The sequence below is a fragment of the Oncorhynchus mykiss genome, chromosome 14 (genome assembly GCF_013265735.2).
Source record: "Oncorhynchus mykiss isolate Arlee chromosome 14, USDA_OmykA_1.1, whole genome shotgun sequence".
Taxonomy (NCBI): Eukaryota; Metazoa; Chordata; class Actinopteri; order Salmoniformes; family Salmonidae; genus Oncorhynchus; species Oncorhynchus mykiss.
Window position 1 is genome coordinate 2335290 of NC_048578.1, and position 248603 is coordinate 2583892.

Consider the following 248603-nt stretch of genomic DNA (forward strand, 5'->3'; position numbering starts at 1 on the left):
GGATGACTTTCGCCAGACTCTCCTTGATGTTGTGGCTGCTCTGTGGTTAGTTGTGCTGATTGAGGATCTGTCTGGCTAGCCTAGGTACGTGAAATGTGCTACTGGATCTGTCTCCTTCCACCTCCTCCAGTCTGGACAGATATGATCCTGAGCCTCCACTTCGCCCTGTGAGCTAGGGTTGAGGAGAGTTGAGATTGTGTTATGAATGGGCTAACAGAAGAGGGAAGTTAGAGAGATAATTAACTCTGAAATTACAGTGGTATAATTAGGAGGTGATCCCCCTCAGACCGTATCAACTTAGCTCATAATGACTCTTTTTCATTTTAGGGAGATGAAAAGGGACACAGAGACAATTGCTGGGCCTCCTCTCACTCTGATGAGGTATTTTCCAATCACTTCTCACAGCTTCTGACAAGTGATTTAACCACAGGCAATTTCAACAAATGGCTGCTCTGTCTCTTGCAGTGAATTATGTCCATGGGTGGACAAAGGGATTGGGAAAAATGTTGATGAACATGAAAAAATAGAAAAAATATCAACACTCTAGTATGGAAGAAATGATGAAGACATCAATTTAAAAACATCATTATGACAATTGTGTACAAATACAGAACAACTCAAAAGTTTAGACACACCTACTCATTCATGTCTTTTTCTTTATTTCTACAATTTTTTACATTGTTATTAATACAATTTTCTACATTTCTACTATTTTCTTACATTTTCTACAACGTAGAATAATAGTGAAGACATCAAACTATGAAATAGCGCATATGGAATCATGTACTAACCAAAAAAAATGAATCAAAAAATATTTTAGATGTTATATTCTTCAAAGTTACCACCCTCTCAACTAGCTTCACCTGGAATGCTTTTCCAACAGTATTGAACGAGTTTCGACACATGCTTAGCACTTGTTGGCTGCTTTTCCTTCACTCTGCGGTCCAACTCATCCCAAACCATCGCAATGGGGTTGAGGTTGGGTGATTGTGGAGGCCAGGTCATCTGACGCAGCACACCATTACTCTCCTTCTCGGTCAAATAGCCCTTGCACAGCCTGGAGGTGTGTTTTGGGTCATTGTCCTGTTGAAAAAATAAAATGTTAGTCCCACTAAGCGCAAACCAGATGGGGTGGCGTATCACTGCAGAATGCTGAGGTAGCCATGCTGGTTAAGTGTGCCTTGAATTCAAAATAAATCACAGACAGCGTCACCAGCAAAGCAACCCCACACCATCACACCTCCTCCTCCATGCTTCACGGTAGAACCAAACATGCAGAGATCATCTGTTCACCTACTCTGTGTCTCACAAAGACACAGTGGTTGGAACCAAAAATCTCAAATTTGGACTCACCAGACCAAAGGACAAATGTCCTCTGGTCTAATGTCCATTGCTCATGTTTCTTGGCCCAAGCAAATTTCCTCATCTTATTGGTGTTCTTTAGTAGTGGTTTCTTTGCAGCAATTCGACCATGAAGACCTGATTCACGCAGTCTCCTCTGAACAATTGATATTGAGATGTGTCTGTTACTTGAACCCTGTGAAGCATTGATTTGGGCTGCAATCTGAGGCGCAGTTAATGAACTCCTCTGCAGCAGAGGTAACTCTGGGTCTTTTCTGTATTGACTGAACTTCATGTCTTAAAATAATGGACTGTAATTTCTCTTTGCTTTTTTGAGCTGTTCTTACAATAATATGGACTGTCACAACACAGTTGATTGGCTCAAAAGCATTAAGGAATGAAATTCCACAAATTGACTTTTAACAAGGTAGTTGTTAGTTGAAATGCATTCCAGGTGACTACCTCATGAAGCTGGTAGAGAATGCCAAAAGTGTGCAAAGCTGTCATCATGGCTACTTTGAAGAATCTCAAATGTAAAACATATTTTGATTTGTTTAAAACTTTTTTGGTTACTACATGTTTCGATGTGTGTTATTTCATAGTTTTGATGTCTTCACTATTATTCTACAATGTAGAAAATAGTAAAAATAAAGAAAAACCCTTGAATGAGTAGGTGTTCCCCAACTTTTGACTGGCACTGTATATTCTAGTGTAACGGCCGTTGTTGGTGGTGGAAGAAGATGAGGACCAATGTGCAGCGTGGTATGTATCAATAATATAATTTAATGAGACTGAATACAAAAGAACAAGAGAATCAAAATGAAAACCGAAACAGTCCCGAATGGTGCAAACACTGAAACGGAATATAATCACCCACAACTCAAGGGTGAAAACAGGCTACCTAAGTATGGTTCTCAATCAGGGACAACTATAGACAGCTGCCTCTGATTGCGAACCATACCAGGCCAAACACAGAAATCCCAAATCATAGAAAAGAGAACATAGACTGCCCACCCCAACTCACGCCCTGACCATACTAAAATAAAGACAAAACAAAGGAACTGAGGTCAGAACGTGACAGTACCCCCCCCCACCCTCCAGCACGAGGTCGACGGCGAGGGTCGCCGCTCTAAATAGGCCACGGAGGCGGGTTAAGAGGTGGACAAAGACTATGGTCGAGTGGGGTCCACGTCCCGCGCCAGAGTCGCCACCGCGGACAGACGCCCACCCAGACCCCCCCCCCCCCCCCCCCCCCCAAAGGTGCGGACCCCTGGCCGCAAAACCTGAACCTATGGGGGAGGGTCTGGGTGGGTGTCTGTCCGCGGTGGCGACTCTGGCGCGGGACGTGGACCCCACTCCACCATAGTCTTTGTCCACCTCTGGCAGCGCTGGACAGGCAGGAGGAGACGGAGAGACAGCCTGGTGCGGGGGTTGCCACCGGAGGCCTGGTGCGTGGAGGAGGCACCGGCTAGACCGGACCGTGGAGGCGCACTGGAGGTCTCGAGCACCGAGCCTGCACATCCCTACCTGGCTGGATACTTGCAAACCGGGGACACCATGCGTAGGGCTGGTGCCATGTACCCCGGACCCAGTAGACGCACTGGAGACCAGATGCGCTGAGCCGGCTTCATGGCACCTGGCTCGATGCCCACTCTAGCCCGGCCGATACGAGGTGCTGCTATGTAACGCTCCGGGCTATGCCTGCGCCCCGGGGACATCGTGCGCCTCACGGCATAACACGGTACCTGCCCGGTCCACCTCTCTCCATGGCCAAACACAGAAATCCCAAATCATAGAAAAGAGAACATAGACTGCCCACCCCAACTCACGCCCTGACCATACTAAAACAAAGACAAAACAAAGGAACTAAGGTCAGAACGTGACATCTAGCTACATTGTGTATGCACAATGTGTATGCACAGTACACACTGTGTATGCACAATATATTCTATTGCAGTGTATGCACTTTAAAATCTGCAAACTGCAATGTGTATGTTAATTAGTGGTGAGACAAGGCAGGTTGTGTAAGAAAGAAAAGCATTCCCACCATGAAGGTTCAGATAAGGATTTGGGAACGGTGTTCTCCCTTTCTCCCATCTGTCTGTGCAGCCCTGTGTTTCCCTGCAGCCGGTTTATGGGTCAACAACGCAAATGCAGTGTGGGGGCCTGGGAAGCACTGGGAGGCACCCAGAGCATGACGCAGAGCAGTGCTGGCATCTACCCCAGACTACCCCAAACAAAGACCCAACCAGAGAGACAGAAACTCTCACAGGCCCTTTCCCACCATGGCTTAGTCTATTGCCATCACAAAATACCAAAGACACAAAATGCAGGACAAACAAAGCACAGATACAGATTATTAGTGCATACCGTGTTTCCCTATGCTGTTTAGTATATTTTGTATTATTTAGCATTTCCTTCTGTAAGTTGGTCGATTTTTTGGGGGGGTAAAATCGAGTACTATAGTGAATTGGCTGCGTAGTTAAATAAGCATTAAGTGATGATAAAGGAGATGTCTGCTTCTCTGAAAGGCAACATTCCCCATGTGTAGCATGGTGTGCTGTGCACCTGAGCACCCTGGCATAAGAACCAACACTATTATGCCCCCCATCTCTCCTCCTCTCCTCTGCTTTCCCCCGCTTTACCACTGTCCATACAGAGCAGGCAATAAAACAGACACTACTTGTTTCAATTTGGGCCATATGGGTTACTTCCAGAGTGTGTTTGACCAAAACATAGGTCCCTTTACTGCTGCAACCTAGTCTCAGAGCATTTGATATGATTCTGTAATTAAATTTGGGATGCTCCATTTAGTATGATATGTTACAGTTCGTATGGTTTGTATTAATTTGTGGATGTCCATCACCCATTTGATATGATATGTTATGAATTACAATTCATATTATATGTTACAAATTTGTGAAATGTATAATATGTTACAAATTCTGGCTAGGTGGAAAACGTTAGCTATCTGGCTAATGTTAGCTAGGCTAGGGGTTAGGGGTTAGTTTAGGGTTAAGTTTAGGAGTTAGGCTAAAGGTTTAAGGTTGGGGTTAGGGGAAGGATTAAGGTTAGGGGAAGTGTTAGCTAAAAGGGTTAAGGTTAGGGTTAGGGTTAGCTAACATGCTAAGTAGTTGCAAAGTCGTTTAAAAGTAATAAGTAGTTGATAAGATAAAATGCTAATGTTGTCTGTGATGAGATTTGAACTCACAGCCTTAAGGTTCCTAAACATTTGCATTATACACCCATCCACCCCAAGTCTTATGTAACCATACTAAATGTAACATATCATACTAATTTGAGTGTCCCGGATTCACGTTCACTATGTTACATCTAGTCAATGAGACCAGGCTGCTGACTATTCTGGCAGTGAGATTAATATCAACTTGGAGGTATATGCCATAAATTAGAACAGACTCCCAGGCTCTATATGTGAGGAGGAGAGAGGTATTGTAATAACGGCATGGTAGCTAGGCAAATCACAAAACAGTAGGCTAGACGTAGGCTAGATGTAGGCTAGACGTGTCTGTTTTGATGTTGCACACACTCCTGCTCCATATTACAGGACCGAGTCGTCCAGTTCTATATGCTGTTAATGGAAGAGACACATAGTGCTGATGTTTTTAATGTTTCCATCATGGCTTCCTCACTACAGTATACATCAATTTACAGAGCTGTTTCCTCCACTGCCTTACTGCCATGCCCCCTGTCTGTTTCCCACATGGCCTATGCAGCTAGCACTGCCAAATAACTTATATCATACCTATTTTCATTGTTATGATTACACCTGAGATTGATGAAAGCAATTGGCTCAATAAAAATATGAAATGCTATCACACGTCTCGAACATATCACCATTTACTGTGAAACTCCATGATTTATAGCACCTCTGTGTGAGGCTGTAGGGCCCAATGGGTCACAGTGTTGTCAACAACACCCATTTACAAAGTCAATATGGGTCATAGACACTAAACACAACTCCTGAACTTGCCCTAGTCTATGATCAGTCAGTAGTAAAATGATCTTCAGTCAACAACTATTGTGAATAATGCTAATGCATGGTAATGCACAATTATCACACCCACTGCTTGATAATGCATAATATGATCATCATTTCTAAAGGGGTTATAACTTTATTATAACCTGTATAAAATAGTGTTTGTTTTCCTCATTGGCCTATTTACTATTTTATTTTATTTTTTATTTTTTACATCTGAAGTTATTTTTTGACAGCTGACTTTGACAACTAAAATGGGTGGGGCAAATATAATTTCAGCTAATTGGAAATGATAAACCGAATACCTCAATTTGGTGTACCCAGGCTCCGTGTAGCCGCTTCTGCCTGTCAAGCTCCGCCTTCTGTTCACTGTGGAGACGCGAGGCAGGCAGGGGAGGCAGTCGCGTTTTCCTGGCTGTGTGTGTACTGTATGTCAGTTCGCCAGCGAGACCACGGTACAGTACAGTACATCTAGTTACAGTTAGCAGATCCACATAGAATTTATGTATGTAGACTGACACATACGTTGAGCAGGCACCGGTTCCATCCTGAATCAGACAACTGGGACCAACCATGGACCTATTCGAGTTTGACTTCTTTAGGGACTGGGAACTGGAGCAACAGTGGTACGTACAAGTGTATATATTTTTTATTTTCGTTATGTTTAACGTCTTTGTTCGATGCTGGGAACTGAACATCGATGCGCCCGGTATTTGGCGTTGGGCTCCTGGAATGCTCGCATTCCTTCTCTGAACGCATTAAAGTGAGAGATGACTGTTATGAATTATTTTACAGTCTTCTTCGTGTCTGCGCGGTACCTCTATTGTCATATTGTACGTTGTAGGACAAGTAGTGGTAGAAAGTGTTCGGTGCGCACTCACATCTATGCACCTAATGCCTCCTCATGAATGGGGGAAGTTCGCCCTTTGCTGGTTTTGCGCTCCATATACTACTGTATGTCTGTATGTCAGCTTCAAATTTATCGGGATCATTTGATTCGCAATTGCATAGTTTTCACCCTGAACATGGGTTTCATATGGTTTTTTAGAGGTCGCCAATGTAGCTGCTGTGGATAAATTGCATGACAAGTGAATCAAATGCCCTTGTCTGTCTTATTATTGTTTGTAAATATCCCTGCTATTCTTTGTCAGATAATTTACTCTAAAACACATTTTAGGCATTTGTGTAGGCCTATTGTAAAGTTTGTAATATATTTTATGGATCAAATAGATTGTGGTTTAGGATGGTTTAGGATTAATCAATTAAGTAATTACCTGAACATATTCTTACACTTCAGTTTCCTCTGCCAGTATGTACATCGTCTAGTATGTGCATTATAATATTTTCTTTTGATCTATTGCTATAATAATATTTCTAACCATATGATGTTTTAATTTAAAAATGTGTGTGCTACTAATGTTTGTACACTGTCATTTGGATGCTATTGACTCCCAAAAGATTGGGGTGTTCTATTCATTGTCAGAAGTAGCACCAGCACATGGTGAGACAGTAGGAGGATTTTATTCTTACCCCCCCCCCCCCCCCCCCACACTAATTTTTGTTGTTTTACCTACTCCATTCATTCATTCATTCATTCATTCATTCATTCATTTATTCATTCATTCATCCCTCCTCTTAGTTCTCCTCTCCCCACTCACTCACACAATAGTTAAAACCACAGAATAATTCATACATACATACATACATCAATTGTTTTTTCTTCTCATCTTAGATTCATGTACTAGGCCTACTCTAGCTGATGAAGTGCTACTGTGCATTTAGACTGTTGAATCCCCACACCATCAGGGCTTGCTAATCACGTTTGTTTCCATTGCTGCTTTGCTCATTGGATGCTGCGATACTTATTACATTAGTTGATTTTTGAGACACCTCTTTGGTTGAGTTGTTTCCATTCAGATGCATTCGATTCAGATCATGTCTCTTCATTTCCCCTTTGTCTCTGAGAGTGATAGACTGGAATGGAACGTCTTAGCTGTACACAAAGAGCTAATTACAACTTTCCGTCAAAATACCCTTTCTTGCAATGTCATATCCCCTAGGCTGTTTCACAAAATGATTGAGTGATTGAGAATCTTTCATGCTGCTGTAGTTGGTTTATAATGGTTGGTGGGATCTGGAGGTATACGTTGGGCGTGCTCAATGTGACCACAGTAACATGATCTATTAAATAGCCAGATCACACCTTAGGCCTACCTGCAAGAGTTAAAATCATTTGATGGAGGCCACCTTGGTATTACGTAATTCAGCTTGAAGGACAGGCATGAATGTTTGTGTGTTTACATATATTTGTATTACAGCAAATAGGAAATAGAAAAAGGCTGCACATGTCTTCCTTGCACATATCATCAAGTATGATCTCTCACAGAGTGTAGATTATTTCCATTGATTGATGCCTGCCATTACTATACTGCTTTGGCTTCTGAAATAGGTTTTTCATTCCGCTTCACAACTAGAACGTGTGATAGTGATGTGAAATTATGTCCACCTCTTAAGCCAAGGGCAATATCCCAACACGGATATTGATTTTAATTTGATTACTCTCATGCTGGTTTAGGTAGAGCAAGTGTTGGGTATAATCAAGTCAAATTCAGTCAGTTCCACGGTGAGAAGGAGTCAGTGAGGTGGGAAATGAGCTCCAGAGAGAGAGAGAGAGAGAGAGAGAGAGGGCGAGAGAGAGAGCAGGGTGTACAGAGGGAGTGACGGGCTGAGAGTGCCACCACACAACACTACACCACACCAGCAGTAGTGAGAAAAGATGAGGCTGGGTGCTGGGGATATGTGGAGGGCTGAGGGCCGGTGGTGTAGTTGTACTTCGCTCCAATCAGCCAGTCATATATTATGGCCTCAGCACCAGTAATAGCAGTTAAACCTCATTTGATGAAGGTCATGGTCCTCCCCTTTTTTGCATAATGGTTTCTCGTCACTCAAGGGGGAATTAGCAGATAGACGGGGAATTGACGCCTGTGTGTGGGTATATATGCCTGGACTACTGTACTGTACACTGTGATGCTTCACTCTGTTGGCGTTGTGAGGACAAATTAGAAGTCATTAAAGTAACACCTCCAAATAATGTGTGCTAAAGCCTGTTTTATGGACATCCACACCTTGGAATGGGTTTAACTCAGCCCTTTCAATAAGGCCTAGCTATTTATTGTCACTTTCTCTTTTAATTTTCAAGCTACATTATGACTTGACTGATCCCCAGGGATTACCCTCTGACTCCAGTGTTTTTCTCGTGAAATAGTCATTTTCCCTTTTACTTGTACTTCTCAGCAGAGATTGCTGTCCAAATAATTCATTTTTATTTGGCTGGAAATGTGTAAAGCCTCGCAGCGTTGCCGGACGGTGAAAATAGAAAAAGAGAGTCTCTTTGAGGCTATGTGGGTATTGGATATGTAAAGTGATACTGGCATCCTGGTGAACCAGGATGGAAGGGAAAATAAAATCTTAAATCTACTTCTACTGATTTTCTCACCAAAGGGGCCCAAGAGCTCTGTAATTCTGAACCGACGTGTCTGGGGATTAAACTATGCTGCTATGGCGGCAATATCAATGGATAAAGAAAACGCTTCTGAATTAAATAGTATAAAGACTTATTAAGATGGTTCAACGGACCATCATAATTATTAGATAAAAATACAGCTCACTGTAGTGTAATTCAGACCTTTGAGCAAATACATACATTAGAAGTGGATGTGAGGTGTACAGTATGATGACTATTATGTGTGGACATAATGGGTGTCTTATTGCTGTAATATAAGATAGTGCCCATAGAGCAGTAGTTGTTGTATGAAACACTGGGCTTTCTGTGGATGTATATAACCCGGTCTCGGTTCTACATTTATATTTTTTCAGTTTGGTCAAAATCTGTTTTCAGAATTTCTCCACATTTTTGTAAGCTGTGCCTTGCAGTCCCTTTTCTGCAGTTTTAGTCACAGGGATTTTGTTTTCTCAAGGTCTCCAGCAGACCCACCACATTCCGCCCTGGTGCGCAGACCACAGCTGGGGGTGGCACATATAAAGTGCACCCGAGGAGCCTCTCTCAATGCCAATCTCATTTGTGCCCGGCGTGAAGAGACGGCCATGCCAGGCAGCCTGGTGGCATCTCTCTGCCCGTCCACCTCCTTTACGCTCCGTCACCGTGACACGGGTGCAGGCTCGCAGTGGTTGGCATCCTGGCTCTGCCTGACGAGTCCGCTGCCTCGAGGACTCGCTCTGCCATCTGCCAATGAGCAGCGAGTGCTGTGGAATGATAAAGCAGAGCCTCTCAGTGATCATGCGCTTTGGAGACTAAAGGTGAGGGTATCATGGCCCTTCTTCCCTCCGGTCCAGTGTGCAATTAACAAGTTCATCTGGAGCAGCTCTTCCTGTCAGACCTGGGAGACCTCACCTCACTAATATCCACCTGGCCTCGGCCAAGAGCTGGACTGAAGCTGGCAGAGGGGAGAGACTGGGGAGGGGGGGGGGGAGTATTTGATATGTGTCTCAATCAAAGGATTTCTCTTTTGTCGTTGGCTGGGTGTAAATAGCCTTTGGTGGTGTATATTTATGTGATGGAGAGAGAAAAGTATTGAAGATACTGTAAGTACAAAACAGTAGAGATGGAATTGTATACAAATAATTATCCTTGACTGTCTAGTAGCCTGTCTAGTGTGATGTCAGCGGTTGAGAGTACCCTTATGGCGCCTACTACAGAACTATAGGATCCCCCCCACACACACACCTCCCTTCTACGTGGACCCCTGCATCGTACAATCAGAAAGCATGTGCCTAACTTTGTCATCACACCTGTCTGTCACAGTCTATCAGGCCTTACTCTGTCCTCCACTAGTTCCTCAGTACAGTGTTGGAGGGGAGGAGAGGGCATTCCCTAAGGCTCAGGCAAATAAGACCCCGACTTCCAGTCCTTCACTACCAGCTATCCCGATCCATATAAGATCCTGAATTCCTGGCAGGCACTCCTCCTAGCACCCGCTACAGTTCATAACTCTGCACTAATTAGTGCACTAATTAATAAGGACTGTAGTGATGGCAAAATTGAGGTAAATGGGAATTAAACAGGCTTGGCCAAGCAGGCTTGACACTGTTCTCACACCACCATGTGAGCAGAGAGGAAAGGCTGGTGTGAATGTGGATGTGGAGGAGACCATGTGAAGGGGGAAGAAGAGTCAAGACTCTATCCACGCTTGAATGGACAGACTGGTTTTTAAATATTCGGTACACTTGTGGAGAATCTACCCTCCTTCTAATCTGTTACAATGTTGTAATACTTAGTTCATCGTCATGTTACATTCTATGAACTGTGTTCTTCTTGGATAAGGACTATGTAGCTTATTACATCAAGCCCTGCTTAGGGGAAAGCTCTATCAACTCTGGGAATGGAGTTTTATTGAATTCCAGCTGATAGGACTTGAGTGAACATTTGAGTGCCTTCTATGCACTAGCTGTTCTTTGGGGAGAAATGCTGCTTTATTATGTGCTGTATTTTCCCTGTTTGCATCGGCTTTTGATGTCCCCGTGGACTCTCACATATTTAGTTTACCCTTTATTCATTCTGTTGTTATTAAGCCTCTACCCCCAAAATGGAGAACATTTGAACAGTTCTCAGAACAGTAAGTGTTAGAGAAGTTAAAGAGGTTCATTAGAGCAAAGCAGTAATGAAACTAACAGCTCTGACATTTTCTCTCATCAGCCGCCAAGGTTGTATTAACTTGGTGGAATAAACCCACTTCTGAGATAACCATTCAAACGATAATTGAATTAAACAAGCAAAAAAATATTTGCCCGGTGAAAATAATTGAAATCTACAAGCAAATAAATTTGAGCACGGGTCCTCGTCAAGGCTGCCGTGTTGTATCGTCACCTGATTGGTCGGGCTATAGCTTGAGTACCTCCGAGTTAATAGCATGCCTTACTGCCACTGAGCAATTTACTTTCCAACTTCAAAGGTCAGTGCCTCCATTGAAAGCAGTGTATGACAAATAAGATGATTCAGTGGAGCCAGGCGAGGAACGGTCGAGATCTTTTTCTCTCTCATGGTAAATCAGTTTGTTTTAGGATGACCTTTTGTGATTGGTCCAGTGTAAGCCAAAGGAAATTGCAAATTCTTTCAAGAGAACATACTATTCATGGCCATTTGGAATAAGCAAAGGTATTTGTCTCTTCTGCCGGAGAACTGAGCTTGTTGTGACATTATTTCACTGTTTGCTTTGTGAAGCCGTTCTGAATAGGCTCGGAATTGACATGCTGGATAAGTGACTGACCAACATTGTACAATGTAATGGGCTGTATAGAACACAGGTTTACTAATAGTGTATGTCAACTCCCTCTAGGCTTTATCATCACACAGCTGCTTTGCTTTTATAAGGTGCAACACAATAAGGTACAATATAATATTATGAATCTACATTTAATCATGAATGAGCTAGTCCAGTTTATGATCGTAGAGTATTCACACATACTGAATGCAAGTAACTTCCTCCCCCCATCCTCCTCATCACTGTAGAAAAAGGGAGAGGTAGCTAGTGGAATATATTTGCAGGCCCTCCTCTCCACTCCGACAGAGAGCACAAAGGAAGCCTGGTGTCTGGCTGCCTGTGAATGAATCACACCTTGTTTGTTTGGGGAGACAGACAGAGGAGCAGTGAGAACTGCTAAAGCTCTGCACACCAAACACCTTGGCAGCAGGAGACACATCACCAGGCTTTCCACTTTTACCCAGGCCCCTCAAATCATCCTTTATTTACCTAGTGCTCAGACTGTCTTAATTATAATTATGTGTACCATTTTACCAAGGTGTATAATTTGTGTTCCCTTTTGTCAGTGCTACTATTCAGTACCAATGCTATTCATTCTCTGTTCAGGTACGGTTTATTCAGTGTTGTAATGCAATTGTGTGTTACACAGTATTTTCAATATTCCCCATGCACCCCAAAAATCTGATGGGGCACGTGAGGATGACTGGGGGGTGGTCCGGAGGCGGAGAATTTAGAATTTTTCAAACGCCTGAAACAGCTTTTTTCCTGCAATCTAGAGCCAAAATCATTATGTTTAATTCTATGTATTTGTATGCATATCGAAGCATACTGTGCCTCTTGAGCTGTCTGCATCCTCCTGACTGAATATGCTTTTTTTGCATCTCTGCTAAAATCTGGGTAAAAGATTGAAAGAAATGTGAGTCTTATTCAGTACATTTAGTTATTGCTTGCTTTTCTGAACTCTACCAACCTTGCCAGCAGGTATTCCAGGTAAGATAGTTAGAACAGCTAGCTACTCTAACTTGATTGATAGCCTGAAATGGCTTCTTGGCAGCTAGTTATTAGGATGGGAGATTGGGAACCTATCTGGGCTAGCTAAACATTATTTATGTTTTTTTACAGGACAAATCTTAGGGGGCACGTGCCCTTATGACGCCTCTGCCCCTGTGCATTGTTGTTGTATTATGCCAGAGTACATTGCACTCAGCACACACATAAAAGCAGTGAGAAGAAAAGCAGATGTACCTATTTGCTGTCACTAGGCTAGTGTGTGTGACAGGGGAGGCTGCTGTGTGACATTACTGTCATCTTCAGAGCAGCCCAGTGCAGTGCAGACCAGGGAAATGACAGTCCCAGTGGCTTTTACTGTCTGATAAAGATCACTCCACAATGCACATCTGCCTTACCAAAAAAAATAGACAAGGGAAGAATAACATCCAAAATGACTTGAATAGAGAGCTATCTGCTCTTTTAAAGTCCCTGTGTTGTTAAGTGTGGTGAGCAACAAAAGGAATAGCATGGGGAGGAACAGGCTGCTGTTATCTGTAGAGGAGATACAGTAACCTGGTGATTGGGACATTTTGATGGGAGCCACTCTGAGTAGGTTGAGGTTTGAGACTGAGACTCACTTAAAACAAATGCAATGGGGGAGTATACAAACCATAGGGCATATTACATAACACAATGCATTTCTGCTTTTGTCATTATGTAAAATATGAAATAACTTATTGCACTCAATTGGTATTTGAAATTGTAATAATAAGTAATTTGCCTGTTACGAGATTAACACAATGTATTCTGCTTCAAAACATTTGAAATGCCTACTCGTTGGATTATCTTGGGAATTAAATATAATGTTTTTTTTCCACACAATTTGGGACAATAGATTTTATGGATAATACTATGCCGTTAAACATAAGCTATCAAAGTAGACTTCTAATACTTTTGTCATTCATGTTAGTCCTCTGTTATTAGCTCATTGCCAGATGAAACACTTTTCTCTGGATAATGTCATTGTAGCTTTTATGCTCTTTTGGGAGTTATTTTCCTAATATCACAGTGGAGAGAATGGGGATCTGGGTAAAACCCCAATTAAGTCAGGCAGTTTGTTTAGTTTAGTAACACCCCTCGCCACACTAAAAAACCCAAAGAAAACACATCTCATGCTGGGAAGACTTAGGTGATTCTACAAGGTTAGTTGCTGGAGGAGAATACAACTATACTGTGGAGTTTTCACATAGCTTCCCCTTTGATAAAGTATTTCCAATTGCCCTTGAATTTAATCACTGTGATAAATTCAGCAAAATAGAGCTATTGCTTTTGCCATTATAGATCCCTGTGCTTCAGAGCTGTCAGACCTGGAATAGCGCGTGCAATACGTGAGATATTCATAGAATCGTCTGTTATTTCTCTCAAACTTCAAACGCTGTGTTCCTTTGTGTCGGCATAGTTAGCAGCCGTCGCTGCCACACATTCACTCCAAGGTGGAGAAATGTCACAGGCTGCCATGGTTTTGTAATACATATTCATGCATAAATAAACAGCAATGAATCACAGCCGAGCCTCTTTATAATGGAAGTGTTTGTGACACATCCATTGTTGTCATGAACCGAAATACGAAATAAACACGGAAGAATATAAGCCAAAGCCTTCATTGACATGCAACGCTCGAGGCAGGTGATGTTGGTCTTTTACGACACATTGCCTAATCTTCTGAGCTTCGCATTGCATTTTCTTCTTCTTCTTTTTGTCCCCTCAAGCGTTACAGACGCATGCAAGTTGACACAGCATGTGAAGTGTGCGCGAAGTGTGTGTGGACCTCCCAGACCACTAACGTTATCATCAAGGCTAATGTTTCAGCCATGCCTCAGTGAAGGAGACAGATGAACTTTTGATACTGTGTGGGGCCTATAGCGGTGGCTGGTCTAGTTTACGCTGCTGTCTAACTGTTAGTAACAGTAAGTCAGCGGTGCCTTTCTCTGTGCAGTATGTCTGAACGTAAGGGTGGTGTCAAGGTTGACAACTTAACACCTTGGCATAAATATATTAGCTTTTTTATTTCAGCCCCGCCGCTGTAATTCTGTTCCTCTGGCTCACAGCAATGTTTTCACAGTAAAGAGGCAGACTTTAGCATCACATTAGTACTTCTTTATTATTTGTCTTTTACTTGAAGCTCTTGTAGAATTCCCTGAAGCTCTTCGCATTATCTGAACCTAGTGGGATTCCTTGCCGCCTTCTCCCTGTGTGGAAAATCAAACCTTTTAGTGAAAAGTGCCGCAGGGATTTCTAGCTAAAAGGCCTGTGTGGCTGTGAAGACTGAGAGAGACCCAGGAAGCGGTAGCTGGGCTGGGAGGGAAGTCAACAAGCAAATGCCGGGAGGAAAACGTCATCAATTGAGGAGTGATGGCCACTTCACGGGGGCCTGGCGTTGGTGATTTATGGGATGTTTCTGTTTTCCCAGCATGCCTTTTCACAGATCTCATGGCATTGACGTATTACTCTAAGTGTGAACAACATACCTGTTAGAAATCAATTTGACAATTTTTTCTTGAGTGGCCTGCTAGCCGACAAGACCAGAGGAAGTGTGTAGTGCGTGTTTGTGGCCACACCCTCATTGATATTTTGCTATTCATCTCTGCTCTAATTTCTGTCTTCCTCCCGAGCCGGACACACAGCAAAGTTGTATTTAACCAGCTTTATTGTGATGTGACAAAGATGGATGTGACATTGTCCTCTATTGCCCGCCAGAGTGTGTGAGTGTTAGTGAAGCCATTAGCACAGTCCGAGCCACTGGAGAGAATAGTGAAATTACCATTATTCTGCAGCCATTAAGCCATAATATGCCACCGTCTCTCCATACTCAACTCCCCCCCCCCCCATTCTCTTTCTCTTTTTACCTTTATCTCTCTCTCTCTCCCTCCCTTTTCTTCCTTCTCTTCTCCTCATATGTGCTACCTCCCTCTCTCTTTTTCTTACACTGTCTCTCTGTCACTGTCACACTGATCCACTCCTGCTGTCATTTAAAGCTTCATTAATTCATTTGCTATCAAAAGCAGTTAGGTACAAAAAAGACTGGCGTGGTTCATAATATTGTATCTTAGAATTACCATCCTCACACACTGGCTCCAGAATGAACTCTGTCTCTCTTTCTCCTTCTCTCTGAGAGAGACCTTCAAAAAAAAGAAAATGGCCTACACAATTCATGAATCTTATTACCTCCAAATCCTGTTTGTCATCTGCCTAAAGAGACAGAAGTCTGTTTTCCTGACACAAAAGCAAGAAGATCCCACTGCTAACCCTGAATTGATTTGAAGTTTTCTAAACTCTCTTTTTTTCTTGCTGGGGATGGAGAGTGGGATGTGTTCTTCTGGCTGTTCCTGGTATTGTGTAGGCTTTGGCTCCCAGATTATACACACCCTGGAATGCCTGCAGCTCTCTGTCGCTCTTGTTTGCTGACGGACTGTGACTAATTACAAACGATTTTAATTAAAGAGGAAAAGCTTCTCTCCAGTGGACGTCTGGGGAGTTGACAGGGGAATGGTTTCTTGGGAGGCTTTGTGGGTGAAGCAGTTGTGATGTCTTACGTCTGCTGCTGCTTCCCACAGCTGTTTGGATGCTCACTATCAAAACGCTGCTAGGAGACAATGGTGGCCCCACATAACGCTAGGAAGTCCCCACTTCACAATAACAGCACCTACAGTTGACCGGGGCAGCTCTAGCAGGGCAGAAATTTGACGAACTGACTTGTTGGAAAGGTGGGATCCTATGACGGTGCTACATTGAAAGTCACTGAGCTCTTCAGTAAGGTCATTCTTCTGCCAATGTTTGTCTATGGAGATTGCATGGGTGTGTGCTGTCACCAATGCTGTCACCAATTTTATACACCTGTGACCAATGGGTGTCGCTGAAATATCCAAATCCACTCATTTGAAGGAGTGTCCACATACTTTTGTATATATAGTGTATAAATTCTCCTTTCGCTGTATGACCTGTCTAGAATAGATCAAGTCAACATGCTTCAAACGTACACTAACATTAGCGATAGCACACTTTGTTTGACACCACATTTGTCCTCAGTTGGCTTGATACAGAGAAACCACTTTCACGAATGCAGAGAAAAGAGAAACAGAGAAAAGCATTGACTGGGTCAATGAAAAGCAGAGGAGTCAGGCATTTCTGGTCTGGCAGCATGAGAAATCTTTACAGGAAGTGTCCATGGCACACAGGAAGCAGCGAGTGTGTTGGGACAATGACCCAGCCTCTCTGTGTTCATTGATTGGCCGAGAGCAGGTTTGTGCTCCCAATTAACATTGTTCAGTTTCATTACGGTCATATTAGACACAGCCGGCTTCTGCTGATCCTGACTAAGAATCCAGTAACCGGGAAATCAATTAGAACAAAAGAATGGCTACTGCCTCTCTGCTGCCTCTCCTAAAAAACAGACAGACAACCAGTTAACTGGGGCCGCAGCAGAGTGGTTTTGGCAATAACGGCATCGTTTATGGATTATGACTCTCTGGGTGCCCTGGTCAAGTGTGATTTCTTATATTGAATTAACTTCAGTAGGATGGCGGTTAGTGTAGTTGAACACATCAATTCCATATTGTTACTGATCCCAGGCTGTGATAGCAGAAACATTAGACTTGTCTCAAGTCATTAGGTATTCATTGGCTGGCTGAGCTGTAGCTAATCACCAGCATCTTAATTGGTTACAACAAGAGAGATTATTTTTTAAATCATACATTTAGCAAAACAGATTATTTAATGATATTGTGGGATAAACACTAATATCATATTCCCATCATTATAATTCTCCTTATTCCATGATGTCACTTACTATCTATGCCATTGGCAGTATGTGTATGCTGTTTGGTGGAAACTGTGTTTAAAGCTTAGTAAAGTGATATGATATGATTGGTTAGGTCTGTGTGTTTTGGGCCGGTGTGTGTCACAGCTCCCCCTCATCCAGGTTCCTGGGAGCGAGTCTCTTCCCAGTCCCCTCTGTGGCGTAGTTCCAGGTCGCGTCCTGGTGACTCTGGTGGCTCTGTGGCTGCAGATAACAGGGGCTGGCAGGTGTGTGCACGGCCATGGCAGCCTGCGGTCTCACACCGCTGCACCTCTGGCTGCCAGGGGGGCTAGCACTGGCTCCCTTGCTAGTATTAACTCACACGCACGCACACACCCCTCCCTCCATACAATACATCAACACACACTTATGTCTAACATAGCTCACCTCTATCTGTCACCCCTCCACTGGCCTCCCCTCCAGCCCCACATTGTTGCCGTAACATGTAAGCGAGACCAGTTTGGGAGGCAGTTTAACCTATGAACAATTTATGAATGGATTCATTATTTTATCAAAAGATTGAATTTTTCACTGTATAGCATTCCATATAGCATTCCATTTGAACAGAATGATGCGGAGACTGTGATTTTTCACCTTAAAACAAAAAATGTCAAACAAAAAACATTGATTGCAAAGTTAAACAAACCATACAACTTTATGCACAAGGACTACTTTCAACAATTTCTACTGAACATTTTAGAGTAGAGTTCAATACAGTAGAGTACAGTTCAATTCAGTTCAGTACAATACAGTGCATTATACTGTAGTGTGCTCCACTGTACAGAATAAGTACTGTACTGACCTATAGTATACTCTACTTTTTTTACTGTACTGTAATGTGCTGTCTGTACAAACTTGTGAAACATAACTAACGTATGACTAACTTTTATTATCCCCCTTCCTTATGAGGGAGAGAAATGAGAAAATATCTTAAAGATATGTAGGGGGAACAGAATGACAAGACACTAGGCAATAATTCTGCAAAATTAAATAAACATGTTGATGTTATTTGGCAATGATCTTCAACATTATTGTTTTGTTTTCATGTATTTCTAATAGCTTTTAAGACTTTTTCTGGTCAACGTTTTCTAAGATCACTTTTCCATCTGTTTGACCAGAAACTAAAGCCTTTGCTTTTTCCTAATTTTAGGATGCAATATGGTGGGAAATATATATATATATATATATAAATGCCTTAATAAAAAAAATAGACTCTCAGCTTTCATTTGACACCAAATGTCATGCGTTCCTATGAATTTCACATGCTACCTTGAGTTCTCAGTGACCTCCAAGTTCTGAGCCAAATTAAAATATTGCTTACTTTCTTCAACAAGAGAGCCAGTCACATACAGTAGTTCCTTTTCAAAAATGTCAATACTTTTTCTGTCTCTGCCCTATCCCTGAGGAAGGCCATTTAGCAGACCAAGCCACATACTGTAGCTCTAGTTGCAACATTTCAATACCTTTTCTGTTCCTCAATAAAGGACCGCAATCCAGGCTTTGAAGCTCATCTGGTTCAGAGGCAACAACAGTCTTTTGTAAAGTATCTGTATTACCTCAGTATATTCATGCTTACAGACTTACAGAGGAGAATAACAACGATGTACACACAGAGGCAAATCGACCAAAGGAGCCGCTTTGCTAAATTATGCACTGCTTCTCCAACCGCTTGGCATCAAGCTATCGGTCGCCGCTGTGCCGGCCTGAAATGGCCGAGGAGACTAAAAGGCAATTTTATTATTTTGATAATGTTGATTTTATTGGAAAATCAATGGACTCCAACTATGCATGTACGCTCTGGGTATTTGTACAGGATGAATGTAGACATATGCAGTGTGTAGAAATGTAATTAGTATTGAATGGGGAGCAGGGAGATGGATCCAGTGGTCTCTGACAGACAGCGATTGGAAGGTCAGACGCTTGAATGGAGCCACTGACCCCAGTTGAGAGGGGACTTGAGGGAGACAGCGGGCGCAATCCATCGAGCGGAAAAACCCACAACGCACCACCATGTCTGACCACCGCGGCTTCCGTGACCTTTCTGAGAGGTGGAGGAGCTTTCCACGCACCCAGATCACTGCCCTCTTATCTGATGGTGTCAGAGCATGTCATGCATGAGTGGTTGGTGTGTGTAATGTGTTTGCCTGGCGTGGATGTGGGTGGTGTCTAATTTGTTTGAGAGATGTTGTTGACTGTAGTGGGCAGTGATGTGTCTAATAGAGAGAAGCTAACATGGCTCAACCAGACTGGTGTTAAGAGGTGCAAGGTGTTGGTTCCTTTTTCCCCTCGTCTCTGCTCCATTTGTCGTGGCGACATATATAAGAGGGGCTTGTTGTTAGTGCTAAATGGCCTGCAAAAATGATACACCTTCTGCTGCGGGGGTGTTTGTGGAGTGCTTGATTACGTTCTCTCTCAGTGAGCGGAGAGAGCGGAGGGCTGTGGAGCACTGCAGGGTGAGACTGGGGCTCTTTGTGAGGCCAAACACAGAGACAGTGTGTGAGGAGAGAGAGTGGCCAGTCTCTGGAGCATGCTCATCCGACATGCATGGGAATGAGAGAAAGAGGAGAGGAGACCCTGTTTGCCTGACACTCTGCTCTGTCTCTTCTGCTTCGTCTCAGGGTGGATAAAACAGTATTGACACTGCACTGATAAAATAGTACATAAACATTATTTTCACCAGTTAAATGTCTTCCATAAATTGTTTGTGTGGTTTGATAGCTTATTGTTGGCAGTGGCACTAGCCTAAAACCTGGCACCAGAGTGTTTTACCATTTTGCCTTAAAATGTATTTTCCATGATTGATGCAGTATTGATGATACTGATTGGTGTGACTTTGAGGGGGGCTTGTCCCTGTCACAAGAGAAGGGAAGATGTCTTCATCGCACTCGTCATCCGTGTTGTTTCCCTCCTCCTCCTCTTCTCTTTGTCTCCCAGTGTGAGTCTGTGAGTGTGTGTGACTGGAGCTGTTAGAAGCAGTGGGGATCTCGTCACTCCCCGGTCCAGACATTTAACACACAGTGAGAGCTTTAATAAGTAAGCCATCGCATGTGAAGAGTTGAGATGAAGAGGAAAGAGAGTGCTGTCTGGCTGCCTGTGTGATGCTACATATAATCAGGCCCTCAGCTTTGTTTAGTGCTCACCATCATTAAGAGTCATGCTGTTGTCAGATCAGGATATTATAGAGGCTATAGAGGGCGTAGATGGGTTTCTTTACCCCTGTCAAAGGATATTATCATAACCTTAATTGTCCATTAATGTCTGTAAATAACGCAAAGTACATGCAACCAAGGAGGGAATATCAGGTCACGCCCTGACCGTAGATTGCTTTGTATGTTTCTATTTTTAGTTTGGTCAGGGTGTGATATGTGGGTGGGTATTATATGTTGTATGTCTAGGTGTAGGGGTTTCTATGTTTAGGCCTGGTATGGTTCCCAATCAGAGGCAGCTGGCAATCGTTGTCTCTGATTGAGAACCATACTTAGGTAGCCTGTTTTCCCACTATGGGTGTGGGTAGTTGTTTTCTGTCTTTGTGTGTCTACATCAGACAGAACTGTCCACGTTGTTGTTTTTTTTGTTCTAGTGTTCAGTTTCATTATTAAATTTACCATGAACACGTACCACGCTGCACCTTGGTCCTCTTCACCTTCTTCCACCTACGAATATCGTTACAATATCAAACGCTTTGGATAAGGTGGAAATAAAGATCACATTTACATCGCTTTCTCTCTGCTCAGTTTTTCCCACATAAGCCGGACAATTAAATATTATTGCTAGTAAGTCCGATGCTTTATTTGATGTTTATTGAAGACAATAAACAACTTCTCCGGTTTTGATCAGCCTTGGTGGCATCGATATTAGTCAGAAACATTTATTCTAGTGTCCAAATTGACAACAAAATATAAATAGGATAATTTTGGTCATAAAGTCAGTCTCATCCAAAACTGAGTTTTGTAAGTGAGTTTGTTATGACTTGAGGGTTTGGATTTGATTTCGACAATGCTCACTTGCCCACTTACACAGCTGCGCTGATTGCACTCTGTCCAGTCCTACCACAGAACGCACAGACAGAGATACAGACTGCCCAGCAGTCACACGCCACACATTTTTTTACTTGAGAAATACTGCACCAAACACCTTAGCTAGATGTAAAACCTCCTCTGAAAATAACATTTAAATTAATCACAGATTCCTTGAGTCTTAGATTCATTCTGACTATTTTGAGGAAGTGATACTGGCTTTGTTCTTATGGTGTCTCATCAAGGACAATCGTAAGTAACTGCCACATCGAACCACACCCCAGAGAATGAAATCTTGTTTTTCTTAATGTGCAACAGAGAAACACATGCGGAATCAGTGCTTTCAGTCCCTCTTTAAAGATTTTCCTCCAATATATATACGACATGTGCTCTCATTCTTCCCAGTCGTTATGTGATTTAGTGGCTTTTAGCACAGCAGGACGGAGCCTCATCTAAAACCCAGAACATGTAAAAGAGAATGAATATACTCGTTTCATCTTGAGAGAAGAAGAGGCGTGGTGGAAGAGCAACAGATGGACCTGTTTTTATCTATATGGAGGTGATCGCCTCTCCTCCTCTTCCAACGATAGCCTTGTATTTTGTTACTGTGTATGTTGACTGCTGAGTGCTGGCGGGCTTGTGGCTGAGGGCTGAGGCAGAAGAGCAGGTTTATAGTCGGGGAGGATATTGCTCCTGATGAACCACAGATTTTCTCCTCAGCATGTTGGCTTGAATTAGAAAGGGGACCCCTAAGCATCCTTAAACGTGATTATCAGAGCAGCAGTTCAGTTGGGTGGAGGATGATTGAATTTGACAGAGCTGTCCCTGTGGAGTTCCCCCCTGTTGTTTCGTTTTAATGTTTCATCTGTGACTCCTCTCACAGGGCAGATTCCTTTGTCTTTGCCTGTCCTGTGAGAGAGAGAGATGGGATAGTAAAAACAAGCTTAGGCTGTTTATTATCAGTGTTCATCATTGGTTTATGGCCATCACTGCTCTGAAATCACCAGATTACGCCAACCCCACACACAAAATAAATTCAGGCACTGAGATTAAGTCCATCTAGTATATAAACCCACAACCTCTTTCGCTTGGCTTCCGTCCAAGATCCTATCTACATGCTGATACAGTAATTATTGATGTTCAGTGTGTGAAACAAAGTGAAAACATCAACAACAGAGCAAAATTCTGAATCGTCTCATCTTTACCATGCCAATGACTCCTCCTCATCAAATGAATCAGCCTCCTCAGACATTTGACAAGTCCCTCTAGTTTCATGTCTTTGTTTCCTTGTGAATGCACTTAAGCTAATTTGCTTTTTAGCGTGCGGATGTAATGTACAGCAGGGAAAATAATAAAGAGGAACAACCAATGAATTTCTAAAAATGTATGCTTTTGTGGTAGGAAGAGAGGGGCAAGTGACGTTTCTAGTGTCATTCAAAGGACTGTCCTGCTCGGCAGGACTTTATGGAAACAGGCGCCTGCTTTCAAAAGGAGTCTTCAAAAGCAGAAGGCAGCATCATGGATACTGAGTAAGGAAGGAGAGGTGAAGGAGGCTGCATCACAGAGCTCAGTTTAACCAGGGACAACCTTTGTCACTCACAGTGTGGTGTATTAATCTGTGAAAGCTAATCTTCAAACAGATTACGATTAGGGCTATGTGTCGCCAAGGAGATTGTGTGATTTCAAAGAAAGAACACAAGAGTCTTCCATCCATGCAACCCAGGACATGCATGCCAAGACACCACACTAAAACAATATTCATATTATATTTTTGGGCTAAATGGGTGGATGAATGAGGCTTGGGATGATTATGTGCCATTCCCTGGCAGTGACTAGGATGACAAATGGGACAGAAACATATCCCTCTTTTAATCATCCAGCTCTATCTACCTCTGGCACTAAAATTTTATAAAATCCTTATTCCTCCTACGGTCGTTTTAAGTCCGGACTGTCTGAGTTTCACTTCAGTTTCCACTTCAAGGTGGTTTAGTTAATTAGCTTCCTCAAACAACGTGTAAGCATAGTAAGCATCATTAACTTAATCAGTACTTTAATTGTGCCATTTCCATTTGTAGCCAGGGAGGGGAGTGTTCAACTCTGTAGCAGCACTATCGCAGAGGACGATCAGCTCAGCTCAGAGAGATGTTGCCACGCTCATTTGTACATTTTTGCATTGCGCTGCTATTGTTATCTCCAGCCTGTCTCTGCCTATTCCTCCAGGGAAGAGCTTCTCTTCCCCCTCGTTGCCAGAGCCGAGCAAAGCAGAGGTAGGTCAGGACTATAGTGTCACCTCAGCGCCTGGCTCTGGATCTTCTGCGTCACACCACATGATCTGCACTGCCCATGACCCGGGTCTGTACGAGGGGCCTGCCATCCAGGTGGCTGGGCAGCTGTGGTGCTGCCTGGGCTGGCTCTGTTAGCCTCCCTGCTTCCCTGCCTGGCTGCCCGAGCTTTCCCACTGCCTGATCTAATTCGTCTCCTGGCAGATATGCAGCTGCTCAATACAATGTTAAGACTGTTGGCCTGCTAGCTATAAATAGTGTGCAGCACAACGCATCAACAAGCATCAGAGAGATAAACAGAGATAGGGGGGAGAAAACGCAACCCGGCCAGTACATGTTTGCACTTGTTCAGGTGTGTGTTGTGCGTGTGTTTGTGTGTGTGCACACATGTGTGCGTGTGTGTTCGCTGACACACACAAACACACAGCCGGAGGCTCCTGGCCGGGTGGGTCTGGTCATCTCCTCTTGTTCTTTGGCCCCTGTCCAAGTCTTTTAATGGGCCCAGAGACAAAGAGTCACCTTGATGACTCAGCCAGCTCTGTGTTAATGTCTCTCCTCTGATGGATCTGAAATGACACTCAGCTGCTGGGGTCCAGAGGCATCGCTTTAGAGTGCAGGAGTTAGCCATCATCACAGAATACGACACGTTTTAAAGCCACGGGCTGCCAGATTTACAGGTGACCCGGTACATAGTCGCTACAGACGCTCCCTTGTCCTCTAGCAGCACAACTCCAGTCGAACAAAGAGAAAGCACACAGGGAGATAGCGCTCCTTATCCACCACGGTGTTGATGAAATCTCTATTTTCATTCTCATTTCCTATCTGTGCCAGCAACCTCTTTGATGTTGTTGTTATTCTCTGGACACATTAGGAAAAAAAGCAGGTCAATCCACTACGTTGGGCAAATAATAGCTCTTTCTTTTGTGGTTTATTGATAGACTTTATTTGTGTATGTAATTATGATTAGATCAAAGATAATAATTGTGTCTGTTGGAGAGTGGGTTTCGTGGTTTGGTATGTAGTTTTAACTTTTCATGCTGTAATTATTTTCATATCATGTTTATGTTTTTTTCATATGAAAGATAACATTATATTCTGTTCTGGTGATCAAGTGAAAAAGCTTTTGTTCAAGAGACTCTCTCTCAGGCTCGGTGAATTAAGAAGGATTTCCTCTTCAAAACCCTGAGAGATTTTGCGACTCAAAGCCAATAGGGATTTTTTTTTGTTGTCTGCAATCATAGAAATATACATTTCTTTTTACAATTTGTCTGTTTCTTTTATGAGCCGTTCTTCATTAAAAGGTTCTGACGGGAAAGTCAACAATCAAGAGCTTGTTTTCTTTTCATCTCAAATTCTTTTCACATTTCCTATTGTTTATTCTACCGTTATTACCAGTAGAGTTTTCCCTAGTGCTAAAAGACTGGCTAGCGAGCCTGTGAGTGCAATAATGTCTTGTAATAAGGGCCAATATGAGGTTGGAGTGCAGAGGAGAGGAGTTAATTCACACCACACTCTGATATCTTCAAACATTTCCACTTTAGACTGGGATTAAAGGCTCTAGACCAGCCATGTAATGACATGCCGTCCCCTCTCTCCTCTCCGGCCTTCACTATTTTGACATCTCTGGGATTTTTTGGGGGAGTATTGTTGCTGATTGGTTGTGTATTTGGCCTCATCTCTAGGAAGCGTGATGAAAGCTCATCTGCATTCTGGTCCAGGCATGACGGCCTTAACCCTTGGTTTGCGGGGAGCAGGGTAATTGGCCCTGGCTTTGTGTGTGCAAGTGTGCGAGGCTTCGGCAGCAGCAGCTCCAGCGTGTGTGTGTGTCCTTGGGGGCCTCTCCTCCTCATCACACTCTCTGGTCCAGGAGTGGGTTTCCATGGAAACCATGGAAGAGTTAATGCAGCCCAGGCTCCAAAATTGTATTATCTTTTTTATTTTTCATGGTGAGGCAAATGGTTACAATTCCTGCTTATTCTCATATGCTAATTGAAATAACCATCTTCCAAAATGGCTGGATCTGTTTTCACGCTTGTTTGGACAGAAAAAGAAGTTGAAAAAGGGAGGTTGCCATACTATAAATGGTTGCATAGGGCAGCAGAGTATTTTATTTATTTCATTCATTCATATTTGATATTTGCTGACCACAGATCAAATTTGGGATGAAAACGAGTGATCCAATTATGAAAATGGTTATCCGATCCGCGGTTATTGCCACGTTGTCCTTGGTGCTGTGTTCTTCACAACATTTGTGAAAATGTCACGGACTGTTGAAGATCTGCTTGTTTTGATTTCTGGCCAAAATCTGTTTGCTTTAGTGACACTTCTTGTATTATTATTTAATGTTCGTAGACAGCATCAGACAGGGCTACATTCTGGACCCCCCTTAGGGCTCTAGATTTTCCATAAATCCTTGTATTAACCCCTGTGTAATCCTGGGTGCTCTGTGGTCAGAGTGTAGTGTGTACATAAACACTGCAGATGAAACAGCAGGAAGCTATCCATTTGACAACTGTAATCATTTATTTAAACAGTAGGCTACTTAAATAGTAATTGTTTTGATGTACATTGACATACATTAAAATGGGACTAATTACAGATGTAATATGTTTAAGACACCACCCAAATATAGCCCACATTTTAATCAGGGCATTTGTTGTGGATATTACAGATACATTACAGAGACAGAGTGAAACACATGGATTATGCCTTACAGATATTAGCAAATATAATATAATTTGATATGGCACTCCTCCTATCCCAGCTGTATAACGAGAATGAGGGAGTTTCAAATAACCAAATGGCTAGAGCCTGCAGGCCGTGGTGTTGAACCCTTCCTTCCCAGAGGTAATTGTTGATTAATTTGTGAGTGCTTTCTCTTGGTGGTGTCCTGTAGAGGGGAGTGACACAGGCAGGTCCAACCAGACTCCTGCCCTGGCCCCCAGGCCCCCGGCTGCTTTGTGTGGGATTTATCTGGCCCTGTGCAGAGGAAGGTGGAGGGGGATCACCCATAATTCTAATCTCCTTTTTTGTCTTCTTTCTTCCCCTTGATAAAGTGGCTGTCCGTTATTATTCTTTGTTATCAGGGATCAGCGGCCGTGTGTGTGGGTGTTGTTCGTGTGTGTGTGTGTGTGTGTTTGCGTGTGTGTGCGTGCATGAATGTGTGTGCGTGCGTGTGTGTGTGACTAAGTATGGGTCACCACCAATTCGAGCCACCCAATTGTGATGCAGACTCCAACGTCATGAGCACTTTTGTTTGAAGCCCTCTGCCTGTCTGTGTTTGGGTGTGAGATTGTGGTTTTAGCGGTTCAAGGAACCTAAATCACCCGATTCTGGGCGGCCTTGTTTATCGGGAGTTGATAGTCCCTCCCTTGACAGTCACTGATATAGGAGGAATATCTTCTTAGAAATCAGCCTTATGAAAAACATAAACCTATAGGTCTATAACCTACAGCTCCGACTGTATTAAATTTAAGAAATGTTTGTCAATCTTAAAAATGGTCCTCATACTACCATTCATATGCCAGATTGGGAGTTTAAAGATAATATTTAAATGAATGGTTATCCATAATAATAAATATGTCATTTTCATAAGTAGCCTAATCATTTTGATGATTATTAAAGACAAACGAACCAAATCTTCATTACTGGTGTAGTTTCATGGAAATACATTCAGATTACAAAGAATATAACATTTCTAAAATATGTTTCCTTTTTTTCACTATAAAGCGTTTCTGTGATGATAATTATCAGGAGAATTTCCCTGCTCTGTAGCCGCAAACTACTTAGATGATGCACAGCCACTCATATTCCATATTGAGCATTAGTAACCAAGTGGATGATGTACAAAAGTGTAATACAGTGTAAACATTTATTAAAGTGTAATAAACCCCCTCATCCCCTGTGAATGATCTGCTGTTTAAAAAACTCACACGCTTGGAGTGCGTTATGTGTCGTGCACCGCTCTGGGGCCCGCTTCCCTCTGCCAGGAGTGTAAAGAATCCAAGGTTCCTCCAGTGAGTGTTTGTTTGCTTGGCTTTGACGTCGGCCCCGACCGGGTCTCAGACACCCACCAGTGACACACACTTTCCTCCCCGGCAGCTCCCCTTACTTACCCCATGTGGTGGCTATTACCCTCCCCTTCCTTCCAACATCTTCTCCTGTTTCCGACATCTCTCTCCACACAGTGTGTGGTGCCAGGTCAGCCAGCTGAGTGCTATTAGTACCTCTCCATTGCCCGACCCAACTAACGGAAAGCCACGCAACTTAATAAGGTCAAGAAAAGAGAGAGGAAAACAAAGGGGGAAAAGAAGAGTTTTGGCTGCCAACGAGGCGTGCACTAATAATGCCAATAAAACAATACAGTCAACCCTTCTCTGAGAATAATTGCCGATCTGTGTTTTTATTTGAGAAGGCTCTAGGTTAATAAATTGGATAGCATTCAAAACTAGCAAAATGAGGCAATGAAAAATAACGTCTGTAACAGGGAATTATTGTGCCCTGTCTCTCGCTCTTCCTGCACTCACTTTTATTTCAGGATGAAGGGATAGTAGGCTGGACCTGTTTGGAACAATTATCATAAAATGGCAGTATAGGTTGTGTTTGCCTTCAACTCTCAGCAATGAAAGTATTAGCGAACTTTGTGATCAGGGCAAAGGGCTCAATAACGTCAAGAGCTTTACAATATGGCTGTCAAAAAGAACAGGGTGGCCCAAAGAGATTTCGGTCTGAGCTTTACAGTATTTCCATACCTCGTTACTTGTCTTTACTGGTTTGCATACCTCTGGGTTCCGATTTGCATAGTGTAGGATACATGAAGACAGCTGCTGCTGTTTCCTCCTTAGCTTGTTTAACAAGGGAATCTTCACCTCATAAAAGACAGTTTACTGCACCCTCATTCAGCATGCTACCATTTATTTAGTGACAAATGTGGCCGCTGCAGTTATTGTGAATGGATTGTCTAATTGAAACAAATGACCAATAACAGATTTACAGGATATTGTTTTACTATCATCCTATCCTGAGACGTAGCCCCACCAGGAAGAGATACGGCAGACAGATAATATGAGACGGAGTCCCACCAGGAAGAGATACGGTAGACAGATAATATGAGACGTAGTCCCACCAGGAAGAGATACGGCAGACAGATAATATGAGACGTAGCCCCACCAGGAAGAGATACGGCAGACAGATAATATGAGACGTAGTCCCACCAGGAAGAGATACGGCAGACAGATAATATGAGACGTAGCCCCACTAGGAAGAGATACGACAGACAGATAATATGAGACGTAGCCCCACCAGGAAGAGATACGGCAGACATATAATATATTTTATTGTAGGATAGTGCCTTGGAAAGAGGTTACTAAACGTTGTCTGTGGCCTAATGTTTTGTTTGAACGTGTTAGGGATGGACTCCCCTAACAAAAAGATCCTATAGTAACACCAGTCTTTCTTCCTTAGGATAGAATGAAGTGACTTAGAGAGTCATTATCTAAAGATTAGTGACAGTATCAGACGCTGGCAGTAGTAGCCCCTGAGGTCAGTGGGGCCTTGGCACTGTTTCCTCTGGGGCTGTGTCGAGGAGTGTACTGTGGGGAGGAATGGTGCTCCACTGGGCCGAGGAGGAGACGGCCCCTGAGGGACCGCATGGCTTTACACCAGATTAGCACCGAGAGGAGTGAAGGTTTATCACTGGCTCGCTCTCTCTGTCTCCATAGTCTGGATTCTATCTACCACACAGTCTATCTGATCCAATAATCCAGCCCCAATCACCTGCACTCCATCTGTCAGTCTATCCCTCTCCCCTCTCTCCTCTTCATGACGATTACTGTCTGTAACCACCCTTCTTCCTCCACCCCCTCCTCCGCCTCCTCCTATCTCTCTCTTTGCTCTACAGCACCCTACAATCTGCCTGTTCTGTTCCCCTCCATTCACAGTACAAATTGTGTTGTAATGAAGTCAGAGTGGAGGGAGCATTTTTCATGTTGTCTTTTCTAATCAGAAGGGAGGTATGCCTGTGTGCATCTCTCTCCAATGTCACTGCTTGGCTTTTCAGAGTCTGGAGTCTGACGTACATGGCGGGGTTAAGAATCAATCTGTGAGGAGAGCTGACACATGCAAGTCTTGTGTGTAGCTGCAGATGTCTGTAGCCCTGCAGGCATATTGAATATTCATCTTGTGGGTATTTAGGGTCATTTCACCTTTCTAGTGAAGTTTAAAGCTGGGTGATTATGTGCTCAGAGCAGCATGGGTGAACGGCTCCATCACCCTCTTACATATCACCCTCTTACTCATCTTATTGAGTCAGACCTTTCTCTCTCTCTTTATCTCTCTCTCTCTCTTTCTCTCTCTCTTTCGCCAGCCTCTGAGGAGAAAAAGTCACTTTGTCTTCCAATTTTATTTGATTAATAAAACCATGTGAAGTCATGCTTAAACTCTTTAATATACCCTTCTGTTTAGTATTACTATATATCTGTCCAGTGGATGTAATATACATTATTTAATTAATGTGGTCAGAAAGTCAGATCCCTTGATTAAGCGTTAATTTCTCCCGATCAGGAGAGAATCAAGTGATTAAGGAAACAAACCAGTGTTCATCTCACTCTTTCAGAAACCTTTAGGCAGCTCAGCCCTTGTGCCCATGGATTGTCTATGGATTTTCTCCACTCTAGCAATTTAACATAAACTACACACTACTCATTTATTTTGCCTTTTGAAGTGATTTGTATTCACATGACATCCCCTATGTGAACAGGTTGTTTCTTGCTTTGAATAAGTTAGCCACAGGTAGATCTGATAAGCCGAGCTAGCTTTATGAAAACTGTCTGTCTGTTATGCATTCCATGATATATTTATGCTGATGTATTCACTCTGTGTTTATGTGAAAGGTGGACGTTATCGTTCACCGAGGGGAGATAGACGCGGATGTATTACCAGCTGGATATGAGGGATAAGGCCTGTATGTTATGTTATACTGTATGCCGAGACTCTCACCATTTGCTGTGGTATAAGCCCAGGATCAAGCTAACTGTTGTTTCTGGAGTGTGAACCAAGCCTCAGTCAAACTTGATGAGCATGTCGTTGGAGGAATTTCTGAAATATAATGGTTCTTTGTATTGCCAGCCCACATGGTATCAATTGAAGCAGCTTTTTAAGACCTTCTGGTAAGCCAGTTCAGTTCAGCGCAGAAAAGGGGAATGCTTGGCGGAAGCAGGTGGAAAGAATTGCTGTAAGACAGAATCCTCGAACGGCCAAATCTGATCACATTTTGAAGCCCTAAGTAATGACAGTTCTTAGGAGCAAATCGTCCGTCAAAGGGACCACGATCTGGATAACCTCGAAGATGAAAAATAGTCTTTAGTAAAGCAACATCGACTGAGCTCCTTTCATTAACTGAGAAAACTCAGGGATTGACAAGTGCCGGGTCGTGAGGGGGATAACATTTAGCAAAGTTGGCAGCCTCTGTACATAAAAGTTGAGGCTAGAGTAAACTGAACCAGTGGGATCACCACACTGGCAGAATACTGTGTACTACAGGAGTGTTCAATGTCTTCCTCGGAAACTATTTATCCAAGCTGACAGCTTTTAGGTCATCCGGGTTATTACCATCTCTGCAGTTCAAACAAGTCTTAATTATTCCAAACGTGCATTAACTTCATGATTGCCTCTCATTCATTTTTACTGGTGATTATAAAACTGGAACAGTGTGTCTATCAAACGGAAAGCTCCATGATTCATCGGCTGCGTGGTGGAACAATGTAATTTCACACGAAAGGGAACATTCGTATGAAAATGTATCCCTTATATAAACATGTGTCAAGAGTTAGAGGTCCTCAGAGGTCCTGGTTAGAGTCTCTAACTCCCTGTCTCTAACTGAGCTGCCCATCAGTCTGTGAAAGCATGCAGAGTATTTGAACCGCTTGGCAGAGGGTCTGCCAGATGTTTCCCTCGCCAAAGGGAACTACCTCTTGGTACATTAATTACTGTGACATTGCTCTAACTCCCATTGCATTAATTTAGAAGCTAAACTTCTTAAGGGAGGCCAAGATTGGAAAGTCTGTTTAAGATATATTCTCTGTTAGATTTATGTTTGGTGAACTGTTGACTTACAACCTCTCACCCCAGGATCAGATGGACTCAGTACATGTGAGATAATAATCATGTAAATAACTTAAAATATCAGCCTGTTATTGGTTTGAATACATTTACTGTAGTCCCCACACAGTGTGATGTGAACCCCATGGCATGTGATATCTATACAGAATATGTCCCCTAGGACCAGCAGCACCACAGTGGGTCTAAGCAATGGTCAAAAGTAGTATACGAAATAGGGAATAGAGTGTCATTTGGGACACAACCTGTGAGAACAAAGAGCAGTGAGGAGCCAAGCTAGCAGAGCAGAGGAGTCACAGTGATCTTATCTCACACCCTGTTAGAGGAAACCTCCCTCACCAGAAAAACCAAACAAACCCAAAACTCAGCTGAAAACGGTCTCTTCATCATAATGAGCAGTAGCCACTCCAGCCATGCCACTATATTCTGCCTTACGGAGAGCACACCGGGTGAGGGATGTTGATCGATGCCCTACTCTCACCCCACCGAGCTGCCAGTGCCTAGAGACACGCTGGTCCAAGAGCCTGTGTGTTTGTGTGCGTGCGTACGTGCGTGCGCGTGTGTGTGTGTTAGCTCGGAGCCCCCTGTGTTGAGCCCACTCCTGATTCCCCCCTCTCATCACTGCAGTGAGATTAGCACATGGCACACTTTGACTCCTTCTTATTATGATTGAAATAAAGCCATGTGAGCGCCGGTCGGTCAGTGTTAGCCTTTCCCGTGGTGACCCCTCTCTGGCAGGCTCATTGTCTGAGTGACCAGCACGTCAGCGGAGGGTCCCTGTGGACCTTTATCAGAGAGTAGCCAGACCAGGCAGGGCTACATGGGGATTAAGGTCAGTGTTCCACTCTGCCACAGTGTGTTTGCTCTGCTGATTATGCTTAAATAAAATGTTTGCATATTGAAATATGGTCAAGTGTTTGTTCTCGGCATAATACAGAGGCACTCCACGGCGCAGCAGCTCTCCTCTCATGGAACCCAGAGAGGGTATCAGCGGTGTGCCTGGAGTACCGGCACCTTGTGTTAATGGGCCCAAATACACACAAATGCCTCTTTCTGCTTCTCAAATAGGGTGTTTATAATTATGACTGTTGAGGGCCGTCACTTGTGGTTTAATGAGGTACGGTAGTGTTGTTTACGTTTCTGTGTTGAAAGGCTCAGCAGCCTGATGTGAAGTCACTCGGAGGCAACTGTGGGGTGTAATCGGTGTCGACGCCACATGGTGGGGTCTTTATGAGGCTCGCTGACACTGAGGGTGAAAAATGGCACGAGTTCCTCAGCATATTTATTTCTGCAGATAGGAGTCTTTTAGACCAATAAGAGAAGGGCAGGAAGCCCTGATGGTGGCAAGGCAATCTCCTGCTCTGGTATTGGCCTCTCCCAGGGGAAGGCTTTTAAAAGGACAGAAAGAAATGTGTACAGCCGCCCGCCACCGCAGTGGCAAAAGGCTTCCATCCCTCCCTCGCTACCTCCCTCTCAGGCCTTAGTGCTATCTCCCTCTCAAAGCCGCTCATTATCTCAGCTCCTGCTTAATGCATGTACATTCAGCCATGAACGGCCAGGAGAAAATTATATATGAGAGAGAGAGAGAAAGAGAGAGAGAGAGAGAGAGAGAGAGAGCAGAGCAAGATGGAGAGAGGAGAGAGCAGTAGAGAGAGAGTGGAGAGAGCAGCAGAGAGAGAGTGGAGAGAGCAGCAGAGAGATGCAGAGAGATAGAGATGTTGAGAGTGTGTGGGGGAGAGGGGAGAGGAAGGGAGGTAGTGTGAGATGTACAGGGAGTTAGAGAAATTGTGTGTGTTATGCATATGTGCATTAGCATGTATAGACGCAGTATTAGTCGACACACACTGTGGCCCGGAGAAAAGTTCAACTGTTGTCGCTGTTCATGTCTCTTTCAGTCCTCTTTCTCTCTATTAGACCCCTGCGTGTCTGTGAGAGGGGGCTGAAATTAACAATAACAGAGTGTGAATGAAGGGAGAGACCCAGAGAGAGGGGTAGAGTAGCTGTACTTCCAGAGCCTTCACTCTTCCCCTGTGTCTCTCCATTATCTGTGGCATGGCAGTACCTGATTAATGAGGAAGCGACAGGATCACCTTGGTCCTGAGGTCAGAGCAGCAGATCTCATTTGTTGGAGAGCTACAGAGCACACCGTCAGTAATGGAGGCACACAACTTTAGACTCATTCTGGTTTGCCCATATCACTCAAATTGGAAAGACATTGCTTTCATTGTAGCTTTTGAACTGGCTTTGGTGTGACTGTCTTCGGTTTGATTATCTTCATAAACAGAGATTTTCCAAACACACCCTGCTATTTAGTCTCCCTCTAGACTTATTCCGCAGTCCCTCATCATGGGTTTTTGATGAAATGTGAACACTTTGTTTCACAAAGCAGCAGTGTTCAGCTTGTGCTTTTATTCACAGAGTAGTTAAATGTAAATGGCAATTCATAACAAATGCTCCATAACACATAGCATTTTGTGTGACACTAACAATGCCTTGCTTTAATGTTGGCTGGTTTTCTCATCGCAAACATGCCTATTTCCTCAGTCTTAAATGTCAGGCTATCAGGCGGAAGGGATGCGTGCGGGCGGATATGTTCACGCCTCTAAGACTGATTATGAGGGTCTTCACACTTACTCGACTTTTCTCAAAAATGCCCTTGGCTACGCATATACTGCAATGTATTCTTGCGAACTTGTCACGTCTCGGCCGTACCTCCGACAGGGCAGGGCAGTGTAAACAGGATTGTCTCATTGAGTCAGCACTCACGGTAAAAAATTGTAATAGCATAGCAATGTTTTTAAAACAGCTGAAATGTACAGACATTTTCCTTATTATTTTTTTTTACCTGAAATTGTAGTAACAGCCTGTTACATTCTGAAATTGTCTCTGTAGCTTTGAATCTCAACCGTGTTCCTTTTTTGCTTGACTGCACTGAGCCACCACCAAGGTCCAGGCAGGAAGCAACTCCCCAGGGAATTATCAATGTCGCAGTTTGCCTTTACCTTGTATAATGACCTCCTTGATATTGAAAAAATGAAGCCTGGTGTGTTCTAATTAATATGGTAGCTAGTGTGAGCCTAAGAGCTCCTATCTAGCTATGGTTCAGCTAAATGTCAGCATTTAGATACAGCCAGGATGCAATAATAGTTTTGTTTAGCTAGCTTGCTAGTTAACGTTACCTACCTGTGTGGTCTATATTTAAGCAATAAGGCCCGAGCAATATGGCCAATATACCACGGCTTAGGACTGTTCATAAGCACAATGCAACGTGGAGTACCTGGACACAGCCCTTAGTCATGGTCTATTGGCCATATATCACAAACGTCCGAGGCGCCTTATTGCTATTATAAACGGGTTACCAATGTAATTAGAACAGTAAAAATAAGTGGTTTGTCATTCCCGTGGTTTATGGTTTGATATACCACAGCTGTCAGCCAATCAGCATTCAGGACTCGAACCACCCAGTTTGTAATATAATATGAATGACACTGTAGCTAGCTAGCAGGAGTTAGATGTGTCTTGTCAGCTAATTGAATGTGTACGGACGAGAAAACAAACCCTTTAATTGTCAAGGCTCAGGAGAAGACTCAAATGCAGACAGTTTTGAAGTAACAAAAGTTTATTACAAAAACAGGGGGACAGGCAAACAACAGGTTAAGGGCAGGCAGAGGTTAGTAATCCAGAGCTGAGTCTGAAAGGTACAGAACGGCAGGCAGGCTCAGGGTCAGGACAGGCAGAGGTCAAAACTGGGAAAACTAGAAAACAGGAACTAGAGAAAGACAGGAGCAAGGGAACACCGCTAGTAGGCTTGACGAAACAAAAAAAACTGGCAACAGACAAACAGAGAACACAGGTATAAATACACTGGGGATTATGGGGAAGATGGAGGACACCTGGAGGGGTGGAGACAATCACAAAGACAGGTGAAACAGATCAGGAAGAAAATAAGAAATGTTGGAAGAAAAGGAAGAAAAGTTTCTTGGATTGTTATATAGTTTGTGCTTACTGGCTAGCGGCTACTGTGATATTTACGAACAATTTGAGTTGCAGTCCAAGAATGTTGCGTTTCCAGCAACAATGAAAGGTAAGGCCAGGATGTAATGTTTATTGAAAAGTAGAAATCTCTTTTGCCACTCCGGTCCTCAAACACTCGTAGTGGGAAAATGGCCTAAAGAGGGGTTGGTAGTGTTAAATATAATTTATTTATATTTACAATGGTTTATTGGTCTTATGTTTGATACTCAACATTGTACTGATAGCAGTATAGGATATATTTTCTTACTAACAATAAAACATTTTAGATTGTTATTATTTCAGGGCACATCAATAATTGAATCCATAAATCATAAAGAAAAAATATTTGACCTCTAGCAGCATTAACAGCATATAGGCTTGTAATAGGTTTGAAAATCTTGTTGCGCTCTGCATGTGTAAAAAAAAAGTTAATTATATTCTTGATTAATTTGAATTTGCACATGTTTTATGTTTTCACATGTAAGAGAAAATGTGACTGTAGGGTGTATTGGTCCCATTTCCTCTTGTCAGTGTGTGGATGTGAGATCAAAGGAAGGCAGTCGCCTGTCTCCTTCCAGCCCAACACTAATTTCCTCTCCTCTCCTCCTCTCGTCTCTCCACTCCTCTGAGGCAGATTAATCCAGTTCTCTGCCTTTTCGAAGTAAGAGATGTTTTTTACCCTTAAAAAAAAGGAAAAGTGACCATATCAATGTGTTGAGTGTATGTGGGGGCTTGCTGAGAGGAGGATGATGATGTCACTGAGGCTGTCTAGACACGACTGAATATTCTCAGTTGTCTGTTTATTTATGTTGGGGGATGGCACTGTGTGCGCTAGGCTGATGAGTGTTAACACTCCTACCCACCAAGAGACAGACACATGCCCTCCAAACTGCCATGGATTGAGAGCTGTGCAGTGCCAAGGAAAATGAGCTGCGAGAAGAAAACAAAATCACTAGTTTAGTCTACAGTTTCAATCTCCAATGCATTGACACATTATGCTTTGGGATCTGAAACAAATAGATTAGTGATGATCTCTGACGTCGGTAAAGATTAGCATCTAATGAGAATAGTCACTTGTCACATCATGGAGAGTGGCCCTGTACCCATTATACTTAATAACAGCACAGCTTTGTAATGGCATCCACATGATATATCCCCCTGACACCTCGCACATCCACATCTGCTGACGTGTGTAGCATGATAGCCTGTGTGCCATGTTGAAGCATCATTTACAAGGACAACCACTAATCGGACTAGCAGGGGTTCTGTTGAGAAGGGGAAGTGATTATCAAGGTTCCTCTACAGTCAATTCAATTTGTAGCCTATCAAGGCCAGTTTTATTGCAATGCAAATGTGAACTGTATGTAATTAGAAACAAGCTGCTGTCTGTGTCGTGTTGCACAGCGCTAAACTGGCATCTCTTTGAAAATTGTCACGCAATTAAAAAGTTGGTGTGGGAATGGGGATGAGCCTTACTATGTTCTGGACGTATAATTTGACCATTTATGCCAAATTATTCACTACTTTTGAAAGAGACAACAAAATGTAGACAGCTTCGTTGACTTGGATTTCTCCTATTATGAATGGCAAAATAAAATAGATAGCTAGCTGTATGTCCTTAAAATCTTCACATTTCTGATTTCTTTAAACTGAGCAAGATCCATTGTGATTGAATCAATCTGTCTGCCCTGCTATGCTCTTAGGCATTTAATTGGTTGAAATTATCTCGCTTTAAATCTAAGTTAATCATTAAAAAAAATGTGGATTGTCAAGGCCCAAGGGGAGATATTTAATTTTCAGCAGCCCACAATTAGATCACACACTGCTGTGAGGCTAAATGACTTGACCGGAGCTGACCAAATGCCCTATCCAGAAACTACCAAAAAGATAACACACTATGGGTTGAACTATAATTATTAGGTCAAATTTGATATAAAGATCACAGACGTTATACTTTGTATAAATTGGACAAGCAATCATTCAATAAGTACATACTGGAGGTAGAGTATAATGTGAATGTGATATCCACATTATATTTATATTCAAGGCTGATGAAGCCACAGCTGTCATATCCTGTGCTGATGACATACTGTATTAAGGGCTCTCCAGTGGCGTATTCCATGATTTAAAAATGGTCCTCACCATTTGATGACATTGTAGATGGTCACTTCTCCCTCTCATTGTCTGTCAGATTGATAGTGACGCGTCGAGATGAGTCATACAGTTCCGGTTTATCCATGTCTCATGTGAGGTAGACATCGAGTGTGTTGTTTGTGAACACTGAGATGATGTTATAGCACATCATGAGGTCTGTTTGCTAAATTGGGTCAAAATTGGAAATTAGCCCCTTGCTCTTCTTCAAATATTCATAACATGACATTTCAGATGTAGAGCAGCCCCAGACAGTGCTCCCTAATTGGCCAGTGCATTTATTCATGGTCTCATGTACCATATTGTTATTGGAGGGAGGGAGGGAGGGCAATACAGACAGAGAGAAAGAGAACGAGAGAAGAAAACCGACACATGATTGTGGAAACTGAGGGGTTGGCTGTGTATTGGCTGTGTCTTTGTGGCAAGCATGGCACCTCCATAGTAACGCAGGATCACTGGGAGTGCAAGCGCAAACAATGGCCTCCTTGTCAAAAACGGAACAAATCCCTGAGGAAGAGGTGTCAGTGAAAAGGTTGATGACCTGGCATCTGGCAATTACTGCCAGCCCAGGTCATTAATCAGAGAGGTCTCAGTCTCTTACTCCGACCGACCGACTCAGCAGCAGTAGCAGCAGCAGTCACACCATGGAGCACTCCTCCACTGGGGCCGGGATGGCCCTTAATGTGCTACGTTTGTCGTACCTATGTTTGTTGGTTATATGGGAGAATAATAATGAAGAGCCTGGGATGACTGATCTTTAAAGACCTGAGGAGTTTGACTTTGAGAGAATTTTGATTCAACTGTGTTCCTCTGTGGAGGTACACAGTGTGTGTACCTGTGTGTCTGTTCTGTCTCTGTCAGGCCACATGTGCTGCCTCATGTCACACATGGAAGTGGTGTGTTTGTGTTGTGGATGATGGCAGCCGCTGCAGTGTGAGTTCAGATGCCCACTTGAGGCGGAGGAGGACGAATAGGACACTGCAGCAACACTGGCACGGCTGCCACATGTCACAGCTGGGCTGTGTGTCGACACTGGCACCAACACGGCTAGCATGTCATAGCTGTTCACTGTGGTGACAGGGGAGCCCTGCTCTCCTCCACACACTGCTACCGACACAGCCATCAGGCTCAACCCTGGAACCTGGGGTAAAAACCTATCCTCACAGCTGTCATCAGGCTACAGCCCTAGAACCTATGGTAAAAAAAACTATCCACACTGGGTTCACTACAGAGAGGTAGTAGATACAGTAAGAGAGAGAGAGAATTTGTGTACTATAGTAGTGTTCTCTATAAGAGTCGCCGTGTTGTAGTATCCTGTCATTACAGCTACTATATTCAGCATGGCAATTACTGCTGTGCCCACTTAAGAAATAGAGCACAAAGTTCATGCTTGTGCCATGTGTAAGAGAGAAGAAGAACGGGAAAAAGCATGTAAGTTAGTGTCTCGTTATTTTGCCATTCTTATACAGAAGCATATAGCACAGTGGCTTTGACAACAGCGTATTCTTGAATATGTTCCATCCAAGACAGACGCTGGCTTTTCATCATTGGATGTTTTATTATATTTTGCTTCATACATTCAGAGTTTTAACTTCAGGAAGGCTTGCTATTTTCAGATGTCTAGTTGTCATTAAAAGATTTTCATATTAGAAAATTAGACATGAAGAATAGTGGATTCCCTTGTGCTCGCACATCAAACAAAGATTTCTGTGGCAGGCAGTCAGTTCTCCTCCCCCAAACCATCCCCATCCCCTCCCCTTCCTCATCCCTCTCCCTCTCATCTCAAACCCCAAAGCACATCTTTCTAGAGACCCTCACTCCAGACTCCACTAGACCTGGCAACCCCAGGAACTACCTCTGATAAACCCTCCCAATCCTCTGATCATCACCACAGTGTCTCTCTTTGAGGAATCAGAATGAAAAGGGTTGCCGATTTCACCTTCCCTGCTCCAGCGCTAATAGAGTAGATAAGCAGGTCCATATAATTAGAAACCAGTGAAATAATTGTAACAAGGGGCTAAATGCCTAGCTCTAGTTTTAATTAGCCGGTGCTTGAATTAATAATTGCCGCTTTTTAAATCAGAAATCAGTGACTGTTGTTTAGGCTGCTAGATTGGAATAATGGTGGTGGTATTGGTGGTGGCTGCTTTTTACATCTCAATATGTGCGCGTTTCACTGTGATGCACACTGGGCCTGGGAGGGTAGGGGAGGCGGAAAAAAAAACCTGGGTCTATTTGGTTATCTTCCAAGTGCAGCGTAGCTCAGCCAAGATTAAATTCATTGGGTTTACGGTGGATATCAGTATTCGTTTTTTTTATGTTATGTTGGAAAGAGCCAGGGGTGGGAGGCAGGCCAGTCAGTCTGCAGGGGGAGGAGAAGGAAAGAGAGGGGAAGAGAGAAAAAAAAAAGCTGCCAATGCTACAATTTACAGAGAATATCATCATCAACATCACCATCATCATCATTATAAAAACCCTCTCTGCTATTTAAACCAACGCCGGAATGAGAAAAAAAATATATGCTGTATATCTCCCATATCCCATAGAATACATGAAAGGGACGATGCAGCAGTGTCATCAGCTATCTGTTATCTGTTACCACTGTAACATCATGCCTCCGTCGCTTTGCCCTTAAGAGTATAGGTGGTTCTCTACAGACACTGTGTTAATGACAAGTCCTGACCTCACACCTCTTAACACTCGTGTGCATTAGACACAGGACTTAGTGCCAGGGGGACTGCTCGGGCACAGTGACAGCTGTAAATTTGATCAATCGGACTGTCAGGGTACACTGGCAGGTGTGGCAAACGGGTGCCGGCGTAAAGATAACTGACGTCTTGCTGTCATTACTGCTAGGGCCCTGCCGTCAATCTCGCCCTGATGCATTCGTTCCCTTCTTTCTCTTCCTCTGTTATTTTTCTTTCCATTAAAATAATTGCCTGTCGCCCTGAAACGGGGCCTCACTTTTCTTTCCCCAGGTCCCCCTTTCCAAAAGAATTTGGTGATGGATTAAATGCTTTGGAAACACCATAGGACCCGGAGGTGTGTTTGGGGAGAGCAAGGGCAGATTGAAGGCAAACTGATTCCAGCTCTCCGTTCCTGTCTCCTATCTATCACTGCCAATTGCTGTGCCTCTCAGGCCTGGGATTCTCATGCAGTGTTCATCACAGCGACAGAGTCGTAGATGGGAAATGGGTTTATTTGGTTTGAGAAAGCTGTGAAATCCTACTTCATAATTTTAGGGGTACTGTATATTCAGGTATTTAAGTTAGAGTTTTTTGTTGTTGTTGTTGTTATTATCGCCAGCTTGCATTTTATTTTATTTAAATTGAGCAATTTTGTAACTTTCAATCACATTAGCGTCAATCAGTTTAAAATTTAAATCCTCATTTAATTGAAGTCATAATAACAAAAGGCACTGTTAACAAAATGGCTGAAACATTTTGATGATCACACAGTGCTGGGTATTGTTTAATGTGCTGTCTATATAGAGTGGTTACAGGCAGTACCATCTGGTATTTCTAGATGGAGAGCAGAGCAGGTACTCAGGCTTGGCTTTCCATTACCCTTGTCAGTGCATCACTGCTGTGAGTCAGTAGATAATGTGTCCTGCGCTCCGCTCTGCTCTGCACCGGCTGCATGTCTGTCCCAGGTTTGTCCCTCTCACCTTCTACCACCCTTTACACCACTACAGAACACTACCGCATTGCTGTCACGTCCCCAGCCCTGGCTGGCCCCTTCCGCAGCCTGCCTTAATGCCCTGCTCCCCAACGGACCCCAGGGGGCTTGGTGGAGGCCCGGGGCCATGGAGCTAACGCTGCTACGTCGCTACGCTAGCTCAGCTCCCACCGCTCCAGGAAGAGCAGCAGCAGTGGTGGAGGAATGTGGGACATTATGCTAATGAGAGGGCTTAGAGCAGGGCTCTAATCAAGCGTTGGCGGTGGTTGGACAGCCGCAGGACAGCTCGGCGCAACTTTCACATCAGCGGACAAAGGAGAAAACGGCTGCATGTTACACTGTGGATTTATTACGCTGCCTGGCTGGCGATAAGGAGGTTGAGATGTCTGCACCGCTCACCAAACAGGTCTAACAAACCTTAATGGGAGACGGTGAAGCAGGGGGGTTTTCATGTAAGCCAGTCAACCTGTCTTTCTAGGACAACTTTTTTTTCCAGTTATTACATATACTGGGAATGTAATTACTAAACTGGCATATTGTGAAAAAGTCAAATTAAGAATTAGATTGGTTTTTGTGTGCTCTTCAATGTAAAGAAATACAAGGTGTGTAAAAAGGAATCAACATACACTAAAGAGCCTAGAATTCAAGTCCAATCAATTCAAGTCCTGGCACCCAAATGGTGGAACCCAGCCTCCTCCTGAAGCTAGGACAGCAGAGTCCCTGCCCATTGTCTGAAAAACCTGAAACCCTACCTCTTCAAGCAGTATCTTAAATAATCCTCCTCCTCACCTCGACACCCCCCCCCCCCCCCCCCCTTCTAGCTACATTATTGAGGAAAAAAAGACTTTCTATGCCTGTGAAGTGGTGGAAGAAGTACCCAATAGTCATACTTCAGTCAAATGAAAGATACCTTAATAGAAAATGACTGAAATGAAAGTGAAAGTCACCCAGTGAAATACTACTTAAGTAAAATTCAAAAAGTATTTGCTTTTAAATATACTTAAGTATCAAACGTAAAAGTATAAATCATTTCAAATTCCTTATATTAAGCAAACCAGACGGCACAATTTCCTTGTTTATTTTTGTTTATGGTTAGCCAGGGGCAGTCTCCAACACTCAGACATAATTTACAAACACATTTTTACAAACCCCCCTATTTAAAAAATAATAATAAATAATAAACAAATACAAACCAAAAAGCCATTGATGTTTAGTGAGTCTGCCAGTAGGGATTTTCTCTTGATAAGTAGATTAATTGGACCATTTTCCTGTTCTTTTGGGTGTCAGGGAAAATGTATGGAGTGAAAAGTACATTATTTTCTTCAGGAATGTAGTGAAGTAAAAGTAAAAGTTGTCAGAAATATAAATAGTAAAGTAAAGTACAGACCAAAAAAATGACTTAAGTGGTACTTTAAAGTATTTTTTACTTAAGTACTTCACACCACTGTGCCTGTGATATGTGGTTGTCCCACCAAGCTATCTTATTAAGATGTATGTGCTAACTGTAAGTTGCTCTGGATAAGAGCGTCTGCTAAATTACTAAAATGTAAATGTAAATTGTAAATTCAATAGGTCTACATCTTAAGACCCGCTCTGTGTTGATAAATAAACTGTGCTTTGAAAGTCATTTGACAATACATTGGCTCCTCTTGGATAAGCGATCCCTTTCTTTCCAACAGTGCCTTGCCTTGGCAGTGTTTTGTAAGTATTTGTGTGACAATCCACTTCCTTTATCTCCAGGGCCGCCTATCCTTCATCTGCTTAGTGTCAGCTCGTGCCTATTAGACAGATATAGGCTTCCCATACATCTTTTCAGGGAAAGGGATTTCAATGTTTCTCTGTGGCATGCCAGCTGTGATTTCTCTGATTCTACTCTGATGGTCTGGCCTCGTCTTCTTCTACTTGTCTCCCCATGCAGTCACTACGAGCAGGACCGCAGTGCGCTCAAGAAGAGGGAGTGGGAGCGGCGGACACAGGAGGTGCAACAGGACGAAGATCTCTTCTCCTCCGGGTTTAATCTATTCGGGGAGCCGTACAAGGTAAGGGCCTGGGAAGGAAGGAGGAAGGGGTGGGGAGGAGGGTTGTCAGCATTCAGCATCCATCCCTTTTTCTAGGACATTACCTGGCAACAGGCATGATGGAAGTCGCTAAATAAAATAAGAGTATTCGTCCAACTTAAACATGTATAGATGTATAAAGAACACATTAACCCCCAGTAACTGAGCAGTCTTGTCAGTCTTTCTCCAGTCTACTCTGGCTCCTCCAGTCTTTGGGTTCCATCAGTGTCTGCCAGTCTCCAAAAGCACATTATCCACTGCCTGCCAGATCTGTGTGTGTTCTCTCATGCTCTGTGTGTTACTGGATGAATGAGACACCACAGATGGTCAAAACAGTATTTCTATAGTTGGCCAAAAGCAGCTTCTTCTATGCCTTCCCTCATGTCCTGTTACTTTATGTTATATTAATTGAAGGGATTGGAGACAACCGACTGCATCCAAGCAGATTACTATCCATGCGGGGACTGTAGGAATAGACAGCTAATGTGGAAAGGATAAGATATTACAAATGTAGAATTGTTTAAAATGATCTGCTTCGCTATATTTCGTGAAATGCTTTGCTGTTCATGCTGTAATGATGTTATGTTTTGCTGTGGCGTGTATTTTCCATTGTGCACTGAACACATCCCTTAGGCCCCCCATATTGTCCATTTGAATGATGTGCAGTAGAGTAATGACACATGTGAACGATGATCACACCTCTCATGTGTACGTCATGGAGGTGACATGCAGTCTCAGTCCTTCATGTTTCCCCTTCTCTCCTGTATGATATGTATCCATTGGCTGACTGGCTGCAGACAGGTGACAAGACCGATACTTGAGGAGAGAGAGAGAGTGTGTGTGTGTGTGTGTGTGTGTGTGTGTGTGTGTGTGTGTGTGTGTGTGTGTGTGAGTAGCTAAGCAGTGTCAATAGAGAGGGATTCTCCTGTGTATGGGTTGTGAGCAGGATCAATGGAAGCCTAAGGTATGAGGGCAGTCAGGACATTGTTCCATAGCCAAGCTTGGGATCTCTTAGCTAACTAACTGGACAGATTGGGGACTCAGTCAAGAGGACTGTCATGTTTTTACTTGGGCCAAGGTGTCCCTTTTTAAAGAACCCTATCTTCTTTCTCAATCACTCATTGCTTTCTCTTCTCCCTCTCTGTGTATCAATCCACCTAGGTTCTTTCCCCTTTTACTGTATTTGTGTTTTCTGTCATGGCCATTCTGACAGACATGGAAAACGGTTATCGCTGTAATCAAAGAATACTGATTGTGAAAACTGCCATTGTAACTGTGATAAAATGATCGCTATTTGTTATCACAAATCGTGTTAAGTCCCATTTAATTGAGATATGTGCACTACAAATGACATGTGCCACAAATATTCTCACAAGGCCATCTAGTGTATTTCCCAACATGTTGTGTTGCTGCATTATTTCCTCCTCTGTACCAGCCTGATTGGGTAATTAAAAGTGATCAAGACTGATCTGAATAAGTCCTCGTTATCCGCACCTGGTATAATTCATCACTGCAAAGGAAACGTTCCTTCAAGATCATACACACTATTTATACTTTCATACAGTAAATAGCTTTCTAACACTACAGATTATCTGTAAACGGCACGTTTAGAGAGAGTGTGGCTTTCAAGGAAAGAGGGCGTGGGACCTGTCCATCACATCAACATGGAGGTGGACGTATTTGTGGAAATAAACAAGTAGTGACTGTGTCCCCTTTGAAGGCTAATTGCCCATGTCACATGACATGGTGCAGTCTCCCCTCAATGCGGCTTCGCTTCAATAGTGGATCAACGGCACCGCACATAAATACACACGCACATACACAGGGGAGCACGCACGTGCGCACACAGACGAAACCGTTCATCTTCATCTGATCGCCCACTGCTCCTCTTAGCCTGGGAAATTAGGTTCCAGAACACATGAGTGTTCTCTTAAACACACGCAACCTCTCTGCGAACTGGGTCACACTTAATGACAGAAAAACAGGCACACAGAGCTATCTACTCCCTTTTATTTTAATTTATACTAAAACAGGATGTCTCTACCCCTTATATAGGACTGTGTGAAATTTAATTCTGGATGCTAGTATGTGAGTATGTATGTGTCTTTGTGGAAATGGGGTGTGTTTTTGTGGGTAGGAGGATGTGTGTGTGTGTTTGTCTGCTCGTGCTCATGTTGGTGTGTTTGTGTGTGTGTGAAGGAATGCGCTGGCCCAGCATTCTTCCAGTGACTAAGCAGACAGACAGCAGGGGTAATGGGGAAAGGAACTCTCAGTCTAGGTGGGTGGACAAAGAGCAATTTTTTAGCCTTTCAGTAAATATGCCAATGGCTTGTTTGGAATTTGACCTTTGACAACATTTTACAGACGCCGTTGTGACTGTATCATGAGAGAACATCCTCATTCACTTTGGTTTAGATTATCAACAGCTAGAGTACAGTGAGGTCACATTTTAACTTATGTATTGTCAATCATGTAACTGCACTTTCCGAAATATAGATGGCTTTCACCAAGCTATACTGTCGTTAGAGGATTACAGCCTGAGACAGATCTGTTCTCCAGACCCCCACAGTGTCAGCTAATAGTCATTGATGTCATCACATCTGCAGGAAAATGGACTCTCCACTCCAGGCTTTAGTATTTGGGCATGTAAGCTGGGGGGACTTAAGGGCCGGTAAAGATGATGTGTGTTTAGAAACCAATGTGTCCTGTTAGTGCTTGACTGGTTCAGCGATACTTTCTCCTTAGCCCCCTCTCTCTTCCCCTCTCTCTTCCAGCCTAGTGCTCGGTAGAGAGTAATAGCAGTACTTTCCTCTCCTCTGTGAAACACTGTTTGTAGTTCTCCCACATCTCAGGCCGCTATTAGTTAATCCCCCCTTTAATCCTGTTTAATGGAACTATGCTGTTAGCAGCTATTTGGGACTGATTTACTGCTTTCCCAGCTCCACTGGCACCTAGAGAGACGCCCCACAGCCGAGGAGAGCTGGCTGTGCCCTCAGAGGTCCCCTGCTCCCCCTGGCAGCCCCTGGTCCCCCCCTGGCATTGGTGCCATCAGCAGGATGTGTACTTTGTGTACTCCCGGGACCCCTCTCTACCTCCTCCTGGACAGGTCTCTGTGAACGCACAGCCAAGCTGTTTTTAAAAGCCTGTAAAGCCCCGTGAAGGTCAGGCCTTTGGACTTCAGCCAACGCTGCTGCACCACTCTGTCACAAAGAGACCTACCTTTTCCCTCTCAAGGCAAATATTCCCAAATAAACCTCCCTAACCCCCTCCCTCCTTCTTCCTTCTTCTCCCTCCCTCCATCCTCCACCAACTGCTGAGTCAAGAGGAGCAGCAGAGTAAACGAGGATATAGCCGCCAAGTTATTCAGCCATTTTCTCCGTTTTCTGCAAACGTATTTTGTGTTCCTCCTCAGTCGTCAGCTCCGGTACTGGATGTTTTATTCATGGACACCAGCATTACTGTTGAGGAGCAGACTCTTAGAGATGGAGAAGGAGATCAATTCATTTATTCAATGCTAACTTTTGCTCTCCATGGGTGTAAGAGATGCAATATAAAATAGTTATATTTTTTAGAATGTAATTGTATATTCCCCCGACCGTCATCACTGTCAGATTTGATCAACGGGTTTTAAAAAGTAGGATGTTGCGACATGTTAAATTATTAGTCCATTACGTTTCCCAGTTTATATCTGAATTGTATTGTGGTTTGTTGCTGATTCTGTTAGGAGGCTACCTTACATCTGCTAGCTCCTGGATCCCCTGCTGTCGTTAGTGCTCTATTGATTTCAGATGATTTGTGCTAGGTGTTTACTCATGTGGACCCATATTGATGCTCTTTATTGGGAAGCACTAATGGATATTATGCAAACTGCTGAGGCTTTCTACTCCTGCACCAGTGAGGAAGGAAGGCTTTTACAGATGGGCTTACAAAGGAGAGAGACAATTCAACAGATAAGGATTTGCTGGATGAGTCTTTGCTCTGGGTCTTTAACTCATTTTTCTTTTTTAAGATTTTAGATTTAAGTTTTCAGATTTTTCTTAATTTCCCAAATTGAAGGCAAATAACTGTTAACAGATGGCCCATTGTAAACACTGCCAATCCCATGACAAGCAGTGTGAGAGAACAGTGCACATAACATCACTGTAGGATCAGCCTACAGCCCATCATAGTATTGTATTGTAGCACCAGTGCAGATTCCTTTATCCTAGTAGGAGCCTATAGGCTTTAGGCTGGAGACAATAATGTACTGGCACACAACTCCAGGTAAATAAACTTTGGACGCAAATACTAGTGCTGGGATGACATGAGATGGATGTATTTCTTTGTAAGGTCTCAAGGACCCTATATAATATCCCTGTAACGTATCCCTTGTAGCCTGTGCATTTCTCAACATCCGCACTTACAGACAATATTTGAAATGTGTCAATGTCTTCTCCACACAGAATCTCATTCACTCACATCCTTGAAAATCCACAGGAGTCCTCTTTACTATGCTGTGATATGACAACAACAAAAAGCAAACTTTGTATGGATAAAACCTACTTTCCCCTTCATACAGTACTGTATGAATCAGCTCATAGTCAAATTAGGTTTTAATTTTGCTCTCTGTTTCTCAGTTAAATCATAAAAGGCTAGCGTTAAGGCATGATCCCAGTGAGGTGCTTTACGATTGCTTGGCAGAGCTGTGATGGCAGAGCTGTGGTGGGGTGGCAGAACTGTGGTGGCAGGCAGGGTGTGAACTGTGGGATCTGATGCTGATTTAGAGAGCAAACGAAGCCTCCCATTGCGAGCCTGTTGGCCTGCACAGAGTGGTATTGCCCTAGTGCCCAGACCCGGCACATCACTACTGCTGCCTGCCACCATGCAAAGTCTGTCTCTTTAGTATTCTCCTATTCAAAGACTTTTTCAGATCCTCACTGCAAACACACACACACACACACACACACACACACACACACACACACACACACACACACACACACACACACACACACACACACACACACACACACACACACACACACACACACACACACACACACACACACACAAACACTTCAACAGAGCTGCTTCCTGGGGAGAAATGTCCATTGACAAGAGGCCAGCTGCTTTCCTCTTGATGAGTGCCTTTCTCTTTTTAAGACCTTTCCCATTTGAGTTGAGAAACACGGCAGGCAAAGGTTCATCAGTCTCCACCCGTTGAAGAAATGCCATATGCTCTGATTTAAGAGATGAAGTATGAGACATGTCACTGGAAGCCTTTAACGTAATGGGGATCAGCTCAGCAGAAGTCTTGTCAGCTGATGGCATGAGTTCATGTAGGCAGTGGAGTATTGTAGCCTTTGTTCCATGATGATGTTCCATTCACAAACTGGACTTTGACTTGGCCATTCTAACACCTGGATATGTTTATTTTTGAACCATTCCATTGTAGATTTTGCTTTATGTTTTGGATCATTGTCTTGTTGGAAGACAAATCTCCGTCCCAGTCTCAGGTCTTTTGCAGACTCCATCAGGTTTTCTTCCAGAATGGTCCTGTATTTGGCTCCATCCATCTTCCCATCAATTTTAACCATCTTCCCTGTCCCTGCTGAAGAAAAGCAAGCCCAAACCATGATGCTGCCACCACGTTTGACAGTGGGGATGGTGTGTTCAGCTGTGTTGCTTTTACGCCTAACATAACGTTTTGCATTGTTGCCAAAAAGTTCAATTTTGGTTTCATCTGACCAGAGCATGTTTGGTGTGTCTCCCAGGTGGCTTGTGGCAAACTTTAAACAACACTTTTTATGGATATCTTTAAGAAATGTCTTTCTTCTTGCCACTCTTCCATAAAGGCCAGATTTGTGCAATATACGACTGATTGTTGTCCTATGGACAGAGTCTCCCACCTCAGCTGTAGATCTCTGCAGTTCATCCAGAGTGATCATGGGCCTCTTGGCTGCATCTCTGATCAGTCTTCTCCTTGTATGAGCTGAACGTTTAGAGGGACGGCTAGGTCTTGGTAGATTTGCAGTGGTCTGATACTCCTTCCATTTCAATATTATCGCTTGCACAGTGCTCCTTGGGATGTTTAAAGCTTGGGAAATCTTTTTGCATCCAAATCTGGCTTTAAACTTCTTCACAACAGTATCTCTGACCTGCCTGGTGTGTTCCTTGTTCTTCATGATGCTCTCTGCGCTTTTAACGGACCTCTGAGACTATCACAGTGCAGGTGCATTTATACGGAGACTTGATTACACACAGGTGGATTGTATTTATCATCATTAGTCATTTAGGTCAACATTGGATCATTCAGAGATCCTCACTGAACTTCTGGAGAGAGTTTGCTGCACTGAAAGTAAAGGGGCTGAATAATTTTGCACGCCCAATTTTTCAGTTTTTGATTTGTTAAAAAAGTTTGAAATATCCAATAAATGTCGTTCCACTTCATGATTGTGTCCCACTTGTTGTTGATTCTTCACAAAAAAATACAGTTTTATATCTTTATGTTTGAAGCCTGAAATGTGGCAAAAGGTCGCAAAGTTCAAGGGGGCCGAATACTTTCGCAAGGCACTGTACTTCTCTGTTCTAGTGAAGCTACTCCAGTCCTCAGCTGTAGTTAGCCTGCAGTCCGACTGCAGTCAGTGCACTGAAGGACAGCCCTGCTCCAACTCAAGCTCCAGGTCTACTCCAGCAGCCCAGTGCTTCCTTCTCTACACAAGAGCCCTTTGTGCACTGTCGTCCACATTGCTTTCCCCTCACTGAGAATGACAGCATCTGGGAGGTCCACAAGTGCCCCTTCAACATCACACTCACTAAAAATATTGAGCCCTCACAGCATGTCTTAAATAACCTGTGTGTGCTTAGGCTCCTCTTCGGATGATACACAGACTGTGGAAAACAGACTGCTGCTTTGGGCTGGTTGCTGGATTTTCAAACACAGGTTGCTGTTACTGTTAGGGGCACATGTCAGGGCTGTTTGAGTCTTTTCCCTCTCTTGCTTCTGAAGTTATGACTGGCCTGATACAGGGGCCACTCCTTAGTGTGTATCACACACACGCACTCAAACCATACACTCCAACCCAAGCAGTCCAATCTGCCACCTCGGGTCTCTGGGCCCTCCCACCCCTTCGGGAGGGCAGCTCCCGCTCAGTCCAGTCCAAGCTCTTCTCTGTCCTAGCACCCCAATGGTGGAAAGAAGGACACATTTGTTTAGCTCTGACTATGTTATTGAGGAACATGTACTTCTTATGGCTGTGATATGTGGTTGTCCCACCTAGCGATCTTAAGATGAATGCACTAACTGCAAGTCGCTCTGGATAACAGCGTCGGCTAAATGACTCAAATGTAAATGTATCACTGCTCATTGGAGACATACTGTTCTTTTGGACACATCCGGGACTTTAAAAGATCCTTTGAAAGCTATCCTGTTTCCTAGTTGGATACTATCTCCCCCTCTTTCTCTATACCCCTGTCCTAATAAACTGCCCCTTTTTCTGTCCCTAATATCAACCTCCCCCATCACTGCTCAGCAACAACTACATGGAGAGTAACTCGGGCATAGTTATCCATTTGGGTGAGCTTAATTGTAATACATTTTGGAACAACAAGTGCATGGCCATTAGAGTTTTATGGGGGACATTATAGTGATGCTGTGCAAGGTCAGGGGTGGTCAGGGGTGAGTCTTGGCAGAGAGCAGTTTAGCCCTAGCTGGCATCTTCTCTTTTTATAGAGGTCAGAGGTTAAACACCTAGCAGATAATTCCCCTTCCCAGCAGCATAATGGCTCTTCATGCTCCACACCCTCCCTTCCCCTTAACCATCAACCATCATTTGATTATTGTGCAAATACACAGACTTATCCTTCGTGAGTCTGACAGAGTGTTGCGCTATCATCACCACCACAGTCCTCTGTGATACCAAAGGGATACACGCTGCTACACTGTACATATTTATCATTTTTTCCTTTGTTGCCTTTGAATAGCCTAATTATATCCCTATACAGGAAACAGCTTTGCATGGCTCTGCAATTGTATTGTGCGACTGAAATGAATCTTCATTTGCAGTTCTTTTCGAATAGATGTTATAATCTCTGTTTATGTAGTGTGTATCTTAGCATAATGCATCTGCAATTGTTGTACGTTCTTACTAGGCCTCTCACACGTAAAAGACCAGTAAACACAGGCTTGGGCTGAGTTTAACAGTAATGTGTTGCACATTAAGTAGAATGTTGCCTGTTATGAAAGTAATGAGTTTTGGGGGGTGGTTCTGCATGCCTTTTTGTCTGAAAAGCCCAGTATAAAAGAATTATATGCTGAACTAGCCAAAAGAAAACAATTATTAGAAACAAGGGCCTTTTGTTGCAAAATTATTTGTTTGGAGGTTTTCCTACAGATTAAAGTGTACCCCTGAGAGAAAGGATATTAGAAGACAGGAGTGTGTCAACATTGCCACATATCGCTATTGACTAAGAATACAGTTGAACAGATTATAAGATTATCAAGGTCATCCTATTGGTCTACTATATTCCCCCCAGTGTGACTAGATTATAAACTACTGTCTTTTTATACTGACAGACAGAAGCAACCAGTCTATCCACTTTGGGGGGGACCAACAACCTAAACAAGGTATCTATTATCTATAGATCCACACTAACAATGCTTGTTTTAATCACTTGTTTAATACACGCTAATACACCAACTGTGCCATCTTAAAGATGGATTTATTAAAGTGCTTTGGATAGAACTATAGTTTCATACAGTTTGTAAGGTGCATATTAGACTCTGTAATGATAGCTGTTTTTAGCTTAGAAAAGGGGCTACTTTTTCATTTTCAGAGTTGCTTGATGTACAGCCTAATGGTCTTGCTCACTGAGGCATGATTGCACCCTTCTCTATGCGCGCACACACACATCAACCTCTCTCTCTCACACACACTGCCTGCAGTGTTCCTGGCTGTCTGTAATTAGGTGTAACTCTGATGACCTGCTGCTCTCTGTCTGTTGTCAGAGTAGTGGGGGAATGATGATAACATGGTGGAGGGGGCTGGGGGGTATATAGTAGGAGCTGAATATCTATACATTATACATCTCACCGTCTCTCCTCTCTCTGTCTCTGCAGACCAACAAAGGTGATGCCCTGGCCAACCGGGTACAGAACACTCTGGGGAACTACGATGAGATGAAGGAGCTCCTGACCAGCCACTCCAACCAGAGCCACTTGGTGGGGATCCCCAAGAACTCTGTTCCCCAGACCCCTGGCCCCAGCTTCTTCACCGAGGGGGCCCAGAGGACAAGCAACAGGACGGGCACGGGGCACAATACCACCTCCATGCCCCCTCCACCCTCCTCTTCATCCCTGACCAGCTCCACCCGGCTGAGCGGCCATCAGAGCTCCAAGAAGTCGCGCTCCTCCGACTGGTTGCAGGGAGCCCACTGCTCCAGCAGCACCAGCACCCAAGAGGTGGGGGGGCAGGTAGTGGGGGTACCAACCAGCAGCAGGGGGAAACACTTGTCTACCCATGAGCAGCAGCAGCAGCAACCCCAGAGACACGAGGAGTTGTTCAGCTCACAGGGCGACGTCGTGGGCCACAAGGGAGACTCCAGCAGCAGCCCCAACTCCTCCACCTCCAGGAGGCATGGCGCTGGGCAGCAGCAGGCCCCTTCGGCGGCTGAGCATGGCGGATACAAGGACAGCAACAATCATGTTAAGTCTCCCTTGGAGCAGGAGCCGGGCTCCCACGGGTCCAGTTCCCCCGTGGCCTCCACCTCCCTGCTGCCCAGCGGCCTTTCCACGCCAACCTTCCCCCAGGGCCTGCACGTCAAGCCCAGCGCCGTGCAGCAGCAGAAGCCCACGGCCTACGTTCGGCCCATGGACGGCCAGGACCAGGTGCCCCTGGATTCCCCGGAGCTCAAACCTCCTCTGGAAGTGGGGGACATGGGCTACAGCAACCTAGCCTTTGGCAGCACCACCACCAGCTCCAAGAGCAAGCTGCCTAAGCTGACCCTGACACAGACTGGGGAGGTAGGTACCTGCATGATTCACTTGACTCTACAGTACACACACACACGGCTTGTTGATAGATAGTAAATGCTTGGGAACAGGTCACTTGTGCTGTGTTAGATCGTCTGGCAGTAGGAAGGGGAAAGCAGTTCAGCCAGATAAGTTTGGCCTGTGCCTTTCCCCCTGCCTGATCTGTTTTTCATTGAGTCCTGGCAAAGACTGAGCCTGACATAATGGAGAGCTCTTATTAATAATCAGCCGTTCAGTTCTCCTCCTCCTGGCGACTCCTGGTCCTCAACCCAGCCAGCTGAGGGGCCACAGGGTTAAGGGGCCTTCCTTACATCCACTCCACACACACACACACACACACACACACCCTACAATCCCACACTATGAAATTCATCTCGGGTGGAAACTCACTCATGATTAATAGCCATTTTAACTCACATGGGCCCGCTTTACTTATTCATGTAACTAGTTCTGACATATGATTTGTTTTGGCCTCACTGATGGATTGTATTACAGTTAGAGTTTTAGCATTTACCCTGTGGTCTTATGGGTCTATATATAATATATCCTAAATATGTAATACTGTATAAACCTTTGTTTTAGCCTCCAGATTTTTGGCTTGTTCCTCCCATAATATTGTATGTAATTGGCTTGTCATGTATACATGATGATGATGAATGCGTTATTATTTCTGAACAGTTTACAACACTGCAAATTAATACTCATCAGTTATTACTGATAGTTGAGAGGAAGTCTTGTTTAATGAGCATAAACAATGCATTTATCCCTCCTTGTAGCCTCTTAGCTTGACACAGTCAGACAATCTTAGTCTGGAGTCATTTGTGATCTGAAGGCCTGTCATGTCAGTTCATTTGTGTGTCAGCAACACAAGCAGGGCTGAGAGTCTATTGTTGTGACGACTTTAGCCCCGACTGTTTATCTTGTTCTAATGTTGGGAGGCAAGGGATGTTCATTTTAATGCCGGGAGCATTTGTCTCAGCTCTCAGCCAGTGGCGTGCTGGAGAATATTTTTGAACCAGACAAAATGGGCCTGCTGCTTTTTGAACACTTTGCAGGTTAACACAACATCCGTCCTAATGTATTCTCACCTGAGGTCACGCACTCATTATTTTAGAAAACGTTGTCCACCTGATTGGAATCCGCTCCGTTTAATCTTGAACATAATTAGCCAAGGCGTACTGTCTCTCTCTTCTCTCCTTATCTCCCCCTCCTCACCAGTTAGGACAGTGCATGAGGAGAAAATAGCTACATGGGAGGTATCCAGTTTTAAATATCCAAACACGATGATGCCCATACCATTATAAGACCAGACAGAGAAAAAATTAGAATTGGTGCAGATTTTTTTATTTTTATACATTGGGGCATCTAGGCTACGTTTACAAAGGCAGCCCAATATTTCCACGAACTGGTCTTTTTGCCAATCAGATCACATTTTATGACAATAATTGGGCAAAATATCAGAATTGGCCTGCCTTTGTAAATGCAGTCCTGGAGGTATATCATAGATCAGGATTCCTCAAAGGAGTTGACTGAGAATTTCATCATGGCTAAGACTAAGACGGAAAGAACTAAGAGAGGCCCCACTCATTCTACTTACCAGTGATAAGGATTCATTTCCCTCAACCATTGAATTAAGTCAAATTCACATTTTTCAAAGTATTTGAAGACTGATGTGAGGTGACCAAGTGATGACTGAAGCAACTACATATACGGTTCTTTGAGAATTGGGACTTTGCTCCTGTACCCACTCTTTACCAATCAATCCCCTGCAGCCTCTGTCTTCACTCCTTTCCCCACCGTTTCTCAGTGGCCAGCCTCGCTAATTGAGCCACTATAGAGATTCTGCCATGTGGGAGGTCAGGCCACAGTCTCCAACAAAGAAATGCATTTGTAGTATTCTTCCTGTTATTGGAGGAAGCTAGGAGCGCATGAAATACAGCATCTCCTGTGAGACTCACTCATCTACACACCATGTATAGTGAACACATAAATAAGTAGATAAGCAACAATAAACAAGACTGACGTATGATTGAACAGGTTGACACACAGGCACCCAACCATGGAGCGTCAACCAGCTGTTCCCTTTCTTTAATAGTGTAGTCGAAGGCTATTCCCCACTACAAATTGCGCTATCTCGAATCTTGGAAGCATATGGCGCAGTTACACCGTACAGTTAAGCATGTGGCAAGGCTGAAAACCTGGGGGATTTGGAGAGCTGCTTGTTGTGCCCGGGATGCGGTCAGCTTAGAGGAGAATGGAGATGGATGTTGTTATTGGAGCAGGAAGGGAAACGGGGTGGGGAGGGAAGGCGAGGGACCCCCTGCACAGCACAGCAGAGCATAGCGGAGCCCAGCTGGGGAGAGATGGGGGGGTGGAGGTGAGCACCATCTCTCCTCGTTCACTGACAGATGAGTCACTCGGTAAGAGGCGGGGAGGAAGAGAAAGATGCAGATAGAGAGGGAGAGAAGGGAGTAAGTGAACTGAAATTGAGAGACACGCAGAGTTAGTCAGTGCGAGACAGGCAGACAGAGAGAGAGAGAGAGAAGCGTCCTTTTAAACATGTCTGTCAGGAAAAGAGAAAACATCTTCAAGAACTTTGATTTGATTTTGTTTGACTTTAGTTTGTTAAAAAGAGTAGATTCTATTGAGCTTAGTCTCCTGAGAGCCCTCTGTTTAGTTGTTTATCCTCTTATATTTATCCAGGTTTCTCAACAAGCATAGGTGTAGAATAACTAAAGCCAGAAAAATCATCCCAGGTTGTATTCTTCCTCGTTTTCACAGCCCCACCTGGATAGCCGTTGTTTTAGAGTATGTGGTAATATTCATATGCTTGGTAATTACTCTTCCCCTCATGGCCGTGTGCAAGAGCCCATCCTTAACACTACACAACCCGTTGTTGTTGTTTTACAGCCTAATTAGATGATCTTATCCTCAAGCTCCTCCATCTAACATCCTCCTCTCCTCTTTATACAAGCTGAACCCTCTGAAAAGAGAAGAGAGATATCACTTTCATCCCCCTTTCAAATCAAACGGGTGTGGGAGAGGAGACTTCACAGGCGTGAAATGTTCCTCTCATTCTCCGCTCGGCCCCTGGAGAAAATATTTTGACAGGTTGAGTGTAAAATCCCAGAGTGATAAGGGTTTGCTAAATGGCTTTGGAAGCATCCTGTTAATACTGAGGCTATTGATTAGCGGCCTAGCTGCATTCACTGCTCACTCAGAAAAGCTCTGCCTGGCCAGCCTCTGATGTCAGAGAGGGAGTATGAAACATTGGAAAGCAGATAACACCTATTGATCCCCCCCCCCCACCCACCCCCCCCCCAAAAATACTGTTATTGCACCAGGCATTACACATGCTTTATAGAACTAATAGCCTTATCTCTAGCCTCACTAAGCACACGATTTGACGAGACAATGAGAGGTTTAGGAGGCGCTCTTCATGATGGATATGGAAGAGATATAGAGACCACGTTTTACATATTCAATGCATTGAGGATTTGTTGTTCTCTTTTTCCTCAAAGCCCTCGAGACATTTAATATTTCTGGAGTGGTATAAGCCTAAAGGCTTGAATATGCCTCTATTCATTTTTTTTCTCTATTTATTATACTTACCTGAGTGGACTTGAGCCGATTGAAAGGTTTGAAGTGTGTGCATTGATAGTACTGATAAAGAATAGGCTACAGTGCATATTGTATGGGCCAAGGGGCTGGTGGTCTAAGCTGGAGCACGATGATGTCATTCCTATAAGTTCATAAGGGCTGTGAATCTGTTTCTCCGACGTCTGTCTGACTGACTGCCAGCCACCCATCAGACTCCAGACTCCTGTCTGTCAGCTAACTGCCAGCAGATATACTGAGTGCGTGAGTAAGAGAGAGAGAGAGAGAGAGAGAGAGAGAGAGAGAGAGAGTGTGGGCTGCATAGCAATGGCCCTGGCCCTGAGTTTCTCATCCAGACTGCTAAATGTGGGGACAGTGATTCACTCTCATTAGACTGATCATAGGAACGTATTCACACAGGGCCCTGGGCCCGGAGCAGATCTGACCTCAGTTGAGCCGTGTTTCCCCATCCACCCAGCAGCCTGCTGACGTTAAAGGCCTTGTTTGCATTTAGAGAGCAGAAATGAATCATGTTGCTGTCTGATTTATATTTTCATATAGCCATCATACGAAAAAAAAATGGAGACCCCAGAAATGATCATGAAATATTATTACAAATAATCACATACTACTGTAGAATAATAATAGCATGTTTCAGAGCCAGTGTTTTGGAAAGGCTGGAACAGTAACTGGATGAGTCCATTTCTCAGACAGACAGTACATCCCACGCTGACCAGCAGGTTGGCTTATTAAAACAGCCCCTGGCGTCATGGGGCAGAAATCTTTATCCTCCGTTCTGTGTAAGCAGGCTCCGTCTCTCTCTCTCCCTTGCTTGCCGACTCGCTGGACAGACAGGAAGTCAGTTCCAGGAACATTTGATTATGCAGCGCTGCCAAGACTCACAGAGAGAGACAGGGGGGGGGGGGGGGGGGGGTGGGGGGGGGCAGAGAAAGTGAGCTTCCCTGGAACAAAGCCTTTACCCTCACCCTGAGTTTGAGTCACCCTGCCTGGAGTCTCTAGTCTTTCCTCAAAGGAAGCAGTCCTGTTACAGACTAAGTTCCCCACCTTAGTCTGTCAACACATTTGTCTTCTCACTCCTCATACTGGGTTTAGGTAGATAATAAATAAATACTAACAAGGCTCTGACATATATTCTGTGTTATTTTAGCTACATATTCAGTTGTTTTTATTTGTATGGATGATAATGAACCTAGTATAATATAATTTGGGATGTCATGAACATTTTCTTTGAGCACAGTTTTTTCCCCTCACCCAGATTCACTTGTAGAATTCCTTTATGCCCATATTGCTTTTTACTCAGACATTTTAATCATACATTACACACCAAGCTCACAAACGTTGTTTGCTTGGATTTGGCTTTGGAAGTCTAGCTTTTTGTGAAAGGGTACATTTTGCTGATTTGTCCGTGTCAAGGTAGAGGTGTTAACATTTTGATAATGTTGTGTTTAGTGAACCCAGAGACAAACATCGTCCTTACAAGACAGTGTAATTGGGGATGACAAGGAGGTATTGGTCATCACACAGTCGGCTGGTTTGGAGATGGAAAGAGACAGAGAGAGAGAGGCTGTGGGCTGAAGTGTTTGGATTTGCTGTGAGAGCACACCCTGAGAGACTGGGGTTAAGGGGCTGATGAGTGAAGAGAGAGTCGGGCCCAGGTTGGCCTTTCTTCTCCATGTTGGATGGATGCCAGCTCTCCTCTTCCTTGATTTACACTGTTTACAGATCCATTATATTTAGTTGAGAGCAGCAAGGTTTTACTGTTGCATATCTAAATAAGTCTGATCTTAGATCAGATATTAACGACTTTAAATACTACTTAACCACTTTTATGTTCCCTAAAACCTGATCTTGAACTGACCAGAGTCCACAACATCACAACCTTCTTTCAGACATGGCCGATCAGCCTCCGTTGTGTTTCACCGCCTGTAGGCCTCTCGACAATGACTCTCTAATATGACACAAATGAAAACATAAAGGCACTTAGATGAAAGGAGATGTTAAAAAACATATTTACATATAATAATTTATATAATTTAGGTGGGCCTGGTGAGAAGAGATAGAAATTGACAATGCGTGAGTCGTGGGTGAGAATTAGGTCACCCACTAGGGCTCACACACACTTCCTCATTCCTCACCCACTGCGTTTCACCCAGTCATGCTTGATGGGTTCTTCCATCCGCCTTTGTAAAATCACTTTAGAGTTCATTAATGCAAGTCTTTGGTACAAATTTACTGATCTAGTGAGTAATGTGGCTAATAAACATAAAAGGATGTGCTGTAACTCAGTCCTGGCAGACCCCCTCACCAACAGAGAGGAGGGTAAAAAAGGGAAATGAAAAGAGGGAGAAAAAAAGCTGAGATGAATATCACAGTGTAAGAATGGATCTGATCAAAGAAACCTGGAGGTTGAAATGAGTTATTGTGCTTTTTCCTCGATATATTCTGTCCTCTTCTTCTTCTTCTTCTTCTGTAGACTTTGTTCACAGCTTAGTGTCTGCACAGAATGTACCATACTTTAAAAATCGATATCTGCTTTTTGTGCTTATTTTTTATATGCTCAGAACTATCTGACTATGTTCAAAGCCCCTCAAGGCATCCCATATAAATTGTCCTGTATTGTATATCATTAATTGAATCACAGCTTTATATGATTCTGAAAAGTAAATACATAAGCAACACGACTAATAACACTTGGAACTTTAGTAGTAAGACTACTTTGAATGTTCCTCAAAGGGGCACGTCAAATAGAAGAGTCCCTCTTTAAACTGAGGTCAAGAATATGTGTTGACAATATCCTGATGGGAGTTCCGTACACAGTGGGGTGACCTGACCTATCCTCTACTCTGCTCTGCTCTGTGAATGAAGACTGGAGTGAACCTGCTGGTCAGAGACAGTCCACTCTTTGAAAGTGAACAGCACTTGTTCACAGTCCACTCTAAAAGACTGAACCAGCTCACCGGCTAGGCGACACTCCAGGACTAAACAGTGTCTTCAGAAGGCCTCTTCTCTGCCACATCCCCAGAGATAATGGGCTCCATTCCCACCGTGGAGCCACCCAAGCACCAGGCACGCCTCGCCTTGTCCTCCAGGATGGAAACCTGGGAGAAAGATGGCCACCCCCTCGCTCCCTGTAGAGTAAACCCTATCCCCCAGACAGGTCTTAATCAGGAGATACTTTGGGGTCCTCTCTTCCAGACGTGTCACCCGCACGGCCGACCGGATTAACAGGCCAGATAAGGCTATCCCAAATGGCACTGTATTCCATTTATAGTGCACTACTTTGACCAGGTCCCTGGTCAAAAATACTGCAATATATAGGGAATAGGGTGCCATTTGTGATGCACGAAATAAGCTTCCTCTCTTCCTCACCCTAGAAAAAGGGATAGTTATTAGGAGGCTTCCCCATTAGAAGTAACAGCTGGGATCATTTGCATAATACCCATCAGAAATATATTTTGTTCAGGGCTGCTTGTCAGGGGGGGAGAGAAAAAACAACAACAATAAAAGTATTTTCATTAGTGCTGCTAGAATCGCAACCTGTTTATACATTTCTGCTGCTTCTTATTGAAAAACCAACGTAGAACTCGTATAGTACCATTCTTACTCATCGGTCAATTGATTTAGGAAAGTTGAGGTTTGGTTGTCGGTAAGGTTGAGGTTTGGTTGTCGGTTGTCTAAATGATTTGAAATGAGAGAATGACTAGATATTAGGTTTGTGTGTGTGTGTGTGTGTGTGTGTGTGTGTGTTATTCATCTGAGCTTCTGTTTCTCTCTGCATGCTGTCTGACGCTCATTATTTCCTTGCTTGTCTGAACACCTTTTCTGCTCCGTGGGTAAGAAAAGGAGGAGTTTAAATAAGGACCCCTAAACTCAGCCGCGTTCAGTATCCAGTGGATTATCATAGCATTAGTTCACATTCTTAGGGAATTGGGAGGAATCAGCAGCTCACATTTAAATACTGAAATAGATGTTGCACTAAAAAAGCATGTATATCTTTAGATCAGAGAATGGATGGTAGGAAGGAAAGAAAGTTGGATGTTGATTCCCGTGAGTGAAGGAGTGGAAAGGTGGTTTCAGGTTGCGAGGTTGAGAAGAGGTTGCAGTTAAAAGGTAGTTTTTATTTCTCTGAGGTGGAGGGAGTGGAAAGGGAAGATTTGATTCCATCTGGTCCCTATAGGCCCTCAGCTATAGTCGTGGTTGGTTATCTTTTACGAAAGATACCCAGTGCTACTCTCTGCCGGCCTCTCAGAAAACCACAGCATGTTTGGATATTGAATTAGAACATTTCTGCTTGACTTCCCCATGCCTCATAGGTAATACTGCGTTGCAAAGCACCCATACATGAGCAATGATCTAAGGCCTCATCAAATGCATGCCCTCCCTCATCTCCTCCCCTCCTCTCCTCCTTTTCCTCACACCACATGTTTTCTGTTAGTTTTAGCCCCTATAAATACGGAGTGATGGCAACAGAACACAATTACACTGTGGATTTAGTGTGCTGTAATTGCAGGGGAGCATGATAAACATACTTTCATAGAGCCAGCCCATCCATCCCACCCATTTACCGTAATGGGGACTAGGAGAGGTCACTCCTGTGTTATCTATATAGTAAGCAACACACTCACCTCTGAACAGTATCTCACTCCCCTCGCTATTCATCAATCCTCATTCCTTATATGTGGCATACTTTGTTGTCTCTTGGAATTAGATATTTATTTATTTGCTTTTCGAATAGATGCAAATGTCTATGAGTTATCAGTAACACTGAAATGGATTGGATATCCCAAAGCCAGTCAAATATTGCAATATAACTGTTACACGCATACTATCAATGAACAAATGGCAAATACAGACCACATTTAAGGTTTAACATTACATTAAGCCGTTGGAAATCTGGGCTCAGTCAATTTAATGCAACAGAAAACCCTGAGTCCCTAAATTACTTTTCCCTCTCCGCCATCCAAGCATGGTTCATGCCTCTTGCCCTGAAAAAAAGAAACGCTTTATGGCTCTAGGCATTGCAAAACAATACACTATGTGGCCTACTGGTAGCTCTTTAGTCTTTTTAATTTATTTTTGATGCTCTCTGCTGTCGCTGAATATCTGTGGTGGCTTGTAATAAAATACCCGCTGTGCAATTTTGCAAGTATGTCAAGCAGAGCATGACCAGATATGCAAATTTAACACAGAAGAGCAAAAGTGGAATTTTTAGTATTTTGCATCTGCAGAAGCTGTTAAAGGCAGTTTAGAAAACAATGAATATATAATACAGAGGTGGCCCGACCGGAGGCTAAACCCTATTTATCAGCTGGGAGAAATAGTTTGTTATTTTGGTTTCAGATATTTTTTAGAGAGAGAATGAGAGTATAAAAGCGTGAGATGTAATTTGCGATTAGATCTGTATGAATGACAAAGGGATTTGGAGGGTCTCAGTGTGGCTCTCACTGTGGGTGGGTGAAGTCTTCTGACTGGGGCCCCATGAATCTATTGAGCGTAAATATCAAGGTCAGATCATCCCTCAGCTACCATATACTGACTGAGATCCTGGAGACAATCGTATACACTCTGCTTCTCCTACTTCCAAGTGAGTGTACAGGCTTTGACTTTCTCTGCAGTTAGGTGTGTATGTGTTAGTTTGGGTGTGAGCGTGTACATGTGTGCGTGTGTAGCTCATGCACGTGTGTGTGTGTGTGCGTGTGCGTGTGCGTGTGTGTGTGTGTGTGCGTGTGTGTGTGTGTGTGTGTGTACAGTAAGTACGTCTGTGGTTATTTCTTCTCAAGCATAGTGAAACGACCCTGATCAGTCACAGCAGTAAGCAGGTGTTGATGACTCAGGTAAACTGGCCTGTTTATTGACAGTGAGAGTCCTTAGTCACAGAGCCAAATCTAAGACGTGATGGATGATGCTTATTACTGGCTGTCTGCTCATGTTTAAATGTAGCCCTGGCGCTGCCGGTGGATACACAAGCCATTAGTCTGCTCTGAGGTCAGTTCACACCCCTCTGACCACCCTCAGGTACCTCTGTGCCCCTTCAATAGCTCTCTATGCCACCCCCAGCCTGCTTTCCACTCTCTATAACACTTTAATTGGAGATTATTTAGTTGAGTTTAGCTATTAAGAAGATTCTCAGCTGGATTTTCTCTGAGCTTACACGGTTTGCGTTTTTTTTGCATCACTGCTTTACACATCAAATCCGCTTGGTTTAAGGAAATGGGAATTGTGTTGGCTAAGGAAAGAACTGTTGTAGGAAGAATCAGTCTGGTGTAGTAATGCTCATATAGATCCTATACTTCATAGGATTCTATAATTGTGAGTTAATAGGATCTTTATGATAATGCCATCCAACAGATAGTTGTTATTTCCTCCACTCATCATATACACTACCGGTAAAAAGTTTTGGAACACCTACTCATTCAAGGGTTTTACTTTATTTTTACTATTTTCTACATTGTAGAGTAATAGTGATGACATCAACACTATGAAATAACACATATGGGATCATGTAGTAACCAAATAAAGTGTTAAACAAATCAAAATATATTATATATTTGAGATTCTTCAAATAGCCACACTTTGCCTGGATGACAGCTTTGCACACTCTTGGCATTTTCTCAACCAGCTTCATTGGTGCGGCAGGTAGCCCAGAGGTTAGATCATTGGGCCAGGACCGGGCTATCTTCTGTATACCTACATTGTCACAACACAACTGATTGGTTCAAACGTATTACGAGGAAAATACATTCCACAATTTCACTTTTAACAAGGCACACCTGTTAATTGAAATGCATTCCTGGTGACTACCTCATGAAGCTGGTTAAGAGAATGCCAAGAGTGTGCAAAGCTGTCATCAAGGCAAAGGGTGGCTACTTTGAAGAATCTCAAATATAAAAAAGATTTTGATTTGTTTAACACCTTTTTGGTTACTACATGATTCCATATGTGTTATTTCATAGTTGTGATGTCTTTACTATTATTCTACAATGTAGAAAATAGTAAAAATAAAGAAAAAACGTTGAATGAGTAGGTGTGTCCAAACTTTTTACTGGTACTGTATATATGTTGATTCAACATACAATTGTAAGGCAACCAGCTGCAATAGGATGTTGAGCAAATTCACAACAAAAAGTTTGCGTGAACATTTTGTTGAGCAATCCTATTGCAGCTGTTTGCCTTGTACATTGAATGTACAGTAAGTTTTTTTTTTTTTTTACAGTGTAGTTTTCTGTAGTGTAGCCTATCTCCCCCATCTCCACCTAACACGTACACACGGTGAGACTCCCCAGAGGATGAGAATTTGGCCTTCCTGTTCTGTGTGTACTCGGATCTCCTGGAGTGTGGGTGTGAGCACAGTGGTGTGAAATACTACAGTGCTTGTGTGCAAACACACATGGTACGAATGAATGTGGTGGTAGCTAGCTGCACCGGGACCATGCTTTGAAGGACTGATCTGACAGTGGTTCAACTTCTGTCTGACCTTGACTTCACTGATGGGTTCAGGTGAGAGATTAACCAGAGGTCACTTCCTGAGATGGCACTTCCCAGTTTGACCTCAGTTCTATTGCAGACTCATGCTGAGTCAAATGTTCGTGTTTTGAAATTTTAAGATAGCCAGTTGTAGTGAAATCCACAATCTGAGTCACTCTCGCACATTGCCTTTTGTGTGCACATCTGTTTTGTAAGTGTATAAAATGCAGACTGTAAATCGAAGATAAATCTAATTAAAATGTCATACAGGGGTACATGCATGCGTTACAATCTTAGAGCCCTCTGCCCATGCATCTTGCGGGAGAAAAGTACATTTCGAACTCAAAGTGCTTCTACAGCATGCGATTTAGTACTCTGAGATACTTTCTTTTGGCTTGTGAGTGTAATTTAATTAATGTGCGTATGTCAGCGTAAGATAGAGGATGAGAGAGAGAGCGCTAGAGGGTGTGTATGTCTGCCCTCTCTCGGGGATGCATGTTCTTTTGCCTCCTCTGTTTGCAGAGCAGTGAAGTAGTGTTCAGATGTACCGTGGTCTTTTAATGAAGGTTTGAATATAAAGTGACAGAGTCATCCATTAGCTGTGCATGTAACTGCTCTGGCCCCACTGTGTGCTGATTAGAGAGCCGAGGAGAGAAGAAGAGAGATAACGTACACATTAGGCCCCACATGTAAATTGCATTAGCTAATCAAAACACCAAGTGGATGCGTGCTCACAGAGATAAATTATTTCAAGGTTATACGATTTTTCTTGGCAAAAGGAATGAGTTGTACAATAGTTTAAAATGTTCAATGTACAGTAGAAAAGTATTGTTTACCAGTTGCTTATGCTAATTAATGATAAAGGATTTACGAAGTCCTCTGGCTGCCAAAGTCCCGGCTCCGCCCTCCTCCTATGTATTAGCCGTATCTTCACACACACAGATCCACTTGTTCTACCCTCAGTGATCTGAGGGAGAGGGGCTTAGAGAGGACAGGAGAGGAGAGGGGGGGGTGGGGAGCGAGAGAACGGGAGAGGGAGGGAGGGAGAGTGGGACAGAGAGAGGAGAGAGGGAGGTAGGGAGAGTGGGACAGAGAGAGGAGAGAGGGAGGGAGGGAGGGAGGGAGGGAGGGAGGGAGGGAGGGAGGGAGGGAGGGAGGGAGGGAGGGAGGGAGGGAGGGAGGGAGAGGAGGGAGGGAGAGTGGGACAGAGAGAGGAGGGAGGGAGAGTGGGACAGAGAGAGGAGAGAGGGGGGTGGGGAGCGAGAGAACGGGAGAGGGAGGGAGGGAGAGTGGGACAGAGAGAGGAGAGAGGGAGGGAGGGAGAGTGGGACAGAGAGAGGAGGGAGGGAGGGAGGGAGGGAGGGAGGGAGGGAGGGAGGGAGGGAGGGAGGGAGGGAGGGAGGGAGGGAGGGAGGGAGGGAGGGAGGGAGGGAGGGAGGGAGGGAGGGAGGGAGGGAGGGAGAAATAGAGGGAAAGAGGGAGAGAGAGATACAGAGAAGGAAAGTGGGGGGAGGGGTTCTGGGGAACCAGGGAGCTGACACCACTGTTGTGGTATCAGGGGGACCTCTATCTCTGCCCCTCCAAAAACCTCCAGCTCAGCCAGCCAGGCCAGTGGCGGCGGGGTGGCCAGTGGCGGTGGGGTGTCCAAACCTGTCCCCACTGAGGTCTGGAGCATGTTCCCACTTGCCACAGGACAATGACAGCTCCCACAGCCACTGCCAGCTGGCCCTGGGCCACTAACCACAGTCATACAACAACAATTGTGGCCATGAAAAGACAAAGGCATGCAGGCATGCACTCACGTCACAGTGCTACACTGTCAGTTGGTATTTTTTAAAGTGATTGTCAGTTCCAAAGCCCTGGGTGGTTAATTGTGAAAAGTCACCACTGATCATTCTCATGTAGAGGGGTTAGATATGCCCTGTTGTACAGTATCATGTAGTTCAACTCAATGAATTGAGGGACTATCTTAGAGAAAGGGCCAGTGTTGCACCTGTTCTTACTGCAGCCTGCAGTTACACACCCTCAGTCAGTCATGTACTGTAGCAGTCTGGAGTATCTCCTTACTGCAGGCTCTGATGGCTGCCGTTTTAGCTCCCAGATTACAGACATACAGGAAAGAAACCGGAGAGGTGCGGTGGTGTGATTCTTCTCAGTTTGAGTTACAGGGCTGTGCACCTGTCCTCTCCTCTCACCAAATGACTGGCTGCTCGGGTTTCAGATCTCAACTCTGGTCAGGACAAGGGTGGAATGACAATGTGCACAGCCTGCAGGTGATACCTCAAATGCCCAGGGCTTCAAACCCAGACCACAACTGCACGGCTATACCATGGTGGCCAGAGAGCAAAGTGTGCCTACACCAACCTGACCCTTGACCCAGTCCCACCTATTCTCAACTGTCCATTTAGAAGTCTGTTGGTTGATTGGGTCTCTGGTGCCAGCTGGATGGTCCTCATCCACATTTAATTCATGGAAATTGTCAGCTGTAACTGTGTCCTTAACTCGGCTTTACTGTAGACCAGTGGCATATTGTCTGTTTGTCAGGACTGGGTTTTTATAGCTCCAGGTCTTGTCTGCCATCAGTCACAAGCTCAGATCGTTCAAGCAGTCCTGTGTTACACAGGCTGCCTTGTTGCCTCTCCTGATGTCTATATCAGGTAAACATTGACATACTATGCACATGCCTAAAGTGGAAGAATATAAAAGTCATTTTTATAACTGCAAAGCAACATTACTGTTATTATCAATTAATTATAATGTATTTAGTTATAGATTACTTCAGTGCTGGATGTATTCAAGTGAAAACGAATGTGTATTTGTTACTATTTCAGTCTTTAAACTAGTCGGGGTCTTGATGCTTGAAGGAGTAAGATTATCCCACAGGTAGACATGCTTATTTCTTTCTCTCTTAGGTCCATAAAAGTGCCAATAGATGAGATACCCAACATACTGTAGATCTACCACCGGTGGCGTGTGAGCTCAGAACCACATCAGTTTGTTATTACAGAAAACACGATCACCTTTGATGCCGTTCTAGCATGAGAGCAGGGTGTAGTATGAGAATGTTTCCCTGACACCTGACTTTTCTCTGCGTAGGGATAAACACAGAAGGTGGACCGAACCACTGCCAGGTCAAAGGGTTTGACATGCAGGAGGAAAGTAGGCCGTTATAACGGCCTAATGGAAGGGAGATAATTACCTATAGTGACGAGCCACTGAGATAGGAAAGGGTCCAGCAGAGAAAGGTGACTCCTCGCGGTTGACATGGAGCCTGTTGACCCTGACGACCAGGCAGGGCGAGTCGCTCAATGAACTCTGGCAGGTTTACCCAAGCAGATCAATGGCAGTTAATCTTTCTGTGTTGGCTGCTTCTGCCATGGCCTTGGCTGCAGCCAGGCAGTTGGAGGAAGAGCAGAAGTGAGTGCCTGTCCATGAGTGCCTGTCCGTACAGCGGTGTGTAGTTCTCTCGCCCACTCTCCCTCTGCCGCCATTGGCACAGAGCGGGGCAGGGACAAGCATACATAAGCAGCACACAGAGAGAGAACCACACACGGAGGGACCACACACATAACTACACAGAGACAAATGAACCCCCTACCAGCGAGAACCCACACATTTAGCAGGAGCTATTTCTCCTCTCTGTTCGACCTGTCAATCACACTCCATTCTCTTCCACCGCTCATGCAGACGGCAGGCAGGGAGGAGGAGGAAGCGCTTCCGAGCCAATTAATTATTGTTGTGAATTTCCCAAATCCTGGAGATGGTATCAGCTGCAAATTTTCCTCCACCACAATTACAGTGACTGCTGCGAACTATTCACATTTACGAGGGTGCCGATTTTAAATTATCAGAGACATTAGTCGTTTGTGTCTCTAAGTGGGTTTTGATTTCCACTGAAGACAGGCACAGGGGTGACGTGAGGAGGAAACTGGAATTAAACAACAACAGTGCACACAGGCTGGCTGTTAAAAACCCCAGTGCCCTTGGTGGAGACAGATAAAGCAGTCAAGACGCTGAATAGCTCCTCTAGGCTTTATACTGTACACTTCAGCTGGAGAAGACACATTGCTGTAGTTCAACTGTTCAGGTTTGAATAACACACGCAGTATGTTTGGGATTGCCATTGGAGCATTGTGTGTGTGTGTGTGTGTGTGTGTGTGTGTGTGTGTGTGTGTGTGTGTGTGTGTGTGTGTGTGTGTGTGTGTGTGTGTGTGTGTGTGTGTGTGTGTGTGTGTGTGTGTGTGTGTGTGTGTGTGTGTGTGCGTGTGTGCGTGTGTGTGTGTGTGTGTGTGTGTGTGTGTGTGTGTGTGTAACTGCTTGTGAACCCATGTCTCATGCTTTTGTTATTTTGTCATGTTGCAGATGAAGAAAAGGGAGTTCCTAACCTGTGGTATCCTTTAAACCATAGCCCAGTCTGATTTATGATTTATAGAACCCACTGGTGTTCTGCAGTTAACCAAGTAACCACTGGGCTTTCAAGCTCCTAGCCAGGAAAAATAATCTTACATTCTTGTTATATATTTTATAATTCACTGATCCTCAAAAAGAGCCTGTCTCTCTCAGGGGGGGGGCTTATTTGATCCAGCCCATTGGTAAATTAGTGGGGGCCCAATGTTTCTATAAGGCTGCAGTGCAAGTCCCTATGGGTCTCCATGCACTAGTCCAGGTCACTGTTCACCCTCTTCCCATGATTATCATGTTGAACAACAGATAGTGTTTAGAAGACTCGCTATTGAACTTGGAAACAAATGTGCAAATTACCCGCAGAAATTGGATATTACAACCTCCACTGGCGTAATGGTCAGTGACTGCCGTATAAATCAAAACATAATTATGGCGGGGCCCCCGACTTCCTCATTTGCATAAGTGCTCATAAAGACGGGGGAATATTATGTCGTACCGAAATGAAATAAATAAACAAAAGAAAAAGTGATGAAGCAGCCGGCACACAAATACCTCCCTGGCGAATAACAGTGAATTCATCAAACAGATGTTATTGCCCCAGCCACTGTGTTGGTGGAATTCTTTGAGGCTTCAAAAAAAGAAGAAAGACCTACTGCTGATGGATTTCGCACAGAGAGCTTCGGGGAGGGTGGTGGATGATGTCACAGTTCACACACACGGTGGTGCTGCTGTGTGCCTGTTTTCTGTATCCTCCCGTCCCTCACCCCAATCACCCCCTCACTCCCTAGCCCCAAACCACCAGTGGATCCCACTGCCCCCACAGAAATGTCAGCCAAGACATATGCTGTTGGACAGTTCATGTACCCATACGAGGGAGTCATGGCGAAATAGGGAAAGCTTGAATGGATTCCTTGGGAAAGGTAACCCTGCAATTGTGTCTTACTTGTTCGCCCTTTTTTTCTTTGATTGACATAATCAGAATGGGACACTTTTTGTCCTTGTCAAAAGATAATTTTGTGACCAAAGACAATGATGCTGTGAATGATGATATGTGATATGGTGTCAACCTGTATAGAACAACCACAATTGGCTGGCTAGTGTTACTCACAGTATTTTATTTTATTGAACCTTTATTTAACTAGGCAAGTCAGTTAAGAACAAATTCTTATTTACAATGACGGCCTAGGAACAGCGTGTTAACTGCCTTGTTCAGGGGCAGAACGACAGATTTTTACCTTGTCCGCTCGGGGGATTCAATGTAGCAACGCTCAAACCACTAGGCTACCTGCTGCCCCTACACACGGAAGTGTTTAGATGACTGCCATGCTTTAACTAAATACAAGGATGTCACACATTAGAAATAAGGCTAATGTTTCAGCTAGCCATATTCTATTGCAATTATATGGTTCAATAGCGGTGATTATAGTTCTTTTTCAATCTCCCTCTCTGAAGTTTTGGTTTGCTGGCTCCCTCATCATATCCTGCCTGGGCATAATGGGCCAGTCTGGTGGAAAAAGGATGATAAATGGAGCTGGCAGGGGCTCATAGATTTATTAAATTTCTATCAAACCCTGTAACAAAAAATCTGCTTTGGTTAGGAACGGGCTTAGATTTTTTAATCAAAATTCATGAGTCCCCGATTCGTGGTTGAACAGGCCCGAGGAAGACTTGAATCGAAGACTGATTAAAGAAAATAAAAGGCTTATTTGAAGTAATTTTTCAATGACGCCTTTTAATTGGATGTTAAATCAAATTCTTATCTGCTTTCCCGCAGATAGCGTTCTATATGGTGTTAGCATGGGTGTCACTTCCACTGTAACCGATACTCGGAATAACAATGACTTCACACTTCCTCACTCGGCGAAGGATGGAAGGCAGCGTGAGTGGCTGCTGCGTGCGTTCCGAGGCTGCATGGGCCGACTGATTAAAAATGCAAACGAAGGGGGTTGGATTTGTTTATTTCTGCTTCTCAAGCTGTTTGAGAAATCCTTTAGGAGGGGAGATAGACAATGTTGTTGGGGGAAGGGTGCTGGACAGTTGTTGTGGAGGGGGCTCATTCTGTGATGTGAGGAGGGGAGTATGGCCTAGCAGTGGATATATGGCTGCCAGCAGATCCCAGCCACTAGTAATGAGACTGGTCCTTTTGATGACTTATTCCAGTTTACTGTAGATGCACATACATCCACAGCCTACACACTCATCTTAGAGATATTGTGCACAACTTAGCTAGCATTCAGTGCATAAATGCTAGCTACACAAGTGCAAGGGAAAGCGCCCTCGCTGGGTATAAAGTACGTCTTAGCTGCTTGCAGGTCATTTTAATTGATGCGGTTGGTGTTGAGGGGAAATTACATTTGCAACAGTAATAATATTGAACTACAATGCCCTCTGTGGTAGAGTAGTGTCTTCTAAATGATGATTCCGTGGAGAGCAGAACAGGGCATGTTCCAGACTCAGTTGTTCTCTAGTCAGGACTCGGAGGAAATAGAGGAGGCGTTTCATCAGCCAGAGATGTAATGCCATTGTGTTTTATAGCAGCGAAGTGACACTGCGTCACAATGACCTAAGAACATATTGTAGTCTCTGAGCGTTTCTGTCACCTTCTCCATAAAAATGCAGCACCTCATCACTTTAAACTACTGCCGCTCTTAATGGGAAAAAGTTATGTCTTTGTCTGTCCTGCTGTTCAACGGTTGATTCTTACATTCAGGATGTCCACTTGTTCTGTTCTGTCTGGACTCCTCAAACGTGTACCTCTTTGTGTGTGTGTGTGTGTGTGTGTGTGTGTGTGTGTGTGTGTGTGTGTGTGTGTGTGTGTGTGTGTGTGTGTGTGTGTGTGTGTGTGTGTGTGTGTGTGTGTGTGTGTGTGCATGCACACACGTGAGGGCATTTACATTTCAGTCATTTAGTAAACACACTTATCCGGATCCCAGGATTGTATGGTTGTAAGGGTGTATCTGTTTTTGTGTGTAGGCTGCCTATATGTCAGCAAGAGAATGTATCTCTCTAGATGAGCGTTTGTTTGTCAGTGATTGTGTGTGACAAGCAGACTTCAGATGCAGGTATTTACGCCACACAATGCCTCAGGGGGATCCTTGTATACGTTAGTTAGTGCTGTAGCAACAGGCCTCTGGGCTATCTGTCAATGCAGGAGAGATTTGGGTTAGATCCAGGCTCCTGTCACGTCCTACTGGTGTGCCCTGATTCAGTCGACAGGCACCCTGGCATGCTCTCACACAGGTCCTCTATAACGATTACCATAGAGCACAGAACAGGACCAATATACAACAATTCCTCTTTTCCAAATACAACTCACCCAAGAGTAAAACATATTGGAAGTGGATATATGGGTCTCCAGCCACATCCATTCAACATTTACACTAGGTTCAATAGCGCAGTACTGTCATGGTTGAATGAGTTTCTACCTGATCCTGGCTGACCTCAGGTGAGACTTAGGGGCCTGTGGGATTGTCTTAGTTTATCATGTTTTTGTATCTAAAAGAGTTCAAGTCCATGATAGTGGCCTGATTTGAATTTCATTGAGTTTATTGTTCCATTGAAACAGCATGTCCTCACCGGCTGAATCCCATACATATCATAACGTTGTTCAAGGCTACTCTATTCATTAGCTTGTCTGCTGTATCTCTTAAGTGGGTGTTGCATTTTTATTTTGGTTGTGGTGCCACCACGTACAGACAGATGCATGCAAACACACTCACGCGCGTGGATAAACACACACACACACACACACACACACACACACACACACACACACACACACACACACACATACACACACACACACACACACACACACACACACACACACACACACACACACACACACAGAGCACTCGCATACGCATACGCACACACACACAAAGCTCTAAAAGGGCACTACTATGGAGATCAATCCAGCATTGTAATTATTCACAGAAACAAAGCCAAAATGGGCAGTCAAAAAAAGAAGAAAAAAACGATGAGAAATCATTAGTGTGTGCAAGTTAAATTAATAACTGAAGGACAAAAACAAGTCAAAGGTCAAGCACGGAATGATTCCTGAAGGCACATATTTCTGCATGTGATTTACTGCTGGCTGGCTGACATTGTTTTGTGTTGGTGTGGAGTGAGTGTGTGCGTGTGTGTGTGTGTTTGCATTCCAGTGATACAGCAGCCACTGGCTCCCTGGCTCATTACATTTTCGTTGACTGTGAGAATACAGAGAATGCAGAGCTTATCTGTGCCCTCCATCCACGTGGCTGGCTACCACGCTGCTCATGCTGCTGTTGTTGGAGAGTTCCTGATGAAATTGTTGTTCCCCTCTAATCTAGCACATTATTGCCTTTCAAACTGGCCTGTCTGGGGCAGAGAGGGGTTGGCTGGGTTGACTGAGGTGTACTCAGGGTCTGGACTGGGGCAGAGAGGCTGCTGAGTACTAGAGGAGGTTCAAGAGGTCATGGGGTGGTGTGGTTAGAGGGTTGATGGGGGGGGGGGGGAGAGGGGAAGACAACATTTAAAAGATTGGTAAGAGATTATAAAGTAGTATAAAGAGGTTGGAGGTACAGTTGGTTAGATGCACAGTTGGAGAGCATTAATGAAAGGTAGAGGACTGGAATGTAGGTAAAGTAGAGTTCATGTAATTTACAGTTATTCACCTGTCATCATGTTGTCCTCTCCACTGTGGGACCAGTGGGAGTAGTCAGCCATTGGGTGAGCCCGGGAGCCTCATTTGAATACATTGTTAGTCAGTGATGTGGAGCAGTGTGGTGTTCGCGTCACAGTGGCCCTCCCTCTCTCACTATGCCTCTCCACTAGAGGAATATTAATTGAAGTCAGGAGCCATCAGTAATGTGGGCTTGACAGCCGACAAAATCAGCGGACACAAATGCCCTCTGAAACAAGTGCACACGATACCCCATGTGGTCTCACTGTTCAAAGTCCCTCAATGCTGCTTATAAACTGGGCTGCGAAGATAATGTGGGTGTGTGTGTGAGTGGGGGTGGGGGGGAAGGGCTTGTGTGTGTGTGTGTCTGCACGTATAGAAGAAATAACAGCAGTAGGCAGTAAATCACAGTTTGGTGAGGGCCATATTTCTATAATCTGGTCTCTAGTTAGTGGTATTTGGAACAATCATTGTGTTTGAAGCTCTCTTCTCCCCATTTGGCTCTACCTTTGCCAAAGTTCTGTTTTCTCCCCTAGTTTTTAAAGTGAAGCTGCAATCTAAAACCTGTAACTCTGACGGGACAACTCACCACCACAGCTCTGCACAGTTCATTTGTCTAGGTATCTGAGTAGCAAGGCAAGAACAATACAACTCCTCATATATACATCCAAAAAAATGACAGTGAATATCTCAGTGTGTGTGTTAGTGTTTTCTGCTCGTGTCTATCCTCATTCATATTTTTTTATTTATTTCTCACTGGCTTGCTTTCATCAGCCTGGTTTCCTCCTTTCCTCCTCTTTCCTCCACCTGCGCCCAGGTAGCTTACACACTGTAGTCAAAACTTTAGCAGCTTCACGCCTTTAAAAACAAACCTTGAAATGAAATGGAAAATATATGGAAACAAGGGCTGTGTGTTAAAGTCTAATGACAACTAAATGTGATTGTTATATAGTTCCATGGATATTAGCTACAGTAGTCTTTTGTAACTGCCCATGATTGCCGTATCGTCCTGATAGCAATGGAACTTAAGCTTGTTTTAACTATGCATCGTTCCTACAACAGCCGAGTCATTGAGCAGACATTCTTATGCCAAAAGTTGGACCTTTTCCAAAATGGGCATAGGGCTTTCCTATTCAGACCCGATACACATAAATAAATGTTTTAAAAATAGAGACCAGTCCCGAACGGACCCGAGGACAACTAAACCGAGGCAAACCGCTCAGAGATTTGGATCATTGTTTTTGAAACGCTGCTAAGCCACCCTTGCACTCTTTATTTTTTATTGAACCTTTATTTAACTAGGCAAGTCAGTTAAGAACAAATTCTTATTTACAATGACGACCTACACCGGCCAAACCCGAACGACACTGGACCAATTGGGCGCCACCCTATGGGACTCCCAGTCACGGCCGGTTGTGATACAGCCTGGATACACTCTACTGAAACATAGCTGTTATGTTAGAACGCTGAAGGGGCTTATAGTGAACATAGTTCATACTATACATACAATACTCAATTTAGTCATCCTCCTACCAATCCCTGCTTATTTTTTCCTCAAACATTGACCTCTATCCTGAGATCAGACCCACATCATTTGCATATGCAGTCTGCTCCAGAATGATCTCCTAAATCATTATATCTATGGAGAACCGGAGTGCCCCTTCTACATTATCCATCATCCTTCCCCTCTTTACCCATCTCTCTCTCTCTCTCTCTCTCTCTCTCTCTCTCTCTCCTCATAATGATGAAACGCAGATGGAGACTTGCATACTGTGCATAAATAGCATATTTAATTGGTCTGCAGCGCGGCCTAAATCAAATTACTCTTGGACTGACAGGAACACTTACGTTAACATCGTTCCCTAGCAGAGCCCAAGCCAAAATTTTAATTAGTAACAGATAATTAGGATAAGAGAGGGAACTTAGGCTGACGTCGGCGCTGCGTAATTGGAATGCATGTAAAACATACTGCTGCTGCTCATTAGTGGTAGCCTATAGCTCTGGCCACTTTATGACCTCACTCACACTCTCCACAGTAGCAGTGTGGAAACATACAGCATCACTCGTTTGAGATTGCTCAGAGTAAAGATCCCTAGGTAATTTACCACTTTGAATCCCTCTGGCCATAGCCAATCCCTCTGTGATTTAAGCTGTGCTTTAAGCACTGAAAGTTAGTAAAATTGAGTTTTACCTTTGGCATAGTGTTTTTGAGACTATTTCCATTCTATGTGAGAGATGAGAAGATCTAAGCGTCAGGCCCCTGAGGGCCCCGGTTCAGCAGCTGGTGTATTTACTCCATCAGCTAATTGCTGTGGAGGGAGATTTTACACCTACAGTGGTACAACGCCCCTCTCTCAGATGCTGGCCCCTCCTGACAACACGTCACTTAGCGTTCCACAATAAAGGTCAGCTTTTTGAGATGATGGACTGGAATTCTCCCAGGGTAACCATTATAATTCCCCTCATTTGCCCCCTCTCTTCCTCAACGATCCCCAGTCTTCCTACTGTATCATTTGTTAATGCTGGCAGAGCTCATTACTTTACCCTTTGAGGAGAGGAGTGGTGCTCGGTGCCTCAGCCTGGCTGTAGCTCCAGGCACTTGGGGTATCATGCTGAATGATTAGCAAGCCAAGATTAATAGTGAATTAAAGTACCTGGAGATTACACATCTCCCTTCCTGCAGCCTGGCTGCCTGGCAGGGAAGCCAGGCTGGGTCCTCTGCTTTATGCCTGGGTGGTCATATGGGGGAGGTTTCCCCTGCAGGACCAGCTAGCGTTCCCCCTGCCTGTAGTCACGCTTCCACTAGCATCTGAGGGATGTTGTGCTTTGCATGGTAATTAGGTCCCTTTGTTCCATCTGTTTGGTGGTGTAAGCGCTGGGGGGCGGCTGAGGCAGAGGCAGGCAAGGCTGCACGCTGAGCCCCAGGGATTGTGCATTCTGTGGGGGTGGCAGGAGCGCAGGCTGGGCCTCTACCTCCATGCCCAGCCCTAGGGCGCTCTACTTCTTACTATAGGATAGGTGCATCTTATTTGTTTTGGTGTTTGGATGCATCTGTGAAGTGACTCTGTCTGTCCATCTGTCCATCCGTATGTCTGTCTGATTGTTTTTGTGAGTCTGTATGTCTACCTGCCTTTTTGCCAGAGTGTTGTTTGGCCTCATGGCCGGCGTCACGCTAAGCGGAGGTGGCAGGGGCTGTGCAGCGCCTGACAGGGGAGTCTCCTCCCCTCCACTCATCCCAGCTGGGTGTCTCCCTGTGTTAGTGTCCATGCCCCAGCAGACCCACACCCCCAGCACGCCCACATGGGCGCTGTCCCATGGGGCAGAGGGCAGAGCAGCAGGCCTGGGAAGAAAAGAGAGGGAGAAAAAAGTCCTCTATGAGCTCTAAGAGGTGCCTCAATACCTTCCAGAACTATCTTTCTGAAGGCAGTCTGTAGCATAAAGCTAAAGGTAAAGCATTTGAAAGCTGCCTGTTGCTGTGTTCAGGTACAGTAAAACATCTGATGATGAGTACACAGACGTGTTAAATGCTTCAGAGGGACCCTGGCTGTTCTGAAATGCGTGAGAGGTGGGTGTGCGTGGGGGAGGGGTATCCGTGAGAGATGAGCCCGGCTGTGCCTTCACAAAAGCCATTGAAAATGAAGTGTGGAAATCAGATTAAACGTGAAAGCCAGCTCCTACAATAAAACAATATGGAAAACAGAGGCAAGCAGAGGATGTGGAATAGAAGGGAGAACCGAATCAGTCAGGAGCTCAATGAATTCAATGAAGTACCTGATTATAACGATCCTGCAGAAAATATTTTTTTGGCGTATGCCCTGAGGAATGGAAGTAGGCCTGTGGAATTGCTGGAACCAAGCATGTTAGTGAGTCACTATGCAACAGAACAATCTATCGGTTTCCCTTATAATTGTGGTATTGCTGGGAAATGCCAGGGAGCAATGAAAGGGGTGTATACAGGGTGGAAATTAGAACGTCCATTTAGAATGAACATGCTGCATTTGATTGAGGCTCATCTTGGGCAGGCATGTGTAAATCTAGTCTGATTTAATTTATTGTAAGAAACTGTACTTAAGGAGGCATACTCAGAACATTTATAAATACTGAGGTATCTGTAGTGTTGTTGATTTAATCATATTACTCTTTTGAAAAAAATATTTATTGTCCCGTTACTGTGTGTGACATGGCATAAATGGGAATTAGGAAGTGAATCTGTTTTTTTCTCTCTGTTGATCTGACAGTTCAAAGAGCTCCTTACTGACTGACAACTTCATTGGGACAACTTGTTCCATTTTCATGCGAACATCAGTTCCTCTGTTGTACTAGTTCCTCTGTGTGTCTATTAGTGTCTGATCCCATCTCAGTGAGATAGCTCTGTTGGGTAAAGGGTCACTCAGATACAGTAACTACTCTCTCATGTGAGCTAGCCCTCTATTGTTAGGTTCAGCCTTAGGCGGGGGGGGGGGGGGGGGGGTTCAATCTCAAATGCCCTAAGGACTCCTTAAGCTCCGTGTTGGATCACTGCCGTAACTGCCCAATGGCTATATACAGTGCCTTGCGAAAGTATTCGGCCCCCTTGAACTTTGCGACCTTTTGCCACATTTCAGGCTTCAAACATAAAGATATAAAACTGTATTTTTTTGTGAAGAATCAACAACAAGTGGGACACAATCATGAAGTGGAACGACATTTATTGGATATTTCAAACTTTTTTAACAAATCAAAAACTGAAAAATTGGGCGTGCAAAATTATTCAGCCCCTTTACTTTCAGTGCAGCAAACTCTCTCCAGAAGTTCAGTGAGGATCTCTGAATGATCCAATGTTGACCTAAATGACTAATGATGATAAATACAATCCACCTGTGTGTAATCAAGTCTCCGTATAAATGCACCTGCACTGTGATAGTCTCAGAGGTCCGTTAAAAGCGCAGAGAGCATCATGAAGAACAAGGAACACACCAGGCAGGTCCGAGATACTGTTGTGAAGAAGTTTAAAGCCGGATTTGGATACAAAAAGATTTCCCAAGCTTTAAACATCCCAAGGAGCACTGTGCAAGCGATAATATTGAAATGGAAGGAGTATCAGACCACTGCAAATCTACCAAGACATGGCCGTCCCTCTAAACGTTCAGCTCATACAAGGAGAAGACTGATCAGAGATGCAGCCAAGAGGCCCATGATCACTCTGGATGAACTGCAGAGATCTACAGCTGAGGTGGGAGACTCTGTCCATAGGACAACAATCAGTCGTATATTGCACAAATCTGGCCTTTATGGAAGAGTGGCAAGAAGAAAGCCATTTCTTAAAGATATCCATAAAAAGTGTTGTTTAAAGTTTGCCACAAGCCACCTGGGAGACACACCAAACATGTGGAAGAAGGTGCTCTGGTCAGATGAAACCAAAATTGAACTTTTTGGCAACAATGCAAAACGTTATGTTTGGCGTAAAAGCAACACAGCTGAACACACCATCCCCACTGTCAAACGTGGTGGCAGCATCATGGTTTGGGCTTGCTTTTCTTCAGCAGGGACAGGGAAGATGGTTAAAATTGATGGGAAGATGGATGGAGCCAAATACAGGACCATTCTGGAAGAAAACCTGATGGAGTCTGCAAAAGACCTGAGACTGGGACGGAGATTTGTCTTCCAACAAGACAATGATCCAAAACATAAAGCAAAATCTACAATGGAATGGTTCAAAAATAAACATATCCAGGTGTTAGAATGGCCAAGTCAAAGTCCAGACCTGAATCCAATCGAGAATCTTTGGAAAGAACTGAAAACTGCTGTTCACAAAGGCTCTCCATCCAACCTCACTGAGCTCAAGCTGTTTTGCAAGGAGGAATGGAAAAAAATGTCAGTCTCTCGATGTGCAAAACTGATAGAGACATACCCCAAGTGACTTACAGCTGTAATCGCAGTAAAAGGTGGCGCTACAAAGTATTAACTTAAGGGGGCTGAATAATTTTGCACGCTTAATTTTTCAGTTTTTGATTTGTTAAAAAAGTTTGAAATATCCAATAAATGTCGTTCCACTTCATGATTGTGTCCCACTTGTTGTTGATTCTTCACAAAAAATACAGTTTTATATCTTTATGTTTGAAGCCTGAAATGTGGCAAAAGGTCGCAAAGTTCAAGGGGGCCGAATACTTTCGCAAGGCACTGTATATATATACAGTTGAAGTCGGACGTTTACATACACCTTAGCCAAATACATTTAAACATTTTCACAATTCCTGACACTTAATCCTAGTAAAAATTCCCTGTCTTAGGTCAGTTAAGATCACCACTTTATTTTAAGAATGTGAAATGTCAGAATAATAGTAGAGAGAATGATTTATTTCAGTTTTTATTTCTTTCATCACATTCCCAGTGGGTCAGAAGTTTACATACACTCAATTAGTATTTGGTAGCATTGCCTATAAATTGTTGAACATGGGTCAAACATTTCGGGTAGCCTTCCATAAGCTTCCCACAATAAGTTGGGTGAATTTTGTCCCATTCCTCCTGACAGAGCTGGTGTAACTGAGTCAGGTTTGTAGGCCTCCTTGCTCGCACATGCTTTTTCAGTTCTGCCCACACATTTTCTATAAGATTGAGGTCAGGGCTTTGTGATGGCCACTCCAATGCCTTGACTTTGTTGTCCTTAAGCCATTTTGCCACAACTTTGAAAGTATGCTTGGGGTCATTGTTCATTTGGAAGACCCATTTGCGACCAAGCTTTAACTTCTTGACTTCCTGACTGTCTTGAGATGTTGCTTCAATATATCCACATAATTTTCCTACCTCATGTGCCATCTATTTTGTGTAGTGCACCAGTCCCTCCTGCAGCAAAGCACCCACACAACATGATGCTGCCACCCCGTGCTTCACAGTTGGGATGGTGTTATTCAGCTTGCAAGCCTCCCCCTTTTTCATTGTTAATAAAGATGTTGACTCAAATTGACTAATATCTCGCTTGGGTTTTGTGTGTATACCCTGAGGCATGGTGCGGCGCAAATACCTGCATCTGATGTCTGCTTGTCACACACAATCACTGACAAACATATGCTCATCTAGAGAGATACATTTATTTTCCAACTCATAACTCATTTATCTATTCATCTTTGTCTATATATCAGTCAGCCCATGAAATGGGCTGACTGCCCTATGTGCCTGTCTGTGACTGTCTATCTGTGTGTCCTTTTTTTCTGTCATCAATCATGTTTTTCCCGTTGTTTATTCATCCGTCCACTGTCAGAAGGATAGACAGCTAAAAAGCCCCCTGTGAGCTTCTGCTTATCGTCTCATGTTCAAATCTACCTATTTGTTCCTGGAGCTGCTCTTCCACTTTTTAAGCCCAATTTGAGTGGTTGCAGAGAGCATCGGAGCCTTGTGCAACTTTGATACATGCGTTTTTAAAAATGAGGCTAATACATCTTATCTGTTGTTGATGCACAGACGCTTTTCTCAACAGCTATTTCAAAGAAAACGTATTTCTGCCCCAGTAATTGCCTCTGCAACATTCCCTGGATCTGCACATCATTCAAAGCAATTGGTCTTATTTTTCCCTGAAAGCTGCAGAACGAGGTGACTGACAAAAAAATGTTCTATCCTTTTTTTCCATTTTTTTTCCCCATTTACCCGTGTCTTGCCAAAAAAAAATAACTCGGAGAGAGATTAATGACACTTCCAGTGATCTCCGTGTGAGAAAAACACCAAGCATGTTAAATTCATCACTGCGAAGATACAATTAACTGCTTTAGTGTGATTAAAACTTGTGAGTTGTAACCGGTTGTAACACTGAGCTGCTCAATATTCAGTATTGGATTTTCTGTGTTTTTTTGCATACACTTTACAGTCCATACACTGTCCACACAAATGATTTTTAACATGGAACTGTAGAGAATTACATCTGAAGAGCGTATCTCATTTTTATTTTACATTGCCCATGGAATCACGCTATTCTGGAACACGGGCATCTTGCAAAGCTTTTATTCACATGGGGAAATTGCCTATCGCAGAAGAATCATTTGTAAGTCCATTCAATCTGACTGGAACGGCAGGCACACAGAGAACCCTGCCTGAGTTAGGAAATAAGATCTCAGCTGGATAATTCTGTTCCAGCCATTTTGCAAAATAACTTTGGGGATATTGAGAAATTAACGTGCTTTAATGCGTCTGTAAACACACTCCTCAACCCATTGGAAATGCATTGTCTGTTCAATCACATTTGTCAAATGCTATCTGAAATGTCACAATTTATGTCAGCCAGCCGGCTGCACTGCCTCTGACGATCTTTGTTTTTACCTCAACTGCCTTCCATTAGCTCCAGTATCATAACCATGACAATAACTTCAATATCTGCAATACGAACCCAGATATCTGTCACATCTGACTTGATCCCGACAAGCCCAAACCTCTCAGAGTGGGTCTAAACTGTTTGTCACTGAACTGGGATTCCTCTTTATATCTTTGACATTTGGTGTTCATTCCCGAGGCAGAGGAACAAGGCAGACATAGAGCACCTCCGAGAGTCACGCCTCGAATCTAAATGGGGTTCACCACAAGAGACGGTGATATGGACCCAGTGTGCCTGGAATAAGTTGTGCCCCTGTACTTCTGTACCATGAAGTGATATTAGACAGAGCCAGGACAATGGTAGAGAACCCATCTGATTAGAGTCACTTGGTTGGTTTCTATGGGAACAGGATATTATGTGCTGTTGGTTGAGCTAACAGGAAGTTTATATCTGTCTGTGAGGCTTGTTTACAAAGCTCCTACTGACTCCAATCCCCCTTGTGGGATCTGGGATGAATTAGGATGACTTCAGACACCCTCCGCTGTGGACTGGCACTGTATAGCATGGCTCATTCATAAACACACAGTCACAAACAGTTAAACACTAATATCTCTGGAGAGGAATACCAGTAAAATATAGATATAGTTTTACTAATTCACTCTTTGATGTAATAGTTAAACAACGCGTTCTACCATTTTGTGTGTTATAATTGCTTTCTGTCATGGTTTCAGTTCTGTTGATACTCAGAATTCAATAGGAGCTGGTACTTTGCAAAGATGCATATTCATTAAATCACAATAATTTACAACTACAAACTCTTACTGAGTATATTGTATCTTTATTTATATCCTCATTGCCACTGTAGTTTAGCAGCTTTACAGCACAGATCACACCATTGTGTCAAACAGAGTCAGAGGATGGTAGTGTAGAAGGAGGCTGGAGGAACACGACAGGTCAGCCATGGCATAAGGAGCGTCTTGGGGATGCTACTGTGTGTAGCTACCCAGCTCCCTGTAGCCTGAGGTGGATAAAGCCCAGCTCTGCTCCCTCCATCACTCCTCACCCCACGCCTCCTCCCTACCCAATGCCCCTAACCCTCTCTTTGGACTCACTGACCTTTCCAGTGCCAAGATGCCCCCAGTCATGCACAGGGTGGGCTGATGCCACTACCAGAGCAGAGGTAAAGCAGAGCAGAGTAGAGGAGACTGTGTGAGGGCCAGCCAGTCATCCAGGGTCCCATGTGGCTCTGTGGGTGGCATGATCTCATCAGCCAGCCCAGAGATCACAGTACGTATTTTAGCCTACACACACACGCACACACACACACACACACACAGACACACACACACACACACACACACACACACACACACACACACACACAGACACACACACACACACACACACACATTACTGGAGATTCCCTGCTATGGTCAAATTTGCTATGAACTGGCGATATCCAGAAAAATCCTCACTCTCTCTATTAGTTTGTGATGAGGTATTAGGTTATACTTAGATTCCGTAATTATCTGTTGAGCTGCAATTAGCATGTTTGCCAACATGATCTATATACTGTATAGAGCCAGGTGGCATATTGAATTTCAATATTTTATCAGTTCAGCCTGTCTTTGGCAATGACTGCATGGTGACCTCATGGCATTACCATGGCTTGTCATTTGTTCCACTTGTAATACTGACATTATTGCAATTACTGCGAGTACATCAGGCATCTTCGTTCTGTATGCAATTAAAAGATGAGGTATTGTTTTCTCAATTACAAATGAAATACAATCCTGGCCCATTCCAGGCCTAGGATTCATCTGACCCAGTCTGGGGCAGTGCTGGTCTGCTCCAAGTCTGGGTTGAGGGGGTGAGCTGTTGGCTGGCTGGTACTGTGTGGTTCCCTAAGACCCTTTGTGAGTCATTAAGAGTGATGTCATCCCCTAGCAGTCATCTCTCTGACTGAGAATAGATGGGCCTATTTGTCCTCTCTGTCTGTGAATAATAAATACCACTCAATATGGATATGTGTTTTCTATGTCTACGAATGAAAATATCAAATATTCTGGGGGTTTTCTTTATTTGATCTGTTGTTCTTTGTTGAGATGGACTTCAGTTCACCCTTTACATCAGAAGCGCTCTCAGAACCTTTTGGCTACTTTGAAACAATCTTTTGTTGTCTTTTCTTCCTCTCCCTAACCAGTATTTTTATTCTGTGTGTGTGCAGGTCAGCCTGTCCAGTGACTCCAGCTGTGTGGAGGAGATTCTACGGGTAAGTGAGATTCACTTCCTTTCTCTGGCCTCCGTTAATTACACCTGGTTACGCCTCAGCTACTGTTTGCACACAAAGCCACTTTTCCATCCAGAGACTGGGGCTCCCAGGCAGAGAGAAAAGAGAAAAGCCTCTGTGATCTTACTATAATGGGCCCTTGTATTCCAATACAAATCTGATAAAATTAATCAAGGGTGAATGCAGCCAGGCAAATTTAGATCCTAGGTGTGTGAAAGGCGCTTTGACCTTCTTGCACGCAGAGACGCAGTCTTTTGTTTAGAAATCAATTCTGTGCTTAATAGCCTGTACAGAATTTGAATGTAACGTGCGCTGGGACCATATGAACTGAAAAAGGAATTGCCTTTTTAGATGCAAACATATAGGCTGCCTTTTCGGTGAACTTTGACCTTTGTAGCAGGTGCTGATTGGATCCAGAGTGACATACAGGTCACAGAGGGACAGACCAGAGTGAATAGAGATGCTGGGTGGGCTTTAGGGCAGGGTTGGTTATTAGTGGTGCGCGGGTCAGCTGTATGTCCACCCGCACCCACCCGCGATTGCAATTACCCATCCGCAACCACCCGACTATATGTGATAAAGTTAAAAACTGAGGCCCACACCCGAACTCTAAACCGCTAATATCGAAAATGTGTTGTAGGCTACAGTCAGAGCCGCCAGAACAAATTTTCAACAGGGGATGCAGGATTCTTTTTGCCTGATTTTACAAATGTTTCTTCTTGTAATTAGATGCATGGGGCTTCTCTTCTGTCATTATACATTGCTAAATAAACCCTTGCTCACCAGAATAATGTCATAAATTGATAGAATGAATGCGTCAGTCTTGTTGACATTGGTAGAGTTCTCTCTGTCATCTCTGCTTCTTTCACAGAGAAAATATATTCAGAGGAGAAAATGCAAGAACCTCCAAAAAAACTAGAAAGATTTTCTGTTCAAAATTCCCAAATAACATCAGTTTGACCGGTTGTAAGGAAATTGAAGGTTGTGAAAACGACCCAACTGATAAGATTTCAGTTCGGCTTGTATGCATATTTTATGTGGTTGAAATTCTAACAGATTTTATGATGCTGCGAAAGATAGCACCTCTACAGATGGAATACTGTATAACTGCACATTCGCATTCTCTCAAGATGCTGAAAGAAAGAAACCATATTTCTCCATTCTTGTTCCTGAGTCAAAATTTAACATCATTTTACTGCAAGTAATGCTTAATCCTGCAGGAGTTAATATTAAGGCTATTTGAGAGGTTATAGACCTACAGTCAGTGTCCAGATTTCAGTTTACATTTAACCCATCTGAACAGTAAGTTACAGCTCCCTTGACATGCCATAGGCCTGTTTGAAGTCCTTGTCTTGGGTCTGTCGAATTTGTATAGTTCCTCACAATCATCACACATAACAGCCAGCACTGCTATCATCTTTCCCAAACTTGACTTCATTTCGCAGCTTTTCTCTTATTGAGTTAAGCTCTGACATTGTCTTTTTTGCCAATGTAAACTTTTTCTACCCAGTTCTCAAAAGCATTTGGCGATTGGCTTGTAGAGTATTTGGCCCGCGTACAGTTAGGCCCTAAAGCTTAGGCTTACACACTAATGCCAGATAAAAATAATGAAAGAAAATCTCAATGGAGCCAATAGCTAGAGATCCCACAAGAATGATACATTTATAAAAAAATATTGAATTACCCCTTACCCACCCGTGGATATATCTGTGGGGACTGCAGGTTATGAGTCAACCCGCACTAGCGGTTATGACAGTGAGTCAGGGACGCTCATTGATACCCTTGTATGGCTAAGGGGGATGCAGTGTGTTTGGTACCAGCCCAGCCACTGCATCACCGTGACGACTGACCTCCAGTCATGAACCCCTGCAGCCTCTCCACTGCCTCAGGCAACGGCAGTACAGTAGACATCACGGTAACCAGTGGAGGACTATGCACTTCCACCAACCGAACGACCAAACGGCTGAGTTATGTGGACCTGTCAAACATGGGAACCCTCTGGGAGGGTGATGATGTCAAATAATAGTTGCCGGGCAACTGGCAGTATGGCCATCAGGTGGAGTGAGTCATGATGGTGGGGCCCAGCGAGGCAAAGCGGAGTTTATAAGAGAGAGAGAGCCACGCTGCCATGTGGCGTCAATGCCACACTGCTGGCTACAGTAGGGAGGGAGAAAGACATGGAGAGAGTAGTGATTCACAGCCGTGACTCAGGAGTCACTCAGACTCACAGGAGAGGAGCAGAGCAGCCTGGGAGATTCTAATACCGCCGCAGCCTTTTCAAATCCTCACGCTGTGAACTGCTGCCACTTTAGCAAGCCTCTCTAAGTTCACTCACTCATCACTCACTGGCTGGAACGTCAAAAGACAGGATTCAGCTGAGAATTTTTTTGAAAGATCAGAATGTCTAAGACGTGAAGTGCCTATGAATGACACTCTTCATACTTGGAAAATGAGCTAATGGAACAAATAGAGATACCAAGCTCCAATCCTCTGCTATTGACAAGCACCCAGATCATGTGGACCACTTAAAAAGTGCCTGATCTCTTAAGTGCATATCTTAAAGGGATAATGTTCTCTTTGCTCATACAGTCTCTAACCCAGATTTTCTACGTTTATTCTCATGCGAGGTGTCAGGTGAAGCACCGATAGATTAGAAATGGTTGATTCATCCCCCTCAGATACAGATGATTGCATTCCTCAACGAGAGGAACATTTATGTACATTTATGTACACAGGCACACATTTTGGTATCCATTTCAGTTATCCAATATTTTGACCTCGAATTGAATAGGATTAGAAAGGCAAATGTCAAGTTTACAAACATAATGTAATTATTACATTGTCATTTATTTTTTATTATAATAATACCACTTATGTAATGTACATATCATTCAATATACAGCATTTATTCACTACATTCATGAAGATAGCATTGCATGATTATTTCCAATAGAAGGGAAAGTACATGCTCTTCCATGCTCTTCCATGTACTACACTTGATGTATGAGTTTAAGAAAAATCTACAACAAAAGCCAGAGGAATGGGTGCATTCATTTAAAAGCACATGAGGTGGCCATTGTTGTATCCACACTGTGGATGGCTTATTTAGACAGCATGTCATGCTAGCATGATGGCAACACACACACACACACACACACACACACACACACACACACACACACACACACACACACACACACCAGGCCCAGCATGAATAATGACAGGTACTTCTCCCTGCGTGACACAGTCTGCCACTATGTATCGGCTGCTGCCTGCCTGCTCTCTCTGTCTCTTTCTCTTTTTCTAACTCTCTCCTCTCTCACTCTCTCTCTCTCTTCTCTCTTCTCAGACAGAACATAACAAGGGGGAGTGGAAGCCTGTTCTGGGTGGGCCTCTCAGCCCTATTGCCTTTCAAACCTCTGTTGTGACAGCCTGTGTGACTTTTTGTGACCAATGGCAATGGATCAGATTCAATGACCTGGAGTTTGTACACTAAGCTCTGATATGATACTGAGGATGTCAATATCCCATGATAATTTCCCCCCTTCAACTGTGGGCACTTGTGAGAGATTGCCAAAACAGTATAGTGATTTATCTCTGTGGGGAAGTATATTTTTTTGCAATAGTATTAATGATTTAACAGCCAATCATTTCCCTGAAAGAAATGTGACAAACATTTCAAATATTTAGCACATGAGAATATTATCAAAGACTCCAGGTAAACAGATGGTGTATGCTTAGAAAAATGATCCAAACTGATTAGAAAGTGAGCTTTTGGCTCCCTCGCCTATCTGCACTGTGCACGTGGTGTGTGCTTGTGCCTGCGTGCTTGTGTGCATCTGTGTGGTATATTATAAATAGCAGGCATGTGTTCTCCTTCATTGTTGCTGATGAACAGGAAAGCTGCAGATTCATCATAACCTGCGGTAACTTTCCACCCTGATAGCACAATGCACGGCCATCTGAAAGGTAATACTTCATATATAACATTATCGCCGAGGTGGCAGGATCATATTCCTAGCACCTCATCTGTCTACCTCCACCCTCCCACCCCCCTGCTCTCCACCCGCTCTCCTCTCGGCAGCCCGGGAGGTGACCCGGCTGATGTCACTCTCTCCATAGAGAGAGAGAGGAGGAGGAGGCCAAGCCAACGTTTAGAAGGAAATTAACTCTATAAACCAGAGGCCTTATAAACAACAGACCTCAATAAATTACCTGATCCACAAACTTGGCTCTCTACACACACAGACTTTCATTTCCCCATCTTATTGAGATGTAGTTAAAACATGTCATGAACTCAACAGGGTCACTGTGTTACTCTGGGGAATTTGGGATGAAGTGATAGAGGGATAGAGAGATGAGTGATATAAATGAAAAGGATTAGATAGAGAGATGTTGTGCATATGCATCTTTATCTCTGTGGCTGACAGTTCAACAGTAGATCATACGCCTGTGTGATGGGTCTGTCTGAGTGCATTAATAGGAGAAGTTGATCTGTTAAACCACATGACATGGGCGACAAGTGCATATTGTACTGTGGGCTACACCACAGACTGTATAACACCACAGGACAATGACAGTAACTCAGACTCAGATTGGGATTGGACATACAGTGACAAGAGAAAGTATGCAAACATTTTGGAAATACCTGGATTTCTGCATAAATTGGTCATGAAATTTGATCTGATCTTCATCTTGGTCACAACAATAGACAAACACCATCTGCTTAAACGGATAACACACAAACAATTATAAACATTCACAGTGCAGGGTGGAAAAAGTATGTGAACCCTTGGATTTAATAACTGGTTGACCCTCCTTTGGCAACAATAACCTTAACCAAACGTTTTCTGTAGTTTCGGCTCTGACCTGCACAATGGTCAGGAGGAATTTTGGACCATTCCTCTTTACAAAACTGTTTCAGTTCAACAATATTCTTGGGATGTCTGGTGTGAACTGCTCTCTTCAAGTCATGCCACAGCATCTCAATCGGGTTTAGGTCAGGACTCTGACTAGGCCACACCAGAAGGCGTATTTTCTTCTGTTGAAGCCGTTCTGTTGTTGCCATTCTGTTGTTGCTTTACTTCTGTGTTTTGGGTCATTGTCCTGTTGCATCATCCAACTTCTGTTGAGCTTCAATTGGTAGATAGCCTAACTTTCTCCTGCAAAATGTCTTGATAAACTTGGGAATTCATTTTTCTGTCAATGATAGCAAGCTGTCCAGGCCCTGAGACAGCAAAGCAGCCCCAAACCATGATGCTCCCTCCACCATACTTTATAGTTGGGATGAGGTTTTGATGTTGGTGTGCTGTGTCTTTTTTTCTCCACACATAGTGTTGTGGGTTCCTTCCAAACAACTCAACTGTAGTTTCATCTGTCCACAGAATATTTTGCCAGTAGCGCTGTGGAACATCCAGGTGCTCTTTTGCAAACTTCAGAAGTTGGGGAATGTTTTTTTTGGACAGCAGTGGCTTCTTCCGTGATGTCCTCCCATGAACACCATTCTTGTTTAGTGTTTTACGTATCGTAGACTCGTCAACAGACATGTTAACATGTTTCAGAGATTTCTGTAAGTCTTTAGCTGACACTATAGGATTATTCTTAACCTCATTGAGCATTCTGCACTGTGCTCTTGCAGTCATATTTGTAGGATGGCCAACAGTGCTGAACCTTCTCCATCTGTCTTGCTGTGAACTGATGAACATCAAGGCTTTTAGATATAGTTTTGTAACCCTTTCCAGGCAGCGCTTCTTGTGAATAGCAAACTCAAATTTTGTGAGTGTTTTTTATCGGGCAAGGAAGCTCTAACCAACATCTCTAATCTCATCTCGTTGATATGACCCCAGGGTAGCTGACTCCTGACTCCAATTAGCTTTTGGAGAAGTCTTTAGCCTAGGGGTTCACATACTTTTTCCAACCTACAATGTGAATGTTTAAATTATGTATTCAATATAAACAACAAAAATAAAATAATTAGTGTGTTATTAGTTGAAGCATACTATGTTTGTCTATTGTTGTGACTTAGATAAAGATCAGATTAAATTTGATTACCAATTTATGCAGAAATCCAGGTAATTCCAAAGGGTTCACATACATTTTCTTGCCACTGTACCTCCAAGATTTAGAGAAAGACAAAACAATTCATCCCTAGACTAAAGCGTTTTAGAAGATGGTCAGCTGAGAATATTATTCCAGTGTGTATTTATTTAAACACACACAGGTTTTAACCAATGGTCTGTCTTGTCGTCACAGGGGTGCAAGACTAAACAGTTGGTGACCCTTGCTCTGCTGTATTTCGATAGCCCTGTTTGGTTTGGGAGCCATGCTCGGCTGCTTTTAATACATTTAATTTGCAACTCAAAGCCTTGCGAGTGAACAGCCAGCTCCCCACTGCCCTAACTGCATCTCACACAAATGAATGGATCGTGTGTGTTTCCCAGAAGGCAGTAATATTGGTGTTGTTGGGGGGAAAATAAGGATAACTTAGTGAAATGTCTAAGTATGTGAGATTGTAATATTATTAGCCGAGAATGTTGTTGTTTACTTCCAGACTTGGATAGTGGGTTTGATAACTACTACTGTGACAAATGCGCTCAACCACACAGCGAAAACCAATTGCTTATGTTGTCTTGATCTTCGTAGGGATATCCAAGTACATGGTTTTAATTTGATACTCTAGATCATAATATTTAATTGACACATTGTGCAACTCTGAAATGTGAGTATCTATATTCGGGATAAAGTTTAGTCTGACAGATGAAGGCAGTTGTTTCATTTTCATTTGACCCTCCCAAGTTCAAAACAGACCTAAATCAGATTGTGCAATCATGGTAACTTAAGTGTTTTGTGAGACAGAGTGTATGGACTGTATTTAATAAATGAGGAGAAAGCGTGTGTGTATGTGTGTATGTGTGTATGTACAGTATGCATGCAGTTTGTGTGTCAAGCTGTGATCTTCGGCATACTCACTCATATGCTCACTGAAAGACGACAACCTCTGCCAGCTCATAACCTATCTCTCTCTGTTTCTGTCACACACACACAATAGTGTGGTGGAGAGTATACGCAGGTATACACCGTATACCCACTTATTTTTCAGTGGGCATTGCGAATATTCACCTCTTAATCCCCACAATGGGTATCAAAGTAGTGTAGTGGAGGTATACACCATACCAATTTATAAGTCTGATCAGAATGGACTGATCAGATCAGAATGTTAATCTTAAAATGTTGATAGACTATTATTTCTTCACATTTTAGGCACAGCAATGTGCACACGGTGGTGGTAGGCCTACGCACAACTGTTCCAAAATGCAATTTGCGGGGAAACTGTTCTAAATGGGTACATACAGTCGTGGCCAAAAGTTTTGAGAATGACACAAATATTGATTTTCACAAAGTTTGCTGCTTCAGTGTCTTTAGATATTTTTGTCAGATGTTACTATGGAATACTGAAATATAATTACAAGCATTTCATAAGTGTCAAAGGCTTTTATTGACAATTACTTGAAGTTGATGCATAGGGACAATATTTGCAGTGTTGATCCTTCTTTTTCAAGACCTCTGCAATCCGCCCTGGCATGCTGTGAATTAACTTCTGGGCCACATCCTGACTGATGGCAGCCCATTCTTGCATAATCAATGCTTGGAGTTTGTCAGAACTTGTGGGTTTTTGTTTGTCCACCCGCCTCTTGAGGATTGACCACAAGTTCTCAATGGGATTAAGGTCTGGGGAGTTTTCTGGCCATGGACCCAAAATGTTGTTCCCTGAGGCACTTAGTTATCACTTTTTCCTTATGGCAAGGTGCTCCATCATGCTGTAAAAGGCATTGTTCGTCACCAAACTGTTCCTGGGTGGTTGGGAGAAGATGCTCTCGGAGGATGTGTTGGTCCCATTCTTTATTCATGACTGTGTTCTTAGGCAAAATTGTGAGTGAGCCCACTCCCTTGGCTGAGAAACAACCCCACACATGAATGTTCTCAGGAAGCTTTACTGTTGGCATGACACAGGACTGATGGTAGCGCTCACCTTGTCTTCTCTGGACAAGCTTTTTTCCGGATGACCCAAACAATCGGAAAGGGGATTCATCAGAGAAAATGACTTTACCCCAGTCCTCATCATTCCAATCCCTGTACCTTTTGCAGTATATCAGTCTGTCCCTGATGTTTTACCTGGAGAAAAGTGGTTTCTTTGCTGCCCTTCTTGACACCAGGCCATCCTCCAAAAATCTTCACCTCAATGTGCGTGCAGATGCACTCACACCTGCCTGCTGCCATTCCTGAGCAAGCTCTGTACTGGTGCTGTCCCGGTCCCGCAGCTGAATCAACTTTAGGAGACAGTCCTGGCGCTTGCTGGACTTTCTTGGGCGCCCAGAAGCCTTCTTCACAACAATTGAACCACTCTCCTTGAAGTTCTTGATGATCCGATAAATTGTTGATTTAGGTGCAATCTTACTGGCAGCAATATCCTTGCCTGTGAAGCTCTTTTTGTGCAAAGCAATGATGACGGCACATGTTTCCTTGCAGGTAACCATGGCTGACAGAGGAAGAACAATGATTCTAAGCACCACCCTCCTTTTGAAGCTTCCAGTCTGTTATTCGAACTCAATCAGCATGACAGAGTGATCTCCAGCCTTGTCCTCGTCAACACTCACACCTGTTAACGAGAGAATCACTGACATGATGTCAGTCTGTCCTTTTGTGGAAGGGCTGAAATGCAGTGGAAATGTTTTTTGGGGATTCAGTTAATTTGCATGGCAAAGAGGGACTTTGCAATTAATTGCAATTCATCTTCATAACATTCCTTGAGTATATGCAAATTGCCATCATACAAACTGAGGCAGCAGACTTTGTGAAAATGTATATTTGTGTCATTCTCAAAACTTTTGGCCACGACTGTACAAGCAGTTTCATGTAGAGATGGAAATATCCATTAGAAATAGGGGAGATCTAAAGATGCAAAAATCATCATAGGTTGCTAATATGACTAAGGTAATGGCTTTGGCTGCTAGACAATTAAATACATTTTGAAGAAAACCAATAGAACAGGAAAACACATGAGGATGTCTTTATAAAATAATTGCTTCCACGTTTCTGCGGTGGGATTTTGTCTATAGGCTACTTTGAAGCAATGTAAGATATGCCTCATAATATGAAGTTAAATGTCCATGTTTCAAACAATTAAGAAACAGGGAAAATATAGTGATGCTAATGATAGGCCTGACCGTCTTCTGGTAGTAGAAAAGACTTTCCCAAAAACCTTCTCAACAAAATGTTAACGAGATACAAAGTAGCATACTTTTTTAACAACGCTAGCCAATCAACTCTTCACTTGAATTAATCTGTATATATATATATATATATATATATATATAGCATCTTACTTTCTCGTGTTCTTCTTATTTCCTACTTTTATTTATTGTGTGTGTTTCAAATCAAACTTTATTTGTCACATGCGCCAAATACAACAGGTACCGTGAAATGCCTACTTACAAGCCCGTACCCAGCAGTAGAGTTCAAGAAAGAGTTAAGAAAATATATACCAAATAAACTAAAGTAAAAAAATAATTTAAAAAAGTAACAAGGTCGAGGCTATATTTTTATTTGTTTTTATTTCACCTTTATTTAACCAGGTAGGCTAGTTGAGAACAAGTTCTCATTTATAACTGCGACCTGGCCAAGATAAAGCAAAGCAGTGCGACACGAACAACAACACAGATTTACACATGGAATAAACAAATGTACAGCCAATAACACAATAGAGAAAAAGTTTATATACAGTGTGTGCAAATGAGGTAAGGTAAGGGAGGTAGACAATAAATAGGCCATCTTGGCGAAATAATTACAATTTAGCAATTAAACACTAGAGTGATAGATGTGCAAAAGACAAATGTGCAAGTAGAGATACTGGGGTGCAAATAAGCAAAAAAATATATAAAAAAATATATATAACAGTATGGGGATGAGTTGGATGGGCTATTTACAGATGGGCTATGTACAGGTGCAGTGATCTGTGAGCTGCTCGGACTGCTGGGGCTTAAAGTTAGTGAGGGAGATATGTGTCTCCAGCTTCAGTGATTTTTGTAATTCAATCAAGTCTTTGGCAGCAGAGAACTGGAAGGAAAGGTGGCCAAAGGCTACGGGGGTGACCAGTGAAATATACCTGCTGGACAGCGTGCTACTGTGCTGCTATGGTGACCAGTGAGCTAAGATAAGGTGGAGCTTTACCTAGCAAAGACTTATAGATGACCTGGAGCCAGGCGACGAATATGAAGCGAGGGCCAGCCAAAGAGAGCATACATGTCGCAGTGGTGGGGCTTTGGTGACAAAACAGATGGCACTGGGATAGACTGCATACAATTTGCTGAGTAGAGTGTTGGAGGCTATCTTGTAAATTACATCGCTGAAGTCAAGGATCGGCAGGATAGTCAGTTTTACACGTGTACGTTTGTCAACATGAGTGAACAATGCTTTGTTGCAAAATAGGGAGCCGATTCTAGATTTAATTTTGGATTGGAGATGCTTAACTTCTTATGGGCAGGTGGAACGGTAGCATCCCACCTGGCCAACATCCGGTGAAATTACAGAGCACGAAATTCAAAAATACCATATTCAAATTTTTAACATTCTTGAAAATATATGTGTTATACATCAAAATAAAGCTTAACTTCTTGTTAATCCAGCCGCTGTGTCAGATTTCAAAAAGGCTTTACGGCGACAGCAAACCATCCGATTATCTGAGGATAGCGCCCCGCATACAAACACATGAAAATCATATTTCAACCAGGCAGATGCCCACAAAAGTCAGAAATAGCGATATAATTAATGCCTTACCTTTGAAGATCTTCTTCTGTTGGCACTCCAAAATGTCCCAGAAACATCACAAATGGTCCTTTTGTTCGATAATGTCCTTCTTTATGTCCCAAAAATGTCAATTTATTTGGCGTGTTTGATTCAGAAATACACCGGTTTCATCTCACCCAACGTGCCTACAAAGTATCTAATATGTTACCTGTAAACTTGGTCCAAACATTTCAAACAATGTTCCTAATCCAACCCCAAGTACCCTAAAACGTAAATAATCGATTACATTTAAGATGGAATAAACTGTTTCTAATACCGGATAAAAACAATGTGAAGCACGCTCCAGTTCCCGCGCACCAAAACAGTGGAGTCCACCTGGAGTGACACTTACAATGAATAGCACTACTTCTTAATTTCTCAAAATAAAAACATCGAACAATTTCTAAAGACTGTTGACATCGAGTGGAAGCCATAGGAACTGGAACCAGGTTTCTCATAAATAGGGTTTCCCATAGAAAACCATTGGAAAATCCTATGACCTCAATTTTTTGTCTTCCCTGGATGGTTTGTCAACGGGGCTTCACCTGCCATATCAGTTCTGTTATACTCACAGACATTATTTTTTGTTTTAGAAACTTTAGAGTGTTTTCTATCCAAGTCTACCAATTCTATGCATATCCTAGCTTCTGGACCTGAGTAACAGGCAGTTTACTTTGTGCACGCTTTTCATCCGGAGGTGAAAATAATGCCCCCTACCCAAGAGAGGTTAATGTGAGTCTGGAAGGAGAGTTTAGTCTAACCAGACACCTAGGTATTTGTAGTTGTCCACATATTCTAAGTTAGAACCGTCCAGAGTAGTGATGCTGGACAGGCGGGCAGGTGCGGGCAGCGATCGGTTGAAGAGCATGCATTTAGTTTTACTTGCATTTAAGAGCAGTTGGAGGCCACGGAAGGAGAGTTGTATGGCATTGAAGGGTCAGAAGCATACAGAATGGTGTCGTCTGCGTATGGGTGGATCAGAGAATCACCAGCAGCAAGAGCAACATCATTGATGTATACATAGAAAAAAGTCAGCCCGAGATTTGAACCCCGTGGCACCCCATAGAGACTGCCAGAGGTTCGGACAACAGGCCCTCCGATTTGACACACTGAACTCTATTTGAGAAGTAGTTGGGGAACCAGGCGAGGCAGTCATTTGAGAAACCAAGGTTGTTGAGTCTGCCGATAAGAATGTGGTGATTGACCGAGTCGAAAACCTTGCCCAGATTGATGATTACAGCTGCACAGTATTGTCACTTATCGATGGCGGTTATGATATCATTTAGGACCTTGAGCGTGGCTGAGGTGCACCCATGACTAGCTCGGGAACCAGATTGCATAGCGGAGAAGGTACGTTGGGATTTAAAATGGAAAGGCAGGGTAGGATAGAACTTATAAAGGCAGGGTAGGATAGATATAGGTCTGTAGCAATTTGGGTCTAGAGTGTTTCCCCCTTTGAAGAGGGGGATGACCACGGCAGCTTTCCAATCTTTGGGGATCTCAGACGTTACGAAAGAGAGGTTGAACAGGCTGATAATAGGGGTTGCAACAATTTAAAAAAGAGCGAGTCCAGATTGTCTAGCCCTGCTGATTTGTAGGGGTCCAGATTTTGCAGCTCTTTCAGAACATCAGCTATCTGGATTTGGGTGAAGGAGAAATGGGGGAGGCTTGGGCAAGTTGCTGTGGGGGATGTTGACCAGAGTAGGGGTGGCCAGGTGGAAAGCATGGCCAGCCGTAGAAAAATGCTTATTGAAATTCTCAATTATTCTGGATTTATCGGCAGTGTTTCCGAGCTTCAGTGCAGTGGGCAGCTGGGAGGAGGTGCTCTTATTCTCCATGGACTTTACAATGTCCCAAAACTTTTTGGAGTTTGTGCTTCAGGATGCAAATTTCTGTTTGAAAAAGCTAGCCTTTGCTTTCCTAACTGCCTGTATATATTGGTTCCTATCTTCCCTGAAAAGTTGCAATTCGCGGGGGCTATTTGATGCTAATGCCAAATGCCACAGGATGTTTTTGTGCTGGTCAAGGGCAGTCAGGTCTGGAGTGAACCACGGGCTATATCTGTTCCTGGTTCTACATTTTTTAAATGGGTCATGCTTATTTAAGATTGTGAGGAAAGCACTAAAAGAATAACCAGGCATCTTCTACTGACGGAATGAGGTCAATATCCTTCCAGGATACCTGGGCCAGGTCGATTAGGAAGGCCTGCTCGCTGAAGTGTTTTAGGAAGCGTTTGACAGTGGTGAGGGGTGGTCGTTTGACCGCAGACCCATTACGGATGCAAGTAATGAGGCAGTGATCGCTGAGATCCTGGTTGAAGACAGCAGAGGGCAGGTTGGTTAGGATGATATCTATGAGGGTGCCTGTGTTTACGGATTTGGGGTTGTACCTGGTAGGTTCATTGATAATGTGTCTGAGATTGAGGGTATCAAGCTTAGATTGTAGGATGGCTGGGGTGTTAAGCATGTCCCAGTTTAGGTCACCTAACAACACGAGCTCAAAAAAGCACGATAGATGGGGGGCAATCAATTCACATATGGTGTCCAGGGCACAGCTGGGGGCAGAAGGTGGTCTATAACAAATGGCAATGGTGAGAGACTTGTTTCTGGAAAGGTGGATTTTTAAAAGTAGAAGCTCAAATTGTTTGGGCACAGACCTGGATAGTAAGACAGAACTCTGCAGGCTATCTCTGCAGTAGATTGCAACTCCGCCCCCTTTGGCAGTTTTATCTTGTCGGAAAATGTTATAGTTAGGGATGGAAATGTCTGGGTTTTTGATGGCCTTCCTAACCCAGGATTCAGACACAGCTAGGACATCCGGGTTGGCAGAGTGTGCTAAAGCAGTGAATAAATCAAACTTAGGGAGGAGGCTTCTAATGTTATCATGCATGGAATCGAGGCTTTTACAGTTACAGAAGTCAACAAATGAGAGGGAATGGGAGTGGAGCTAGGCACTGCAGGGCCTGGATTAACCTCTACATCACCAGAGAAGCAGAGGAGGAGTAAGATAAGGGTACGGCTAAGGGCTATAAGAACTGGTCGTCTAGTACGTTCGGGACGGAGAGTAAAAGGAGCAGGTTTCTGGGCGTGGTAGAATAGATTCAATGCATAATGTACATACAAAGAATGTGAATACAGTTGAGGTAAACCTAGGCATTGAGTGACGATGAGAGAGATATTGTCTGTAGAGACATCAATTAAACCAGGTGAGGTCACCACATGTGTGGGGGTGGGACAAGAGGGTTAGCTGAGGCATATTGAGCAGGGCTGGAGGGTCTACAGTGGAATAAGACAATAATCACTAACCAAAACAGCAATGGACAAGGCATATTGACATTAGGGAGAGGTATGCGTAGCCGAGTGATCGTATACAGCTGGTACCTGTACCGAGTCAATGTGCGGGGGTACAGGTTAGCCGAGGCAATTTGTACATGTAGGTATGGGTGAAATGACTATGCATAGATAATAAACATCGAGTCGCAACAGTGTAAAAAAACAAATGGGGGGTGGCCTTTTGTTCCTAGACTTGGCGCTCCGGTACAGCTTGCCGTGCGGTAGCAGAGAGATCAGACTATGACTTGGGTGACTGGAGTCTTTGACAATTTTTTGGCCTTTCTTCTGACACCGCCTAGTATATCCTGTAGGTCCTGGATGGCAGGAGGCTTGGCCTCAATGATGTACTGGGCCATATGCACTACCCTCTGTAGTGCCTTACGGTCAGATGCAGAGCAGTTGCCATACCAGCCGGTGATGCAACTGGTCAGGATGCTCTCGATGGTTCAGCTGTATAACTTTTTGAGAATCTGGGAACCCATGCAAAATATTTTCAGTCTGCTGAGGGGGGAAAGGTGTTGTTGTGTCCTCTTCACAATTGTCTTGGTGTGTTTGGACCATGATAGTTCGTTGGTGATGTGGGCACCAATAAACTCTCGACCCGCTCCACTACAACCCCATCGATGTTAATGAGGGCCTATTCAGCCCGCCTTTTCCTGTAGTCGATGATCAGCTCCTTTGTCTTGCTCACATTGAGGGAGAGGTTGTTGTCCTGCCACCACAATGCCAGGTCTCTGACCTCCTCCCTAAAGGCTGTCTCATCATTGTCGGTGATAAGGCCTACCACTGTTGTGTCAATAGTAAACTTAATGATGGTGTTGGAGTTGTGTTTGGCCATGCAGTCGTGAGTGAACAGGGAGTACAGGGGGGGATAAAGCACACACCCCTGAAGTGCCCTTACCCTTACCACCTGGGGGCAGTCCGTCAGGAAGTCCATGATCCAGTTTCAGAGGGAGGTGTTTAGTCCCAGGGTCCTTAGCGATGAGCTTTGTGGGCACTATGGTGTTGAACTCTGAGCTGTAGTCAATGAACAGCATTCTCAAATAGGTGTTCCTTTTGTCCAGGTAGTTAAGTGCAGTGTGGAGTGCGATTTAGATTGCATCATTTGTGGATCTGTTGGGGCGGTATGCAACTTGGAGTGGGTCTAGGGTAACCGGGATGATGCTGTTGATGTTTTCGAGTTTTCGAGCCCTGCCCAATCCGACGAGCATCATTCTCATTTACAGCAACAACCTGGGGAATAGTTACAGGGGAGAGGAATGACCCAATTGGAAGCTGAGGATGATTATGTGGCCATGGTGGTGTGCCAGATTGGGAATTTAGCCAGGACACCGGGGTTAACACCCCTACTCTTACAATAAGTGCAATGGGATCTTTAGTGAACACAGACAGTCAGGACACCCGTTTAACATCCCATCTTAAATACGCCACCCTAAATAGGGCAAAGTCCCCAATCACTGCCCTGGGGCATTGGAATATTATTTTTAGACCAGAGGAAAGAGTGCCTCATACTGGCCATCCAACATCACTTCCAGCAGCATCTGGTCTCCCATCCACCGACCAGGACCAACTCTGTTTAGCTTCAGCGACATGCCCGAGGTGGGATGTGTGTGTGTGTGTGTGTGTGTGTGTGTGTGTGTGTGTGTGTCATATGTCTGATTTGAATCCTGTCTGCCCTGCAGGAGATGACCCACTCCTGGCCTCCCCCCCTGACTGCCATCCACACTCCAGGCAAAGCTGAGCAGACCAAGTTCCCTATTCCCTCCAAGGTGAGTTCTATAGTAAGGCCTACACTGTACTGTTAATTGACAAGCACAGTAATACTACTACTAATAGTACTTCAACTATGTTATAAGTGCTAGTAATACTGACACTAGTTAATACTATTATCATAATGATAGAGATGTATGCATTCTGAATGCCTACTGTCCTAGTCAAGAGGGTAATTTCCTACTGTCACTTATTTGTTTGGTAAGCAGTAATCACGTGATTCCTGTGTCAGTCGGAAGGGAAAACAAATCAAGTAAAAGTGGATGTATTAAATTCGACCCAGGGCTATCATCCTTGTGAAAGCCTGTCAGGTTCTGTCACAGTAAAGGACCAGTGAGACACCCATGGCACCAGAGAGAGAAGGAGAGAGAGAGGGAGTGAGAAAGAGAGAGCGTGGGACCCAGCCAGAGAGAGCGAGGAGAGCTTGCAAAGAGCCTCTGCTATTGGCCAAATAGCTATAGGACTTCATTTGTCTGGCTGCATGTGCCGGTCGGATGGACTTTTTAAGGACAAACTCCTGTCAGCACTTCAACCGCACTGTAATAGAGTGTGATTTAGCTATAGTATAATCCATTGTCCTTCAGCCCATTCATCCTCTCCTCCTCTAACTCCCAGCATCTGTATCTCTCCTAGATTTTACTTCCTTTCCTCTCTATTGTCGTTCCCTAGCCTCAAATTCCCCAACGCCTAATTTTGCAGCTAAAGCCCTCTTATTTGTGTCTTAATGGGACATGGTCTGAAACTCATAGCTTGACCCAGCTGACATTCCTAATAATAAGCCTGTGTCTATAAATCCTGATTTAATGGTGCCATCTTTTAACTAAGACATTGTCCTGTCTACTGTAGTCCACTCACCACACTCTGAAAAATGATTGTGTGTCCTATGTCTAATTGTATTAGTGTAAAATCAATTAAGTCCATCAGATGAGCTGTTTCCCTCCCATACTCCTGTATCACCTCAGTGTGTGCTAATGTATTTGATGCACGCCTGTCTTCTTTCTCTCTCGCTCTCTCTCTCTGCTCAGGAGTCACAACACTTACCCTCAGGATACGCTGGACAAAGTAAGTCTGCTTTACATTTTTCCTACACACACATTTCGATTTAATCAGTCTAAAATGATGTTAATAGATGGAAGGCCATTATGCCATGCAACAACTGGAGCCCTGTCCATTTAGGGAAAAATGTTATGCTGTGTGACATATTGCAACAAAAGCTAAATTGATAATAAGCTAGCTGTTGGTCAGGGTTTAATCAAAACCAGCACTCTGACATTTAAATGGAAATTCTTTCGCAGAGCGGTGCAATGTTCCCGGTAACAAGCCTGTAACCAAGTCTGTACCACAGAAGTCGTGAGTATTCATTTGATTAATTATTTTGAAAAAGCCTCGGGGGATAAATGCCACCATGGTTTCAGCTTTGTTCCCTTGCAAAACAAGTCCCTGCAGAATTCCCAGCTGAGAGGAGTGTTCATCACAAACAAACAGAGCAGTTGGCATTCTCTCTCACTGTTAACCCGTACCCTCCTTGGCCTCTCCTATGCCACCCTGCACTCCTCAACAGCACAGCACTGACAACACTGCCTGTCTCCCTAGACACGCAAGACCTGGCCTACACTCAGTTTAGTTAGTGTCAAACACAGACCTAGTGAGTTATTTTTGGTATTTTATTAGGATCCCCATTAGCTATTGCAAAAGCAGCAGCTACTCTTCCTGGAGTCCACACAAAACATGAAACATAATACAGAATGACATCAAGAACAGCTCAAACTACATACAAAACAATTGAAGGCAAACATAGCCTACATATCAATGCATACACATAAACTCTCTAGGTCAAATAGGGGAAAGGCGATGTGCCACGAGGTATTGCTTTATCTGTTTCTTTAAACTTGATTTTCTGTTTGTTTGAGCAATATGAGATGGAAGGAAGTTCCATGTAATTAGGGCTCTATATAATACTGTACGCTTTCTTGAATTTGTTCTGGATATGGGGACTGTGAAAAGACACCTAGTGGCATGTCTGGTGGGATAAGTGTGTGTGTGTCAGAGCTGTGTGTAAGTCGACTAGGCAAACCATTTGGGATTTTCAACACATTAATGTTCCTTATAAAAAGAAGAAGTGATATAGTCAGTCTCTCCTCAACTCTTAGCCAAGCGAGACTGGCATGCATAGCATTTACAGTTGAAGTTGGAGGTTTACATACACCTTAGCCAAATACATTTAAACTCAGTTTTTCACAATTCCTGACATTTAATCTGAGTAAAAATTACCTGTCTTAGGTCAGTTAGGATCACCACTTTATTTTAAGAATTTGATATGTCTGAGAAATAGTAGAGAGTTTTATTTATTCCAGCTTTTATTTTGTTCATCACATTCCCAGTGGGTCAGAAGTTTACATACACTCAATTAGTATATGGTAACATTGCCTAATTTTTTTTAACTTGAGTAACTTTCGAGTAGCCTTCCACAAGCCTCCCACAATAAGTTGGGTGAATTTTGGCCCATTCCTCCTGACAGAGCTGGTGTAACTGAATCAGGTTTGTAGGCCTCCTTGCTCGCACACGCTTTTTCAGTTCTGCCCACACATTTTCTATAGGATAGAGGTAGGGGCTTTGTGATGGCTACTCCAATATCTTGACTTTGTTGTCCTTTAAAGTGTTTTGCCACAACTTTGTCCATTTGGAAGAGCCATGTGCGACCAAGCTTTAACTTCCTGACTGATGTCTTGAGATGTTGCTTCAATATATCCACATAATTTTCCTACCTCATGATGCCATCTATATTGTGAAGTGCACCAGTCCCTCCTGCAGCAAAGCACCCCCAGAACATGATGCTTCCACCCCCTTGCTTCACGGTTGGGATGGTGTTCTTCGGCTTGCATGCCCGCCCCTTTTTCCTCCAAACATAACGATTGTCATTATGGCCAAAACAGTTCTATTTCTGTTTCATCAGACCAGAGGACATTTCTCCAATAAGTACGATCTTTGTCCCCATGTGCAGTTGCAAACCATAGTCTGGATTTTTTAAGTACATTTTGGAGCATTGGCTTTTTCCTTGCTGTACAGCCTTTCAGGTTATGTCAATATAGGACTCGTTTTACTGTGGATATAGATACTTTTGTACCTGTTTCCTTCAGCATCTTCAAGGTCATTTGCTATTGTTCTGGGATTGATTTCCACCAAAGTACGTTCAGTTATAGGAGACAGAACGCGTCGCCTTCCTGAGCAGTATGATGGCTGCGTGGTCCCATGGTGTTTATACTTGCATACTATTATTTGTACAGATGAACGTGGGACCTTCAGGCATTTGGAAATTGCTCCCAAGGATGAACCAGACTTGTGGAGGTCTACTATTTTTTTCTGAGGTCTTGGCTGATTTCTTTTGATTTTCCCATGATGTCAAGCAAATAGGCACTGAGTTTGAAGGTAGGCCTTGAAATACATCCACAGGTACACCTCCAATTGACTCAAATTATGTAAATTAGCCTAACAGAAGCTTCTAAAGCCATGACATAATTTTCTGGAATTCTCCAAGCTTTTTAAAGGAAATGTGATACAGTGAATTATAAGTGAAATAATATGCCTGTAAACAATTCTTGGAAAATGTACTTGTGTCATGCACAAAGTAGATGTTCTAACCGACTTGCCAAAACTATAGTTTGTTTACAAAAAGTTTGTGGAGTGGTTGAAAAACAAGTTTTAATGACTCCAACCTAAGTGTATGTAAACTTCTGACTTCAACTGTATATCAGCCCTCTGATTACAATTAAGAGCAAAATTTGCCATAAAATTTGCAGCTGCAGCTTAACTAGGTCTTTCCTTGCAGCACTGGACCACACGACTGGACAATTATATTTGACAAAACGAGAGCCTGCAGAATTTTCTTTTTGGAGTGTGGTGTCAAAAAATCAGAGCATCTCTTTATTATGGACAGACCTCTCCCCATCTTTACAACCATTGAATCTATACGGTTTGACCATGACCGTTTACAATCTAAAGTAACTCCAAGTAATTTAGTGTCCTCAACTTGTTCAACAGCCACACCATTCATTACCAGATTCAGCTGAGGTCTCGAACTTAAGGAATGATTTGTATCAAATACAATGCTCTGAGTTTTAGAGATGTTCAGGACCAATTTATTACTGGCCACCCATTCCAAAACATACTGCAACTCTTTGTTAAGGGTTTCAGTGACTTCATTAGCTGTGTTTGCTGATGCGTATATGGTTGAATCATCAGCATACGTGGACACACATGCTTTGTTTAATTCCGGTGGCAGGTCATTGGTAAAAATAGAAAAGAGTAGAGGGCCTAGAGAGCTGCCCTGTGGTACACCACACTTTACATGTTTTACATTAGAGAAGCTTCCATGAAAGAAAACCCTTTGAGTTCTATTAGATCGATAGCTTTGAATCCACGATGTGGCAGAGGTTGAAAAGCCATAAAACACGTTTTTCAACAACAGGTTATGGTAAATAATATCAATGGCTGCACTGAAATCTAACAGTACAGCTCCCACAATCTTCTTATTATCAATGTCTTTCAACCAATCATCAGTCATGTGTGTCAGTGCAGTACTTGTTGAGTGCCCTTTTCTATAAGCATGCTGAAAGTCTGTTGTTAATTTGTTTACAGAGAAATAGCATTGTATTAGGTCAAACACAATTTTTTCCAACAGCTTGCTAAGAGCTGGCAGCACGCTTATAAGTTTGCTGTTAGAACCAGTAAAGGCCTTTTACCACTCTTGGGTGGCAGAATTACTTTGGCTTCCCTCCAGGCCTGAGGACAAAGACCTTCCTCTAGGCTCAGATTAAAAATATGACACATAGGAGTGCCTATAGAGTCAACTACCATTCTCAGTAGCTTTCCATCTCAGTTGTCAATCCCAGAAGGTTTGTCGATAACTGATTTGTCGATTATTGATCGATAACAATCATTTTCCCAGCTCTCCCACACTAACTTTACAGAATTCAAACTTGCAATGCCTTTCTTTCATTATTTGTTTTTTTATGCGTGAATACAGTTGCTCACTGTTCGTTGTTGGCATTTCCTGCCTAAGTTTGCCCACTTTGCCAATAAAATATTCTTTAAAATAATTGGCAACATCAAATGTTTTTGTGATGAATATGCCATCTGATTCGATGAAAGATGGATCTGAATTTGTCTTTCTGCCTATAATTTAATTTAAAGTACTCCAAAGGTTTTTTTCCCATCATTCATTATATAATTGATCTTGGCTTCATAATACAGTTTCTTCTTCTTTTTGTTGAGTTTAGTCACATAATTTCTCAATTTGCAGTAAGTAAGCCAGTCAGATGTGCAGCCAGACTTATTAGCCACTCCCTTTGCCCCATCTCTTTCAACCATAACGTTTTTCAATTCCTCATCAATCCATGGAGCCTTAACAGTTCTAACAGTCCGTTTCTTAACAGGTGCAAGTTCTACAGTATTAGTAAAAATGTGATCAATACATGTGGATGATCTTGTTCCTGTAGTATTTGTAAACACCCTGGTAGGTTGATTAATAACCTAAACCAGATTACAGGCACTGGTTACAGTAAGAAGCTTCCTCTAGAGCGGTCTGCTTGATGAAAACCAGTCAATATTCAGGTCCCAAAGGAAGTAGACTTCTCTGTTTAAATCACATACATTATCAAGCATTTCACACATGTTATTTAGATACCGACTGTTAGCACTTGGTGGCCTATAGCAACACTCCAAAAGAAAAGACTTGACATAAAGATCTGCTCTAAGCATTACAGGATATGGCTCTGAATATATACAGCAACACCTCCCCCATAAGCATTTCTGTCTCTTCTATAGATGTTATATCCTTGTATTGCTACTGCTGTATCATTAAATAAATTATCGAAGTGAGTCTCAGAAATGGCTAATATATGAATGTTATCTGATGTTAGCAAGTTATTGATTTCATTAACCTTATTTCTAAGGCTACATATATTAATATGGGCTATTTTCAGCCCTTTCCTGGGTAGCTTATCAGAGATAGACATAATACTGAAAAGAGCAAACAAAAAAATATACATTCAGCAGCCCAATAATCAATTGGTGTGTGTTTCTGTGCTGCGGGTTTGAAGCTACGAACCCATAGGCTTGGCTCTCTCATCCCTTCAGGCTTCTGGGAGAAAGGGTGGACAATGAGCCTGTCATTGCAGATGTAAGCAATGTCCCCATGCGCTCTGGCAGCTTTCATGGCTTGGATCAGTTCTTTCCTCTTCGTACTGGCGGTAGGGTTTCAAAGCTACCGATAATTTACTAAAGTTACCGGAATCTTCAGTAATTTAGGTCATTAATAGAAAACCTATGGCAACCTATATTTGAATAATTTAAAAACATATTTTTATATATCGCAATTATTTTGTATATCTGTGTTCATATTGTCCATGAGTTTCTAATAGATAGACCATATGGTTCAAGAGAAAATGGCCTAATGAATGAAAAAAGCATCTAATCAACAATGCTATTATTTTCAATTACCTCTGCAACTCGTCCAACTATTTATTTTTTTCCACCAAAGCCACCAGTTTGACTCCAAAACATTGACAACAAATATATTGACATAGTAAAATAAATAAAAGTGTGTAAAACAAATATAAAGGATATTTCATGCTGAAACTCTCATATTAAACACCAATGGTATTCACTAAGTTTATGGTTTATATTTAGGATAATGATTTACAGCTTTTTTTTGTCATCTTATTTATCTTATTTAATAATTTAATTTATTTTACATAAAGATAAGGCCAGAGAGAGGGCAAAAGATAATTACAGACATCTGTGATAATCTGAAGTACCCAAAAGGGCCAGTAGATGTCTTGTGATAGATTACATGGATTCCTCTTGAAAGATACCACAATTATGATAGTTGATGATAGGATTTATACAATAAACAGAGTACACAAATGAAAGACTGAAAGGCATCGTTTTTTGAGTCCCAGAGAATGAGAAAAGTTGAGAATTATAAAAAGTGGTAGTGATGTTTCTTGCTGCAAGGCAAGCGTTCTATCTTTTTGAATGCTCTCCAATGTTGCACAGTAGGCCTTTTTCCCAATTGAACACAAGATTCTGCTTTTGTGTCGCTCAATGACACTGCTCTTATTGGAGAAGTCTTCAATGATTTAACGAGTCCAAGGAAAGAGCATTTGTGTCAATACCAGCTTTGTCTGGCAGAGCTGAATGCATCGACTTCAGATCAAGCAGTGTCTCTTTCTTTCCCTGCTACTAACACAGGAAATGCAGTATAAGCACAAGTGAGTGGCAGCATTAGCTTTTATATTAAAACACACCGCTGTAGCTGTTAAATCTGTGTTGTGTTATGGTACTCAGAGCCTTTATTGCTCTGTATAAACATGTATACATTATATCCTAGCTACACTTCCAATGCTTACCTCGGTCCCTGTGTGTGCTCATATAAGACAAAATAAGTAGGAATGCAGAGATGATTTAAGATGAGATAAGTGAGATCATGAATAATGGAATCACTTTGAATTTCAAAAGGACGGCATCTGGGAAAATAAAATTAAACATTTTAGGAGAAAGAGGGGCTCATTTGTAGAAGATCTGGTCTTCCAGGGAGGTAGCCTGTCTGTATGCGACAGCTGTCAGCTAACCAAGTGCAGTGATCCATGGACTTCTTACATCGTACATATGGATAATCATCCAAAATCATGAAGCTGTCTATTTTTGACCGACCACCTCGATTCGGTCTTATGTACGTAGCAAAATCTTTGTCTACACCTATTCAGCATCGTTCACACCCTCTTAAGCCATCTCTTTAAGGATTCACATGTGAAGCAATGTGCTAGACAGAGTGAGTAAGGTAGTGTAGCAAACAACCAAAGATTTCAAGACTATAAGTGGTGAAAGTAGTAGACTACAATAAGGAAAAACAATAAGGAATACCATTAAATCTAGTCCTTGGCCTATATCCTAATCTGACTTTGGTGCAGGTCATATTGTTCTGAACGTTACGGTCTCTGGTAAACACACACTGTATCAAGTAAAATCTATGTTTATTTGTCACATGCACAGGATACAGAAGGTGTAAACCTTACAGCAAAATGGTTACTTGCATATTTGCATAGTAGCAATATCAAAAATAGAAAGTGTCCAGATAAAAATATTTTATAATTATTAGATGATGCTGACCCAGAAAATAGGGGTGTGCCCTATTTGTAAAAAAAATAAAGAAAATGCAAGCATGTTTCTCATGCGTCAATAATAGAATTTCTAAATTATACTGTACTGTCTTTGAGTCAGTCATGTGCGTGGCCTAAATAACTCAACTGGATAGTCTGCCTGTAAAGAGAAGAGCTGGCTGTACTTCGATGCTGCTGCTCTGATTGGATTGACTGAAGCTGTAGATTGACTGAAGCTGTTCTCTGTCCACTCACTTCATAATTTAACCAGATCACTTTTCCTTGCATTTTTTCAGTCTGATCATTTAGATTACTGCTGCCTGCTACTATGATAAATCACATGGCGAGGATGTTTGCTATCAAGCTATCAATGCGCATAATATCTAACAAGTGGGGCAAGGGTATGGAAAAAATATGAAACGCAATGCGCATTCTGACTGAGTGACAGCAAACTTGACTGCCCACTGCAAGTTGAGGACACACACACACACAGACACACATACACACCCACCCCTCCTTGCGCTGCCCTAATCTGCAGCTTTTTTGTAGTGAGAACAAGCAGGGGGGTATAGTATTTTGCCAACAATTATTTAGGCATGTAAAAAAAACACTTCATTTTTTCCCGATCACGAATATCATCGAATCCGACTATCAACTGTCCATTACAAATACGAGTAGGGCCATATCGGCACACCTCTACCAGACACTTGTCTAAATGTGAAAGAAATGCTATAACCACCCCCCAGACACATCTAGCTAAGTGGATGGGTCACTATTGTCTAGACATGTAAACATGGTCATGAAATACAATAGATGGCCGTAATCACCCCCAGACACACCTGGCTAACTTGAGTAATTTAATCATCTGGCAAGTGAATTATTTTGTTTAAAACATTTAGCTAGCTAGCTAAACAATGAACCATAATCCCACTCATATTACTAGCAAGACAAACGGATTGTCATAGCTAGCCACAATGCATGAAATCCTGTAGTATGAATCTGCAAGTAGCTAAAGCTAATGAACTAGGTTTAATATTATCTAGCTAGCTGACATTAGGCTATAACTAGCAATCATACACATTTTTTATTTATTTATTTTACCTTTATTTAACCAGGTAGGCAAGTTGAGAACAAGTTCTCATTTACAATTGCGACCTGGCCAAGATAAAGCAAAGCAGTTCGACAGATACAACGACACAGAGTTACACATGGAGTAAAACAAACATACAGTCAATAATACAGTATAAACAAGTCTATATACAATGTGAGCAAATGAGGTGAGAAGGGAGGTAAAGGCAAAAAAGGCCATGGTGGCAAAGTAAATACAATATAGTAAGTAAATATAACATAACATAACGTAATCTAGCATGCCAGCAAGCTCACATTCACTAGCTAGCTAACAGTACGTTTTAACTGGCAATGAAAACAACTTTCTGACAAAATTAGGAAAGTATAGTATCTGAAAATGTAGCTCGAATCTTACCCATTGAGAGAATGCCATGTATGTGCGAAGCTGTCATCAAGGCAAAGGGAAGAATCTTAAACATAAAATATTTTGTGATTTGTTTAACACTTTTTTGCTTACTACATGATTCCGTGTGTGTTATTTCATAGTTTTGATGTCTTCCCTATTATTCTATAATGTAGAAAATATTTAAAAATGAAAGAAAAACCCTTGAACGAGTAGGTGTGTCCAAACATTTGACTGGTACTCTACATGTATGAATGCTTCACAGCAGACTGGAAACCCTTTAACTCTGTTTTGTTTGTACAGCTTGTTTGGCTGGTGTTGTGTCAAGTTACTCCGGTTCACCCTGACCGTGTGCAGAATGTACTCCATCACAACTTTTCCCCACTGTCTATAACACCTGCTAAATTCAAGGTAGCGATGTTGTTGAGAGCAATAGCAACACCTTTGCAGTTCTCCAGGCTAACAAAAAAGCTGAGGTAGCAGGGCTTATCTACACATACTGATCAGCTCACGTTATAGACAGAAGCATGCTACTTGACAGACCAATCCAAACTCATCTCTCGGTATGTCCAGCCCATCCATTTCTCAGCCAATCATGGCTAGCGGGAAGGTTCCTGTCTTTTTCCGTGGCTAAACCAACTAGTCTTGTAATTTAACAATTTAATTTGTATTTACAGATGGCATACACGTTTGTTATTAAAGCACATGAAAGTTTACATGTTCCAGAAGGCATTTCTGGGAAAAAATTTTTTTTGGGGTAATATTACCTTCAAATGCCTCTCCAATGTATTAGTGATGTGCAACATACGTCTAGCTTCCTGAAACGGGTCACATTTAGTTATGACGATCTCACATGTTTCATTGTTTATGTTTAGTGTGTCATGAAACCAGTTTTTTGCATCATTGATATGATGAGAAGTTGAAAATGTCAGTTTCAAAGCTGTCAGTGTTGTCACTGTAGCATTGACATGAAGTAATTGTCCTCACAACGCAATCATGTGTGCCAGTGTTTTCATGGTTACTGAGGAGCCAGGACACAAAGTATGCAATGACCTCAACATACTTAACCGATAATGCTTTATTCAGCACGTATCATAAACAACATCCCTGCATGCTGAAATAACACAAGTTCTTCTAGTATGAAGAAGCAAACCCTGTAGGAGCAATCAACAAACATGCCTCATTTGCTTCCATCTGATTGGCTCCTGGTGATGGCTCTGTGATTCACAGTATTTATATCACATGGGTCTGCAGACCTAAATAAAGTCAGGAAGTCATCAAAGTAGAATTCATCAAAGTAGAGAGAGAGAGAGAGAGGCTGCTTGCTTGCTTGGGAAAGGTTGCATGTGGCCTGCAGGGCTGCCATGGCAGAAGGCTGAGGCTCCAGACTCTAATGAGGCCTTGTGTTTGGACCCGAACTGCATCACAGCCCCCTCCGGCGCTCCTAGTCCCACAACCCCCCCCCCCCCCCCACCTCTCGCCACTACTTACACAAACACACACACACACAGACACAAATGCACACACGCACAAACTGCCATGGCAACAACCACTGCTCAAATCACAGTTCTACCAAAGACCCTTCGTAAAATAGAGTTTTGGAAAAAATTACTATTTTCATGCTTTTCTTCAGAAATGTTATTTGAAGGATAATAATGTTTGTTGTACCCTCACCATGTGTTTAATGTGTCCTTCCACACGAATGTAATATAGTATCATCACAACACACACATAAAATTGCTGTGAACATACTATCAGAAAGCATTGAATAAGGTATTGAGGAGGGACCTGAGTGTTACTTACAGTAAGTAGAGCTCTCTACTGTAAGTTGTTTGGAAGCCACCGTACTGTATGTGTTCTTGGTACTATCACTCTAAAGATAAATATTTGCAGGGAATTCATGACCACCAACTTTATATATTCAAGTGCCTTTAATGGTGAGGCGAGTGCTTGTTATATGCGACTAAGACAGGGGAGTTTGAAAAAAGAAGTAGTCAGATGTTTCCTACTTGGTGGAAATAAATGCAGAGAACAGAGTGGAGCCTCACAGGCAGGCAGAGGAGACGAGGGAAAGGCATCCATCACAAGCGTCAACGTAGCCTCTTGATGTGACACTCCAGTCAGCTCTCTCTCTCAAGCTCTCGGAAATTAGAGTGGTAGATGGCTCAGGGCCAATCTAAATAATCCATCGCTTAGAAAAAGCGAGGCTTCAGAGTATGGCTGGGGCCCTGCGTGTGTGTGTGTGTGTAGAGGGGCCAGAGAGAACCCCTACTCTAAATCAGAAGCAGGCCTGGCAGAAAACTAGAAGGAGGGAGCAGCAAAGACAGGAGAGGAGAGTATAGGAAAGGAGAGAATTGGAGAAGAGAGGAGAGGAGAGGAGAGGAGAGGAGAGGAGAGGAGAGGAGAGGAGAGGAGAGGAGAGGAGAGGAGAGGAGGATTCAGGATGCTTTCCCTCTGATCCCTGTAGCTCTCACCAGAACTCTGTTTCCATGCTCCCCATTCATAGTATACACAGTCATTTCTTCAATACAGAATAGTCTCATTCTAATGCATTTAAACATGTACAGTATTCTCTCATTACGTGGCCCTTTATCTCGTATTCACTTATTCCTATGCATCCTATGCTTCAGACTCCACACACACACACACACACACACACACACACACACACACACACACACACACACACACACACACACACACACACACACACACACACACGGCATGGGTAGTGATGTTGGGAGTGTTGATGGCCCTCTCTCAGCTGACTGGATCCTCCGACGACTGCTCTAAGTGACAGATCTAGAACAAAGCAGCGTCTCAGGGCAGGAGACAGGAGCACAGCGGACGACAGGCACTTTGCATGTGAGCTCTCGACACACACACACACAAACACACACACAAGGATACACACACAATAAAAACATACACACTTCTCCCAGGGTAATGCACAGCATATTTATTTACTTCCATCTGTCCAAGTGCATTTCCGTGTACCTCGGAACTGATTGACACAATAACGCGGAGATGGATTGAATGCTTATTTAAAAGCACACTCGTTTTAAGGCCCCCACAGTTACTGCATTTGCAGGCTTTCGCTCCGGAGGGAATAGAGAAAAGGTAGGTACACAGGAAAGGCTGGAGAAATGTTCTCTTATGCCTCTAAGGGGAAACTTAACAAGCCTAATGTATCTCCCCTCCCCCCAGCCTCTCCTTCCTGTCCTTGTCTAACACAGCATCAGGGAATCACAAGAACCATTGCATTACCCAAAATTAACCCTGTCATCATCACAACCACCCACATACACAACAGTAAAATATAGCATCTAAATTTAACCCTCTCCTTCATTTATATCTCTCTCACTATGACAGTACAGCTCGACAGTGACAGAGCTGTCACAGTAGGGGATATTAGAGTCAGTTACTGTATGTCCCCTCTGACACACACACACATATCTGATACCCCTGAGATGATGCTGTCTCTCTCTGGGCCCAAGAGATGACGCATGGCCTCCCTCATCATGGCGATGTGTCTGTCTCCTGGCACAGTACCATGGAGTTAGTTACCAGGTACCAGGGACGTGGAAGGATAGAGGCTCAGGGGTGTCAGTCATCCCCCTGGTGAAGTGTCACATCCCAGGGTGTACAGTACAACCCTCCTCCCTTCCCCATCTTCCACCTCCAGAAGCTCTCTGAGGAGGGTGGGTCACACTCCCATGGTCCCCAACTGCCTGGTGAGTGGTGACATGCCTCCCTCGTGCCCAAGAATAGACAGGAGAGAGATGTAGCTATTTTGGAGCTTCCAGCCCACCTAGCTAAATGGGAAAAAGCGGTGGTCTATACGCTTAACAAAGTCGACCTCTGCCATCCAACTGAAAACACGGAGGGTCACTCTTAAATGCCAATCTAGCAGCCCTTTCGCTCCATTTAAAAATAACGTGAGAGCATGCAGGGGAATAATAACAGTAATACAGTGGGCAGTAGGGGGAGGGAGGGTTACTGCAGTGCCCAAGAGAGTGGTCTTGTTGATGAGTGCAATTATGTATCAGTGACACATTGACATGTACTACACTCAGTGACAAACAGTTTAATTCTGTGTTCAGGAGAAATGTCAACATCAGGACATTGGTGATTAGATATGTTTAGAATGCTTTTCTGTAGTGCCTCGGACAACCGCCATTTACCAAATTTATACGATTTACTGAGAAAGTGTTTTGGTGGTTTCTTTTATTTTCTCGACAGCTTGTCATGTCAGTCAGACATGCTCAAGTCACACATGATTTTCACAAGGTAATGCAATTAAACATTTGAAGCCATGTAGGCACTCTTGATATCCACATGACTTAATATGAAGTACATTAAAATAATATATAATACCTTATCAAAATTCCAGCATCCAGTTCATTCAGAGTATCATAGTTACTTATCACAACAATTATTGAACATTTGTCTGTGTAATATGTATTATTTCTAAAGACTTATCATAGTTTGTCTCCAGTATATTTGAATTCTGAAAGGCTGGAAGGGTGGAGAGAGATTTTCCCTGAGGGTGCTGACAGATAGACAGAGGTAGTGATTGGGAGTTAGCTGGTGGCTAATGATCACAGCCTGTGCCTGTCCCTCCCTATCATTACGCTAGCTCTCTAGTGGGCTAGTGCCAGGAGACTCTGTCACCGCGTGTTGCTGTGTTGCTTCACTCCACCAGCTGTGCTGCTCTAGTCTGGGCTTGCCCTCTTCAGCTCTGTACGGCCTCTCATCTCTATTTTCCCCTCCCCACCCCTCCTCTTCTCGTCTCTCCCCCTATCACCCCTTGAACTGCCCTGCTGCCCTGACTAATCTTCCCCTTCCTGACCCTCCCTTTGCCCTTTCCTGCCCTGCCCTAGACACTCCTGACCTACCCGAGACACTTCTACCCTGACCTAGACACTCCTGTGCTGTGTCTTTTGTAAAAGCAAAGGAACAGGATGAAACAGTGCCAGTGCCAACCACACAATTCAAATGAGCCTCACTCATGGGTGGCTTCAGTGAAAAAGACATGGTGTGGTAGTAAGATAGGATGTTGTAAATCACATTATTTCTCAAGGCTTCACCAGAGCTGACTCTAATCCTATTTTAAATCATTAGACTGCACTTCAGTCAGGTTTATCAATGTGCTTTGAGCACCTGTAAAAGAACACATATGTTTGCCAAAACGTCAAACCTTAAGCATACACTCAACTAATGCCAAGTAGGAAAGAAGGTTTTTTTTTTTTTTTAAATATAAATGACTTAATGCAGGTTGGGTCTCTATATCTCATGGTGTGCCAATTGTAATGAGGTGAATGTTTCTGTGAGCTCACTTCTAGCTGTGCTGCCAAAGTGTTTATATTCAAGTTAAAATAATATAAAACTCAGTTTAACTCCTTGTCCTCCTTGTGGTTTGAAGGTTAATTTAGCAAAGTGATAAACACAGCCCCAATTAGTCCATTAAAAACACTGTCTCACTCTCAGGCTGAAACAGTCTATATTTATTATTTATCCTCAAAGGTATTTATTATAAAGTCCTGTTAGTCCTGATATGTTGTTGCAACTGCGTATCTGTGGTTTCCTGACAGAGGGAGATGTCCTGGGGCTAATTATGTTTCAAGCAGTTCATTTGGATCGGAGGTCTATCAATGTTTCAAACAGATGTGCACCGAACCTACGTTCATCATTTCTAGGGTCTTCAGGACTTCTTTAAGAGGGTATCGTTTTTATACACGTCTTTTGGGGTGTCATAAAAGTGAAAAGTATAACCACACCTCTCCTCCTAGAGTGAATAGGGCTGTGGGTAAGATGCTGCAGTGTACACTGTTCAGGTGAATTTATAGGTGTGCTTTTTCCTACTATTGATTTGTCTCCAATTAAAGGCTGGATTATCCACACCGGCTGGAGAGAAGTTAAAAATGAAATAGACCATGTTTGTCCCTCTTTTCTTTCTCCCTCCCTCTTTCTTTCTTTTTCTTTCTTTCTCTTTTTCTATTTTCTTCTGTGTCTCTCTCTCAAATTCACACACACACACTCACACACACTCACACATGCATGTACATACAGACATTACCCCCCCCCCCCCCCCCAGCTTGGCTCCAACTGAGTGTAAATCCACTGGACGCGTCCACTTCAGCCACCTGGTTTTGTGTTGCGAAGATTTCTTCTCCTGACATCTGTTAAATATTATCAGGTTAATGACTGGCAGTTTTGTTCAAAGTTCTGCCCAATCTAAGATGCTGCACGACAGCTTAGGTCATAGAAAAGTAAACTTTAAACACATTTCCCTCTCTCATAGAGCTCCTTTTATTGTTCTAACTGAGGGGGAAATTCCCCGCCTGGGTTATTTTTTAACAGCCATGTTGTGTTAGACACTCCGGGCCAGTCAGCCACTCTATGTAGAAATGTAGGTTGCTAAGCGCTAGCTCGCTGCTAGCCTGCCTGCTGGCCCGGTTTTATTGTGTTTTTACTATGATGTCATCACACCCCATAACCATTTGTCAGATGACATCATTCTTTCTGAAAACACTTTGTGATAGTTTATGGTCTGAAGCAAGCTAAGGGATTGGATGTTTTTTTTCAATGTTGAATTGCATTGAAAGATGGTATATATAACAGAGAGTAGAGTAATGCCAAACCTCACTATGGAGAGATACATTTTGCTCTTCTGTAAATAATGGCACATCATCCCAAAAAGTATTGTGCTAGTGTCCTAATAAAAAAAATACCTTTTACATGCACTGATTTGAATAATATATAAGTTCTTTCCAGTTCTTTCGAGCAGTACTATATGTTTTGACTTTATATGGGGAATTGTTGCAGGGTTATTAAAGGGTTATTCATTTAATTAATATTTTATCATAAGCAAAATCCCAAAATAGAGAGGTGGATGATAAAGGAGACCTCAGTATAAGTTTGTTGAATAAATTAGTACATAAATTGGTGACCTGAAGCTGTCTATTTGTCTTTCTGCAGAATGCTTGAGGATGACCTGAAGATCAGCAGTGATGAAGAGGACACTGATCAACAGGTAAAATTCATCAACACCCTTCTATGTACAGTATACTGTATCTCTTTATATGATGTTTTTCTGAGCCAGAAAATAACACAGCAGGAACTATTGAATTAGTTCGTTCGAAATGGCTCTCATTGTGCTTCTTTTGTATTTTGATCATAGTTATCATCCATTCAGGACCTTCGACCGGTTGGTAGTTTAATAATAGTTATTAAACACTGAGGCCATCATACTCATTCAGTGAATACAGAGCTCTAATATCGCTCTAACAACAGCACTGCACTCCCATATTAGTGTGTGTGTGTGTGTGTGTGTGTGTGTGTGTGTGTGTGTGTGTGTGTGTGTGTGTGTGTGTGTGTGTGTGTGTGTGTGTGTGTGTGTGTGTGTGTGTGTGTGTGTGTGTGTGTGTGTGTGTGTGTGTGGCGTGCTGTACAGTATGTGTGTGAAATGCATTTGCATCTCTGTGTGTTTATAAGTGGCTTACTGCAAATGAGTGCATGGTACATTATCACGCTGTCATCGCCTGCAGTACACCAGCAGTGTCTGTACACAAATAAACACACACTAGTCTGCTTGGTCCCCCTCCTCCCCCTGTCCTCTGCATGCACAACAATACAGATAAAAACAAAAAACGCATCCTGTCCTTATATAAGCAACCAGCTTAACCCCCCCGCCCCCACCCACACACATACAGAAAAACAAACACTTACACAGATACACACACACACACACAGCCCCAGTGTGAGTGCCAGACACAGTGGATCAGCATGCTCCTGCACATGTGACTCAGGGCAGTGGAGAGAGGAGGTATAATTAATATATTTTTGACAGAGAAGCAGGAGGGGGCTGGGGAGAACCTGCAGCAGTAATTTTGCTGCTTCTATCTCCCAGTGCCCACATAGTGCTGTATCTAAAGCAATTAGCATCAGCCCAGGCTCTCTTTTTTTTTTTCGCTCTCTCATCCCTCTCTCTCTCTCTCTCCTCTCTTTCTCTCCATATTTTCCTCTACACACACTGTCTCGATTTCTTTTTTAGTCCCTTTCCTTCTCCTTCTCTCCTGTTCTTGTGTGTTGCTCTCAGTCCAGCTTTGGTGCAGTTATGACAGTAGCTAGAATAAAAAGGTCAGCCTAGCCCTCAGACAAATCACCTGGCACTGAGGGGAAGGGGTGTGGTTCTCAGATGGGAGAGGGGGGCTACGAGGGGGTAGGGGGGTTTGCTGTGCCTGGACTGCTGGAGCTGCTAGCACCTCTGACCTCACTGTTATTCAGCTACCTGGTTCTATTCATCAGCTAGAAACACCTCAACCCTGTTTTGTTCATGCATTCCTCCTTTTTCTCTATGCAAGCACTTCCTTCCCTCTCCTCTTTGTCTACCAGAATTCACTGGAGATTTTCTAGCTGTGTATGAATTGTAGGATTTTTTAAAACAAATTTGTGAGAATGGTCTATTGCTTAGTTCTGCAGCAGCACAGAGGATCATTGAGGACTGTGGTCAATTAGTCGGGGTTGTGTTGCCTAGTTTCTTCAAAAAATACTGCAGTGAAAGGGCCAACCAAATGAAAACATTCTCCCCTAAATCAACAGCCATATTTTCATTCAGATGTCCTGGTGGATTAAGAAGAAATCTAGTCATCACAAACAGTGGTGTCTTTATTTATGTTAGCCGGCTTTCTCTCTATGATAAAACAGCCCCCCTACCCAGAATGAATAGGATACTGCTGTGACTGATCACCATAGATGGGGGGGAAAACTAATGATAGTATTTTAACAAGGGGTTTCGAAGTTCAATGACATAATTTGTTAAGAGATAGTGGAGATGGAGATGATGAATCTGAAGGCGGATGAGTGAGTGAAGAGGCCGGTTCATCTGATGTCTCAAATCCTGAAATCATCAACTACTAGTATTCGAATGAGCTAATTTAAAACAGACCTTTTTGCCTTCCCTGTAAGACTAATCTCACAACAGAGCTAATGCTTCTCAATCACCCCTCAGTTGAATATTCAGGTTGAAAACAAATTGGGGGCATACATCACTGTGTGGCATACATCACTTTTGGAAAGATATTGTCCTCTCTACAGGCAATGGACCAGTAAATTCAATAGCAGTGCATTACTCTCCTTGCTTGCCACAATGAAGTATTCTTAAATATTGTTGAATTCCTTTTGTGTCAATTTCATGAACATCTTGCTTTGAGCTATGTTGTATTACTCTTGGTTATATAGATAAGCACTTGGTCATGGCTGGCCTTTTTAGGCAAATCTAATGGTAGTCACAAAAGTGACACCGGCACAGCCCCATCCCTCCCCTCTCCCTTCTCCTTCTCTTTAGCGATAACCACCCTCTGAGTTTCCCACACACACGCAACCCCTGAAACGAATGCCCAAAGACAGCTCATAAGCATGAAAAAAGCCCCAGCAGCCATTAAAACAGTTTGCTGGAGTGCGTATCTATGCCGCCGCCGAGCCAAACACACTAGCAGCCATGCCCCCAGCTGCGTTGCCTAGCAACCTGCGAATGGGGAAGAAGGATGGAAGCAGCCCAAATCCCTGTGGAGAGGGAAACAGCAATAAGAGAGCAGTTGACAGATGATCTGAGTTGTTTCATCTAATATACTGTGAAGATCACTGGCTCCTTTCATGAATGATAAATGGACTGTACACAGATCAATGGTCACAGCAATAAACTTAGCCTGCCTGGCCAGTGTGTGGCTGTGGGCCTGCCTGTGCCCTGGTGGTAGTCAGGACAGGTTGTGGTGGCCAACAGCTTCACTACTTGTCGGTGCCAAGGGGTTTTATTTCTATACCTTGCTCAAACACTATTTAAGCGGATGAATATGCTTTCAAAGAGGACTTGACACCAATGTTTTTTATTTTTTGTATTCCCCCCCACATTGTGGGCTACATCATATTTCCAGGACTACAGATGTAGCAGTGACACTCATCTCCCTGTGCACCCTTCATTCACTGTGAAGTGGCATGCTACGGTCCCTTGTGTCTGTCTGCATGTGTAATTGATTTCCACTGAACTGTCATCGGAGAGGAAACACTTTAATGTTCATTTGTTTGTTACAATGTGTTGTTGTTCTATTATAGGGAATACATTTGGGAAAAAGGGGAGGGGGGCTGAACAAACAATCCTCATAGTATTAAATTACTGTCACCTGTCTGTGCTTCAAATCAGTGTCAGGTGTCAGTGATGTAGGTTCAAATCAAGCCTATGGAAATTCCATAGCTTAGTAGCAAGACCTTTCCTACTAATGTATAATGTAACAAGTATTATATTCTGTATGTGGACATGTAGCCTACTTTAAATGTGGAAATGCTGATTCGATGCAAAGCCTCTCTGCTACTATAGTAGGTGTAGGGCTGTGGCGGTCATGAAGTTTTGTCAGCCGGTGATTGTCAAGCAAATAACTGCCAGTCTCATGGTAATTGACTGTTAATTAACATAAACACATTTCGCATCTCCTGGCTTCCACACATAGCCTACAAGCCACTGATGCAGATATTTGGAACATCTACATTTTAAAAAGTCTAATAGATCCATTTATATAATATAGCCTACACCATCACAATAAATTCATTATTTATTTTAGATAGGTCTAAAGAAACATGATATGAAGAAAATGTAGTCTATTTCAGATGAACAGAATAGTATACTCTGAGTTGTCCTTGTGTTAGGCCCTGATCTGGCTATGCCATATGGATGTGGGCTACACTAGTTCATTTAGCACACAGGATGTGCTTAGAAACCTGTGGTATTATTTTAAAATAATTTTATAGTATGAAGAATACAAATCAAATCAAATACATTTTTATTTGTCACATGTGATGAATACAACACCTTACTGTGAAATACTTACTTACAAGACCTTAACCAACAATGCAGTTCAAGAAATAGAGTTAATGAAATGTTCACTAAATAAACTAAGGTAAAAAAAACATCTAATCAAAATGTAACACAAGAAAATGACATAACAGTAACGAGGCTGTATACAGGGGGTAAAGTTTAGTTGAGATCATTTGTAAAGTGACTATGCATAGATAATAAACATCGATGAATAAAATAGTAAGGATATTTTCTCCAAACGATTTCTGAGGGAGTGTACTCACACGGCTATTTTGTGTTGAGTGGTTAGCAAAGGAACAGGTCCTCCTAAATGCTTAATTTAGAGTTATTTATGCAACTTTTTTTGTGATACAAACGTTGGGCTATACTGTATGTTTGATTTTTAATACATTCTAAGGCTGCATGATGCGACTCCAATGATGTTTTGAAAAATGTTTCTTGCACAGGCCGCACACACTTCATCAGTCTATAATTCACAATTTTACAAGCACTTGATAATGCCTCGATTTTCCTGGTTGCAACCCCCTTGTGTGGCAGTAATGCCCCCCCCAAAAATCATTGGCCTTTTGCGGCCAGTGACCGCTGTGCCCTAGGGCTGAATATAATAATTCCCTTCTCCCTGCTGCGTGCTACGAAGCACATCTCACTCACATTGCTCTTTCAGATATCTTAATTCTTATTAGCCAGTGCCCGTCACCTGATCGTGTCCTTCTCAAAGGAATCTCAGCTTCGAAGTACGATACTAGTGAAGACAGACACTTCTGGGATGTAACTGCGCGCATCCTTCTCATTGAATTGCAAGGCGCATATTGAAGATGTTAGAAGAACTGTCGACATTTATTTGTTATCAGCCAACAAGATAAGTAGGCCACTAGCCTATGTAAATCTACTATCCCCCATAGTACAAAAGTTGAACTGTTCTATTGGTATTCTACATAGTCTGGGACAGTTGTGGGACGCGAGAGATCCCAAATTAATACAATCACTCACATCAAAAAATATTTTAAAAGCAATGAGGTGATGCAACAGATCAGAACGTTTAGCTTAAAATTTTGATAAACTATTAGCATATTTCTTCACATAGCAGCAATGCGCACATGGCATAAGTGCAAATGTATGGTATGCAAGAAAATGGCGTCGACAGAGAGGGCTGCCTCGCTTCTAGTCCTTAGGAAACTTTGCAGTGTTTTGTTTTTTCATGTATTATTTCTTACATTGTTAGCCCAGAAAATCTTACGTGTTATTACATACAGAACTATTGGATATCAGAGCAACTTACCAGCACTACGACCAGGAATACAACTTTCTTGAAGCGGATCTTTCTTACAAACCACCTAGATCATTTGAACTGTTTCCAGAGGCTGACCCAAAACAACGTTGCCGGAGAAGACGAAGACGGAGTGGTCTTCTGGTCAGACTTCGGAGGCGCGAACACCACCCATCGCTTTTGAGTATATTACTGGCCAATGTCCAGTCTCTAGATAACAAGGTCAATGAAATCAGGGCAAGGGTTGCTTTCCAGAGAGACATCAGGGATTGTAACATACTATATTTCATGAAATCATGGCTCTCTCGGGATATGTTGTCGGAGTCAGTACAGCCACCTGGATTCTTTGTGCGTCTCGCTGACAGAAATAAACATCTCTCCGGGAAGAAGGGCGGGGGGTGTATGTTTCATGATTAACGACCCATGGTGTAATTGTAACAACATAATGGAATTCAAGTCCTTTTGCTCACCTGACCTAGAATTTGTCATAATCAAATGTATTATCTCCCAAGGGAATTCTCTTTGGTTATTGTCACAGCTGTGTATATAAACCTCAAGCCGATACAACGACAGCCCTCAAGGAACTTCACTGGACTTTATGCAAACTGGAAACCATGTATCCTGAGGCTGCATTTATTGTAGCTGGTTATTTTAACAAAGCAAATTTGAGAACAAGGCTACCTATATTATATCAGTATATTGACTATAGCACTCACGCTGGAAAAACACTGGATCACTGCTACTCTAACTTCCCGCCCTCCTTTCAGCAAATCTGACCACGACTCCATTTTGCTCCTCCCTTACTATAGGCAGAAATTCAAACAGGAAGTACCCATGCTAAGAACTATTCAACGCTGGTCTGACCAATCATGTGGACTGGAATATGTTCCGGGTAGCCTCAGAGAATAATATTGATGTATACGCTAATTCAGTGAGTGAGTTTATAAGGAAGTGTATAGGAGATGTTGTACCCATTGTGACTATTAAAATCTACCCTAACCAGAAACCATGGATAGATGGCCTAGAAGGCCAGCATCCCGGAGTTGCTTCTTCACTGTTGAGACTGGTGTTTTATGGATACTATTTAATGAAGCTGCCAGTTGAGGACTTGTGAGACGTCTTTCTCAAACTAGACACTCTAACGTACTTGTCCTCTTGCTCAGTTGTGCACCGGGGCCTCTCACATCACACTGCACACTTCCCTATCCCATCTGGACAAGAGGAATACCTATGTAAGAATGCTGTTCATTGACTATAGCTCAGCATTGAACACCAAGCTCAAAATTAAGCTTGAGGCCCTGGGTCTCAACCCCGCCCTGTGCAATTGTGTCCTGGACTTCCTGATGGGCCGCCCCCAGGGGGTGAAGGTAGGAAACCACATATCCACTTCGTTGATCCTCAACACAGGGAACCCACAAGGGTGCGTGCTCAGTCCCCTCCTGTACTTCCTGTTCACCCATGAATGCGTGGCCATGCACGCCTCCAACTCAATCATCAAGTTTTCAAATGACACAACCGTAGTAGGCTTGATTACCAACAAAGACGAGACAGCCTACAGGGAGGAGGTGAGGGCTCTTGGAGTGTGGTGCCAGGAAAACATCCTCTCACTCAACGTCAACAAAACAAAGGAATTGATCGTGGACTTCAGGAAACAGCAGAGGGAGCACCCCCTATCCACATTGAAGGGACAGCAGTGGAGAAGGTAGAAAGTTTTAGTTCCTTGGCGTACACATTACAGACAAACTGAGATTGTCCACCCACACTGACAGTGTGGTGAAGAAGGCACAACATGACTCTTCAACCTCAGAAGGCTGAAGAAATGTGACCTAAAACCCTCTCAAACCTTTACAGATGCACATTTGGGAGCATCCTGTTGGGATGTATCACCGCCTGGTATGGCAACTGCACCACTCACAACCGCAAGGCTCTCCAGAGGGTGGTACGGTCTGCACAACGCATCACCGGGGACAAACTACCTGCCTTCCAGGACAGCTACAGCACCCAATGTCACAGGAAGGCTAAAAAGATCATCAAGAACAACAACTACCCGAGCCACTGCCTGTTCACCCCGCTACCATCCAGAAGGCGAGGTCAGTGCAGGTACATCAAAGCTGGGACCGAGAGACTGAAAAACAGCTTCTATCTCAAGGCCATCAGACTGTTAAATAGGCATCACTAACACAGCAAGGCTGCTGCCTACATACAGACTTAAAATCATTGGCCACTTTAAATGGAACACTAGTCACTTAATAATGCCACTTTAAGGATTACATTTCTTGCATTACTCATCTCATATGTATATATTGTATTTTATACCATCTATTTTATCTTGCCTATGATGTTATGTCATTGCTCATCCATATATTTATATATTCCTTTACTTAGATTTGTGTGTATTAGGTAGTTGTTGTGGAATTGTTGGATTACTTGTTAGATATTGCTGCACTGTCAGAACTAGAAGCATAAGCATTTCGCTACACTCACAATAACATCTGCTAACCATGTCTATGTGACCAACAAGATTTGATTTGATGTTCCAAAATGCAATCAATTAGTTGGAAAACACCATTCTCAAATGTGACAGAAAATGCTATTATGCATGTAATGCTTTATTATAAAGTTGCATTTGAAACTCAACTGCAACCTATGTATGCCAGTTAGGCTCTACGCCGGTTGTAAAGCGATTAATGTGCTTAAAACCTCGTAGTGCGGAAATCCCTCTAGCGGGATCAAATTCGACAACATCCGGTGAAATCGGAGCACACTGTCACGCCCTGACCTTAGTTATCTTTGTTTTCTTTATTATTTTGGTTAGGTCAGGGTGTGACGAGGGTGGTATGTGTGTTTTTGACTTGGGTCTAGGATTTTTTGTATATCTATGGGGTTTTGTATTGTCTAGGTAAATGTAGGTCTATGGTGGCCTGAATTGGTTCCCAATCAGAGACAGCTGTTTATAGTTGTCTCTGATTGGGAATCCTATTTAGGTTGTCATTTTCCATTTTGGTTTTGTGGGTTATTGTCTATGTGTAGTTGCTGTACATGTCAGCACTCATGTTTATAGCTTCACGTTTGTTTGGTTATTTTTGTTAGTTTGTTTAGTGTTCTTCGTTAAAATAAAGAAGAATGTATTCATCTCACGCTGCGCCTTGGTCTCCTCGTTATGACGAACGTGACAGAATAACTCACCAAACCAGGACCAAGCAGTGTGAAAAGGAGGAACAGCACTTAATGGGGAAATGGACCTGGGAGGAGATATTAGATAGAGCAGGACCCTGGACACAGCCGGGGGAGTATCGCTGTCCTAAGGAGGAGATAATGGCAGCGAAAGCGGAACGGCGATACTACGAGGAAAAATACCGGAGAATAGAGGAACGGCGACGATATGAAGGTACACGGCGAGCACGGAAGCCCGAGAGGCAGCCCCAAGAAATGCCTCGGCAGTCCAGTACGCCCTGTTCCTCCTCCCCGCACTTGCCCTGAGGTGCGTGTCACCAGCCCGGTACCACCAGTGCCGGCACCACGCACCAGGCCTACAGTGCACCTCGGCAGTCCAGAGCGTCCGGCAACAGTACCCAGTCCAGAGCGTCCGGCGACAGTACCTAGTCCAGTGCGTCCGACGACAGTACCCAGTCCAGAGCATCCGGCGACAGTTCACAGACCGGAACCTCCAACAACGGGCCACATTCCGGAACTTCCAAAGACGGGCCACAGTCCGGAACCTCCAAAGACGGGCCACAGTCCGGAACCTCCATCGACGGGCAACAGTCCGGAACCTCCATCGACGGGCAACAGTCCGGAACCTCCAACGATGGGCCACAGTCCAGAGCCTCCAGTGACGGGCCACAGTCCAGGGTCTCCAGTGACGGTCCCCAGGCCGGGGTCTCCAGCGACGGTCCCCAAGCCGGGGTCTCCAGTGACGGTCCGCAGCCCGGGGTCTCCAGTGACGGTCCGCAGCCCGGGGTCTCCAGCGACGGTCCCCAGTCCGAGGTCTCCAGCGAAGGTCCCCAGTCCAGAACATCCGGCAATGATCCACGCAGCGAGGGTCCCCAGCCCGGGGCCTACGGCAAGGATCCTCAGTCCAGAGCCGCCGACGATGATCTACGGGTCTGTGCTACAAGAGCGGACTCAGTGTAAAGAAGCGGGGTGGCATCCAGAGCCAGAGCCGCCACCGAGGTTAGATGCCCACCCAGACCCTCCCATATAAGTTTAGGTTTGCGGCCGGGAGTCCGCACCTTTGGGGGGGGGGTTCCCTGACCTTAGTTATCTTTGTTTTCTTTTTGTATATCTATGGGGTTTTGGTATTGTCTAGGTAAATGTAGGTCTATGGTGGCCTGAATTGGTTCCCAATCAGAGACAGCTGTTTTTCATTGTCTCTGTATGGGGATCCTATTTAGGTTGCCATTTTCCATTTTGGTTTTGTGGGTTATTGTCTATGTGTAGTTGCATGTCAGCACTCGTGTTTATAGCTTCACGTTCATTTTGTTTAGTGTTCTTCGTTTAAATAAAGAAGAATGTATTCATCTCACGCTGCGCCTTGTTCTCCTCGTTATGACGAACGCATGTCACATGCGCCAAATTCAAAATACAAAATCGTAATATTAAACATTCATGAAAATACAAGTGTCCTACATCATTTAAAAGCTTAACTTCTTGTTAATCCAGCCGCTTTGTCAGATTTCAAAAAGGCTTTATGGCGAAAGCATACCATGCAATTATCTGAGGACAGTGCCCCGCACACAAACTTGAAGATCTTCTTCTACATAACAAATGGTAATTTTGTTCGATAAAGTCCTTCTTTATATCCCCAAAAAGTCAGTTTAGTTGGCGTGCTTGATTCAGTAATACACTGGTTTCCCTAGTTCAAAATGCATACAAATGAATAAAAAAAGCTACCAATAAACTTTGTCCAAATAAGTCAACAACATTTCTAATCAATCCTCAGGTACCCTAATATGTAAATAAACAATCAAATTTAAGACGGAGAATAGTATGTTCATTACCGGAGATAAATAACGAAGTGCCTGCTCTCATCCTCGCGCGCCACAATACTACAGCCAAAATGGGAGCCGGCTAGAAAAACTGCAAATTCTAGCTAATTTGCAGTTTGGCTGAGAGAATGCCAAGGGTGTGCAAAGCTGTCATCAAGGTGAAGGGTGGCTACTTTGAAGAATCTTAAATATTACATATTTTTTGACAAACATGATTCCATTTGTGTTATTTCATAGTTTTGCTGACTTCACTATTATTCTACAATGTAGAATAATAAAAAATAATGAGTAGGTGAATGAGTAGGTGTGTCCAAACTTTTGACTGGTACTGTATATATGAAATTAGTTTTGAATGAGAATGGACCATTATCATGCACCTGTCTCAGAACAGGGGCAGGGGGATACCGTCAACTATGACTTATATAGCGAATAGAGGGCGCTTTTCCCACGGTTCGTTTTCATGCCAGCCAGGTAGGCTATATTGCTATTGTAAAGCGAAGCCATATGCTTAATATTAGGAAGGTTGACAAATAAATATTGTAGGGCTAGCATGTAGAAAGCTGAAGGGATCCTCTTTTTAATAGAAGCATTCAAATCTCTGTTTTCCCACACAAATCACACAATTCCTATAGAAATGTTGCGCAACATGAGCTCATGAACTCTCATTAAGTGTTTGGTTTGATTTCCGATTTCATTGATTTTGCATTTATGTCAGAGTGATTAGAGGGACAATACAGTGCTGAGTACCAGGCAGTTAGCACGTTTTGTAGGCTACTAATGACCATCAGAAGCATCCGAGCTTGGAGAAGACCAGTTACCGTGACTAAAAGGTCACGTGGAATTTGACTGCGGTCATGATTCGGGATTGCCGGTGTGGCGGTAATACGGTCACCGTAACAGGCCTACTTAGTTCTCTAAAACTCCCCGGTCCTATTAAATCACACAGTTGTTTTTGCCTCCAGACAGCATTGATCGAGCAGTGGACACCTCACTGCTTCTTTTAATCATTCCCATTCCTCCATTCAAAGGGAAGGGGTATAAACAGACAAAACAGACGAAGAGGAAAGTGCGTGTTTGAGTGCCTATCTGTATTCATCCTGAAGCTACGTCCTTTCATCCAGGGCCGTGATTCATCCCTCCTTTTATCCTTCCCCCAGTTCAGGGCTATTTGTGCTGATGTCTTAGTGGTATAGAGAGATGGGTATCACTATACATCACATACTGCATGTTCTGCACTGTACAGCACCTAACAGGACTCTGTCTCTGCTGTGTTATTGTGTTCTCAGGCAGCAGAGAAGCCCAAGCCCAGAAGTACACCTCTCAGGTAAGTGCCAGTTCATGTTGAACTGGTGGCTTTGTGTTGATTCGTCTCTGTGAGGCGTATTGGATGACATCCTGTTCTTTGCATAAGCGGTTGCAAGTGATCAGTTCTGCACACATATCTGTAATCAGTAACTGTTTATATCACACTTCTGTCATTGCAAACAAGCTGTGATTGTCTCAGATCATTGCTCCGTATAGTTTAATTACATATATCTTTCTCTGGTGTGTTGTAATTGTGAAAATACATGATTTAGAGTGCGTGAAAATGTGTATTTTCAGCATAATGAAATTACTCCACTGTAGACTTTAACAGAAAGAGAGAAAAAAACAGGCATGGGCTAAGTATAGAAATGTACAATTGCCTGCTGTATACACACACAACTATGGAATGTGATCTAAGGATACGTGGCTGTTGTTCATAAATAATAATTATGTTAAAAAAAAGAGCACAGAGGATGTACTAAATTGAAATACTGTCAGCATTTTATTTTAGAGGTTTAGATATTATATGACCGCAGGCCTGAAGCAGTTTTTCTCCCCTGTGTGGAGCAGAGCGGAGCAGGTAGAGTAGACACCTTTCCTGGGCGTGCCAGTATGAATGCATTAATATGCATTTCACAGTAGATGTATGGGTGTTCTATCATCTCTAATCATGGGAGTATTATGGCTGCTGTGTGAATGGGCTCATTAAGAAAGGCAGAGTGAAACATGGCCTGCAGCTCTTTCTCAAAAAGGGACTCTGGGACTGGAGATGCTGCGAGCACTCCCCCGGCCATGCCCCCCAACCAGAACACCACACATACACACTTATGTGTACTCACACTCATCCCTCTCACACAAGCTAGCTCACATAGCCCCCTACTAGTACAACACACAGTCCCCAAGTACCACACACAGCTCCCCCTACCGCACACAGTCCCTTAGTACCATGTAATAGCCCCCCATGGCCACTTATAAACCCCCACTACATCATGTTCATAAAATCCCCAATCACTGTACAGCCCCCTACTACCTTATAACAGCTCTCAGGGTACAGAAAATCATTCATCAAGTTGGGTTTAGAAAAGGGAGATTAACCACTGAGAAAATGTTATGACTCTCAGAAAGCATTTTAAGATAATTTAACGAAAAAATTGTTTTCCTTGCCGTGCTTTTTGACATAGAGAAGGCCTTTGTTAAAACAATAAAAATCATCCAGAGCTTCCTTACACAGCGGAAAATAAACATACATTTTGTTTCATTATTCTCCACATCCTTCAGATCTGAGGCCCGGGATCCCACAAGCTGCGGTCCTGTCCACACCTGTTTTCAATCTACATGTCTGATATTTATTACCCTCCCCCTACAGTTGGAAATGTGTCCCAATTCAGTAGATGACCTATGCTATTGGACATCATCCATTCACTCACAAAAAGCAGCTAAAAAGCTCCAGACCTGTATAAAAAAAAATTGAGAAATGGCCCAAAACCTGGCGTATCTAACTAGACCCAACAACAACACAATATACCCTCTTTAGTGAAATAAACAATTACAAACTCTAAACTGCCACTCACACTGACACTGTATGGACAACATCTGAAGATTAAGAAGACAGCTACATTCTTGGTGGTCGCTTTCCAGCTTGACATGAAGTCGACAATTCGCATTGCAACCATTGAAACAGCAGGGGGGGAAATAATCAACCACCTGAAAGCCCTGTGGGGGAAGAGTACCGGAGCAGCGCCAATAACTGTATTGAAAGTGTACCAAAGCTACAACAGGCCTGTCTTCGAGTACTCTTCCCTCGCCTGGAAAACCACATCAACACAACAGAAATACAAGCTACAAATAATCCAGAACAAAGCAATAAGAGCAGCCTACCGCCTCCCTAAATACATCCATGTCACCTACTTTCACGAAATCTCTGGTCTGAAAACAATGAACGAGCACCTGGACCTTTTGGGACAGAAATACATTCAATAAAGCAAAATACAACCCATCACTGAAGAAAACAATAGAATAAGCAATACACTACCAAGACACTCCTCTCTCCACCATATTGACCACTACCTAACCCAAACCCTACCCCTTACCTTAAACCAGGTTGGAATCCAAACCCCAGCCTCCTTCCCTAAACCGGGTTTGTATTGAAACCCCAACACTACCTCCCTCCATGTAACCCCAAGAAAAGCCACTAAACAAGTCTTAAACTTCAACTGAACCCACTGGGCTGTGGTCAATAACAAGTATATCAAAAAAGACATAAAACACAGTTCAAATTCTACAGTAACATACATGAGAGTATCTAGGCCCCCATCAAGGGGAACAAGTATTAGCTATTTAAAGAGGTGAGCATGGCAATATTTTCCGCAGCCAACATATATTGATAGTGGGGTTATAGTGGTGGTGGTGGTGAGAGGTTTGTGACGAGCTAATGAACATTGATTTCTGGTGCAGCTCTGAGGCAGAGGTCACATGCTGCGAGGAAAATATGCTAACTTTATACTCATACTCTGTTTTCCCTCTCGTCTTTAATTCAGTGTGTGTGAACATAGCCTCTCTTCTCCATATTGGCCCAGATGGAAAGATCTTTATGTTTCAATGTGTGACATCAAAGTGGAGTGTTTTGAATAGATACATACTTTAATAGCCATGCAGTTCAAATATTTATCTCTCGCTCTGAACACACTGAATGACTGTGACTATATTTGGGGAAAGCCTTTTGGCAGATGCTGCTTTAGGGAAAACTATTGTTGTTGTTGTTGATGCTGTGCTATCTGACAAGACTTCCATTGTGCTCCACTGCCATACGCTTCCTTGCCCCGTTGCCAGGGGGCACAGGGGGGCAGTGCCCCAGCCGAGGAATGTGCCCATTAAAATCTCGCCCACAGATGAGTCCTGGGCTGAGGGCTCCTTTCCACCCGCCACGCATAGTGGCTGTGCCAGCTCTCAGGGTGGACCAGCTGGCATGGCCGTGGCCACACATGGGTGTGGTGATCCCTAGGGATCCCTGGGCCCATATTAATAAATGTCTCAGAGTAGGAATGCTGATATAGGATCAGTTTTGACTTTTAGATCACAATTAATAAGATTATATGGACAGGTGGGACCTGATTCTAGATCAACACTACTCTGAAATACTTAGTGAATACAGGCCCTGATGTCAGGTCACTACTCTCAACAGTACAGAGTGTAGGAGACAGGAAACACTAGACACAGGCTCCAGAGATTATAGGCCCCTGGGGGGTCATTGAAAGCAGCCAGCACAGCCCATTCACATCATCATATGTGACATATCACCATGCATTGTTAAAAGCTGCTTCTCCCTTATTTAGACATATGCGACAGGACTCTGTAAATGTGATTCGCTATTGGCGAAAGGCCACACTCTGATGAATACTATTGTGTGGAAGTACTATTGGCATCTGGTGAGAAAGAATTAACAGCGATTCCAACCTGCAGCATGATGCATAACCCTACCCTGTTTACAGTGTTAATACACTTGGGAGTGGAACCGCCTTTAATAGTGCAGGTATAACTCTGTACACCTACATTTATCTCAAGTCGATATGTAACTAGAACTTGGATTAGGGCTGTGTTTTGCCATTGTTCTGTTACTAACTAGAGCTAATGAAAGGGGGAAATATATGTATTCAGGTGCTTCGCTTCAGACCTGTAGTTCTAGGTTTAAACTATTTATATACACAAGTAATAGCCTTTGGAATCTATCAGCCAGTCACCTCCCCTGATTGGGAATATGATATTCCAGTATAGGATCAGGGCTGGTTCCATCCAGATATCCATGTTGACTGTGGTCCCACTGTGCTGTAACCAATGAGAGACATTCACAACTAGTGCTAGCAAGCCTCTGATAAATGTGGGCACCAGGAAATGTGCAGAAAATAAAAATACCCACAACACTCAATAGTTGATTTAGAGGCCTGTTTTGCTTAAGGACACAATGTTTATTTGTGTTTATTTCTTCTGTTGTTCAGATCCTACTTGACTTCACTTACAATACTTTAGCGTTCTTAACAGTTCCTCTAATACTGGACGTTCTGGGCTTTGTGTTATTAGCATATCTTGTGTGACATGAAGATCAGCAACACATCCAGTTTGTTTTCTGTGACTGTGTTGGATAACATCTATAATGAACAAAAATATAAACGCCACATGCAACAATTTCAACGATTTTACAGTTACAGTTTCATATAGACGGAAATCAGCAAATTGAAATAACTTCATTAGACCCTAATTAATCGATTTCACATGACTGAGCAGAGGCGCAGCCATGGGTTGGCCTGGGAGGGCTTTGGTCCACCCACTGGGGAGCCAGGGCCAGCCAAACATAATTAGTTTTTCCCCACAAAAGGGCTTTATTACAGACAGAAATACTCCTCAGTTTCATCAGCTGTCCGGGTGGCTGGCCTCAGACAATCTCGCAGGTGAAGAAGCCGGATGTGGAGAAGGTCCTGGGCTGGCGTGGTTACACGTGGTCTGCGGTTGTGAAGCCGGTTGGACTTACTACCAAATTCTCTAAAAAACTTTGGAGGCGGCTTATGGTAGAGAAATTAACGTTTAATTCTCTGGCAACAGCTCTGGGGGACATTCCTGCAGTCAGCATGCCAATAGCACACTCCCTCAAAACTGGAGACATCTATGGCATTGTGTTGTGTGACAAAACTGTACAAAGATGATGCTGTTTAATCAGCTTCTTGATATTTGCCACACCTGTCAAGTGGATGGATTATAATGGCAAAGGAGTAATGCTCACTAACAGGGATGTAAACAAATTTGTGCAAAACAATTGAGAGAAATAAGCTTTTTGTGCATATATAACATTCTGGGCTCTTATTTCAGCTCATGAAACATGGAACCTATGTTTTTTAGTATAAATACCATGAATCTGTCATAGCCTCGAACCGCAGCTAAATCTGTATGACCCTTGATAATAGCCTTTTGGCTGTCGGCGGCAACCATAATTTCGACAACACAGTAAACAATTGAGGTGGCAGTGTCCATATTACACCTCATGGATTGGTTCATTTCATTCTGTGTCGTGTTTGGATTGGCCTTAGAGATGGGGCTGTTTATTTATGGATCCTATTCGAATCTTTGGAAGTTGCCTCGCCCCAAATCGGAGGGCATGAAAGTAAATGTTCTGAAGGTGAGAAAATGTGTGTATTGAGTCTAGCTGGGCGGCAGGGCCTCATCCATCGCCGGCACCAATCTATATGACCAGTCAAGCAGCAAATCCATCACCGCCTCCTCAGGCAGGGAGCACAGAAAAGCAGTGAGAGAAAAATATGCTTTTTTTCCTATCTATCTGCAAGGCCCTGTTTTCTCTGCTATCATTACTCATCTTTCTCCACCTCACAATGTGACTCTATGTATCATATCAGTATTGTGTCATTATCGAAGTCGGTCATCCCGAACAATGTTCATTGTGTTACTGATAAAATTACCACATACCCTTTTCGTATCAAAAGGCTCCAGAAATGGCCAGTTCTGTAGTAGACAAACATTTTGACATACTTTGGAAGTAAAACAAAAGCTGAGAGTTTTTAATTTAACTAGGCAAGTCAGTTAAGAAAATATTCTTTACAATGACGGCCTAGTGGGTTAACTGCCTTGTTGAGGCGCAGAAAGACATATTTTTAACTAGTCAGCTCAGGGATTCGATCTAGCAACCTTTCAGTTACTAGTCCAACACTCTAACCACTAGGCTACCTGCCACCCCTTAGATTTCACTATAAGATGAATGGCAAGGAGACAGAATAAAAGATTTCAGGAAACCTGCTCTGTGTGAATAATCGAGCAATGAAAATGCATGTTTCAATAATGTTATTAATTAGACAACATTCACTGGGTGGAGCCAAGAAAACCCATCTAAAAAAAAAAATTGTTTTCTTTTTAGTGGCATTTTTTTTTTTACACATTGCGGTTTTGATTGAATAAATGCCTAGGGCTGAGATGAGGTGCCTTCGGAAAGTATTCCGACCCCTTGACTTTTTCCACATTGTGTTACGTTACAGCCTTATTCTAAAAATGAATTAAATGTTGTTTTTTTCCTCATCAATCTACATACAATACCCGATAATGCCAAAGCAAAAACAGGTTTTAAACATGTTGGCTAATTTATTAAAAATATAAAACTGAAATATTACATTTGCTTAAGTATTCAGACCCTTTACTCAGTACTTTGTTGAAGCACCTTTGGCAGTAATTACAGCATCAAGTCTTGGGTAGCGAAATGCTTGTGTTCTTAGCTCCAACAGTGCAGTAGTATCTAACAATTCACCACAATACACACAAATCTTAAAGTAAAATCATTTAATTAAGAAATATATAAATATAAGATTGAGCAAGTGGCTTTGACAAAAATAGAGTAGAATATAATTCAGTATATGCATATTAGAGGTCGACCGATTATGATTTTTCAACGCCGATACCGATTATTGTAGGCCCAAAAAAGCCATTACCGATTAATCGGCCGATTTTTATTTATTTGTAATAAAGACAACTACAACAATACTGAATGAACACTTATTTTAACTTAATATAATACATCAATAAAATCAATTTAGCCTCAAATAAATAATGAAATGAAATAATGAAATAATGTTCAATTTGGTTTAAATAATGCAAAAACAAAGTGTTGGAGAAGAAAGTAATATGTGCCAATATGCAATATGTGCCATGTACACTATGTGCCATGTAAAAATGTGTGCCATGTAAAATATGTGCCATGTAAAAAAGCTAACGTTTAAGTTCCTTGCTCAGAACATGAGAACATATGAAAGTTGGTGGTTCTTTTTAACATGAGACTTCAGTATTCCAAGGTAAGACGATTTAGGTTGTAGTTAATATAGTATTTATAGGACTATTTCTCTCTATACCATTTGTATTTCATATACCTTTGACTATTGGATGTTCTTATAGGCACTATAGTATTCCCAGTGTAACAGTATAACCTCCGTCCCTCTCCCAGGGCTCGAACCAGGAACACATTGACAACAGCCACACTCGAAGCAGCATTACCCATCGCTCCACAAAAGCCGCAAGGGGAATAACTACTCCAAATCTAAAAGCGAGTGATGTTTGAAACAGTATTAGCGCACACCCAGCTAACTAGCTAGCCATTTCACATTGGTTACATCAGCCATCAGGCTGATAGGCTTGAAGTCATAAACAGCGCTGTGCTTGCGAAGAGCTGCTGGCAAAACACACGAAAGTGCTGCTTGAATGAATGCTTACGGGCCTGCTGCTGCCAACCATCGCTCAGTCAGACTGCTCTATCAAATCATAGACTTAATTATAACATAATAACACAAAGAAATACGAGCCTTTGATCATTAATATGGTCGAATCCGGAAACTATCATTTCGAAAACAAAACGTTTATTATTTCAGTGAAATACGGAACCGTTCGGTATTTTATCTAACGGGTGGCATCCCTAAGTCTAAATATTCTTGTTACATTGCACAACCTTCAATGTTATGTAATACTTACGTAAAATTCTGGCAAATTAGTTCGCAATGAGCCAGGCAGCCCAAACTGTTGCATATATCCTGCTGAACGCAAGATAAATGACACAATTTCACCTGGTTAATATTGCCTGCTAAACTGGATTAGTAGTTATAACTAGTCATTATGATTGATTGTTTTTTATAAGATAAGTTTAATGCTAGCTAGCAATTTACCTTGGCTTCTGCTGCATTCGCGTAACAGGCAGGCTCCTTGTGGAGTGCAATGGTTCGAGCGTTGGATGAGTTAACTGTACTGTTGCAAGATTGGGTCCCCTGAGCTGACAAGGTGAAAATCTGTCGTTCTGCCCCTGAACAAGGCAGTTAACCCACCGTTCCTAGGCCGTCATTGAAAATAAGAATGTGTTCTTAACTGACTTGCCTAGTTAAAAATACTGATTTCCGATTGTTATGAAAACTTGAAATCGGCCCTAATTAATCGGCCATTCCGATTAATCGGTCGACCTCTAATGCATATTTGATAAGTTGTAAACATTATTAAAGTGGCCAGCGATTCCTAGTCTATGTATATAGGGCAGCAGCATCAGCATATATAGGGCAGCAGGGTTGTGTAACCGGGTGGATGCCTGCTAGTGATGGCTATTTAACAGTCTGAGGGCCTTGAGATAGAAGCTGTTTTTCAGTTTCTCGGTCCCAGCTTTGATGCACCTGCACTGACCTCGCCTTCTGGATGATAACGGGGTGAACAGACCGTAGCCCAGGTGGTTGATGACCTTGATGATCTTTTTGGGCTTCCTGTGTGACATCGGCTACTGACTAGGTACTGTTGCGCCTTCTTCACCACACTGTCTAACAATTTCAGATCGTCAGTTACTGTGTTCAACGAGGAACTTGAAGCTTTCCACCTTCCCCACTGTGGTCCCATCGATGTGGATGGGGGCGTGCTCCCTCTGCTGTTTCCTGAAGTCCACAATCAGCTCCTTTGTTTTGTTGACGTTGAGTGTGGTTATTTTCCTGGCACCACTCTCCCAGGGCCCTCAGCTCCTCCCTGTAGGCTGTATTGTTGGTAATCAGGCCTACTACTGTTGTGTCATCTGCAAACTTGATGATTGAGTAGGAGGCGTGCGTGGCCACGCAGTCATGGGTGAACAGGAAGTACAGGAGGGGGCCCCTGTGTTGAGGATCCGAAGTGGAGGTGTTGTTTCCTACCTTCACCACCTGGACCCAGTTGCACAGGGCGGGTTCAGACCCAGTTCCCCAATCTTAATGATGAGCTTGGAGGGTATTATGGTGCTCAATGCTGAGCTATCATCAATGAACAGCATTCTTACATAGGTATTCCTCTTGTCCAGATGGGATAGGGCAGTGTGCAGTGCAATGGCGATTGCGTTGTCTGTGGATCTATTGGGGCGGTCAGCTTTTTGAAGTGGGTCTAGGGTATCAGGTAAAGTAAGGTGATATGATCCTTAACTAGCCTCTCAAAGCACTTCATGATTAACACGCTAAAATGTCTTACTCACGTCGGCCATGGAGAAGGAGAGCCCACAGTCATTGGTAGCGGGCTGCGTCGGTGGCACTGTGTTATTCTCAAAGCGGGAGAGAAGGTATTTAGCTTGTCTGGAAGCAGTCCACTCCGAATACCTCTTCTCCGCCAGCAGTGTTTTGGAGCAGCCTCTGGAATAAATGCAAATGCAACTGAGGGGTACGAACAAAGAATCCAATTCGCGAAAGTCGTATTCCTGTTGTAATGCTCGAGAGTTACCGCTGCTCTGATATCCAAAAGTTATTTCCAGCTGTATGTAATTACACAAAAGTAATTCTGGGCTAATAATGTAAGAAATAACAACAACAAAAAAAGTACTGCAAAGTTGCTTAGGAGCTAGAAGCAGAGCTGCCATATCTGTCGGCACCATCTTAATCCATCGGGCCGTCATGTGCCTTTTACTGAGGTTTGGCTTCCATCTGGCCACTCTACCATAAAGGCCTGATTGGTGGACTACAGCAGAGATGATGGTTGTTCTTCTGGAAGCTTCTCACATCTCCACAGAGGAACTCTAAAGCTCTGTCATCGGGTGATCATCGGGATCTTGGTCACCTCCCAGACTAAAGCACTTCTCCCCTGATTTCTCAGTTTGGCTGGGCGACCAGCTCTAGTGGTTGGTGGTTCCAAACTTCTTCCATTTCAGAATGATGGAGGCCACTGTGTTCTTGGGGACCTTCAATGCTGCAGAAATGTGTTGGTACCCTTCCCCAGATCTGTGCTTCGACACAATGCTGTCTCGGAACTCTACGGACAATTCCTTCGACGTCATGACTTGGTTTTTCCTCTGACATGCACTGTCAACTGTGGGACCTTATAGAGACAGATGTGTGCTTTTCCAAATCATGTACAATCAATTGAATTGAATTGAGTCTCATATCAAAGGGTCTGAATACTTATGTAAATAAGGTTGTGTTTTTATTTGTAATACATTTGCAAAAATGTCTAAAAACCTGTTTTTTTTACTTTGTCGTTACGTAGCATTGTGTGTAGAATGCTGGGGATTTTTATTTATTTAATCAATTTTAGAATAAGGCTGTAATGTAACAAAATGTGGAAAAAGTCAAGGGGTTTGAATATTTTCAGAAGGCGCTGTGGATAATGATGAAATCATGTAGATGTCCCATGCTCTGCTCTCTCTGTTCTCTCTGCTCTTGCACCTCAAGGTGCTTATGCACAGCCAATTACCTCTGGTGAAGTGAGCCCCTCATCACTGATAAAAAATATAAATGACATGTGAGCATGGGGCAAGAGCTAGGGCTATGGCTAGGACTGAGGCTAGGGCTCGGGGCTAGAGCTAGGGCTGGGGGCTAGAGCTAGGCCTGAGTCTCAGACTAAGGCTGGGACTGAGGCTAGGGCTGGGGGCTAGAGCTAGGGCTGAGACTGGGGGCTAGGGCTGAGGTTGGGACTGATGGCTCGGGGCTAGAGCTAGGGCTGGGACTGGGGGCTAGGGCTGAGGTTGGGACTGAGGGCTCAGGGCTAGAGCTAGGGATGGGACTGGGGATTGTAGTAGAGGATATAGGGTTTGTCTATACCCTAGGCAACACAATGACTAGGGTCTGGTTTCAATTATGGACTCTTTTGGCATAGAGGAACTACTTCACTGCCTACGTTGATAAGGAAGAAAACAATTATCTGGGAACTCTCCCAACATATCATGAGGTAGACATGCCAGAACATTGTGGTTAAAAACCAAAGTTTGCATTCTCAACCTTTGCAGTGGTTTTAGTCAAGGTAGTTGACGCAAACTAGCCACTTACGAAATTAACTCATTAAAAATAACCTCTGGGATCTCCATCTTGCTAGCTAATATTTAGTATTTTATTCAAGAGGATAAATAGTGACGTAGGCAGCGACGTAGTTCCACAGACCCTAGTCTCTGTTTCCTAGGGTCAGGGTTTTCCAGACTAATATACTGCTTGAGGTAATTACTCTAACTAGATACCTGGATGCTGTGCTGATTCACCCCTTCCCTCCACCTTCCATTCCATTATGACTCTATGTGGTTAGCATGATAGCCCCCAGCTATTTGATGCATTTGATTGTAATTGGCTGAGTGTTAGGTAGAAGGTGCTGTGGTGACATGTTCCTAATAGCTGTACTTTAATCTACAGGAGCACATTAATAGCCATGCTACATCACAGCAGGTTGCTTTAGCTCCCAGCCACATCTGTCTGTCTGCCAACTTCACCCTGAAATGAATATTTTTCTAATTTGTATCCGAAGGCCCTGCAGTGTTTACTGTGTAATATCTGATAATGGTATCTTCCTGAAGGTGGTATAACCTTTAACTCTTGAAAATTGGGAGACTCTAAGATAGAATAGACTGTGGTGTTGTGAATGGATAAGCTCCTTATATGTTTCTTGGAAACATTTTTCCTGTCCACTGAAGGATAGGCAATGACAAGACCCTAGGAGGCTCTTCTCTTGTTGAACATGACATTAGTAGCAGATTTCCTATAATGGATGCTCCCCATGATGTGCAGGCAGCCATAGGCCATGCATTCCATAGGGTTTAAACACAACATCTGCTTTTCAAGTGTGTGTGTGTATATATGTGCACGCGTGTGTGCATGCTACTTGCTTGTGTGTGCGTGTGAGAGAGAGAGAAAGACACCAGACACGGAGGAAGAGGAAGCCATCCCATCACGCCGGGTGGCTGGGCTTAGGGCTGGAGTTAGACTGTTATTCAGAGCTTCACCAATGCTTTTTCTACTGTGTGTGTCTTTGTGTGTGTGTTAGTATTGGCCCACCTCTGAGAACATCCCCCCCTGAGATAAAGGGGAAGGACTTTGGGTACTCCACCTGCATTTCAACATCAAAAGATTGCTCTGTCCACATTTATTACATTGTATAAACATGATTTAAAGTAATACGGAAAGAAGTTAAACAGCTCTTATTTTCAAAACATTTTATTTATTTTATTTTCTCTAGGTGGTTTACTTGTTTAACGTGGCATAAGCCAGTATAAATGTGCTGCTATAAAATGATTGCATCATACCGATTAAATCTCAATCAGATGAAACTGGCGAGGTCCAAAAGAACAGGTGGTGACGTCCACTTCCAAACCCAAAGAACAGACTGTTGTTTTTGCCAAGGATTATCCATAAATTAAAGCAGATGCTTTTCCTTTCAATTCTTCCGCATCACAAGGACCACAGCATAACCACAAGGAACAAAAATATAATTGCAACATGTACAAAATGTTGGTCCCATGTTTTATGAGCTGAAATAAAAGATCCCAGAAATGTTCCTTAAGCACCAAAAGCGTATTACTCTAAAATGTTGTCCCTGCTAGTGAGCATGTTAATGAACACGAGGGAGACAGAGAGCTGGTTTCAAGCGCAGAGCGCAGCAGGGGTTTAATGAAAGGGACCATGGGAGGAGGCAGGTAGCTGGGTCCAGGGGCAGGCAGAAGGTCATACACGGTAGGTCCAAAAATGGCAACAGTAAAGGCAGGGAATAGACAAAAGGCGTCGAGAGTGAGGCAGGCAAAAAATATCATACACAGGAGGAGAGAAGGATGTGGGATGATGACATGCAGGTGTATGAACAGGTGATTAGAATTCCGGTGATTGGGATCTGGAGAGTGAGCTGGAAAGTGGGCTGCGTTCCGGGGATCTAAGTGTTTGGGAGTGTGAGTTGGACGCAGACGTTACAAAGCATTTCTCCTTTGCCAAGATAATACCAGCACCTGACAGTTGTGGCATATCAAGAAGGTGATTAAACAGCCTGATCATTACACAGGTGCACCTTATGTTGGGGACAATAAAAGACACTCTAATATTCAGTTTTGTCACACAACACAATGCCACAGATGTTGACATGCTGACTGCAGGAATGTCCACCAGAGATGTTGCCAGAGAATGTAATGTTAATTTCTCTACCATAAGCCGCCTTCAACGTCATTTTAGAGAATTTGTTAGTACATCCAACCGGCCTCACAATCGTAGACCATCTATGTGTATGGCATTGTGTGTGGGTAAGCGGTTTGCTGAAGTCAAAGTTGTGAACAGACTGCCCCATGGTAGCGGTGGTGTTATGGTATTGGCAGGCATAAGACACGGACAACAAACACAAGTGCATTTTATCATTGGCAATTTGAATGCAGAGAGATACTGTGATGAGATCCTGGGGCCCATTGTCATGCCATTCATCTATCGCCATCACCTCATGTTTCAGCATGATAATGCACAGCCCCATGTTGCAAGGATCTGTACACAATTCCTGAAAGCTGAGACCCAGTTCTTTCATGGCCTCCGTACTAACAGATGTGTCGCCCATTGAGCATGTTTGGGATGCTCTGGATTGTGTACAACAGCGTGTTCCATGTCCCGCCAATATCGAGCAACTTCGCACAGCCATTGAAGAGGAGTGGGACAACATTCCACAGGCGACAATCAACAACCTTATCAACTCTATGAGAAGGAGAGGTATGGCGCTGCATGAGGAAAATGGTGCCTCACTCACTACCAAGTTCCAAACTGCCTCTGGAAGCAACGTCAGCACAAGAAATGTTCGTCGGGAGTTTCATGAAATCCCTCCATTGCCAAGCACCCGCACATAAGCCTAAGATCATCATGCACAATGCCAAGCATCAGCTGGAGTGGTGTAAAGCTCGAAGCCATTGGACTCTGGAGCAGTGGAAACGTGTTCTCTGGAGTGATGAATCACGCTTCACCATCTGGCAGTCCGGGTTTGGCGGATGCCAGAAGATCGCTACATACCCAAATACATAGTACCAACTGTAAAGTTTGGTGGATGAGGAATAATGGTCTAGGACTGTTTTTTATGGTTTGGGCTAGGTCCCTTATTTCCAGTGAAGGGAAATATTTATGCTTCAGCATACAATGACATTCTAGACAATTCTGTGCTTCCAAATGTGTGGAAACCATTTAGGGAAGGCCTTTTCCTGTTTCAGGATGACAATGCCCCCGTGCACCTAGAGAGGTCAACACAGAAATGGTTTGTTGAGATCAGTGTGGAAGAACTTGACTGGCCTGCACAGAGCCCTGACCTCAAGCCCATCAAACACCTTTGGAATGAATTGGAACTCTGACTGCGAGTCAAGGACTAATTACGCAACATCAGTGGCCGACCTCACTAATGCTCTCGTGGCTGAAATGAAGTCCCCGCAACAATGTTCTAACATCTAGTGGAAAGCCTTCCCAAAAGAGTGGACGCTGTTATAGCAGAAAATGGGGGACCAACTACATATTAATTCCCATGATTCTGGAATGAGATGTTCGACGAGCAGGTGTCCACATACCTTTGCTCATGTAGTGTATTTCCTGTCCTAAGAGAGATGTTAGAGTAACAGTTGCCTAGAGTAACAGTTAGAGGAAGACAGCAGAGAAACAAGGTGAAGGAGGGACAGGGGAGGGATACACAGGGGCACAGGGAGTCACTGTGAATTAATTTGGTTTTCAATATGAAAAGTACAATTTGATTTATCTGTATCCCGTTAATCTGTCATCTGGAGATGTGGACTTGGCAGACCCGGCCGCTTGGCAGCCCTCACTCCTGCACAGCTGGCTTTCCACTCACTCCGCATTTTCCAGCCTTTGATATTGATATAGATGTAACCGAAGTCAGCCATGGGTCCGCCACCCCCCGATAGCCCCATCCACCCAGGTCATGTCTAACTATTGTTCCAAGGCCTGTTCTCCCAGTCCAAGGACAGGCTGGCCAAACACTCACACACTGCTCCCACACAGGCCTCATGCAGATTACCTGGCCTCTACCTGCTGCTCCAGACCATGGAGTAGAGAACAGCCTGCCTTTAGCCTGCCCTAACCCTCCCGGCCCAAGCCAACGCATGTGGAGAGGAGAGGAGAGAGCTGGCTACAGCCTGGAACAGAACAGAACAGCCCAGCCCAACTAACAGATGACTGGACTGGAAAGAGCCTTTGATGAAGGAGGAGTGTACAGCTGGAGATCAAAGACAAATAGCTCCGTGGCAGATCAGATCACAATCTTTTTGGCTTGCTTAATTTGTGCAAAACCAGGAATATGTTGTTATATAAAGGCTGTGCCATTTGTCAAATGAATAGATGCCCTTGTAGACAATCATTGAAAGAAAAACTACACGTCTTGGCAATGTTGACTGTATAGGAATAAGGATGTAGCCTAGGCCCCTGTCATGGCAGTAGATAAACAGGGCATCTCTGATTCCCTCATATGTCAGAGTTTACACCAGAGGTTGGCTCCACAATTCTATGTTTATCCTCCTGGGCTTGTGTCTATTCTCTATTTTCTAACCTAGCCTACAGCTGACCTCTCCAGTGGCAGAGTGGTGTAGCCTCAGACTGAGTTTCTCTCTCACTCTCCTCTCTTTGAAATCAGGGGGAGTGAAAAAACCCTAATTGGTGTCCAGGCCTCCCCCTAGCCCCCCCCCCCCCCCCCCCCCCTTCCCCACCTCTGCAGTCAAACACCGGGGTTTGCTTTCATCTCATGAAAGCGGTGCTGCTCTCTGATCCCTGTATGTGCTGGGCGGCTCATTTGGCATGCAGGGTGTGTGTCTGGTCTGCCACGGAGCCTGGGGAGGCTGAGACTCTTCTCCTCTACTCTCCTCTCTGACCAGCTAGAGCCATAACCAGAGTCTAGCTCACACCACCCTGGTCCCATATCCTCCCCCCTACCAACCCCCCCTCACATGCTGGGCCTCAGTCCCTCCCTCTACCCATGCACCCTGGCCTGCACTGACAGCTCCCTCTCAGATCACGGCTGCAGTAGAGCCTGGGACTCCTATATGTAGGACACCTCTAATGACTCTCTCTCTCTTTCTCTGTCTGTCTTTCTTTCTTTTTTTCTCTCTCTCTAGCCCCCCCCTTCATTCCTCCAGACATTGAAAATAGAACTACTATGTTTTGACTTTAGTTATACTGTTAACTGACTGTAGCCTTTTGAATTGATTCATTAGATAATAGCTGTTTAATTATCAATATTTTAGAATTGTTATTTTTTTATGTATCATGCTTACTTAGCATTTTTATTTCTCACTCTGATGCTGGAGCTGGTTACTTTACTGTGTGCCATTATGTGACTCAGTCCATAGTTTGCCTTTACCCCTCATCTCTCTGGCATACCCTCTTGTGTGTTTTAATTTCACAGACCTGTCAAGCCACTCAGGTGTCTGTCCGCCTGCCACCAGCTCTCTCTCTCTCTCTCTCTCTCTCTCTCTCTCCCTCTCTCTCTCTTCCCACTGTGCTACTCTCAACAAACTGCTATGCTAAATATATAATTTTCTCTGTCTTGGTCACAGTCGGCAGAATTTGTTTTTATTACATGTCACTCAGGCTCTCTACATTTGCTTTTATAACTCGCAGGCTAAATGTTTTACTCCTCTGTATGTGCATGCGGCTGCCTGCCTTTGTGACTTCCTCTCATAAATCCACTCTCTTTCCCTGTCCCCTCACTAGCTAGAGCTATTAATTGTGCTGTGTGAGTCCACAGTCTGTTGCCCCCTGTTAAAGGTGCAATGGCCATTTCAGTTAATGATATGTTCCCATTAATTCCTGAAGAACATAACTAACAAATGCCCCACAAGCTACCATTTGGCTGAAGATAGAATGACAGATTGTGACGTTAAGGCAGCCTGTCTGTCTGTTTCTATAGAAGGTTTCAGCAGGTAAAATTTCTCCTCTAGCCATATATTAGGTATGACCTAACATATCATGAGCCCAAAGCACAGATGTAGGAAATTGTACAAAAGGAAACTGTCTGTTCAGGAAAATAGATTAAACGTGAGAAAATGTAATGTTGAACTGTCTGGCATCAGAGGGGCTTTGAAATGATGAAACATCTCCATTATCTATTTATTGTGTGTTTGCATTTGCTGACAGTCTAACGGTGCGGGCTGTTTTCTGGGAATAAATTCACAACAGAATGTCTCAATAAAGAGCCACTCCAGTTAATTTAAACTGATGGAGAAGCTAAATAGAACCCAACTAACGCTCGGCTATTGGCTAAATTGCTTTGAAATTGAAAAATGGAAATGCAGTAAGCTGGAAAAAGACAAATCCTGGATACATAATCTTGTTTCCCTACTCACAATCATTGATTAGTACATTTTTGCCGTATGGTTTTAAGAAAGTTTGTCGATTTTGACATTGAATTAGGTCATATAGCCTACAGACGTGGTAGACTACTGTAGGATATGGCTTTACTCAGACGCTCGCTAAAAACACATTGCAACACTTCCCGTGGGAGCAGGAAACAAAGCATAAAACATTTCTTCAACATATGTGTTACATACACCCCGTTTATAATTCTAGAATAGAATAATGATGTATTTTTAAGCAGTCTTGCTCTTGGGTCCTTTTACAAAACAAATGTATGTATTTCTACACACTCAATTGTTCCCTGTAGTCCCTGGCTGTTTGTATCTCTGATATGATATGAGCAACAGGATGTCATTTATTACAGGATGTCTTTCGTCTGTTCACAATGTGACAGACACGTTTACTAGTCGGCAGCTTGATGTGGTGTTGTACATTCCAGCCTCCTGCCAGTGATAGATACAGCTTGCCATATAGACACTAAAACATAGCTCACCTGCCTGCCTTACCTGCTGTGTTATTATGTAAATATATCATCCTGGTCAATTCAAAGAGAATGCATATACAGTAGCTTGAAGTGCTTTATCTAAATGGGCGAAGTGTAGAGTTATTGCCAGATTTCATACCAAGACACAAAGTGCATATTACAGAAGTAGGATCTTAATTTGAGGCAGTTTGCTACAGCAATAAAATAATCCTGCTGCATCAGGAAATCTGGATTATTATGTGGATTATAATTAATGGAGATTTGTGTAGGGGTTGATCATTTCAAAGTGGAAATGACAAATTACACATTTTTAAATTCTCCTGGAACAGGGTGATCAAATTAAGATTATACATCTGTATAATGGGGAGGGATTGGGGAACCTGCTTCATCTGACTGTCAGTCTCCATCATAAGTGTACCGGGTCCACAGGGCGGCCATTTTTTTAAGTGCAAATGAGCATCCCCGGGAAGATAAGAAAAGACAGAGGAAGAAAGAGAAAAAGATGTCTGGAAGCTCTGCAAATTATTTATGTTCTTATAAATCCCTCTATTTTCTTTGCCTTGCAATGAAAAGGATAGAAGGACAGAATAACACTGCAATAACAAGCCTTCCCAGGGTAAGCCATTCCCCCCTCCTGCACCCAAGACAAAGACGGAGGACAAAGATGCCTCGCAGTATATTCATCTCCATGTATGGCTTATGCCGTGTAGGCATGCTGCTGTATGTTCCATACAAACAGAGGCTGGCGTTTGATGTTTACATTGCCTCATTTACTCCACTGGCCTATATTATGCCTTTGTTGTGAATTATAATCATAGCATACATTGTATTTTAGAGGGAGTGAAGTCACATTCTGTACATCAGATGTACAGTATTCATTTAGATCATGATAGTTTGACATGTTGAGAGTCACTTGTTTAGTGACATCTCTGCGATCATATACATGCGACAGGAATCTGCTTTGCTCATTCCATGATTAATAAAAAAACGATTCTAAATGAAACTAGCGTAGTAATCCACCATTCACTATGCATCTCGACATCTCCTCCCTCCCCTTTGTCTAAAGTATCATCTCTCAGGCTGGCGTATGTTGTGCTAAGCCATTTAGAGTGGCTTTCTGTGTTCTGGAGAAGGACTAGCACCTCCTGTTTGGTTAGGAGCCTCAGCAGATGCCTGTTCATGGGCAGCCAAAGCAGACTGGAGGAGTAGGAGGAAGCAGGGGGGGACTGACTAGAGTGAGGGACTCACTACCTGAGAGGGGTTAATTAAATCATAGGAGTGATGTGTGTAGGGGTCTGCTGGGACAACCAGGTGTCATCCAATGGCCAGGTAGTTGACACCTAAACGACTTGGGATGATACCACATGTCAGCCATCTTGAAAGCCTGGGATGTTTTGTTTAGTGGCTTTATAGATTTTTAAAAGACTGCAATTTTACCTAATCTTGTCATGTTAAATGCTATTGTTTTTACCGTGGCGATGAAATCCATTCTTAGACACACCCCACCTGCCTCAGCTAGACAGCATCTCCTCTATACTAGCTTCCACTTAGTGATGTCACAGAAGTTTGTGTTTATGTGGGCTGAGCGACACCCCCGGATCTCACACTTCTCGTCTGACATTTGTAGATGTTTATTCTCCGCCATCTGTCTTTGACAAATAACTTCAAGCGGAGCTGCTACAATAAAGTAGGTCTGGCTTTCTAAGCACTTCATAGTGGCTGCTGCCTTGTCAATATTCAGAGAGATTCACAGGGAATCACTCAGTCACTCAGCCCCTCCTCTGGGGCTTCCAGCTCTATAGTAAACCCTCCTCCCTCTCAAAGCAGCTGCCACTCAGAGCACAAGTTATACTGGGTGACAGAAGAAGCCACTACAGCAGTATACTAATACTTCACACAGCATAATCATTGTACAGAGAGGCCTGTTATTAAAGAGCTCATCAAGCCACTGAACATCATGACGGAACACACAGTGATACAACTACAAACAGTGACTAGACTGTAATTTACTATTGACTGGAACATACAGTAAATCAATTAGCTAGTGTTATATTATAGCTATAGCGGGCTGACTTTCATCTCCCTGGGCACAGGATAGCAGGGATTGGATGTATGAGAACAATGAGCTTCACACTCACTGGGGACCCGTGTGGCTCAGTTGGTACAGCATGATGTTTACAACGCCAGGGTTGTGGGTTTGATTCCCACGGTGGGACCAGTATGGAGAAAGAAACAAAAAAGTATGAAATGTAAGTCACTCTAAAATAAGAGTGTCTTGTGAAAATGTAAAATGATCTGGTGGGAGTGGATGATGTGTGTGTGTGTGAGAGAACCTAGATTGCAACAGGCATCATGGATGTGATGATTCAATGGGAGAAGATGGATGCATGCACACAATGAACTCCATCTATGATGCTAATGATGCTAATGGTGACAGAGTGCTGTAGCACTGTGAGGCAGAGGTGAGAGGTCAGGTGTGTTGGTGCTAATGCACTGTTTTAGTGTAGTAACTGCTGCATTAGCATTGAATTAGGATGTGCCACATGCTGGATGACACACTTCCCTACCATCCACCCCCACCCAGCTTGAGGAGAGTGGTTGCCTGCTTAGGTAGCCGCTCTCCTCAAGCTGGTTGGGGGTGGATGGTACGGAAGCGTGTGTGTGTGTGGTGGCGGTGTACTGCAAATGCGCTGCGACAGCCCGCTCAGCCCCGCTCTCAGACAATCAGATTAATTGGAGCCGAGGCCATTAGCCGGCTGGAATACATTATTGCTTTTGCCGAAAGAGCAATATCCTAACCTTGTCATCCCAGTCCTTGTTTACCAGAGCGGAGACAGCGTCAGAGCAGAGGAGATGAGGGCTGTGTGTCTGCCCGTCTGCCTGCCCGCCCGACTGCCACTCCCAGACACACTGTCATCTCGTGGCAGTGGCTTTTGGCACAGAGTCTTCTTTCTACTCATAGGGCCTCTCACTGCTGGTAGGGCAGCTTATTCTCTATGGCCCTACTGACTGTACTTTAAGTGTACGTTTATGTTTTATGTGTATCTATGCACCCTGGATACAGCTTCAGCCCTGAGGTCAGGGGTGAAGGCTTTGGTGACTATTAACAGTGAGAGCTCAGTGAGCTCAGGATTTGAGGATGATCTCTGCATGGTGTTGTGAGACGACTTCCTGTCTGTCTAAAGCCCTATGTCTGTGTCTCTCTGAGAGATGGCTAGCTGTGTGTTGGTTGGCATGAGTCAGTTAGTGTGATCTAGCCAGCTAGTTATCCGTCCACGTGTGAGCGTGACTCACTGACATGCACAGAGACACGGGCTGGAAGAGCTACTGTTTACTTTTCAGTCTAGTGCAAATACTCATCGCAATCAGCGGCTCTGACGTCTCCCCAGCCACGTGTGTGGGTGTGCGTGCGTGTTTGTGTATGTGTCTGTGTGTCGGGCTGCAATCCTCTGTTGGGGTAATTAGATGGGCCTTGGTGTGCCTTTCCACACACTCTCCAGATTTTCAGCTCATTTATTTATGTGTTTTCACTGTGAATCCACTCTCCCTTCAATTTATGTTCTCTTGCACCCTGTCAAAACACACTCCTCTTCACTTACCTCCTCCCATCAAGTTTTATTGAATACATTTTTCATTTGTGTGTTTTTTTTCTCTGAGAGTGTTATAGGCAGGTGTTCTCAGAGCCAGAGCGGCTGTGATGATTAATGTCGTTTGGTGTTAATCCTCTCTGCAGGTCCCCTCTGAACCTTTATTGTTGGCCGCCAATAATGAGCGAACTCACTCGTGGCATTCGACGTTCCTGCATATTTACAAGCTAGCACCAGCTGACTCAAGCCATAGGTAAAGTGCTGGCCAACTGTGAATGTTTCCTGTGGTAGATAGCTAATGTTCTAACCTTTTTATTGTTCCATACCATGCCATGCTTTTCTATGAAATATAGAGCATGAGGGATCACATGATTAGCATCAAATCCAAAAGGCACAACTCAACTGACACCATAATAAAAGGAGCCAATTAATGGGCCCATTTTATCAGTGCAACCTGAATACTTGGCTTTGGTAGCATCCTATGTAGTGCACTATGTAGGGAATAGGGTGCCAATTGGCATACATTCCTTGCCTTTATGTACATTAGGCCAAGCTAAAGGATCACAGATTCATCTCCAACTAATTTGACATAGGCTCTGCTGTTTTCCCCTAAACAGGACACATTAAATGGTCAATGTGAATACAATAAAGGATTTTCACTTACAGGGTTGCTACAATAGCAGGGTGAGTGTTGAGCAGAGCAGGAAGGAAGTTTACAGTACTAAGAGCTGGCAGCTGGTGCAGAATCGATCTACATTACAGTGATAAATACAGATTGTCATCCTGTTTGCATAACAAACCTGGGCTTTCTACAGAGGCACAGTACAGTATTAGGATGACAGATAATACCCATTTTTACATAACCAATTCCATTTTTTAAAGACTCCTCCTTTGTGATAGTGGATAAATGGATATTGATATGGTATGAGTGCATTCTGCATTCTGTATCTGCTAGAGGTATTTTTTCTCTCTCTCCCCTAGTCTAAATCCCATGAGTAACGATGGGCAAATTGCTGCTTCATTCGATTCTTAGCAGTAGCTGGAATGCGTGTGTCAGCGTTTGGGATGTGGCTATTCGTAGAGGCCAAGTGGAGGAGGGTGGTCTGACACAGTGTGCCCTGCTCCTCTACTCTACTCTGCTCTGCCCTGCCAACACACAGCACAGCATCAGGCCAATGGGACACAAGGGGACCAGGGGAGGGTGCCACGTCTGCTATAGGGAGTCAGGCACAGCACACAGTCTCTCACACACAGGCACAGGCAAACACACACACACACACACACACACCCAAACACACACATTCGTTGCTATTTCCCAAAATTTGAATGGCTTATTATTTTAATCTCCTTTCCCTCATGGCCAGAGATCTGACATATATTATCCAGCCCATTCACCATCAGTGGTCAGGAAGGACAGGAGTTCTAGGAAAGCAGGACATTAAACCATTGATTTTAAACACAGCCTTACTCGGCCTGAAGCCTGAATGTGAATGTGGGAGTGGATCCAAACACCAACTCTCACCATCACACCTTTGTTCCCTGCAGGTTAGCTGCCATCAAGGTCAGAGCCCTGTAGCCTCTATAACTGATTTGTGTAATTAAAACAGCCGTTATTTCTCTGTTCTCTTAATGGCACATTTAATCTCACTTGGCCAGAGTTTTATTCGCAATAGTTGGAGTCTCTACTAAATTAATCACAGTCATGCAACGTGCTTAATGTGTGTTCCTTTGTTTGCATCTTAATTTACTTAAGGTTTATACCCCTGAGCCGCAAGTCTATTAGCATTCTCCTCACCTCTCTCTCTCTCTTTCTCTCTCTCTCTCTCTCTCTCTCTCTCTCTCTCTCTCTCTCTCTCTCTCTCTCTCTCTCTCTCTCTCTCTCTCTCTCTCTCTCTCTCTCTCGCTCTCTCTCTCTCTCTCTCTCTCTCTCTCTCTCTCTCTCTCTCTCTCTCTCTTTCTCTCTCTCTCTCTCTCTCTCTCTCTCTCTCTCTCTCTCTCTCTCTCTCTCTCTCTCTCTCTCTCTCTCTCTCTCTCTCTCCCTCTCTCTCTCTCTCTCTCTATCCTTTCCCCTCAGACACAAACACAGACCTTTTTGTTATATCCAGAGGATAAATAGTTTTCTAAAATGGTAACCTCGGTAATGAGAGTTTACCCTCTTTCCAACAGCTGTAATTATATCTGTCATTGACGCAATATTAATACCTAGGCTTGTTCTATTGACTATTACACCTTTGCTAGGATAGACCAGGAAAGCTTAGTGGTTGACATACAGGCAACCCACATACATAATAGTATAGTCAACTCTGACGTACTCAGATAGTCAATGACACTGATACTCGTATATGCTTCAGGACGGACACACCTGCTCAAATCAAATCAAATCAAATTTGATTTGTCACATACACATGGTTAGCAGATGTTAATGCGAGTGTAGCGAAATGCTTGTGCTTCTAGTTCCGACAATGCAGTAATAACCAACAAGTAATCTAACTAACAATTCCAAAACTACTGTCTTGTACACAGTATAAGGGGATAAAGAATATGTACATAAGGATATATGAATGAGTGATGGTACAGAGCAGCATAGGCAAGATACAGTAGATGGTATCGAGTACAGTATATACATATGAGATGAGTATGTAAACAAAGTGGCATAGTTAAAGTGGCTAGTGATACATGTATTACATAAGGATACAGTCGATGATATAGAGTACAGTATATACGTATGCATATGAGATGAATAATGTAGGGTAAGTAACATTATATAAGGTAGCATTGTTTAAAGTGGCTAGTGATATATTTACATCATTTCCCATCAATTCCCATTATTAAAGTGGCTGGAGTTGAGTCAGTGTCAGTGTGGTGGCAGCAGCCACTCAATGTTAGTGGTGGCTGTTTAACAGTCTGATGGCCTTGAGATAGAAGCTGTTTTTCAGTCTCTCGGTCCCAGCTTTGATGCACCTGTACTGACCTCGCCTTCTGGATGATAGCGGGGTGAACAGGCAGTGGCTCGGGTGGTTGATGTCCTTGATGATCTTTATGGCCTTCCTGTGACATCGGGTGGTGTAGGTGTCCTGGAGGGCAGGTAGTTTGCCCCCGGTGATGCGTTGTGCAGACCTCACCACCCTCTGGAGAGCCTTACGTTTGAGGGCGGAGCAGTTGCCGTACCAGGCGGTGATACAGCCCGCCAGGATGCTCTCGATTGTGCATCTGTAGAAGTTTGTGAGTGCTTTTGGTGACAAGCCGAATTTCTTCAGCCTCCTGAGGTTGAAGAGGCGCTGCTGCGCCTTCTTCACAATGCTGTCTGTGTGAGTGGACCAATTCAGTTTGTCTGTGATGTGTATGCCGAGGAACTTAAAACTTGCTACCCTCTCCACTACTGTTCCATCGATGTGGATAGGGGGGTGTTCCCTCTGCTGTTTCCTGAAGTCCACAATCATCTCCTTAGTTTTGTTGACGTTGAGTGTGAGGTTATTTTCCTGACACCACACTCCGAGGGCCCTCACCTCCTCCCTGTAGGCCGTCTCGTCGTTGTCGGTAATCAAGCCTACCACTGTTGTGTCGTCCGCAAACTTGATGATTGAGTTGGAGGCGTGCGTGGCCACGCAGTCGTGGGTGAACAGGGAGTACAGGAGAGGGCTCAGAACGCACCCTTGTGGGGCCCCAGTGTTGAGGATCAGCGGGGAGGAGATGTTGTTGCCTACCCTCACCACCTGGGAGCGGCCCGTCAGGAAGTCCAGTACCCAGTTGCACAGGGCGGGGTCGAGACCCAGGGTCTCGAGCTTGATGACGAGCTTGGAGGGTACTATGGTGTTGAATGCCGAGCTGTAGTCAATGAACAGCATTCTCACATAGGTATTCCTCTTGTCCAGATGGGTTAGGGCGGTGTGCAGTGTGGTTGAGATTGCATCGTCTGTGGACCTATTTGGGCGGTAAGCAAATTGGAGTGGGTCTAGGGTGTCAGGTAGGGTGGAGGTGATATGGTCCTTGACTAGTCTCTCAAAGCACTTCATGATGACGGAAGTGAGTGCTACGGGGCGGTAGTCGTTTAGCTCAGTTACCTTAGCTTTCTTGGGAACAGGAACAATGGTGGCCCTCTTGAAGCATGTGGGAACAGCAGACTGGTATAGGGATTGATTGAATATGTCCGTAAACACACCGGCCAGCTGGTCTGCGCATGCTCTGAGGGCGCGGCTGGGGATGCCGTCTGGGCCTGCAGCCTTGCGAGGGTTAACACGTTTAAATGTCTTACTCACCTCGGCTGCAGTGAAGGAGAGACCGCATGTTTTCGTTGCAGGCCGTGTCAGTGGCACTGTATTGTTCTCAAAGCGGGCAAAAAAGTTATTTAGTCTGCCTGGGAGCAGGACATCCTGGTCCGTGACTGGGCTGGATTTATTCCTGTAGTCCGTGATTGACTGTAGACCCTGCCACATGCCTCTTGTGTCTGAGCCGTTGAATTGAGATTCTACTTTGTCTCTGTACTGACGCTTAGCTTGTTTGATAGCCTTGCGGAGGGAATAGCTGCACTGTTTGTATTCGGTCATGTTACCAGACACCTTGCCCTGATTAAAAGCAGTGGTTCGCGCTTTCAGTTTCACGCGAATGCTGCCATCAATCCACGGTTTCTGGTTAGGGAATGTTTTAATCGTTGCTATGGGAACGACATCTTCAACGCACGTTCTAATGAACTCACACACCGAATCAGCGTATTCGTCAATGTTGTTGTCTGACGCAATACGAAACATGTCCCAGTCTACGTGGTGGAAGCAGTCTTGGAGTGTGGAGTCAGCTTGGTCGGACCAGCGTTGGACAGCCTCTTGTTTTAGTTTCTGTCTGTAGGCAGGGATCAACAAAATGGAGTTGTGGTCAGCTTTTCCGAAAGGGGGGCGGGGCAGGGCCTTATATGCGTCGCGGAAGTTAGAGTAACAATGATCCAAGGTCTTTCCACCCCTGGTTGCGCAATCAACATGCTGATAAAATTTAGGGAGTCTTGTTTTCAGATTAGCCTTGTTAAAATCCCCAGTTACAATGAATGCAGCCTCCGGATGAATGGTTTCCAGTTTGCAAAGAGTTAAATAAAGTTCGTTCAGAGCCATCGATGTGTCTGCTTGGGGGGGGATATATACGGCTGTGATTATAATCGAAGAGAATTCTCTTGGTAGATAATGCGGTCTACATTTGATTGTGAGGAATTCTAAATCAGGTGAACAGAAGGATTTGAGTTCCTGTATGTTTCTTTCATCACACCATGTCACGTTAGTCATAAGGCATACGCCCCCGCCCCTCTTCTTACCAGAAAGATGTTTGTTTCTGTCTCCGCGATGCGTGGAGAAACCCGTTGGCTGCACCGCTTCGGATAGAGTCTCTCCAGTGAGCCACGTTTCCGTGAAGCAAAGAACGTTACAGTCTCTGATGTCCCTCTGGAATGCTACCCTTGCTCGGATTTCATCAACCTTGTTGTCAAGAGACTGGACATTGGCAAGAAGAATGCTAGGGAGTGGTGCACGGTGTGCCTGTCTCCAGAGTCTGACCAGAAGACCGCCTCGTTTCCCTCTTTTTCGGAGTTGTTTTTTTTTTGGGTCGCTGCATGGAATCCACTCCGTTGTCCTGTTTGTAAGGCAGAACACAGGATCCGCGTCGCGAAAAACATATTCTTGGTAGTACTGATGGTGAGTTGATGCTGATCTTATATTCAGTAGTTCTTCTCGACTGTATGTAATGAAACCTAAGATGACCTGGGGTACTAATGTAAGAAATAACACGTAAAAAAACAAAAAACTGCATAGTTTCCTAGGAACGCGAAGCGAGGCGGCCATCTCTGTCGGCGCCGGAAGTACTACTACACATGGAAGGATTATGACAGGTGGAGGTGACGTTAATGGTCTCTGTGGTTCAGGATCCAATTGGCTGAGCCCTGATGACTGGCTGGCTGGCTGGCTGGCTGCAGTGGGTCTGTGATGGTGGGAAGCCTTCCAGACCATAGGCTCTAGGATTTCAATTCTGAAATACATGAAGTCTCTGGGCAGTTTGGATAGTTTAGAGTTCAAAATGTGTGACTTTTCAACAGTGCTCTACTTTTTGCTTTTAACACAAGATCATTTCTGACATCTTGCCCTCTGCTCTTGTTGTGTACTCCAAAACAGAATTTCATATGGTTTTGTGAGATTGTAGAGGGCTTTTTTCCCGAGCCTCTTTCCCATAATGGTCGAAGGTGCTACAAAGGCAGGCTTAGAATGTTACACCACTTTTAAAACAGGATCAATCTTACTAACAGACCAATGACAAGCCAAGGCTCCAGAGACAAAGGCCTATAATGAAGATAGAAGTATGTGAATACAACCCAGTAGCTCAGACATGTACAGTGAATACGTAGTTATTGGAGACAGCACATAGACCATGTGTTAATTTACATTTTTCAGCACAAGGTTTCAGTGGCTTTTTAGCATGGCCCCATGGTCTTGGTTGAGGTTTAGATGAACCTGGACAGGAATGTTTCAGTAGAGCCTGAGATATCTCTCCATCCCCTCCATATAGGCATGTTTTGGAATGATGGAGGACCTGCACTTTGTCTGACCATAATATCCTGACCAGGAAAAACTCTGGGCCCTAGTGATGACTGAGTGTCTGCCTGGCCATGTTAAATCACACTAGTGTAGTGGGGCCAGAGGATGACTCTCTGAGTAGTGCAGAGTAGAGAGGCTGCCTGGCAGGGACAGGGAGTGTGGCGATGTGGAGAGAGCCTCAGTATAATTCATCATGCCTGTACTGTGCTGTGCTGTGCTGAGTGTGACTGGGCAGCAGAAGGCCTCTAAGTGAATTAGGATACTGTTGAAGTCATGCCATCGATCACAGAAATGCTGTGCCACGTAATTCATTTTCCGTAAGTGTAATGGTCATAATTTTGGAGCACCAGGTTTCACAGGGAAGGGTGGGAAGGGGGGGGGGGGGGGGGGGGGGGGGGGGGGGGGGTCTTTACTGAATCCCAGGCGCGTCCTAACAGTGGCCACCCCCCTTTCCACCCTTCCTCCACCCCCACTCCCCTGAGCACAGTGACTTGTAATTGAATCAATTAAAGGCTATAATAGATTTAGGGGCAAGAGGAAGTGTAGATTATTGGTTTGGAGATCTGCAGCGAGTTATTCTTTGGGGTGATTTATAAAAATAATAGAGTGCACTGCATGCTGAGGATCATTTAATAACACAGGGAGCGCAGAGTTAGGACAGACAAATTATGGATGACACCCCTCCAGCGGTCCAACTCTCACGCTCACTCTCCCTTTTCCTCACTCTCTTTCTCTCTTTCTCTCTTCCCACACACAGTCTGTACTACAGACACCACACTCTCACATTCACACACAAGCAAAAGCACTCATACACACACTCAAACATTCACATAGTACTGTATGGCTGATATAACAATGAACGCCTGCATCCTCAGATTCCAGGCTTGGGTGATTCAGTGTCATGGTGATAAAATGATACTGCTAGCATTATTGAAACAGCTAAGCTAGGCTTTACACCTCAGAGGGTTGAGAGCAGAGCCTGGCAATGAGAAGCAGAGAGCGAGAGAGCCTTTCTCCTTTCCCAGAGAGTCAGTCCAATCAAACAGTGCTCTGAGCACCAGCATAGGTTTCAGTCTCCACAGACCAGCATGCCCGAATTTCTTCATCTATAATTAAGGATTCCACTTTATTGAAGGGTAGAAAATGACAGTTCTGCCCTTGGATATGTGAATCTGGGGGATAAAAGGGAATGGTAATGTAACCTGCTCAGGGTTACCCAGCACCTCATCAGCAATAGATGTTTAAATAATTAGAAAGTACAAACAAATAAGGAAGGAGCAAGGGGAGAGCAGAGTGATGGCCTTCACTGAATCAATGCGGGACTGGCTTGTCTCAACTGACTCACCACGTTACAACAGCCAGCCAGTTGGCTCCAAAATGTACCCAGGTCTGGTTTAATGAGTCTCCTCCACCATCCACCACCTTCAGATGTTGTCTTGCCTGCCTCTTCTTTTGATAGATCTGTCTCTTCTCTCTCGTCCTGCTGTCTCTCTGGTTCCACTGTCTGAGGCTGGAGGCTAGCCACTCCACCGCTCGCCTAATCAATTCCGCCACAGGCCTGTGTCTATCGGCCTTATTGATCTCAGATTATGGTATCAGTGTAAATAGAAGGAGAAAATCACAAATCGATAGCAGACTGTTCCTAAAGCTGCCAATTCAGCCAGCTGTGGGCAGTGGGATCATTGGAGGTTGGTCTTGTTGTGTCCATTGATGATCCGATGGGAGATAGCCATGCTCCCGTATTTTCTTCTCCCTTTCCCATTGTGTGTGTGTGTGTGTGTGTGTGTGTGTGTGTGTGTGTGTGTGTGTGTGTGTGTGTGTGTGTGTGTGTGTGTGTGTGTGTGTGTGTGTGTGTGTGTGTGTGTGTGTGTGTGTGGACATGTTTAACTATTCTTGTGGGGACCAGAAGTCAGAAGGATTAGGGTAAGAGTACGGGTTAGGGTTAGGGTTTAGGGAAAATATGATTTTGAATGGGACTGAATTCTGTGTCCCCACAAGGTTTTCTGTAGAAGACTGTATGCGTGCGTGTGTGCACGCAAGCATGCTGGAGAGAGAGAGAGAGAGAGAGAGAGATTGTGAGTGGTTAATATCCCTCTCTTTATATCTCCACATTGCACTGGCCTGGAAAATTGCTTCATTACTAAACATTGAATATTTATGGTGTAAACAGTTCCAAATATCATAACTTTACTTATTTATTAGGTTTTTAATGAATGCTCCAAGTCGTTTGGTTTGTGTAATGACTACATCAGGATTCTGTCTGGGTCTGTCTGGCAGCGTCTTGTTCAAAGAGTTGTACATAACTGTAGATAATCTGATAATGTGACCGGATGGAAGGATACTGTAGAGCTGCCCCCACTCTTTAGACCTCACTGTGAATCCTTGCCTTGACAGAACAGCTCCTAAGAACCTAGAAGACTCCAATGAATTAGCTGGGATGAACGGTGAAGTGTATGCACTGGAACTGTGTGAGTTAAAAGCTGTTGGTTTTAGAGTATACTGCTATCCCACTCTCAATGGGCCTCGTGAGGTGCCTGGGACAACAGCCTCTCTGCTGGAGAGACATTTTCTTCCTCCCTCTACTCCCAGTCTGTCAGACTGGCTCCCTCAATGCAGTTTGTTTTGGGATGAGGAGGAAAACCCATTAATCGTGAATGCCATTACTTTGTTTACGCATTAATAGTGCCACATTTGGTGTTCAAATGTACATGTATGAGATTGCATTGTGTGTGGCCCTTTGTTCTTAGCCTCCGTGATTAAAACCCATCACAGTGGGTTGTTTTCATTAGCAACATATGCAGCTCTTGTTGTTTTTTTCAGCTCTGTTCTTTGATTCGATGAATAATGCCGGCAAATAAGTTGTTTGTTTCCCTGCCTGCCACGGATTATCATCAGTCTGGATGGAACAGCCAGTTCCATGGACAGCAGACAATGTTCTAAATGTCTTTATTGTCTGCTGTGAGAAAGGCAGCTCAGCACTGAGAGTAGAGAGACAGGTTAGAGAGGATAGGACGGTGTTCTGAGAGCAGGGCCTGTTAGCAGGTCAGAGGTTAGCGGGGGTAGACTGAGGTGAACACGCTGAAAGCAGACAGCGGCCATTGTTCTCCCGCCCCTTATTTTCCCACATGATTCTGTCATCTGTCAGCCCAGGCTCACCTCCATCAAGTGGAAGAAAGGAAATTAAGTGACCTTACCCCGCTGCCATTCTTCACTCTGAAATAGAACATTAGAGCTTCCTTTTCATGAACTATTTGCATGCACAAGCACCACTTGGAGAGGCTGAGTGGTGAAAGAAAGAATGTCTCCTAGAGGTCTATTTTAAACACTTTAATGGCACCTAGGATAGTAATTACATCTCTTCTTCCAAAGAATGAGTTGGACAACACTTGGGTATTGGAAAAAGCCACAGTAGTTCTACTACATAAAACGTATTTTGAATGTAGAAGAAGAGGGCAATCTTATAACTAACTATTCCTATAACAATTTATTGTAAACAGTTACGTACAGCCGAGACAAGTACTCCGTCGATCTGTCAATGGTTGCCTTATCATTTCAGCGTTATCTCAGAGTGTTGTGTGTATATGGATGGTTATTTGCTGTTGGCTTGTTCTAGTGCTGGCTCTGTTTGTGCTGACACCATTCTCAGCAAATGAAGGAGAGATCACACAGACAGACAGGCAGTGTTGCTGTGCTGGCCCAGACAGACATACAGACAGTGGTTCTGTGCTGGCCCAGCTCCCAAGAGCCTATTGGGCTTGGCCTTGGACTCATGAGCAGAGCAAGGACAAGATGCCATGTGTGCTACTGCTGTGCCATCCTACTGGCAGCGTGCAGTGGCGGGAACTGCCAGGGCAGGCCATAGGAGCACCATGCCACACGACATTACCCACAGGGTCTTGGCCTCTTCCTCTATATTTAATAATTAACCTGACCTGACTGTGAGCCTCAGAGTCCACTGGTCCTGCTTTCTCTGGCCTTGTACTGTAATCCAGCTTTGGAACCAAACTGCCACTAGGCAAGCCCTGGGGGCAGGGAAGCTAGTGACTCCTCTAAGGACCTGACCTGGCTCAGACAAGCTGGACATGTTAGCAAAAGGCTATTGGTCCATGGCACAGATTTTGGGTTAAGTGTGGTCATTTAACACATGGCTCTTTTTCACTGCAGAGTTTCGTGCCACCGCTATGTCCCCGAGCTGATCTTCAAGCTGTCTTGGGCATGACCCCTCACCCTGTCACCGAAAAACACAGTCATCAAGGGGGTGTTGACAGAAAAGTCCCACATCGTTACCCATCATGTTTAATTTCTACGGTCCTGTCCAGTGTATCTCCGGTCCTATCATATCCTATCATGCTTTGGATGGAGTGTCTTTAGAGGGCTTCAGTAGTGTAGTGTGGCTTTTATTGTGTTATAAAGCTTAGGCCTTTGAGGATCCAATAGCTGAACCAGTAGCGTGACAGAGAAGGTTGAAAGAGTGTGGAAGAATAAGTACGTAGGTGGTGAGAAAGCAAACTGCCTCCTCAAGGCATTTATTGTCAACCGCTAGAGCTGTTACTTTCTCCAGCAGTAAAGTACAGTACGCCCCTGCAACATCTTTAGCGAGTCTAGTGTTGACACTTTCAACAGGGAGAATAAATTGCTTATTATAAAAGCATTATGTCAATTTCCTTTGTTCTGCAGTTATCAGTTGTGTTTAATGAAAGTGGAAGGGTTTCTTTTTTACTCGGATGTCAGATACATTATTCTCTGAATAACATTTTGCCCTACTACAACACGGAGAGAGGGAGAGAGAGAGAGAGAGAGAGAGAGAGAGAGAGAGAGAGAGAGAGAGAGAGAGAGGGAGATTGGGAGAGAGAGAGAGAGGGAGAGAGAGAGAGAGAGAGAGAGAGAGAGAGAAAGAGAGAGTGCTTGTGCGTGCATGTGTGTGTTAATATGTTTATAGTATTGTGTATATTAGTGAACCTGTTTACTAATCTTTACAGTGGTTTGCATGTTGTGACTGGATGTGTGTGTTGGTGGAGTCAGCCTGGTTTACGCTGCTCTGCCTGCATCTCAGGGCTGGATGGAGGGAGAGAGGGATAGAGAGAGGCAGATGGCGCTGTGTGATTGATGGGGCTGTCTCCTGCTGTCTGCAGTCTGTGTGGATCTGGGAGTCATGTCAATGACAGGTGGACTCATCTCGTCCAACTCTGTGTCGCCGCTGAGAGAGCCAGTGCCGCCGCGGAGTGCTGAGCAGAGAGAGCACGGGGCCGGGTGTGTGGCTGGCGCCGAACATGAGGCAGAGCACAAGGCTGCTCTTAGCAAAACGATGACAAAAGAAAGCTGCGTCACAGCGCATCAGTGCATTACTCACTCCAGTGGAATGAGATCAGTCCGGGGTCACAGAGGCCTAGGTAGTGCTGCCGGAATATGCGGCTGGATGAGATCAGCTAAAGTAAAGATTCATCTATCACACAATCTATGTTTATGTATAATATATAATAATAATTTTTCTCTAAATATTTTTATTTATATTTTCTCTCTCTCTTTCTCTCGCTCTCTCTTTCTGTCTCTCTCTCTCACTCTCTCTCTCTCTCTCTCTCTCTGTCTCTCTCGCTCTCTCACTCTCTCTCTCTCTCTCTCTCTCTCTCTCTCTCTGCTACCCAGCATCCCTGTGGCCACGTCTCGGACCACTGACCCGGGCCTCTCCAGCGGTGCCTCGGGCAGCTCCAGCGAATCAGAGAGCAGCTCCGAGTCAGACTCCGATAGCGAGAGCAGCTCCAGTGACAGCGAGTGTAACGGGGCCTCCCGGACCGCCACCCCAGAGGTACAACACAATCACTCCTTACTATACTCTACCAACCAAGCATAGTCAGAATAAAACTAACTGTGCTATCAACCAATACTCAACCAGTGTTATGCCAAATAGGGAAACATTATTATTTTAGGCTCCAGAAAGACACAATATTACACTAATACCATCTAATATCACTAAAACAACATTTTGATCAAGGGGAGAAAACTTCCCATCTACTCTAATATCCCTAGAATTTTGATAGGATTAAACTAGCAGACTTTCTTGTTTTAGTCCGACACTGTAGAGACTTGCATGACAGCTAAAGCAGCTATAGCACCAGGCACAGTTGTATTCCACAGGGGGGCAGTCTGTTTGACCCGGGTAAATATTTACCACAGTGCATCTGGGCACCCTCTACAGACCATGTGACTTCCTGTCCACCAGGGAACAGCCAATGGGAATAGCCAGGAGGACCAGGAAACGGCCCTGTCTGTCTTTAGGGAAGTCTATTTCCCTCTCAAAGTGCACTCTACTGATGGTTTACTAAAGACTTCCGGGAGGGCCCAGGAGTTTTCCAGCAGGCATGTTAGAATGTTAATGTAGTATTGCTGCAGGTGCTTTTAACTCCAAAATCCCCCTGCCCAGAACAGCTTAAATCCACCACCCCAACTGATGGGATGTAAAGGCTGGGGCTTTCACAGATGAAATAGTGTGGAAGATTAAATTTTATGAATGCTTGCATCAGACTGGAGAGTGTATGTGTTAGCCCCAGCTTTACACTCAGTGGTTTTAATGCTTCATTCCTTCGTCAATTCATTTCCAGCACTTCCTTTCCGAATGATTTGCTATCATTTAGGAGATCATTCAAGACAGTCTTTATGATTTCATATGAGAGATTTATACTTGTCTAGGGGCATAATGGTAGAAAACAAACGATGTGAGATAGCATGGTTGATGAAAACATGGCACTCAGAGACTGCCGAATGGCGCAAGGAAATTATGGGAGAGCACTACTCAGTCATTCATGAGTTTATGAGAGCCTATTTTAATGGCCGCTTCATCACAAAATGTTGTCATTGGTTTGCGGGTGTCATAATATAACTCTGAAGAGACAATTGAATTATCACATTTTACTTTCATGAGTCAACACAGTGTTTTATGAAGCTACGTAGTCTACTATCAAACCAGACTTGGATCTAACTGTATATTCTTTGTCCTTTCTGCTTTTCTTCTCTCACAGCCTGAACCTCCATCAACAAACAAATGGCAGCTGGATAAGTGGCTGAACAAAGTGACCCCACACAACAAAGCAGTTATCAATACCCAGCCAGAGAGAGAGAGCCATGGGCTCAGCAGCTCCCAGACTGACCACAGCCAACAGGCCCCTGAGGGCCAGGGCCCGGCCCCAGGGAAGAGCAAGCCTGGCCCCGCCGCCCTGCTGGCCCCGACCGACCCCAAGGAACGGGCCCTCCTCAGCCCCATCAGAGAGAAGGCCAAGCCTAAGACTGGACCAAAAGTCTCAGAGGGCAAGGGTTCAAAGGTCAAATCCCCAGCCGTGGTGGCGGTGGAGCCAGCCCCAGCCAGGCGCAGCTTGGGGAAGAAACAGCCGAAGAAAGTGGAGCGCTCGTCCAGCCTGGAGGAACACACCTCCTGGTCCAAGCCCATCAACCCCACCATCAGCACCACTTCCAAGGAGAAGGACCCTCCATCCCTCCTGGAGCAGCCCAAGTCCAGGACCAAGAGCACCAGTGGGAAGACTGCCCCTAGGAAGGAGCCTCGCACCACCACTACAATTACTCCAGCTCCTCCTCCCCTGGCCCCAGTCCTGGAAAAGAAGAAGCACAGGGGGCCCAGCAAGATCATCCCCAAGTCCAAGGAGTTCATCGAGACGGAGTCTTCGTCATCTGAGTGCCACTCTGAACCAGAGGAGCTGGTCAAGATCCATAACCCTCCCTGTCCAGGACCCAGCAGTCTGCAGACTCTCAAAGCAGCCAAGGACTGCAACAGCAATATCCTGACTGTCAGTAGCCTTACCAGCACCTGCAGCTCTTCCATATCCATCCCAGACCCTGGGGCCATGGACCTCCTAGGGGACCCCCTCTTCTCCTCCGTCCCCATGGTCCAGAACAAACTGCTGTCCCCTCTCAGGGACTTTGAGGACATCAAGTCACTGTGGGTGAAGATCGAGCTGAGCTTCCTGTCTAAGATTCCAGGGCAGGACCCCCCTGAGCCCCCTTCTGTGAAAGTTGAGCCCCGGGAACCACTTGAACCCAGCATTAAGCACAGACGCCAGTCCCCCGCCAGTCTCCAGTCTACCCCTGTTGAGAAACCACCTAGCAAGGCCAAGAGGAAACACAAGGCAAGCACAGAATCTTTCTCACTCTTTTTTCTCTATTGGTACTGGCTGGTATTGGTTTATAGGATAATGGTTAGAGTGTGTCAATGGAGGAGCAGTGAGAAACGTGTTAGTAGTATGTTCAATTTGGGCCGGAAACTAAAAGGTTGCTGGATCGAATCCCTGCGCTGACAAGGTGAACAAGGCAGTTAACCCACTGTTCCCCGGGCTCCAAAGACGTGGATGTCGATTAAGGCAGCACCCCGCATCTCTCAGATTCAGAGGTGTTGGGTTAAATGCGGAAGACACATTTCAGTTAAATGCATTCTGACTAGGTGTCCCCCTTTCCCTTTCAATGCTGACTGCGCTGTTTGTTTCTGTGTTCCTCAGATGGACCATTGTGACGCTGTCGGCGGAAGCAAGAAGTTACGGTTGGAGAAAGACTCCTTGCTTCTTCCCCCATGCATCTCACCGATACACAACCACAAGAACATTAGCACAAAAGAGTAAGTGTCGCCGAACCACTCACAGCAGTACTTACTTACACATCACTATGGTTACTGGATGAGAAAAGGAATGTGTAGAGCATCATGTTATGTAAGTGTTTAGAGGCATGCACAAAGTCATTATGGGTGTCAGCAGTGCAGTGGGGGAAAAAGTACCCAATTGTCATACTTGAGTAAAAGTGAAAATATCTTAATAGAACATGACTCAAGTACAAGTGAAAGTCACCTGTTAAAATACTACTTAAGTCTAAATTATTTGGTTTTAAATAACTAAATGTAAACATATCAATAATTTCAAATTGCTTATATTAAGCAAAACAAACAGCACAATTGTCTTATTTTTGTATTATTTACAGATAGCCAGGGGCACACTCCAACACTCAAATGAAGCCTTTGTGTTTTGTGAGACCGCCAGATCAGAGGCTGTAGGGATGACCAGGGATGTTCTCTTGATAAGTGCGTGAATTGGACCATTTTCCTGTCCTGCTAAGAAGACACTTTTGGGTGTCAGGGAAAATGCATGGAGTGAAAAGTACATCATTTTCTTTAGGAATGTAGTGAAGTAAAAGTAAAAGTAGTCAAAAATATAAAAAGTAAAATAAAGTACATATACCCCCCAAAAATACTTAAGTGTTACTTGAAAGTATTTTTACTTAAGTACTTTACACCACTGCCACAGGGTAATTACAGGCTGTTATATTTCCTAAGTGTATGGTAGTACTGTATGTGTTGTGAATGGCTACATCCTCAGGCAAGGTCCAACCAGTGTAGATCCTCCTCAGAGAGCAGGCTGCGACATACAGGAGAAGTGAGGTTGCTCCCCTACACATTTATCTTTAGCTATTGCTAGCTCTCTCTACAGTGTCCTGTGTCCTACAGCATTAAGGTAACGTGACACTGACAAGAGAGCTCATGCTAATTTTAGATATTCAATTAGCGCTGCAGAGACCTACTGCTCGATGAAGGAATGCTGGTGACAAGGGTCAGGGGGTTGAGCAGAATGAGTCTGGAGGACGGAGTGTCCACTGAGCTTCACCACTAATCACTACACATATCTTTAATATGATTACCTGAGCTATGATATATGAGCTGGCACGGGTATCTAGTGCAGAAATGCTGAACCCTTTGGTCTGGGCTGAAATATGACCTGCCTAGTAGCCTTTAAATCAGCCGAATTTAGACAGCCTCAAAGCAAATCTTCACCCTTTTAATCAGATTGGCCTCAAAATGAGCAGAACCCCGGTCGGTCCATTTATGGCATTAATAAAAAAAGCATCTTTGCTCAGATTGGAGAGTAAAGATGCTTTTTATTAATGCTGTAAACGGACCGACCGGGATTCTGCTCATTTTCAGGCCCATAAAACAAGACAAAATATGCTGCTGTTCAAAATAACCTGAGGAACATAATCCTAATGAGGTTTTCTGACTGCGTTTTCCCTGTTAGTGCTTTAGGCGCTCTTGTGCTAGCTAAGCATTTTTTTCTCGTATATCAAATCCCCACGAGTTTAGGGAAAGGGAGGCGAAATAATCTATTGTTGCAAACAATGTGAGAAATATAGTAGCAGCGGGAGGCGAGGTTTCTCGCTACTACTGTACGTCCTTGGTGGTTCTTAAAGTCCTTATTGACTTTGAGGAAGGGAAAGTATTCAAGGCAACTTCTCCACCTGCCTCTTATCTGTTAACATAGAGAACACTATTGTTAACAGAAGCCCCATGTGGGCACACACAGCTATACCGAGAGAACCCACCTGGATACAGACTGCAGTCTGCTGTGTTCCCCTGTGAGGGGCCAGGCTCCTGGAGCAGGAGTGGATATTAGAAGGACTGTAAACTAGGCAGAAGTGCTTTCTGTCATAACAAACTGCCTTTCCACTGCCTGATCAATCAATATTTTGACCCGTCAGTGCACTACAGGGCTATTTGTAGGCCTATTTCTGGGCTGGGCCCTTAGAGGGTCAGAGGCACTGGGGGGGAAATGAAAGAGTTCTATGGTTTTATACTTTATTTTTTATATTTTTTACCCAAAACCAGGTGGAAATGACATGTTGAAGTTATATTAAATATCATTGATCTGCTCATGTACTGTTTTTATTGTAATTGAAGTCTCCAAGATGCGTTACCACCGTAACCTTCGATAATAAAAGCCAACTGATGGTGAAAGTACCGACTCCATGCCTTAGCACTAATGCTGCGTTTGATTTAGTCTTATAATAAAAACAGAAAGAATCACTCATTCTAACAAACAAAATATTCTGTCAAAGGCTGGCTCTTTTCTTTGAGCCCTGTACATAATGTCTGTACTTCCCAATTTTTTACAAATGCCTTAAACAGTCAAGTCATTTCTAAATTATTTTCATCCATCTACCACTTTGATGACATTGGACATGAGATTTGCTGGCATTTCAAAGGCTGTGAGAACTTGCCGTCTCTCTCCAGTATTGTAGTGAATAACATGGGATGACAGCAACAGAGAGAGGGAGCAGGCCCAAAAATTTTCTTCTTTTATGTCCGTTTCGATAACAGTTTATTTAAAGGGTGTCTACATACGGATGTCATAACACTTCATGGACCACACGTAAGCATTTCATAAATGTTCCTGTATGTGTCTTTGCCCAGCTCTCTGAGGAAACAGCCCAGGAAGAGAGAGGAGAAGCGAGAGCTGCTGCCTCCCCTGCTTTCTCCGCTCTCCGACGAACCCCCTATACGCCAGCGCAGGACCAGCGAGTGTTCCTCCTTCAGCCAGGAGGGCGGTGCTAGCAGCGCCACCAGCACCTTATTGCTACCCACCCTCAGCTGCTCTCTGCCCAACTTCTCCTCCTCATCCTCCTCTTCCTCACACAAGCACCGCAGCAAAGGAGAGAGCAAATCCTTCTCACGTTCCAAGACAAGCAGTGTAAGTAGGGGACAGCTGATCATGATGAAACTAGCAAAAATGTATAATGTCATATTGCTATAAACTGTCGTATTGCTATCATTAATTACTGAGCAATTTTGGGGTTTATTGTTTTTTTGGATGGTTTATTATTTTAAAGTATGATTCTTTTGCATCCGCTCTCGTTTGCTAATAAAATGTGTCTTCTATAATTTGTTGTGTAGAGAAGTTGGTAGATGAGGCTGTTTGCTGCAGATTATTTCTTTGCTCCAGCAACTACCACTATTTCCTGTGTTTTTGCAAATCTAATGACCCTTTGGAGGGATTTCAAAACAGCCTTGAAGAGAAGAAAATGGATCCCACGTGCAGAATATGTTTAAAGCCAGGACATAGAAAAAATACACGGTCACAACGTAGTAACAGCAGTCCAAATCACCAGGATGAATCATTACAGTATTATTAGACCTACTGCTGGATGCTAATTATCATATTAATTGGCCCTGCCATCTCACAGGAGGAAGATACCCATAGCAAGCCGTCTGGCAGTTTCCAAGGCAACGGGCAGTCCGATTCTGACGTTTGGTCCAACCCGTCATCTCTGTCCATGGACCACATGGAGCCTAGAAGGCCCAAGCTAATGTTCAATAACACGTATGTATGAGTAACTAACTAACTTCTCCAAACACTTCAAAAACACCAATCACCCCCCCCCCCCCCCCCGATGCACAGCCAGAATTTAATGTCATGATGCATGTACTAATGTAAGTCTCAAACATGATTCAAATGTCACCGCATGTTGAAGCAGTTGTGGGATGTGATTACAGAGTTAAGTTCCTCTATGTGTATAATTCAAAAGGAAACACATTGAACATGTGGAGGACAACTACAACATGAACATGAACAACTGCAATCCAGGCAGTTGCAGCACCGTTAGACAAAGTGGCAAACACATTGTTCTGTCAACTGATCTGTTTTGTATTTCTAACATACTTGTAAGACTAACCAAAGTCTCACTGTGATTGTTGTCCACAGAGTTCACAACGCAGACTACTGCATGCAAGAAGCCAAGAAACTAAAGCACAAAGCAGATGCACTGGTAAGCTGCTGTTTTATTACAGTTTAAAACAGCACCTGAAAATGTATTAAAAACATTTAATTCAGCATTTACTTTGATAGAGATACATTGCACAAACTAAATTGTTCTTCTTCCTGAGATTGTATTTTGTCTGAGCCAGGCAATAAACGCACCCTGTTTGAGTCAGTCACATGACATCACAAATATGAATAGCAACAGAGACCAGTGTGATAATACCATTAGCAAATACATGCCAATGTGCCATTAGCAAGCAGCAGCTCTTACTGAGCCTATTAAGTATTCCTGCTGAATAGCTCTTATTAACAGACAGACACTGGTCTTAGCTGAAGAATGCTAGTAGGTGTGCAGAGGATAGAGTAGAGCCCTTGTTGAGACCTGTAGTCTTTTCTAAGTGAGGATGTGTGATCTATCACAAAAGGAGCTCTTTACACACCTCTTCAATGTCCTCAAAGAGGGGCTTTGGCCTAGGCGACGGGCGTGATTTACCAACACACTCATAGGGCCCTAATAATTGGATTCCAGCAATTATCTCCCCAGACATTGTCCTTTATCGAAAGTTACATCCACTTGGGCATAAATCTGATCTGCGAGGTAAAGCCAGCCATGAATAGAAAGTGAAGGGAATTGATTGCCCTTGTTACATGACTGTAATCGTTGAGCTGTAATGAATCTTCCACCAGCCCGGTCGTATGTGGTAAAAGGGGCTTACTTAAAATGGATAGAACCTGCTTGAGAGGTGCTTTCAGTGGAGAGTGCTGTGTAAATCTATTTTATTTTACACTCATGTGCATTCATGAGTCATATGCCTATTATTTGTTGTCTGCACTTTGGGTTTGTAATTTGGCTCCGTGTGCATATATATATATATATATATATATATATATACTTTTTTTTCTCCAGAAAATAGAAAAATATCAAAAGAATGTTCCCTGAACATTAATGTGACATTGTTATTTTTCCTTCTGATTAAATCTGCTTATTATCTGTTTTCACAAGAGCTTTGAAGCTTTGAAAAATGATTCAAAATGAGGAGAATCATTTGTGGCCATGTAGTGTTGTGAACCTAATGCTGATCTTCTTCAAAGTTTCCATTGTTTCTTCACAGATGGAGAAGTTTGGCAAAGCCATTAACTACGCTGATGGGGCGCTGTCGTTCATCGAGTGTGGCAACGCCATGGAGCGGGATCCGCTGGAGGCCAAGTCTCCATACACTATGTACTCTGAGACGGTTGAACTCATCAGGTCTGTGTCCCCACCAATGTGCCTCTCCCTCCCGCCCCCGCTCAGGCCAGGTATCCCCACCTGCCCTCAGTGACAATGAGCATCATTATGTCCATCGCTAATCCAGTCTACCCCACAAGTCAAGGCAATTAGCGGCGCTCATTTTATTAATGGCAGTGAAAATGAAAATAGATGGACCTTGTAGCTCATCATTCTACCCAGGGATTCATGCATGGCTGATTGAAATCTTTTCTTCAAAAACTATTAGACACAGAAAATGACACAAGGCCGGTCGTTCTATGGAACGTCCCCTGGCTTTATGGATATTGAGTCATGCTCCTTTTTTGTTATTTGGATTGAAATGAATGAATTATGAAAAGGAAGAATATTTGAAAATAATCTATTTTTTTGTCTGTTCTGCTTTTGAAGGTATGCCATGAGGTTAAAGAACTTTACAAGTCACTCAGCAACTGTAGCCGAGAAGAAATTAGCTGTGTTGTGGTGAGTTTTCTTTTCGCTCTGCTGTGTGTGTGTGTGTGTGTGTGTGTGTGTGTGTGTGTGTGTGTGTGTGTGTGTGTGTGTGTGTGTGTGTGTGTGTGTGTGTGTGTGTGTGTGTGTGTGTGTGTGTGTGTGTGTGTGTGTGTGTGTGTGTGTGTGTGTGTGTGTGCGCGTGTGCGTCTGATGACTGAATGGTGGTTGAAGGAGACCTAACATTGCACTGATGGATGTGATGACGGACAAATGCCTGTGTGGGCATTTGGGTTGATTTCAGAAAATCCAGCCGGCTTCCAACCCCGTTAGATGCTCAATCCGCCGCTTCACTCAAACACAATTTAAATCTCCACTCAGCCATCACTCCCCGACAATCGGATGGATATTGAAGGGAGCTTTAAAACACTGCTAAAGCACTTAATCAGCTTAAAGTGGATCATTATTCTTGTATTTCATTAAGCTATTAAGGGATAATGAAAGATTTCCTGGCGGCAGGCAGCAGACTACAAACATATACAGTTAGCCACACTGCTACAGGGGAGATGAAGGGAAACTATATGCTGCCTGTCATATGGATTGTATAATCTGAGCAGAATGTTATGGTTAGAATGTTATGGTTAGACTCTCAGACTTAGCAGTGCAGACAGTGATGAGCGTAGGAGTGAGATTCCCAGGTCATATTTCCTGTTAGTACACCGTTCAGACATCATTAGGGATTATTTTCAAATATTTGACACTGGCTGACATGATCCATCCATTTATAATCTGTTTTAGAGAGCAAAGTGTGCGTGCGTGTGTGCGTGCGTATGAGCGTGTGTGTGTGGGCGCGCGCATGTACGTACTGTACATACTGATGTGGTTTAGAATAGGGGAAACAAGGAAGCGGTGTACTGCAGTGATGGCTTATTAATGCCTGAGTGTTAGTGTCATGTCATGGGGTGGTGCATATGTCCAAAGCATCTGGTGTCTGGCGAGCAGCACACTGTTGAAAGGTCAGCCCCCCCCCCCATGGCCCTGAGGCTGGATCTGCAGACCAAAGGTCCCTGGCAGGGAAGCTACTGGGATCTGATTACTAGGCTGCAGCCTCTGTTTTCTAGCCTTTATTTTCAAGCTATTAGAGAGATAGAGTTGGATGACAACAAGATTATTTAGTCATGCATCATGGGATATGCAAAGTTAATTAGTTAGAAAACACTTTTTCCTTATTGTTATTCTTTTATTATCTTCTTGTGCTTAATGTTCATAAGTAATATGTAATGTTGTCAATGCTAGATACACGGTATAAGATCCAGTATTTCATGTTAATGTTATTATTTTCTTAACTCCATAGCAATCGCTGTTTATCCCTCCTGTACTTGAGAATGTTCAAATTGAAGAAGGACCATGCAGTAAAGTATTCCCGTTCCCTAATGGAGTATTTCAAGGTAACTAACGCTAACTTCTAATTCCAACATCTAGGAGTAGAAGAAGGACAGTAGAACACGTAAAGACAATTAAGATTTCTAAATGTAATATATATCTGTGTTGAGTTGTGTATACTCATTAGTTCTGCATGTTGGTTATTAAAAGTCATACATTGTTTTCCAATTAGTGTGCAAATTAATGATAGATCAATGATCTACATACATTGTTTGTGTTTAAGCCTGTTTTAATTCATTATCTTGCATATTATTCTAGAGGAGCTTTTTGAGTTGCATTAATAGATTTTCTAAGCTATGCAATATGTTTGTGTAGAAGAGCTGCAAAATATCATGCTCTCACAAAACTCTTCCATTCCAGAAAAGTTCCCAAGCACCTTCGCCATGGGGAGCCAATGGAAAGTGAGTAACATTTCACCTCAGTCATCTCATGTTGCATCACAATCCTTTCTTTATATGAGATCTTTCCCAGAACAGAACAATGTATGTGCCTACTCCTGGCCAAGCAACAAGCTAATCCTCTCAGATGGTGACCGCTTTGTTCAGACAATGGCCACAACAGACAGAGCCTCTGTCACTGTGACTTCCAGCTTCTAGCACATCACACTGGTGGCATGAGATGAGCTCACTGCTTCACTGTTTTTCTGGATGCTCCATGGCAACTGAACCTAGCTGATCCACCCTGTACGTTTGGGTTTGAGTTCGTAGCTTACCATGGCGCTACCGTGGGGCTCGTCAGTGTGTCTGGGAGTTGGCGGTGAGCCATCCTCTGTGTGTGACTGTGAGCTCCTTTAGCCTGTCATTTCCAGGGCTGGGATCTAGCCCTCAGCCACAGCACTGACCGGCCCTGCTGTTCTGCTGTGAGATGAGCTGTCAGAAGCAATTAGCCTCAGATCCTACTGGCTCCTAGGACTCCTGCAGTCACCTCCAGTTCACCATGGTCACATTAGCCACAAACTGGCCTTCTTAATCCGCTTGGGTTAGCTCCACTACCTGCTGCAACTGTAATCAACATTAGATTCCACTATGTTCTGGCCTCTTTTTCCACAGTTTGTTTGTTCTGTCCTTGACAATCATGAATCTTTTTTCCCCTTATTTTCTTTTTTTCCTCAAGGGTTTATTTATTTGAGGAAAAGACTCAACCTGCTAGAGAGGGAGCCGAGAGAGGCAAGCTGTTGACAGGGAACATAATTTAACTTCACGGGGCGAGCGCCTTTCAATTTAGTGCTGAATTACAGGACCTGGAGCCTGATTGTTTGGGTTTGGCACTAAAAGACTGATAAATATGTCCTCTGATTGATGGCTGAAGCGGGCTGACAGAAAATCAAGCCGTGATTGTCAAGCTGAGAAAAAGCCCCAGTTTGCCGCTCATACAGTTCAAATCAGCATTAGTGATTAAGCCTGACGAAGAGTGGTTAAGCCTGACGAAGAGTGGTTAAGCCTGACAAAATAACATGCATTGGCTAAATGTAAACCTACCCAGTTCAAATCTCCCTGATCAGTCTCCCTGGGTCAGAAAGCTAAGAAGGGAAAAAAATATTTTTCTCTCATGTGATTCACTTTCTGATGAAGACATGGCACCAATGAATGTCTCGATGACGTGGGGGTGGAGGTCTTGTTCAGTTTATATTTATTTATCTTTTATATTTAATTTTATTTGTGTGTGTACAGTACAGTATTATCTCTGTGGTGGTGCCTTGAACTTTCACCTCTAACCTCTAAACCCTGACTCCTGTATTGTCTCTCTGCCTTCCCAGGAGCACAGGCACCCCGTCGCCCCTGTCTCTGAGTCCCTCCCCAGTTAGTTCGGTGAGCAGCAGTACGGGCCCTGGCCTTGTGGGCTCCTGTCCCTCCGGTGCCTCCAGCAACGTGGCCATCCCCCAGCGCATCCATCATATGGCCGCTAGCCACGTCAACATCACCAACAACATCCTCCGCAGCTACGAGCACTGGGACACGGCAGAGAAGCTCGCCACAGAGAGCCAAGGTACTAGAGACTGGACACAACACAGCTTCTCTCTGTTTTAGAACAGGATGTTTGGATTGGGGCTGTAGTATTAGCAGCAATAGCAGATTGTGTTTAGTAGGTAGCATAAATTGTACTGTTGTAATCGTAGCGGATGTATCCGTAATAGTTTCATTCAGCGGTGACCTCACTTTTGATATGCTATCCTATATTTTTCTTAATTACATGCATCTCCATTCATGTTCAACCTTTTTCCATTGTACACAGTCATTAATAAATGACTAATTATTCTTAACTGTTAGGACCCAAGTCCAGTCCGATCCTTTCATCACCCTCCGGATGGTCTCTTAATTTACTAATGTATTCTGCATTATTTTGTATTAGATGTGGAGAATAGATGAACCCTTTACATTTACTGTCATCAGTGAGTGAATGTAGAGAGAGAGAGACCGCCAGAGATGTTGAGGACCCCCCCCCCCCCTCCCCCCTCTGACTGTGTGCATGGAGGGTTTGATGTGTCGTGTCTCTGTCATTTCCCATCCGTTATCTGAGCCTAGCTGATTAAAGGGACATGTTACGTGGTTGTGTGAGGCGAGAGCTCTCTCTCTCTCTCTCGCAGCCTCAGAAGTACCCCATTAGAAGTTGATCTGACCCTCTCCTCCTCTCTGTCGACACTCATAACGGGCTCAATTAGAGTCTGTTGGATGGTGTCTTTGGTGGAAATGAGACAGGAATTGGCAGTTATGACACCATAAAGCCTAGGTGGGCCTTTCAGCAAAATACTGATCACCAGAGCTGTTACTTTTAGGATTGAGCCATTCCAGGACTCAGTCACTCACTGTTTATTAGGAGGAAAGAGAGGAATGGACAACAGACTGCATAAATGTGAGCCTTCATTATGCTATTACACTTGTCAGTCTTTGTCTTACACACACACACACACACACACACACACACACACACACACACACACACACACACACACACACACACACACACACACACACACACACACACACACACACACACACACACACACACACACACACACACACACTCTCATTCACCCTCTTTCCCCTTCCTTTGCTTCTACAGAGTTCTTTCAGGAGCTGGACTCGACGATGGAACCATTGAGCCAACACAGCAGCATGACAGAACTGGTGCGCTACATACGCCAAGGACTGCACTGGCTACGGATAGAGGCCCACATGTTATAGTGCTGCTGGAACTAGAACTGAACTGTCTGCCACTGTATGTCTTCTGTCTGTCTGTCTCACACATCCATCACTACCTCTACCAGCCAGCAACCCCCAGTCTCCAGCCATCTGACTCCAGCCCCAAGGGCCCCCACCACACTCTGCCAGCCAGAAAGCCCCACTGACTGTCAACTCTTAGTGGTCAGAGGTCATCATGATGAGGTCATCATCAGCTCTACTGCACAGTCTGTCTCTCTGCTCCCTCAATACAAAGTTGACATTTCTGTTGTCTGTGGAAAGAAAATAGTGAAATCCAAACCCCAAAGTGAATGGAAGGACAGTCCCACCTAAGACCTGGGGATTGTCTCCAAAGCATGCCAATAGAAGAGAAGGATCTGTGTGGAGAAGTATGGTGGTTGTTTTGGTTGTTTTCTGCCAGATCGAGCCATGTGATTTCCCTGTTGTTTTGATCACCACTAAGGCCCTCTCAGAACGCCTGGAGCATTGTTCACAGTTCACACCTCCATTCCAACAGGCAGATTGCTCATGAAGTTATAAGTGGTATCAACTATTTTTATTGTTTTGTTTTTGTCAATGCCTTGATGAACTGGCCGACAGAAGCCAGGTGGAAAAGTCTCTCTTTACTACTATCTGATAGTGGTGTTTATTTATGATCCATCAAACCTCAGTCTCACGTCAGATAATAAATAGAGCAACAGTTCGTCAATGTCTACCCATAAGTCCCAGTGGAACAACAAATAATTTGAAATAATTCCATGACTTGTTGCTCATTGGAAATGAACAACAAATAATCAAATTCAATCTGCCACCTCAAGCAATTTCTCTAGTTGTGGGGGGATTTGCATAATAATGTAGTCAACTAAAGCAGATCTGATAACAACTGATCTGGATTGTGTTTTTTAGCCCTAGAGGTTGGTGGTATCTATGTGTTTTTTTTTTTGTTGGTTGGGTTGATGTCATTTTTGTACCTACAGTAATAAGAGGCCGGATTTATTCCAAAGCAGCACTGATTTTCCATGGGTCTAAGGGAACGGGGAAGACAAAGTGATGCACCACATGAGACTGTGTTTAAATCCATATGAATTGTGTAATCACTGTTACAGCACCACCGCAAACAGTGTACGCCACAATGGGTCCAGGAACGCTACAGAGGACCTTTACATTGTCTTTTCGATGTCTACAATAACTGCTGTGTTGTATATCGCAACTCTTTTGGTATTAAATGTTGGTTCAATTGTGCATGTCCACAGAGAGGTGTAGAGTTTTAAAGCATTATCCATAGTAACACTTCTTACGTGTTATGTGCATAGTTGTACATTTGATCGTCCTAGATTTAAACTTGGCTTGATGGACATACTGTATGCCATCTATATGAGATACAGGCAGTTTTCCTAAGGAGGAAGTTTGATGGTTGGTTTGTTGCTTGTTTTTATTTGGATGTGATGTGAGAGAATGAACTGAAGCGAAGTGTGTTGCACTGTGCAGAGATGATTTGGGGATGGATTCTCTATTGCTGGGTGTCAATTCCAAATCGTTCTCTCTATAGCACAGTCCATACAGTGTGTTTCAGTAGACCATATCTCCATGGCTATGTGTGAAATATGATTTTCACTATGATAAAACAAAGTGCCTCCGTATCCGGTGAAAATTATTAAGAGTCTATATTGAAGAACAAGAATGAATCTAAATGATTTTTCCATACCATATTGGTATATTAGATTTTTTCATAAAACCACAATTTATTCATGTACTTTTTACTGGCAAGTATGATACCAAGTTTGGCTTTAAAATTGCAAATGTGTGACTTACATGTATCAAATTTTTAACTCAGTTACTGTTTAGAGGATGCTGAACAGGATGTTCAAAACCGCTTAAACATGTAAATGCTTAATGTGACTTACTGTGATCACCTAGAATCAATAGATTAACACTCCAACCCATTTACAGCAATAGCTGGATGATAGCGCTAATTGTGTTTATTATCTTGTTACTTAGAACAAGAGCAGAATCAAGAGACAAATGCACTTAATTCACGTTCAGTGTTTCTGGCATTTAGAATGATGTTTGGAGTTTTTATCACTTGATTTTAGGCCAAATTAAAGTGTTTTGGAATGTCACAAGAAAAGACTGAACAAATTATTGATAAAACATAAATCACTTGATGTTGATCCATTAACTGTCTTATTTAGATTTAATGTCATTCAGTGTTGTTTTATGGAACAGTGTTGTAGCCTACATGCTATTGTAACCTCACAAACAGTGCTCATTCAATTCCAAATCTATTTTAAAGCTGTAGGATGCCACACCATATGGTAATAGCAATATCTACACCAGTCTAAATGTAACTAAATTAATTGAGAAATATGAAAGCGAACCTAACAACTTAAACTTTCTTTGTACTGTATCTGAAGTGCATTTTTTTCATTTTGCCTTTTGCAACAACTTGTGATAATAATCTCATAACTATCAGTCAATGTTGAGTTGGGGGAAAATGAAGCATGTGCAGAATTTTTTATGCAAATGATCCCATTTTCTCCTCCAGTCCAAATTAGCCAACTGTCTTTGCCCCTATGAGGGAAGCAGTTTGTACACTTCCAGTGGCTTTTCCCAGCTGTTCCTATTCACGCTAGAGACAGGCCATTCTGTCAGGGAAATCTGTGGCCCTTTGGCAGCTAGTCAAAAGCACCAAGCAGCACTGGCTCTCTGTTCTCTCTCTCTTTCTCTCTCTCCCTCTCTCCCTCTCTCTCTCTCTCTCATCCATCATCTGATATAAACAACCAGCTCCATACTCAGCCCCAGTCTGGCACCGAAGAGGAGCAGCTAATGTTTTGCATTCATTCCACAATGAGGAAAGGCTGAATCAAATTGGCTTATGCCTACCAGGGAGAACAGAATCAGGTTTTGTTTTAAATATGCGGTTTTATGTCTAAAACAAGGAAATCGTGAAACGTTGAATGAGGTGCCATCTGGACTGGCAGTGTTTACAAGCCAATTTATGGTGTGACCTAGTCTTTTGTTTGGTAAAACCAGGTGATGATGATAACATATCAGGAAGGAATTACTCATTAAATGAGTCCCTAATTGGCTTGTTTTTATATTGCTGCTACTAATGTTGATATTTCCTAGATAGATTTATGAATAGAGGAAGTTTCATTTTAAAATGAATGCTTCTAGAGAATTTTATTGAAAATAGCATACAAATCTTTGACGCATTGCAGAGTAAACAAAAATATGTAAACTATACTAGCTAGAGTAGGTACAGTACGAAGGGCAGCTCACCTTCTGCGTCTTCTCAGTTTAAAGCCTGAACAGTATTTATTACAATCAGGCACTACTTAAAAGCAGAATCAATAAGAGTTATGCCCTCATGCAGTGTTAATGTTCAAAGGATGTATTCCTAGGTTCACTGCAATTAACTCCAATGCAAACAAATCAGGCTCATCTAAGGTAGAGACAAAGAAGGGATGTCAGCACAGTGGGCGTCAAAACCAACCATTTCTGCTATCAAACTCATTATTATTATTATTATTATACCTAGAAGAAATCTGACAGACTATCAACACAATATTATTGTGTTACAAATTGTTGAATATTTATCATGTTCTTAATCATAATTGCTTCTCTTTTTTTTTAAACCTGCTTTTTTTTCCCTGGAGTAAGTGAGTACAACACTAAGCCTTATAGCTTGGCTGAAGTCTGTCATTTTGGTGTTTTTGTTATCTCTTGTTCAATTGTTCCACTACATTGAAAACAAGTATTGGGAACAATTATCTCCAATTAACGGAAAATTCCACACAAAAACTATCTTTTGGTATTTGTTTCAATAGTACATTGTTGTTATAGTCCCAAAAGGTTTTGCTTGTCAGCAATCAAGTTTTTTAAAGATATATAACTTTAGAAATACAGTTTTACAGCCGGCATAACGCGTTTTGCATCACATCATGCAAAACGCAGCATCATATCATGGAAAAGGTTTATGGGTGGAGTTTTCCTTTAACATTGTCCCAGCTGGAAGCATTCTGATCGCTCTGCAAATGAAGCACTGTAAATAACACTTAGGGAACACAATGCACCGCACCATGTTAGTCAATTAACGACCGTGTGACTCAATGTTGATTCATATTCAGTGAATATTGTGTCATATTTAATATGACTGATACAACTTGGACTGGGTTCTCATAACACATGAACATACCTATTAGCGGAATCATTGAGTGTAATTGGTTTGTAATCTAAATGGCTTGTGTCTGTGACAGCAAACCATTGCCAGTCACTTGGTGTCACTAACAATAGTGCATGTTGACCTTCGGTCACCAGAAGTGGTGGTTATGCAAATTGAAGTCAACAGTTGGTATATGTAGCGTCATTCGAATCTATGTCAAACCCTTCATTCAGCTTGTTGTTGTCTTAAAGCAGTAGCAGACATGCGTTAGGGAAAATGAAGAACAGTCATCCATGGATCCCTTTGCTGTTTATATCTGTACAGAATGATGAGGTGCTTTATGATTTATGTCCTCCGGTGTAAAGGATTGTACCATATGGAATATATATTACTTATTTTGACTGCCCAAAGCTGACAAAAATGCATTGGAAATCCATTGCCTTGATATGAGTGTATTGCTGACCAGTGACATCTTACCACCCCTTAACCTATGATCTTTTGGTAGTCTGTCTTGTGTGACCTTGGCATTTCAGTCATTCCAATGTCACCTGGAGTGTCATTTCTCTGTATCCTCCTCCACTTTGTTTTGCAAAGAGAGACAACAAGATTATATAAACTAATGTACAGTTTCAGTCAACAACAGAAAAAAGGCTTTTACTTATCATGGCTGTGCTTCCTACTTGCTTAAATAGATGAACTACAATTTACAGCCATTTATTAACCAAATGGGATACACATTTGAAGAAAAATCATGTGCTTTTGATACAATTGTATTTCTGAAAGTATTATTGAAATTCTGTAACATTGTGATGTTGCAGATGGACAAATTTATTGTGAAAAGTAGAGCGATTTCCCAAAGATCAGTTCCCTATGTTCAAGCCTTAGAGATAAAACTGCTCAATTACTTTAAACAACATGTTTTTCAGATATGGAACAATCACTGTCAGTTCTGGAAACATTTCAGTCAGATCCATTTTAACTGTGAAATGCAGCATTGTTACATTAATATAAATCCTTCACAGTGTTCTAAAAGCAATGAATTTATAAAACAGTTAGCAATGTGGATATCCATAAATTAGCCCAATGACATACTGTTCCTCAAGGCTCAAGCTTTATATAATACTTAAATGCTACCTATTCCCTAAACGATGTACAATGTTGGTCAGACATCAGGGAAGAACAGGGTTACCATTCCAAGTAAATAGCCTTTTCTCTCGCTGACGTTTTGTCGACAGTTTAAAGATGGACAATGTTGTATTTTCTCTCACTGACGTTTTGTCAACAGTTTAAAGATGGACAATGTTGTAAACAGAAAATTCAAAGACAGAAGTTGTCTTAGTTCAGGCATGCTGTAGTTTTTAGTTTGTTATTTTTTTTGTACAGAGCAGGGTAACTGTTATGCTATGGATTTATTAACGTATAGTTGTAAGGATTCATTAAAAATGCGTTATGTATCAAAGAAACTTCCTGCCTGGTTAGCTTTGTATTTCAAATGTGTTGCACAAGTTCTGCCATTTTTTATTATTATTTTTGCCTATTGTATTTTATAATAAAATTGTTTTATGTAATGATCAAACATTTAAATGATAGTTATGTTGTTTTTAAATGTTTAATGTCTGAAAAAATTGAATAAAAATGGTATGAACCGGTGAAATTGTTCCTCTCCTGTTTCCAATCACTTTTCTGGTTATACCATTATCAAGTATCTGATGAATTTAATTGGGGGATGCACATTACATCAGAGTTGCCTTGAGTAAAATCCTGATTCGTTGGCATCTAGTTCTAATGATGGCATCCCTTCGTTTAACGACTTGTGAGAATTACCATTAGTCTCCTTAGAATTGTAATATTACAATAAAAATGTAATGACCAGCTAGCTATATATTTAGGATTTACCATTTATTCCCCAAACTAATGTCAGTATAGTAAATTATATATTTTAACAACAGACTTTATATAATCTGCTTTATAATCAAGGCCATCATTTTTGAGGGGAAACACACAGTCACCTGAGATGTGAGATAGTACAGCAACAGTCCTGTCACACCAGTCTACTGACTGCCATCACAACATTAACACAACATTATCTATTTTTCTCCACAGTCAACGCCATCATCAGATTACCACAACAGACACAAGGATTAGAGAAACGGGACAGGAATATGATTAGAGGAGAGGTGAACTTAACTCACACATTCACAGGGGGACATGAAATTGTATCTGTATCTCCCTGTATGATAAATCCCCTGTAATCAGCAGCATTACACTGGTTCTCATCTGAATTAGCCTGTGGTGGGAGTTACTGGTCCTCTCATTACAGTGCATTCTTTATGGAACTAATGGCTTCGTATTTATTCATTGCAGGAACAATTTGCATGCTCCAGCACACCTTATTAATTTAAGAGGATCCTGATGCATTGGAAGGCAGTGGCTTTTTTAAAGTGTTTAAAAAGGCCAAATGGAAGTATTTTTGTGTGGGGACAGGAATCCCACCTGCTAAATAATTTCCCAAATGAGGAGTCAAAAAGGCTTCTATTTACTGACTCTAAGCATTTAATGTGTCTGTGGCACCGAGCCAGCCTGCTGACAAGTAAGATTTATTGATTTAATTGCTTAAGGTAACCATGCAATAAAATCATCTCAAAGATACATTTCCATGCATTGCTCACCACAAGGTAATGTTTCAACTGCTACAGCTATATATCTGCAAGTTACCATTGCAAATTCACAAGTCAAAGCATCTCATTAATCTGGTGACTGATGTTTTTTTCTCTGCGGGAAATGCAGGAGGAACTGGCTACATGTTAAATGACAGGTTGTATGTCTAAGTAGACTGCTTAATACAAATGCATGCCAAGCCAACTAAAAAAGGGTCTCTTTTTCCAAGGAAAATGTATGGGCCATGCTACAGGCCACACATGACACTATAAGCACTGGCATTAATCCAAAGGAACAGTTGTTTTTTTCTCCCACACATTGAAAATTGTACACTCAAACTAATAAGTACTGTATATTGCTCTTCCTCTTCAAAATTACCTTTTGGGTAACCCGTTTTCAAACAGAATATATTTTCTAGATACCTCCATGGAATCGTAAACACAGATTGTGTGTTGATTAAAAGCATTTAACAGATAACATTAAGGAAAATCCACTTCCACTCACTGACAATATATTTTCAAAGTGGTCATTTAAAAATATTGCTTTCCTCAATCTCTTCATTTATTAAAATGCAGGGATGTGAGATTTCCTATTCACATTCATTTACAGCACAGCAGTGCTGACTTGAGTATGTTTAGCACTTAATTGAATGATTCTTGATTAAACTCCGTGCCTGGTGAGAACAGCACAGCACATCACATTGCACTGCTCTGTAATTGGCTTGCTTGTTAGATTCCACCTGCTTTAGATGCACAGACGGCTCCAATTCATTTATTACATCTTGGTTTCACATGCAGTTCATAGCCAGGCAATCAGTCTGATTGTTAAGGCATTCTCTATCCACGTGGCTTTGTCTTTGTCTAAAAAAGCTCGTTTGTACAGTATCTCTCCCGAAAGATCAAATTATATCAACAGTAGGCTTGCTTTGCCACTCATGTGGGAAGAGACTATGCCCATGTACGTAAATATGTGTATAAATCTAGGCGGTAAATCTCTCAACCCAACTCCACCATTCACCATAAAGCTCAAACTGTCATTCACCTGCTCAGTCATGTGAAATAAGTCATTAAAACATTGTGTAATCTTGATAGATGTGAAAGCATGAATCAGTGAGCATTTATCTGTCAGATTATTCCTCTGCCTTTATGATGATCTCCTGCTGAAAGGTTTTTTGATTAAACATTTCATTCACATTCTTTGGTTTTACATGCAGATCAGACAAAATAATCCTATTTTCTTCTTGCATCTCCAAGACCTGGTAATGACAGTTTACCAAAATTATTCCTCCCCACTAGGCAAAAACTGGTTGAATAATTTCAACAACAAATATCGATCTGATGACGTTGATGACGTCTGATCAACGTGGAAATCTGATTAGATTGATTCGATTTTTTTTTTTAAATCATCAATTTAAGGGCATTTGTTGTTGATTTCACATTGAGTTCCCGTTAGTTGACATCTCAACAAAATATAAATCAAAACTAGATGCTGAACTGACATCTGTGCCTAGTGGGTCATTCCTTACTCTGCCTTCATGGGATTACCAGGATGTTTGGTAACAAAGACCTGTTATTCTGATAGACACAGACTTCATGAGGTTGGCTCCCTCTGACACTCAACACATGTGGCCTCTGGCCCAGCTTTATTTGACAGCCGGTCATGGTCCAGAGAAAATGTAATATTCAGTACTGGTTAGATAGAAAGTTTTTGAAATCTCTCTCTCTCTATAGATATATAGTTTATTTTATTGTGCTGATGAAATGCCAGACTAATTTTAGGTTAAGGATTTCCTTCAGTATATTGTATATTTAGTAGAGATATTCTCTGACATAAATTTCATAAACTACTACTATCCTCATCATAATGAAAAGCAGCAGCGAGCAATTTACAATTTGGAGAGCCCTGAAATTGGCCCTGTTGTTCACTTCTGGATTCCAATTATTTTCATTAAAAGGCCATTTGAGAAATAATTCCCCAATGATGGCGTTTGCCCAATCGGATTGTGAGTGTTCTCCTGGCTGACGTGTGGAGCAGCCCTGCTGAGGCACAGCTTGTCAGTGCATGTCAGCAGGAAATATTTCCATGTGGGCCAGTGACAGTGTGTCTGTCTGTCAGGAGCAGCCTCAGTCATCATAGATCAATGCACACAGGCAGCCCCTCTCTCGGATGTGGCAATAGTCTGGCTTTTATTACGCCTGGTACTTGACAAAGAACAGCTTTCTCCCCCCCAAGAAATCACAGCCGCCTTATTTGAAAATATATGTTGGGCTACCCAAGGTTATAATAAGAATTTATTTTCTCTTTCCCCTGGCAGATTGGAGGGAAGCTGATGATGTACGAGCCATCAGCCGTTATTTATTTGCCAAACTGTTCCAGATGTGGAGCCATCATTTATCTGCTGACAAATCAAACCTGCCGCCTGCCCTCTAATGTGACTCTGTGCACCAGCAGACCTCCTCACTGATCCAGTCTACACCCCCATGCAGTAGACTGACTCCTTGATCCACTCTAGTCTACACCCCCACCCGACTACAGATCTGAAGTCTTTAGGCAGGTTGAAACATTATGTTTCACTATCTTAATTTCGATATGTTTTTTTTTCTTGCCGTGGTTGTATATAGAGAGTTGGTGGTTTTGTTTAGTGTTCTACAACATTTTGTGAAATCAGACGAAAGGTATGCGTACTTCATTTTGGGACTACAGTACTATGCACTTTCATTGATATAATTAAAGGAAGCAGATACTGTTTCTCCCCAGACAGGTGACATGAGGTGATGTTAAAGTGAGATGTCCAGTGTGCTGATCAGTTAATGCATTGATTGATTAATTGACCCTTTTGTTATGAGTCAAGGGAAGCACAGTGAACCCCGTGGACCAGACCCATCATCCGTGCTCTAACCATAGTTTCATGTCCACACCCCGGCTCAACCTTAACTCTAGCCATAACCCTAGATTCAACTAAGTGGAGCAGCCAAAGGCTCTCTCTCTCTCCCCCTTTCTCTCTCTGGCAGGCTAAAGGACCCTCCGAGCTGATTAGAGGGGCTCCCTTTCAAGACACCTCTCTCTGTCTGTTTCCTGCTCTCGATGGCTGGGATTATTATACAGAATATTTAAAAAATGTAAAACACTTTTCTTTTTAGGATACATTTGAAATATTTAAAATTGGCCAAATAATGTATAACATTTGATTTATTTAACACATTTTCAATACATTCCAATATATATTATGGAATGTATTTAAAATGTATATACAGCATATACAGTGCCTTGCGAAAGTATTCGGCCCCCTTGAACTTTGCGACCTTTTGCCACATTTCAGGCTTCAAACATAAAGATATAAAACTGTATTTTTTTGTGAAGAATCAACAACAAGTGGGACACAATCATGAAGTGGAACGACATTTATTGGATATTTCAAACTTTTTTAACAAATCAAAAACTGAAAAATTGGGCGTGCAAAATTATTCAGCCCCCTTAAATGAATACTTTGTAGCGCCACCTTTTGCTGCAATTACAGCTGCAAGTCGCTTGGGGTATGTCTCTATCAGTTTTGCACATCGAGAGACTGAAATTTTTTCCCCATTCCTCCTTGCAAAACAGCTCGAACTCAGTGAGGTTGGATGGAGAGCATTTGTGAACAGCAGTTTTCAGTTCTTTCCACAGATTCTCGATTGGATTCAGGTCTGGACTTTGACTTGGCCATTCTAACACCTGGATATGTTTATTTTTGAACCATTCCATTGTAGATTTTGCTTTATGTTTTGGATCATTGTCTTGTTGGAAGACAAATCTCCGTCCCAGTCTCAGGTCTTTTGCAGACTCCATCAGGTTTTCTTCCAGAATGGTCCTGTATTTGGCTCCATCCATCTTCCCATCAATTTTAACCATCTTCCCTGTCCCTGCTGAAGAAAAGCAGGCCCAAACCATGATGCTGCCACCACCATGTTTGACAGTGGGGATGGTGTGTTCAGCTGTGTTGCTTTTACGCCAAACATTACGTTTTGCATTGTTGCCAAAAAGTTCAATTTTGGTTTCATCTGACCAGAGCACCTTCTTCCACATGTTTGGTGTGTCTCCCAGGTGGCTTGTGGCAAACTTTAAACGACACTTTTTATGGATATCTTTAAGAAATGTCTTTCTTCTTGCCACTCTTCCATAAAGGCCAGATTTGTGCAATATACGACTGATTGTTGTCCTATGGACAGAGTCTCCCACCTCAGCTGTAGATCTCTGCAGTTCATCCAGAGTGATCATGGGCCTCTTGGCTGCATCTCTGATCAGTCTTCTCCTTGTATGAGCTGAAAGTTTTATTTATCATCATTAGTCATTTAGGTCGAATACTTTCGCAAGGCACTGTAAATGTATGTAAAATGTATATTAGAATATATGCAAAATGCAAAATGCATTGTAAAATGTGCTTAATGTATTTCAAAATACTTTCCAAAATACATTAAAAAAAGTATTTTAGAATATATTCTCACATGTATTTAACACTATAATTATATAGAAAAATGTTATTGCTAATGTTTTGTCAAATACACTGAGTATACAAAACATTAAGAACACCTTCCCTGGGCATCCAGCAATGGGGAAGCTCTAACAAGAGGCGTCTGCATAGCGTCCTTGAACTTTCAAACATTTTTACATGGTTTACCTTAATAGTTAATAGTGAGTTGGAAGTTAAAATATTTCATCGCCAAAACAAAAGATGCCCAATATGTCATAGCCTCAGACGAGGCATGGAAAAATTCCCCCCCTCTGACAGTCCTTCTTCGGCCTCAGCAGATGCTAGCTCGGAAGAAGGACCAGCATGGATAAGAATGGAGATGGACAAGGTTATAACAAAAATCTAAGTGACACTTTCTGAACACCTCAGAAAAATGTATGTGCTTTTCAATAAACTCACCGAACACCAGAAAGTCACAAAGGGACGAGTGACAAAGTTAGAAAAGACCATGCTGACCACCAGGCTGCCATCCTGGATGTTGGTGAGGACATGGAACAAAAATACAAGAAGTTGGAACACTCCATCTCTAAACTTGAGGGGAAATTTGATTCACACAAACATTTCCAGAGGCACTCGAATTTGAGACTTCAGGGTTTCCTGGAGGCCATCTCCTTTTTACAGGAATGGATTCCCAAAATTTTGGATCTACCCACTTCGGCGCACCTACGGAGGCGGCTGCCTGGCCAGGTTGCACCCAGGGCATTTGTTATAAAATGTATACGATACCAGGACACTGCTCACATCCTCTCTGCTGCCCGAGCAAAGGGAGAGCTCAAGTATGGAGATGCCAGAATCATGATCTTGCAGGTGTTGTGCCGAAAATCTCCCCCCCCCCCCCCTTCTAATTTTCTTAATTTTTGTGGCTAGAGTCAAATACTTTCTGTGGCACACATCAGAGTCAAATACAGTCTATAGAACAAACTTCACTTCAGGATAGGCAACCTAAATTAATAATGAATGTCTGTGTGTTATATTAAACATAGAGGAGGGCGTAAAATGTTGGCAAGCAATAAACATTTCAGAACAACTATGGCTGAATTATTATCCTTACACTTTCAAAAATACTTGTCGAATAAGATATGGGAGAGATTTTGGCAAAGATATTTATTTATAGACCAATACAAATCAGTAGCGGATTTAGGTATGGGCCACATGGGCAGCTGCTCTGGGCCCAATCTTGGGCGCTGGCGCTGAAGGGGGGGGGGTTCGCCCAGGGCGCCATACAAGCTAGAAACAAATAACTAAACCGAAAACTGCAGACAAAAATGACGAGCAAGTCGCAATGAAGAACGCGAAGGGGGGGGGGGGGGGGATTCTGGCAGGGGGGATATTTTCGGCACAACACCTGAATCATGATCTTTCCGGAACTTTCTCCCCACTGAAGAGGCGTCTACGTCATGCTGGTTTGGCAATAATGACTGGTGAGGTAAAGTTGGATCATAGCTAATGTTGGCTGCGCTATTTAGTCAGCTAGCTAAGTTTACAAGGGTGTGACTATCTACAACCACACTATGCCAGGTAGTTACATTTTTGCTGTCCAGGTCCAGTCGGGTTTGGTCAAATAGTTATGTGACTTTTGACTGGGTTTCAAGCCTAATTATGTTGTGGCCACTGCCTGTTCACCCCGCTTACTTAGGGACTATTACGTTTGCTGGCTTGTTTATTGTTAGAGATGTATACTAGCGTCAGTGATACAGAGGTATTATTTTTTATTTTTTTATTTCAATAGCTCCTTGGTCATACTGGCTTCAAACAAGATTCAGAATGTCCACTGACTACCCCTTTATATTGCACACCCTTTAGTTTGTCCATTTTCATCTCACATGATTTTAGATGAATTTTTCAAACTTTCACATTCCAATTGCTCCTTGGTCATGTGTCCTACCGGCTTTAAACAAGGTTCAGAATGTTCACTCAGTGGGCATACATATTGCACACCCTTTAGTTTGTTCATTTTCATCTCAGCCAATTTTACATAAATGTTCTGTTTTTCAAAGTTTCTAATTTCAATAGCTCCTTGGTCATGTGACCTACTGACCTCAAACAAGGTTCAGAATGTCCACTGACTACCCTTCTATATTGCACACACTTTAGTTTGTCCATTTTCATCTCACAAGGTTTTACATGAAATGTTTAAACTTTATCATTTCAATGGCTCCTTGGTAATGTGACCTACTGACTTCAAACAAGGTTCATAATGTACAACCAGTGGACCTGCACATTGCACACCCTTAGTTTGCCCATTTTCATCTCACGTGATTTACATGAATGTTTCAAACTTTCAAATTTCAATAGCCCCTTGGCCATGTGACCTATTGACTTCAAACAAGGTTTGAAGTCCAAACGATTTTACTCTTCCTCCTCTCACCATTGGAAGTTCGTTGTGCGGCCCACCTCGCGGTCTTTCAAGGGGCTGCGTGCGGGGGTTCGTCGGAGTGGTGTCCGTCGGCGGGCCGAAGGCGGACCTGTGGGAGTTTGGGTCCGGCTGTTGGTGGCGGGCCCTTCTTGCGGATCTCCCGAGCTACGGAGTTCACCAGCCCCACACATTGTAGGTGGTGAGGTCTCCTCTATACTCACTAGACTTGAGGCGGGGAATAAACCCATTGGCACCACTGTGGTAGGGCATTGCATGGATCTGGCTCATGCCCTACAAAGTGGGGAGAAATATCTCCAGCTTGTCTGGGGAGGGAGGCCTACATCTGATGTGGGTAGTACCATCCACGCCCATTGATTTGCTGCGGAACCATAAAATGGATGGAAGAAGCCTAGGTTCCCACTAGGCATGGATCACTGAACGTCAACTTGATGAAATTCAAAGGAGCGTACCCACCTGTCACAGTCTCACTCAAATCACCCGTGGGGTGAATTCAAAGTGAGGAATATCGATGAAGCGCTGGTAAAGGTGGTTCCTATGGCTCTGTCCCGAAGGGCTGACTGGGCAAGCAAATGATTGAAAGGAGATGTTTATTTTCTGTTGCTTCTTCCGACACTTGATGTCGATTGGGTGTAAAAACCCAGTAAAAGTCCGCTGAAGGTAAGTAGCGGCAACAACTGATGTCCAGTTTGTTAGACAGAAAAGCCTCTGATGATACCACTGGGCGTGACTCGAATAAATGTCAATTTGATGATATCTGACCGTAGCATGCTATCCTTCGCGGTCGCAGTCAAATCACTTTTGGGATGGCCGTGACCCCATCATGTCAAAGTGAGGAAATTCGAGGAAGTGAGGTAAAAGGCGGGACATAATTAAGAGTCTCTTGAGGTAACCAAATTCCTCATCTAATTAGTGACACACATGAATGTATGAATGAGATTCCAACTGTCAGTACCTACTATATAGTGAAACCACAGCCAAGGGAACAGGCTTGACGGAATCAGTGGGGAAAGAAGACCCTGTTGAGCTTGACTATAGTCTGGCACTGTGAAGAGACATGAGAGGTGTAGAATAAGTGGGAGGCCTCGGCCACCGGTGAAATACCACTACTCTTAACGTTTTTTCACTGAGGCGGGGAGGCGAGCCCCAAGTAATTTTCAGTATGAATACAGACTGTGAAAGCGGGGCCTCACGTTCCTTCTGAATTTTGGGCTTTTAAGCAGGTGTCAGAAGAGTTACCACAGTGATAACTGGTTTGTGGCAGCCAAGCATTTATAGCAATGTCGCTTTTTGATCCTTCGATGTTGGCTCTTCCTAGCATTATGAAGCTGAATTCACCAAGCATTGGATTGTTCACCCACTAATAGGGAACGTGAGCTGGGTTTAGACTAAAGGTCGACCGATTAATTAGGGCTGATTTCAAGTTTTCATAACAATCGGAAATTGGTATTTATTTATTTTTATTTTATTTTTTTACAACTTTATTTAACGAGGCAAGTCAGTTAAGAACGCATTCTTATTTTCAATGACGGCCTAGGAACGGTGGGTTAACGGCCTTGTTCAGGGGCAGAACGAATGCAGTAAGAAGCCAAGGTAAGTTGCTAGCTAGCATTAAACTTTTCTTATGAAAATCAATCAATCATAATCACTAGTTAACTACACATCGTTGATGATATTACAAGTTTATCTAGCGTGTCCTGCGTTGCATATAATCGATGCGGTGCGCATTCACGAAACAGGACTGTCATTGCTCCAACGTGTACCTAACCATAAACATCAATGCTTTTCTTAAAATCAATACACAGAAGTATACATTTTTAAACCTGCATATTTAGCCAAAAGAAAGGTTAGCAGGCAATATTAACCAGGTGAAATTCTGTCACTTCTTTTGCGTTCATTGCATGCAGAGTCAGGGTATATGCAACAGTTTGGGCCGCCTGGCTCATTGCGAACTAATTTGCCAGAATTTTACATAATTATGACATAACATTGAAGGTTGTGCAATGTAACAGCAATATTTAGACTCAGGGATGCCATCCGTTAGATAAAATAGGAAACGGTTCCGTATTTCACTGAAAGAATAAATGTTTTGTTTTAGAAATGATAGTTTCCGGATTTGACCATATTAATGACCCTAGGCTGGTATTTCTGTGTGTTATTAGGTTATGATTAAGTCTATGATTTGATAGAGCAGTCTGACTGAGCGATGGTAGGCACCAGCAGGCTCGTAAGCATTCATTCAAACAGCACTTTCATGCGTTTTGCCAGCAGCTTTTTGCAATGCTTCAAGCATTGCGCTGTTTATGACTTCAAGCCTATCAACTCCCGAGATTAGGCTGGTGTAACCGATGTGAAATGGCTAGCTAGTTAGGGAGGTGCGCGCTAATAGTTAGCCATTCTCCAGACCTGAACCCAATAGAAAATCTTTGGAGGGAGCTGAAAGTCTGTATTTCCCAACGACAGCCCCGAAACCTGAAGGATCTGGAGAAGGTCTGTATGGAAGAGTGGGCCAAAATCCCTGCTGCAGTGTGTGCAAACCTGGTCAAGAACTACAGGAAATGTATGATCTCTGTAATTGCAAAGGTTTCTGTTCCAAATATTAAGTTCTGCTTTTCTGATGTATCAAATACTTATGTCATGCAATAAAATGCAAATGAATTACTTAAAAATGATACAATGTGATTTTCTGGATTTTGTTTTAGATTCCGTCTCTCACAGTTGAAGTGTACCTTAGATAAAAAAAAATACAGACCTCTACATGCTTTGTAAGTAGGAAAACCTGCAAAATCGGCAATGTATCAAATATTTGTTCTCCCCACTGTATGTTCTCATGTGCTGAGCAAGGAACTTAAACGTTAGCTTTCTTACATGGTACATATTGCACTTTTACTTTCTTCTCCAACACTTTGTTTTTGCATTATTTCAACCAAATTGAACATGTTTCATTATTTATTTGAGGCTAAATTGATTTTTATTGATGTATTATATTAAGTTAAAATAAGTGCTCATTCAGTATCGTTGTAATTGTCATTATTACAAATAAATAAATAAAAATCGGCCGATTAATCGGTATAGATTTTTTTTGGTCCTCCAATAATCGGTTTCGGTATCGGCGTTGAAAAAGCATAATCGGTCAACCTCTAGTTTAGACTGTCTAGAAACAGGTTTTCCCTACTGATGATGTGCTGTTGCAATAGTAATCCTGCTCAGTACGAGAGGAACCCTAGGTTCAGACATTTGATCTATTTGCTTGGCTGATGAGCCAATGGTGCGAAGCTAACATCTGTTGGATGGTGACTCAACGCCTCTGTCCCCACTAAACATAACAATACCGTAGCGCCGCTGATCTTCGGTTGGCCCGGAATAGCCTGCCACTTTTGGCAGGTGAGTAGAGCGGTTTCGTGACAGAGGTTGGGGTGCGGCCGGATGAGTTGCTACCCCTCTCCTGTTGTGCACCACATGTTTGTTGGGAACTTGGTGCTAAATCACTCGTAGATGGACCTGATTCTGGGTCAGGGTTTCGTACGTAGCAGAGCAGCTCACTAGTTGCATTCTATTGAAAGTCAGTCCTCGATCTAAGAGTTTGTCGGTGGAGGGAATTCGTCTTCCTCCACCATCCTCCTTCTTTACATACGGGTTACCAGGTGCATGGAGAATGGCCAGGGGCCAGAAGCCAGACACAGAGTGTGAGAGAGCCCAGGCAGGTGGGTAGAAGGCATAAGACATTTGACTGGATAGGTAGGTGGCTAGGTGGTGGTAGCCCATCTGCCTGGGCCCGTCCTCTGGTGGGACTGTGAGTCAGGTTGGGCCTCGCTGTGGAAGTCAAAAGGTCACCAGGTGCACGAAGACGCCTCCCCCAAGGTGCGGGGCACTCAGAGTCCGAGTTTGGGTTGGGGATTTAGTCTGTGAGCAGATAAAAGCGGGTGGGTCACGAGGCAGGCGGGCAGGGAGTGTAGGCCTTGTTAAATTTTTTTTTGCAAAAACATGTGAGATGAAAATGGACAAACTAAAGGGTGTGCAATGTGTAGGCCCACTGATTGAATATTCTGAATCTTGTTTGCGTCCAGTAGGTCACACGACCAAATAGCTATTGAAATTAGAATGTTTACGACATTCCTGTAAAATTGTGTGAGATGAAAATGGACAAACTAAATGTTGTGCAATGCGTAGGCCCACTGAGTGTCACATGACCAAGGAGATAATGAAATTCAAATGTAAGAAAAGTTTGTACTTTGTTTACGCTCCCTAACTAATTCACATAGGAATATAAAATGCTGCTCACATTACCACATGTTTATTAGCTTTGCAAAACAAATTAATGTCCATATCGCGAAAATAAGACCTGTGCAATGTTGTGCACAATTTTTTCAACGTCATGACACTTATTTGGAGTCTGTGGCTCAAGTGGTTTGAAAGCTCGAATATGCTCCAACCTGAAACTATCTTTACCTCGGTCTAATTGCCAGTTAGCTGAAAGCTTTACAGTTGTGTATGTGCAGACATGTATAAATAGAATATTTTGGGGGGGGAGGGTGAACTCAAGAGGATGGTGATTGTTTAACTCACTAGGGTATGTGGGACGCTAGCGTCCCACCTGGCCAACATCCAGTGAAATTGCAGAGAGCCAAATTCAAATACAGAAAATAAAAATAAAAATTCAGAAAACAAAAGTATTTTACATAGGTTTAAAGACTAACTTCTTGTGAATCCAACCACGGTGTCAGATTTCAAAAAGGCTTTACGGCGAAAGCATACCTTACGATTATTTGAGAACATCGCCCAGCAGACAAATCATTACAAACAGTAACTAGCCAAGTAGAAGAGTTACACAAGTCAGAAATAGAGATAAAATGAATCACTTACCTTTGATGATCTTCATATGGTTGCACTCAGAAGACTACTAAATAAATATTTGTTTTGTTCGATAAAGTCTCTTTATATCCAAAAACCTCAGTTTTGTTCGCACGTTTTCTACAGTAATCCACAGGCTCAAGCATAGTCACAACAGGCAGACAATTAAAATCAAAATTGTATCCGTAAAGTTAATAGAAACAGGTCAAATGATGTTTATATTCAATACTTAGGTTGTTTTTAGCCTAAATGATCTATAATATTTAAACCGGACAATAACGTTGTCAATATAAAAGGTAAATAAGAAAGGCACTCTCTCGGTCGTACGCATGAAAAAGCTCTGTGACACTGCAGGGTCCACTCATTCAGACTGCTCTTACTCCCTCATTTTTCAGAATACAAGCCTGAAACAATTTCTAAAGACTGTTGACATCTATTGGAAGGCATAGGAACTGAAATTTGAGTCTTAAGTGAATGGATACTGTAATGGCATTGAATAGAAAACTACAAACAAAACAACTCCTACTTCCTGGATGGATTTCTCGCAGGTTTTCGCCTGCCAAATCAGTTTAATTTTGGCACGCTTTTCATCCAAAAGTTAAAACCTCTCTAGGGTACGCTACCGTCCCACCTGACCAACATCCAGTAAAAGTGCAGGGCGCCAAATTCAAACAACAGAAATCTTATAATTAAAATTCCTAAAACATACAAGTATTATGCACCATTTTAAAGATACACTTCTTATTAATTAAGCGCCTAGCCACAGAAAACCATACAGCCATTTTCCAAAGAAGGAGAGGTGTCACAAAAGACAGAAATAGCGTTAAAATGAATCCCTAACCTTAGATGATCTTCACCGGATGGCACTCCCAGGACTCCATGTTAGACAATAAATGTGTGTTTTGTTCGATAAAGTTCATCTTTATGTCCAAAAACCTCATTTGAAATTGGCACATTATGTTCAGAAATGCATTGTCTCAGACAAACATCAGGTGAAAGTGCAGAGAGCCACATCAAATTACAGAAATACTCATCATAAACATTGATCTAAGATACAAGTGTTATACATACAATTAAAGACAAACTTCTCCTTAATGCAACCGCTGTGTCAGATTTCAAAAAGGATTTACGGCAAAAGCACACCATGCTATTTTGTGTCGCAAAAGTCAGAAATAGCGTTAAAATTAACTTCTTGGAACTCTGGGGGCGGTATTTCATTATTGGATAAAAAAACGTTCCTGTTTAAGCGCGGTATTTTGTCACGAAAAGATGCTCGACTATGCATATAATTTAATTGGAAAGAAAACATTCTGACGTTTCCAAAACTGCAAAGATATTGTCTGTGAGTGCCACAGAACTGATTCTACAGGCGAAACCAAGATTAAATTTCAAACAGGAAGTGCCCCAGATTTTGAAGATGCTGTGTTCCAATGACTCCTTATATGGCTGTGAATGGGCCACGAATGAGCTTAGACTTTCTGTCGTTTCCCCATAGTGTCGACAGCATTGTGACGTATTTGTAGGCATATCATTGGAAGATTGAACATTTTACACTACATCTACCAGGTGGTCGCTTGGTGTCCTCCGTCGCAATTATTGCGTAATCTCCAGCTGCAGTATTTTTCCGTTTGCTTCTGAGGAGAAACCCAACTGCCACAAATGATTTATCATCGAATAGATATGTGAAAAACACCTTGAGGATTGATTCTAAACAATGTTTGCCACGTTTCTGTCGATATTATGGAGTTAATTTGGTAAAAAGTTTGGCGTTGTAGAGACTGCATTTTCGGATGTTTTTCTTAGCCAAACGTGATGAACAAAACGGAGCGATTTCTCCTACACAAATAATATTTTTGGAAAAAATGAACATTTGCTATCTAACTGAGAGTCTCGTCATTGAAAACATCCGAAGTTCTTCAAAGGTAAATTATTTTATTTGAATGCTTTTCTTGTTTTTGTGAAAATGTTGCCTGCTGAATGCTAGGCTTAATGCTATGCTAGGCTATCAATACTCTTACACACAAATGCTTGTGTAGCATATTTTGAAAATCTGAGATGACAGTGTTGTTAACAAAAGGCTAAGCTTGTGAGTGAATATATTTCTTTCATTTCATTTGCGATTTTCATGAATAGTTAACATTGCGTTATGGTAATGAGCTTGAGGCTATGATTACGCTCCCGGATACGGGTTTGCTCGATGCTAGAGGTTAGTCACTTACCTTTGACGATCTTCATCTGATGGCACTCCTAGGTCTCCATGTTAGACAATAAATGTTTGTTTTGTTCGATAAAGTTAATCTTTCTGTCCAAATACCTTATTTTTGTTTGCACATTTAGTCCAGTAATCCAAATGCACAAAAGGCGGCACTAAGTCCAGACAAAGTCAAAAAAAGTTCCATTACAGTTTGTAGAAACATGTCAAACGATGCATAGCATCAATCTTTAGGATGTTTTTATCATAAATGTTCAATAATATTCCAACTGGACAATTCCTTTGTCATTAGAAATGAAAGGGAACGGAATTCGCGCTCACGGCTGCGCGATCAACAACTCAAGGCTTTCAGCCAGACCTCTGGTTGAAGCAGCTCTTATTCGCTCCCCTTTCACAATAGAAGCCTGAAGCAACGTTCTAAAGACTGTTGACATCTAGTGGAAGCTTTAGGAAGTGCAATCTAACCCCATTTACACTGTATATTGGATAGGCAATCACTTGAAAAACTACAAACTTCAGATTTCCCACTTCCTGGTTGGATTTGTCTCAGATTTTCACCTGCCATATGAGTTCTGTTATACTCAGACATCATTCAAACAGTTTTAGAAATTTCAGAGTGTTTTACATCCAAATATACAAATATAGTAAATCTACTAATATCCTAGCCTCTGGGCCTGAGTAGCAGGCAGTTTACTCTGGGCACGCTTTTCATCCGGACGTGAAAATACTGCCCCCTACCCCAAAGACGTTTTAACTACTTGTCCCTATTTTATATCTGAGGGATGATGGTTATCGTCTGGTAAATGTTTTCATTTATTCATCATAGCTTGATGTATTTTTTCCTGTGCTGCTTGGGTGTGTTTGTGGTCATCACTTTTGTCACTGAGCGGCACAGGTTTCAGAGAGCCTTAGGGAATGCCGATTTGTTGACATTTGGGTGTGCGGGTAGGCTCTGTTGGTGACGATGAACGCATTATCATTTTTTTTTTTTTGTTGAGACATGCTGAGGTGGAGCTAAATAGTCTGGTCATTATTGGTGCCAATGTTTGTCACTTTGATTCAAATTGTATTTTGTTACTCGACTAACGATATTTTTGGCCGATGCTATGCATAGCAGGTACATCTAGTTTATTAAAGACTAGCGTCGAAGGGTATGGGTTATTTAACCCCCTCAGTTGGGGAGGGGGTTGGGTGGGTTTGTGGTAGGGTCAGGGTATTAGCTCCTGAGATGTTTACTATTTTATACTTTCATAATTTCATTTTGTACAAGTTGTATACACTCAACGCAATTGTTTCTTTAAAGATGTCGGCACCTAATAAATATACATCTATGACACTTAACATTAGGGGTACTAAATGCCCAGTCAAGCAAAACACGCATTCTGAATTATTTAAAGCAGCATAAGGTTAATATAGCCCTTCTTCAGGAGACACACCTGACTGACTCTGAGCATGATAAACTGAAGAGAGAGTGGGTGGGTCAAGTTCATCTTTCACCTCAGGCAAGAGGGGTGGCCATACTCACTAATAAGCATTGCCCCTTTCAGCTACAATCTCAGATTAAAGAGAAAGGGGGTAGGTTTGAAATAAGTATAAATAAGGTTTCAATAACACTGAGCCCATCACCGTAGTGAATGTATATGGGCCTAACCATGATGAGCCTACATTTTACCAAGACATCTTTTTGAAGGTAACGTGCCCATCATCAGAGATAATAATTGCAGGGGATTTTAACTTCGTACTAGACCCTTCCAGTGATAGATCTTCCTCTAATAGTATCAACCTCACACGGGCAGCTAAAATGTTAAAAGCAGAAATTAAAGATTTTGGACTGGTAGACGTATGGAGATTTCACAACCAAAAGGTTAAAGAATATTCATTGTACTCCAGTATTACTGCAGTAATATTTCTTATTACTGCAGGCAAGGGAAGTTTACCTACTGGGTGTAAGTATTCACCAAGATGTACAGTATATCATATCATTCTGCCCTGCTGGCTTCATTTCCAGTCAGTAAAACACAACCATCCTCAAGAAGTTTTGGCACATACTAATTAATCCCACTTTTGTAACATTTCTGAACACTCATATCAACATATTTCTTAGCACCAATAACAAATCTGTAGGATGACACTGGAGAGACGAAGCAGGTACAGGGAGTCAAACATTTAATAAAGAAAGGACATGGAACGAGACAGGAACAGCGTCAGCATACTAGTAATACAAACAAAAAACTATTAATGCAGAAGCGGGGAACAGAGCTGGGGAACTGACAAATATAGGGGAGGTAATAACAGGTGATGAGTGAGTCCAATATCACTGATCCGCGTGACGAGGGAAGGCAGGTATGTGTTATTGATGGCAGGAGTGCGTGATGCAGGGCAGCCTGGCGCCCTCAAGCGCCAGAGGAGGGAAGAGCGGGAGCAGACGTGACAGTACCCCCCCCCCCTCTAGGGGCACCACCCGGCGTCCCACCTGGGCGAACCAGCCGAGACATGGGCGCTGGGCAAGCCGGTTGGGGGCGTGAAACCCCACCGTACCGGCAGGAGCGTGAGAGCCTGGCGAGCCGGCTGAGGCATGGAAGCCCAATGATCCGGCTGAGGCAAGACACCTGGCAATCCCTCCGGTGGAGTATGACGTGGGATGGGAAGCCGCCGAGCCAACCGAGGCAAGGAAACCTCTCGAGCCAGCCAGGGAGTGAAACCTCGACGGGCTTGCTTAGGCACCCCCGGTTCCATCGGCGGCGGAATCCACCCGACATCACCAAAACAAAAAACAAAGAAAAAAACTCCTGGACCGGCTGGGTGGACAAGAACTGACGATCTGGCTGAAGCCCAACGTGGGATGGGCACCATCCGAGCCAACCGGGGCAAGGAAACCTCTCGAGCCAGCTAGGGCGTGGAAGCCTGACTAGCTGGCTAGGCACAAGTCTTGTACAAGTCTGAAGGGGATTCCCCTGCCACAATGCATGAGTTTTTGAACTCCTGATAATATCAGAAGATTATTCAATATTATGCATTATGTAGAGAATGACCAACAACCTGTAGTGGTGGCATCATTAGATGCGGAAAAGGCTTTTGACCACATAGAATTCCACTGCCTGTTTGAAGTTTTACAGAGGATGAATATTGGACCTCAGTGTGTAGGTCTGATTAGATTACTGTACAAATGTCCGGTAACTCAGATCCTGACTAATGAAAATGTTTCCTCACAGTTCGCCCTATCACGTGGCACAAGACAGGGTTGTCCCGCTAGTCCTCTCCTTTTATCTTTGGCTATATAGTGCCTTGTGAAAGTATTCGGCCCCCTTGAACTTTGCGACCTTTTGCCACATTTCAGGCTTCAAACATAAAGATATAAAACTGTATTTTTTTGGGAAGAATCAACAACAAGTGGGACACAATCATGAAGTGGAACGACATTTATTGGATATTTCAAACTTTTTTAACAAATCAAAAATGGAAAAATTGGGCGTGCAAAATTATTCAGCCCCCTTAAGTTAATACTTTGTAGCGCCACCTTTTGCTGCGATTACAGTTGTAAGTCGCTTGGGGTATGTCTCTATCAGTTTTGCACATCGAGAGACTGAATTTTTTTCCCATTCCTCCATGCAAAACAGCATCCATCCATCTTCCCATCAATTTTAACCATCTTCCCTGTCCCTGCTGAAGAAAAGCAGGCCCAAACCATGATGCTGCCACCACCATGTTTGACAGTGGGGATGGTGTGTTCAGCTGTGTTGCTTTTACGCCAAACATAACGTCTTGCATTGTTGCCAAAAAGTTCAATTTTGGTTTCATCTGACCAGAGCACCTTCTTCCACATGTTTGGTGTGTCTCCCAGGTGGCTTGTGGCAAACTTTAAACAACACTTTTTATGGATATCTTTAAGAAATGTCTTTCTTCTTGCCACTCTTCCATAAAGGCCAGATTTGTGCAATATACGACTGATTGTTGTCCTATGGACAGAGTCTCCCACCTCAGCTGTAGATCTCTGCAGTTCATCCAGAGTGATCATGGGCCTCTTGGCTGCATCTCTGATCAGTCTTCTCCTTGTATGAGCTGAAAGTTTAGAGGGACGGCCAGGTCTTGGTAGATTTGCAGTGGTCTGATACTCCTTCCATTTCAATATTATCGCTTGCACAGTGCTCCTTGGGATGTTTAAAGCTTGGGAAATATTTTGTATCCAAATCCGGCTTTAAACTTCTTCACAACAGTATCTCGGACCTGCCTGGTGTGTTCCTTGTTCTTCATGATGCTCTCTGCACTTTTAACGGACCTCTGAGACTATCACAGTGCAGGTGCATTTATACGGAGACTTGATTACACACAGGTGGATTGTATTTATCATCATTAGTCATTTAGGTCAACATTGGATCATTCAGAGATCCTCACTGAACTTCTGGAGAGAGTTTGCTGCACTGAAAGTAAAGGGTCTGAATACTTTTGCACGCCCAATTTTCAGTTTTTGATTTGTTAAAAAAGTTTGAAATATCCAATAAATGTCGTTCCACTTCATGATTGTGTCCCACTTGTTGTTGATTCTTCCCAAAAAAATACAGTTTTATATCTTTATGTTTGAAGCTTGAAATGTGGCAAATGGTCGCAAAGTTCAAGGGGGCCGAATACTTTCGCAAGGCACTGTAGATCCACTGGCAGAAGCTTTTAGATCTCATTCACTCATCCATGGTGTTCGTATAGGTGGGCGTGAACATCTGGTCTCGCTATATGCCGATGACGTTTTGCTTTACCTCACTAAACCAGAAATTTCACTCTGAAAATTAGCTGACACCCTGAAAGAATATGGGACCTTTTCAGGATATAAAATAAACATATCAAAGAGTATAATTATGCCTTTTAAAAGGGCAGCTATGCAGAACCCAACCTTTGTCTTGGAGACCTCAGAAAATGACATCTTGGATTGCAAATTCCTGAAATTATTTAGACCTATCAACTGAATTATACTCCTTCTCAAAAAGGTTGGGGAAGAACTGTATAGATTGCAGGATTTACCAATTACTCTTATTGGGCGGGTCAAATGTGTAAAGATGAATATTTTAACAAAATTATTGTACCTTTTTCAACCCTTGCTCTTTCCTATTCCCAAAGTTTTTTTCAAACAACTTAATAGGAAGGTCTCTTCATTTATGTGGAAAGGGAACCCCCCCAGAGTGAAATTCACAACTTTATGCAAACCATACTCAGAAGGAGGACTTTACCTGATTTCCAGTTGCATTACTGGGCATCTCATTTAAAGGCTGTGTGGGTATGGCAAACTACAACAGTTCACTCTCTTGGAGACAGGAAGAGTGTCTGACCCCTACTACATTGGCATCTATACCTTATATTAGCCCACCTAAAGCTTTTCTAGGTCTCATAACCCTTTCATTAAAAACACTTTAAATATATGGATTGAAGTCCGTTAACAAACAGAAGGGCATAGATCTATATGAACAAACACCTCTCTATATCCCCATCTTATGCAAAGCCCTGAGTGATGGTATTGTATTACATTTTCTTGATTCAACAAAGGAATTAAAAAATTTGGTCATCTGTATAGAGAAAGTGAACTACTCTCCTTTCAACAACTGGTATCTCATTTTCAATTACCTCAAACTCATTTCTTCAAGTACCTACAGGTTAGGCACTATATTGCCACTCAGCAGGGAGGTAGGATTCTGCCCATGGGTAAACCTGTAACTGATAAATTGTGGCTCGAGAGGAAAGAGGTAAAAGGTTTGATTTCTTACATGTACAGTTCCTTGCAAAAGTATTCATCCCCCTTGGCGTTTTTCCTATTTTGTTGCATTACAACCTGTAATTTAAGTTGATTTTATTTGGATTTCATGTAATGGACATACACAAAATAGTCCAAATTGGTGAAGTGAAATGGAAAAACTTACTTGTTTTAAAAAATAAATAAAAACAAAAAAGTGGTGCCTGCATATGTATTCACCCCTTTCCTATGAAGCCCCTAAATAAGATCTGGAGCAACCAATTACCTTCAGAAGTCACATAATTAGTTAAATAAAGTCCACCTGTGTCAAATCAAAGTGTCAATCTAAGTGTTCAAAAATTTAGGGTCACTTAGCTTTTCTTTAAAAAACAAGGACATTTCAATTTTTTTTGTCCATTAAAATAACATCAAATTGTTCCGAAATACAGCGTAGACATGGTTAATGTTGCTAATGACTTTTGTTGCTTAAAACGGCAGATTTTTTATGGAATATCTACATAGCCATCACTCCTGTGTTCCAATGGCACGTTGTGTTAGCTTATCCAAGTTTATCATTTTAAAAGGCTAATTGATCATTAGATAACCCTTTTTCATTTATGTTAGCACAGCTGTTGTTTTGATTAAAGAATAAATAAAACTGGCTATTTGAGTATCTGGAGCATCAGCATTTGTGAGTTCGATTACAGGCTCAAAATGGCCAGAAACAAAGACCTTTCTTCTGAAACTCATTAGTCTATTCTTGTTCTGAGAAATGAAGGCTATTCCACGCAAGAAATTGCCAAGAAACTGAAGATCTCATACAAAACACTGTACTACTCCCTTCACAGAACAGTGCAAACTGGCCCTAACCAGAATAGAAAGAGGAGTGGGAGGCCCCGGTGCACAACTGAGCAAGAGGACAAGTACATTAGAGTGTCTAGTTTGAGAAACAGATGCCTCACAAGTCCTCAACTGGCAGCTTCATTAAATAGTACCTTCAAAACACCAGTCTCAATGTCAACAGTGAAGAGGCGACTCCGGGATGCTGGCCTTCTAGGCAGAGTTGCAAAGAAAAAGCCATATCTCAGACTGGCCAATAAAAATAAAATATGGGCAAAATAACACAGACACTGGACAGAGGAAAAGGAAATGATGTGTCATATTTTGCTGATTGTTCAATTGTACAACATTACAAATATAGTGTATTAAAAAAAGAGAGAGAAAAAAGAACACCTTCCCTTTCCATGACCAGGTGAATCGCAGTGAAAGCTATGATCCCTTTATTGAAGTCACTTGTCAAATCTACTTCAATCAGTGTAGATGAAGGGAAGGACACAGATTAAATAAGTATTTTTAAGCATTGAGACAATTGAGCAATGGATTTGGTATTCTGATGTTGAATGGGCAAGACAAAATATTTAAGTTCCTTTGAATGGGGTATGGTAGTAGGTGCCTGGCGCACCGGTATATGTCAAGAACTCCAACGCTGCTGGGTTTTTCACGCTCAACAGTTTCCCGTGTGTATCAAGAATGGTCCACCACACAAAGGACATGCAGCCAACTTGACAACAATTGGAAGCATTGGAGTTAACATGGCCCAGCATCCCTGTGAAACGCTTTCGACACCTTGTAGAGTCCATGCCCAGGCAAATTGAAGCTGTTCTGAGGGCAAAAGGAAGAGGTGCAAGGGCAACTCTATATTAGAACGGTGTTCCTAATGTCTGGTATACTTACTGTAAATTCCAACATGCATATATTTGTAAGACAAATATGTGTACATGAAAATGTACGGCAAATAAAACAAAAAAATCAAAATAATATTGTAACAAGGCAATAGTAAATCATGGATTGGTGCTGGGACTGGAAACGGGAAGGATGAGGATGGTGCAGGTGTCGGGTTGGGAAGCCCAAGAAGCAACAGTCAGTGATGGCACTCCACTGTGGCCTGCCTGCTCCTGGTTAAGGTCTGATGTTTGGTCCTTCCTCCGAGCCTTGCCTGGTGGTCTAATGCTGTAAACTGGATTGGTGCTGGATTTGCTGAGGGGAGGAGGTACAACCTGAAGAGTGAGCAGACACACTTGGAAGTCCAGGACCTGTAGGTCGGTGATAGTACTCCCCTGTGGCCTGGGGTGTAGGTCTAAATCTTAGGTCCTTCTTCCATACCTCTTCTGGTATGGTGATGAATAGTTCCAGCTTCTGTGAGAGGGACAGATCTAGCAAGAGGATGGACTATCATCAAGACTGCAGACAGTGTACACACTCAACATTTAATTAAATAACACAACATAACAAACAAACTGGCGTGACAACCCATCACGGGAGGCCAAAAAGCACTAATCAAAGCCACGCCCAAACAAGCCATGCCTCCATGTCTTCTAATAGGATGCTGCAGCCACAATATATTTTTTGTCTAAATGCATTTTTATTGTACTTGACACATACTAAAAACCAAAAGCACTAACAGGCATTTCAATTTCTCAGTGTATTAACTCAATATCTGTCAAGTGCTTATGACAATTAAACAAACAAACTTGACAAGAGCATTGCAACCAATGTCCAATGGGCATAACTTAACATGTTCTGTGTCAGTCCATGAAATTAGTGCTTTTTGCATCCCTTTGATATGTCAATATTGAATTTTAAACGCCTATTATATTAAATTAATTGCCCTTTAATATAGACCACACAGAGAATTCAATAAATCTGATTTTTAATATGAATGAACACTAAAGTGCCAAGATTCACCATTTTAACATGTCCCTCCGTGCAACCTTTGTCACTTCTTGGAAGATTTTTAACCCACCAACTACTGAAAAATACTCAAAGTTTAAAGTTCTCACCATTATTGTAAAGCCCTAGTTATTTTGTTGCTTCAAAGATATTTCTGAAGATTATCATTTTTTTCACGTGATTAGTGATTAATTTACATCTGTCCCTCATTTTAAGGTCAACCCTGTTACGTGAACTGAACTCTTATTTTAATATGGTGAAACTATTCATTGAACATCTAGTAGTCAAATTAAACTAAACTAAACATTGAACATCTAGTAGTGAAATTATAGTCTGAAACCTTTTTTTTTTTTCAATTTTCTGTTGTTTTGTGGTGAGAGACTGAGCTGGTCGACCATAACACACAACCCTATTTCCTATAGATAGACAGGCTAGAAATGTTTTAACAACTGAAATTGCATTCAATTGCCACTCCCTGTTGCACACAACAAGCTTCCATTTCCCCTGTCACAAAGGGATTCATGGCTGATTTAATGTTTAAAACCATATTCACTGCAATACCGTCTATTCCCTTCACACTCTGACACTATTACAGTTTATAGATGGTGATGATAAGATAAGGGCCATGACTCTCCCTCTCATCCCGTGCAGATGCTCTGGGGCAGGATTGTGGTCATTTCAGAGAGCCGCTACATCTGTGAACTTTGCTCATAATCCATTTGTGAGACATGACAGGAATGAAGGTGGGTGGAGAAAGGGCTGCTGACTGTCATAGCTTCAGCCGGTTGTAATCCCTGACCAAGGTCACAGGAAGGTAGAGAGGCACAAAGACCTACTCCATTTCCCCACCAGACAGGAGTCAGACACACAAAGACAACCACACTGACCCTCTGTGGTAACACAAGACTCCTGTAAAAACCCTAACACACTCTAAAGTGCCGTAAAGCAATTGGACAATGAAGTCTGTAGTGAGCTGTACTGTTGTAATCAGGAAATGTTATGGAGGCTCGACAATGAGCTCACACTGACTCGCTGACTTTCCTTTTGCTGGCCATTCAATCTTGTAAAATAGCATCTCTTTTAACCCAAAAGATTTGGAAGGGAAACATGAATGTACTGTAGAATACAAAACATACAAAGCCATGTCTGTGAAATACCTCCCTATGAACAGATGATGAACTAGATGTGTTATAAGAGCAGCCGAGAGGAATGTCCAGTATAAGCCAAATAACAACAACACCACGTCTTTTTAGATTAGTTTTATACCCTGGAACTATTTGAAATGTATCCAATGAACCCAGTGGCCCTCAAAGATTACAAAAAACAACCTCTAAGAAAAGCTCAATAGCATATGAACACACAGTAGCCAGGGCCTGCTGTAGACGTTATTCAGTCCAAACAGTCAGCCAGCCCTCAGAGTTCAATAGCTGTTTAACAGGCTGCCTTTCAAGTTGACATTGGCTGATCTATCATTGCTTTCCAATGGTTTAAAGTACTCAAGTAAAAATACTTTAAAGTACTACTTAAGTAGGTTTTTTTGTGGTATCTGTACTTTACTATTATATTTTTAACAACTTTTACTTTTACTTCACTACATTGTTAAAGAAAATAATGTACTTTTTACTCAACACATTTTCCCTGACAACCAAAAGTACTTGTTACATTTTGAATGCTTGAATAAAAAACTTGAGCTGGCGCACACCCAGAAAATGTGTTTGTGTGGAGGTGCTGACTAATGTCGAATAAACTATCAAGTCAAATCGAGTCGCACACTCCATATATAAACTCCCAGTAATTTAGTGGGTATTTATCAACGTATCGGCATCACTGTGTCTTCTTCAGGGTAATGTCATGAATACTTGAACCGGGTTATGTAGACAAACAGTGCAGTTAGTGCAACCAATGATAATAGTGAGGGGTGTGTCATAATGATTAAGTTAATTAGAATTAGTGAAACAATCGTTTATGGCATATTAAATATATTAGGCTATTGTTATCATATAAAAACAATTGAATATTGTACATAATATTAGCATCAACATACATTATTGTTTCATTCAAATTCACATATTTAATTGTTTTGTATTTAATTTCATATTTGTTACATGTAGTCTTTTGGATCAACCTTAATGCATAATAAGCATCATCAACAGGGGGAACATATTAGTTGTATGCTAATAAGCTGTAGAAAGAATATATCAATTTATAAGACTGTTCATAAAAGAAAGAATTGTTCATATGAAGGGCCTGAGATAAAAGTCAATATTCAGGAGGAGTCAATGTTTTTAGATATGATATCCAGTAACCCTCTCTTTGTAGTAGTAGGATCTCGATGTTACCTCCTCTCCTTGGTAGAGCTACATGTTCAATGTCTGTGTATTTGAGGGAGGAGATTGGATGGTTAGCTTCAACAATGTGAGCTGCTACTGGACAGTCAATGTTCTTACACCTGATTGAGCTGCGGTGTTCAGCTACGCGTTGTTTTAATTGTCTTTTTGTTTGTCCTATGTAGGCTTTTCCACATGAACAGGTGATGAGATAGATTACTCCCTTGGTCTTGCCTGAGATGATACCCCTAACAGGGATTTTTTTTACCTGTATGTGGGTGTCTGAAGAAGGATGTTTTTATCATGCTATTGCACTGCGCATGAGCCACATTTGTAGTTCCCATTTGGAATGGGTGTCTGAGTGGGTTCAGGGGGCATGTCAGATCTCCAATATTGCAACCAAGCTTATAGACAACCAGTGTGAGTTCCTTGAAGAGGTGTGTGATTTGTTATTGTTGTCTGATTGCAGAATATGCCAGTGGTTTTTCAGGTTGATTTCATTTTCTCCAAACACTTGGTGTACTTAGTGCAAAAGACAGTTGTGTTGTTTTTCTTCTTTGGTTGAGTTTTTAGCAATTCCTCTCTTGGTTTTTGAGATATTTTATCATTGCAGCATCAAGATTTTTGTCCTTGTAGCCTCTCATTTCGAATGTATCTGTCATTTTCTTAGCATTGCTGTCAAAATGTCTGGTGGCCACAGATTCGTTTAACCCAGCATAACTGGCTATATGGCAGACCATTCTTGAGGGGAAGGGGATGCATACCATCAGCACATAGCATGGTATTGCTTTCTGTGGGCTTTGTGTATAAGTCTGTGTGCAATGCATCATTCTCTTTGATTATCCAAGTCCAGGTAGTTTATTTTTCTCTCATCAGTCTGCATGGTGAATCTGAGGTATTCAGAGCTCTCGTTTAGTAGAGTTTGGAATTCATTTAGTTCCTGCCGACTTACTTCCCAGAGCACAAAGACATCATCTATGTATCTCTTCAATAGGAGGATTTTAGAAATTAGGGGGGATGTCTCTGTTTTGAAAAGGAGTGCTTCCTCAAATGTTGAATGCTTAGCAGAACAGGAAAAAAACACTTATCAAGAGAACATCCCATGTCATCTCTACTGCCTCTGATTTGGCGGACTCACTAAACACAAATGCTTAGTTTGTAAATAATGTCTGAATGTTTGATTGTGCCCCTGGCTATCTGTAAATACAAATACAAAAATTCTGGTTTGCTTAATTTAAGTAATTTTAAATTATTTATACTTTTACTTTTGATGCTTAAGTATATTTTAGCAATTACATTTACCTTTGAAACCTAAGTATATTTAAAACCAAATAGTTTTTGACTTTTACTCAAATAGAATATTACTGGGTGACTTTCACTTTTACTTGAGTAATTTTCTATGAAGGTATCTTTACTTTTCCTCAAGTATGACAATTGGGTACTTTTTCCACCACTGTTGCTTTCACTGGGCTGTCTGGTTTAGCAGTTTTGTGCTGTGCTGAGTGTCAGGGTGCAAGGTTCACCCTCCCAGCCTCCCCACATGCTAAAATGCATGTAATGCCTTCAAATGTATTTCAGAGATGTATGGACATAATCCCCCATTGAATGCCTTGACTTTTATGCTGATCTGCTAATTGAACAAAGGAACTATCACACTGTAATAGAGAATGTCACCTGGCTTTGACACTTTAGCATAGTTTCTACCTTGTGCGTCCTTTTTCCTGATCTTGTCCACTTTTTGATTGTGCTCACATTTTCAAAAATATGTCTACACATGATACTAACCCTTTGATGCGTACCATCAAATATTTGTGATCATTGTTGGAGTGGTCCCTGCAGCGTACCATTGCAAATATGTGATTGGAACAGTAACAACGTATGATGCAACAAATGCACTGTTGTATGAAAATAATCTAAAAATTATTTTTTACTAATGGGAAATAAAGATCTTCACAACTTTATTCCTCACTATCCCCTTTTATTGTGAAAGATAAACGTGAACTTCGTCATCCAAACATCACATGGAACACAGCCACATCCAAATTCGCTGACAAAAAAACAAAACACAAGTTAGCGACCTAACAGCTAGACTTGTTTTCAATGTACCACGTCTCTGGTGAGCACAAGGAAAAAAAGTAATATTGTTTGGAAAAGAGGTGCGTGTCAGCTAAGCTAACAGAAGCTAAATTCTTTATGATGGTAGCCATGTTTGACAAACACAAACTCCCTAATCCCAGAATGCCAGTCAATATAAGATGTAAATAATCAAAGTCAAAGATGGCTGCGCACAATGCCTGAAAAATATGAACTTAGTTTTGCCAATTTTCATCATATTACAAATCTGCGATGTACTTGTTACAGGGTATACAATAACCATAGCACATGACTTAACAAGTCGTTTACCGTTTTTGACAAACCACAAAATAAACCACATTTTATCACCTAACAGATCATCACACCAAATACAAGCCTACTGCCTAGTCTAACCTTGGCGCAAAAGCTAAACAGAGAAGAAACCATTTTAGGGGGGATTGTGGCGGGAGGGGGTGTTAGGGTGGCACTATATTGGATCACTCCTTCCATGAGGCAGGATACATTCAGAGTAAGAATTTCAGATTAGTCCTTTATACCGGGGAGTGCTGCGGCTGACCCCCTTAAATAGCTGCCAACACTACACCCACCTCGTCCTTTTCTCTGCTCATTCCAGAGAGGATTAGCTTGGTAAGAGCTCTATGTTAGTGTATACGTGCAGAAGTATACCTACAGCGATTCAATAGCTTGGAGCTGCTTGCTACAGTAGCTAGCCTCTCAACCAGGGTGCTCTGCTGTCCCCCCACTCGGTTCGGCATGTGCCATCTTGTTTGGATTTCGTCCTTGTTTTTATTACTTGTGACACTGTACCAACCTGGGTGACACTCGGTTTGGTCTACCAATATTGTGGTGCTGAGGATTTGTCTTAGTTGTCTGTGTGAATTGTCTGTCCCTCCTGGTTATAGCGTTCGGGGACTGCCTATAAAATCAGGAGACTGTATGTTTTGCTCCGGCTGGTTTGCAGTTCTCCCCTGAGAGTGAGCTTGGTGTCACAAGGTGCAATATGTTTAATCTCTCACAGGACGCAGCCATCTTGCCTAGACTCTTGTGTGTTCCACGGTGAACGGGCTATGCAAAGTAGCTAGCTTAACGAGAGGTGACCATTGGTTATAAACACACTTTACCTTAAGTCCTGCCAACCAGCTCCCCCACGTACAGTTCCCTGTCTTAGGTCAGTTAGGATCACCACTTTATTTTAAGAATGTGAGATGTCAGATTAATAGTAGAGAGAATGATGTATTTCAGCTTTTATTTCTTTCATCATATTCCCAGTGGGTCAGAAGTTTACAAACACTCAATTAGTATTTGGTAGCATTGCCTTTACATGGTTTAACTTGGGTCAAATGTTTCAAGTAGCCTTCCACAAGCTTCCCACAATAAGTTGGGTAAATTGTGGCCCATTAATCCTGACAGAGCTGGTGTAGCTGAGTTTGTAGGCCTCCTTGCTTGCACACACTTGTTCAGTTCTGCCCATAATTTTTCTATGGCATTGAGATCAGGGCTTTGTGATGGCCACTCCAATACCTTGACTTTGTTATCCTTAATCCATTTTGCCACAACTTTGGAAGTATGCTTTCTGTTATTGTCCATGCATCACGGATGGGATGGTGTTCTTCGGCTTGCAAGGCTCCCCCTATTCCCTCCAAACATGACGATGGTCATTATGGCCAAACAGTTCTATTTTTGTTTCATCAGACCAGAGGACATTTCTCCCCAAAAATATTTGTCCCCATGTGCAGTTGCAAACTGTAGTCTGGCTTTTTTTATGGCTGTTTTGGAGCACTGGCTTCTTCCTTGCTGAGCGGCCTTTAGGTTATGTCTTTATAGGACTAATTTTTACTGTGGATATAGATACTTTGTGCCTGTTTCCTCCAGCATCTTCAAAAGGTCCTTTGCAGTTGCTCTGGAATTGATTTGCACTTTTCGCACCAAAGTACGTTAATCTCTAGGAGACAGAATGCGTCTCCTTCCTGAGCGGTAAGACGGCTGCATGGTCCCATGGTGTTTATACTTGCGTAATATTGTTTGTACAGAATGTGGTACCTTCAGATGTTTGGAAATTGCTCCCAATGATGAACCATACTTGTGGAGGTCTACCATTTTTTTTTTCTGAGGTCTTGGCTGATTTCTTTTGATTTTCCCATGACGTCAAGCAAATAGGCACTGAGTTTGAAGGTAGGCTTTGTAATACATCCACAGGTACACCTCCAATTGACTCAAATGATGTCAACTAGCCTATCAGAAGCTTCTAAAGCCATGACATAATTTTCTGGAATTTTCCAAGCTGTTTAAAGGCACAGTCAACTTAGTGTATGTAAACTTCTGACCCACTGGAATTGTGATACAGTGAATTATAAGTGAAATTGTCTGTCTGTAAACAATTGTTGGAAAAATTACTTGTGTTATGCACAAAGTAGATGTCGTAACTGACTTGCAAAACTATAGTTTGTTAACAAGAATTTTGGGGAGTGGTTGAAAAGTTTTAATGACTCCAACCTAAGTGTATGTAAACGTCTGACTTCAACTGTATATAGCAATAGAGAAGCTATAAATGTGGCTTGAGTTACAGCCAACCCACACGTATAAAGCAAGAAATAAGCTATAAACATGTGTGAGGTGGAATGCCCTGCCTCTTCACGGTCAGGCAGTTTACACTGTTGGCCTAATATTTTTTTCTCAAGGAAAAGTTACAGCCATTCATGTCTTCTCTCCATCATTCAGGAAGTGTATAAGACAAAGGCTGAGACTGTAGGTTCGTAGTAATCTTTACTATTATACAGTATTGCACAGTGTTTACTATAGACATAGTATATTACATTGTTGGCGTAATAATCTTTCCACAAGGAAAAGCTATAGCCATTCATGTCTCCTCCTTCATTCAGATAGTGTATGAGACCAAGGCTGATACTGTAGGTCTGTAATGATCTTTACTATTATACAGTATTGCGCAGTGTTTACTATAGACATAGTATATTACACTGTTTGCTTAATGTTTTCCACAAGGAGAAGATATAGCCATTCACATCCTCTCCTTCAGATAGTGTATGAGACTAAGGCTGATACTGTAGGTCCCATTCTATACCACCGTACAGTATTGCGCAGTGTGTACTATAGACACAGTAGTAATACACTGTTGGCTTCATTTTCCAGTATTGGGCTGAGTTTGTAATAGCACAACCATTGTGAGATTACACTGGTGTTTTTTTCACATACACCTGTTTAGCAAATTTTATTGCGGGTGTAGCGAAATGCTTGTGCTTCTAGTTCTGACAGTACCCATCTCTTTTTCCCACAGAAATAAACTACCATTTCCAGTATGGCTTTTCACCCTTGAGAAATGTGAGGTATCCCTGCCCACAGGCAGCGGACTGCGTCTAAGAAGGGTGGCACTCTGCAGTCATTCTGATGTGCTTGCCGCTGGCATTGGCAGCTTCTCACAGGCCCAAAGGCCAAACTGAGAGAGGCAAGTGGAGTCCCCATGGGCATTGAATACAGTGTTGGAAGACTATGAACTCCAGTTCCAATGCTGGCCACTGCTATATTTCTGGTGTCTCAAATGTCTCAGGGTCTTCTAGTGTTGATGCCCTGGTTGACTGAATGTTTCATAAGGATTTCAGATGGAGTGTCAACCTACATCCAAACCCTTATTGCTGGCCAGGGGTTCTGTCTGATAGCCACGTTAACTGGCCATTACAGTTGCCCACACACGCCCCTCTCGCTGTTAAGGGTGAACTAAGGGCTTCCACCAGTGTGTTGTGCCCGGACACTTTTCATGGACACAGGCATTATCAGTTTCCGTTAAGTATGCTGAGAGAGTTTTGGGCCATGGCCTATCCGACCGGACTCTCACATTGCATAGTGGACACTGTAACGGCAGCATTTCGGCTGGCCCACAGGCCTTTGCCTTTTGCTGTGGTTGCACATTCTACTGGAGGAGTAACTGCCTTACCTGGACAATTGGATAGTCTGCCCCATCCAGGGAACAAGCCACAAAGGACACAAGGACCCTCTTGAACCAAGTTCGAGTTCTGGGCCACCTTAAACGAGGAGAAGAGTCACCTGACTCCCTCACTGAAGGCGACATACCTCGGGATGTCCATAGACTCGACTCTCATGAGGGCGCGTCATGAGGGCACGTCATGGGGGGGACTAGAGTCTGCACCTTCAGGTGGTGCTAAAGCTTTGGGACAGGTTCAGGAGAGCACAGGTGGACCTGTTTGTATTTCAGGAGAACACTCATTGCCCCAGCTGGTTCTCAGTCTAGGACCCTATGGGTCTGGACTCCCTTGCTCATGATTGGCCGGCAATGCCGCTTTACGCTTTCCTACCATTTCCCCTGACCACAGCTACGCTAGACAGGGTCATCTTGATTGTCCACCAGCTGCTCTTGATAGCTCCATGCTGGCCAAGACCACCACTGTCAGCTTTCTGTCTCTCATCTCAGGGACCCCATGGCAGCTGACCCTGAGGCCCGACCTTCTCTTCAGGCTGGGGGGGTGCACCTATCCTGAATTGAAGAACCTATCCATGAGGGTGGCATTCCTGTTGGCTTTTACCTTCACTAAGAGGGTGAGTGAACTTCATTCCTTATCAGTGAGAAGAATGGGTCCAGATAAGAGGAGTGTCACCCTTCGTCTTAACCGCTCAATCTTGCAGAAGGTCATGTGAACCGTCCCTTACATTTGTCCACATATGTTCCTCCCGCGGCCGCGGGTGAGCTGGGTGTTTCCCCCCACCTCCCAAGTGTGCTCTGCCGGATTCAGGGCCTTGGAAACTTACATTACACAGACACAGACATTACAACATTCTGATTGGCAATTCATTTGCTATGGTGACAGAGTTCTGGGCCAGACCTGGGAACTGGGAAAAATATTTATTTCTAGAGCCCCAAATTTCCGACCTGAAGATCAATGACATCACGATTTGACCTCGTATTTTTCAGAGTTCCCAGTTGTCGCGAAAGCACCATAAGTCAATCGAGTGAACTATCTATTTATCTAATTTTTAAACATCTTTGGTCTGACAGACGCTTACGTGACAACCAGAATGCATTGTATGATGTCAACAAACATGGCACCACACATAACTATCAAATAGCTTAGCATTAGCTCATCATAATCAGTAAAATGTTCAAAAAAGTATTTTACACACATAATATGTGTCCATTACAATCTATGTAAGAATCTAAATGCATGATCCGTCACCAGTAGTTGAAAACATGTGAATAAAACAGTAAATACATTATGCTCCAGACCTACAGTGTCTTTGGACCCCTTGACGTTTTCCACATTTTGTTACGTTACAGCCTTACTGTAAAATAGGTATATAAAAAAATACTCAGCAATCTACACACAACATCCCATTACGACAAAGTGAAAACGGGGTTTTTAGAATTTTTTGCAAATGTATTAAATTGAAATACCTTATTTACGTAAGTATTCAGACCCTTTGCTATGAGACTCTAAATTGAGCTCACAGGCATCCTGATTCCATTGAGCATCCTTGCGATGTTTCTACAACTTGATTGGAGACCACCTGTGGTAAATTCAATTGATTTGGAAATGCACACACCTGTCTATATAAGGTACCACAGTTGACAGTGCATGTCAGAGCAAAAATCAAGTCATGAGGTCAAAGGAATTGTCTGTAGAGCTCCGAAACAGGATGTGTCAAGACACAGATCTGGGGAAGGTTACCAAGACATTTCTGCAGCCTTGAAGGTCCCCAAGAACACAGTGGACTCCATCATTCTTACATTTGGAACCACCAAGACTCTTCCTAGAGCTGGCGCCCGGCCAAACTGAGTAATCGGGGGAGACGGCCTTGGTCAGGGAGGTGACCAGGAACCCGATGGTCACACTGACAGGGCTCTAGAGTTCCTCTGTGGAGTTGGGAGAACCTTCCAGAAGGACAACCATCTCTGCAGCACTCCACCCATCAGAAATGTATGGCAGAGCGGCCAGACGGAAGCCATTCCTCAGTAAAAGGCACATAACAGCCCGCTTGGTGTTTGCCAAAAGACCTGTAAAGACTCTCAGACCATGAGAAACAAGATTCTTTGGTATGATGAAACCAAGAGTTAATTATTTGGCCGGAATCCCAAGCGTCACGTCTGGGGGAAACCTGGCACCATCCCTACGGTGAAATTTGGTGGTGGCAGCATCGTGCTGTGGGGATGTTTTTCAGTGGCAGCAACTGGGAGACTAGTCAGGATTAAAGGCAAAGATGAACGGAGCAAAGTACAGAGAGATCCTTGAAGAAAACCTGCTCCTGAGCACTCAGGACCTCAGACTGGGGCGAAGGTTCACCTTCCAACAGGACAATAACCCTAAGCACACAGCCAAGACAACGCATGAGTGGCTTCAGGACATGTCTCTGAATATCCTTGAATGGCCCAGCCAGAGACCGGACTTGAACCCAATCGAACATCTCTGGAGAGACCTGAAAACAGCTGTGTAGCAACGCTCCCCATCCAACCTGAGAGAGCTTGAGAGGATCTGAAGAAAATAATGGGAGAAACTTCCCAGTACAGGTGTGCCAAGCTTGTTGCGTCATACCCAAGAAGGCTGTAATTGCTGCCAAAGGTGCTTCAACAAGGTACTGAGTATAGGGTCTGAATACTTCTGTAAATAGGATTTTTCAGTTTTAATCTGTATTTGCTTTGTAATTATGGGGTATTGTGTTTCGTTTGATGAGGGGAAAAAACAATTTAATCAATTTTAGAATATGGATGTAACGTAACAAAATATGGTAAAAGTCAGGAGGTCTGAATACTTTCTAAAGGCACTATACATACGGTATGCTACAATAGAAACGACAGCACAATATACAGGAAATAAGGCACTTACTTTGATATGAATGCACACATGTCCAAAGTTATTATTTGTAAGGAAAACAAGAATGAATGCAATGCGGTTGCCAGCCAGAAAATGTGCCTGGGGGGAAAAGTTTTTGCAAGGCCTGTTCTGACTAGAGATGCTCAATGTCTTCATAGTTGATCTGGAGAATCACTGGGGAAGGGCTTGGGCTCTTGTGAAAGAGAGGAGTTTTCCGGCTCAGTAAAGCCTCAAACATAAATTGTCCGAACAGTGAAATGGGCTAGTTCATATGTGAATTAACAAGGAGACGGAACACACCTCAATTCAAGCAGTTAGAAAATCAAACTTGTTAGAAAATAACTTTAAATTCTCAAGTTGAAGCAAAACCTATACATAATTAGCAAGCAGCGTGCCTTGGTTTAAGCGCAGCGCAGGTTATCTGTCTTGTTGCGTAACAATCACGTTTTGGAACAGTGAGTGAATTCTGACATCACCCTCAAAAAATATCACGCTGGGGCGACCTTTAGAGATATTTGGAACTCACATGTGAAAAGGTTCAAATGTGTCTCATATCTGTTCACTGTGTCCACATTATGACCAGATTCCCTGATCCCTCCCTGTATGCAAATTATTTGACAGCTGTTCTTTCAAAATATTATTTATTTATACTTAACAAATATATAAATACAACATGTAAAGTGTTGGTCCCACGTTTCATGAGCTGAAATAAAAGATCCCAGAAATGTTGCATATGCACAAAAAGCTTATTTATCTAAAATGTCATGCACACATTTTCTTACATCCCTGTTAATGAGCAGTTCACTTTTGCCATGATAATCCATCCACCTGGCATATCAAGAGGCTGATTAAACTGCATGATCATTACATGGGTGCACCTTGTGCTGGGGACAATAAAAGTTAACTCGTGTAGTTTTGTCACACAACAGAATGCCACAGATATCTCGAGTTTTGAGGGAGCGTGCAATTGGCATGCAGGAATATCTACCAGAGCAGTTGCCAGATAATTTAATGTCCATTTCTCTACCATAAGCTGCATCAAACCTCATTTTAGAGAATTTGGCGGTACGTCCAACCAGCCTCACAACCACAGACAACATGTAACCACGCCAGCCCGGGACCTCCACATCCGGCTTCTTCATCTGCAGAATCATCTGAGAACAGCCACCCGGACAGCTGATTAAACTGAGGAGTATTTCTGTCTGTAATAAAGCCCTTTTTGGGGGGGAAATGTATTCTGATTGGCTGGGCTTGGCTCCCAAGTTGTGAGGCCTATGCCCTCCCAGGCCCATCATGGCTGCTGCCCTTCCCAGTCATGTGAAATCCATAGATTAGGACCTAATTCATTTATTTTAATTGACTGATTTCCTTATATGAACTGTAACTTAGTAAAATCGTTGAAACTGTTGCATGTTGCATTTATATTTTTGTTCAGTATACTTATTTTAAGTTCATGGGATTGTACTGGAGATAGGGTAGCCTCATTCATGGTGACAAGCCCCAAAGGAAAAGGGTGAAAATGATTCTGAGAAAATGTGGCTACATTGCAACAGCCTATTCACTGGGAATGAACTGACATTGCATCAACAGTGACGTTGTGGCAAATTAACTCTGAGACAAGTCTTTGATCTCCAGAATGAACATGTTTAAGTTTGACTGTGAACATAAAAAAAACACTAACCTTGATGTTTTGATCTTTGTTTGACTTGGACATTTCTCCAGCAGAGACAAGTTTAGGCATTCACAGTGAGAAAAAAATATATACTTATTTTGGAAGGCATTTTTGCTTTGTACCACAAACACAAATAGAGAAAACAACTGTGTTGCTTCCAGACAAATTCAATGTTTATCACCGGATATAAAAAAAAAAACATGAACAAATGTGGCTATGTGTGAATCTGTTGCTCGCACCAAAGAAGCACCTTCCTTTTAATTCCCTAGCCCAAGGTCTTGTGTCTGCAGGAGAGAAATCTGAATTGGGGGTCACTGACTATGAAACTCATTCCAAAAGGGAGAGCTGAAAGATAATCCAGCTGAGAGTTTTTCACCTCTAAGCCTCCTGGTATGAAAACACAAAGTAATTACCCTACAATGCTTCCCTCCTTTGTTCTCACCAACAAACTCACACATCTAACATCCCCCAGGACCCCACTCTTGCTTTCCCAGGCTACCATGGCAACAACAAAAACCACTGGATTGGATCTCATGTGTTTAAAAAAACACATTGATCATGCAACTTTTCTTAAAACATAAGGTAATGAACCCAAAACATACAGTAAGGTGTTAGTTGGTTGTAAATACAACTAAGGTTATGTACAAGGGCCTTCTCTGTGAAACCACACATGGAAAATGTAATTCATTGAGTTTCTGCAAAGTGGAGTCTAGGATGGGCTGAGAGCGAGAAATTTCACTTCACATGGGAAGTGTTGTCTACCTAATGTCTTATATTCTTTGATCAAAGAGACATTACCAATTGCAATGCCTGAGGAAGTCATTTCCTTTGAAACAGTATGTTGAATGCAGGGAACATTATGCACTATGCATTTTGCAATGTATTACTGATATGCCATTTTCAAGGCACAGGGAGGGAACCTTTGACTGTTCAGCAGTGTGCGTTTTGTTCGCTTCTAAATGGGCTTTTACATCTAACTGTGGAGAATCAGAATAACAGATTGCATCTCTGGTTTCGCTGCATCTATATGAAATCAAATGGGAGTTTCAATGTTATTGCACTATACAGTATATACTGAACAAAAATATAAACGCAACATGTAAAGTGTTTGTCCCAAATAAAAGATCCCAGAAATGTTCCATACACACAAAAAGCTTATTTCTCTAAAATGCTGTGCATGAATTTGTTTGCATCTTTATTAGTGACCATTTCTCCTAGTGACCATAATCCATCCCTGTGATAGGTGTGGCATATCAAAAAGCTGATTAAACAGTATGATCATTACACAGGTGCACCTTGTGCTGGGGACAATAAAAGGCCACCATAAAATGTTCAATTTTTTCACACAAAACAATGCCACACTTGTCTCGGGCTTTGAGGGACCATGCAATTGGCTTGCTGACAACAGGAATGTCCACCAGAGCTGTTGCCAGATAATTTAATGATAATTTCTCTACCAAAAGCCACTTCCAATGTCGTTTTAGAAAATGTTGCAGTATGTGCATCCGGCCTTACAACAGCAGACCACGTGTAATCACGCCAGCCAGGACCTCCACATCTGGCTTCTTCACCTGCGAGATTGTCTGAGACCAGTGTCATGGAAATTCTAACCAGAAAGGAAGAGAGACTGTAGATTCTTCAAACAACAAGCATTTATTATAAGAATTGCAATTCTGGAGTGGTTAACAATCACTCAAAGGTGCAGAGTTAAGAGCCCAACAAACAAGTGTTGGGTCTCAGCTTTTACAACCTTTGTCTATGTGGCAGTTTAGCAGGTGTGTGAGATCATGATGGGAACATAGCGTACGCACAAGTGATAATGCCAATTTGTTACTCCTTTCTGGTGATAGAATTGTCGCTGCTGCTCAAGCTAGCCTCTGTTCTCTTCATATCTCCACACTGCTGTGCCCTTGAAAGATACGATAAGAACAAGATGGACCAAAAACTGGTCACTCTCAGATGGCCCTTTGTCTTTGGCCGCGTGACTAAGTTACTCAGAAACAAGAGAGGAAAATACTGGCTTATTCTTACATGAGAGAAACATACAGTGGAAATTACAGGTTTAAGGCGCATCTGCATAACAGAGTTTGTCATTTTTTTCACCATACCATCCACCCGGACAACTGATGAAACGGAGAAGTATTTATGTCTAATAAAGCCCTTTGTTAGGGAAGAACTCATTCTGACTGGATGGTACTGGCTCCACAGTGGGTCCATGAGTGCACCCCTGCCCATTCATGTGAAATCCATAGATTAGGGCCTAATGAATTTGTTTAAATTGACCGATTTCCTTATAACTGTAACTCACAAAAAAAAAATTGAAATTGTTGCATGTTCCGTTTATATTTTTAATCAATGTAATAACACAGCTCTGGAGGTATTTTACCCAGTTTACCAACCCCCAAATGTGTTCTAGAATCAATTTTAGTATTTCAAAAGTTATTTTTTCTACGACCGGTTCCAAGGCCCTTTGTAGGGTCATGTGAAGGTTATTTTTTAAATAAATAACAATAAGTTCTAGGGAGGGGCTGTACAGTCATTGCTTTTGTCCAATCACAATGCAACTTAGGTTTTGGGTTACACAGCTACGAGGTGAAAAAGGCAATGCTTGTGGAATGTACAGTGCATAGCAGAGGCTTGGGCTTCATGTATGCTTTCTGTGCTAAATAGGTCGATGTTCTTTTAAAATAAAATGTTATTGTGTTAAAATCAATATTATTGTATTGTTTTTGCCAATCAGTACATGAACTCTGAGTCAAAACAATGACAAGCTTTAAATGTGAAAATTGACAATGCTCAGATTTGGATGAAATATGTTTTTACATTTTTTTTTATTGATGTCCTTGCTGTCTTGTTGGAGTATGGAGTATCTGAGCTGTGGCCCATAATCCATCGCTGTTCTGGACCGCCCTCCGATGGGACACAGGACAAACGGGCAATTCAAAACCCTCGGAGAGAGGAAACCTCCCAAAAACAATTAATCAGCTAGGCCAATCTTGGTCGCAGCTGGGATGATATCTGGCCACTGTTGTTTGTAGGGCTCCATGTAGACGTGGCGTAATGGAAACAAATGAAGAAATATGAGCTTCGAGACAAATCCATATTACTCTCTGTCTCGGCTCTGGTGAGGCAGTGGCTCCCTTGATGTGCCTAATCAATCTTGGGAGAGAAGCCGACATCATCAGTGCCAATCCCTCCCTTGACAAAATTGCCATGCCATTCACGATTAGTTGCATGCAAACATTTCAGACCCCCACTTCCCTCCTCTCCCTTGTCTCTCCTTTCATTGCTTTTCCCATCCCCTCTTCTTTTCTTTCCTCTTTGCTGTCACTGTCCACTCCCCTAGTCTTTTAATGATGACCGTGATTTTGTTTTATTTTAGTAACAGCGTCTGTCCTACTTGGCTGTTTATCCAATCCGTTGCTATCTGCTAGTCCAGTCGTGGTGAGAGCTTAAGTTGTTCAGATGGAGTCCTTTTGACTAAGGGCTCTATTCAATCCGTATCGCTGAAGCCTTTCTGATTGAGCCGACTTATGCAGCGTTTACCATGAATGCCATCTCAGCCAACACGGGAACATTACCTTTAAATTTCTAGCGGGCTTTAGTGCTGAATTTTTGTGATACAGATTGAATAGAGCAACGTTTGTCACTGCCACAGCACCTGCAGTGCACTGACCTTCTCCCGGTGTGTGTATGTGTGTGTGTGTGTGTGTGTGTGTGTGTGTGTGTGTGTGTGTGTGTGTGTGTGTGTGTGTGTGTGTGTGTGTGTGTGTGTGTGTGTGTGTGTGTGTGTGTGTGTGTGTGTGTGTGTGTGTGTGTGTGTGTGTGTGTGTGTGTGTGTGTGTTCGTGTGTGTGTGTGTGTGTGCAGGCAGAGAGGCCTGATGATGAAGTGCTGGTATTGATCATAACCACCTCCTATCCTGCCGTAATGTCATTAGCCAGTATCCCTGCTCCTGGCGGCTCCTCGCTACAGGATGACCTACATTAACATCATCCTGCTCTTTATCATTCCTCATCTCATTGGAGGGATAGGCCTACACACTGGCAGAGAGGGGCTTTGAGCGATGACAATGGAATAGTGAAGCTCTAAACACTTTGCAGTTATAGAAATGTCCTTTATCAAACGTCCACTGGGTCGTTTTTGTAAATTACCTACCCGGTCAAATGAATAGTAATATGTAGATAACAATGGCCATCAAATGATTTTGATATCTTGATTGACAGTATTAATGGTTATTAGAGGGCTTTCAGGATTCAATCAAAGCTGACTTAGCAATGTTTATGAAGTATATTTGTTTACAAACTACTGCTTGTGCACACGCGTACTGTATCTTATAGTTAAAACTATCAACATCTACCTGTTAGGTGAATCTACAGTATTTGAGTAGTCTCGAAAACCAGACCCCTAGGCAACATTTGAAAATTGTGGTTGGCAACGCGGATGTCTAGAGAGACTACCCACTGGGCAAAGACGTCCGTTCAACGTCTAGTTTTGAGTTGTATTTGGTAGAGTTGTCAACTAACGTGAATTGATCTTTAAAGAAACAGCATGTACCATTGTGTCATTGGATTTAGGTTCAAAGATGGGTGAATTTATTTTTTTTAAATACCCTTATGTTGATGACTTTCTGCAAAAACCAGTCCGTTTTCCTTGTGGATTTAACATCATCACATAGATTTCGAGGTTGAAACGAGGAGGAAACAACGTTGATTCAAATACTGTAATGCGGGTTTGTTTGAATGGAGCCCAGAGTCTGTGAAACATTATTCTGGCAGACAACCTGTAATAAATTCATAATTAAGACACTTTGATTGAGGCTGTGCATGTAATTAGGCCAAATTCTCTACTGAGGAATAGGAAACTGCAAATATCTCCTTTTTCCCACCCTATTAACTGCTGCATTACTCACTCATCTTTAGACAATGAAACAGAAGGAGGGTTTCACAACTCTCGGAAAAACAGATATGCTTTCGGGGTTGTTGCCACGGAAACCACTTTCCTATTCTGTTCTCTAGTTTAGCAAGACAGAATCAATATTCTCTACTCCCCTACACAATACAGGCGGACCTGCTACTGCACTCCTAAGCTAAGTTTTAGTTGTGTTGGTAACTCTATGCACAACGTTATAGCATTGTTAAAAATGTACTAGTAGCGGTATTTTGTTACCAGCGACAAAACCAGGTAACCTGCTTTGTAGAAAACTATGACTGTCCTACATCGTTTTTGACCATCATATTAGAATTAGCCTTATCTGTTGTTGAGGTGAGAGGTGAGTACAGGATGTTACCACTCAAGTGTTGCTATTCAAGAAAACGTGTCTCATCTGACATAAAGTGAGTTGACTCTACTAGGTGTATCCATAAACACTAACTGAGTTGAAAGCAACGACAACGGACCATACACATATACCATACACGCTCATACAAACTGCGATTAAATATCCCTGTTAAAATAATGTTTCCCTGAATACACAAGCACAAGATATAAAACGCAGCCGTCTTCTTGTGTGAGAGGAGAGGGAGCTGAAAGTTTTTGCTCTGCCAGTAAATGTTTCATGTGTGTTGTGGGAGCAGCAGAGGCTCATTACTGGGCTTTGGAACAGCAGCTTTCTCCTCTGCTCTCCTACTCTCCTCTGCTCCATGATGTGCCACTTGGTTAATTACACCAGGGAAGAGAAGGGAGACCGCATTGTGGCCGTGGGCGGGGGCCAGGGGCCAGGGGCCGGGTGCTGCAGACTGATTAGACTCCCAGGCTGGGCCCTAGGGCCACTCATAATGGGGCTCATTTAGCAGGCCCTAATAAAACTGCACTCTCAACACTTATGCACAGAAACTAGATTAGCTACCTCCTCCAAAACATCAAGAACAATGTTCTTGAACAGTCAAACAAAAAGAGTCAAACTCTGAGGAAAAGGGGAAGAAGGAAGCAGTTATTTATAATATGGTGATAATATGTTGATGTTTAGCTCAATGTCAATATGTTGCTCAAAGCATCTTTCACAACTATAGATAATATATGGATTGTCTATTAATATGCATTGCATCGGTTTGCACCAGATTTAACGTAAGCTTCTCTCGCTACATCTTATGATAATGATAGTATAATTAAAAAATGAAGGTAGCAGAGAAATCCCCAGACATGGTGGCTTTTTGCTTATAGGCTACCCTAAAGTATAATTTACAAGTTTGGTTATTTACCCCACACTTTTAATCAGATGAACTAATTATTTACAGGAAATAAAAGTAGCAAATGTTGAACGACCACCTGCCAATAACAAATACTTTTTGCCAGCAGGTCCCAGAAGTGGTCATTACAGCATGGCATCCCTGCACCCAATTAAAGCCTCCTCACAGCTGTTGTGACAGTTCATCAATTAATAAGGGTTCAGTTTTATTAGGGAGACATGCGAGAGTGCGTCCGACAGCATTCCTCTGGCGGAACCCTCAGTACTGCTTAACCCCTGACAAGTTCTAATGGCACCCCTATTCACCTTACCAGTCACACTTAGTTAACAACACACTGGCATTATTGTATAATAACAATTAAACCCGTGTTGCACTTTGGAACTGGATCTGTGGTGTCCAAGTAGCGATGCCCCCCTTTGTCCATACTGCAGGTTGGAACAGGTCCAGAGAGAGAGACCTCCATGTTGGGTGATCTCTCTCTCTCTCATTTAGAGGTAACACATTGTTGGTATTATTGTGTGAGCAAAATACATCAAGTCGCCATAGTAAATCCTGTCCAGACCACAGAGTTTTAGTTTGATCACTGGAGAAAAGCTATTTTCCAGTGAACCAGTCCAGGGATCACATTTCAACATTTGATTCCAATCACAGAATGTCTCAGTGAGCCAAAACAGCTCTGGACCCCACCCCAAAACATCAAAGCACTCACCCTTCTCACAATAACATGAATCATACAGATTGGATGATACAACAGTACTTGGTATGAAAACTTGAAACAAGAATCAAGTTAAATATTAGTGTGGAGCGTGGAAAGACTATGAAGGAGATGTTTTGACTCTCAGGTTTGTTTAAGCCCTCACACTGTCCAAAGTCAGACATCAACAAAATCTAAGTAGTTTGTACCCAACCCAGAATGGCTTTAATCCCCTAAGCGCGATTGTTAATGACTGCCTATGTGTCATAACCCTGCTTAGTCCCCTTTACCACCAGCACTTGACACGCTTTGATGAGAACTAGATAAAAGGTTAAACATGATAAACCAAATTATCTCACAGTTCTAAAAGATTCCAAGTTACACAAATCGAGCGACAAGTAGGCCTAATTTGTGTGATTTCTCACTTTGATGTGGGAATTTAATATTTATCAAGAGGAGAGCTCCTCTCATCACTCGTCAAAGAGGCACCTTTGAAAGATAGGTAGGCCTAATCAATTCTGAATTGGATTTCAATTTCAATTTGTTTGAAAGGGGGAAAAGGGAGTTGGGGTAGGTACAGTATGCAATCTACTTCGGAGGCAATATGTAGTCCTCGAGTGATGTGCAAAATACGCTCCTAATAGTTATTGCATTGTTTTTATATGAGGCCTGGGCCCAAGGGAAAAGCTTAGACCCTCCAGTCTCTTAGCCACTATATCCAAAGATAGTCCAATGACTTAAAAGTGATCATTTTTTTGGGTCATTTGCATTTTTATTGCTTTCAGTTGTAATGATCACACTTGGCGCTGGGAAAGAGGTTCATAATGAGTGAAGGACATAATCAGATTCAGGGACTTGCCAATCACACTGGCTTCTCTCTGCTCTCTCTCTCTGCCAGAGGAGTGACCCTATTCAGGAACAGTTTGAAGTGCCATTAGAAAGGGTGGCCTCTCACAGTCACACCATTCCTAGCCTGCTAATCTGGACTATGGTTCACTTATGCCACAGACGTCGTGTTTGCCATATCCTGCTGTGCTAGCGTGGGGACAGAACATAATTCAAATGGGCAGGCATGGGAGTGAAGGGAATTGGACGCTGGTTGGTAGCTCAACGACATTATCCTCAAATGCATTTACAAACCAAATTAATTCCATCAACATGGTCACAGACTTGCCTTTCCCTATTTAAAATTGTTATGTTTGAGCAGATTGGTCGTTAGTCTATTCAGATCCGTACTAAACCCATTGTATATGCTGTCGTTTATAGAGATCCAAGTTGAAAAGTGCATCAAATGTCTGATTTATAAATTGTCTGCCTGATCATTTATTTCATATTTTCTAACTATAGCACATTTCGTAATGAACCATTCCACTGATCATGAAATACTAGAAGGGTATTTCCAATTGATACATTGTATCCTTTAACTTCTTAAGGAATAAAAACAAATGTTTCCTGATTTTTCCTTCCTTTAGAAACATCCCCTCAGCTTTTAAATGATGGACTGATCAAGCAGGATTACATGTTATTAAGGGACTCCTGAAAGATTAAAAGGGAACAGATAATTAATCCAAGTTAAGACCATCAATGAGCTAGTCGTGTCCCAGTCTCTCCAGGTCTCCATGTCATCCTCAGAGTGATGTCTCCGTGTAATGTATCCCAGTTGAAGAAGACGTGTGTAATAGGAATTCCCAGTTGACCTAAAAGGAGAGCAGTCGTAGGAAAAGTAAATAAACAAATCTTTCTGGATTATTGCAAGATGAAACAGGGAGACCTCCAGCACAGAAGCAGAGAAAATGGCAAATGTTGTCCCCTTTGGGCAAGCCTGTTTAGAGGATGAACTCTGGCATACTTCAGGGTCAAGCAAGATAATATCCCACTGGGCACAGACGTCAATTCAATTGAAATGACGTGGAAACGACGTTGATTCAACCAGTGTGTGCCCAGTGGGATGTTCTGAAAAAGGGGAAAACAGGACTAAATGTATGAACACAAGATCCTGTTGCACCAATGGCATTTATATATGAGATAGAAATCACAGCAGATCAAATAGCATCCACTCAGAGGAACAGATAATTAGTCAAAATGAACACCATGAATGTGTTGGTCGTGCCCCAGTCACTCCAGGTCCCGTATGTCATTCTCAGAGTGGTGCCCCTGTGTTGCTTGTTACTGTCACGGTATAGACACTTCTCTCACCGTCACTAATGCGTCACAATCAACCTTTATTCACTTTCAATCACTGTTTATTGAAGATAACACAGTTATGAGTGATGGAAGTGTTTATCTCATCTACCTGGCAGGGAAGAATGAAACATTCTCTTATCTATCATAATGTAATTATAGACTGTACAGATAGGAGCATTATCTATCTGTGTCACAAAACACTTATCTGTACCCTAATTCAGTGGGTAAGACACAAAACCATGTAATGGAAAAGGTTCTTCTTGAATTAGAAAATACATATTTATGTTTGGCTGAATAATGCAAATGAGTTTGGGCAAATTAAAGAGAACAAATCAGTCTCCTAAGTTTAGCTATAGGGGATGACATTTACCACAGGCGGCAAATTGATATTAACATTTCACTACTCCCATTAGGGTGTTATTTTCCTTCACAATAACTGTGTATTGTATAAATACTATTTTGTAGCCATACTTTCTTTCAATAATATATTGGATACTCTTCCCTTGATGATAAGTGCTCGAGCTGCTTCTGCTGCTGCAAAAATAGATGATGCATTTCCTCCAATTACATCATGGCTACTTGCTGTAATACTGTGCTGTAATTTTCACAGTTCCACCACCACAAAATATCCTTTAATTGCATGTTTAAGACAGAAGCGGCTAGTTGTCCTTTAAAGCAGCAGTGTGATATATGGCTATTTCATTACACTTAATGTGCTTGAGTGCATTAAGGAATCTAACAATGCCCCTGGGATGCATTTCCCTCTAATTCAACAGCCTCTTATTATTATTATCATTAGCCGCAGTGTTTTTTCAGAGGGGAGCAAAGAGGTAGTGTCCTCATTCTAACTCCAACTCCCAGAGGTCATTATGATTCCTGTTTTAGCGCCCTGCCTGCGCCACCACCAGTACCTCCTTCCCTGACTTGGTAAAGCGTAAGCAGATGGCCCTATACCATTGGCGATGACAGCCCATCACAGCAGATGGCAGTCTGAAGGGCACAAACCCCCCACATCACCATGCTTAGGATAGAGGGAGGAGAGGAGAGTGTGTTTTTGTCACGTAGGAGGGTGGAATTAGAGCCACGGGCTGAACCATGTGGTAATGACCTTACCCCTCCAGTCCTTCTCCTCCCTGTGTCCCCAAGGTCCAGAGGTATGCTCTCATATTGTACCCTAGTAGAAACTATGCAATGAATGGATGAACCTAAGTAGGTAGACAGGTTTAGAAATTAGTTAAATCTTTAGGCATAAAACACATAGTACATTTGCATATAATTAATCAACATTGTTTTAAGCATTTGCCTAACAATTTCAGACAGGAATTCTACATCTGTCTAAAAATTATCGTGGGCTTTAGCAGTAACAGTCATTGTCTGATATGGAATGTTTTCACATGGATAGCCAACTCTGGATCTGTTTGACTTTTTAATGCATCTCCATGGAGATGATTATGACTGAAAGTAAGCATATGGCAGCTGCCACTAGAAAAGGAGGTCAGAAATGATTAATTATGCATATTTGAGTCGGGGTAAACATAGGAACACATAATATATATGCCCAAGTCAAAGACTGACCAGTACAATGGAGTTAGTGGAGCTTTCTTGGCATTTACAGTATGTACAGTCATATCATATATCAAAATGTGGATAATCTTACAAACAAAATGATTGTATTCATTGAGATGTGTAAGGGGTTTCAGAAGCCTTCACTATCTATATACAGTATATATCCCTTACTGCTACTGTAGGCCATGCACTTTCACAGATAGGGTTCTACTTGTGCAGACTGAAGAGCACATCCCCTTCGCCCTTGCAGTTTCCAAAGTGGCCTTTGGGTGATGGTATATATTTTTGTGTACATTTAATGTCATTGTTGTTCGGAACCCACTGCCTGAAAGTTGTGTCAAGTTTGTCACCCCATCTGTTGGTTGTGCCTGTTGCCTTGTAGCCTACACACCTTGTGCGTGCGCCCAGTAGCACCTTTTTCACAGACTGTCCTGCACAGAGATTGTGTGCAGACTGGTAAACAAACATGCATGGCTTGAGAGGTGTGGTCACCAGTGGAGTGTGTGTGTAGCTAGCTACCTACACTGAACAAAAATATAAACGCAAAACATGCAACAATAAAGATTTATAGTTCATATAAGGAAAATCAGTTAATTTAAACAAATTCATTAGGCACTAATCTATGGATTTCACATGACTGGGAATACAGATGTTGGTGACAGATACCTTAAAAAAAGGTAGGGGCGTGAATCAGAAAACCAGTCAGTATCTGGTCTGACCATCATTTGCCTCATGCATTGCAACACATCTCCTTCGCATAGAGTTGATCAGGCTGTTGATTGTGGCCTGTGAAATGTTGTCCCACTCCTCTTCAATGGCTCTGCGAAGTTGCTGGATTTTGGCGAGAACTGGAACACGCTGTTGTACACGTAGATCCATAGTATTCAAAACCTGCTCAATGGGTGACATGTCTGGTGAGTATGCAGGCCATGGAAGAACTGGGACATTTTCAACTTCTAGGAATTGTGTACAGATCCTTGCAACATGGAGCATGCATTATCATTCTGAAACATGAGCTGATGGAGGCAGATGAACGACAATAGGCATCAGGATCTCGTCATGGTATCTGTGCATAAAAATGAACATCGATAAAATGCTATTGTGTTCATATCTTATGCCTGCCCATTCCATAACCCCACCGCCACCATGGGGCACTCTGTTCACAACGTTGACATCAGCAAACCGCTTGCCCACACAACGCCTGTCATCTGCCCGGTACAGTTGAAACTGGAATTAGTGGGCATTTGCCCACTGAAGTCGGTTACTACGCCGAACTGCAGTCAGGTCAAGACCTTGGTGAGGACGACAAGCATGCTTATTTAGTCACTTAGCAGATGCACTTATCCATATGAGCTTCACTGAGATGTTTCTGACAGTTTGTGCAGAAAGTCTTCGGTTGTGCAGATTCATCAGATGTCCGGGTGGCTGGTCTCCGACAATCCCGCAGGTGAAGAAGCTGGATGTGGAGCTCCTGAGCTGGCGTGGTTACACGTTGTCTTCAGTTGTGAGGCCAGTTGGACATACTGCCAAATTCTCTAAAACAACGTTGGAGGTGGCTTTTGGTAGAGAAATTATAATTCAATTATTTGGCAACAGCTCTGGTGGACATTCCGGCAGCCAGCATGCCAATTCCATGCTCCCTCAAAACTTGAGACATCTGTGGCATTGTCTTGTGTGACAAAACTGCACATTTTTGAGTGGTGTGTTATTGTCTCCATCACAAGGTGCACCTGTGTAATGATCATGCTGTTTAATCAGCTTCTTTATATGCCACACCAGTCAGGTGGATGGATTATCTTGGCAGAGGAGAAATGCTCACTAACAAGGATGTAAATACATTTGTGCACAAAATTGGAGAAATAAGCTTTTTATGTGTACAGAACATTTCTGGTAAGTTTTATTTTAGTTTATGAAACATGGGACCAACACTTTACATGTTACGTTTATTATTTTTGTTCACTATAGTTTAAATCCTCAGTACTTTTACAGCAGCATGATTACCACTTGATAATACTTGATTTAGCCTACATCACCATCAATATTCCGTCTGGTTGGCTGATACGCGCAGTGGAGAAAGGGATAAAGACAGAGGTAAATTACAATCAGTAAAAGAAATCGAGCTAGCTAACTAGCAGATTTACGTCAATCAACGATCAGCTGGTAACCCACCCTCTTTTCTTGTAGTCAATCATGTCTTCAGGAGGCACTGTAATTAGCTTTCTTTCAATTTCTGATGATGAGTGAGTGTGTTGTTGCAAAAAGAAATAGGCCAATGCTCAAAAATGTAACTGTTTTCACTACAGAGGCTTCAGGCATTTTTTTTTAACACCTGCCCCAGAAAGGTCTGTGCATGGCCCTGCTGTAGCCTACTGTATGTTGAGAACATAGTAGTGACCACTTGTCTCCTCCATTGCAAACTGTTCTGATAAACATAGCTGTGTGTCAACATGTTAATTACTGAGATAGACCTCTGCTCTGGCTGTAGCGCGACAGCTATACTACACTAACCCTCTCCACCTCGGCTCCACTGGCTGACTGGCGGTGATGGGGAAACAGGGATGGGAGGAGGGGGACACAGTCTCTCTGCTGGCCTGGCTGGCATCTCTGCCTCACTGGGCCAGATGGAGGCCATCAGATCCTGGGCTGTAATATCTGCCACACCATTCACTGGAGCAGTGCTGCGTGCCAGCCATGCCCTACAACACAACACCCTCTGGAGCTAAATGCTGTCGATCATCTACTCACTTCTGCCAAGCTACAAGGACCAGCCACTGACCTCCATTTGCCCGCAAGACATGGTGCATTTAACACACCTTAGGTATCATGCAGGCTTGAGTTTGAGGAACGTACCTTCCAATTGCCATATCATTGCATGCAAGGGCAAATAATCCACTGGGCACCTCACATCATTTCAACGTGGACATTTGAGTAGTATTTGGTTGAGACGTTGATCAATGAGATTTCAACCTTTATTCACCCACTCACAAAGATTGCCAACAGTTATTTTTAATTTTGGTGCTGTCGAGTTGGAAAACTATACTCAAATAATAATCAACTACATTTAAATATTGGAGTGAGGTTAAGAACACATGGTGATTTGATTTGACCAAAACAATGTGTTGATCAGATGTTTAGAACTAGTTGCCATTTTTTGATGTAGGCTTCTATACATTAAATAAGGATAAGAGCTAAGAATAGGAAAATTAACTGTATCAACCAGGACCGTTATAATGTTGCACACTTGAAAAGCATGCTGATATGTAGAAAACAACTCTACTCATGGTGCAAAATGTATCTTCCTGTCTTAGGGTCTACAGTGGATTCGGAAAGTATTCAGACCCCTTTTTCCCCATTTTGTTACGTTACAGTCTTATTATAAAATAGTTTTTTTAAGAAAGTTTTTCGTCATCAATATACACACAATACCCAATAATGACAAAGCAAAAACAGGTTTTTAGAAATGTTTGCAATCTATAAAAATATTAAAATCTGAAAAGTCACATTTACAGTGCCTTGCGAAAGTATTCGGCCCCCTTGAACTTTGCGACCTTTTGCCACATTTCAGGCTTCAAACATAAAGATATAAAACTGTATTTTTTTGTGAAGAATCAACAACAAGTGGGACACAATCATGAAGTGGAACGACATTTATTGGATATTTCAAACTTTTTTAACAAATCAAAAACTGAAAAATTGGGCGTGCAAAATTATTCAGCCCCCTTAAGTTAATACTTTGTAGCGCCACCTTTTGCTGCGATTACAGCTGTAAGTCGCTTGGGGTATGTCTCTATCAGTTTTGCACATCGAGAGACTGACATTTTTTCCCATTCCTCCTTGCAAAACAGCTCGAGCTCAGTGAGGTTGGATGGAGAGCATTTGTGAACAGCAGTTTTCAGTTCTTTCCACAGATTCTCGATTGGATTCAGGTCTGGACTTTGACTTGGCCATTCTAACACCTGGATATGTTTATTTTTGAACCATTCCATTGTAGATTTTGCTTTATGTTTTGGATCATTGTCTTGTTGGAAGACAAATCTCCGTCCCAGTCTCAGGTCTTTTGCAGACTCCATCAGGTTTTCTTCCAGAATGGTCCTGTATTTGGCTCCATCCATCTTCCCATCAATTTTAACCATCTTCCCTGTCCCTGCTGAAGAAAAGCAGGCCCAAACCATGATGTTGCCACCACCATGTTTGACAGTGGGGAGGGTGTGTTCAGCTGTCTTGCTTTTACGCCAAACATAACATTTTGCATTGTTGCCAAAAAGTTCAATTTTGGTTTCATCTGACCAGAGCACCTTCTTCCACATGTTTGGTGTGTCTCCCAGGTGGCTTGTAGCAAACTTTAAACAACACTTTTTATGGATATCTTTAAGAAATGGCTTTCTTCTTGCCACTCTTCCATAAAGGCCAGATTTGTGCAATATACGACTGATTGTTGTCCTATGGACAGAGTCTCCCACCTCAGCTGTAGATCTCTGCAGTTCATCCAGAGTGATCATGGGCCTCTTGGCTGCATCTCTGATCAGTCTTCTCCTTGTATGAGCTGAAAGTTTAGAGGGACGGCCAGGTCTTGGTAGATTTGCAGTGGTCTGATACTCCTTCCATTTCAATATTATCGCTTGCACAGTGCTCCTTGGGATGTTTAAAGCTTGGGAAATCTTTTTGTATCCAAATACGGCTTTAAACTTCTTCACAACAGTATCTCGGACCTGCCTGGTGTGTTCCTTGTTCTTCATGATGCTCTCTGCGCTTTTAACGGACCTCTGAGACTATCACAGTGCAGGTGCATTTATACGGAGACTTGATTACACACAGGTGGATTGTATTTATCATCATTAGTCATTTAGGTCAACATTGGATCATTCAGAGATCCTCACTGAACTTCTGGAGAGAGTTTGCTGAAAGTAAAGGGGCTGAATAATTTTGCACGCCCAATTTTTCAGTTTTTGATTTGTTAAAAAAGTTTGAAATATCCAATAAATGTCGTTCCACTTCATGATTGTGTCCCACTTGTTGTTGATTCTTCACAAAAAAATGCAGTTTTATATCTTTATGTTTGAAGCCTGAAATGTGGCAAAAGGTCGCAAAGTTCAAGGGGGCCGAATACTTTCGCAAGGCACTGTACATACGTTTTCAGACCCTTTACTCAGTACTTTGTTGAAGCGCATTTGCCAGCGATTACAGCCTCAAGTCTTTTGGGATATGATGCTACAAGCTTGGCACACCTGTATCTGGGAAGTTTCACCCATTCTTCTCTGCAGATCCCCTCAAGCTCTGTCATGCTGGATGGGGAGCGTAGCAGAACAGCTATTTTCAGGTCTCTCTATATATGTTCGATCGGGTTCAAGTCCGGGATCTGGCTGGGCCTCTTTCTCTCTCTCTCTCTCTCTCTCTGTGAGTTCGTTTTGCAGGGCCCGGGGCACCAGGTGGGCGGCGTTCACATATTTTCAGCCATTCCATTGGTCATTAACACCTCTTTGGGCTAGGGGGCAGTATTTTGACGTCCGGATGAAAAACGGGCCCAAAATAAATTGCCTGTTACTCAGGCCCAGAAGCTAGGATATGCATATAATTGGTAGATTTGGAAACTCTAAAGTTTATAAAACTGTTAACATAATGTATGTGAGTATAACAAAACTGATATGGCAGGCAAAACCCAGAGGACAAACCACCCCCCCCCCCCCCCCAAAAAAAAAATCTGCCTACCACTGTTTTCAATGGCTGTCATTTTTAGGTGAAATCCTGCCAAATTGCAGTTCCTAAGGCTTCCACTAGATGTCAACAGTCTTTAGAAAGAGTTTCAGGTTTGTTTTTGGAAAAATTAGCTAGCAATTGTAGTTTTTCTAGGTGGCTCCCATTTTGGCTTGATCATTTATTTACGTATTAGGGTCCCTGAGGTTTGATTATAAACGTTGTTTGACTTGTTTGGAGAAGGTTATTAGTAACGTTTGGGATTGATTTTGTATGTATTTTGATGGAGGGAAACTGGGTGGATTATTGACTGAAGCGCGCCAGATAAACTGAGTTTTTATGGATATAAAGAAGGACATAATCGAACAAAAGGACCATTTGTGATGTATCTGGGAGCTTTTGGAGTACCAACAGCAGAATATAATCAAAGGTAAGGCATATATTATATCGCTATTTCTGACCAGGCGCACCTGAATGGTTGAAATATGTTTTTCATGCTTTTGTGTGCGGGGCGCTGTCCTCAGATAATCGCATGGTGTGCTTTCGGGGTAAGGCCTTTTTGAAATCGGACACATCGGCTGGATTAACAAGAAGTTAAGCTTTATTTTGATGTATAACACTTGTATTTTCATGAATGTTAAATATTTATATTTCTGTAATTTGAATTTCGCGCTCTGCAATTTCCCCGGATGTTATTGAGGTGTGCCGCTAGTGGGACGCCTAGCCATAACAGGTTTTAAGTGAAATTTCCACACAAAACAATGCAAAACAAGCCCATTCAAAACAAACTCGCTCACTTACTCCCCGTTCTCTCTCTCTCACACACATACATATACACCCCACTCTTGCATATGCAGCCTGCCTTTGAAGCAGCTCTATTCCTTTTTAGTTTTTCCTGTGCCATCCAAATCTATGCATAGTCAGTGGTCAAGTTATCAGTTTGCTAGGTAGCTAGTCACTTGTTATCAAACCAAAAATAGTGTCTCGCGACATGCACACGAATCCAAGACATATCCGCAGCAGAACAAACGTAGCTCCGGTCTTCAGCAATGTAAAGGCTCATTTTGTTGTGTTCATAATAAATAAAAAATGATTGACAAAAAAACCCAATAACATAAAAAAAAATAATAATAATTAAAAAGCATTGACTGTAGTTGACTTCCGTGTTGTGCAGTGAAGAAATGGAAACATTTCAAAACAAAAATAAATAGCCAATAAACATGTCACGCGTTAACGAATGATTAACTCGTTAACTGTGACAGAACTGGTTTAAACATACCAGTTATACAATCTATGAGTGTAGTGTTATTTTGTTTTTTCTTGAAGATCTCCTCCACTTCACTGGCTTTGGTCTTCACATTGATGTTTTGATTCGGAATGGTGGGTTGAGGGTTCAAACAATTTAAGTCATTTTAAACAACGAGCAGTTTCTAATTATTGCATTTTCTATGTATCTGCTATTTACCTGATGTCAGTTTTATCCTCAGAAGCTGATATTTCTCCCATATTTTATTTTTGTAATATTGTTATATATATATATATATATACAGTACCAGTCAAAAGTTTGGACACACCTACTTATTCAATGTATTTTTTTTTTTATTATTTTGACTATTTTCTACATTGTAGAATAAAAGTGAAGACATTAAAACTATGAAATAACACTTATGGAATTATATTTGAGATTCTTCAAAGTAGCCACCCTTTGCCTTGATGACAGCTTTGCACACTCTTGGTATTCTCTCAACCAGCTTCACCTGGAATGTTTTTCCAACAGCCATGAAGGAGTTCCCACATATACTGAGCACTTGTTGGCTGCTTTTCCTTCACTCTGTGGTCCAACTCATCCCAAACCATCTCAGTTGGGTTGAGGTCAGGTGATTGCGGGAGCCAGGTCATCTGACGCAGCACTCCATCACTCTCCTTCTTGCTTATATAGCCCTTACACAGCCTGGAGGTGTGTTGGGTCATTGTCCTATGGAAAAACAAATTATAGGCCCACTAAGCGCAAACCAGATGGGGTGGCGTATCGCTGCAGAATGCTGTGGTGGCTACTTTGAAGAATCTCAAAGTGTGGGGGGGGTCAACGCAAATAATCCGGGTGGCCATTTGATTCATTGTTCAGCAGTCATATGGCTCGGGTAGCTGTTAAGGAACCTTTTGGACCTAGACTTGGCGCTCCGGTACCACTTGCCGTGCGGCAGCAGAGAGTCTATGGGTGACTGGAGTCTGACAATTTTTGGGGCCTTCCTCTGACACCGCCTAGTATATAGGTCCTAGAAGGCAGGAAGCTTGGCCCCAGTGATGTACTGGGCTGTACGCACTACCCTTTGTAGCGCCTCATGGTGCCCGAGCAGTTGCCATACCAGGCAGTGATGCAACCGGTCAGGATGCTCTCGATGGTGCAGCTGTAGAACTGTTTGAGGATCTGGGGACCCATGCCAAATCTATTCAATCTCCTGAGGGGAAAAGGTGTTGTTGTGCCCTTTTCACGACTTTCGTGGCGTGTTTGAACCATGATAGTTTGTTGGTGATGTGGACACCAAGGAACTTTGAAAAACTCTCGACCCGCTCCACTACAGGCTATCGATGTGAATGGGGGCGTGTTCGGCCCTCCTTTTCCTGAAGTCCACGGTCATCTCCTTTGTCTTGCTCATGTTGAGGGAGAGGTTGTTGTCTTGGCAACACACTTCCAGGTCTCTGACCTCCTCCCTATAGTCTGTCAAATCGTTGTCGGTGATCAGGCCTCCCACCATTGTGTCATCAGCAAATTTAATGATGGTGTTGAAGGCATGCTTGGCCACGCAGTTGTGGGTGAACATGGAGTACAGGAGGGAACTAATCACGCACATCTGAGGGGCCCCCCATGTTGAGGATCAGCGTGGCAGATGTGTTGTTGTCTACTCTTACCACCTGGGGGAGGCCTGTCAGGAAGTCCAGGATCCAGTTGCAGAGGGAGGTGTTTAGTCCCAGAGTTTTTAGCATAGTGATGAGCTTTGTGGGCACTATGGTGTTGAACGCTGAGCTGTATTCAATGAACAGCGTTCTCACATAGGTGTTCCTTTTGCCCAGGTGGGAAAGGGCAGTGTGTAGAGCAATTTAGATTGCGTCATCTGTGGATCTGTTGGGGCGATATGCGAATTGGAGTGGGTCTAGAGTTTCCAGTATGATGGTGTTCATGTAAGCCATGATCAGCCTTTCAAAGCAATTCATGGCTACCAACATGAGTGCTATGGGACGGTAATAATTTAGGCAGGTTACCTTCACTTTCTTGGGCACAGGGACTATGGTGGTCTGCTTGAAACATGTAGGCATTAGAGACTCGGTCAGGGAGAGGTTGAAAATGTCAGTGAAGACACTTGACACTTGACATGTCCTGAGTACACATCCTGGTAATCCGTCTGGCCCCGCGGTCTTATTGACCTGTTTAAAGGTCTTGCTCAAATTGGCTACGGAGAGCATGATCACATAGTCATCTGGTTCAGCTGGTGCTCTCATGCATGGTTCAGTGTTGCCTCGAAGCGAGCATAAAAGGCATTTAGCCTGTCTGGTAGGCTTGGGTCACTGGGCAGCTCGTGGCTAGGTTTCCTTTTGTAATGCGTAATAGTTTGCAAGTCCTGCCACATCAGGCCAGCATTAGAGCCAGTGTAGTAGGATTCAATCTTAGTCCTGTATTGACATTTTGCCTGTTTGATGGTTCGTCTGAGGGCATAGTGGGATTTCTTATAAGCATCCGGATTAGTGTCCCACTCCTTGAAAGCGGCAGCTCTAGCCTTTTGCTCGGTGCGGATTTGCCTGTAATCCATGGCATCTGGATGGGATATGTATGTACGGTCACTGTGGGGACGACGTCATCGATGCACTTATTGATGAAACCGGAGACTGAGGTGGTATACTCCTCAATGCCATTGGATGATTCCCAGAACATATTCCAGTCTGTGCTAGCTAAACAGTCCTGTAGCGTAGCATCTGCGGCATCTGACCACTTCTGTATTGAGTGAGTCACTAGTACCTCCTGCTTTAGTTTGGGCTTATAAGCAGGAATCAGGAGGATAGAATTGTGGTCAGATTTTCCAAATGGATGCTGAGGGAGAGCTTTGTATGAGTCTCTGTGTGTGGAATAAAGGTGGTCTAGAGTTTTTTCCCCTTCTGGTTTCACATGACCTACTGGTTGAAATGAGGTAAAACGGATTTAAGTTCGCCTGCATTAAAGTCCCCGGCCAGCAGGAGCACTGCTTCTGAATGAGCATTTTCATGTTTTCTTATGGCCGTATACAGCTCGTTGAGTGTGGTCTTAGTGCCAGCATCGGTTTGTGGTGGTAAATAAGCGGCTTCGAAAAATATAGATGAAAACTCTTGGTAGATAGTGTGGTCTACACATCGCGCACCAGCTGTTATTGACAAATAGACACACACCGCCACCCCTCGTCTTACCGGACATAGCTGTTCTGTCCTGCCAATGTACGGAAAACCCGGCCAACTGTATGTTATCCATGTAGTCGTTCAGCCATGACTCAGTAAAACATAAGATAATACAGTTTTTAATGTCCTGTTGGTAGGATAGTCTCTAACGGAGCTCATCCAGTTTATTCTCCTGTGATTGCACTTTGACTAATAGAATGGATGGTAGAGGCGGGTTACCCACTCGCCGACAAATTCTCCCAAGGCACACTGATCTCTGCCTCCAGTATTTCCTTATTTTCTTCATGCGAATGACAGAATTTGGGCATTGTCTGGGAGCAACATTATATCCTTCACGTCAGATTCATTAAAGAAAATATCTTTGTTGAGTTCGAGGTGAGTAATCGCTTTTCTGACATAAGAGACGGTATCTGCATTATGTACAAATAAGTTAGAAACAATGTGAAATAACACACAAAATAGTGCAATTGGTTAGGAGCCTATTCTTTCTATATATTTGTTATATTTGTCATATTTATTTGGTTTGTGATTCAGTGCTCTTTTTCCATCCACACTGCTCTGGCCCACATCCTCTGACATTAGAACCTGGGAAAATATACATTATTAGACAATATAATATAAGCCATAATTGCAAACCAATCTATTCCAATAGATCTGATCTTACTTGGCAAAACTGTGCAAAATAAGGATCACTATGTATTGCCTGTGATAGGGTTTGAGTATGGTGAATAACATCACAGACATGTTTCCATCTTCTATAATTTCTTTGACAATTGCATAGTTGTCCTGGAGGAGGAAGCAACAATCCTGCATGTTATTCTTGACGTATGGTTGAATGTTCTTGGCAGTGTGTTTCACTTGGTCTGATTCAGACAAACGCCTTGTCACTTGTACCAATGGATTATGTGGGCTTTTGATGGCAATTAAGGTCATTGATTTGTTGTGAAATGCAATGTCATCTGCCAAGTGAGTGACACCATGTACATTGTACACCGTAAATGTATCACCATAGATACTCTTGCTCATCTCAACAAAGTGCACCAGCAGCTGTTTGGCATCATCAAGGTAATACCTCCTCCTGTCATCATCTGAATTTAGCAAACTTGACATGGCTACACTAATGGACATAAAGTGGTGATAGAACTTTTTGGAAACAACATCCTTCAATACTGTGGGACCCATGTAGAACAAAAACTGACTGTACTCAGTGGCATTCCATCGGTCAAGTTCTGCTAGTGACCGAGATTGTCGGGCAAATTATTTTGCCAATAAGCTTCGAAAGGAGATCAGAGCCTCTGACAAATGGTTTTTCTGAGAGGAAGACAGTCTGCATGAAAATGGTGGTATATGTAGCCTAGTGGTTAGAGCGTTGGGCCAGTAACTGAAAGGTTGCTGGTCATTCTGCCCCTGAACAAGGCATTTGACCCACTGTTCCTAGGCTGTCATTGTAAATAAGAATTTGTTCTTAACTGACTTGCCTAGTTAAATATAGGTTAAAAAAAAGTTTACATTCTCCTCATGAGACTCAAGCACACCATATGCATATAATCCAATGGAAAGACTGAAATACAAGAAACTCCAGCGTCTTTCAATGGAGATGTACTGTAGCTACCTGATGGCTAGCCATGTAGCCCAAGTTATTGAATTCACCATCATTTCTCTCTGGATGTGTCCCTTCAGAGTGCAACACCACCCTTCTTTTCCAAGAGCCTTTAATCTGACATCTTTCTCTTGAAAAATATCCACTATGGGATTTGATGCATTTTAGCATGGCTCACACTGGTGCATCACAAAGAAAAGCTTTGACTGTGAAATGGTAATGACTATTTGTCAGATTGATACCGTGAACGAGGAGCACCTTCAACTCCAATAGGACATGCCTCAGATAATCATCCACAGGCACTAGCTTCTTCAGTGAACAAGGCAAAAACAAATGGATGGAAATCATTTAGGCTGCTTAAAATAGGCAAAAGTTGGCAGCTAGATGATTTGAAGAGAGGAACACTATCAACGTTGATTTTCAAATCTATTGAAACCTTAATGAAATCTGGATGCTCAACCAGTCTTCACTATATGATGCTCAACACCAAAATATGCAGTTACCCTCACATTTCATAATAGTATTGTATTCTATGGGTGTATGCATAAGTGTATGTGCATCTTTTGGAACATTGAGCACCTCTTTGAGAATTACCTATAAACTACTTACTGCACCCCTGATGAGGTTGTTTGCATGAGCCCAACATGCCAGCTTCACACATATACCACCCTTTGTTGCAGTTTGAGAAGATCTCAATCTCATCGCTAGCACAGTGGATCTGGGCCGATTCCGGCTGAGAGTCGGGGCACTCGGCTGAGAGTCAGACTCAGTCGACATTATGTGGCCCGAGTCTGGGCCACCTTAGGCAGTATTACTTATAGCTAGGATGCGGGGATTATGCTAGACCGATTCCGGTTTGAGTTATCTGGCCCAAATGTATTACATTGGGACTACTCTCTGGCAGATGATTACACGGGCTGCTTTATATAAATATTAATAATTTAATTATTTATTTTCCAATATTTTCTCATTGTTTCTGTGATCAAAAAATACAATTAACATTTAAATTACATTCTTTAGAGTCCTGTTTAAGTTATTTTTTTGTATTTTTATACTTTGTGCAAGGCAATTGATAAGCATTAAAAACTTTGTGGATGGAGCCTCCCGAGTGGAGCAGCGGTCTAAGACACTGCAACACAGTTTCAAACTGTGTTGCTACAGATGCTGGTTTGAGACCGGTGCCGGCCGCTACAGGAAGACCCGTGAGGCGATGCACAATTGGCACAGCGTCGTCCAAGTTAGGGGAGGGTTTGGCCAGCTGGGATGTAGTGACTCCTGTGGCGGGCCAGGCGCATGCGTGCTGCCACGGTCACCAGGTGTACGGTGTGTCCTCCGACAATGTTTTTTGGGGGGTGGGTATAATTTGTATGCATTAAATGTAATATATTAATATTTAACATTACTAAATTGGGCAATTTTGCAAACATTTAAGAAATTTGCATCGGGTCGCTTCTGGGGGGATTCTGGTAAGATGCCAACAAAGTCGGCTGAATTCCGGTAGACAGAAACGGCCCGATGTACTTGGGCTGATTCTGGACAGTCATTTATTTAGATTCCGGGCTGAGTCCGACAACCGATTCCGGCCCGATTCAATCATCCCCCCCCCCCCCCCCCCCTTCATGGAAGAGGGCCGCTTCTGGGCCGATTAAACATACCATTTTACTATCAACATTGAAAAAATATCAAATAAAATGTCAGATCAAAAATGAAATTCAACAATTTCAACCATCCAAAATGTAATATAGGGTGAAAAACAGACGTTGATTAAACAGTGAGAACATATAGAAAATGTAAATGTGACATGGATCTGATGTTGTATTTTCAACACATTTACAACACCACGGAACATGAATTGTGTTGCAATTTCCATGTAGATTCTACGTGAGATGTTTCACCATTCTACATCGAATTTAAAGCAATTTCAACATATACAGTACCACACACCTACTGGACACACCTACTCATTCTAGGGTTTTTCTTGATTTGTACTATTTTCTACATTGTAGAATAATAGTGAAGAGATCACAACTATGAAATAACACATATGGATTAATGTAGTAACCAAAAAAGTATTACATCAAAATATATTTTAGATTTGAGATTCTTCAAAGTAGCCACCTTTTGACTTGATGACAGCTTTGCACACTCTTGGCATTCTCTCAACCGGCTTCATGAGGTAGTCACCTGGAATGAATTTCAATTAACAGGTGTGCCTTGTTAAAAGTTAATTAGTGGAATTTCTTTCCTTCTTAATGCATTTGAGCCAATCAGTTGCGTTGTGACAAGGTAGGGGTGGTATACAGAAGAAAGCCCTATTTGGAAAAAGACAAAGTCCATACTATGGTAAGAACAGCTCAAACAAGCACAAGAGAAACGACAGTCCATCATAGCTTTAAGACATGAAGGTCAGTCAAAGCAGAACTTTGAAAGTTTCTTCCAGTGCACACACAAAACCATCAACGATGAGTGGCTCTCATGACGACCACCACAGGGAAAGAAGACCCAGAGTTACCTCTGCTGCAGAGGATAAGTTTATTAGAGTTACCAGCCTCAGAAACTGCAGCCCTAATAAATGCTTCACAGAGTTCAAGTAAGACACATCTCACCATCAACTGTTCAGAAGAGACTATGTGAATCAGGCATTCATGGTCGAATTGCTGCAAAGAAACCACTACTAAAGGATACCAATAAGAAGAAAAGTCTTGCTTGGTTCAAGAAACACGAGCAATGGACATTAGACCGGTGGAAATCTGTCTGTCCAAATTTATATTTTTGGTTCCAACTGCTGTGTTTTTGTGAGACGCACAGTAGGTGAACGGAAGATCTCCGCATGTGTAGTTCCCACAGTGAAGCATGGAAGAGGGTGTGTGATGGTGCTTTGCTGGTGACACTGTCAGTGATTTATTTACAATTTAAGGCACACTTAACCAGCATGGCTACCACAACATTCTGCAGCGATACGCCATCCCATCTGGTTTGGGCTTAGTGGGACTATAATTTGTTTTTCAACAGGAAAATGACCCAACACACCTCAAGGCTGTGTAAGGGCTATTGGACCAAGAAGGATAGTGATGGAGTGCTGCATCAGATGACCTGGCTTCCACAATCACCCAACCTCAACCAAATTGAGATGGTTTGGGATGAGTTGGACCACAGAGTGAACGAAAAGCAGCTAACAAGTGCTCAGCATGTTTGTGAACTCCTTCAAGATTGTTGGAAAAGCATTCCAGGTGAAGCTGGTTGAGAGAATACCAAGAGTGTGTAAAGCTGTCATCAAGGCAAAGGGTGGCTACTTTGAAGAATCTCAAATATAAAATATAATTTAAATGTTTGCAACGCTGGTTGAAATTATATGAAAACAGTACAAACAATCTGTTCCAAACATAGATTCAACGTCACAATACTTTGACAAATTACGTTGAAACGATGTTGATTTAACCAGTTTGTGCCAAGTGGGAAGAATGTCAACTAAATCAATGGTTAGGTATAAAAATGTATATCAGACCATATTTCACCAGAACATAATTGGCATTTTTAAAATCTGAATTCATATTGAATTACTGGAGTAAATCAGTTGTTTTGAATAGTTGTTGTGAGCCATAACCAATCTCCAGACCAGACCGTAGAGACAGACTGACAGCATTCAAAACAACTTCCACTTCATGATAAGCAAGTGTGCTGGTAATCTCCAAGTCTCTTTGAAGGCCAGTGTAATAGGCCGCAGACTAGTTCATAACAAAGTCCAGCTCTCTTTTATGGGTCCGACGTTAGGGCTGATGTAAACACATCTTTACTCTCTACATATTGTCCAGCACGTTAGCCTGCTGCTGCAACTTGGGAGTTTAATTTCCAAATCAAATACTTCGGTCTTTCAGCAGTTGCCTCTAAATCGTTCAATTATTGATCATCATTGTCGAGCATGTGAATAGATGTCCATTACCATAAGACTACACGTGTTTCTTTAATAAGGTGCACCTGAATCAAGACAATAGTGTCACTCATTTTATATGGATTTGTTCAAGCCTAAACGCAACCAACCAATCTACATGCGATTCTCAAAACCAACCCTGGATGTGATGTGAGAATGGCTATTCTTCTCACCACACACTGGTAGCTCATCCATAATGGTTGTTGTATCAGATCAATATTTATTATCCTAAGCAGTGATCCCTGACCACTTCTACATTGATCACCTGTTGGTAATCATATTAAGTTTTACATGGTTAATACCCATCATCTATCAGCGTTAGGTCACACATTGTATTTCAATTCATGTTTGTCTACTTAAGGGTAATTGCATTCCTGCGTCTGTGAATGAAGCTCTGTCCCCCTGCATTGACTGTGGAGCAACTCAAGGTTGTGTGTCAGTATGTGACGGATTCAAGTGAAATTAACCTATTTAAATGGTGCATACACTACATTCAAGGTTTTATCTATTCTAAAAGGATCAAAATGGTTTTAGGAAACATACAATGCCTTCAGAAAGTATTTATACGCCTTGACTTATTCCACATTTTGTTTCTTACACCCAGAATTCAAAATTGATTAAATAGATGTTTTCTCTCACACATGTACACAAAATACCCTATAATGACAAAGTGAAAATGTATACACTACTGTTCAAAAGTTTGGGGTCACTTAGAAATGTCAGTGTTTTTGAAAGAAAAGGACCTTTTTGGTCCATTAAAATACATCAAATTAATCAGAAATACAGTGTAGACATTGTTAATGTTGTAAATGACTATTGTAGCTGGAAACAGCAGATTTTTTATGAAATCGCTACATAGGCATACAGAGGCTCATTATCAGCAACCATCACTCCTGTGTTCCAATGGCACGTTGTGTGTTAGCTAATCCAAGTTTATCATCTTGAAAAGGCTAATTGATCATTAGAAAACCATTTTGCAATTATGTTAGCACAGCTGAAATCTGTTGTTTTGATTAAAGAAGCAATAAAGCTGGTCTTTAGACTAGTTGAGTATCTGGAGTATCAGTATTTGTGGGTTCGATTACAGGATGCTGACCTAGGCAGAGTTCCTCTGTCCAGTGTCTGTGTAGTTTTGCCCATCTTAATCTTTTATTTTATTTGGCCAGTCTGAGATATGGATTTTCCTTTGCAACTCTGTCTAGAAGGCCAGCTTCCCAGGGTCGCCTCTTCACTGTTGATGTTGAAACTGGTGTTTTTCTGGTACTATTTAATGAAGCTGCCAGTTGAGGACATGTGAAGCGTCGGTTTCTCAAACTAGACACTCAAATGTACTTGTCTTCTTGCTCAGCTGTGCATTGGGGCATCCCACCCTTTCTATTCTGGTTAGAGCCAGTTTGTGCTGTTCTGTGATGGGGGTAGTACACAGCGTTGTACGAGATCTTCAGTTTCTTGGCAATTTCTCGTATGGAATAGCCTTCATTTCTCAGAACAAGAATAAACTGAACAGTTTCAGAAGAAAGTTCTTTGTTTCTGGCCATTTTGAGCCTGTAATCAAACCCACAAATACTGATACTCCAGATACTTAACTAGTCTAAAGACCAGTTTTTATTGCTTCTTTAAATCAAAACAACAGTTTTCAGCTGTGCTAACAATTGCAAAAGGGTTTTCTAATGATCAATTGGCCTTTCAAAATGATAAACCTGGATTAGCTAACACAATGTGCCATTGGAACACAGGAGTGATGTTTGCTGATAATGGGCCTCTGTACTCCTATGTAGATATTCCATTACTCAGTGATGTGTTGGATTTGACCCTAACATAATGCTTTGTATTCAGGGCATAAAGTGTATTTCTTGCCACATTTCTTGCATCTTTACTTTAGTGCCTTATTGAAAACATGATGCATGTTTTGGAATATTTGTAATTCTGTACAGGCTTCCTTCTCTTTACTTTGTCATTTTAGTTTAGTATTGTCGAGTAACTAAATTGTTGTTGATCCATCCTCTGCAGTTCTATCACAGCCATTAAACTATGTTTGGCCTCATGGTGAAAAAGTTTACAGAACTTACAAACAGGAGCTGAAATAGAGTTCAAATCACAGATCCAAAGTTTGCGAGCACAAAACGCAATTCTGCTTTGGCGTGAGCAATTAAAATATCAGCTTCAATCAGCCCATGGATCCATCTCCAACTGGCCTGACCTTGCTTTCAAAAGGCAAAAAACAAGGCAGTGGAATTTTCCAGCCCAGCTGGCAATGAAGCCTGTCTGCTGGAGCTGAATACATTGGTGCTCCCCAAGGATCCACCTCAGTATCCACTTCTGCTGCACATTGACAAGAATATATTCCCAAAAAATTGAGCGAGTGAGGCTTATTTGAATTGTATACATATTTATAACAGATTTTGTTGTATAACAGATTTCTTCAAAAAAGTATCTATACATAGTGTTTCAATAAACATAACATATCTTCGTGCAAAGCATGAAACTGAAGAGTTTTACAGTACAGCGCTGCATGTTCACCAAGACCTTCCGTTAATATGTTGGCCCTAATGATCAACAAATCCAAGTGCTTCCATTTTTAAATATATGTTTTATTTAATCTTTAACTAGGCAAGTCAGTTAAAAGCAAATTCTTATTTAGAATGACGGCCTACCCCGGCCAAACCTGGACGCCGCTGGGCCAATTGTGTGCCGCCCTATGGGATTCCCAATCACGGCCGAATGTGATGCAGCATACTCTGTAATCCATCTCTTTTCCCTAGCTGAAGGAACAGGCTACAGAATGCATTTCATCATTGCAGTTGGTTCCCTTTCAAATACTTGTTTTGATGTACCACATGTGGGATTCGCTAGCATCACCTATTATGCTTGGGTGGCATCCATATCGTCATACCGACCTTGTGCCATACCGGGATATTCTGCAATACTGGCACTGAACACAAGGGGTGGTGTTTTCAAACCCCACTGATACTCTAATCTGAAGGATAGCAATGGCAACAAATACATGGAAAATCCCATAGAGAAAGCTAATTAAATGAGACTAGTTTCAGGAAACTAAGCATATGACACACGTCACTACTTCTCAGGAGAAGCATTTGAATGTAAACATTCATTTTTTAAATCAAAATGCGTGTCAGAAATGCCTTCTGGAACACGTGAACTTTCATGTGCCTTAATAACAAACTTGTACTCCCGAATCCACAAAGCTTCAGCTTTTCCTCATCCTGCTTCTACTGCGATTGATTCACGCAACCAGACCACTGCATCCCCATCTTACGAGCGGCTGAGGATAAATCTTCGCTTTTAAACAACTCTCCTCAATAGAGCAGGGCCAAGACATAGCAGTAATATCCTACTGCCCAGGATTAGGAATACTGTATTAGGAACAATGCGCTGCTTTTCCTTTGGCTACCTTGCCTGACATCTTACATCATGCCACCGGCTGCTCTGTACCCAGAGAGCCCACTTCCCGCATCTATCCGGACTGACTTGCTGGAGCCTGGTAGAAGCTACAACCCTGTGAGGGCCCTGAGAGAGCCCATTCCCAAAACAGTGACCTGGAGAGCTGACACACCCTTGACTTTTTTTTAATTTAACCTTTATTTAACTAGGCAAGTCAGTTAAGAACAAATGTATGTTGCCTATCCTCCGTTTTCAGTCTACATGGAGCAAAGAAACAGGACCTCCCCGTCATCGTCGAGCCCCTCGATGGCCAGTGACTTTCGGTCAGCCGGTACACGCTGCTCAAGACCAGTCCAGGCTGCTATCATCATGCAGGATTTGTACCCTAGCAAACAAAGCAATTATATACCCTCACCTGGATGCTATAGCAGACCTGTGACTCCTGGAAAAGAGTGCCAGCCCCCTTAGGCACACTCTCTGTTTTACAGTTGATGCATTTTCTTGGAAGAATGATATGACTAAACAGATCGTTCCTTCCTACACTCGGTTTTCCATCCTCCTATACTGTAAAAATGCAATACTTTTTTGGACGGAGAGGTTTCGTCATTGTTAAGGTCCTCTAGCCGCTTTCTCAGCCTGCGAGGGCCCCGACAGGAACACAGTTTATCCAAACTTATGTCGCTTACGCCCAGCCTCTAAGTCTATAACTCGTCCTGGGACGTGTCTATTGTGCTGAAGATTCTTTCACTTTCTTTTACTACTGCCCTTGGCGTACCTAAAGCGAGTCTGTGGACTGCTCTTTACCAGCCACTGTTCGAGCCCGCAGTCTTTCAGGTTAATGTACCTAACCGCATCCATTGGCACGGGTTGACATTTTCTCTTTGTCACACCTTGGAGCCTATGGCTTTTTGCCTGTCGCCTTCCCCAATAGGGTGTCCCCATCATTGTCCAGTATGTGTGTTGCGCATCTACTTGGATGGAATGAGAGCTCAGGCAAAGTTATGATGCTCTTCATTCATTGGGAAACCAATGGACCCTTCTATCTTAGACGCTATCCTGCCGGATCATAAGGACTATTATATTTATTCATAATGGCGTGGGTGACAGGCTTCGGAGGGGCCTGAAAGGTCCCTCTCCTATAGAGGAGTGTACCTCTTGGGTACAGTTTTTGGGGCATATCACATTAAACTTAGATTTTCTGAGTCACAAATTGGGCTTCCCCTCAGTTATGAGGTTTTTCCCGACGGGTTGTTTATGCACCTTCTTGGTGCGTACTCCCTCCGTTTCGGAGCCTCTGAGGGTTGCTGATGTTGTGACTACCCTGGCTTCAGAGACCATGTTTGCGATATGGGAGTCGGCCATTTCTCACGTGATACAGATGTATCACCGTATTTCCCTGTGAGGAAGAGCGCAAGGAAGAGAAGCATGCTTGATAACCAGAGTGGCTCCTTATCCTTTATTTAAAAGGGGGAGATCAAGCTGATCCTAACTGTTAAAGGCCTATTTCTATTTTGCCTTGTTTATCAAAAGTGTTGTAAAATCTTGTCAATAATCAAATGACTGGCTTTCTTAATGTCTATAGTATTCTCTTTGGGTATGCAATCTGGTTTCCGCTCAGGTTATGGATGTGTCACTGCAACCTTAAAGCTCCTCAATGATGTCACCATTGCACTTG

General features: G+C 42.8%; 1 protein-coding gene across 2 annotated transcripts; it reads left to right on the forward strand.

The window, feature by feature from the left end:
• The first annotated feature begins 5707 nt into the window (after nucleotides 1-5707).
• On the forward strand, nucleotides 5708-180933 carry LOC110488546 (AF4/FMR2 family member 2). Of its 2 annotated transcripts, XM_021560781.2 has the most exons (22): nucleotides 5708-5964; nucleotides 43636-43756; nucleotides 52329-52379; nucleotides 52872-53774; nucleotides 84438-84482; nucleotides 100357-100443; nucleotides 101470-101506; nucleotides 101740-101794; nucleotides 117056-117110; nucleotides 128486-128523; nucleotides 161869-162028; nucleotides 163239-164357; nucleotides 164724-164839; nucleotides 167456-167732; nucleotides 168226-168362; nucleotides 168744-168807; nucleotides 169913-170049; nucleotides 170458-170529; nucleotides 171851-171944; nucleotides 172300-172340; nucleotides 173696-173925; nucleotides 175000-180933. In XM_021560781.2, the coding sequence occupies exons 1-22, from the start codon at nucleotides 5912-5914 to the stop codon at nucleotides 175119-175121; spliced, it is 4014 nt and encodes a 1337-aa protein (XP_021416456.2). In that variant the 5' UTR covers nucleotides 5708-5911; the 3' UTR covers nucleotides 175122-180933. The 2 variants fall into 2 exon arrangements, with proteins under 2 accessions (XP_021416456.2, XP_021416457.2); XM_021560782.2 differs by lacking the exon at nucleotides 52329-52379.
• Nucleotides 180934-248603: the final 67670 nt, after the last annotated feature.

What these genes read in the sequence shown, in the direction of transcription:
- LOC110488546 (XM_021560781.2), top strand. Translation starts at nt 5,912, where the DNA reads ATGGACCTATTCGAGTTTGACTTCTTTAGGGACTGGGAACTGGAGCAA. An exon ending in GTGTGGAGGAGATTCTACGG is followed by an intron (nt 84,483 to 100,356) that starts GTAAGTGAGATT and finishes TCTGCCCTGCAG; the next exon opens with GAGATGACCCACTCCTGGCC. An exon ending in GCTCGCCACAGAGAGCCAAG is followed by an intron (nt 173,926 to 174,999) that starts GTACTAGAGACT and finishes TTGCTTCTACAG; the next exon opens with AGTTCTTTCAGGAGCTGGAC.